This window comes from Carassius carassius, chromosome 16 (assembly GCF_963082965.1).
Source record: "Carassius carassius chromosome 16, fCarCar2.1, whole genome shotgun sequence".
In the NCBI taxonomy this organism is placed as follows: domain Eukaryota; kingdom Metazoa; phylum Chordata; class Actinopteri; order Cypriniformes; family Cyprinidae; genus Carassius; species Carassius carassius.
The window spans coordinates 9,126,678-9,337,173 of record NC_081770.1 but is presented as its reverse complement, the minus strand read 5'-3'; the positions used below and the strand labels follow the sequence as shown (position 1 = coordinate 9,337,173).

The window sequence follows — 210,496 nt, the reverse complement described above, 5'->3', positions numbered from 1 at the left end:
TTTGTAGTGTTGGTTCTACCATAAAAGTGGTGTGCTTTCAGTTCACTTGTGGTATTGAAACCTAGGCTTGGTCCAGCTTGTAACCCGGGGCCCACCCTCCTATGGCTTATCTCTATGTCAAATGATGTATTTATTTATTGACAACCAAAAGCGACTGAATTTTAATTAAAGAAAAAAATAAAGATTGTATTTTTCTACTTTGCTAAACTAAGCCTGTGCGTGTGCTCTTTTTGTAACAGAGTCCCCTTGCCATTACGGGTTGTGTCCAAGGGGTGGCGTAGTTAGCATTGCCATAGCCCTTCTGGGGGGCTACATAAAGATCCAATAAACAGCCATGCAGTTACTAATATGGCAGTTACATACAGTGGAATAGGAAATCTGACATTGTTCATTGCTTTGTGCTTACACGCATATAACAGCACATGGAGGTTTGACTAAATGTGTCATAACTGAAAAATAAAAAGCTATTGGAGTACAAAAATCGCTAAACTTTAACAAAAGAGTCATTTTATATTATTACAGTAAACATTTTGTAACAATCTAATAATAAAAAATAAAAATAAAAACTTGAGCAATGGGAAAATTAGCCATCGAGTAATGCTCTACACTAGAGCCACAATCAACAGAGATCCAGCAGGAACAGAGATCAGCACTTTAAGAAGTGAGTCTTGTTCTGGAGGAGAGTGTGGGTCCAGTACTGTAAGAATACAGAGAGAAGTTCATTTGTGTTAGAGCGCAGTTGCTCTAGTCAGAAAGGGGACTTTTATTATGAAGCGCACTTATCGCGGGGATCCGGAAGAGAAACTGTTCCAGACTTGGAGATCATCAGACCGCTTCCGCCGCTGGTAGCGATCGGGTTTTCTGCATAAACAAGAGCTGGAGATGTGCAACATAGTTTATATAAGCCTTAGACTGAATCTAACTCGTGTTGTGTGCATCCTAAACAAATAATCGTTAACTGATTGCTGATTGTTTATCAATGATGACAAGGTTTGATTGATCTGCAAGGAACAGCAAATTATGTTTATAACTTTCCAATCAGACGACACCAGAACAAGACATTTTGTCAGACATTTTACAGATTTTATTCAGAATTCAATCAAAAACAATTTATTTTTTATGGATACCTGCACATATAGGCATAGAAGGTAATGAAGTGGTGGATCAGATTGAAAAAAAAAAACATTAAAACGTCCAGACATAGAATTTAATAGTCCAATGAGTAAATTAGAAATAAAAAGGCTAATTAAAAAGCATTAAAAGATATGTGGCAAATTAAATGGGATATTGAATAAAGGACGGCATTTATATAATATTCAAAGAACAGTTGGAAATGAAAGGAGAATTTGTGGGAATAGAAAGTAGACGGCACACTGCACTTAACCAATCTTTATTTATAATAGGTAAACATGAGTCTGGACTTTGTATAAAATGTGATCTTCCTGAAACAGTTGAACATATTTTAATAAAATGTAAAAATATGATAATGAAAGATTACAACTTACAGAAGCACTTAATATAGAAATAAATCAGATCTCACTTCAGAAAATTTTAAATAAAGATGTGGATATAGAAATGTTTCACAGATTAATTAAGTATCTCAAAGATACAGAGGTAATAAATAGGATTTAAAGAATTACCACCTAGGTTAGTTACCTACTTATTTACCTTTTATTTTATTTTAATTTTTTGCCTAGTTAGTTTTCATTACCGTCAATGCTCCACACTCCATCCAGTAGGTGGCGGTAAATGCATCTAAAGCTGGTTTGCCAACCGCCATAAAACATCAAAGAAGAAGAAAGAAGAACGTGGACGAATGAATGAATGAAATCGAAATTAAATTCGTTTTTTTATATACATATCTTAATTTTACCTTGTAAAAAAGGAAAGAAAAGAAATGATGCTCCGCTCTATTTTGATCTCAGGGTTCATGTTTTTACTCGCACATGGTAAGACATTTTATGTTACAATCTGTTCTTGTCAGTTACAGTTTATACAAAGAGTTTTCCAGATTGTGCACGTGCTCAGCGTTATGGGCTCTACTACAGTGAGTAAATGAAGTGTATTAAAAACTATCATTACACAAATGTTGAAATCCATTAAATCGTTATATAAACTGATAAGTGTACATTAAATGTAATTTGAGTCGCTTTGAATAAAAACCTGTCAAATAAATAAATAAGCTATAAATTTAAATAAAACCAAGAGTTAATTTTTATCAATGTAGTAGACCTACTAAAAAGAAAATCTATATTTTGTAATTGGCACCATTTTTGTAAGTGTTTTCATGGAATAATTATTTATAATATTGGTAATGGGAAATATTTATTGTGAATTTTTGAAAACACTTGGCTGTATGGACGCACAAATATGTTTGGGGAAATCAGAGAATATGTGAAGTATGTCTGATGGGTGAATGTGAAGGCTAAATCAGTGATTAATTTATTCTGTTTGTTTCATGTTACTTTATGAATGCAGCTTTGTCTCTCCACACCCTTGAGATGTGTATTCTGTAGGCTAGAAAATCATTCCGGTGTTACCAGTATTGAAGCCTGTTTACACCAAGAGCGAAAAAGATAACTATCCTCTAAATACAGTGAACGATAAATGTCTGTTTATTCTTATTTCGCTCGCTGCAGTTTCCAAGTAATGAAAGCGATGTAGTCCTGGCTACTGATTACGTAGTAATGAAAAAAAGATGGGTACATGATATCCTTCAAATACAGAGGAGTTGTCCGTCCGTTAACATGGTTATCGTCTTTTAAAGATGTGATTCATACTTGCATATGAGTCAGTTTCAGTTTTTGTTGTTCTTGTGCATTTAAACGACTTTAACAGTAGATGTCCTCAGCATGTTTCGAGCACATCTAAACCCAACCTTATTGATGAAAAATGAAACAGTAATGTAAATATCTAAAATATCCATGCAACTATACACCCATTGTTAAAATGCGCTGGAAATATTCAAAAATTACTGATACACATACACTGAAGTCATTTTACCAAGTTCCATGACAAAAGCTAACAATGACAGTGCAGTGATGTGTGGCCAACAAGTGCATGCATACAGTAGTAAGCACACAACACACACACACACACACACACACACCCGGAGCAGTGGAAAGCCAATGCTGTGGTGCCTGGAGAGTCTCACCTCAGTGGTACTGAAGGAGGAAGAAAGCGCTGCTTATTCGATCCCCCCATGACAATCCCTGCCAGTCCTGAGATTAAAAAATAAAAATAAAAATTATAAAATAAGCAGCAGTATGCACTTGTTGTTGAAATAAATAAAAACATTATACAATATTGCCGGATTACAAACTAACAAACAATATTCAACATTTTTATCTACTGATATGTACTACATGTTCAAATAAAGTTTTGACCATTTTTTTTTAAATATAAAATTATAACATTTCAGCCTTTATTTTTTTGTTATAAAAAGGATGAGTCCTAATGAAAAAAAAGAAATATATATATATATATATATATATATATATATATATATATATATGTATGTATGTTCCATAAACGGGTCTACTTGAATGCAATGTGTATTTTAAAAATCTCAACACTTCTGATTACAAGCAACAAAAATTTGGTCAGATATTTGCATTGGTACCAGGAACATACTCTTGCTTGAAAATACACAGGCAGGTGTGCTGAAGCAGGCTGGAAATGAACTTTGCAGGATAGTTGGTCCCAATGAACAGGGTTGAAGACCTTTGGTATGTGCCATGCCTCCAAGACATCTTATCAGTTATTGTTAAAGGGTAACTAAACCCCTGGCCAGAGCCTGACTCCACCCACTGGCAATATCTGAAAAATGCTCAAAAGTGGGCAGAGCACAGTGGAGCTAGAGGGGATGAACCAAGGGCGGGGCTGAGCGAGTGCGACGTGAACCTGAGATCTGCAGTGACGGATTGATTGACAGCTGCTGTCAGAGACGCTAAAATGGAGAGCGACTGTAGTGATGCAAGTAGCTTTGCAACAGAGCGATCATTTGAAGTAGAGGCCTTTTCTCCCCCACCTTCACCTGAAGTGGAAGATGTAGAGGTGTCTGTGGACACAGGGCCAGGGCCTGAGCCATATCAATTCGATAGTGATGGGAAGTTCAGATCATTTTACCGACTCAGACTTTTGAGGCTCGTTCAGCAATATAAACAAATCTTTTTTCAAGACATTTCATTCATTTAGTTCATTTTAGCAAACTGTAATTAAAATGTTACGTGTTACTTCCCCAACACATCTAGTACTTATGCAAACGTTGATCACACTACAAACAATACAAAACTAAAATGCTATTAGAAACAGAAAAAAAAATTCATTCTTTACCTGGGTCTTCAGTCTGTGATTAGCTCACTTCATCTCTTGTCTGACAAGTGTTCGGGTTCAAGTCATTCCTTAATCACGTGACAGCCCCATACGCTAAACCATGCAGTCTGAGCCGGAAAGAGAATTGATTAGTTCATCTCATCAGTCTTTCGGGTCGAGTCGTTCCTTAATCACGTGACAGACTCATACGCTATTTTTGACATTTCTGTCACTGTGTTTTTGTTAGTTTCTTCAGGATCTGTGGTGTGTTATTATTTTATAAATAAAACCCTGTTATAAATAAAATATTGATGAATTTGTCTTTTTGACTGTCTATCAGTAAATAAACACTAGGCTATATAATAATATAATAATCCAAGCCTACAATACAAAGTATTTATAGCCTAGTTTGTTTATTTTTAGGCAAACTTGACATTTTGGTCTAATATAGGTACGAGAAGATTGCTCAAAAAGGACATAATGATATAAGTTAAAAGCAAATAATATTTTGAATCCTAAACAAGTAACACTGCAGTTCTATAGTCTAATCTGAAGGGTGAACTCAAAAGACATAAATCATACAATTTTTACAAAAAAAAAAAAAAAATCTCTTCTTCAAAGTGATTTCGCCATCATATGGACAACATTTAAAACATAACCAATAATTATAATAAAAAATTATAAGTACTATGCACCCATTTGTAAGGAAGGTTGTAAATTAACTAATTATGTTGTCACGTGACAAAATAACAAACAACCTGAAGACCCGAAAGATGAACTAATCAATTCTCTTTCTGGCTCAGACTACATCGGTTTAGCGTGGTCTGTCACGTGATTAAGGAACGAGTCAAAAACCCGATAGACCCGAACTATGAACTAATCAATTTTCTTTCCGGCTCAAGACTGCATTGACTGACAGGTGAATCACTACTACTAGAACAGAACCTATAGAATAATGCGCATGCGTGACTGAACGAATCACTCCCCGAGACGACTCGTTCTTCCTGAGTCCCATTAAAGATTAGTTCAAGATGAACAAATCGTTCAAGAACGACACATCACTACATTTCAAGCCACTGGCTTTTCAGCGCGAGCTGTGTGGAGAAGCCCATTTCCACCTGCATTGCATTGGAGAAGCAATCCCATGTAAAATGCAGTTTGCACACTCGAGCTCTAGGCGGGAACTTGCGGTCTTCCAGGCCAAGTGCAGGCAACCACTGACGCCTAATTTTAAAGTCTGCTGGTAAACTATGCAGTCCAGCAGTGCTGTTGCAACCAGCAACACACCTCCGTACCATCCTGACCACTTTAGTAAATACAGATAAATCTACGCCAACTTGAAGCTCTCTTAACTGATGCAATAATATGCTACTAACTAACTATTCTTCTAACAGTACTAATGTTACACTAACAACTATGTTAATTAACTACATAGGCTACACAAAATAAGCTAAATAACCATATAACTGGAGGGCTGTGACGGTGGCTGATTTTTACCACCGCGGTTGTCATGGACCAACAACCGCCGGTGGCGCGGTGTTTGAAGGAAAAAAAACAAAAAAAAACAAATATATATATGTATAAATATATTGGTGTCAAAATTTGCTCGTTAACGAAGGCGATCATTTTTTTCCAGTTTAACGTATTCAAATCATTTTACGTAGGGGCGGGGATGGCCACCCACTCACAACTGCTGCTTCTGTCACTTTTTCTCAAGACAATAGTGATGGGATTTATGGCTCTTTGAGGGGATCCGGATCTTCGCGATCCGTTCCTTTCAAAGAGCCGTTCAAAAGAATATTTAGTCAGTTTTAAGAAGCCAGCTTGGGGGCATCTCAGTTTATCCTGGAAATAATCACTGGGAGGAATGATGAGGTGAGATTTGTAGCCAAATAATTAAAACTCAGATATCACACACCAATATCTGAGTTTGAATTATTCTGAAATATTGATTATTACCTCGTTTGTCATGTGTGGACTATATTCCATAGGGTTGCACAAATCCCTCTGCTTAGACAGTGACATCACTATTTTGGATTTACCTTTAGTACAAAGTGTGTGTGTGTGTGTGTGTGTGTGTGTAAAGCTACGTTGACTTATGTTATTCATACAATACCTACTCAAATAAACATCAAAAACAAAGCCGGCTGCAATGAATTTCTGTGCAAAACAGCTTTTACTACAAACACTTTCACACAAGAACATTGTTATCACACAAGAACATTTTGATAGAAAACAAAAAATATTTAAAGTAGATAAAATTAGAATAAATAAAATGGAAATGTCTACATACTACATACTATTACTACTGTAAACTTTGCAAATAGGACATCAGCCCCTTCAAGTCAATGAACAATAACAAAGTGGGCTGCAATGAACATGCACAACTAATAACTAATATCATCACGCTATAAAGGGTTTGCCTGCGCTGGGTGCGCCCCTCCCCCTATAACTGTTCTGTCTCGCGGAGGAGCTCATTTGTGTGCATCTGTGTGAAACACGCACAGGAAAAAAGAACGACAGAAAGAACGGCTCCCCTCCAGCCGCGACTCGGCTCCCATGTTATGTTTATCCTTCGCGAACGTCACAACTCTACAAGACAAGAAGTAAATTTATTCAGTCACAGAATGACTAAACAGGAGACGTTTCAGACACGCGCTCCACTTCATCCACTTCATCAGGTTTATTATCAGGTGCAAGTTAAGCGAGCGTGGACGGTCCTGTATAAAGGTAAATCAGTAGCAAAACTCGAGAGGTTGAAGATCTGAATGTGAGAACTTGTCATATTAATATTTGTATTTGTAAGTTAAAATTTACACACACAGCTCTGATGTGAAAAGCTGAATCTTTCAATTTGCACACACAGACAATGATCAAAACACTCGTGTTTTGAATTGGAAGTTGTAGATTAATAGTCACAAATGTGTAGAATGACATTCACACAAAGAAAATGACATACACACATTTTTACGACATATTTACTTTTGCACTTTACTTCAGTTTCGCTGCACAACGTCAAGTCGCTACTTACAACCTCTCAGATCTGGAAGTACAAGTTCAAATCCTAGCGCTCTGACTTTTGCTACTCTTTTTGCGGTATTCTGTTGCAAAACTCACTTGTGTACTTGTATATGCAGATGTGAGAGAGCAGAGCTGGGGGCGGGGCTTTGGTGCGAATGAAGACATTTTATTGGTGGATGCCCGACCAATGAACAACGCCAATTGTTTTCACTGAATATCCTTAGCTTTGACAGGATTTTAAGACACTGCATTCATTTTGCCATTCAGGTATTATCTAGTAGACAAATAATGCAACATATTTTATATATATATATCCCACTGCATATTGCAGAGTAAACTCGCATGCTTTGATCTCACCGCCACGTGGTCACGTGGTTCATGGAGCTATCAATAGTACTAAACTATACATTTTGTTATTATGCTTGAAATGTACTAATTGGGACAGACAGCAGTTTCATTATATTTACAGCAATTTCTAGTAATTTGTAACACAAAAAGTGCATTGATTATGCATGGATAACTACGTTGACTAATGACTATGCCTTACAATAGCATTTTATACTGGAAAATGGAACAGCATTATGTTCTCATACTCCTCCTTGGCAGTTAAATGTGACTAAATAATTGTGTAACTTTTAACCAATAAAATAACTGTACTACATGTTAACTCAGTCCTGTTTAGTCAATTTGAAGAGATCATGGTACTAAATAATATGCGCAATAATTATGATCCATGAATGACCATTTGAAATATAACATTTTCTAATATGGTTATTATTTATACTACAATAACTGCAGTATTTAGGTTTAAATTCCTGTGCAAAAAGGCACGCTTTAAATTAGAGGCATTTGGTGGCCAGAAAGATAATATTCATATGCAATTCCATTGCTTAAACACTAGATGGCCTTGTTGATGTTTAATAAATACATGTATTTAGCTCTACTAGTTGCTCAAAACAGTATTTCTGGTCATAAGTGCTTATTTTTTAGGTTTTGCTGTTTAATGTACATTTAGACATTATTAAACACTCGATTTTTATTTAAAAAAATAATAATAATAATGTTGCATTTAAAAAGGTTCATTACTGACAAGCAAATTGGGAATTTAACCCAATGAAGAAGTTAAAATTATTTTTACAAAACATAAAAATAATAAAAACAGCATTATATTGCAACTCTGGTAGAGTGATATGCAGTGGGATACACATATAAAATATGTAGCATTATTTGTCTACTAGATAATACCTGAATGGCAAAATGAATGCAGTGTCTTAAAATCCTGTCAAAGCTAAGGAAATTCAGTGAAAACAATTGGCGTTGTTCATTGGTCGGGCATCCACCAATAAAATGTCTTCATTCGCACCAAAGCCCCGCCCCCAGCTCTGCTCTCTCACATCTGCATATACAAGTGCACAAGTGAGTTTTGCAACAGAATACCGCAAAAAGAGTAGCAAAAGTCAGAGCGCTAGGATTTGAACTTGTACTTCCAGATCTGAGAGGTTGTAAGTAGCGACTTGACGTTGTGCAGCGAAACTGAAGTGAAGTGCAAAAGTAAATATGTCGTAAACATGTGTGTATGTCATTTTCTTTGTGTGAATGTCATTCTACACATTTGTGACTATTAATCTACAACTTCCAATTCAAAACACGAGTGTTTTGATCATTGTCTGTGTGTGCAAATTGAAAGATTCAGCTTTTCACATCAGAGCTGTGAGTGTAAATTTTAACTTACAAATACAAATATTAATATGACAAGTTCTCACATTCAGATCTTCAACCTCTCGAGTTTAGCTACTGATTTACCTCCATAGTCCTGTGCTCAAAGGCGGCGCATAAACTATGTGCAAGCAGTGTCGTGGTCAGTTAATTCATGGAATTACCAAAAAAGGTGATTTAAAGCTGACTTAAACTGTGCATGCATGTAATATATTTTATATATATTATATACAGGATATATTTATATGTATGCACATCTAGAAATCAGCCCATCTCACTCATCTAACACATCCTATTTAACTCGTCAGTTAGTGTTTATTTGAGCACTTCTGTCAGTGAACGCCACCTGCAAAACACTAAAATAAATATCAAAGAAATAATTCAGTTAAACGAGAAAGTAGCCTAAATAAGAAAAGTTAAATACCCCCCAGTGGCGGCTGGTGAAAAATATTTTAGGTGGGGCTGTTTGAGCGGGGGGGGGGGGGTTTGGGTGCTCCTCCCCCAGAAAATTTTTTATTTCATAGTTGTGATTTCCTGCATTCTGGTGCATTTTAGGCCACCCATGTCCCTTGCTTATAACTCAAACCAGTCAATACCAATGGTCTAAAAAGACAATATTAATTGAACTGCCATGTAGAAATCAACAGTTACACAGGTAATGATAATGAACAAGTTGCAAGTTTATTATGCTCCGTGTCCAGATAGAAAAAATGCAAAGCATAACAATAAATTATAATAGGGAATACAACAATCTAGTTCTTTAATCAATCCCCAGCTGTAGACTACATATCCATTATCCAATTTGTTTACAGTGAACTTTTAAAGATAAGTCTGTGTTGATACTAGAGAAAGAGAGAAGGCTCTCAAAGAAAGGGTGGGACAACATCCTTGAAGAACACCAAGTATAAGAAGAAAGATGATTTTAACATTTTAACTAGTATGGAAACACAGTAATCCAGCCTAGAACTTCAAAACAAAAAAAGCAAAGTAAACATACTGTTACATTCCTATTGAGATCACTATTCTAATGGCAAATGTGTGTGAAATATGATGTGTGTGACTGTGAGTGAGAGAGAGACTGAATGAGTAAGAGAATGACAGCATAAAAATGAATACGCTATATTTACAATGTAATCCAAATAATTTCTAAAAAGTTTCTCTTATAGATAAAAGAGACACAGACATCAAAAATCAGCCTGTGAATCTCAACAATGGTGACAATTCTAAAGCATGTTGCAGTGCATTCTGTGCCCAGAATGCACTGCAACATGCTTTATAACATCGTAAAATGGATTACATTGTGAAAGTTACAAATATTATGCCGTACAAGGCCAATACTGCTATAATTGCTAAAGTTAAACTAACTCAGAAATTGGACTCTCTTATTTGTACAGGAACTTTGCTCGTCTATCTTTCGGAGTGGCAAATCTCTCAATGACCCTTGTGTTGAAATCTGGAATGTCCCGTGTGAGTTTTCTCTATAGAGAGCATAGCCAGAGCGTTGAGGCGATCTTGTGCCATCGTGTTCCTAAGGAAAGTTTTTATCCTCTTTAAAGTAGAGAAGCACCTCTCCGATTCTGCTGTTGTCATTGGTGTGGTGATGAGAATCTTGAGAAGACTTACAGTTTCAGTGAATGTGTCTTGAAGGTTATTTTCCATTACAACCTGAAAGAGAGCCAGTGCACCACTGCAACCCTGGAAGTCCTCATTTTCATAGATCAGGGACAGTTCTGTTTTAAGTCTGGCTTTGTCCAACATGGGATAGGCATCCACCGTGGTTCCTAGTGCTGAATCCGGGAACTTTCTGCTGTGTTGTGGAAACAAGTCTCCTTGCAACAGAGTGGCACTGATGAGATGATTGGTGAAAGAAAACCTCTCCTTGGCATGGCTCATAATGGTATCACATACCTATGCAACGATACATAATTGTAGAAAAGTAAGCACAAAACATTAAGTTTTCACATTTCTCAGTTCAACAATACAATAAAATCAGCATATTCACAGCAGTTACAATTTTGTTATGAACAAGTAAGTTTTATTAATTATAATTATAATACACACACTAGCTGTCATTCTCTTATCCACTCAGTCTCTCTCTCTCTCTCTCTCTCTCTCTCTCTCTCTCTCTAAGCTTTATTGGCTGTCTGTGTCACTCTCACACATACACACCATATACACAATAATTAATAAAAGCACAAATGTGAAAAAAATCATAATTTCTGCATTCTCCAGTAGATAGAGATGTCTAATAATGACAATTCAAAATACAAAAAATGTGCAAACGAACATGAATACATATAGGCTAATAGAATACAGAAATAGAATTTCTGTTACTGCTTACATCTATTGCCAGATGCTGTTGTGTTTCTTCTCCCATTGCCCTCCGTTTCTTCAGGGGTGGTTCCTGTACAGGTCCCCTATACTCCTCATCCTCAACTAGAGAAGGAACGGAGTCCCTGATCCAAAATAAGTTTCACAAGTCACTGTCCACCCTGAAATTACTGTATTAGAAACCAACTTGCTGGAGATACAAAAATAATTTTAATAAAACTGTATTAAAATATGTGCTATTGTTGTGTTGGGCCTAGTCAATGTTATCTAGATTCATCACAAATAAATTCACTAGTCTAACATGTTGGCGAAATTGTGATATTTATGATAGATTCTATTGTACAGCCATGTGGATTTATGTTTTTATTGTTTAGGCTACATTAGCATGTTTTCAGCCAATATGCAAAATCATAGCCTACCTGATGGCCTGTATGCTGTGAGTGAACCTCTGGGTGATCCCTGCGATGAAGACAGAGTCTATGTTCCTCTTCTGCAGATGGTTAAACAGCATGTCTACATGTGGCATGATTTTGTGGAATAAAGCCAGGATGAAACAGAAAACCTCATCTTCCAACATTCTCATACAACCCCCGGCCTCTCTCTTCGATATGGCATCAAAGTCTCCTCTGTCTCGAATGGTTTGGAAGCACTTAACCAGTTCGTCATTGTGCTCGTAAACTGTGTTAACAGCTCGACTGTGGAAGTTCCATCGCGTTGTTGAAGCACCTGGAAGTCTGTGTGCCACCACTTCATCCAGCACTGCCGTTCGTTTGAATGACTTGGAAAAAAATGTCGAAAACCCCCCTACGTCTGAAAAAAACTGGCCGATCTTTGCGATGTGGGATGTTGCCTGCTGCATAATGAGGTTCAACTGATGCACAAAACAGTGAACGTAGTATGCACTCCCGTAGACGTCTTGCACATTACGCTGCACTCCACCAGTAGCACCCCTCATCACTGCGGCACCATCATAGGCCTGGGCAATTAATTTTCCCTCTTGTCCCGCTGGAAGGATGGTGCTCAGCCTTTCCAATAATGCAGTGGCAATCGTATCAGCGTTCGCATTTGGAAGCGCGATAAACTCAAAAAAGCGTTCTTGAATGTTGTTGTGGCCATCTATGTACCGTAGCACAAGCACAAGCTGACAATGAGTGCAGATGTCGGTTGTCTCGTCTGCCTGAATGGCAATGTAGTCCGACTGTTTCACCTCTTCCAGAATGCGGTCTCTGAGAACTGACAACATGCAGTCTAACAGTTCATTTTGCACGGTCTTCGAAGTGCCTTTAAAAACAGTGGCGTTCTCCAGGTGCACCTCCAACTCACGGTCGATTGAGGCCATGAGATCAATTAGACCCAGGAAAATGCCAGGGTTTTCTGATGCGTCACTCTCATCGTGACCACGCAAACCAAGTTCAAAGACACCACAAAATTTCACGCCATCAATGATCTTTGACAAAATATGCCGATTCCTGTCCACCTCCTCGTTGTGCCTTCTTATGGCAATGCGGTGTCCCTCATCTAGCTGTGTGGCTATGCTAATTCGGCCTAGCATGGCTAGCTTCACAGAGTTGTCCATATGCACTCTTGCCCGTTCATGTTTCTTAATGCGTTCTGACATATGTTTCAGGTCTGTTACCCCTGTCTGTGTCCACGAGCTATCACAAGCACTTGTTTTAAACAGTAAGCAAGGGAAGCAAAAGATTGCATTGGCGTAACCACAGCTAGTAAGCCAAAGCTTTCGATTGAACCAACCTCGGGAAAAGGATCTCTTGTAGGTTTTCTCCTTTTCTCGCGCCTGTTGGGTTATTTTCACTTCTGGCTTGTCTGGTCCGAGTTCTTTTACAATTAGTTTTTCCGCTAATGTTCTTCTTTCAAAGGGATACAGGTGTAGAGATTTAACTGAATTTGGGGCTAGCTCAACTCCCACGACTAAATTAATGCTACTCGACGTCATCGGCGCCTCCATACTGCACTCGCACTCCTCTGAGGTAAATATCCCATGCTGCAGCAGGTGCACTGCTCTAATCTGTACCACGGGCGATATTTTCAGAGCCCCCAAACCATAAAATTCGACGACGATGATTGGCAAAATATAAACTTTTTTGCATAGCAACAGGGGAACCATTGGCTTAAATTCCAGCACTGTAGGGCTGAGTGAACTGGAGCCCAGGGAAGACAGCCTATTGGCTACTACTACACCAACATGAAGCGAATACAAATATCATTCTGGAGAGTTCTAAACACATTCTAAAGTAAAACCATTAATAGCATGTCATTAACACATATTATTTTCAAAACGAGAGATTATTAAAAGCTTATTATTATTAAATAAAAAATTAAATAAAAATAAAAACTGACAGGGAGGTCGGCGCCCCAGCGCCCTCTATGGGCGAGCCGCTGCTGATACCCCCTATCTAACGGACGCGAGCGACGCAGCGCGACAAAATACTCATTATAATCAGTGATGCTACACTGGATGCAGCACAACATGATATGATAAATCCCCGTCCGGTCTGTGATGTAGGCTACTGACACAGAGTTCATATGTCCTGTATAGACACTAGACAGACTAAACCTGTCGCAACGCGGTTGTGTTGCGTCCGGTTACCTTTTCCGCCACCAAGCAAGCTCAATAACTTAGGCCGGCGACACACTGGATGCGTGGCGCAAGCGTCTCAGCCGCGTGGCATGTCCGTTTTTAATTCGGCTCCCATGTTAACAGGTTAGAGCTTGCAGACTGCCTGCGTGAGACGCGCGTCTCAGGAAAATGTGTGCATGCTAGAAATAGAACCGACTCCTATCTTTCACGGGACACGCGCGCGTGTTGAAGCATTTCCAGGCAAAATATAATAGGAAAATATGTTTATATGTCATTTTGTACACAAATACATATTAATTCATGACATTTTGATGTTTGAAAGTCTATAGGTTGACATAAATTCAGATATAAATGTAATTAAAAAAATAATTATCGATTTTCAAATATTGCACCTGTCAAACATAGTATATTTTGCCGTCAAAACTGTTGACGGTGTCCTTTATCAGTAGGCGTAGTTGTAGGTGTGTAAAAAAAAGTTGATATTGTTGTCATGAAGACAAGATCCAGGTCTGTTGGCGGCCTCCCTCTATGTCACCTACAGCAGCAGCAGCGCGTCGCGTCAGGCACGCTTCTGGTGAAAACGCCAGAAAACACAGAAAACGCCACGCTCCTGGGACGCAGCAGACATGCCACGCAGCCAGTGTGTCACCGGCCTAACTCTTCATCTGAACGTGCTCTCTTTGAAATAGGAATCGTTGCCATATTTCTTGTTACCATCGTTTATTCATCGCTGTCTCGTTTGGAGAAAGCCTCACCAAACCTGACCAGCCAGCGTTTGCGATCACGAGAACTTGTGCAAACGCCGATGGGTGACATGAATGCAGATGACTCCAGATCGCTGATGCGGTATTTGCTTTCCCAACAAGATCCATCGCCCAACACTAAATTAATTGTAACTGTATTTTCCTGTGCTCAAATCTGCATATCTAAAGGAATGTTTGAGGTAATTTGTTAATTACCATAGACATAGAATTTGCAACTATTACAGTTATTACACTTATATACAAAACTTTGTATTATGCTTGCTATAGAGTTTGTGACGTCGCGTGCACTACCGCCGGTGGCAGTAGACAACCGCAGTAGCAACCGACCACCGCGGTGACGCGGTTGTTGCGGCAACCGTCACAGCCCTAAGCTATGTTAAATAGATGCTATAATAGTCTATCCTGGTCATTTTCAATACTCGCAATTCCAACTCCTGACTCACAGTAATTTTAATTGAAGATGGTTTTATACTGCCAAGGGTGTGGTAACTCATACCAAGGGGCGTGGTGAGCTGGAAACTGCTTACGTCACCTGCCACCGCAACATCCAATAGGAAAAATCAACTGCAGTAGCCACCGTTCAACCTGAAGAGGGCTGCACTCAGACGTTTTTACACCATATATTGTAGAATTAAAACACTTTATACTCCAATTCAGAAAAGTTACTCGAATCAATGAACAGCACTAATAAAGCCCCATTCTTATAGATCAGTAACTAAAAAAAAGTTGGTTTAGGTTTAGTTACTCTTTAAGAAATATTTGTTTTAGTCGTTGAATGCAAAAGGTTTGACACATTTACCAGTTGAAGATTTATTCACCTTGGCATCCCTATTTCATTATAATTTCCTGTTGAATAATTATGTTTGGTTTATAATTTACTCATTTCTTCTCCAGGTGTTTTTAGTGTTGGCACTGAGGAACTGTCAGCATTTGTGATGGAGGGAGATTCAGTCACTCTACACACTAATGTTGAAACAAAACAACAAGAAGATATAAAATGGTATTTTGATGAAACTAGAATAGCTCAAATCACCGGAGATCACAGTTATAACTGTACAGATGTTCAGTGTAATGAAGACACTGAGAGATTCAGAGACAGACTGAAGCTGGATCATCAGACTGGATCTCTGACCATTAGAGACATCAACACCACTGACTCTGGACTTTATGAATTAAAAATCATCAGCATCAGAAGAAGCAGTGAAAAGACCTTCAGTGTTACTGTTTATGGTGAGTCATTTAATGCATTTAATGAATAAATCAATCTGTTTAAAAGCAGGTTTAAATAACATAATATTATCCTTTCTGTTTGAATAAGGAATTGATGTAAAATAAGTTTATAAAATGTGTGCAAAACAGAGATATATGTTGCTTTTCAAAGAGCATGATTAATAACTTTCAGATACAGAGATTGTTTTATGTTTTGGCAAAAAGATCTTTCAGTCAGCTGGTTTGTGTTTCAGGTGTTCCTGCTGCTGAACAAGAAGAAATGAAGATAAAGTCAGTGAAGGAGGGAGAATCTGTTACTTTAGATCCTGGTGTAATGAAAACCCCAAATTATGTGATGATGTGGTATTGTAATGACATTTGCATCGCTGAAATCAGTAAAGAACCCAGAATGATCTGTACAGATGTTCAGTGTAATAATGGCACTGAGAGATTCAGAAACAGACTGAAGCTGGATCATCAGACTGGATCTCTGACCATCACAAACACCACAAACACTGACTCTGGAGATTATACACTACAGATCATCAGCAGCAAAATCACCATCATGAGGAACTTCAGTGTTAATGTCACTGGTGAGTATTATTTAGTTTATTCCCCTTGAGCAATCTTAAAATAGTTCAACTTTTCTTTTTTTTAAACTCTTGAATTTTTCTTCATTGTTTCATTGCGTTTCAAAAAGTGAGCTTTGACTCCAGTATCAAGTAGGGTTGCAAAGGGGTGGAACATTTCTAGAAACAAAAAAAATAAAATAAATAATAATGAAAAATAAAATGCTGAAAAAATTCCACAATTTCGGTAATGTTTCTGAAATTAAACAGAAATATTTCATCTCTTCGCAACCCTAGTATTAAACTATTGTGTAGATCATAACCTTAAGGTCAAGTGACTAATTGTAAAAAAAAAATTCTGACAGCTCAATGATGTGATGCTATTTCAGGTGATGTTCTCCAAAAACACTCTCACTACTTATCAGTTAAAGTAATATCATGCAGCTGATGACTAAAGTAGAAAAGTGTAAAAATTTTGGATTATAATTTGCTCTCTAGTAATAATGACTTATTTACTCTTTCAGTTGCAGGTCTGTCTGCAGGTGAAAAAGCAGGAATTTGTGCTGCTGTCCTGCTGATTATAGCTGCATCTATTTGTGGGTTTTATTTTTACAAGCGTCGAGTAAATAAAAATGGTGAGTATTACATTAGTGATGGGAAGTCTGTTTTTTTTTCTCTGTGAACTGAATCTTTCAGACCGCTTGTTTCAAAAATTCAAAACTTTAAGTGCACACTTAAAGTACTTTGTAATCAATGTCCCCCTTGGTTGAAGTCATTGGTTCCCATACATTTGATTTATTATACTTTCTGCTGTTCATCATATATATATATATATATATATATATATATATATATATATATATATATATATATATATATATATATATATATATATATATATATATTAGTTCTGTCAAATTATTTATTGTGATTAATTGCATCCAAAATAAAGGTTTTGTTTACATAATGTGTTTGTACTGTGTATATTTATGTATAAAAATACACTTGCATGCATGTATATATTTAAGAAAAAATAAGTCATGTTTATACATTTAAAATATTTCTATATAATATAAATTATATTAATAAAATTATATACGTGGAAGTATTTTCAAAATATATACTATATGTATGTGTATTTATATAGACACATAATAAATATACACAGTATATATATTTTTATATATATATATATATATATATATATATATATATATATATATATATATATATATATATATATATATATATATATATACTCTTATTAACCAAAGTTGTGTGTTTAATTGAGTTTGTTATTGTTGTTCAAACAGACACCGGGACGCAGCACAATAATCAGGTAAGATATTGTGAGCACTGAATCAGTTTACCTGCAATAAATCAGAATTAATGTCTGCAAATTGGAAACATGTTTGAATGATTTATGTGGTTTGATTCAGAAATCATTACATTGAAACACCAATAATAACACACTCATCAGGACAGCACTGTTCATAATGTTTACTTCATAATAAATAATGGCGTGGATACATTTTAATTATTATGTAACTATATAATACCAAAAGTTGATTTAATAAGATCATTATGAGAATTATATTCAATATATTTTGTTTATTTTTTAAAGTGCAAGGGTACCAATACTGTTGGCCACAACTGTATCACTGCATGTCAGTGGAATGCAGTTTATCATAATCATTAAAATTTAGGAAAAGAACAACAAATGTGTGAACGGCAAACATAAAAAGAAATACACTTACACAGTTCCTAGTCTATTTTTGTGTAAGTGAATCATTAGTCCTGTTCTTGTCTTTCACCTTCTGTGAATCTGTTTTCTTACAGGCGAATGATGTTAATGATTTGTCTCCTGATCAGAATGACGTTCCACTGATGGATGTTGCTCATGAGAGGACCATTAATCACACTAATGCTCTAGTGACAAACACTACCAATGACGTCCTCTAATCACACTGAGATTGAGCCTGCGGCTGACAGTGAGATCTAACATCACTAATTATTTTGATACGTTCATGGGAAGTGAAGAGACGATAGAAAACAGATACATTTTCTTGTTTCCAATCTTCTCTTCATCATAAGATAATCTCTTGCTGCTCAGAGAATAGTGTCATCATACCAAGATCAAGTGAAATTTCACCTCAACTTTAGTTTCAACACCATGAGCTAATGATTTTTATATTACTTATTAAAGCATGTGGCCTAAATATTAAGTTATTTAAACTTAAAGGGTTAGTTCACCGAAAAATCCAAATTATGTCAAGAATATGCAGAGTGAATGTGGGAAACCACACCAGGGGAGTTTTCAGGAGTGATGATATTATTGCGCCGATGTCAAAGTACTTTGCCGATGAACAATTTGCTCTTTTATTCAGGAGACGTGATAGAGTGACCATATTGGTTGTTGCATTTTTCCCTATTAAAAACTATACAAATGACACATCTTGTTTATACGGAGCACCGCACATGACACGCAGGAAAAAATATAAGGCTAAATCATGTGCACGATTTACTAATTCGTTCCCTCGATTTGCTAAATGGTGTGCACGATTTAGCAAATCGAGTGAACACCATAGTAAATCGAGGGAACGCTATAGTAATCGTGTGCGCGTTTTAGTAAATTGAGGGAACGAATTAGTAAATCGTGTGCACAATTGATTAATTTTTTTCCTGCATGTCATGTGTGGGGCTCCGTATGTTTATTCTATAGTCATTGGTAATATCCACTCTGTGGGCTTAAATGGCAGGTGCATGCACAGATCTGATTCATATCAGATTTATTTTCACATATGAATGAGGCCTGAAACCAATATGAGAGTATCCGAATCTGTGTTCTTTTTTCCTGCTTACATGTTCGTGGGTCATATCCGATCTGTGCCACATTAGAGAAAAAAAAATCTGAATTGGACGACTTGAACAATGGAGTGTAAATGTATCCTAATAAGATGTATTTTGTTCGATCGGATCACAAGTTAGACGAGGGAAACATTCCTGTTCAAATCTGTCTCTTCTGTCCACTTTCGACCTTCAGTCCTGATTTCTTTTGAGAGGAGAGTCTGTGGGCCTTTTCTGAACCTTCGATCTAAATTCAGCGACACTCATCTCATTCAGTCCTGTTGAAGCATTCTGTTACGGCCTGCCACAATCTAATCTAGAACTCAGTACTTGTGCAATGTTTACTACCATGATGGCACACGCACTATTTGACATCAGTTTTTACATCTGCAAGACTTGAACAAATGAATATGTCACATTGTGTCAAAATACCCGTCTTGGCGAGTATCCGCATAAATAGTCTGATACGTCTTAAAGGAACGTAAACAGCAAGAAATCACCTGTATCATTATTATAGATCCACTCAGTCTTAGTGACAGCTGTGACATTAATGTGATTTAAACAACAAAAGACAGAGTGAAAGTCATTGTTAGACCTGACTGAAGAACTTCAAGCACTGGTTTAATTTTGTATATTTGTTCTATTGTATTTATTTGTGCCATTGGTTATGATTTGTTTATTTGTTTTTATTGTATTACTTGACCTCACTTGAGATGTGTTTGATATGATTTGATAACGTTTGAACTTTGAAAGAAGCTAGTGGCTTTTTTCTGAAAAACATGCTTGAGGGTTTAACTCAAAAGGCCAATGCAGACATACGGTACAATAACTACAGTGAACTAAAATATAATTATGAAATAATCATTTTCATTTTAAAGTTAAATTGTACTACAACATTGTACTTCTGTCTTAGAAATAATAATAATAGTGCTAACATTTTGCAACAAGGTTCATTAGTTAACATTAGTTAACACGAACTAAGAATTAACAATACTTTTATTTATTAATCTTAGTTAATGCTAATTTCAGCATTTACTAATTACTTTCATATATATTTTTAATGACAAATGTTTTACTTATAGTATCATATTGAAGTTGCAGCATTGTGAAAAAACTACAGTTCTTTTATCATATTTGAGGACATGCATTTATAGTTGCTAGCAACTGACTGTTTATGTTTAAATGTCACCCATCTGCAACAGAAGAGATGCAGAAAAACTGATGCTGAAAGTGTTGTTAAAGGATATTGTTGTTATTATGTTGTTATTGTCCCAAGCGTTTTCTTTTTTTCTTTCTTTCCCTTTTATTTTTCTTATACAGCATCTTACCAAGCAAGCTGCCATTAAGCCGAACCGTACTTACACAATAACACCAAAAAGAGTTAACCAGCTTTAAAAATCATTTACTTCATAGTCCATTCTGTATGCATGAATGATGGTGGGTTGTGTCTGAATACTGAAATAGCATGTGAAACACCTAAGGGTTCTCCTCAGGAAAAGTGCAACAGCACATGATAAAACAATAACAATTAGTCATGATTTATAGTATTCATACATTTGTTTTATATCTTTGTTGAAATGTGGAAAACATCACAGTGAAACTTTCTGAACAAAACATTTGTGATATTATGAAGTCGTGCTGAATATTTATGTAATAACTGTATTTATTAATTTTTTTTGTCTTTGCATCTGATTTTATATATTTTTTGGTGTTGTATTTGTACTTTTGTATTTTACATTTTTGTACGTTTTTATACATTTTATACAACTTGTTTGTGTTTTTCTGTAATTACATTTAAAACATCAGATTGAGTGCAATCTGTGAGTTTGTTATTATTATTATTTTTCTCAGAAAAGTGTTCAAAAATAACTGAAATTAGTTAGTGCACTTATTATAGCAATCATTCTTTGTGTGTCTGTATACTCTGGAATGTTATTTCAAATTTGATGGACTGAAGCGTTCACCTTTCAAAGTTTTAGGTTTTTCGTTTCTGGTTTTGACACTAGAGGACATTGCAGCGATATATTATGCACTGCTTGTAGTACACTGACTTTATGTCTTCATTCTGGGTGCTACTTAAGGATAGCGTTGCAATATTAGTGGATTTATGAGTTATTGAATGTTAAATGAATATTATTCTCATTCATGAAATAGTCTATCTGGATCACAACATACATTTAAAAATGCATTTATTCTAGTTTTCTAGCAACACTGCTCCTTTATGTTAGCTTCTCCCCCAAACTGATGAAAACTAAAGGCGTTATTATAACTGCCAAACATGTGCATGGTACTTTAAATGTCACAATCTTAATCTTAAAGATTTAAATAATCTTTTTTCCCCCTATGTACAGGAGATAATTCGTCCCCTTGGAATTATAGGGTTCTATCTGCATTCCGAGTTGTTTTGAGATATTGAGCTTCAGTTTTTGTGTTCCATTCAATTGTGTAGATAGAACCTTATTTTTTTTTTTAAATAAAAGTCCCATAATGTACACAACATTAAAAATCTATCACATAATGTAAATATGTTGACAGAATAAGAATATGTGAATAACTCAATTTTGACAAAAATGTCAGATAGAACCTTATAATTCCAAAGGGACAAATTGTGTCAAACTTAAAATCATGGTCAGAAATGGAAAAACACCCTTCAACCACATGCTTTAGACATAGACACACTGTTGACATGCCAGATACAAACTCATGAACAGACATGAAACACAAACATGCAGCAGCAGACACATTCACATGCAGAAGATGTGTCTACCAAACCACATTTTACAGAATGAAGCGCTTCACTTCCACTTTTTGAACATTTTACATTTAGGATGTACATCTCCTCAATTAGTTTTTAGACCCAAAATATGAATATTCTATAATTTACTCACACGTATGTCTTTCCAAACCCATTGGACCTTCAATCATCTCCGTTTTTGTCCAAATAATGATCATTTTCAAGCATCAAGAAATGGAGGGAAGCACACAAAAACAAGTGAAGTTTGTTCTCGCACATCAAACAAGTACATTTTAAAGGGAGTTTAGGTGATTTGGTTCCAAAACTTTTTTGTTATGCTGTTTGTTGTAACAGACACGCAAGGCTCCAACACCAACCAATCACAACACACACCCTCACCAGAATACTTATCACTCCCACCTGCTCCTCATCCACCTGCACTCAAGCCACTCCCATAAATACCATGCACACGCACTCAGTCACCATCCGGTCTCACTCGCAACTAGGTCAATACCTACCTGCTTACTCTAAGGACTAACCATTACTCTGCTTACCTTTCTCCAGTGATCTCCAGCAACTTCCTGTCTCCATCGTGTGCGTGTGTGTGTGTGTCCTCTACCTCCAGCGTCTTGTGTTCTCAACTTCTGGATCCCTTCAACTCACCAGCCTCCAGCACCTTATCCTCACAGTCACTACCTGCTCCTCTGCTTGTGCCTCAATAAATCGTGTTCTCTAGTTATTACAGTCTCCTGTCCCTGTGTACCGTAACAGAAGAACGGACCAAGACCGATCGGCACAAGCATGAGCCTCACGGACCCCTCTGCTGTCCAGAGACCCTCACAACTCTTCCGGCATCCCCATCACCTGCGAGCACTTCCGGTAACAACACCGCCACTCCTCGGCCATGGGGTTTGCATGTGCAGTGGGTGACACCGCGCACTCAAGCCCCATGGCCAAGCTGGCGCCCTTCTCTGGTGGGATGGAGGATAGCAGCAGATTCTTACTCCAATGCTCGCTGGTCCTGGAGATGCAACCGCACTTGTACCCCACCAAGCGATCAAAAGTGGCCTTCCTGATTTCTCAACTTCAAGGTAAAGCACTTCAGTGGGCAGATTCCATTTGGACACAAAATAACTCTGTCATCCAGTCTTATTCTAGCTTCGCCGATCAAGTTTTTGGCAGACCTGCCTGGGATTCATCCATTGGTGAGAAACTTTATAATTTGAAACAAGGAAAAATGTCTGTAAGTGAATATGCTCTTAAGTTCAGGACGGATGGAATGAGCAAGCCTTGCTGACCACCTACCATCAGGGATTGGATCCTCGAGTGCGGTTGCATCTCGCTGCATATGAGGACACCATCGGGCTCGAACGCTTCATCCAACTATCCATCCACTTCTCCACTCGCATGCAGTCATGCCTCGAAGAGCACCAGGGCCAGTCGTACACCAACTCACCCCTCTGCTGTCCAGAGATCGTCAGCTCCCCAGAACCAGCCAGCGAACCCATGCTCATTGACTCTGACAGACTATTTGCTGCTGAACAGCAAAGACAGCTGGCCCAGAATCTCTGCCTCTATTGTGGTTCCCCATATGGAGATGATATGCCCCGTCCGTCCTCCTCATCCCATGGTGAGTGCCATTCTCCCTTCGAAGTATCAAGTGGAACCACTCACCACTATAGTGACATTTACTGCTGCTTACTGTCTCTTCCAGTTTCCGCCCTCCTCGATTATGGGTCAGCCGTCAACTTCATCTCTCGGTGCCCTCTGCCGCCAGTTCAACCTCACTACCACGGCATGCCTACCAGGTTCATTCAATAACTGATAAACCACTGAGTAGAAGATGTATTCGTCACAGTGTCAGTCTGCTTACCCTCCAGACTGGACTACTTCACAGGGAGGAGATCCATCTGCTGTTTCTGGAGAAATCCACCACTGACGTAATCCTAGGGCGCCCGTGGGAGCAGCATAACCCTGTTATCTCGTGGAAAACTGGCAAAGTCCTGAAGTGGGGCGAATCCTGTTTCCAGGGCTGTCTCTCTGGATTCCTTGTTCCATCCAACCCTCTTCCAGAATCTCTACCTGTCTACTCCACCTCCATCGAGAGCCCGGTAGAAAAACAATCTGTCAACATACCACCGTGTTACGCAACCTTCAGTGACTTCTTCTGCCCCAAACGGGCCTCCAAGCTGCCTCCACACCAGCCATGGGACTGTGCCATCGATCTGCTTCCGGGTGAGCCAGTGCCTAAAGGAAGGATCTACCCCCTTTCCATCCTGGAAGAGAAGGCCATGGAGGACTACATCAAGGAGGCGCTGGTGCAAGGTTACATCAGTCCATCCCTCCCCTGCTGCTTCCAGCTTCTTCTTCATGGAGAAAAATGACGGAGGCTTGCGGCCCTGCATAGATTACCGCTCACTGAACAATATCACTGTCAAGTTCTGCTATCCCTTTCCTCTCATCCCTGCTGCCCTGGAACATCTCCATGGTGCCACTGTCTTCACCAAGTTGGACCTCCGCAGCGCATACAACCTCATCCAGATACGTGAGGGGGAAGAGTGGAAGACAGCATTTATCACCCCTACTGGCCACTATGAATATCTCGTCATGCCATATGGTCTAGTCAACGCCCCCTCCATATTCCATGATTTCATCCATGAGATCTACTCGGAACATCGTCACCACATTGCGGAGGTCCTGCAACGCCTGAGTGCTTTCCAACTATACCTCAAAGCAGAGAAGTGATCCTTCCATCAGCCCTCAGTGCAGTTCCTTGGATAGAACATCGATAGCAGTGGCATCCGGATGGACGAGAGGAAGGTGGACGCAATCAAGAAATTGCCCACTCCAACCTCAGTCAAAGAACTTCAGCGATTCCTTGGCTTTGCCAACTTCTACCTCGGGTTCATCCAAGGTTACAGCTCCATCACCAACCCACTCACCAGTCTTCTCCGCATCGAGCCCAAGTCTCTGTCGTGGACCCCAGCCGCCACGGAGGCATTCCACACTCTTAAGGAGGCCTTTACCACCGCTCCTCTCCTAGTCCATCCCGATCCTGAGAGACCCTTCATTGTTGAAGTCGACGCTTCTACCACCGGGGTAGGAGTGGTCCATTCCTAGCAGCAGGTGAATCCCAGCCACCTCAATCCATGTGCCTTCTTTTCCTGCAAGCTCAACCCGGCAGAGATCAACTACAACATCGGTAACCGGGAACTTTTAGCTATCAAGCTAGTGCTGGAGGATTGGAGGCATTGGTTGGAGGGAGCCAAACACCCTTTCCTGGTTCTAACGGATCAAAAAAGCCTAGAATACCTGCGCTTGGCCAAGAGGTTAAACCCTAGACAGGCCCGCTGGGCTCTATTCTTCACTCGTTTCAATTTCTCCATCTCATACCGACCAGGGGTCAAGAACATCAAAGCCGATGCCCTGTCACGGTGTTACACCCCTGAGGAAAACCTGGAAGACCCTGAAACCACAATTCCAGAGAAAGTAATCATCAGTCCCACCACCTGGTCAATTGAAACTCTGCCCTCCTCCAATCCCTCCACCAACAATCCGCTGGGTTATCCACCGGGCTTGCAATACATCACCAGGACACGGCGCACTCCACTCATCCACTCAGCTCACACATCACTTGGCACTGGCCACCCAGGGGTCAATGAAACCCTCTCGCTGCTGAGGGAACGCTTCTGGTGGCCCAATATGGCATCAGACATCAGAAGGTACGTACAAAGATGTAAGGAATGCGCCTCGAAGAACCCACGTCACCTACCATCCGTCAAGCTCCTCCCTCTGCCCGTTCCGAACCGCCATTGGTTACACCTAGGGGTGGACTTCATAATTGACCTACATCCCTCTGATAATAACACATGCATCCTCATTTTTGTTGACCGGTTTTCTAAATCCTGTCATCTTCTCCCCTTGAAAGGTCTGCCCACGGCCATGGAAACCGCCGAACTGATGTTTAACCATGTCTTCCGTTACTTTGGGATTCCCGAGGACATCGTCTCAGACAGAGGCCCCCAGTTCATCTCCCAGGTTTGGAGAGCTTTCCATTCACTCCTAGCTGTGGCCGTCAGCCTGTTCTCTGGATACCATCCCCAGTCCAACAGTCAGATGGAGAGGAAGATACAGGAGATCGGCCGCTTCCTGCATACCTTCTGCCATGGCCACCAGGACCCTTGGAAACAGTTCTTATGGTGGGCCGAGTACGCACAGATCTCCCTACATCAGCCTTCCACTGGACTCCATTCTAGTGAATGCTCGGCTACCAGCCACCACTCTTCCCATGGTCAGTAGAGCCCTTGGACGTCCCATCGGTCGACTACTGGTTCCGAGAGAGGGTCTGGGACACAGCTCACCACCAGCTACAATGAGCCCTATGTAGGCGCAGGATGACAGCCGACCTTCGCCGCTCTGACACCCCAGCATACCAACCTGGACAGAAGGTCTGGCTGTCAACCCATGACATTCGCCTGCACCTACCATGGCGCAAGCTGAGTCCCAGATTCATTGGCCCATTCACCATCATCAAGCAGATCAACCCGGTCACCTTCAAACTCAATGAGTATCGGATCCACCCCACATACCATGTCTCACTCCTTAAACCTCACCATCCTTCTGTCTCCCTCTACACAGAGCGTGGCGTAGCCGAAGCCCCCAACCACTCCTCCTTGACGATGGAGCTGCCTACAAGATTCCCGACATCCTGGACTCCCGGCGTCGTTGTGGACAACTTGAGTATCTAGTGGACTGGGAAGGATACGGTCCAGAGGAATGCTCATGGGTCCCACGCAACGACATTCTGGATCTGAACCTACTAGACACCTTCCACTCCAACCACCCTGAAAGACCTGCCCCACGAGGAAGAGGACGTCCACCACGCTGGGGCTCCAACACCAACCAATCACAACGCACACCCTCACCAGAATACTAATCACTCCCACCTGCTCCCCATCCACCTGCAATCACAACAACAGCTGATCACAACTAGGTCAATTCCTACCTGCTTACTCTAAGGACTAACCATTATTCTGCTTACCTCTCTCCAGCAATCTCCAGCGACTTCCTGTCTCCATCGTGTGCGTGTGTGTCCTCTACCTCCAGCGTCTTGTTTTCTCAACCTCCGGATCCCTTCAACTCACCAGCCTCCAGCACCTTATCCTCACAGTCACTACCTAATCCTCTGCTTGTGCCTCAAACCGTGTTCTCCTGTTATTACAGTCTCCTGTCCCTGTGTACCGTAACACTGATAGCAATCGCTACATTAAGTGGCAGCGCTGGAGGAGGTGTGGCTTTTGATTTTTTATTTTGTGTTTTTTTATTTATGGACATTATATTAGGACATTAAAAATTATGTTTAGCATGCTAATACTGAGACAGGGCTAGCATCTAGTTAACTGAAAACACAATCTTGGTCTTGTTTTCTTTCAATTATTATTATTTTATAAGTTTACTAACTAAAGAGTTTTAAGAGTGTTGATAGTGAAGTTGAATAAATAAATCACATTGAATACATAATGTAAATAGGACCTGTTTCATATTAAGTGTCCTTACTTTTAAATTAAGCATTTCATAAAATGACCTTATTTTGTGCATACATATTCTTAGACTTTGAACTTATATTTGAAAATACCTTCATGTTAAATACATTTGTAAGTATTTCTGCAGTTACATCTATAATTACACTGTTGACCCTACATCTACTCTTTAAACCTAACCAGACCACCAAACCGGTCCCAAACCTTACCCATTTCCCACCTTAATAGCACTACTACAATTTAAGGAACACCGTAAATATCTGATGTCATTTAATGTGTTTGACAGATCATTATACAGACATGAACACACACATTAAAATCTGACTCACTAATAAAATAATACAGTGTAACAGTAACACATTTTCCCTCCATCATGGACACTATCTGTATTGTAATTACTTCAGCACCAAACACATCTGAAGAATATTAACATGAACAAACTTTTTGAAGCTTTGAACTTCTGGAGTTTTTTAAAGCCTGAAATCAGCTGTAGATTGAATTGTTTACAGTAGATATGAAAAGAATAACACCCAGAACAGCAGCAAAGACACAGAAGCAAAGTGAAAGGTGAGATGCATGAACATTCAGATAAGCATGATAATTTATCAAATTTGTATTCATCTAAATGTTCATAATGGTGGAAAACACTGGATTTTTTTTTCATGACAGTCTGTGGTAAATATGTAAAAGTAGATAAATATTATATATATAAATATTACTCTTGTTATTATAAGAATATTAATCCAGCTAAACACTAGTGTTTAAAAAATGATTGCATATATTCAGTATAGACAATTGTGCACGGAAATACAAAGTACAAAATGTTACAATGTGTCTGCATCTAACATTACTAGTCTTACATAAGTTCAGCTTCTGAGTCAAACTGAAATCTGCTGTGGTTGGATTTCTTTAGAAATGTGGTTGATCTGCTGAGTGGACAAAAATCTTCTGCACGAAAAGAACGGAACATGAAGCTTGTAGGTGAAGAGCTTCTTCCTGCTTTTGTGCAACACTCAAACACTTTTACACTGTAAAACCCGACAAGTTAACTTAACTCAAACCGTTTGATTAAACCGATTGCCTTGACTGTAAAACCCGACAAGTAAACTTAACTCAAACGGTTTGAGTAAACAGATATCCTTAAGTTATGTTAACTCAAACCGTTTGAAGAAACCGATTGCCTTAAACCATTTAAGTTGAAAAAACTAACAGTTATGAGTACTCTGAACTTAATTCAGTTGAGTTCACTGAAAGAAGATATACATTGCAATTAAGTAATTAAGTGATTAATTGAGTGATAATTGAGCTTTAGTGATGAAAAGATGAGATATGATTTTCTGCTTTGAGTACTAGAGAGCAATGTAGTGCTTGTTACGTTTATCAAAGAATCAATCAGAGCTTATTGTGTGTGAAACTTTAATCCAATAAGCAATGCACTTATTATACAGTTTAATTTCTTTCAAAAAGAATAAAACAAGAATGGTAAATAGCAGACAATGACATGACAGCACACCTAATGGGTGTAATTAACATTTAACAATATATATTAGGTTTACTTCCATATGATAAACAAAAAATAGAACATTTTAGTTGAGTTTCTGGATGATATGCTACTGATGAACCTCAAACAAAAATTTAGACATCACATGAACACCAAAAGATGTGATACAAAGAGTGAAGACTGAACAGACACACTGCAGAGAATAAATGTGAATAAAGCCAAAAGTTAGGTGTTGTCCCATATGTAGTCTGGCATCAGTTCAAGTAGATACAGTAGATGATCATCGTTTTTTGGGGACATTTTGATACACAGCATCTGCCTTTGATTTCTGCAAGGAAAAACAAACAATAAACCCAGAACCAGCAGTTAACAATGATGGCGTTGTGCAATCAATAAATACACTTCATGAAAATAAGGTAAAACATGCTTAAAAAGCATAATTTATCAAGCTGTTCACAACTTCAAACAACAAGCTTCAATCAGACAAACTCACTGCAACAACTTCATGCATCTCAAATCATAATTGATCTTACCGGTTTTTGAGATTTTAATGGATCAGTTTTGTCTTCCTCCAGTGTCTTAACTGCTTAAATGTTGAAACAACAGAGCTTGAAATCTTGTATAGAAATCTGTATATCTGATCCAAATGCTTTAGTTAATATTTGAAGTTAATAGTTGTATTCTTTACCAGTTTTTCTACATTTCCTGCAGATGCAGCACATCACAATTGCAGCTACAATCAACAGAGATCCAGCAGCAGAAATCAACGCTGTCAGAGAAACTGAGGCAGGAGGATGAGAAGGAGACAATCATTACAGTTACTGAATGTGTACATAAATACATATATCAATGCTGATATACCTGGGTGTGTGTGACAGAGTTTGCTGATGTCCAGATGTGTGGTCTGGTTTCTGATGGGATTGTTGATCACACAGCTGTAGCTGTTTTTCTCCTGATATTCCACCTCCAGAGGTAGAGAGAGACTGATGCTGAGATCAGACACACTGATGCTGGACAATAAACTGTTTCCTTTGTACCAGGAGAGAGTCACATGACCCACATTCACCACTGAACACAACAATGAACAATTCTGCTGTGATGATGATGATGAAGATGATGAAAGATTTTGTGAATAATCTCTGGTAATGTTTGGAGTGGGTAGAGGACCTGTTTAGACAAAATAATTAGTTCACGTGTTTTCATAAAGAAAAAAAAAAGCTTTTTCTTTTTAAAATAAAAATGTGTTACATTTTTGCTCTTAAAATTCTCCAAATAAATTTACTTTTACTTTACTACTTTTACTTTCATTAAGAGGCTTGTGCAAGATGGATTTTTCAGTCTCACACCCACCACGAACATTGATGTTTTGTCCCACTCCCATCCACAAGAGCTGTCATAAAAGTTGCCTATATTGATTTTTTTCAGCACATCTATTCACATGAAATGGCAAGTACTGTAAATCCTGTTAAGTTCCACAACATCCCAGCATAATCGCTCCCAATTAAAAATTTGTTATTAAAGCATCAGCATTCACAAACCACTGTTATTTTTAACAGAAAAGCATATGGGCTGCTGCATGCATGATTTGGCAAAGCAGAATGCGAGCAAAGAGTGTTTACTTTCTAAACACTTAAAAGCTGACATCTCAGTTCATCGCAATCTCACAAAGCTGTAATAACACAATAAATATATGCACAATTAATCTTTCATTATGTCCACACTTTGTGTATTAAACTCAGAAGATTCGTGAGCATGCACATTTTAGCACCACCCAAAACTTCCTTTTGAAAAAGTGGATTCTAACTTAAACACCTCTGAGTGCCCATTGCTTTCCAGAAATCAAAAGATGTGTCTGTGATTGGCTACATAGCTCAATGCTGCAAACACATTATAAACAGAAACTCAGCCTATGCTTGTGCCTGTTAATCTTTTTTATTGTATATGATTTATTCCTGTAGCTTTTGTGCAATAGATCAATAGCAATTGTTTATTTGTGTTTAGATATTTCTATTTTGCTAATCATTTTAATCTCCTGCATCCCGCTGGACACAACTGTCTACCCGCACTCACTCATCAAGTGTTGTCCCGCGCCGAACTCTATTGTGGTAGTCCAATGGGAGTGCAGGTCTCTACTTCATTATAAGCTCTTAACCATAACCACAATTTCTTGGGGAAAAATGAATCATATTTTTTTTGTAAGCAACTTATTCCACAAGTGCAGTTGATTAATGTGTTATGAACTGAGAAATAAAAATTCTCTTGATCGTTTGACATATAAGATGTCCATGTCAGTGTACTATGAAAACGGACTGTAAAAGTGTCATCTCAAAACTTTCTCATTAGTCTAAAAACAGCTTATATTAAAGGGGTCACATGACTTTTCTAAAAATAACTGTATGTTATGTATTTGGCGTAATGGGTTGTGCTCTGATTGGCCAGTGCATTGTGATTGGCCAAATTCCTCAAGAGTGTGACCTAAATGTTACACCCCTCACCATACTAAGAAGCTGTGTGTCTTGGCGTGACGAGACAAAACCAATAAAACAAACGAGGCATTTGTTGCATCCAGTGGAGACATAATTACTGATTATAATGACTTATACTGTCTTTTTACCCATTGCTTATCATGCCGTGTAAACATAAAACCATGTCTGCATTTGTGATTGGAGAAACTACAATCAACAAGCTCTACTCTACACTGCTCAAAACTCGCATATGAATCATCAGTGGCAAATTTGTAAATATGTAAACGTACTTACAGGCTGTGAGTCAGAAGCGCCAGAAGCACTTTTGTGCACAGCCTTCCCAGGATCAAGAAACAGTCCTACATAAAATATGCAGCACACATCTGAATACTTGAGTTGAACTGTTCTGGAAAAGTGTTGTAAATACAACTTAACCATTGATTTCTAGTTGTGACGTCTTTTGGAAGAACAAACGAAGTAGTTTTGCTTTCACAATGAATCACACACACCTCCAACAACATGATGGTGTCGGCAAAGCGAGATTAAAAGATAACATTTGAGCGGCATTATGCAAATCTTCTCACATCGTAACTGCCTTTATGTGTTCACTGTAGCTTTGTCTGTTATAACAGATCAGTGTGTACTGAGTATTTATGTGTCCATTAATAAAGAATGTAAGATGTCAAATATACACAACTGTGAGCCAATCATAGCAGTGGGTGATGATGGGATTAAAACAGAACAGAAAATATCCTATTACTTTAAAATTATGATGTTTTTTTTCATATAAACATCTTGATAATATTATAAGTGGATCTCTGAGAAGAGTCCAAAATAATAAATTATTATTTAATTAATTATTAAGAAAACAATAATATGTGAATTTAATTTCTACTTACCATAGACAGAAACATTGAATGTTTTTGATGACCATTTTGCACCAATTATCTCTAGTTTATATTCTCCAGTGTGTTCAGTTGTGATGTTTGTGATGGTCAGAGATCCAGTTTGATGATCCACCTTCAGTCTGTCTCTGAATCTCTCATCAGGAACCAATGTGGAAAAGATTTTCTTATGTCTGTTGATTTTAGCTATGAGAATACGTCCAGCTCCAAATTTCCACAGTATATTGTCGTCTTCTTGTATTTCAGTAACATCCATGGGTAAAAGCACAGAATTTCCCTCTATCACTGACACTGACTGTATTTCATCTGTCAGAGCAACAAAAACACCTTCAGGACAAACAAAACAGGTTTTAGACAGGTCAAGGCTCCTGAAGGTTTGCAAAGCATGAAATCGACTGCAGTTTGAACCAATTTTGACCAATGAATTTACATTACTTTTGTTGTCAATCATGATCATTTTAAGAATTAGCTGGGTTGGATTTCCATGTGTCTGGTACCAATCATTGAAGTTACTATATTTAAAAATCATAAACAAAACAAATCATCAAACAAATAAATGACCAAACAAATGGCTTGAGATATGAAAGTGGTTCACTGGAGTCACCTCCTGTGGTTGTTTTTTTTTCCATTATAGACATTACACTGTAAAAAATTGCTGTAGTTTCTACAGCAAATTTCTACAGAATTTTACTGTATAAACATTTTACAAGATGCAGCTGTAATTCGCAATGCATTATGGGTCAAATAAGGTTTTACAGTTGTTAACAGTATATTTCCACATCAACTGTAATTCATTTACAAGAAGCAGGTGTTGTCACGGTAGTTCCTGCTTTTTACACTAATATATACTTATAATGTATAAGTGATATCATGTCACAATAGCCTCCTATCCTGACATTTATACAAGTGGCCTTGGTAACTTCTGTGCAGTAAACTGGGAATTGCTATCATAGCATAGTTAAACAGCAAAATCCTGAGTGTGGACTCATATAAACACTGAAGCAGTGTTAAAAGTAACACTGAAGCAGAGTTGAAGTTAATGAGATAATTAAGAAGTTAATCGAGTTATGATTGACCATTATTGAAGACACCTGATATTAAAAAGCAGAATCACCAAACGAGAAAATCACAATTTGTGTGTCACCATTATAGTGATCAGTGTTTGTTTTAGTTGGGATCTTGGCTTGTAACTTCTTAATTTTCAGATTTGTGGCAAGCCAAGAGCAAAAATCATCGGGTGGTGATAACTATGTTTTAATGCAATTGTTGCTTGACCTTAATCACTGAACTCATTTACAGGCTCTTCTCTTATTATCGCTCATTATTGATTGTAACAGCTTTGATTCCACAACAAAAGAGTCTGTATTTTCTATAAAAAATTTTAGCGTCTCTTGTGATACTATGATTCTGATTTTTGTTTATTTTTATTGAAGAGTTTTAATTTTAGGCACACACAGATAACAAAAATCAGCATATGAATCTCAACAACGGTGACAAACAGCATATTCAGATAAACAGATCTACTCTGAACATCACAAAACTTGATACTAAAAAAGCTCATAATTTATTCATGCCGCAATGCATGATGGGAGCCATGGATGAGTTTTTATTGGATACAACATGCTTTTTTGATGGTCACCGTTGTTGTGATGCTCACGCTGATTCTTGATGTCTGTGTGTCTAAACTAATTAACTCTTTCTTTATGTAGAACTAACTTTTAAAAACATTTCATATTATGCCAGAAATGCTGGATCACTTTTTTATCCACCTAATTTATGTACACAGTAAAGAAACCCAAACTCAGCCATTCAGGTCACTCCATGACAATTAGTCCAAACCACAATCAAATCCATAAGATTCCCTTGGCTCTGGTCTGTTTGTATGTTACAACTCAGTTACCACAGCCACACAAAAACTAAAGTTAATAACTGAAGGGTCAAGATACCAACTAAAGCAAACACTGACCACTATAATGGTGACACACAAATTGTGATTTTCTCGTTTGGTGAGTCTGCTTGTTAACATCAGGTGTGTTCAATAATGGTCAATCATAACTCAATTAACTTCTTAATTATCTCATTAACTTCAACTCTGCTTCAGTGTTACTTTTAACACTGCTTCAGTGTTTATATGTCCACACTCAGTGTTAAATATTCGATTTTTGGAAGTTACATTTTCTTATTGAGAGGATTTAAAGTAGTGTTTACCTAACTTTTATCATAAAGCCCAATGCGAACGATTGTCCTAGTAACTACTATCTGTCGAAATAACTGACGAACCGCAAAATATGTGAAATTTCATTTGTTTATATGTGTTCATTTGTTTATATGTGTTCAACTGTCCCATATTGACGTAACGCCTTACTATAATAAGTGAAAGACATCTTTATATCCCCGACTGGACAAGTTAGCCTGATTAAAAAAAAAGAAAAAAAAAGAAAGAAAAACAAAAAAGACTGAGGAAGCATCGAAATGCGAGACTGATTCTGATTGTATTAACGTTTCATTCAACATCAAAACAAGCTTAACGGCACACATAAACTCCCGGTTTTCATCCAGAATATCTTAAATTGTGTTCCGAAGACGAACGAAGCTTTTACAGGTTTGGAACGACATGGAGGTAAGTGACTAAAGGCAAGATTTTCATTTTGGCGTGGAGTAACCTTTTAAGTACTGGTAAATGCTGATTGTATTGTATAAGTGGCATTTTGACATTTATTTTATTGAGCTAGTTTCATTTGATACATAACTTTATCCTGATGCTTCTGCTTGTTTTTATGTGCAGATGTTTTCTTGGAATCACAACACTCACTGGATACAAGACGGATACATAGAGGCAAAACAAGTGGAAAAGTCTCAGAAAAGAGGGACAACCCTCATGTGTTGCTCATCTCAGAAAGTTGATGGACTTTCAGTATGTATTTATTAAATTGTCTTTTGCAGGAATATTCTTAATTTAATAGAACATAAGCTCAAACTACAGAATTTGTGATTTAATGTTGATTCCAGCATTTTATTTTAATAATTTTCTTTAAAACATTTTTTTTTACAAAAAATATAGAAATTCTGTTGATTGACCTTCATTTTTATAGAAAGTTAATGTTCTACTCTGAGTATGGCTTATTTTTAACATGTATTCATAGTTATTTGTGATGCTATGTTATTTTCATGATAATATTTTAACTGTTGAAAGACTGACATTTGTATTTTACCAGTAACAGCCTTGCAATGTCTTTCTGCCAGTTTTAATAAATACTTATTTGCAACATCATTGACTTTACTCATTTTTATTCATTTGTAAATGTATTAAGATAGAGCTCATGATAATGCATTTATATACATATTTTATACTTTAAAGCAGTTTCATTGTTGAATTATTACAACATCATATTGTATTTAGGGGTATTTACAGGATTTTATTGGCAACTTTTTTGCAAGGTAAATACTGTACTTTAGTGAAATTACAAAATATTGCTGTAAAATATATTTACAGGACTTTATTGGCAACTTTTTTGCCAGGTAAATACTGTACTTTAGTGAAATTACAAAAAATTGCTGTAAAATAAACTACAAGTTAAATTCAACGTTACTGTAAAAAATACTACAAACTACTGTATTTCACATACACTGTGCTTTGGACACAAACTTTCAATAATAAAAAAAGTTTTTTGACCCGTGTTATGGTCTTGTATTTATTTAGACTTTTTGAATAATATAAAGTTGTGGCCTAGTGGTTAGAGAGTTTGACTCCTAACCCTAGGGTTGTGGGTTCGAAACTTGGGCGACAATAACACGACTGAGGTGCCCTTGAGCAAGACACTAAACCCCCAACTGCTCCCCGGGTGCCGCAGCATAAATTTTGAACACTGCTCTTTTTTTTACTACTACTTTTTTTTTTTTTTTTTTTTTTTACAGTGTACAGCAATTAACTGTAATTTGCTTTGCTGTAATTTCCTGTAATCCATTTTACAGCAATTAACATCATTTTTACAGGATTTTATTGGCAACTTTTTTGCCAGTAAAATCCTGTAAATTCTACAGTACATTTTTTACAGTGTACTTTTAAGATAGTAATACTTCTCCAGGCATTATTCAAATTTAAATTACAATAAATGTAAAAAAATATATATATATAAAAAAAGATTTCACAATATCTTAGTTGTCTGATTTGATCTGAAATAAAAGCAAAGTGAAAACAATCTAATCTGATAGGTAGCAGTACTGCAACATGTTAAAAAAGCATGAATAACTTACTGATCAGAGTCCACCAGCACAGCCAGAACAAAACAAACATGTAAAACATTTCTTCAGTTGTTCAGTGTCTGATCTAATAAGACCATCTGTTGAAAACAGTCCTCCCACAACAGGTTTTGAACCCCCTACTTCACTTGCACTTTCTCTGTGTGTATGTTACACAGTTACATGTAGATGGTCTTCTGTCCTGTAGACTACTTATAGACCTGAACTCTTCCTGTCAGTGAAAATCAATCTTGATCTTTATCATTTAACTTTGATCATGTCTGAAAGGTATAGTTGTCTGAATATATTAATTATTACTCATATTAATAGAAGAGTGGTATGTTATGTCAGTTTCCTTGAATTACATGGAGACATGGATCTTACTGACTTTAAAATTGTGTTATCATTAATCAACATTACATATATATCAGTTATTGTGTATATGGAACAATAAAACAAGAAAGTCGGCAGTTTTACTGAGGTGTTATTCTTGCAGATCATACTGACTCATACTGAAACCTCCTGTGGTTGTTTTATCTTCAGAAAAGTGGTTTAATCTGTTGATCTGAGTGAAGAAACATCTCATATGTGGCTGTTGGTTAGATGTGTGCTTAGTTTGGAGGTGATTTTTTTTTTTCATTTTTGCTGCTATGAACTTTATGGTTTGACTTCCTCTCTAGATAAAACTGCTTTACAGTAAAATAAAGTAATAAATCAATCAATCAATCAAAACTGATGTAGGAAAAGTCAAACAAGATTCATTTACTTTACATTTATTCATTTTTCAAGAAAATGTCGAGTGATTCATCGTCATAAGATGCCAATAAACACGAGAAGTTCCCGTTATACAGGTCTTCAGTTTATCTTTTATTTAGATGCTCATGGATGAGAGTTTTCAGAAACTTGTGGGGGATTCGTCTGTCCGTATGGTGTTAGGTAGATCATTCCACCAGTGAGGAACAGTGAGAGAAATCATCCTCAAGGGTGATTTTGTTCCTCTCTGTGATGGCTCACTGCTCAAGCAGGATTCTCGAGGGTGTATAGACACATAAGAAAAAGCAGAGGTACGTGGGTGTAGAGCCTGTGGCTGTTCTGTAGGAAAGCACCAATGTCTTGAACTTGATGTAAGCCGCAACTGAAGCCAAGTGCAAAGAGATGAGAAGCTCATTGAAAACAAGAAAGGCTGCTGCATTCTGAATTACTTGCAGAGGTGAAGAAAGGATGATACCACTGAAGAAAGAAGAGGAGGAGAAAGATTTGAGGTTTCTAGATAACATTGGCAGAGGGGTCGGTGATGGAAGGGTTTGACCAAGATGTTCTCTGTGATACAATTGCATGTAAAGATGAGGTCAAGCTGTACCTGATTTATGAGTGCTTGTGGTGTTGAGCCACTGTAGGTCGAAAGGAGCTAGACAAGTTGCAAATTACCAGGATATGACCTCACAAGGCAAATGTTGAAGCTGCTGAAAAGATCTAGATGGCTGCTGAGTAAAGATAGCAACATATAGTAAGTATATTTATTTCTTGTCTCATTAGTGTTTAGCGCAGTTGTCGTTGCTAGGAAATGCTTGTTTGTTTACTGTGTTGAGACGTGCTGTATCTGGTCCATACTCTATTGCATACCTCGTCAGTGTCATGTGCTTGCTTAGTCCTTTGTTGTGATAAACAGTAAAGTGTGTTCAGCTGAATTCAATTTCCATTTTGTCTAGAAAAGGTTAGTATACCGCATCAGCGGTTGAGGCAGCCCTTCTGTTAAGCCCTCCTCGTGTGAAGACCAAAGAGTGTAAAGACCATCCACTCTACTGTGCAACTCCACCGGACAGGGACACCAGCAAGGGATATAAATATTGTTTTGATTAATCATTTTTCCTACTACTTGTTTCAATTCTGTTTCAGTTTTTATAACCAATTCTTAATATGTGTTTCCAGATCCCTACTATCACTACCACTCGCACACCATGCATCACACAATGTAGGTAGCGCAATCTTAACAACCTGCACACCTTGCCGATGTCTGTTAATACATTGCTTTCTTTTTCTACTTGTCTCTGGAATTGCCAATCTGCTGTAAACAAAGCCGATTTCATTACTTCTATTATTAGTCATTCAAAGCTTAATCTCATGGCCCTAACAGAGACCTGGATCAAACCAGAGGACACTGCTACACCTGCAGCACTCTCCAATAATTTCTCATTTTCCCACTCCCCCCGTTTGAATGGAAGACGTGGAGGTACTGGTTTGCTCATCTCTAATGATTGGAGATTTAATCCTTTACCATCTTTGGGTATCAACAGCTCCTTTGCATCTTATTCAGTTACTGTTACATACGCTCATAAAATCCATTTTGTTGTTGTCTTTTGACACCCAGGACCACTAGATAACTTTTTGAACGAATTCCATGTGCTGCTCTCTACCTTTCCTGAGGATGGTACTCCCCTAGTTATGCTTGGAGATTTCAACATCCACCTAGATAAACCTCTGTATGCTGATTTCCACAATCTGCTTGCCTCTTTTGATCTCAACTGAGTGTCAACTACTGCTACTCACAAATCAGGCAACCAACTGGACCTTATTTATACACGACACTGCTCTACTGATCATGTTCTGGTTACTCCATTGCACACCTCGGATCACTTCCTCCTCACTCCTAACCTCAACTCGGCCCCTGACATATCACTTAGCCCTCCACATGTCATCTTTCGACGTAACCTACGCTCACTCTCACCCTCCCGGCTATCTGCAGTGGTTTCATCTTCACTTCCCCTAAACTGTTTGCATTGTTTGATGCTAAAAGTGCTACTGATACTTTCTCCTCCACTCTTACATCTTATTTAGACACTGTTTGCCCCTTATCTCCCAGACCAGCCCGTAACACCCCTTCTGCCCCTTGGTTATTTGATGTTCTACGAGAACACCGTTCCAAGCTTAGAGCTGCTGAAAGCATGTGGCACAAATCCAAAGAAAACTACTGACCTTAATGTGTATCAGTCCCTCTTCTCTTCATTCTCTGCTAATGTCTCCACTCATACTGTGCTGCCATAACAAAATGAACAATTCGTCTAACTCTCTCATGCTTTAAAAAATATTTTCCTCACTCCTTTGTCCTCCCCCACCTGCATCAACTCTAATACACATTTTTATTAATAAAAACATCATTAATTAAAACCATCAGTGCACAATTTTCCACACCACAATCTGTCAAGCACATCTCACCAGCAAACATACATTCATTCAAGTCCTTGTCTTCACTCTCTGAGGCAGAAGTCTCCAAACTCATCCTTTCTAATCACCCTACTACTTGCCCGCTTGATCCTTTTCCATCTCATCTCCTTCAAGCCATTTCTCCTGCAGTTGTACCTACACTCACTCACATCATCAACACATCCCTCCACACTGGTGTTTTTCCCTCATCCTTTAGACAGGCTCGTATAACTCCACTATTTAAGAAACCCACCCTCAACCCATCTCTTTTAAAGAATTACAGACCAGTTTCCCTTTTTACTTTTATTGCAAAAACACTTGAACGAGCTGTGTTCAACCAAGTCTCTGCCTTTCTGACACAGAACAACCACCTTTGACAGCACACAATCTGGCCTCAGAAGTGGACATTCAACGAAGACTGCCTTGCTCTCAGTTGTTGAAGCCCTAACAATGCTGTGTTCACACCAAACGCGAATAGAGCGTCTGGCGAGAATGATTTCAATGCTAAGTCAATGCAAAGGTGTGTTTACGCGGGTCTGGAGGTCTCGCGGGGCGAATGAGGCGTTTAGCATGGCGAGGAAGACGCGAATTAAGCGTCTGGCGCTATAGGCGTGTTACGCTTGAATTGTGCTTTTGTGCATTTATGTGTTTGACGAAAAACAAAATGTAAAAATTTGAACTTTGGCGTCAATTCGTGCCGCGTTAACCAATCAGGAGCCTGCTCAGGAGTCACTCATTCAACATGGAGGAACGACTGATGTTGTCAGTGAGCAGTCAACCGGAGCTTTATGACACAAGTTTTACACACAAGTTCATATTTCAGGAATAAAAAGGACCTCGCTTGGAAGAGTGTGTTGTAAATACACATTTAACTTTTGAGTCACGTACACGTTTATCGACCCGTGGCCTTCCCGCTGTTTTTTTACAACTATAATATAGCCTACAGCTACTTTTCGCTAACAATATAATGCGTTTATTCAGAGGACGTGTGCAGAAAAAAGTGGAAAAGACCCGAGTGCTCGATCAACATCAGCCATCTTGCAAACAGACAACCGCTAGCACTTGCCTCTCCCACAAGAAGCGGATTTCGCCTCAGACGCGCGTCAATTTTGCTTCAAACTTTTGCTTTCTATGCGCGTCTATTTCGCTCTAGACGCGCGAATGCATTCAAATGTTCAGGCGGCAAACTAGACACAGTAGACGCGACTTTGACGCTCTATTCGCGTTTGGTGTGAACACAGCATAAGACTGGCAAAGGGCAACTCATGATCCGCACTTCAGTGGTTTGAGTCTTACCTATCAGATAGGTCCTTCAAAGTATCTTGGAGAGGTAGGTGTCCAAGTCGCAACATTGAACTACTGAGGTGCTTCAAGGCTCAGTTCTTGGACCACTTCTCTTCTCTGTCTACATGGCATCATTATGTTCTGTCATTCAGAAACATGGCTTTTAATACCACTGCTATGCTGATGACACTCAACTCTACCTCTCATTCCATCCTGATGATCCGACGTTAGCTATTTGCATCTCAGCTTGTCTAACAGACATTTCTGGTTGGATGAAGGATCATCACCTTCAACTCAACCTTGTCAAGACAGAACTGCTTGTGATTCCAGCAAACACATCATTTCATCACAATTTCACCATCAAGTTAGGCACATAAACCATGACTCCTTCAATAATAGCCAGAAAACTTGGAGTTATGATTGATTGTCAGCCAGCTTTTTTCAGACCACATTGCTAAAACTGTCCGGTCCTGCAGATTTGCTTTATTCAACATTAAGAAGGTCAAGCCAAAAAGATTTCACGTCACACCTCTGTTTATCAATTTGCACTGGCTACCAATAGCTGCTCGCATAAAATTCAAGGCATTGATGTTTGCCTACAAAACCACCACTGGCTCTGCACCACTTTACCTAAATTCATTACTTCAGCCTTATGTTCTTCTAGAAGCTTGCATTCTGCAAGGGAACATTGCTTGATTGTGCCATCCCAAAGAAACACAAAGTCATGTTTACAGACTTTTAAATTAAATGTTCCCTCCCGGTTAAATGACCTGCCCAACTCAATCCCATGAGCTGAGTCCTTAGCCATCTTCAAAAATCGGCTTAAAACACATCACTTCCATTTTTATTTGGTTCTCTAACTTTAGCACTCACTATTCTAATTCTATTCCTCTGTGCCTTTTGCGTCCCTAAGAAATAATCAAACATAGAATTCATATAACAACAAATACATTTGTGTTTTAAAAAAAGACATTCTTTCATCAATATTGCATAACAAGTTAATCAAATATTATTTTAAATAGCATTTATGCTAATAAGGGTAAGGTTTTTTGGCCTGTCCCTCACTGTGATTAATTTTTTTCAGCAGGACGTTTAATTTGCACAATGAAAGCAAAACAATATAAAATCACATTTGCATATTGTTCTAAATATAGTCTCATTGTTAAGCATTCTCATTGTTTTGGGCACAAGCATAGACTCAAAAAAAAAAAAAAAATATATATATATATATATATATATATATATATATATATATATATATATATATATATATATATATATATATATATATATATATCTTATTGGTCTAACTTAATAAAATATTCCATAGCCTGAGATGACACAAACAATTTCTTGTGATTTTAATGTTTCTACTAGCAGATATTTGCTCTAAATGACAGAAAACTGGTATTATGCTAAACATTTAGGTGTTCTGTCTGGACATGTCCACTGACAAATCGCTTTGATTCACATATGGAAGTTCACAATTAAGAGCTGAAACTGGGATAGGGAAAGTTCACCCAAAAAAAAAGAAAAAAGAAAATGCTGCAATTACTCGCCCTCATGCCATTCTAAAACTGTAAGACCTTTGTTCATCTTCAAAACACAAATTAAGATATTTTTGATGAAATCTGAGGGCTCTCTAACTCTCCCATAGACAGCAATGTAAATAAAACCATCAAGGTCCAGAAACATAGCAAGGATATCGGTAAAAAACCCTTTTGCATCAGGGCTTCAGCTGTAATTTTACAAAGCTACGAGAATACTTTTTTGTGCATGAAGAAAACGAGTTTAGAATGACATCTTCTTAGGGGTTTAGAACAACATGAGGGTGAGTAATTAATGACATCATTTTCATTTTTGGGGGAACTATCCCTTTAACTACACAGATAAAAATACATTAACCCTCAATTAGTCCCTAGTTTTAAAAACAAATGGTTCCCTTCATCTCAGTGGAATAAGATTTTGTGACTTTTCAACATTTTCTATCTGTATTTACAAAAAAAAAAAAAAACAAGAAAAGAAAGAAAGAAAAAGAAAAAGAAAAAAAAAAGAAAAAAGAAAAGGGGCTTGAATCGGTTGTTCTGAAGGTATTGTTCGGTTGTTCTGGGCTTTATAGAAAGTGTTACCAAAAATTAACCAAAAAGATATGACTATGTAAACATTTTTGGTAACACTTTCTATAAAGCCCATATTTATAATACATTATAAGGATACTCTTAAGGCATTATAATGAATGCATGATGCATTCAAAAAATTAATAACTAAATAAACTTATACTATATAATCTTATGAATATTCATAAGAACAGTTTTAATGTTTTTATATTTACTTATTTGTGGTTATAGCTTTTAAGAGTATGATGATTTATAACACACAGTGAATGTGTTGCATCCACTTAAATTACAATGGATTATATTTCTCATATTTATAATGTATTATAAGTCACATATCTTGCTATTTTTATCATGCTACTTTACTTAAAGCAGTCAAAGACCACTTATAAATATAATAATAATAATAATAATAATAATAATAATAATAATAATAATATTTTCCCTCAAACATCCATAAGATCAGAAATCAGATCAGATGAATGTGTAATAGGACACATTTGCTTTGAGCTATTTTTACTGTATTATCAGTTTGATTATTTTGATTGTACAGTTAAGACAGCTGTTAATAAGTAACTACATGTCAACTAGCATCATTGGAGTAATAGTAGTATGATATATATAAAGTTGTGGGAGAAGCAGGGAGCCACTTCCAGAAAAATGAATGGATCTCTATGAGCCTCTGCTGGATATATATGTTCATTGAGCCTCTGCTGGACATATATGTTCATTACACTATTCTTTAAAAAAGAAAATCTAATTTCTACAACTTTTTCCAGCAGATTGCTACACCTACACCTAACACCTAGATCAATATCCAGAAGCAACTTAAATCAAATTTGAAAGGATTTTTTTTTGTTTGTTTCATAAAAATGTTATATTTTACATGCAAGCTAATGATGTAGTTGAGAAATTTTGTGGTAAATAGGTACAAAAGTACTTAATATCTCCCAAAACATAGCTTTAATTAATAGATGAGAAGTAGAAAACAAACAAACAAAAATCATATATTAATTGTATGATTAAAAATGTATATATTTTTACAATTACTCTATCAATTGTGGAGTAATACTGACCCCAAAGACCAGATTTGTAAACAGGAAATGAGGGACGTTTGAGGGTTAAATAAAACATCAGACAATAATATCATATAACCATAGAGTTGAGCAGGTGCTGCCGGAATGATTAAAGAAGATTGTAATATTTGCTTTGTTATTTGTATTACTTAAATCACAATAAAATAAAAAAATTACAGTTCTTATAGTTAATGTACCTGTGTAATCTTTAATCTAAATAACCTCTCCCTCCCTTTACTGATGGCATCTCTCCTCTTCCCGATGACACAAGTCTTTGCAGTAGGGTTGGACAACTTGACATGAGTTCTACCAATAATGTTCTAACAATTCCCACCCTACATTTTCTCTTGCTCAGGTCCATACAGGTCCTTGCACTAACAGTCATTTTCCCAGAAAAGGTTTAATCGTGATTTACAGAATGGTCTTATGAAATAGAGAGGTGTTTGGGAGCCAAATGTGCAAAAGCTCTACCTTCTTTAGTGGACTTTGCTATCCTAGGAACTACCAAAAGTCCAGTATTTTGTGACCTTAGGGAGTGTGATGGAATGTAGCGTGGTATAAGGCTAGTTAGATACGTAGGAGCTTAATCATTAGTAATAAGTAATAATATTTTGTTGTATTTTCTTGTCAAAATAATTGAGTTCATTTAGAATTATTCAGCTTTTTAGAACAATGCACAAATGGCAATTTCATTGGCTGGCACTCATCTCAGCAAATCAGTTCAACCGAACACAGACAACATGATTAATATTCATGAACCCAGCAGCTCATCAATCCGTAGTGCATTGTATATTGTTATGGTAGTATTATCTATTAATACTAATTCATATTAACTACTACTATTATATTTTATCAGAAACCCAGAATGACAATATCTTAAGCATCACCACCAGTCTGAAGTTCAGTAAAAATGACATGGTTACCAAGTTTTAGTTCTAATCATTAAAGTTCTATCATTAAATTGTGATTAATTGTCATAATACCATAATATAATGCTTGATTGACTAAGAATCTAAGATTTAAGAAGCTGTACCATTTTGCAAAGATAAGCTGATTGGAATCATGTGTGTGTGTGTGTGTATAAAGTAGTATATCAGTCTGGCGAGTAAGCTAAAAGAATGTACTAGCCAATGGCAATTATATTGCCAAGGTGTGTGTAGAGGGTTGCCTAGGACGCTCCCAAAAAATAGTCCAATTATTAACAAAGAGCAGTTTCAGTTCTTTAAACCATGACAATAACCATTAATTAAAAGTAAAAAGAATTGCAGATAATGAGCAGCTGATGGTATCACTGACAGGAACATTTGACAGCCAACAGTCTTTAGAGAACATACCAGATAAAGATCATGACTCGTATTTCCTGGAGGAAGACTAGAGGTACTGTTTCTAAGAAAATGACACCCACCCATACATACATACACACACACACACACACACACACACACACACACACACACACACACACACACACACACACACACATAATATGGAATAAAAAAACAATTAAAAGGTAACTGCAACTTGTTATCTCACAATTTTGACTTTATAACAAAATTAAGACTTTATATCTCACAACTCTGACTTCATAACATGCAATTGTGACTTTATATGAAAGTATGACTTTAAAACTCACAATTGTGAGTTTACAATTCTGAGAAATAAAGTCAAAGTTGTGAGTTTATGTCATGCAATTCTGACCAAAAGTCATCATTTTGAGAAAAAAATAATTGTGTGATTAAAAGAACAGTACTTAATTCTATTCACTGATGGAAACGTGCTTTCATACAAGATCAGAAATATTTTTAATCTCTTCGTTGCATATATTGCACAATTTTCAAAAATTCCACAATCTACCATAAATTATTATTTTATTTATTATTATTATTAATTGATTATTTGATTGATTAATTCATTCAACTATTCTGTCCCTTATTATCCACGTTTGTCCAGTACCTATTTTCCATTTCTAAAGTTGGCCACCCTAGCAACAGATGACAACCCCTCTTATGCTGAAAGGCGGTTGGGCTAGTATTACCACAGTAGGTTGATTTATTTAGAAAGCCCTGGCAGAGCTGGAGGGTTCTATTTTCTCACGTTCTACCTGCAGATGTTCTTCATTTACAGCAAAGGGAACCAAGAGCATTTATTTAATAAAATCAACATTATTACTATTATTTTAAATATATTTTGAAAATGAAGAATCTATTCATTTTCCTCATGATTTTGCCCTACCGCGGTAAGACATTTAAATGTTGAATCCTCTTCTATTTCCACCTATAATTACGTTTTATTCGATGGAGATGTATTATTATTACTATTATTATTGTATTTTGCCCGCAGTGTGTTTTGATTGACCATTGTAAACATGTATTTACTAACATCTCAAGATGTGACGCACTTACTAATAACGTTATTATTGTTTCACTTTCATTAAGTAGTAAAATATAGTGATGGGATTTATGGCTCTTTGAGGGGATCCGGATCTTCGCGATCCGTTCCTTTCAAAGAGCCGTTCAAAAGAACGGCTCTTTTGGCTCTTTTTAAATATTTAGTCAGTTTTAAGAAGCCAGCTTGGGGGCATCTCAGTTTATCCTGGAAATAATCACTGGGAGGAATGATGAGGTGAGATTTGTAGCCAAATAATTAAAACTCAGATATCACACACCAATATCTGAGTTTGATATTGATCACTAATATTGATATTGATTATTACCTCATTTGTCGTGTGTGGACTATATTCCATAGGGTTGCACAAATCCCTCTGCTTGGACAGTGACATCACTATTTTGGATTTACCTTTAGTACAAAGTGTGTGTGTGTGTGTAAAGCTACGTTGACTTATGTTATTCATACAATACCTACTCAAATAAACATCAAAAACAAAGCCGGCTGCAATGAATTTCTGTGCAAAACCGCTTTTACTACAAACACTTTCACACAAGAACATTATCACACAAGAACATTTTGATAGAAAACAAAAAATATTTAAAGTAGATAAAATTAGAATAAATAAAATGGAAATGTCTACATACTACATACTATTACTACTGTAAAATTTGCAAATAGGACATCAGCCCCTTCAAGTCAATGAACAATAACAAAGTGGGCTTCAATGAACATGCACAACTAATAACTAATATCATCACGCTATAAAGGGTTTGCCTGCGCTGGGTGCGCCCCTCCCCCTATAACTGTTCTGTCTCGCGGAGGAGCTCATTTGTGTGCATCTGTGTGAAATACGCATAGGAAAAAAGAACGACAGAAAGAACGGCTCCCCTCCAGCCGCGACTCGGCTCCCATCGTTCATGTTTATGAGCCGTTCAAAAGAATCGGTTCGTTCGCGAACGTCACAACTCTAGTAAAATATCTAAAATGGGGACCCTCTAAATGCTCAGGTCAAGTGAATTTTGCAGTATTAATGTATTTTTAACTGTGCTGTGCGTTATCCCACTGTGCAAAGCTACGTCCAGTGGACGTCTTTTTATGTCTTTGCAGACGTTGAAAAGACGTCCACTGAGGAGCCAGAATGAAAGTTTTTTATGACATCTTTTTTGACGTCTTCTGTACGTCTGATTTAGACGTTCACAGAACCTCCTTACAAGGTTAAAAACTAGTTCAAAAGTGGTCAGTGGACATATTTCAACACCATTTAAGGTTCATTTAGACATCATTTATACTGTTTCTGGACCAAATCAACACTCTCAGGATGCATTAGATTTAGATGTTATTTCGATGTAATTTCCAGACACTGTGTTTGTCCTAAAATCAAGAAAATAAAATAATCTTCATGAAATAATGAAATAACTGATGATTGAAACCAGGCGCGGAGCTGTGGGCGGGCCTGGACGGGCCTGGGCCCGCCCACATTGACAGCTGGCCCGCCCAATCAGAAATAAAAAAATAAATAAAATACTACTCTGTATTGTTAAATATGGATACTACTTTATGTGGTGTATTTCATCTATAACATGTTATGTTAAAACAGTAAAATTATAAGTAAGCCTGATAACTATTTAATATTTAAGTGTGTTGGTGACTTGTTTTCATTGGTCAATGCAACATCGTAGCGCGCTCTATTGTAATCTGGCGCGAACCATCTATGACGCGAACAACCAACGGTTATAACGTTCGCTAGAAGTGTACGGTATCTTGATTTTTCTTAGTATGGCCAAACAAGTTACTCTCACTCATTTTTTTAAAAAACTTCGTATTGAGATTAATAATTATTTGGAGGACCAATCTGTGGATCGTAATGGAACAACCACTGGCTCTGAGAATGGAGCGGAGATTAACTCCGAACCGACGACCTCCACTGATGCTAACCGGCAAGCAGATCTGCCTATGGCTAATCGACGATCACTGCTACACTTAATTGCACCGTCGGATCTGTCAGCTCTGGGGGAACCTGCTACCCAACCTCATCTACAGGCATTCCCGAGTACCATAATTGATGGGAAATATCGAAGCTTCAACGCCAAGTGGTATGAAAGGTTCAACTGGATTGAATATAGCCAGTCGAAAGACCTGATTTTTTGTAAAGCCTGTCGGCATTTTCCTGAACAGCACACTGAGGGGACTTTTACTAAAGAGGGTTTCAAAAATTGGAAACGTATAGGCCAGGTCTGTGAGAAGCATCAGTCTAGCAAGCTACATGCTTCTGCACTTGTAAAATTACTCTCCTACAAACAAAGTCATGCGCAACAAGGCAGCGGTACTGTATTAAATCAGATGCACGGAGATTCCATTTCGTTCATTGAACGTAATCGACAGCACGTCAAAGTTGTGCTGGATGTTGTCATGCAGTGTGCCAAAATGGAGATACCCCTGAGAGGGCACCGGGAAACTCAGGAAGCGTTAAACAAGGGGAATTTTTTGGAGCTATTCGAGTTTATATCGAAGTACGACCCAGAAATAAAAAAAAAACTTGTTGAACTGCCACGAAATGCTACACTCATGTCCCACCACATTCAGGACGAGCTGCTTGAGGCTGCCGCTTCACTTCTACTCAGGAAGATAAAAACGGAGATGCAAGAACAGCCTAGGCCCACATATTTTGCCATACTTGCAGATGAGTTTAAAGATGTTTCGAAACGCGAGCTAGTTGCTGTCTGTGTTCGATTTATCCATAGTGGGACAATCAAAGAACGAGCGCTGGGCTTTGTCAAAACAGCTGACCTGTCTGCTCAAGGAATATCGCAGAGGATCCTTGAAATTCTAGAACCACTTGGTTTGGACCCTTCTCTCTGTGTCGGGTTCTGTTTTGATGGGGCATCGGTCATGTCTGGGCACAGAGGAGGCGTTCAATCTATCTTGAAAGAGACATTTCCCAAAGCTGTGTATGTACACTGTAATTCCCACAGACTGAATTTAGTGCTTTGTGCTGCTGCGGAATCATCTGGACACGTCAGTACTTTTTTCACTGTCATCAATCAGATACACAACTTCTTCACTGGGGCCCAGAGGCACGCTCGGTTTGTGGAACTTCAGAAGGAAATGCATCCAGAACGCCCATGTAAGGAACTGGAAAGGTCATGTGACACCAGGTGGAGCTCTAAATCAGGATCTGTTCATAAAGTTTTAGAAATGCTAGACGTGTTACTTGAGACTCTTGCTGAGTATTCTGAGACAAGTGGACAGACAAAACTAGATGCAGATAACCTATTACAACAGATGCAAACAAAAAAGTTCATTTTCATGCTTGTTGTGTTTTGCAAGTTGTTTCAGTGCAGCGATTTTGCCACAAAGGGGCTGCAAAGTCCAGCAATCTGCGTGACAGACTGCATCTCCTTAATTGAAACATTGAAAGCCACCCTTGCCACTTTTCGAGATGATTCAGATGGTGACTTTGACAAAGTTCTCAGATTGACAGAGGAGTTGATGGATAAATACGAGATAGCATGCTGGGATCTGATAATGTCTCGTGAACGAAAGCTGCCTGCAAAGTTTAGTCAGTCTATTGTCACCACAACATTGGGAAAAACATCCGCTATCAAAAATAATGGTGATCTGAGCACTCTGGAACTGTATTTTGAATAATTAGATGGCTGAATTGAACAGCCGATTTAAAGACGAAACCTACGGAATAATGCGAGCTTCAGCTGCCCTCATCCCAGGATCCACCACTTTTGGCACACAAGAACTGATCAAATCTCCTTGCAGCTTGTATGGGATAACAGTCTGTGATGCGGAATTTGCCTTTTTTACCCAATTCATCAAGGGCAAAGCTGACAAAGACAAAATGCCCTCACTAATTGAATTGTTGGATGCCTGCGCTGCTGATATTTTCCCCGGAATGAACCGTCTGTTAAGGGCCATCATCACACTACCCATGACGTCCTGCAGTGTTGAAAGACTTTTCTCCGCTACTCACAGGATCAACACTCGCTTGAGAGCATCAATGGTGACTGAACGCTTGAACAATTTGACCCTGTTATCCTTTGAAAGAGAACTGACAGAAACACTGGATTATGACAAGATCATAAGCATCTTTAATTCAAAACCCAGGCGACTCCGCCTTGTGTAGCCGGGTAAGGTATAGGCCATGGTTTTCTTTACATGTAGGCCGTGGCTTGATAGCAGGATGAGACTATTAAGTAGGCTACTTTGAGCCTCTGAGCTCAAATAATGTTGCTTTTTTAGAAAGCTAAACGTGTAGTGGGGGTTGACCTCAGCCTCTTGTTCAGGGCCTAAATATTCGTTCAGTTAACATGTCATTACTTTAAATGTTCAATGAATAGAGTGTTATGTTGTGGTTGTTTTTTTGTTATTTTGTTAGAGCTACGTGCTCTCTAATTGATCTTCCCTATGCACTATCACAATGTTGCCTTTTTGTGAATTATATGTTCCTGGCTCGGTAGCCATAGCCTATGTTATATAGGCTTATGTATTTAGCTCAGTTTTGACAGTAGATTAAATTTAAATTACAAAATAAGTAGGCTAATAAACATTTTTTTTTACCATTATAAAGCAGTTTGAATGTTTCATTGCGTTACAGTATGATTCTAATGAGAAAAGAATTCCCGAGCAGCTTTCAGCTATAATCACTTTGAGAACTTTTCTTGCAAGCACCCTGAACTAGACAAGTGGAAAACGTTTTTTGAATAACACCATGTTATAACCTTAATTTTTTTTTTCGTTTTGAATTATTTTGTTTAAAGACATTTCAAGCTTTGTGCATTTGATGTATTTCTCATGTCTGTGTGAGGCATACACTGAGTTTCGTTAAGTTAGGATGAGATGCGCTCCAGTTAACGTGCAATGCAAGTGACCGCGCAGGCGCCTCCATGATTATTGTCTGTTATATTTGCTTGTTTTTATATCTGCAATTGGTTGATGAAAAATTGATTAAAATTAAGATACAATTTATACAAAACGAAATTCACTTTAAAGAAAGTCTTTCTACAAAACAAACCTATGAAGTGGTCATGTCATGACCATGTCATATTGCGCCTCTTATAATGCTGTTCAGTGTTCACTTTTCATAACCATAGATTAAATAAATAAAAACGTATATTATAATATTGAACATATATATTAACCTAAATACGTTTTCTTTAATGGCTACAGCACCTTGTAACGTCAGAGGACTCAAGGTTTCAGCGTTTCCCGAAACCTTCTTATTTAGGCTACACTTTTTTTTTTTTTTTACTGAAATGCTGGAAAGTATTTACAAGAACAATATTTCATTGCAGCTTCACCACAACAAAAAAAATGGGAATTATTAATTAATTAATAAAAACAAATTTAATTAACATTTAATTAATTTAATTTAATTAAAAAGCGCTTTTAAAGGTCAGTGAAAGCATAGGCTACTGTCAGTCAAGTCCTATTCAGACGCTAATATTGTTTCTCATGGGCTCATACGGTATTTTAAACATTTACAGCAGTAAGTCGGTGATTTTAGTGCCGTCCGAATCCATAATATCAGTGTCTTTTCTCACCCAACCCGCAATAAAAATCCCTGTCCAAATTAGTACCTACTGTTTTTTGACAAACAGGTCGTGTGGTGATTTAATTGCCGTCTGAATCCACATCTCTGAGTTTACAAGAAGAAATTCAAAATACACTGTTAAAATCCTTTTTGATCACTGCCGAGCACCATACGTAAGATGTACACTTTTATTATTATTGAAATGCTGTAAAGTATTTACAAGAACAAAATTTAATCGCAGCTCCACCTCAGCGAACAAAAATGGGAAAGAGACGAAAGCACATACAAATTGGGTTTATTGGGTTATTATGGGTTATTATGGCAGCAATATATGATACAATTTAAAAATATGTAGGCTAGGCTATTATAGTTTGGATTATTTTTTATAATATCCCATGAGTCCTAATAAATGAAATTTCAACTATTTCTGAAGCGCTTCTTTTATAAAGAACACCGCTTTCTTACATAAAAAGCCCCTGCACGAGAGAATAATTGATTCTCGAGCCATCGATATCAACCAATTCAGCACCATCGCCACGGACAGCACCCGGTAACATCGCACATAAGAAGATATATCAGCTTCCTAAAGAGGGCACACACCGGACGCGCAGCTCAGCGCCGCGCCGCGCCACGTCTAGGACAACGCTCACCTGAAAATCCGATAACATCAGCAATTTTCTGATTTCTGTAAATAAATATATAATATAATGCCCAGCAACGGCTCAGGACCGTGTTTACATTTATGTGTCTCAAATCGTAGTTAATGTATATACGGACTTTACCATGTGCTGCAATATACATTTAGTTTTATATTTATTTACAGAAATCAGAAAATTGCTGATGTTATCGGATTTTCAGGTGAGCGTTGTCCTAGACGTGGCGCGGCGCGGCGCTGAGCTGCGCGTCCGGTGTGTGGCCCCCTTTAGAGTCTTCGCGCTAAGAAACAACCGTTATCGGGAAACCCAGCCTTGATTTCGGAACACCCATAAATTCAGGCCCACCTCGACTTAATCTAGGCCCACCCATCTGTCACGTTCTGCATCCGCCACTGATTGAAACATTAAATCTCTGAAGATCTCAGCAGAGGAGGATCAATTTACATCATTTACATCAACATCATTTGACGTCACCATTGTGGTGGACAGTGTTTGGTTTAGTTGGGATCTTGGTCCTCATACTTCTTGTGTTAGCTTGTCTCTGGCTGTTATAACTGTGTTATAAAACACTCTTATTGTGGCAGAGAGCAGTGAGCTCAAGTGCTAGCATCTTTCTTTTAATGGTAATGAAACTATAGCACAATAAGTTATTAACGGTTTGTTGCAACTATTTATTTTCACTGACAGAAACCTTGTAGAAAAAAAGAATGTACTTATTTTTAAAAAACACATAATGTAGTCACACACAGACATCAAGATTGTGGATATGCATCACATCAATGGTGACAATTAAAACAAAAAGGTCTGGAAAATAAGGATGAGTTTGTGCTATGAAGCGGTTTTGTTTGTTTTGATTGTCACCATTGTTGTGATGCATATGCTAAATCTTGATGTCTGTGTGTGAGTACATGATGTTTTTGCTCAAAATATTTCAAATGCATCTTTTCAACGTCTGCAAAGACAAAAAGACGTCCACAAGACGTCAACTGGACATAACTTTGCCCAGTGGGATGATGCTCCTAATGCCTAGCTTGATTTACCGCTGATATATTTTACATAGGAAGTAATCAAGTCTAGACCCATGCATTTATCTTTGTATTTGAGTGTGGCATTACGCTGTTTCCATGTACTGAAAATGAACAGCGGGATTGTTAAACGGGCCGTGTACTTTTGTGTCCATTCGTTTTTCGTTTTCTAACCAGTTTTTTTAACCCAGTTTCTTCTTGTTCAAACATCGATCAGAATAAGCATCCACAAAATTATTTTCATTATTCAAAATTCGTATTTCATTAAAATTAGTAAAAATGATATAAAGCTTTATTTTTTTAATGTATATAAATGCTTAATTATTTTCTACCATTTTTAGAGTCTCTATACAGATGTTATAGCTCCCTCTGCTCTACTGTAGCTACCATAACTGTTTTATAAAAACTTTCAGCTTCGATTTTTTTATGATCTTAAACATACTGTACACATACTGGTAAAAAAAATGTATAGCCTGAATGCACTGTAAGTCGCTTTAGATAAAAGTGTTTGCTAAATGCACAAATGTAAATAATTTTAAAGTGCCTCTATTATGCCATTTCTGAGGTTCATAGTATTGTTTTGGGAGTCTTCTAAATAGGTTTACATACATTCATTTTGTTTTTCATGATGCTGGTTGGATTACCTTCCCCAAAAAATCCCATTGACTTTTGTTATCTGAGCAAAGAAGGCCTTAATACTTAATGTCCACTAGAGAGGGCGACAGGATAAAAAAAAAAAAAAAAATTAAAATGACAAATAAACACATGAATTTCATGTGTATTGCCATGAATATGTCATTTCTGTGTACTAGAACAAGCTTTACACTTAAAGTTCTACAACTACTTAAAGCTTCCTGTTCTGCCTACCTCCATTTCTTTTAAGATATTGTTTATTCACACTGGTTTATGCATTTAATGTGTGTCTGCACTGCATCAATCATCTTTCACAGTTAACATCCTCCACATTTCATTTAATTGAACTTCCTACCGTACTGAAGAGAAAATAAGTCTCTTGTTGATCTGCCAGTCGCGACGCGGCAAACACAGACCGTTCCCCTAATGTTAGTTTTTTCCCCCGTTTGTCTTTTTTTTTTGGGAACCAAATTTCATTTTTTTGTAACCATAAAATAACGTTCCCAGAACGATGCATAGTGGCTATTTTTAAATAACCTAAAAATAACTTATAGAGAGCATTCCCTAATGGTTACTTTTAGGGTATTTTAAGCATCATGCAGTTGAGATTTGTCTGCGGCACATCCATGATGGGAATCTCATAATCTTTAGGTAGAAACATATTTCACTGCATTTTTCCGTTGTGTTTTTGTTTGGCTTATGATTGTCTGTTCATTTCTTCTTCAGGTTCACCTGGAGTTGCAGATGAAAAATCAGTGTCAGTGAATGAGGGAGATTCAGTCACTCTGCACACTGAGGTTAAAACAAACCAACAAGAAGTGATTGTATGGTTTTTTAATAACACTCGCATCGCTCAAATCAGTGGAGATCAGAGTAAGATCTGTACAGATGTTCAGTGTAAAGAGAGATTCAGAGACAGACTGAAGCTGGATCATCAGACTGGATCTCTGACCATCATGAACACCAGAAACACAGACTCTGGAGGTTATAGACTAGTCATAATCAGCAGCAACAGCAGCAGTGAAAAGACCTTCAGAGTTGCTGTTAATGGTGAGTCATTTAATAAATGTTAATAAGGAGATTATACATGTTTTAAGTACATCATTTATATGTTTTCCCACTTACCTGTATATTCACATAAATGATTTAGATAATTTCTTTAAAACACATTTCGTGTTGATTTTTAATTTGTAATTTACTAATTTATTTGTGGCTTGATTAAGTTTTAACAGTTTTGCAGTTGTGCTCTGAAACAATGACAGTTTCTAATCGTATAATATCTGGTTTCAGCTTCTCTTAGTTGTGTATTTAAAGTAAAATCAGTATGTAAAATGTTTTTTTTGTGAATATAAAACTTGGATAAATGTTGTTTGTCAGATTCAAAGTCAAGAAAGGTTTAAAGTCTCTCCGGTTATGCAGGTTTTTTCATCAGCAGAGATCCTCCAGTAGATGTCGGTTTGTGTTTCAGATGTTCCTGCTGCTCGACAAGATGAAATGAAGACCAAGTCTGTAGTGGAGGGGGAATCTGTCACTTTACATCCTGGTGTAACAAAAACCCCAAATGTTGTGATGACGTGGTATTGTAATGAGACTCTCATCGCCGAAATCACTGGAGATCAGAGTAAGATCTGTTCAGATCTTCAGTGTAAAGAGAGATTCAGAGACAGACTGAAGCTGGATCATCAGACTGGATCTCTGACCATCATGAACATCAACACCACAGACTCTGGAGATTATAAACTACAGATCAGGAGCAGTAGCAGTCTTGTTGTGGTCACCAGTTTAAAGAGCTTCAGCGTTTCTGTCACCGGTGAGCATAATTCTATGCATTTCAGTGCATTTTAAAATAAATTTCCATGTTTTATATCAATCCAAGAGAGCTTTGAGACAATAGCAGCTTTTCCACTGTCAGCCAGTCTAAGCCGGGGCTAACAATGAGCCACATGCAGCCTGTAGCCTCGGACCTTTAGCTGGGAAGTCAAAATCAAGCTACATTTCCACTGACAGAGCAGCGCTACTCTAAAAACCTGCCCTTAACACACCTTCCACACACCTTCACACCTTCCAGAAACATCACACAACCCCAGTATTTTACCAGTCAGTTTTTCTGACAGCTGAATGATGTGTTGCTATTTTAGGTGATGTTCTCCAATAACACAGTAGAACTCACCACTTAATCAGTTAAAGCAATATCATACAGCTGAGGACTGAAGCAGAAAAGTGAAAAAAAAAAAAAAAAACATTTGTCAAATGGATTATAATTTGCTCTCTAGTAATAATGACTTTACTCTTTCAGTTGCAGGTCTGTCTGCAGGTGAAAAAGCAGGAATTTGTGCTGCTGTCCTGCTGATTATAGCTGCATCTATTTGTGGGTTTTATTTTTACAAGCGTCGAGTAAATAAAAAAGGTGAGTATTACATTAGTGATGGGAAGTCTGTTTGATTCTTTCAGACCGCTTGTTTCAAAAATTCAGTTCAAAAAGTTGAAAAAGTTCTGAAAAAGTTCAGTTTACTAGCTGATCATTTTTTTTGCCCCAAATTGGGTAATTTAATACACAATCGGTCAAAACCTGTATTTTCCTATAAGTACTTTGTACTCAATGTCCCTCGCGGTTGAAGTCATTGGTCCCAATACATTTTATTTATTATAATTATATATATTTTTAAATATTTAAAAATATTTCTTTATAATTTATATGAATATAAATATATACGTGTAAATATTTTCAAAATATATACTATATGTGTGTGTATTTATATAGACACATAATAAATATACACAGTACACACACACAAATATTATGTAAACTGTGACGGGAGGAGCACACGACAGACACAGTGGGCATGGCGTCAGGCCTCGAGAGGCTTTTGTTAAAAGAAAATAAGAAAAAGGAGGGAATAAAAGTGGCCAAAGGGGGAGAGTGTCCAAAACAAACAGGGGATCTGGTGTCCACGTCGAGCAGTGTTCACGAAGGAAGGGAACCAGGTAAGGGGCAGAGTCCGGCGGCCGCATGTGCTCCCCCATGGCCCGGCCACATCCTGCTCGTCGTGGTGCTTGCAGGGGATGGACGACCCGGCATCATGGCCCGTTGGCCGTGTAAATGGGTGCGGTTCTCAGCCGGATTGCGGGTCCGTTAGCTCACGTCTCTAGTGGCGCGGGAGTCCCTCAACGCACCCTTCCTGGACCCACGAGGACACCAGTGTGCATGCACGGGGAAGGGACCGGTCTCCAGAAGGGGCGCATTGGGCTTTTAAACAGCGGCGGTGATGAGGCTCCATTCACATCAGGTGTGCCCCATCACACGCCGCCAGCCCTGACTTGTCCCCCTCTCACACATCCACTCCTGTCGGGAGCCTGGTGAAGGGCGGCGATTTAGGACGGGGTGCCGATGACAATCAGGGAGGAGGCAGCTGACTCGTCACAAAACAAAACTTGCGATTAATCACGATTAATCATTTGACATTTGACATACTATATATATATGTATTTACCTTAATTAACCAAAGTAGTTTGTGTTTAATTGAGTTTGTTATTGTTGTTCAAACAGACACCGGGACGCAGCACAATGATCAGGTAAGATACTATGAGCACTGAATCAGTTTACCTGCAATAAATCAGAATTAATGTCTGCAAGTTGGCACTGTTGGACAGCACTGTTCTTACAGTTTACTTCATAATAAACAATGGCGTGGATACATTTTCATTATTATGTTACTATATAATTCCAATAGTTGATTTAATAAGATTATTATGATAATAGTTAAAATAGTTGTATTGTTTAAGTGCACTTTTAGCCACAACTGTATCTTACTGTAGTATAGAAGATGACAGTGTAATGCAGTTGATCATATTCATTAATATTTAACAAAAGAACACCATATATTCTGCAAACAAAAAAAGAAATACACTTACAGTTCCTAGTCTATTTTTTGGTGTAAGTGAATCATTAGTTCTGTTTATGTCTTTACCTTCTGTGAATCTGTTTTCTTACAGGCGAATGATGTTCATGGTGGTCAGAGTGGGACTCCACTGATGGATGTGACTCATGAGAGGTCCTCTAATCACACTAATGCTCCAGTGGAGAACACTACCAATGACTAGTCGTCTAATAACACTGATGCTGTAGTGAAGAACACCACCAATAACTCGTCCTCTTAACACACTGATGCTCTAGTGAGGAACACCACCAATGACTCATCCTCTAATCACACTGAGATTGAGCCTGTGGCTGCCAGTGAGACTTAACATTACTAATTATTTTGATCATGGTGGGTGGGACCCCCAGTTGCTCCTATATCCAGCTGCCCACTGCTCTGGGTGTGTGTTCACGGTGTGTTCACTACTCACTGCTGTGTGAGTGCACTTGGATGGGTTAAATGCAGAGCACCAATTCTGAGTATTACACTTGGTATTAAGGCTGCATTTACACTGTAAAAGCCAAATTTGGATCTTTTGACTGTATCCACATTTTTTTGATGACCCGCTTAGTTATGTAAACCTTCTTTATATTAAAGCAGCTCTATGTAACTTTTTCTTTATTCAAAATTTGCACAATGTGTATATAATTATACAAGTTTTTGTCTTACCCCGAATCACTACAGTACACTTATAATAAGTGCTTATGTTTGGACTATTGTAGCCTGGTCGGGTCGTTACTTCTGTGGAGTAACACATGCCTGTGTGAATCATTATAAACTTAAAGAAGTTGCTCCAGTTATAATGTTCTTCCATGGGATGCGTGCACTTGTGTTTATTAACCGCTAGAGTGCCAAAAGTTACATAGTGCTGCTTTAAAAGTTACCCGTATCTGATATCTACGTTTCCACTACACGGCCTTTACTTGAAAAATGCTTAAAGTTTACACAGTTGTCAAGGATATGCAGAGCGAATGTGGACATCATTTCAAAAGTCTTTGTTTTGGTCCATTTACACTTAAACACAACCCTGGAGTTTTCAAACTAAAAACGGGGTCTGCAGCATTTTCGAAAGCCTCTGTTAATTCTGAGGATTGAAAACGCCAGAGTAGTGTAAACGACAGGCATAACCTTAGCAAATGTTATGTAAAACAAAAATGCAGTGGTGCAAACAGGGACTTAGAATGCTGACTGTTTCTATAGCAACTGGGACAGCCAGCTGCTGGAGTGATGCAATGACTTTACAGATGAGCGGTTGGCTTTTTTATTCATAAGACATTGTTTTTGTCGATAGAGTGGCCATATTGAGCATTGCATTTTTCCATTGCATCTTGTATATTCTATAGTCATTGGTAATATCCGATCTGTGGGCTTACATGGTAGGTGCATGCACAGATCTGATTCATATCAGATTCATCTTTACATATGAATGAGGCCTTAAACCAATCTGAGAGTATCCAAATCCATGTCCATCATGGGTCATATCCTATCTGTACCACATGAGAGGGAAAGAAATCTGAATTGGGTGATTTGAACCGTGTAGTGTAAATATATCCTAAGATGTATTTTGGTCGATCGGATCACAAGTTAGACGAGGGAAACATTCCTGTTCACAGGAATCTGTCTCTTCTGTCCACTTTCGACCACTTCAGTCCTGACTTGAACAAATTAATATGTCACATTGTGTCAAAATACCCGTCTTGGCGAGTATCCTCATAAACAGTCTTGTTACGTCTTAAAGGAACATAAACAGCAAGAAATCACCTGTATCATTATTATAGATCCACTCAGTCTTAGTGACAGCTGTGACATTAATGTGATTTAAACAACAAAAGACAGAGTGAAAGTCATTGTTAGACCTGACTGAAGAACTTCAAGCACTGGTTTTATTTTCTATATTTGTTCTATTGTATTTATTTGTGCCATTGGTTATGATTTGTTTATTTGTTTTTATTGTATTACTTGACCACACTTGAAATGTTACAGTAAGGTTCTTTAGTTAACATTAGTTAACAAACTAAGAATGAACAATACTTCTAAAGCATTTATTTATCTTAGTTAAAAATGTGATGTGGACTGAGGTACTATCAAACTAACAAAAAGTGTACCGGATTGACATGCATACATATGCACCGCATTGGCCCTGCAGGGCAAGATTTGGATAACCCTGGTTTATAGTATTGTATTGAAGTTACAGTATTGTGAAAAAAGACACTGAAAGACCTACAAATGCTTAAACATACCAATTATTTTATCACATTTGAGGACATGCATTTATAGTTGCTAGCATTGGCTGTTTACGATTAAATGTCGCCCAGATGGGCGCACAGCTGCAACAGAAAAGATGCAGAAAAACTGCTGCTGCAAGTGTTGTTAATTTATATTGTTGATGTTATTACAAAAGACTGATATTATGTTGTTATAGTTTTTTTTTCTTTACTTATCCAGCATCTAACCAAGCAAGCTGCCATTAAGACGAACCGTATTTACACAATAACACCAACCAGAGTTAACCAGCTTGAGAAATCATTTACTTCATAGTACATTCTGTATGCATGAACGATGTGGGTTGTATCTGAATGATGAAATGGCATGTGACCTAATGCCTTACTACTCAGGAAAAGTGCAACAGCACATGATAAAACAACAACAAATAGTCATGTTTTATAGTCTTCATGCATTTTATATATATGTTTTTTGTATTTTTTTCATTGTATTTGTACTTTTGTACTTTTAAGTTTTTGTATGTTTTTATACGTTTTATACAATTGTGTTTTTCTGTAATAAATTACATTAAAACATCAGCTTGAGTGGAATCTATCTATCTAATACATTATTACAATAACTTACCTTTACCCTTGTCCCTTTAACTTTATTGTAAACTTCTTTATTGTATTTAATTTAAATTTCTTATATTTATTTTATTGGGTTAGACTAGAAGTATACACATGTGGCCTATATCTATTAAACAGCCATACATTAACCATTACATATGAATAGTTTTTTTCATCAATTTTTTTATTATTATTATTATTTTAGTGGACTGTATCTGGTGAAACTTGTGCTGTTGTTAGAGAGATGTGATTTTCTGCTTTGAGTACTAGAGAGCAATGTCGTGCTTGTGTTACGTTTATCAAAGAATCAATCAGAGCTTATTGTGTGTGAAACTTTAATCCAATATGCAATGCATTTATTCCAAAAATAATAAAACAAGAATAGTAAATAGCAGACAATGACATGACAGCACACCTAATGGGTGTGATTAACATTTAACAATAAATATTAGGTTTATTTCCATATGATAAACAAAAAATAGAACATTTTAGTTGAGTTTCTGGATGCTATGCTACTGATGAACCACTAAATTAAAACAAAAATTCAGACATCACATGAACACCAAAAGATGTGATACAAAGAGTGAAGACTGAACAGACATACTGCAGATAATAATTGTAAATAAAGCCAAAAGTTAGGTGTTGTCCCATATGTAAGCTGGCATCAGTTCCAGTAGATACAGCATATGATCATTGTTTTTTTGGGACATTTTGATACACAGCATCTGCCTTTGATTTCTGCAAGGAAACACAAATAATAAACCCAGAACCAGCAGTTTACAATCATTTCAAAGTAATAAGTGTGATTATTTCACAATATAACTTCATAGAATCAAGCATAAGAGCAGATGCTAACACAGAGTGGCTAGAAAATGTAATGATAGTTTGAAAATCTGTTAGGCTATATACGGTAATATAGAGAGCAACGTATACCTGTTTGTGGCATGTGTAGCTAATGAGAGATATACAGTATTGAGTCAACAGTGTGTTCGTTCATGCCGCTTGATTTGACTTATTTGCGAATAAAGATCCGAAATGGAGCAACGTTTCTATTTGCCTCATTATACATGACATGACATTCTAACATTACATGGTGTCAGAAGTCAACGTGACAACATGGCAAAGTTTTCTCCACCCGAAAGTTTTGACTTCAGTCATCCCGAGCTCTGGCCTGAATGGAAGCAGCGTTTCCACAGATTCCGAATAGCCACGAAGCTGGACAAATAGTTGGGAGAAGTTCAAGTTTGTACGCTTTTATATTCTCTCGGGAAGGAGGCAGAACACATCGTCAGTACATTTGTGTATGCAGCGGATGGCATCGAGAATAGGTAAAACATAATTTTAGAAAAGTTGAACAAATACTGTGTGCCTAAAGTCAACGTGATACATGAATGGGCAAGATTTTATCAGCGTGTCCAAAAGCAAGGCGAAAGCATGGAAGAATTTATTCATAGCTTACATGAACTGGCTGAAACATGCGCATTTTGAGAAGCTAAAAGTGAAAATATAAGAGACAGATTGGTGATTGGTGTTTTGGATAAAGAGATGTCCCAAAGATTACAAATTATGTCTGACTTATCGCTTGAGAGAGCATGTAGGCACGCACGGCAATCGGAACAGATAAAAAGTCACGTTTCCAAACATACTAGCTCTTCATTGAATGAAGTCTTACGGAGAAAGCACAGCGCATCATTTCGACCAAAAGGAGCGTTTAAACCAGAAAGCAGAGAGAGAAAATGGACACAGAGAACAAATAACCAGAAAAACACACGATTAAATGACCCAATTAAGGGGAAATGCATGCATTGTGGCAAACAACATCCAAAGAAGTACAATCCAAGTACTGTTTTACTGTTTTTGTCATAACAGGTCAGTCTGTTAATAATTTGCTGAGTCGAGAAGTTTCTGCTGCCCTAGGGTTAGTTCAACGGATTGACGACATGAGTTCGTCCGGTGAGTCGGTTGGACTTTTGGGAACTGCTCCTGTGAAAATCAAGCTGAAAGCAGACGCAGTCCCATATGTCATTACGACAGCCAGGAGAGTGTCGGTTCCCTTACTTTCTAAGGTGAAAGCTAAACTAGACAGAATGGTGAAGTGTGGCGTGATTGAAGAAATTAAAGAGTCTACTGAATGGTGTTCACCAATGGTGCCTGTGCCTAGGAAGAATGGCCAGGTGAGAATACATGTAGGTCTAAATCGTTTAAATCAAGCAGTCGAACATGAAAGGTATATTCTACCAACCCTTGATTATATACTTCCCCAGTTGTCAGGTGCAACAATGTTTTCACTACTAGATGCAGCGAGCAGATTTTGGCAAATTCCTCTGGTGAAGGAGAGTGCTAAATTCACGACATTTATAACACCGTTTGGGAGGTATTTCTTTCATAGGCTTCCTTTTGGAATCTCCAGCGCATCAGAGATATTTCAAAGAGAGATGAATAACCTCTTAAAAAAAACCATGACGGTACAGCAGCATACATGGATGACATAATCATCTACGGGGAAACACCAAAGATTCACGATTGTCATTTAAAGAGGGTCTTGAAGACACTCGCGAGGTTGAAACTCAATGATGACAAATGTCTGTTGAGGCAAAAGCAGATACAATTTCTGGGTCATATCATTGATGCTCGTGGAGTCAGACCAGATGAGAAAAAGGTTGTGGCCATACTGAATATTCAACCTCCACAGAATGTGACAGAAGTAAAGAGGATTTTGGGAATGGTTCATTATCTGGGTCGATACCTACCTGGCTTGGCTGAAATAACCCGCCCACTTAATGATCTCCTTAAAGCCGATACAGTTTGGACTTGGAGTAATGCAGAGGAACAAATGCTCACAAGAGTCAAAGAGCTCATGACTGAAGCACCAGTTCTTTCTTTCTTGATTCAACTGATGAGGTTCAATGCTAAAGCTGAATGTGTGCCAGGGAAATCACTGGTTGTAGCTGTTGCTCTTTCTAGACATCCATCTTCAACACCACATCTGGATTCAGTGGAGCTTATGAATGACAATACAGTCCACTAGAGCTGCCTGGCCAATGTCATGTTCACGATTGAATGAGGTCATTGAAAGCACAAAGACTGATCTTTGAGTTGCAAGTGGTGATAAAGTACGTTAGACTAGGATGGCCAAAGTATCCTTCACAAGTTCCAGAGCACGTCAAGCCTTACTTCGCTGTGAAGGATATGTTGTCTGTGTGTGATGATCTTCTGATTTACAGTGACAGGATCGTTGTTCCAAGTTTTATGAGAGCTGAGGAAACTTCATGATGGTCACATGGGGATCATCAAGTGTAGAGAGCATGCAAAACAAAGTGTTTGGTGGCCTGGGATTAGCAAGGAGATCCAGGTATCTATAGAGAACTGTGCTTTCTGTATAATAAATAAACCAGCACAACACAGAGAACCTCTGATGAATACCCCATTACCAAATGCACCGTGGGTGAGAATTGCAGGTTTGCATGGTTTGCTGTGCTGCATGGGGATGCTCCACTCGGTCAGAGAAAAGTTGTGTGAATGTATGGCTTCCACGCTGACATGGAGAGGAGAAAATAATGGTTGGATCAAGTCAGCAGCAGCAATCTAAATATAAATAAAAATTTCAATTACACAACAAAAATAAAATTACAACAACAACAAAAAATTGTTAGGTAATTATACTTAAATTTATTTAAACCCAGGGAGCTGAGACATTGCAGGGAGTCATCAGTGTTACCTATAACTGTGCATTTAATACGTGGGTAGACAAAAAAAAAAAAAAAAAAAAAAAACAAGTTGTGTGTGGAAACTAAACTCAAGTCACTCTGCAGGCACATTTTGAGGAAAGCCAATTTGTCATGACCGAAAAATTAAAGAGTAAGCTGAGACCAGGTGCTATTCCGACAACCTTTGTGGTCAAAAAGAGGAGTGCCCCTGCTCCACGATGCACCCCTAGACCTGTAAACATACAGCAAATCACTGCTAATAACAGCTATATTATTTCAGGTGATACATATATAATAAGTACAAACTCGTACTAGTTGAAGTAATATTTCTTATTTTGAAATGATGTGATATTTTCAATATTTAAATTAGCAATTCCATGTATTCTGCCTCTATCAGTTTCAAAGGTTGTGGAAAAAATGAATGAGGACACTTAGAGAAGGGAACGTGACAGTGAAGAAATAGAGGACATGGCTAGAGAAGAGAGACAGGGACAGCTGACACTACCCAGTCAGCCAGCAGCCAGTCAGCATTCCAGTGAACCATCAGCCAGTTACCTGGGTCTATTAAAAAAATTAAAGAGACAAGAAAAGAAAAAATCAAACAATGCAAAGGCAGCACTAAGAAAAATAAAGAATGAAAATGCAGCTTTAAAAAAAAAAGGTCCCCTCAGCACTCCTGACCTGCATCCTCACTGATGCTCCATCACAGAACAGTCCAGTGGCACACTAATCCTCCACCTACCAGCACCCACAGAATGTTACGGTATGTTACTTTTATACACTAACAAGTGTAAGTATATAATACAGTAGTATTATAATATAGATAGGTAATAGTCAATGAATCACAATGACTAAAAACACTCCACCCATGTTTTTGCAAACTCAATTCACTCTAAATTTATATCAATAGGGTGCATTTTATTATTAAGGAATTTAATTATTTAATACGTGTAATAAGGAACAAACTTTATAACCTCATTTTACCACTTCCAGTTACCGCTGTCACACGTGATCAAACGTTAATATTGAACTAATAGGCTATGTAACGTTAGCTAACTTTCCCCACCCAGCAAAAAAAAAAAAAAAAACGTTTAGACTCCTTTTCTCTAATTCCAAACACGATGGATGAAACTGAATTAAGAGAACAGATTTTACAATTAATAGGGTGTTCGTTACTAACTTTAGTCAGCTACAATCCTAGCCTAATCTGTTAGTTATCTGATAACATCCCTTAAATCTACTCATTTAATGAGTTATAATCTACTAGAAGGTTTAACTTACAGTTTATTGTTATTAAGATGTACTAATAATTTACAATCGTATTATTTAAACGTCTTACCTTTTAAAAGTGCGTCGCAAACGGTTTGTTCTGCTGCATCTCTACGGCGCGGCATCGGTTTGCTGCTACTTCCGGGAACTACTGAGAGGCTCCACGAGCCGCCATTGCTGTAAAAAAAGCGTTCCATTGGAGTCAATGGAGTTGTCGCAACTCTCTCTCTATATGGCTCTGGTGAGGCTGAAAGAGTAGTGAGAACCGCAAAGCACATTCTCAGGCAAGAAGATCCTTTTCTAGCTCTTCTAGCTTACAGAGTTACTCTCATCCAAGCCACAGGATACAGCCCTGCGCAGTTGATGCTTGGACGTCAGTTGAGAACACCGGTTCCTGTTCTGGAAAAGAAACTGATGCCTGAGTGGCCTGATTTATCGAAGGTGAGTGAAACCGACAATATGGCGAAAGCTAATAACAAGTTTTATTATGACAGACGTCATGGTTGTCGACCGGTGCCTGAACTCAAACCTGGAGATCCTGTTACAGTCAAAACGGACAATGAGAAAGGATGGAACAAGACTGCTACAGTTGTATGTAAACACACAACACCAAGATCTTACATAATTTGCACAGAGAATGGAGACTTGAGAAGAAACAGAAAGCATCTACGCTTCCTAAATCCATCTTCATGCCAACGTGATTCTGATGAAGAGAAAAGTGTGGATGAGGAACTGGCACAAGCTGAACAATATCCAAGTAATCAGGATCAAAACGTAAAACAAGAAGTTCCAGAACAACCTAAAAAGGTTGTTATGCGTAAAGGAAGAGGTGTTAAACAGCCGGGATACATGAAAGATTTCATAATTAGAACATAGATTGCCACGTGAGGCAGAATAATCCTCGGCTTCTAGTTGTATGTGGGTGACCGGTAGTCTACCCGAAATCCCTAGATAGTCATTCATGATTCTAAAGAAGATTTAAGTTCTGAACAATTTTTAAATAAGATGTTAAAAGACAAGAAAAGAAGACACTGAAAGATGTTTGTTTATTATCTTTGTTGTTGTTTTTTGTTGTGACATTCTCATGTGTTACAGAATATTTTTTTAAAAAAGGGTAGATGTAATGATAGTTTGAAAATCTGTTAGGCTATATACGGTAATATATAGATCAACGTATACCTGTTTGTGGCATGCGTAGCTAATGAGAGAAATACAGTATTGAGTCAACAGTGTGTTCGTTCATGCTGCTTGATGTGACGCAGTTGTGAATAAAGAACCGAAACGGAGCAACGTTTCTATTTGCCTCATTATACATGACATCCTAACAATACAGAAAATCATACATCCATTCACATGACTTTATGGGGTTTTATTAACCCTCCTATTAACTTTGGGGTCAATTTGACCCCAATCAATATTTAACGTCTGTAAATACATTATTAAAAAAAAAAAAATGTTCTTCAGATTTAATGAATTTTCCTAATTTAATGGGGACAACTCTGTAAACATAAAATTAAGCTGCTGATATTTTTTCAATGTCCTGTACACATTTTGTAGCATCGGTGTTCCTTGGGGTCAATTTGACCCCAGGCTCTTTTAGCTGTATAAAACATAAGAAATATAAAAATTTCACACACATTTGTTTTGGTTGTTTTATTGAGGTCCCTATAACATGTTATAATTATATAATGTTCATTATAATTTTACATATTCAATATTATATTCATAAAAAATTCCCTCTGTTTTAGGGCTCTAACCTAACATAACCGTTTCTGAAGTAGTTCACATGACATGGGACATAATTCTCATGAGAACTTTGATGTTTCCCGTGCCGTAGGGTAGGGGAAAACATCATTTTTGCGAGAACTTTGATATTTCCTGTGCCGTGGGGAGAGGAAAACCTAATTCTCACGGTTTACCAAACAAAGTGGGCAAATATTATAAAAGCATGAACAGAAGCATTGTAAACCATTTCTCTTTGTGCTCTGTGTGCTCTATATGTTCTCCATCTCTCTCATTTGAAAATTACATCTAAGCAAAGATTTTCTGTCAATGAGATTTTGAGATTTCGACAGTGAAATTGACAGAGGAGAATGTGTCTGAGACCGATGATAATATTGAGGACCCTGATTATGAGGCATCCTCCTCAGACGAGAATGAGACTGCTAATTTTGACCCTCCTGTTGTCTCCAAACCACCCACAAAGCCATTACCTTCCAAAAATGGAAAGTTATCATGGTCCCGCTCACCACCTGAACAATAGGGTAGACTTAGTGCTGCTAATGTCATCAAAATGGTTCCAGGGCCCACTAGATATACTGTCAGCCATGTCCAAGATATAAAATCAGCATTTCATCTTTTCATCACACCATCAATTGAAAATAATGTACTTGAAATGACAAACTTAGAGGGTAGGCGTGTGTATGGGGATGGTTGGAAAGACTTCGATGTGACTGACTTGAAAGCCTATATTGGGTTGCTCATTTTGGCAGGAGTCTACAAGGCAAAAGGAGACGCAACAGCAAGCCTTTGGAATGCTGACACTTGAAGGGCAAAATGCAATATGCCCCTGAGGGGGCACATCTTGTAGCTTTTGGTCTCTCAACCGAGGTTGCTGAGATCATCCTTCAATCCAGAACTCCCTCCATGAGGAAACTTTACACCTTGAGGTGGAAACCTTTCACCTACTGGTGTGAAGACTGCCAGCACGACCCAGTTATTTGCCCAGTTGGGACAGTTCTGGAGTTCCTGCAGGCCCTTCTCTCTGCAGGTTTGACCCACTCCACCCTTAGGGTCTATGTGGCAGCCATTACAGTCTACCGTGCCCCTCTTGGTGGCCATTCAGTGGGCAGACACCCTCTGGTTACATGTTTCCTCTGCGGTGCGCTGAGGCTGAGGCCTCCGGCCAGAAGAAGTGGTTGATCAGGATGCTATCCTAAAACCTTGAGTCCTCTGATCTCCCCACACCATTGGGAGTAAAGGCTCACTTGAACCGAAGTATGACAGCCTCCAAGGCCTTCTTGTCAGGTGTGTCTATACAGGACATCTGCAACGCAGCTGGATGGTCCACGCCCCTCACATTCATCAGATTTTATGGTTTAGATCTGCGAGCTACTCACAGCTCTTCTTTCTCTTCCCTTAATTGTGCTCCTTGTATACGAACTAGGCAGGGACTTGCAAGTCTGGCGGCGTGGGCATTCTCGTTCCCATAGCGTTTTGGATCCAGCTAGAGTTCCTGATGGGGAACGTCCCAGGTTACGTATGCAACCATGGTTCGCCGAAGGGAACGAGATGCTGCGTCTCAAAGCCATACTTCCAGCATCCCTGCCAGAGTTTCCTTCATTCCTAGAAGCTGACGCTCATTCCACCTCACATTCTTTTATAGCTTCCTGGTCACTACGTCACCTGCCTATGACGTCACGCCCATTCATGAGACTGATTTCACATATTATTCAGAGCTGGTCACGCTGAAGGGCGTTACCATAGCGTTTCGGACGCAGTGTCTCATTCCCTTCGGGGAACCATGGTTACATACGTAACCTAGGACGTTTTTCTTGGGGTCAAATTGACCCCACACATTATGTATGTTGCAATCCTTGATAACAAAAAGGACTGTTATGTGTTCCTTACTGATGTTTTGATTGTGATGATGTTCTGTTTAAAAATAAAATCCTTCTAAATGTTTGAAATTGTGTTTGTTTTTCCCGGGGTCAAATTGACCCCAAAGATAACTCGTGTTACTATCCTTGATAAAATAAATATTTTTTTCTTTTCAAATGTTATGGATTACAAAAATCTATACTTAGAAATATTATAAAACAAATAAAACACCAAATATATATATACTTTTCAAATTTTAGGTCAATCAGTAAGATTTTATGGTGATTTTTAAATGTTTCCATAGTCGTGCAATGGGTATTCTGGATGTATAAGGGGTGGGGAGGGGGTGGTGGGTGGATGTCTACTTAAAAGGCTATTTAAGTAGTCAACAAAGACATAAATTACCTGAGACACAAACCTTTGTAAAAAAAAAAAAATCATATTCTTGAGGTTTAAATTACTGTGGGTAACAGATGTTATCAGATTTGAGGGTAACAGGAGGGTTAACAAAATTCGGGAGGAGCATGATCAGATAATCATCCAATTTGGCAGAGGTGCATCTCGTTTAGCTAATCATCTTAACTAGCACACAAGCGTATATATATCCAGTCTTCCTACCTCCTGTCCCATGACAGTTTTTCGACATCCCTCCTCCACCCCAACTCCTCACTTCTAATCTATTTATCCCAAATTAGGGATAGAGGGAGTTATTTGGGTTCGGGCTATGCTCTGGTCCCGGACTCCTCCTCCAGGACAGCACGCCAAAATATGAATACTATTCGCTTTCAGATTAGATGTAAGGGTGAACTCGTGAATTAAAGAGAATGATCATCAAACATGCACAGTTTTGAGGGGTTGAAATTAACAGAGCTAAAATAGGGCTGGGCGATATATCTAACGATATGATCATGCGCATCTAATCAGTAAAGCTGCTTCCGTGATCACCGCTAAAACCACCATCACATAATTGGAGTGGCATTTAATAGACAGCAAAGGTGGGACTTTCAAGTCACAAGCAAGTCTTCAAGTCATATCCAATTCCTCAAAGGGTTAAAGTTAATGAGATAATTAAGTGACTAATTAACTGATGATTGTACATTAGTGATGAACTTCTGCTGTTAACAATCAACTTCACTGAAGTAAAGCGAAACACAAGAACTACAACTGCATTTAGCCACAGCCTTCAACTGAAAAAAAAACACTATGCCACCATAATTGGGGTCAGGGTTTGCTTTAGGTAGTCTCTTGACCCTTTTACTAATTCAAAGCAATTTGATTCAAAACAATTTCAATATTGTTTTTGCAACAAACATGTATGCATTGCTGAATCAAACCTTGTAGTGACAGATGGTCTTATGCTTTTTCTGCTTATAACTCATGTTGACTTGGACATCATGAGATAGTCTTCTTTGGATTGTTGACTGACATTCAGCTTTTACCAGAGTTGGGACTTTCAAGTCACAAGCAAGTCTTCAAGTCATATCCCAAGTTCTCAAAGGGTTAAAGTTAATGAGATAATTAAGTGACTAATTAAATGATGATTGTGCATTAATGTTGAACACCTGCTGTTCTTGAGAATTACAGAGGATCAGATGTTGATGTTTTATTGGTTAAAGTGATGCAACCATAATGGAGATCAGTGTTTGCTTTAGTGGGGCTCTTGACCCTTGACTTTCATGTTAGATCTCTTTATGTAGCATTGCATGAGGTGCTGTAAAGCAGAGATAAGAAATTAATCTGTATGTGATAGGTGGTCAGATTACAATCAAATTAACATTAGCTCTATTTAAGTTTAGCATAATCAACCCAGTAAAAGTACACTATGAAAAAAAAATAAAGTGAATTTTAAATCTACTAAGTGCATACAAAATTTGAAAAACTATACTCTGTAGACACACACAGACATCAAGAACCAGCATATGACTCTCAACAGTGGTGACAATCAACAAAATGTTGCATGCTGGGTAAAACCTTAGTAAAAACTCCCGTCATGCACTGCAGTATGAAAAATTGTCACCACTGTTGAGGATCGTGTGATAAGTGTGTTTGTCTAAAAACCTGAACTGATTGTTTCCTTTTGAGTCTTTCAACATTGAAGCATTGTGATTTTTTTTTTTTTTACTTCAGTTCAGTAATAGCTGAGTGTCAGTCTACTATCCAAAGATAAACACAATTTCATGATGTTCAGTCATCATGAGTTATAAGCAAAAAAAGCATAAGATCATCTGTTACTGCAAGGTTCGACTCAGCAATGCATACATGTTTGTTGCGAAAACAATATTGCAATTGTTTTGAATCAAATTGGTTTGAATTAGTAAAAGGGTCAAGACACTATTTAAAGCAAACCTTGACCACAATTATGGTGGCATAGTGTTTTTTTCTTTTACTTTTTTTTCAGTTGAAGGCTGTGGCTAAATTCAGTTGTAGTTCTTGTGTTTCTCTTTACTTCAGTGATGTTGATTGTTAACAGCAGAGGTTCATCACTAATGCACAATCATCATTTAATTAGTCACTTAATTATCTCTTTAGCTTTAAACCTTTGAGGACTTGAATATGACTTGAAGACTTGCTTGTGACTTGAAAGTCCCACCTCTAAAAGACAGAGCCGTATATCGCTGACAAGCCACGCCATATCGCGTTCATTATCGAAGGCGATTCATCTGCAATGATGAACGCGATATGGTGTGGCTTGTCAGCGATCTAAGGCTCTGTCTATTAAATGCCACTCCAATTATAAGCAGGTGATGGAGATTTTAGCAGTGATCACGGAAGCAGCTTTACTGATTAGATGCGCATGATCATATCGTTAGATATATCGCCCAGCCCTAGTACTGATGTGTTGTTCCATGACATTGATGTTGGAGTTGCGGTTCCTATTAAACAACACCCGTATAGAGTTAATCCTTATAAGCGTGGTATCATAAAAAATTAGGTTGAATACATGTTACGAAATGGTTTAGCAAAACCAAGTCAAAGCGCGTGAAGTTCTCCCTGCCTGTTGGTATCTAAGACTGTTTCATAATTTCGATTCTGTACTGACTTCCGAAAAGTTAATTCAGTTACTAAACCTAACTGTTTTCCCCTACCAAGAATAGATGATTGCATTGATAGAGTCGGACCAGCAAAGTTTGTTTCGAAACTTGCCCTGCTGAAGGGCTACTTGCAGGTGCCCCTTACTCCGCGTGCTTCTGAAATCTCAGCATTTGTCACACCAGACTACTTCTGTCAATATTCTGTAATGGCCTTCGGTATGCGGAACGCCCCATCCACGTTCCAACGTCTAATGCAGTTGGTACTGCGTGATGTACAGAATTGTACTGCTTACCTTGATGATATTGTTGTGTATTCTTCCACGTGGGAAGAACATGTTGAAACGTTATGTGAGGTGTTCTCCCGACTAGCTGGTGCATCGCTAACTGTGAACCTGACAAAATGCGAGTTCGCCAAAGCCTACGTCACCTATCTTGGTAAACGTGAGGGTCAAGGTCAGGTTTGTCCAATGGATGCCAAGGTAATGGCTATAACTGAATTTCCTACACCCACAAACAAACGTGAGTTACGCCGCTTCATCGGAATGGCTGGTTATTACCGGGGGTTTTGTCGCAATTTTGCCACTCTTATTGCACCCCTAATGGACCTTCTCCGACTGTCATCAGGTTTTAACTGGACCTCTAATTGTGAACGTGCTTTCTCTGGAACGAAAGACCTTTTGTGTAATGCCCCAGTCCTGGCCGCCCCTGACTTTGAACGGCCTTTCCAACTTGAGGTTGATGCGAGTATGGTAGGTGCAGGAGCTGTCCTTCTGCAGACGTCAGAAATGAACATCAAGAAACCAGTGTGTTATTTCTCTAAAAAGTTTAATCGCTGTCAGTACAAGTATAGCACTATTGAAAAAGAGGCTCTCGCATTATTGATGGCATTGAAACATTTTGAGGTTTATCTGGGTGGGTCCACGTTCCCTGTCAAAGTTTATACGGACCATAATCCGTTGGTTTTTCTCAATCGCATGTACAATTCAAACCAACGCTTAATGCGTTGGTCCCTTGCTCTTCAGGAGTTTAATTTGGAGATTGTCCATAAGCGCGGTACTGAACGTCTGATTGCTGATGCGCTGTCCAGAGCACACACTGCTGAAAATTGAGTAGTTTAAAAGATCAATGTGATGTAGCCATTAATCTTTTGGGGAGGGGAGGAGTGTTACGTGTTAAAACGTAATTGTTGTGTCACAAGTGTTAACCTGTGAGTGGTGTGTATTTTCTTGTCTCTCTCTCTCTCTTTTTCGCTCCCTGCTCATTAGAGCAACTGGTGCAGCTGCTAAGTGGGCGCAGCTGAAGCATCTCAACGTGTGGATATAAGCAGTGAGGATTGTCTGTTCATCGAGCTCACCCTCCTGCTTCCTTGGTGTAGATCGTGTGTGCACGACTGCTGATTAAAACACTGTGTTGTGTTAACCCCTAGAGAGCTGTGCTGTGTCCCAGTTCATGTAAAACTCCTGAGGAGGAGTTAGAACTGGTAGTGGTATTAGGCCGGTAATTGTATTGGCAAACTAACCATCATTTATTTAAAGTAACCTGCGAGAGAGGTTTTTAGGCCTTTTTTTATTTCCTTTATAGTTTTCTCCTGTTTAATGGTCAGAAAGGGAGGTAAGGATTTGTATTTTATTTATTGTTTAATTCCAGGGAAGAGGATTTAAAACTTAGAAAAGTTAGAAAACTCCTTTTTGTTTATTGTTTTGGCCATTTGAAACCCTCCCAGCCTAAGTTATTCCTCAAGTCTCATCCCTATGTAAGCAAATAAATTCCACCTCTCTTGACTTCTGGGTTGTGTGCTGGTGTGTTTGTGGAAGCAGGAGATTGAACTCCGGGCGCAACACAGTCTCACTCTCTACTCGTCAAATGTCTGACGCATGGTCAAGGGATCTGGCGTCACTTTTTTGACGCACTGGGTATACCTTTGGCGTTATTTTTCAACGTGCAGGTTAGTCCGATAGACTTCTATAGAACTCAGCAGCGTTTAAATTTGACGTCTTGGGTCAGCACACCGCAACGAGACTAAATAAATAAAAATAAAAAAAGAATAGGCTACAAAAAATTATATATGACAGAGATCATTTTATCTGGCCCTCCAACTTGTTTTTGAGGTTTAAAAATCCTCGCAATCTGATATCAAAGTGTTCTCTGTGCAAAGGCTTAGCGCGTTCATCAGCGGTGAGTTTAACAACACTCAACTGCAGGTAAAACAGCATTCAGCGGTGAGTTTGACCAAAGCAACGCTCAACTGCAGGAAAAACGGCATTAAAAGGTGAGTTTAACAACGCTCCAAGGCGCGTGCAAGTAAGCAGTTTAACCGTTTTCTTACAACCCATTCTCGCTTATCGCTTATTCATAGTTTATCACTATGAAATCACGTTCAAGAAGTCTCATTCAGCACACATCGCGATACTTGCCATCAGTTTACATGTGCCACAGGTGAGTAGATGTAAATTCGCTCTTTTAATGCCTGTTATAAAAAAGTATTCTATCTTCTTTATTAATCAGATTAGCGCCGTATTGTTTACCCGCTGTATTATATCAGTCATCCGAGGCTGTCTTTGAGTTTCATTGCGTTTAACTAAATGAACACACCTGCTAACTAGTGTGATTAAACTCTGTCGGTCACGTGACGTGCCATAGACTTTCAATATATTCATTTCAGGTTCAAAGATGTAAATTTGTAGTAAAATCATGGTAACCACGACACGTACAACAGTAACAAATTACATTTGAAGTTAAAACCCAGGAACGGGCCATTTACCATGTTTTTACCACAGTAACTGTAGTTTTACTATGGTATATTAATAATCAATACAACAATACAATAATCATCAAACTAACTATGGTTGTACAACTGTAATGGTCGTTTTTTGATGTGCTTTTATATGACAGATATCACAGTAATCACATTTACAGTACCATGCTTTTGATACCTTTTTATGTAAATCCAAAAAAAGGAAATAAATAAAAGGACACATTTTTCCCCTCTTGCAGTTCATTCATATCAGTTTATATTTTAAATATTTTGCTCACAAAACATTATTAAAATTCTGTTTATAATTCTATTTTATCCCCCCCCCCACCTTTCATATTTTTATTATTATTATTTATTTATTTTTAGCTGAAAAGACATAAAGGAAGCAGTCAGCCCAGTGGTGTTTCTGAAGAGGTATTCCTTCAGAAATGGAGAAGACAGAAAGCTGCGGAGGCAGACATTTGCAGCAGTAAGTCTGTGTTAGTTTTACCTTTTTATCAAACTGCTGTTATAAATTGCACAGCATTTGTTGTTTCTTAAACTGTTGCACTGTCCAAATACCCACACTTGCCATCTTTGCACCTGACCACTTGATTATTTATTTGACATATTTCCTGTGTTTAGCCCAAGTGTTCGAGTGAGCATGATGACCACAAGTGTGTGTCGAACTTTTCATGACCTGATGACAGTGGTTCCCAATCCTTGTCCTGGAGAGCCCAACACTGCACGGTTTTGGTGTCTCTCTTATCTGACAAACACACTTTTGAGGTCTTGGAGACTTCACTGATGAGCTGATGAGCTGAATCCCATGAATCAGTTGGATGAGCTGTATGTAATAGTGATTTTGACCACAGGAAGAACAGCACTCATATGTATATGAGATAGCTGATTGTTGGATCAATAAACAACAACAACAACTTAAGTGTTTAGAGTTTTAGTTTTTTTTTTTTATTTATTCAACTTTGCATTTTAAAGTAAATTCTTAATCTCTCTTCATTAGTCCCTATTACAGAGGACAATTTAATTTTTGGTGCTTCTAATTAAGTGAATAAAAGTAGTTGCAAATGATGTACAAAATAAATATACTTTTCTGTGCACCAAGAAAACGTGCAACACTTTGTTTTACTACCAAATTATTCTCAATATCTTTATTATTATTATTATTATTATTATTTCACATACATTGGAAAGGTTTCTGTGACCAAATCAATTACACTACTGATAACCGTCCTTTAAGCATGTAATATTTTTTAAAATAATTCATATGAATATAGCTTGCTATTATTGACTAGCTTTTAATAATAGATGCATTTAACATTTAATTATACAGCATCTTTACAGAGGCTGCTTTGATGGTCTAAAAAAAGTTGCATGTAATTAAATATTTCCTTTCTGTCTTTCAGTATTGTTTGCAGATAATGCTGTTCTTCTCCATCATGCACAAGGACTCACCTCTTTAACTCTTTACACCCCCCCCCCACACACACACACACAGAAATGGTCCCTTGATCAGTGTTTAGACTTTGCAGTGGTTTGATTTTTGCAGAAGATGCAACTTTGTTTTAATTCTAAGCTTATAATGATTACATTACTTCCAGCAACCCATATACTGTATACAGAACCAGTAATCAAAACAATAGTTGAAAATAGTATTTTCATATTGATAAAGCATTGTGTTCTCTTTTTCAAGCTTCATAAAGTAAACTTTGCTTCTGGTGCTTTTATCATAAAAGAAACATCAGTTCTCATCAGGAGTTTTCGTAAAGGACGTATTCATGCACAGGCATCCCCTAGTTCCACTCATAAAGTGAATGATGTTATTGTCGGTTTTGTTTCTGCATTTTTATGTAGCAGGTGTTTGTTTTCCTGAACACGTTTTCTTTCTTCCATTGTTTGGACAATCAGTGTTTATTTGATGCTGTGCTGATGGAGTTTTATAGGTGATATTGCACACTTGACATGCATGTCTTCATGGTTTTTATTTTCTGAGTTTGAAACCGTGTGTTGTATCACTTTTTGGTCAATTAAAATCTCCAGTGTTCTCTGAATGACTATCTGTTTTTTTTTTTTTTTTTTTTTAAATAAAAGTATTTGCAAAGTATTTTTATTCTTCATAGTGGCAAAAACAAGCTTATTGACAGAGGATGCAGTGCAGTTATATGGGCACTTTGTCTTTGAATTAGTCTTTTCTTTCTGTTTTTATTGCTAGAGTTCAAATGGTAGAGAATGGCAAATCACAGAAACACAAAAGTTAATAATTTTTATAACTTTAAAACACAACATAATATACAATGTAAATGTTAGAAGCTCATCATTTGATTAGAAAATGCACTTGTCTTTGAAAAAAAAATCTTATATTTAATGAGAGGAATCGGTTAGATAGAACTGCGGTCATCAATATTGCCCAATTTTTGTCAAGCTGAACAACAATAATTAGAGCATTTGCATTATTGTTGGAGGAAGGTGTAGACGTTAATAAAACACAATCTAATAGGTAGCAAACGTTATTGATTGTTAACCAATCTATCCCTTCAGCTGAAAGACATCGGTCATTAATGGATAAGGAAGCGTGACGCCGCTGCTCAGCTTTGATATCATTGGCTGTCAATTTCCCTTGTCACCGCAGGACAGTCTGTGGTTGGACTATCTTTTAACCCATATTAAACAGCGCATCGTGTTACAAAAGTACGTTTTGCTGCTCTTATCACATTAGTAATAGATTAAGTCAACAAGTAAGGTTTGCTATGTTGAGAAAAATTACCTCTTTAGTGAGATCCTAACCCTAACCATAGGCATAACTTCAAAAAACTACAAAAAAACAGCGCCTAGTTTTCCATTTCCATAGATAGAACGATGGAGGCTTGTGGGTAATGTAGTTTAAATCGTTTTATTGACGAAATGAAATAAATAAGATATTTAATGGAAAACTGGATTTCTAAATATGTTCATTGTGTAAACCTCTATGATATAATTGAAAGACAGAGTGAAATTTGGTATTTTAGAGTGAGCAATATTTAAAATGCCTTTATGACACATTTCCATTCATTTCTGAAAACTGTGCCCGACATTATTTTATCAGCATAGCATAAGTAATAATCCTTCCGGTTTTCTCTTTGATTCGTTAACTGAACTCTGATTTACAGCTATTTGAAATGTACAGTTTTTGGCTCTTTCGGGGGGTGCTACTGGGCCCCTGGGGGTAGAAGGGCAGTAAAACCAACATATATGTATTCTCCTCATCATGGACAACAAACTGAGCTGAGTCACATTTATATCTGACAGTTTTCACAGTCCACACTTTTCTATTCTTAACATCATGGCTAGTAAAGCTTTTGACAGGACATGATGAGGCCATCTGATGAAACATGGAAAAATTAGAAAGAAATAATTTAATAATAAAAATAATAGATTATTTCTTTTATTTTTGAAGTTAACAGTAAAAAAATAGAATGGATAAACCTGCAACAACTTGCCTTTATCTATTCCCCACTGTTAAGCAGTAATCAAGGACAATGTGATACTTCACTATTACACGAGGAAGAATTCATGGAGTACTAAGAATACTATATATATATATATATATAAGAATACTTTATATATAAACTAATTAGCAACAATCAGTGTAAAAATGTCCTCCTCACCCCTTATCTTGCTCCTCACGTGCTTGTCATCAGTAATGTGCATGCTCTTGGTTTGAATACAGTACAAGATCCATGTTGATCATTCCTGCTACATTCTCAGTTGTCCCTCAAGTGTTTGTAACATTAAAGCAAATGGCTTTTCAAAATAATTCATCTAGTAACTCCCTTTATATATAAATATATTTAAAAAAAAGCCATATTTGTGATTAAATATATACAATAATAACTTTCTGGTGTATTGTTGTTCCAGATTTCATTAATCTGATGAAAAAAATGTTTATGTCTTAAGTAAAAAATAATCATGGTAATTAATAATATATAGTTTTTCAAGTGTAGAATAAACACATATGAGCCTACCTGGTAAAATTATGAATTTACCAAGAATTTTCAACACCCAATATTCACCATATTAATTTTATTGAAGCATAGACTATGAAGATGATAAAGTAGCATCAAGACAAACACGATTTAAGGAAAATAATAATGGATCAAAAATTCATTAATATCATAAATTAATCAGTTCACATAGAGGAGTGATGAAATGTCCTTAAAAGTAAAAAGATTCCATCCAGTCAACTGTGATACAGATCATGTGATACATATAAGACATGTGATACTGTTCCAGAAAATAATGATTCCTTATCATCACATCTAAACTGGTTTCATCTCCCCATCATGATCTTCTTCTCTCGTGTCTGGAAACAGTTTGTGGCTGATATCCAGCACTGATGTGGTGTAGCTTGTTCTCAGCCAGAGGATCTCTCAGTCCTAACATCCCATTTTCAGACAGTTCCCAGACCTGGTCAAAGTAAAACAAAAAACACAAACAATTCAGATGAAGTTGTTTAATGGACAGAGAGCTCAGCTTATGTTCTGTGTGATTTTAGCAGGGTGAGCAACTATGACCCTTGTACTATTGTACACTTACCATTCTTCAAGCTGTTTTGAGACCTTTTGAGAAGCTTTTTCTCTGAAGACAATTTACCACATCCTCTTCTTTCACTCCTTTCAAGAGCATCACTTGGTCAAAACCCCTCATTTGGCTGATGAGACCATCTGTACAAATTAAAATACTGCAATAAAAATTTCATTCTGCAAGAATTAAGAAAAAGTTAGAGGCAAAGGACTTGCTCATGAGACAGCCCTTAGCATGTGACAGAAATGTTTGCCTCTATAATTCATCTATTGTTGCAGTAAATGTGTCTTTTTCCTCTAGAATCTTTCTCCAAAGTTCCTGACTTCTCTCACAAATGTGTTTTAGTCTGTGCAGTGTAAGGCATGGCTTCAAACCAATCAACTATCAATCCACAAATTATAACAAAACATTTATGAAACAATTAAATAATGTAAACCCCTTTTATAAAACTTGTATTCTTTTATTTAAGACAAACAGGTGGTGTGTTTAAAATTTAACTTAAAATGTAAAAATGTTCCAGTCACACTTTGCCAACATGCTATAATTGTAATAGCTGTATCAAAAAAAAAAAACATATTAGAAAGAATAATCAAGGCTGACATGACCAGTCCTGTGAGAGATCATCATAAAGTGCTGTAACACATAACAGCATTGCTTCAACAGACACATAGCAGAGGACGTCTGTTTGTTTGAGCACAAGATGAGCTCTTCATTCCTCATCCTGGGCAAATCATTTCCTTGGTCTTCCTTCTCTTCTGTGAAACAAGATAATCTCTACTTACTCTGTGTGTAATTAATATTGCTCATTAAACATATAATTAAGTTAATTTAAAGTAAGATTCAGACCAGAGCATTTGATGAGTAAATGTTGATTCAAAAATATTTTAAACAAATGTACCTGGGAAGAGCTGATCATGGCAAGATTCACTGAGACTCAGTAATAGCTCTTTTAGTTTTTAGGAAGGTTTGTGAGGGTTGGCTCACCAAAAACTTCTGAAAAAGAAGAACAGCATTATCTGCAAACAATCCTGTAAGACAGAAAGAAAATAAATATTATTACATTACATGCAACTTATACATTACTGTGTGTATGTGTGTGTGTGTAATTATACAGCCTATAAAAAAATGCTGTATAATTAAATGTTAAATGCATCCATTAATAAAAGCAAGTCATTAATAACAAGCTATATTATATAATATAACCTATAATAATAATATAAGCTATAATATAACATTTCCAATGTATGTGAAATATTAATAATAATAATTAGATATTGAAAATATTTTTTTCACTTAATTAGAAGCACCAAAAATTAAATTGTCCTCTGTAATAGGGACTAATGAAAAGAGATTTAGAATTTATTTCAAAATGCAAAGTTGAATAATAATAATAATAAAAAAAAAAAAAATCTCTGTAAACACTTAAGTGTGTCCCATAAGGCAGTGGCTCCCAATCCTGGTCCTGGAGAAGCCCAACACTGCACATTTGAGATGTCTCCCTGATCAAACACACCTGATTCAGCTCATCAGCTCATCAGTGAAGTCTCCAAGACCTCAAAAGTGTGTTTGTCAGATAAGAGAGACACCAAAACCGTGCAGTGTTGGGCTCTCCAGGACCAGGATTGGGAACCACTGTCATCAGGTCATGAAAAGTTTGACACACACTTGTGGTCATCATGCTCACTCGAACACTTGGGCTAAACACAGGAAATATGTCAAATAAATAATCAAGTGGTCAGGTGCAAAGATGGCAAGTGTGGGTATTTGGACAGTGCAACAGTTTAAGAAACAACAAATGCTGTGCAATTTATAACAGCAGTTTGATAAAAAGGTAAAACTAACACAGACTTACTGCTGCAAATGTCTGCCTCCGCAGCTTTCTGTCTTCTCCATTTCTGAAGGAATACCTCTTCAGAAACACCACTGGGCTGACTGCTTCCTTTATGTCTTTTCAGCTAAACAAATAATAATAATAATAAAAATATGAAAGGTGGGGGGGGGGGGATAAAATAGAATTATAAACAGAATTTTAATAATGTTTTGTGAGCAAAATATTTAAAATATAAACTGATATGAATGAACTGCAAGAGGGGAAAAATGTGTCCTTTTATTTATTTACTTTTTTTGGATTTACATAAAAAGGAATCAAAAGCATGGTACAGTAAATGTGATTACTGTGGTATCTGTCATATAAAAGCACATCAAAAAACGACCATTACAGTTGTACAACCATAGTTAGTTTGATGATTATTGTATTGTTGTATTGATTATTAATATACCATAGTAAAACTGCAGTTACTGTGGTAAAAACATGGTAAATGGCCCGTTCCTGGGTTTTAACTTCAAATGTAATTTGTTACTGTTGTACGTGTCGTGGTTACCATGATTTTACTACAAATTTACATCTTTGAACCTGAAATGAATATATTGAAAGTCTATGGCACGTCACGTGACCGACAGAGTTTAATCACACTAGTTAGCAGGTGTGTTCATTTAGTTAAACGCAATGAAACTCAAAGACAGCCTCGGATGACTGATATAATAAAGCGGGTAAACAATACGGCGCTAATCTGATTAATAAAGAAGACAGAATACTTTTTATAACAGGCATTAAAAGAGCGAATTTACATCTACTCACCTAACCTGTGGCACATGTAAACTGATGGCAAGTAACGCGATGTGTGCTGAATGAGACTTCTTGAACGTGATTTCATAGTGATAAACTATGAATAAGCGATAAGTGAGAATGGCTTGTAAGAAAACGGTTAAACTGCTTACTTGCACGCGCCTTGGAGCGTTGTTAAACTCACCTTTTAATGCCGTTTTTCCTGCAGTTGAGCGTTGCTTTGGTCAAACTCACCGCTGAATGCTGTTTTACCTGCAGTTGAGTGTTGTTAAACTCACCGCTGATGAACGCGCTAAGCCTTTGCACAGAGAACACTTTGATATCAGATTGCGAGGATTTTTAAACCTCAAAAACAAGTTGGAGGGCCAGATAAAATGATCTCTGTCATATATAATTTTTTGTAGCCTATTCTTTTTTTATTTTTATTTATTTAGTCTCGTTGCGGTGTGCTGACCCAAGACGTCAAATTTAAACGCTGCTGAGTTCTATAGAAGTCTATCGGACTAACCTGCACGTAGAAAAATAACGCCAAAGGTATACCCAGTAAGTCAAAAAAGTGACGCCAGATCCCTTGACCATGCGTCAGACATTTGACGAGTAGAGAGTGAGACCGTGTTGCCGGGCGGCACCCCTTTTTTTTGGTGTCGCTCTCGATGTGCATGCATGTGGCATGTAACAAATAATCTTACTGGTTTTTGAGATTTTGATGAATCAGTTCTGTCTTCCTCCAGTGTCTTAAATGCAGTAACTGTAATAAAGAAATGTTGAAACAACAGAGCTTGAAATGTTGTATAGAAATCTGTATATCTGATCCAAATGCTTTAGTTAATATTTTAAGTTTGTAGTTGTATTCTTTACCAGTTTTTCTACATTTCTTGCGGATGCAGCACATCACAACTGCAGCTACAATCAACAGAAATCCAGCAGCAGAAATCAACGCTGTCAGAGAAACTGAGGCAGGAGGATGAGAAGGAGACAATCATTACAGTTACTGAATGTGTACATAAATACATATGTCAATGCTGATATACCTGGGTGTGTGTGACAGAGTTGAGTGATGTTCAGATGTGTGGTCTGGTTTCTGATGGGATTGTTGATCACACAGCTGTAGCTGTTTTTATCCTGATATTCCACCTCCAGAGGTAGAGAGAGACTGATGCTGAGATCAGACACACTGATGCTGGACAATAAACTTTTTCCTTTGTACCAGGAGAGAGTCACATGACCCACATTCACCACTGAACACAACAATGAACAATTCTGCTGTGATGAAGATGATGAAAGATTTTGTGAATAATCTCTGGTAATGTTTGGCGTGGGCAGATTACCTGTTTAGACAAAATAATAAAGTGTTAGTTTATTAGTTCCCATCCGCCCACAAAAGCCCTCATAAATGTTGCCTATATAGATTTTTTTCAGCACATCCATTCACATGAAATGGTAAGTGCTGTAAATCCTGTTAAGTTCCAAAACTTCCCAACATAAATGCTCCCAATTAAAAATAAATTATTAAAGCAACAACATTCCCAAACCACTGTTATTTTTAACAGAAAAGCATATGGGCTGCTGCATGCATGATTTGACAAAGCAGAATGCGAGCAAAGAGTGCTTACTTAAATCACTAAAAAGCTGACATCTCAGTTCATCGCAATCTCACAAAGCTGTTATAACACAATGAATATACATGCACAATTAATCTTTCATTATGTCCACACTTTCTGTATTAAACTGAGAAGATTCGTGAGCATGCACATTTCAGCACTACCCAAAACGTACTCGGTTACTAACGTAACCTCGGTTCTCTCTAGAAGAGGGAACGAGTACTGCGTGTTAGCTAAGACGCTACGGGAAAAGTCTCTTTTCACGGTACACTGAAGCAAAAAATTATCCTAAATTTTGAATTAAAGCGCATTTGCAGCAGCACACAGCCATAGGCGAGACGGCTCGCTCGCTCATTGGCTGCTCTGCGGCAACTGCATAAGCCTATCGAGCGCAGGCTGATGCAACATCAGACCAATGAGGGCGCTTCGCGCCCTCCATCCCACTTCCGGCCGAAACGGGTGTGGCCTAGCCCTATAAAGGGAGCTCGAAAAGGCTGACTCACCTGATTTATTTCATCGCCGAAGCGAACCAGAGTGAATCGTACGCATGGCAGAGAACGCAGTACTCGTTCCCTCTTCTAGAGAGAACCGAGGTTACGTTAGTAACCGAGTACGTTCTCTTTCGAGAGTTCTCTCGTACTGCGTCTTAGCTAAGACGCTACGGGAACCCAATGTAAAGTGCCGTGCGTGCAGGGATCACACACCAATAAACCTGGAAGCGACGCCCAGGATTTAGAGTGCACAATCACCATAGGGACTCACAGAGAGTCCTAGAACAGGAGGGGGGGGGGGCCCTCCGTCCCATATCTAGCAGAGTCCGTAGATGCGGCAATATGACATCACATAATCAAGGCAAGGCCTGACCAATGTGGTAATGTGGGTCTTACGCAATACTGCCCATATAACAGTCGGCAGTGCATAGCGCTTGCGATCTCAGAGCTCCAATCAGGACCCTGATTCAACTATACTGACAGCAGCTTTGCTTGCAGGGCGGGAACCTCCAGGTTATAGAACCTGATAAATTTAGACAGCGAGGCCCATCCTGCCGCTCAACATATATCCTGTAAGGAGATCCCACTAGACCACGCCCACGACGAGGCGACGCCTCTTGTGGAGTGTGCTCTGACGCCCAGTGGGCACTGAAGGCCCCTGGAAGCGTAACCTAACGCTATAGCATCAACTATCCATCTGGATAGGCTCTGTCTCGAAACAGCCATTCTCTTGGAACGTCCACTGAACGAGACAAACAGCTGCTCAGTCTGTCTGAAGACAGCGGAGCGAGACACATAAGCTCTTAAAGCCCTGACGGGCCAAAGAAGACTCGAGTCTCCATCCTCTCCTGACACCGACATGGCAGACAGGGAAATAACCTGAGCCCGAAACGGCGTGTTGAGGGATTTCGGCACATAACCGTGCCTAGGTATGACCCTTGAGTCATTAGGCCCAAACTCCAAGCACGTCGGGCTCACAGAGAGCGCGTGCAGGTCACCCACACGCTTCACTGAAGCGAGAGCCAACAAGAACACTGTCTTGAATGACAGATATTTGAGGCTAATCGTTTGGATAGGCTCGAAAGGGGAACCTTTCATGGCCTCCAAAACCGTCGAGAGGTCCCATACAGGGACTGACGGAGGTCTGGGAGGATTCAGCCTCCTAGCTCCTCTAAGGAAGCGGATGACCAAATCGTTCCTTCCTATTGACCGACCGAGCGTTGTCTCAGAAAACGCTGCGATAGCCGCCACCTAAACTTTGAGCGTGGAGGGGGCTCTGCCCTTATCCAACAGCTCCTGTAGGAAGGAGAGAACCTCCGTCACCTCACAACTAAGGGGTGAACTTCCCCGAGCTGTGCACCAGCTGGAGAATACTGACCACTTCGAGGCATATAGCCGTCGAGTCGACGGAGATCTAGCCTGAGTGATAGTATTTAGCACTCCCACTGAGAGATCAGCGGGTAACCGTTGAGCGCCCACACATGGAGGGACCACAACACCAGTTGAGGGTGCCAAATCGAGCCCCTGGCCTGCGAGAGGAGTTCCCTCCTCAACGGCACTGGCCACGGGGCAGTGCCTGCTAACTGCATCAAATCTGGAAACCATGGTTGGTTCTTCCAAAGTGGTACTTACCAGCAGTACTGAGCATCTCGTTTTCCTCACCCGATCTATCACCTGCGGAAGGAGGGAGACGGAGGGAAAGCATAGAGCGGGCAGCGCGGCCACCTTTGTGACAGCACGCTTTCGTTCTTGGAAAAGAACACAAGGCATTGAGCGTTTTCGTGGGATGCGAAGAGGTCCACTTCCGCCCTGCCAAATCTCTCCCACAGCAGCTGGACTGTCTGTGGGTGTAGAGACCATTCCCCCATGGGAATGTTGTTTCTGGACAGTCTGTCTGGACCCAGATTCTGTAGCCCAGGCACATGAACTGCTCTCAGCGAGCCCAAGTTGCGCTGAGCCCAAACCAGGAGGCGTTCCTCCAACCTGTACAGGTTTCGGGACCTGAGACCGCCCTGGCGATTTATGTAGGACACCACAGACATATTGTCCGAACGGACTAAAACGTGGTGGCCCTTGATTCGGGGACAAAAGCGCGTCAGCGCGTTCTCTACTGCCAGCATTTCCAGACAGTTGATATGTTGGAGCTTTTCCCATTCTGACCACAGGCCAAAGAACGGTCTGCCCTCGAGCAGCGCTCCCCATCCCGAAGTGGAGGTGTCCGTCGACACCATTTTCACTTTCGAGGAAGTCCCCAGGCTTACACCTGATTGGTACCAGTCGTTAGCTGTCCAGGGTTTCAAGGCTGTAACACAGCTCTGATTGACCTTGAGACGCAACTGACCGGATATCCACGCTCTGCGCAGTACTCGCGCTTTCAGCCAGAACTGCATGGGGCGCATGCGGAGCAGGCCCAACTGAAGAACTGGTGATGCTGAGGCCATGAGACCTAGCATCTTCTGAAATTCTCTGAGCGAGAAGGTCGCGCCGCAGCGGAGAGAGCTCACAGCGCGCTGAATGCCCAACGCGCGCTGTGGCGACAGCCGTGCCGTCATGAAGCGTGAGTCCAGAGCTATACCCAAGAACAGTATTGTCTGACTGGGGTTCAGCGAACTCTTCGTCCAGTTGACACTGAGACCAAGTTTCTCGAGGTGATGGAGTAAAATGGCCCTGTGTTCCACGAGCTCTGATCGTGATTGAGCCAGAATCAGCCAGTCGTCCAAATAGTTCAGCACTCGCATGCCTCTGAGTCTGAGAGGAGCGAGCGCTGCGTCCATGCACTTCGTAAACGTACGAGGAGCCATGGACAAGCCGAACGGCAGGACTGTATACTGGTATGTCTGGCCCTCAAAGGCGAATCTCAAGTATCGCCTGTGACGTGATGCTATCTGTATTTGAAAATACGCGTCCTTCAGATCTATCGACATGAACCAGTCTCCTCTGGGAATATGCGCGAGGAGTCTCCTGGTTGTAAGCATTTTGAAACTGCGTTTCGCCAATGCTTTGTTCAGCTGTCTTAGATCCAGTATGGGTCTGAAACCCCCGTCTTTCTTGGGCACTAGAAAGTATCTGCTGTACAGCCCCCCTTCGCTTTGAGCTTGAGATACAGGCTCCACAGCCCCTTTGCTCAACAGTTTTGATATTTTGGCTCGAAGTAGGTGTGCTACTTCTGTTTTGACCGTAGTTTGATGCGCGCTTAAAAGAGCGGAAGGCGTCGAAAAAACTGTAGCGAGTAGCCTCTCTTTATAATGTCTAGCACCCAATCCGAAACCCCTGGAAGCGCTGACCATGCGTCTGCATGAATGGCTAAGGGTTGGATGCGAAGCGCGCTCTGTTGGCTGGGCAATGGCAGCGCTTTGATGTGCTGTAACATGGGCGTTATGCCTGTGACATTTGAGGCGTGGAGCGCGCTGATCACAGCGGGCAGATCGCTCGTCCTCGACCCCTCCACGGTGCTTAACCGAGTGAGGGAGGGCTGAGCGGGTCCAGTGGGACTCGTGCTGTCTGTGAGTAATTGTGGGCTGTAAGCGTGCACATTTAATGCTTTTGAGTCGCTGTCTGCCTGGGCAGAACGAACGTGCACGGGTTTCGTTTTTACAGAAACCACATGACGTGTGTGACATAGTGTTTGTGGGCACTGAGGAGTGGGCACGTTTACTATGTAGTGCGCGCGATCGACCTGAGTCGCTTTTATGGGCGAGAGCCCTGTGTGAAGGGCTGTGCTTATATGTGGAGATGGGCACTGAGCAGTGGGCATCGTCACTACATTTATAGCACCATCGGCCGTGGCCGGGACACCAGAAATTACACTTTTTTCGGGAAATATCTGGGTAGCCGTGATAACGTTTTTTGTGTGCAGGCAAGCGGGCAACTGTACAGGCTTGCGCATTGCAAAAGACGCTGAGACAGTCACAATCCCTGGAACTGAAACTGCGGCGCGCTTGGGTGAGAGTTCGGCCGCGGCAGGACTCGTACACCGGTGCTTTCCTAGGAGTGCTAGGATGGCTTCGGGGCTTCCGGCCTCACCGTAATCCTCTGCCGTGGTCCCCGTGGCGCGGGGCGACAGCCGGTAGAGCGAGAACGGGGTCTCGAGCTGCATTGCTGACGCTGTTGCGATGAAGCAGCAGGAGGCGGGGGGTGTGGCTGAGAGCTTTGCGGGGCCGGTCTAGCACGACTCGCTGCAGAACCGGAGCGCTTCGGGAGGAAGTGCTTGAATGCTTGCGACGCTTTCTGGTCCTCGACGAATCTCTCAACGAACTCGTTGACAGAAGATCCGAAGAGGCCAGCGGGAGTCAGCGGGGCGTCGAGGAACGCAGTGCGTTCAGACTCTGCCATGTCTGAGAGCGTCAGCCATAGATGGCTCTCAGCCACCATAGCAGAAGCCATAACTCGTCCCATGGCCTGTGCAGCGGATTTAGTAGCGCGAAGAGAGAGATCCGAAGCACTCCTCAAATCCTCGAGACAGATAGCCTCAGGTCCCATCTCGTCCAGCTTACGGAGGAGAGCACCCTGGAATATCTGCAGCGTGAAGAAGCCGTTTTAGGAGGGTGGCTGACTCTTAACTTTTATAAAGAATATCTCTTTGGATTTGAGACCTTAGTCTTTGCAACTTTACAGATCTTCCTTTTGAACCAAGAGCTTGTAACACTCCAAAGAGAAAGAAAAAATTTGAAACCGTATAATATGACCCCTTTAATGCCTTTAATCTCCTCAGGTTTTATGACATAATAGTATGCCTAAACACTCCGGAGAAGAAGATCAGTGCCTGTGTTAATTTTTTTTTCAAATGTAGAAGGTAAATGATGAGAGAGGCAAACTCAGGTCTATGCAGAAACCAAATGATCAAGATTTCTCAGAATACAGGATGCTGTGCAGTGCCTAGTTGTGGAAAAACACAATTTTTTATCGCCTTCCTTCTGATCTCAGGGATAGGAAAGAGTGCATGAACTTTATTTTTAATGAAGTCCCAGACCATTTCAGTAAGAACACTGTCCTTTGTTCTCTTCATTACCATGTATTCATTTGCAAACAAGACACAATTCGACACAGGATATTCAGAAAGACTGAAACTAAAAGACGACGCAATTGGATCCAAAAGTAATGTCACATCACACAAGTGTCAGTAACTGTTTTTATTTACGTGTTCACTATAGATTTGTCTGTTATTACAGATCATTTAATATGTACTGAGTATTTATGTGTCCATCTATGTAAGATGTCAAATATACACAACTGTGAGCCAATCATAGCAGTGGGTGATGAGGGGGTCAAAACAGAACAGAAAATATCCTATTACTTTAAAATTATGATGTTTTTGATATAAACATCTTGATAACTTTATGGACCTCTGAGAACAGTCCAAAATAATATACACTATTAATGAATTAATTATTAAGAAACCAGAATATGTGAATTTAATTTCTACTCACCATAGACAGAAACACTGAATGTTTTTGATGACCATTTTGCACCAATTATCTGTAGTTGATAATCTCCAGCGTGTTGAGTTGTGATGTTTGTAATGATTAGAGACCCAGTTTGTTGATCCACCTTCAGTCTGTCTCTGAATCTCCCGTCAGGACCATCAAATGTGGAAAACATTCTCTTATGTCTGTTGATTTTAGCTATGAGAATACGTCCAGCTCCAAATTTCCACAGTATATTGTCGTCGTCTTGTATTTCAGTAACATCCATGGGTAAAAGGACAGAATTTCCCTCTATCACTGACACTGACTGTATTTCATCTGTCAGAGCAACAAAAACTTCTTCAGGACAAACAAAACATGTTTTAGACAGGTCAAGGCTCCGGAAGGTTTGCAAAGCATGAAATCGACTGCAGTTTGAACCAATTTTGACCAATGAATTTGTGATTTTCATGATCATTTTGAGAGTTAGCTGGGCTGGATTTCCATGTGTCTGTTTTGGCTTGTATGGCTTGAGATATGAAGGTGGCTCAATGCAGAAGTCACTTTTCTGTGTGTTTTTTATTTATTTTTTTATTTTTTTTAAAGACATTACTTTTAACAGTGTAATACTTTTCATGACTTTCCCAGGCATTATTACAATTTAAATTACAATTAAAAAAATAAAAAATAAAATGAAAGATCTCACAGTATCTTAGTTGTCTGATTTGATCTAAAATAAAAGCAAAGTGAAAACAATCTAATCTGATAGGTAGCAGTACTGCAACATGTTAAAAAAGCATAAATAACTTACTGATCAGAGTCCACCAGCACAGCCAGAACAAAACAAACATGTAAAACATTTCTTCAGTTGTTCAGTGTCTGATCTAATAAGACCATCTGTTGAAAACAGTCCTCCCACAACAGGTTTTGAACCCCCTACTTCACTTGCACTTTCTCTGTGTGTATGTTACACAGTTACATGTAGATGGTCTTCTGTCCTGTAGACTACTTATAGACCTGAACTCTTCCTGTCAGTGAAAAACAATCTTGATCTTTATCATTTAACTTTGATAATGTCTGAAAGGTATAGTTGTCTGATTATATTAATTATTACTCATATTAACAGAAGAGTGGTATGTTATGTCAGTTTCCTTGAGTTACATGGTGACATGGATCTTACTGACTTTAAAATAGTGTTATAATTAAAAAAACTTACCTATATATCAGTTATTGTGTATATAGAACAATAAAACAAGAAAGTCGGCAGTTTTACTGAGGTGTTATTCTAGCAGCGGATACTGACTCATACTGAAACCTCCTGTGCTTGTTTTTCTTCTCGTACAGTACGTGGCCGTTGGTTAGATGTGTGCTTAGTTTGCAGGTGAAAAGTTTTTTTTCCAGTTCTGCTGCTATGAACTTTAGAGTTTGATTTCCTCTCTAGATAAAACTGCTTTAGAATAAACTAAAGTAATAAATCAGTCAATCAAAAAGGATGTATGAAAGTCAAACAAGATTCATTTACATTACATTTATTCATTTGTCAGGAAAACATAACACGAGAAGTTGCCGTTATACAGGTCTTCAGTTTATTATTGTTTTTTTAGATGCTCATGGATGAGAGTTTTCAGTTGTTTCTTGAAACTTGAGAGATGAAAAACATTCTGACAAGGGCTGTCTTGACACGTCAAGACACGCTGCTGCATTCTGAATTACTTGCAGAGGTGAAACAAGGACGAAACCACTGAAGAAAGAAGAGAAGGAGAAAGATTTGAGGTTTCTAAATGAAATTGGCAGAGGGGTCAGTGATTTGATGGAAGGTAGATGTAGATTAAAAGTGATAATGAAACTATCGAGACATGCAAGGGTTTGAACAAGATGTTATCTGTAATAAAATTGCATGTAAAAATTAGGTCAAGCTGTACCTGATTTATGAATACGTATGGTGTTGAGCCGCTGAAGGTTAAAGAGTCTTGAAGAGAGTGGAAATTATCAGGATGTGACCTTACAAGATGAATGTTGAAGCTGCCAAGTAATTAATTCAAGGCAAATGATAGCACATCTACAAAACCAATGCCAACAACTTTAGTTAATAATCATCATCTTATACTTTATTACTGTAAACATTAATTTATATTATGTGGGTGGACATTACAATAATAATTCACTACAGGTGTCTAGGGAGAATATATTGTGACACGTGTCCCGAGCTCTCGTCAGCATCGCCCTGGAAACTGAGCAGGCACACCTGCACCTGTGGCACCTGTGGCACATGGCCTCCCGGCAAGGGGAAACCGAACGTGAGCTGGCCGCGCTCCGTCTCGCCACTGCCCCACGAACTCGCTACCTGACCCCCGCATCCAGGCAACGCAACTATTACCCAGGATGACAGTGCACGATGATGTAACAATGTATTTACAGATGTTCGAGGAAGGAGTTCCTGGGCCGGATGGGGCTATCTCCAATCAGCAATGCCCAACTTTTGAACGTAAACGGCCGCCCGTTACTCATCCTTCTGGACTCTGGCAGTGATGTCAGTCTGGTCAAAACATCAGTCCTACCCCCGCGGGCAGAAGCCAAAACAAAGCTGTCCATCACCTGTGTGCACGGCGACACCTGAGAAGTGCCTGCGCAGTGGGTTACCATTGCTGTGCAAACCACGGGAGTTCCAGTGAGGAGACCACATCCTGGTGCTGGTCCTCACAGCTGCCTACAAACCCTTAGCCACTTGGCAGGGGCCCTACACCAGTCAGTTTCCGGATCTGTTCTCCCCCCAGTCTCACGACGGCAGCCCTCATGACGGAGACGGTCCTCCAAGCCCCCGATTTCAACTGCCCCTTCCTGCTTCAGACGGACGCATCAGACACCGGATGATATTTATAAGCTGAAAGCTGACCCCTGCGGAACAACGGTACGCCACGGTGGACAGGGGAGCGTTGACTGTCAAGTGGGCAGTCCTGGAGCTCAGGTATTACCTCCTCGGCCGCCACTTCACCCTCATGACTGACCACGCTCCCCTAGAGTGCATAGCCCGGGCCAAGGAGACGCAGCTACCGACTGGGGGGAACTGTGGGCGGACGCTGCCGTTGCCGCTGCCGCCGCCTCGGAACAACTGTGAGTGTACGCCGCCGCCTCGGGGGAACTGTGGGCGGATGGCGCCGCTGCCTCTGGAGCTCTCTGAGAGGCCACCGTCACCTTGGGGGAATCCTGAACAGCCACCGCCACCTCGGGGGACTCATGAGTGGCCACTGCTGCTGCTTCGTGGAAGCTGGAAGCAAACCCCTCCGCCTCACAGGGAACATCCTGGGTAGGCATCCCCATACTGACAGCCGAGTCACTCACCTGCAAAACCAGGTTGATATAGTCCTCCAGAGTCTCCTTCGGGGGGGGGCAGAATGGCAAAAGGGACCTGAAGGGCTTGGCTAGGCCTCCTCAGAAGCACACCATAAGGCAGGTCCTCTCCGTACGGCGCGGTAGACATAAGAGAAAACAAAACAGAAACAAAACACCGGGAACAAGAGTGGATGCAGCCGACACAAGAACACAAAATCAGCTTCCACAGCATACACAAACAACAAATAATACAGCCAGACAGAGTGGTGTGTGAGACGAGAATATATATTCCATGACAATTAGCAACAGCTCTGTGTGTGTGTGTGATTGAGCAAGAGAGAAACACAGGTGTAGCAACTAAATAATACTGAGGTGACAAGGTGGGCAGGGTCAGAAAAAGACAGGAGAGAGCACATGGCACCAAACAAACACAACACTCACAGAAGACTGTGACAATTAATGATATTAATGGAATACATTACCCTGAAACATTGAAAATATATTAGGATATTAAGACAAGATTTCTCTTGGCTTAAGAACATTGCAAACTGTTTTTTTTTCATGAATATTACTACAAGAATGACTGCACTTTCTAAGGACCCCTCTGTTAAGCACTTGAAGTTCGTAGACAACACCACAGTCATCAGACTCATTAAGGACGGTGACTGATGAGTCAGCTTACAGACAGGAGGTTAAAGTAGGGCTGGGCAATATATCTAACATATGATCATGCGCATCTAATCAGTAAAGCTGCTTCTGTGATCACCGCTAAAATCGCAATCACCTTGGAGTGGCATTTAATAGACAGAGCCGTAGATCGCTGACAAGCCACGCCATATCGCGTTCATTATCGAAGGCGATTCATCTGCGATAATGAACGCGATATGGCGTGGCTTGTCAGCGATCTACGGCTCTGTCTATTAAATGCCACTCCAATTATAAGCAGGTGATGGCGATTTTAGCGGTGATCACAGAAGCAGCTTTACTGATTAGATGCGCATGATCATATGTTAGATATATCGCCCAGCCCTAGGTTAAAGAGCTGGCTGTCTGGTGCACTCTCAACAACCTGGAGCTAAGGAGGACTAAACTCAACACTTGCATCAAAGGGGAAGCATGAAAATGGTGTGTGTGATGAATGTGATGTTTTTAAAACAGCTGAGCATGTGCTTTTTACATGTATAGTGAATATTAAAGATCAGTGTAAGAGTCTTTTCAGCAATATAAAGAACAGGCCAGTGAGCGTTGTGGGCCTTCTGGGGAAGGGTTTGAGTGAAAGTCAGATATATAAGGTGGTTTGAACATTTTTAGAGCTTACATATTCATCTCCTATGTGCGCAAGATAAACAGTAGGTGGCGCCCAGCAAACAGGGGGCAAACGTCCGCTTAGGGCCGCAGTACGTCCGCGGTCGCGGACAGACGTTGAGGACGTCCGTATTTGGTCCTCTTTTTGACATTCGCTGGAGGACGTTTGGAGGACATTCGTCCGAGACTGTGAACGTCCCTGTTTCCTCCATCATCTGCATTTCCATTCCAACACTTGAAAAATCCAGTCCTTTATCTTCAGACCTGACCAGTGTTGGGCAGTATAGTTACATGTAACTAAATTACGTAATTTAATTGCAAAATAAATGTAGCTGTAATCTGTTACAGTTACTGAAAAAAGTGTAATTAAATTACAGTGAAGAGTATATCAAAATATTAATGATTACAAAGGGAGTTACATTTTAATATTTTCTCACATATACATATTTAAAATATGAGACACCAATGTTTCAGGAGTTGACACAGAATATGACACATGCTTATTCCATGACTGTTTTATTTCCTATTTTGGTTTATGTATATGATTTTTTTTTTTTTTTTTTTAGATTAACTGCCTTTTTTTCCAAGGCATTGTTAGATGCCAGTGTTTCCTGTCATAGCTATGCAAAGATTTGATTTCAAAAACAGTATGATAGCTAAATCGTATTATTTTAAATCTGTATTTAACCAAGATTGCAAAGTAAAAAGAGCTGCTAAAGTCCTAGTTTGAGGTGGCTGTACTTTACAATTAAATTATTATAATCTTAAATCAAGTGAAGAAGGATTCTGAAAGTCTGAGAGTAATCAGTGTTGAGTACCACTGTAACATTAACCCTGCCTGCTTTAAATGATTCAAAATAATCGAAATTTGAAAACAATATAAATTTTGAAAAGTAATCAAAAAAAGTAATCAAATGGAACTGAAACAGTTACACTACACATTACATTTTAAATAAGGTAATTTGTAATCTGTAACTTATTACATTTCCAAAGTAACCTTCCCAACACTGGACCTGAAACATTGCAACTCAGACAAAGAGAGTTGACAAACTAAAATATAATCCCATATTGGATTTTAAAGGGTATCATTCCCTAAAGCAAAATCTAAAAAAAAAAAAAAACTGTAATAATAACAGAATACAAAATGCAAAAGAAAGAAAGAAAGAAAGAAAGAAGGAAAGAAAGAAATTATATAGCCTATATATTAAAGAAATATATATATATATATATATATATATATATATATATATACATATTTTTTTTTTTTTTTTTTTTGATTTGCAGATTGATATTATTACTTTTTTTACTGTATAGATTTGAATACTTTGTCAAATAAAGTTAATGTTAAATTAATAATTTTCATTTCTGGAAAAAGAAAATCGGAACTTCTGTAATGAAAAATATCATTAAATCAGGAGTCTGTTTTCAGCATTTAAATATCAAAATCATGATACCCTTCAATAATATAATTGAACATATGATACAATTAGGTTTATGCACGAATGAAGAAAATAAGGTTACATCCCAGGAGTTTTACAAGAATGAGTGATGGATGCATGAAGGAAAACATGAAGAAAAAAGTGGAAAATAACACAGGTAAGAGAAATAAATGAATTATTTTCATTTACGTATTAAACTGTTGGTTAGCCAAAAAGAAAAATTATTTAGGAAATAAATTATTTTAGTTATTGCATTTAAGACTGCTAACTCAATGTAGGACGTTTCTGTACATAAATGTAAGCACTGTGGCAGTAGTAATGCAATATTTAGAAAATGTACTCTTGATACTCAAGTACTTTTAAAAACAAATACTTCAGTACTTTTACTTAAGTAGACATCTGACTGTAGTACTTTTACTTTTACTTGAGTAAAGTTTAGCAAGGGGTATCTTTACTTTTACTCAAGTAATGAAACTGTGTACTCTGTCCGCCTCTGATAAAAGCATAACACCACTGAATGTGTTCATTTTGTTGTTTAAGGTTAGAAGACAATGGGAAGAATTGCCATCGACTAACCACAGCTGACAACCAGAGACAAGCGGACACACCATCCACCAAAACACACACACACACACACACGCACACGCGAAAAGAGCACTGCAATTTTACAATTGTTCAGTTAAAATAAACTTATTCTACTTCATACAGCGTGTCTGTTGTCTTTGATTCGCCTAAAAGTACTATATAATGACATTCAGAGGATTTAAAGAATAAGTCCCCTGAACGTCCCGAATTGCCGCTGCATGTCCTGTGAACGTCCCCATGAATGTCCGGGGGATGTCTTCGCGAACGTCCACTCGACGTAAAGCGGACCCTACACGCTGACGTCCGGGGGACGTTCGCAGAGGCCATTTAGGGGACGTCCTGGGGACCTTTTTTGTTAGCTGGGCGTAATGTGAACGGCCATTGAACAGAAAAAAGAAAAAGAAGCAGCATTTTCTCCATTATGACCTTGACTATGTAAAGGTTCTTCGTTACAGCAAAGGGAACTCAGCATTTATTTTGATAAAATCAACATACTTTTTATTATTATTTTAGTTTTGAAAATGAAAAATCTATTAATTTGCCTGTCGATTTTGTCCTACTATGGTAAGACATTTAAATGCTAAATCCTTTTCCACCTAAAATTACTTCATAATCATTTTTTTTTATGTTTTTGTGTTTTGTTCGCGGCGTGTTTTGATTAAATTTGTAGATATTTATTTGCTATAATGGGATAGGCCAGTGATGCGTGTCGCACTTACAAATGTTAGTTTCAGTTTCATTCAAGTCACACGGAAACTAGTAAAAATATCGAAAATGGGGTCCCGGTTTGTGCTCGGGTCAAGTGAATTTTGTTATATTATTGCATTTTTAACTGCGTCACGATTTTTATAATGCCAAAAGGAGAAAACTTCCGTTGTCTTTAGTCTTGAGAAGCTTCTTAGAACTGATTAGTTGCATGTAGCACACCACTGTAACAGCTAAACACTTCACACAACCTGGATACAAATGCCAAAGAATGCTAAAACACTGGGTCAGGGCAGATTATAGTTTTTTGGTTAGACCCACGTCAGATAATATTACGATCCAGCCCGGGATGCCAGATCCCATCAGAAAATATCAGTTTGTTGAGTAACATATCAACTAGCCAGCAGCGCTGTTAATATCCAATCCCTGTAAACAGAAAGTCTTGTCTGGTATCCAGAAATACCCAAAAACAAGTGTTAAACAATCTTCTGTCAGTCACCGAGAAAAGCCAGAGAAGAGCAGAAGCAGGAGACGAAGCGATGATTGTTAAAAGTGCCATCATTGTTTATTGAACATCTTGTGTATGTCTCAGTGTTCAAAACTTCATCTGACCAGCACAAATTCAGCCTTTACTGTTATACCACAACTGCTTCACAATAAATGAATAAACAATAAATGATTAAATAGTGATAAACGAAGAAGTAAATAACAATTAATAACAAATCATATGACTAGCTAATGATTATAAATTGATTATGTGAATAAATGATTATAAATTACAAGAAAATAAAAACACAATACACACAATTTGCACTTGTGGATCTAATTTATAAATTGTGTTGTTGGCAGAGGTAGTGGTGATACAGTCCAAATAAATCCCTCAAGAATTTTTAATTTGATGGATTTTATGAAACATTTAGCTATTAATTAATACAAATATTTAGACTACATTTTAAGTCATCTAGAATTAATTTGGTACCCATATCCTACTTTATAATGATGGTCATCACAGGCAAATCCATATTCTCATATATGTGGATAATGATGATGATGATGATGATAATGGTAATAATAAACATATTTTTTTCAGAGGAAGTTAAACTATGTTCACGTAGGCTATTGTACATGCACTTTTTTTGTACATGTACATTTGTAAAGAAGAGAAACATTGTTTGAAAATTATCAATGACCCTAGTAATGAGGGTCTTATGGTTCTTTGTTTCTAAGCTTTACAGCAAATTTTGAGGAAGTGATGAGCAAGGTTTCTGTGGCCTTCACCAAATTTACATTTACATTAAGTAATTTAGCAGACACTTTCATCCAAATCGACTTACAAATGAGGACAATGGAAGCAATCAAAAACAACAAAAAGATCAATGATATATAAGTGCTATAACAAGTCTCAGTTAATTTAACACAGTACATGAAGCATGGGCTTTTAAATAATATAATAAATAAAAAGAAAACATAGAATAGAAAAAGAATAGAGCACGCTAGTGTTAGAGTTTTTTTGTAAATATAATTGTATAATAAATGAAAAGAAAATAGAAAGAATACAAAAAGATTAGAAAGGTAGTTAGAAATGTTTTTTTTAAGAATAAAATTAGAACAGTGAGTGCTAAAGTTAGAGGGTCAAATAAAGATGAAAATTATTATTATGCCAATACCACATATTTCCCTTTTAGAAAAGTTATAAATTAAAGGCAAAACAGAAGAATGTAAAAGGCTGTTGGCTCATAACAATACCTCAATAAATCAATAGCTGAAACCATTAAAAAGCACAACACAATTGATACAATTCTGTGCTTAGATGAACAGTTACAATCTAAGCATAACTTTGTGCAGACTGATGTTATTAAAACAGTGTTGATCTTTTATAAACGATTTGATTATGTATATTTTAAGCACATTAATTATGTTAGAATACGCCCTGATGGTGTGATCTCTGTATAGGTGATTGTTGTTGTATTTCTAATAAAGCAAACAAACAAACAAACACAAATCTTCATTAAACTAAAACTGAATGAAGTGTCAATTGTGCGGTCCACCTTTATCACACGATGCTCACTTGTAGCCTGTGGCTGATGGTCTACAAGTGAGATCTGTCCATCTTGACTGCTCTTAATTCACTCCTCTGCAGATGCCTGCTCTCAGCTTTTCAAATCAGACTTTTGATAGACTGGCTCATATTTCTCATTCTGTCCTTTTCTTAAGTCCTGCCCTTTGAAACTTCTGTTTTTTAAGTGTGTGAAGTGTGTGTATAACACACACCAGTAGCACTTGAGAGTGGCCTGCAAAGGAACATCTCATTGGTTTTACTGAATGAGTGTGTAATAAGTGTAATATTCATTATGAAGACAAGAAAATAGTTGGTTCCATGAATTCACAAATGTATGTATAGAGAAAGAGGATAAAATATTAATCAGTATGTGTTGAATGATGTGTGTTATAGAAATATATATTAAAATATTTATTTATGTAGAAAAAATATTTCACTGCATTTTTCTTTTGTGTTTTTGTTTGGCTTATGATTGTCTGATAATTTCTTCTTCAGGTTCATCTGGAGTTGTTGCAGATGATAGGTCAACATTTCTGACGGAAGGAGATTCAGTCACTCTAAACACTGGTGTTAAAATAAACCAACAAGATGTTGTCTTATGGTATTTTAATAACTCTCGCATTGCTGCAATCGCTGGAGATCTGAGTTTTATCTGTACTGATGTTCAGTGTAAGAATGACACCGAGAGATTCAGAAACAGACTGAAGCTGGATCATCAGACTGGATCTCTGACCATCATGAACATCACAAACACAGACTCTGGACTTTATATGCTACGGTTCTGCAGCGGCAGCACTAATACATCGGTCTATACATTTGCTGATATTGGTGAGTCATTTAATAAATGTTAATAGGGAGATTATACATGTTTTAAATACATCATTTATATGTTTTTCCACTTACCTGTATATTCACATAAATAATTAAGTTTTAACAGTTAGTTTTGCAGTTGTGCTCTGAAACAATGACAGTGTCTCATCATATAATAACTGCTGTCAGCTTCTCTTATTTGAGTATTTAATGTAAAATCAGTATGTAAAATGTGCTTTGTAAGTGTAAAACTTGGATAAATGTTATTTGTCAGATTCAAAGTCAAGAAAGATTTGTACAATTGCATTCATGTTTAAAGTTCTCTCAGGTTATGCAGGTTTTTTTCATCAGCAGAGATCCTCCAGCAGATATTGGTTTGTGTTTCAGATGTTCCTGCTGCTCGACAAGATGAAATGAAGACCAAGTCTGTAGTGGAGGGAGAACCTGTCACTTTACATCCTGGTGTAACAAAAACCCCAAATGTTGTGATGACGTGGTATTGTAATGAGACTCTCATCGCCGAAATCACTGGAGATCAGAGTAAGATCTGTTCAGATCTTCAGTGTAAAGAGAGATTCAGAGACAGACTGAAGCTGGATCATCAGACTGGATCTCTGACCATCACAAACACCAGAACCACAGACTCTGGAGAATATAAACTACAGATCAGGAGCAGCAGATTCGCCAACATCCGTATCACCAGTTTAAAGAGCTTCAGCATTTCTATCACTGGTATAATTCACAGTATACACAGTATAATTCTATGAATTTCAATGCTTTTTAAAACACATTTCCATGTTTTATATAAATCCAAGAGAGCTTTGACCCAATAGCAGCTTTTCCATTGTTGGGCCAGTGCTAGCCAGTGCTTAAAACGGCCCGGGCGGGGCTAATAGCCCCAATGCAGGACTTTTACTTGTATCAGAGTATTTTACAGTGTGGTATTAGTCCTTTATACATTATTAGGTAAAGGATTTTAATACTTCGTCCACAACAATATTTAATGAGGTTATGTGTTTATAATATAGCAGTGTTTATTTGGGTAATCCAGAATCATAAATCCAGCCATGCAAAGGTCAAAATCCAGGTAATCAGTCCAAAACAAGAAACATAAACCAGGGAACACGAAAAGCAGGGTGACATTAAACAAGGACTCCATGACAGTGACAGAAACAAATCGGGTATATAAAGACAGGTGCAAACAATAAAAGAGGGAACAGCTGAGTGCAATTAACAGGTGTGCAATTGACAGTGATGAGTCCAGACAAAGGCTTGTGGGAAATGCAGTTCCTGTAGTGGGGTGACTATATGGGGAATTGAGACCTCTAGCGGACACCCAGAGATACATAAACCAGACACTGTGACAGAAATAGTGATATATTAAGAAAAAAATAACAATTAATATAACAATTTCACTGCATTTTTCTGTTATGTTTTTGTTTGGCTTATGATTGTCTGATAATTTCTTCTTCAGGTTCATCTGGAGTTGTTGCAGATGATAGGTCAACATTTCTGACGGAAGGAGATTCAGTCACTCTAAACACTGGTGTTAAAATAAACCAACAAGATGTCGTCTTATGGTATTTTAATAACTCTCGCATTGCTGCAATCGCTGGAGATCTGAGTTTTATCTGTACTGATGTTCAGTGTAAGAATGACACCGAGAGATTCAGAAACAGACTGAAGCTGGATCATCAGACTGGATCTCTGACCATCATGAACATCACAAACACAGACTCTGGAGGTTATATGCTACAGGTCTGCAGCGGCAGCACTAATACATCGGTCTATACATTTGCTGTTATTGGTGAGTCATTTAATAAATGTTAATAGGGAGATTATACATGTTTTAAATACATCATTTATATGTTTTTCCACTTACCTGTATATTCACATAAATAATTAAGTTTTAACAGTTAGTTTTGCAGTTGTGCTCTGAAACAATGACAGTGTCTCATCATATAATAACTGCTGTCAGCTTCTCTTAGATGAGTATTTATTGTAAAATCAGTATGTAAAATGTGTTTTGTACATATAAAACTTGGATAAATGTTACTTGTCAGATTCAAAGTCAAGAAAGATTTGTACAATTGCATTAATGTTTAAAGTTCTCTCAGGTTATGCAGGTTTTTTTCATCAGCAGAGATCCTCCAGCAGATATTGGTTTGTGTTTCAGATGTTCCTGCTGCTCGACGAGATGAAATGAAGACCAAGTCTGTAGTGGAGGGAGAACCTGTCACTTTACATCCTGGTGTAACAAAAACCCCAAATGTTGTGATGACGTGGTATTGTAATGAGACTCTCATCGCCGAAATCACTGGAGATCAGAGTAAGATCTGTTCAGATCTTCAGTGTAAAGAGAGATTCAGAGACAGACTGAAGCTGGATCATCAGACTGGATCTCTGACCATCACAAACACCAGAACCACAGACTCTGGAGAATATAAACTACAGATCAGGAGCAGCAGATTCGCCAACATCCGTATCACCAGTTTAAAGAGCTTCAGCATTTCTATCACTGGTATAATTCACAGTATACACAGTATAATTCTATGAATTTCAATGCTTTTTAAAACACATTTCCATGTTTTATATCAATCCAAGAGAGCTTTGACCCAATAGCAGCTTTTCCATTGTTGGGCCAGTGCTAGCCAGTGCTTAAAACGGCCCGGGCGGGGCTAATAGCCCCAATGCAGGACTTTTACTTGTATCAGAGTATTTTACAGTGTGGTATTAGTCCTTTATACATTATTAGGTAAAGGATTTTAATACTTCGTCCACAACAATATTTAATGAGGTTATGTGTTTATAATATAGCAGTGTTTATTTGGGTAATCCAGAATCATAAATCCAGCCATGCAAAGGTCAAAATCCAGGTAATCAGTCCAAAACAAGAAACATAAACCAGGGAACACGAAAAGCAGGGTGACATTAAACAAGGACTCCATGACAGTGACAGAAACAAACCGGGTATATATAGACAGGTGCAAACAATAAAAGAGGGAACAGCTGAGTGCAATTAACAGGTGTGCAATTGACAGTGATGAGTCCAGACAAAGGCTTGTGGGAAATGCAGTTCCTGTAGTGGGGTGACTATATGGGGAATTGAGACCTCTAGCGGACACCCAGAGATACATAAACCAGACACTGTGACAGAAATAGTGATATATTAAGAAAAAAATAACAATTAATATAACAATTTCACTGCATTTTTCTGTTATGTTTTTGTTTGGCTTATGATTGTCTGATAATTTCTTCTTCAGGTTCATCTGGAGTTGTTGCAGATGATAGGTCAACATTTCTGATGGAAGGAGATTCAGTCACTCTAAACACTGGTGTTAAAATAAACCAACAAGATGTCGTCTTATGGTATTTTAATAACTCTCGCATTGCTGCAATCGCTGGAGATCTGAGTTTTATCTGTACTGATGTTCAGTGTAAGAATGACACCGAGAGATTCAGAAACAGACTGAAGCTGGATCATCAGACTGGATCTCTGACCATCATGAACATCACAAACACAGACTCTGGAGGTTATATGCTACGGTTCTGCAGCGGCAGCACTAATACATCGGTCTATACATTTGCTGATATTGGTGAGTCATTTAATAAATGTTAATAGGGAGATTATACATGTTTTAAATACATCATTTATATGTTTTTCCACTTACCTGTATATTCACATAAATAATTAAGTTTTAACAGTTAGTTTTGCAGTTGTGCTCTGAAACAATGACAGTGTCTCATCATATAATAACTGCTGTCAGCTTCTCTTAGTTGAGTATTTAATGTAAAATCAGTATGTAAAATGTGTTTTGTACATATAAAACTTGGATAAATGTTACTTGTCAGATTCAAAGTCAAGAAAGATTTGTACAATTGCATTAATGTTTAAAGTTCTCTCAGGTTATGCAGGTTTTTTTCATCAGCAGAGATCCTCCAGCAGATATTGGTTTGTGTTTCAGATGTTCCTGCTGCTCGACGAGATGAAATGAAGACCAAGTCTGTAGTGGAGGGAGAACCTGTCACTTTACATCCTGGTGTAACAAAAACCCCAAATGTTGTGATGACGTGGTATTGTAATGAGACTCTCATCGCCGAAATCACTGGAGATCAGAGTAAGATCTGTTCAGATCTTCAGTGTAAAGAGAGATTCAGAGAAAGACTGAAGCTGGATCATCAGACTGGATCTCTGACCATCACAAACACCAGAACCACAGACTCTGGAGAATATAAACTACAGATCAGGAGCAGCAGATTCGCCAACATCCGTATCACCAGTTTAAAGAGCTTCAGCATTTCTATCACTGGTATAATTCACAGTATACACAGTATAATTCTATGAATTTCAATGCTTTTTAAAACACATTTCCATGTTTTATATCAATCCAAGAGAGCTTTGACCCAATAGCAGCTTTTCCATTGTTGGGCCAGTGCTAGCCAGTGCTTAAAACGGCCCGGGCGGGGCTAATAGCCCCAATGCAGGACTTTTACTTGTATCAGAGTATTTTACAGTGTGGTATTAGTGCTTTATACATTATTAGGTAAAGGATTTTAATACTTCGTCCACAACAATATTTAATGAGGTTATGTGTTTATAATATAGCAGTGTTTATTTGGGTAATCCAGAATCATAAATCCAGCCATGCAAAGGTCAAAATCCAGGTAATCAGTCCAAAACAAGAAACATAAACCAGGGAACACGAAAAGCAGGGTGACATTAAACAAGGACTCCATGACAGTGACAGAAACAAACCGGGTATATATAGACAGGTGCAAACAATAAAAGAGGGAACAGCTGAGTGCAATTAACAGGTGTGCAATTGACAGTGATGAGTCCAGACAAAGGCTTGTGGGAAATGCAGTTCCTGTAGTGGGGTGACTATATGGGGAATTGAGACCTCTAGCGGACACCCAGAGATACATAAACCAGACACTGTGACAGAAATAGTGATATATTAAGAAAAAAATAACAATTAATATAACAATTTCACTGCATTTTTCTGTTATGTTTTTGTTTGGCTTATGATTGTCTGATAATTTCTTCTTCAGGTTCATCTGGAGTTGTTGCAGATGATAGGTCAACATTTCTGATGGAAGGAGATTCAGTCACTCTAAACACTGGTGTTAAAATAAACCAACAAGATGTCGTCTTATGGTATTTTAATAACTCTCGCATTGCTGCAATCGCTGGAGATCTGAGTTTTATCTGTACTGATGTTCAGTGTAAGAATGACACCGAGAGATTCAGAAACAGACTGAAGCTGGATCATCAGACTGGATCTCTGACCATCATGAACATCACAAACACAGACTCTGGAGGTTATATGCTACGGTTCTGCAGCGGCAGCACTAATACATCGGTCTATACATTTGCTGATATTGGTGAGTCATTTAATAAATGTTAATAGGGAGATTATACATGTTTTAAATACATCATTTATATGTTTTTCCACTTACCTGTATATTCACATAAATAATTAAGTTTTAACAGTTAGTTTTGCAGTTGTGCTCTGAAACAATGACAGTGTCTCATCATATAATAACTGCTGTCAGCTTCTCTTAGTTGAGTATTTAATGTAAAATCAGTATGTAAAATGTGTTTTGTACATATAAAACTTGGATAAATGTTACTTGTCAGATTCAAAGTCAAGAAAGATTTGTACAATTGCATTAATGTTTAAAGTTCTCTCAGGTTATGCAGGTTTTTTTCATCAGCAGAGATCCTCCAGCAGATATTGGTTTGTGTTTCAGATGTTCCTGCTGCTCGACGAGATGAAATGAAGACCAAGTCTGTAGTGGAGGGAGAACCTGTCACTTTACATCCTGGTGTAACAAAAACCCCAAATGTTGTGATGACGTGGTATTGTAATGAGACTCTCATCGCCGAAATCACTGGAGATCAGAGTAAGATCTGTTCAGATCTTCAGTGTAAAGAGAGATTCAGAGACAGACTGAAGCTGGATCATCAGACTGGATCTCTGACCATCACAAACACCAGAACCACAGACTCTGGAGAATATAAACTACAGATCAGGAGCAGCAGATTCGCCAACATCCGTATCACCAGTTTAAAGAGCTTCAGCATTTCTATCACTGGTATAATTCACAGTATACACAGTATAATTCTATGAATTTCAATGCTTTTTAAAACACATTTCCATGTTTTATATCAATCCAAGAGAGCTTTGACCCAATAGCAGCTTTTCCATTGTTGGGCCAGTGCTAGCCAGTGCTTAAAACGGCCCGGGCGGGGCTAATAGCCCCAATGCAGGACTTTTACTTGTATCAGAGTATTTTACAGTGTGGTATTAGTGCTTTATACATTATTAGGTAAAGGATTTTAATACTTCGTCCACAACAATATTTAATGAGGTTATGTGTTTATAATATAGCAGTGTTTATTTGGGTAATCCAGAATCATAAATCCAGCCATGCAAAGGTCAAAATCCAGGTAATCAGTCCAAAACAAGAAACATAAACCAGGGAACACGAAAAGCAGGGTGACATTAAACAAGGACTCCATGACAGTGACAGAAACAAACCGGGTATATATAGACAGGTGCAAACAATAAAAGAGGGAACAGCTGAGTGCAATTAACAGGTGTGCAATTGACAGTGATGAGTCCAGACAAAGGCTTGTGGGAAATGCAGTTCCTGTAGTGGGGTGACTATATGGGGAATTGAGACCTCTAGCGGACACCCAGAGATACATAAACCAGACACTGTGACAGAAATAGTGATATATTAAGAAAAAAATAACAATTAATATAACAATTTCACTGCATTTTTCTGTTATGTTTTTGTTTGGCTTATGATTGTCTGATAATTTCTTCTTCAGGTTCATCTGGAGTTGTTGCAGATGATAGGTCAACATTTCTGACGGAAGGAGATTCAGTCACTCTAAACACTGGTGTTAAAATAAACCAACAAGATGTCGTCTTATGGTATTTTAATAACTCTCGCATTGCTGCAATCGCTGGAGATCTGAGTTTTATCTGTACTGATGTTCAGTGTAAGAATGACACCGAGAGATTCAGAAACAGACTGAAGCTGGATCATCAGACTGGATCTCTGACCATCATGAACATCACAAACACAGACTCTGGAGGTTATATGCTACGGATCAGCAGCGGCAGCAGCAATACATCGGTCTATACATTTGCTGTTATTGGTGAGTCATTTAATAAATGTTAATAGGGAGATTATACATGTTTTAAATACATCATTTATATGTTTTTCCACTTACCTGTATATTCACATAAATAATTAAGTTTTAACAGTTAGTTTTGCAGTTGTGCTCTGAAACAATGACAGTGTCTCATCATATAATAACTGCTGTCAGCTTCTCTTAGTTGAGTATTTAATGTAAAATCAGTATGTAAAATGTGTTTTGTACATATAAAACTTGGATAAATGTTACTTGTCAGATTCAAAGTCAAGAAAGATTTGTACAATTGCATTAATGTTTAAAGTTCTCTCAGGTTATGCAGGTTTTTTTCATCAGCAGAGATCCTCCAGCAGATATTGGTTTGTGTTTCAGATGTTCCTGCTGCTCGACGAGATGAAATGAAGACCAAGTCTGTAGTGGAGGGAGAACCTGTCACTTTACATCCTGGTGTAACAAAAACCCCAAATGTTGTGATGACGTGGTATTGTAATGAGACTCTCATCGCCGAAATCACTGGAGATCAGAGTAAGATCTGTTCAGATCTTCAGTGTAAAGAGAGATTCAGAGACAGACTGAAGCTGGATCATCAGACTGGATCTCTGACCATCACAAACACCAGAACCACAGACTCTGGAGAATATAAACTACAGATCAGGAGCAGCAGATTCGCCAACATCCGTATCACCAGTTTAAAGAGCTTCAGCATTTCTATCACTGGTATAATTCACAGTATACACAGTATAATTCTATGAATTTCAATGCTTTTTAAAACACATTTCCATGTTTTATATCAATCCAAGAGAGCTTTGACCCAATAGCAGCTTTTCCATTGTTGGGCCAGTGCTAGCCAGTGCTTAAAACGGCCCGGGCGGGGCTAATAGCCCCAATGCAGGACTTTTACTTGTATCAGAGTATTTTACAGTGTGGTATTAGTCCTTTATACATTATTAGGTAAAGGATTTTAATACTTCGTCCACAACAATATTTAATGAGGTTATGTGTTTATAATATAGCAGTGTTTATTTGGGTAATCCAGAATCATAAATCCAGCCATGCAAAGGTCAAAATCCAGGTAATCAGTCCAAAACAAGAAACATAAACCAGAGAACAGGAAAAGCAGGGTGACATTAAACAAGGACTCCATGACAGTGACAGAAACAAATCGGGTATATAAAGACAGGTGCAAACAATAAAAGAGGGAACAGCTGAGTGCAATTAACAGGTGTGCAATTGACAGTGATGAGTCCAGACAAAGGCTTGTGGGAAATGCAGTTCCTGTAGTGGGGTGACTATATGGGGAATTGAGACCTCTAGCGGACACCCAGAGATACATAAACCAGACACTGTGACAGAAATAGTGATATATTAAGAAAAAAATAACAATTAATATAACAATTTCACTGCATTTTTCTGTTATGTTTTTGTTTGGCTTATGATTGTCTGATAATTTCTTCTTCAGGTTCATCTGGAGTTGTTGCAGATGATAGGTCAACATTTCTGATGGAAGGAGATTCAGTCACTCTAAACACTGGTGTTAAAATAAACCAACAAGATGTCGTCTTATGGTATTTTAATAACTCTCGCATTGCTGCAATCGCTGGAGATCTGAGTTTTATCTGTACTGATGTTCAGTGTAAGAATGACACCGAGAGATTCAGAAACAGACTGAAGCTGGATCATCAGACTGGATCTCTGACCATCATGAACATCACAAACACAGACTCTGGAGGTTATATGCTACGGTTCTGCAGCGGCAGCACTAATACATCGGTCTATACATTTGCTGATATTGGTGAGTCATTTAATAAATGTTAATAGGGAGATTATACATGTTTTAAATACATCATTTATATGTTTTTCCACTTACCTGTATATTCACATAAATAATTAAGTTTTAACAGTTAGTTTTGCAGTTGTGCTCTGAAACAATGACAGTGTCTCATCATATAATAACTGCTGTCAGCTTCTCTTAGTTGAGTATTTAATGTAAAATCAGTATGTAAAATGTGTTTTGTACATATAAAACTTGGATAAATGTTACTTGTCAGATTCAAAGTCAAGAAAGATTTGTACAATTGCATTAATGTTTAAAGTTCTCTCAGGTTATGCAGGTTTTTTTCATCAGCAGAGATCCTCCAGCAGATATTGGTTTGTGTTTCAGATGTTCCTGCTGCTCGACGAGATGAAATGAAGACCAAGTCTGTAGTGGAGGGAGAACCTGTCACTTTACATCCTGGTGTAACAAAAACCCCAAATGTTGTGATGACGTGGTATTGTAATGAGACTCTCATCGCCGAAATCACTGGAGATCAGAGTAAGATCTGTTCAGATCTTCAGTGTAAAGAGAGATTCAGAGAAAGACTGAAGCTGGATCATCAGACTGGATCTCTGACCATCACAAACACCAGAACCACAGACTCTGGAGAATATAAACTACAGATCAGGAGCAGCAGATTCGCCAACATCCGTATCACCAGTTTAAAGAGCTTCAGCATTTCTATCACTGGTATAATTCACAGTATACACAGTATAATTCTATGAATTTCAATGCTTTTTAAAACACATTTCCATGTTTTATATCAATCCAAGAGAGCTTTGACCCAATAGCAGCTTTTCCATTGTTGGGCCAGTGCTAGCCAGTGCTTAAAACGGCCCGGGCGGGGCTAATAGCCCCAATGCAGGACTTTTACTTGTATCAGAGTATTTTACAGTGTGGTATTAGTGCTTTATACATTATTAGGTAAAGGATTTTAATACTTCGTCCACAACAATATTTAATGAGGTTATGTGTTTATAATATAGCAGTGTTTATTTGGGTAATCCAGAATCATAAATCCAGCCATGCAAAGGTCAAAATCCAGGTAATCAGTCCAAAACAAGAAACATAAACCAGGGAACACGAAAAGCAGGGTGACATTAAACAAGGACTCCATGACAGTGACAGAAACAAACCGGGTATATATAGACAGGTGCAAACAATAAAAGAGGGAACAGCTGAGTGCAATTAACAGGTGTGCAATTGACAGTGATGAGTCCAGACAAAGGCTTGTGGGAAATGCAGTTCCTGTAGTGGGGTGACTATATGGGGAATTGAGACCTCTAGCGGACACCCAGAGATACATAAACCAGACACTGTGACAGAAATAGTGATATATTAAGAAAAAAATAACAATTAATATAACAATTTCACTGCATTTTTCTGTTATGTTTTTGTTTGGCTTATGATTGTCTGATAATTTCTTCTTCAGGTTCATCTGGAGTTGTTGCAGATGATAGGTCAACATTTCTGATGGAAGGAGATTCAGTCACTCTAAACACTGGTGTTAAAATAAACCAACAAGATGTCGTCTTATGGTATTTTAATAACTCTCGCATTGCTGCAATCGCTGGAGATCTGAGTTTTATCTGTACTGATGTTCAGTGTAAGAATGACACCGAGAGATTCAGAAACAGACTGAAGCTGGATCATCAGACTGGATCTCTGACCATCATGAACATCACAAACACAGACTCTGGAGGTTATATGCTACGGTTCTGCAGCGGCAGCACTAATACATCGGTCTATACATTTGCTGATATTGGTGAGTCATTTAATAAATGTTAATAGGGAGATTATACATGTTTTAAATACATCATTTATATGTTTTTCCACTTACCTGTATATTCACATAAATAATTAAGTTTTAACAGTTAGTTTTGCAGTTGTGCTCTGAAACAATGACAGTGTCTCATCATATAATAACTGCTGTCAGCTTCTCTTAGTTGAGTATTTAATGTAAAATCAGTATGTAAAATGTGTTTTGTACATATAAAACTTGGATAAATGTTACTTGTCAGATTCAAAGTCAAGAAAGATTTGTACAATTGCATTAATGTTTAAAGTTCTCTCAGGTTATGCAGGTTTTTTTCATCAGCAGAGATCCTCCAGCAGATATTGGTTTGTGTTTCAGATGTTCCTGCTGCTCGACGAGATGAAATGAAGACCAAGTCTGTAGTGGAGGGAGAACCTGTCACTTTACATCCTGGTGTAACAAAAACCCCAAATGTTGTGATGACGTGGTATTGTAATGAGACTCTCATCGCCGAAATCACTGGAGATCAGAGTAAGATCTGTTCAGATCTTCAGTGTAAAGAGAGATTCAGAGAAAGACTGAAGCTGGATCATCAGACTGGATCTCTGACCATCACAAACACCAGAACCACAGACTCTGGAGAATATAAACTACAGATCAGGAGCAGCAGATTCGCCAACATCCGTATCACCAGTTTAAAGAGCTTCAGCATTTCTATCACTGGTATAATTCACAGTATACACAGTATAATTCTATGAATTTCAATGCTTTTTAAAACACATTTCCATGTTTTATATCAATCCAAGAGAGCTTTGACCCAATAGCAGCTTTTCCATTGTTGGGCCAGTGCTAGCCAGTGCTTAAAACGGCCCGGGCGGGGCTAATAGCCCCAATGCAGGACTTTTACTTGTATCAGAGTATTTTACAGTGTGGTATTAGTGCTTTATACATTATTAGGTAAAGGATTTTAATACTTCGTCCACAACAATATTTAATGAGGTTATGTGTTTATAATATAGCAGTGTTTATTTGGGTAATCCAGAATCATAAATCCAGCCATGCAAAGGTCAAAATCCAGGTAATCAGTCCAAAACAAGAAACATAAACCAGGGAACACGAAAAGCAGGGTGACATTAAACAAGGACTCCATGACAGTGACAGAAACAAACCGGGTATATATAGACAGGTGCAAACAATAAAAGAGGGAACAGCTGAGTGCAATTAACAGGTGTGCAATTGACAGTGATGAGTCCAGACAAAGGCTTGTGGGAAATGCAGTTCCTGTAGTGGGGTGACTATATGGGGAATTGAGACCTCTAGCGGACACCCAGAGATACATAAACCAGACACTGTGACAGAAATAGTGATATATTAAGAAAAAAATAACAATTAATATAACAATTTCACTGCATTTTTCTGTTATGTTTTTGTTTGGCTTATGATTGTCTGATAATTTCTTCTTCAGGTTCATCTGGAGTTGTTGCAGATGATAGGTCAACATTTCTGACGGAAGGAGATTCAGTCACTCTAAACACTGGTGTTAAAATAAACCAACAAGATGTCGTCTTATGGTATTTTAATAACTCTCGCATTGCTGCAATCGCTGGAGATCTGAGTTTTATCTGTACTGATGTTCAGTGTAAGAATGACACCGAGAGATTCAGAAACAGACTGAAGCTGGATCATCAGACTGGATCTCTGACCATCATGAACATCACAAACACAGACTCTGGAGGTTATATGCTACGGATCAGCAGCGGCAGTAGCAATACATCGGTCTATACATTTGCTGATATTGGTGAGTCATTTAATAAATGTTAATAGGGAGATTATACATGTTTTAAATACATCATTTATATGTTTTTCCACTTACCTGTATATTCACATAAATAATTAAGTTTTAACAGTTAGTTTTGCAGTTGTGCTCTGAAACAATGACAGTGTCTCATCATATAATAACTGCTGTCAGCTTCTCTTAGTTGAGTATTTAATGTAAAATCAGTATGTAAAATGTGTTTTGTACATATAAAACTTGGATAAATGTTACTTGTCAGATTCAAAGTCAAGAAAGGTTTGTACAATTGCATTAATGTTTAAAGTTCTCTCAGGTTATGCAGGTTTTTTTCATCAGCAGAGATCCTCCAGCAGATATTGGTTTGTGTTTCAGATGTTCCTGCTGCTCGACAAGATGAAATGAAGACCAAGTCTGTAGTGGAGGGAGAACCTGTCACTTTACATCCTGGTGTAACAAAAACCCCAAATGTTGTGATGACGTGGTATTGTAATGAGACTCTCATCGCCGAAATCACTGGAGATCAGAGTAAGATCTGTTTAGATGTTCAGTGTAAAGAGAGATTCAGAGACAGACTGAAGCTGGATCATCAGACTGGATCTCTGACCATCATGAACACCAGAACCACAGACTCTGGAGAATATAAACTACAGATCAGGAGCAGCAGATTCACCACCATCCGTATCACCAGTTTAAAAAGCTTCACGATTTATATCACTGGTACACATAATTCTATGCATTTCATAGCTTTTTAAAATACATTTCCATGTTTTATATCAATCCAAGAGAGCTTTGACCCAATAGCAACTTTTCCATTATCGGGCCAGTGCTAACCAGTGCTTAAAACGCGCCAGGCGGATCTAATAGCCTCGGACCTGTAGCACCGAGGCCAAAACAGCGTTGCGTTTCCTCTGTCGGGCCAGGCTGCACGTCACTAAAACCCGCCCATTACACACCTCTCAGGAACAACGTCATACAACCCCATTACACCAACAAAGAGAAGTTATCAGAAAACGAATAAGAAATAAGTCACTGGAGCTAACACGGTCACAAAACGAACATGATAAAAGATGCCGTTTGTTTGCATGCTTTATTAAATATTTAAATCCAAAAGCATCAAACTTTTACTATAATAAGTCATACATTGATCATGATGAATTAATTTATCATAATTGAAAATGGCATACATAAATATAGTGGTATGAACATAGCCTGCTTATTCAGTCGATTCTGTTTCTGTCTATTTGTAGTCTCAGTAGCCTATATACATCACATTTAGAAATAATTATAATTTCTATATATTTATACAAGCCCCCGAACAAAAATAAATTATTATTTTATTTTCATGACATAGGCTACGCCGAGCTAAGCTCTCCAGACGAGACTATGACAGATAAAATATGTTTTTAATGCTGGTGTTATAGCAGTTATCTATGGAGCCAAATGAGTCTCAATAAAGATAAATGCACACACTACATTCACATATGCACAAATAGGATTCATACATGCACAGACATAATTCATAAATACACACACAGGATACACAAATGCGCACAAAATTCACAAATGCACACAAAATATTTAAAAAGCACAGAAGATTCACATAGCATACAAAATTCAGAAATGCACACAAAATTCAGAAACACACACACAATTCAGAAATGCAAACAACATTTACAAATGCGCTCAAGATTCACAAATGCACAGGACAAGATTCAGAAATGTATTTCTGATGCACACACACATATATCTTGATTTACAAACTGCTTGCGGTCTGTGAACTTCACTGCATTTGTGTGTGAATTTTGAGACTCCCCTGACTTGGCTCGACACACAAATGCCTTTTTTTAATCAAGGAATGATCTGCAACCAATCAGATATCTCCCTTGTTTTAGCCAATCACAAGAATGCACCTCACGTGAGGGATTGTTTACTTATAAGCCAATCAGCAAACGACTCACTTTCCTCAGCGAACAACTCACTTTCCTCACGCAGCGAACGACTCACTTTCCTCAGCGAACGACTCCGTTACCTCACGCAGCCGGCGACCCATTTTGCGCAGCCGGACACCCACTTTGTGCAGCAGGAGACTCACTTTCCGCAGCCGGAGAGTCACTTTCCTCTCGCAGCGAACGACTCACTTTCCTCACACAGCGAACGATTCACTTTTCTCACGAGTCATGCAGCGAACGACTCAATTTCCTCACAGCGAACGACTCATTTTCCTCACGCAGCGAACAATTCACTTTCCTCACGAGTCATGCAGCGAGCGACTCACTTTCCTCTCGCAGTGAACGACTCATTTTCCTCACGCAGCGAATGATTCACTTTCCTCACGAGTCACGCAGCAAACGACTCACTTTTCTCACGCAGAGAGCAACTCACTTTCCTCAGCGAACGACTCACTTTCCTCACGCTTCCGGTGACCCACTTTTCGCAGTCGGAGAGTCACTTTCCTCTTGCAGCGGACCACTGACACTCTCTTCATGTAGGGACCGAATATTATAATTAAAGAAATTCAATTTCATAAATAAGTAGGCTATAATATGCCGCACCACATGCACCACTGTGTGAACACGTTCATGTGATTGGCTTATAAGTAAACAATCCCCCATGTGGAGTGCGTTCTTGTGATTGGCTAAAACAAGGGAGATATCTGATTGGTTGCAGTCATTCCCTGTTTAAAAAAAGGCATTTGTGTGTCGAGCCAAGTCAGGGGAGTCTCAAAATTCACACACAAATGCAGTGAAGTTCACAGACCGCAAGCAGTTTGTAAATCAAGATATATGTGTGTGTGCATCAGAGATACATTTCTGAATCTTGTCCTGTGCATTTGTGAATCTTGAGTGCATTTGTAAATGTTGTTTGCATTTCTGAATTGTGTGTGTATTTCTGAATTTTGTGTGCATTTCTGAATTTTGTATGCATTTGTGAATCTTCTGTGCTTTTTAAATTTTGTGTGTGCATTTGTAAATTTTGTGCGCTTTTGTGTATCCTGTGTTTGTATTTATGAATCATGTGTGTGCATGTATGAATCCTGTGTGTGCATATGTGAATGTAGTGTGTGCATTTATCTTTATTGAGACTCTTTTGGCTCCATATGTATGAATCCTATGTGTGCATATGTGAATGTAGTGTGTGCATTTATCTTTATTGAGACTCATTTGGCTCCATAGTTATCTTTCTGAAATGATCTACGGTGCTGACGCTCTTCAGACGCGGAGAAACTCTACCTTTGTTCATAAACACTCCTCTAGCCCCAGGCCTCGAATTCCTCGACCCCGAGGACAAAGTCTCTTAATCTGACTGGTGGTCTCCTCTGCCTCCTTGGACACCCCCTGGGGAGTGTGTTTGCTTGGCTTTCCGGTAATGATTCCTCTGAGCCCGGTAAACAATCACCCTGAGGGGCGTTGGACAGCGATGTCACCTGCTGGCCCCTACTAGCCATATCAGCTGAGCCGATAACCCTCTCTGACCCCCTTGGAGTCTCAGCGTTTTGTGACAGAAGTACTGTGCTGCCCTGCTGTGTTGCACCGCCCTGGTAAGTAGCCAGCCTCTTGATGCAGTACCACTTTGCGCCCCCTAGGAGGCAACTGTACACGATAAACAACCTCCCCCAGTTTTTCCAATACTGAGCATGGTCCCACACAGTGGCTGTCCAGTTTCGGGCACCTCCCTTTTTTCATCACTGGGTTGTAAACCCAAACTAGCTGCCCCACCCCAAAAACATGACCCCGGGCATGCAAGTCATAAGCCTTCTTTTGCCGCATACTTTTACTCGTATATAAGTCACTAAATGACCTAGGACCGAAATATATTGCAGATATGCTCACTGAATATAAGCCTTACTGACCACTCAGATCACTAGGATTGAGTCAGTTAGAAATACCACAAAACAAGGGGAGTCCGCCTTTAGTTACTATGCCGCCCGCAGTTGGAATCAGCTTCAAGAAGTGATCAGATGTGCTAAAACACTAGTCTTTTAAATCTAGACTTAACACCCATCTGTTTAGCTGTGACTTTATTGAATGAGAATTGTGCAATGTCCGAACTGATTGCACTATATTTTCACTTTTTTTTCTTTTTTTTTATGTAAAATCATTTTCTAACTGTTTTAAATTTATTTTAAATAAGTAAATTTTTAAATAATTTTACAAGTTTTAAAATTGCTTGCTTCATTCTCCTTATTATTTTTCTTCATTATTATTTTACTTTATTTTATGTAAAGCACAATTTAACATTATGTACGAAAATGTGCTATATAAATAAACTTGCCTTGCCATGCCTTGCCTTGGCTTGCATACCTGCAGTCACCAGCTGCCGCCTGGCATATGCATGGGCAGAGTCCAAGCGGTCCTGGAGCTGTCTAGCATATTCAGTCCAGCATGAACAGGTGGAGCATCTCGGGGCCGACAAAAGGCCAACTCCCTCCCCAACATGAGCAGGGCTGGTTTGCATGAGGTATTGTAAATAGCAGAACGGCATGCCATTAAGACCAGCGGCAGATGGGTGTCCCAATCGTGTTGATGAGTGGATGTTAAAATAGACAACTGTTCAGCTAGCGTCCTGTTGAATCGCTCCACAAGCCTGTCGCTTTTGGGGTGGAGTGGGGTGGTGCGGGTCTTGTTGATCCCCAAAAGCTCACACATGGAAGAGAACACCTTGGACTCAAATTTTCTTCCTTGATCTCTATGGATACTCTGGGGAGCCCCAAACCTACTAAACATGCCCTCTACCAAGGCGTTGGCAACAGTCTCAGACTCCTGGTCAGGCGGCACAAAGGCCTCAGAACATTTTGTAAAGTAATCCATAGCAGTCAAAGCAAAGCAATTCCCCATCTTGGTGATAGGAAATGGCCCCATGATGTACAGCCCAACCAGCTGCATCGGCTCCCCCAGTGGAAACTGCTGTGGCTAGGCCCTAAACTGACCCTGAGGCCCTTTCCGTGCTGTACAAAGATCACAGCGCCTTGCAGAAGTTCTCCACATCCCACCTCAGCCATCCTCAGTAGAAGGCCTGACGTAGACGTCGAAGTGTCTTTGTCACCCCAAAATGGCCTGATCCAGCAGAGCCATGCATGACCTTTAACACTGCTTCTTGCATGTCCCGAGGCACCACGACCTGCCATCTTTTTGCTCTGTTGTTAGTACCACGCATGCCCGCTGGAGAACCCCCTCAACCAGCCGTAGACATTTAATCTTGGCCAACAATCCCTTGGTGAATGGGGTACCTTTCTACCTTCTCTTGGTGAATGGGGTACCTTTCTGCGCTACCTTCTCCCATGGTGGCCGCTGCTGTGTCTCTACCCACAGCATCATTGGCTGCAGGTATAGGTCTCGCCTCTGATTCGGCCCCACCACTTCCATTCACCTAAGCTCCAGCTCTCTGGCTTCTCTGCGCTCACAATACTTGCATTCCTGCATACTACATGGCCGTCTCGATAGAGCATCGGCGCCCATCACGATGTGTTAGAGTGAACTCATAACTCTGCAGTTCCTCCAGCCAACAAGCCACCTGGCCCTCTGGTTCCTTAAACGTCATCAGCCACTGCAAGGCGGCATGGTCAGAGCGTATGGTAAAATGCAGATCACACAGGTAGTACTTAAAATGGCAGCCAACAGCTCTTGCCGTGTGACACAATATCTCCTTTTAGATTTGCTGAGCATCTTGCTGAAATGGTACACTACTCTCTCTCCATCTGGCCATGCCTGGGATAAGACTGCTCCTATTCCATCCCCACTTGCGTCCATGTCCAAAACAAAGGGCAGTTGGGGGTCAGGAGGTGCCAGGATGGGTGCACGCACCAGGGCTTGTTTCAGAGTACTGAAAGCATTTTGACAGCTCTCCGTCCAGACAAAGCACTGATCCTTCTTCAGGAACTTATATAAAGGAGCAGCGATACAGGAAAAACCCAGCACACATTTCCTGTAATAGGATGCCAAACCCAGGAAGCTTTTTAACTCCCTTTGGCTGACTGGAACAGGCCACTCCTGTAAGGCACTCATTTTGTCCTCCGCAGTGCCGATCCCTTCACTGCCTATCCGTTGCCCCAAGAAGGTCACCTCTCTGCCCAACAGTCTGCATTTATCGGGATGTAACTTCAGACCCGCCCATCTGATCTTCTCCATCACTGCCCTCAATGCTGTGATAGCTGATTGGAATGAGCTTCCATGTGCCAGGATATCATCCAAAATTACTAGACACTGGTGCCGTGGAATGCCTTCCAGTACCCTCTCTATTAAGCATTCAAATGTGGCTGGTGCATTGCAAAGACTGAAATAGAGTACTTTAAAATGCAACAGACCTCTACCCATGCAGAAAGCCATCTTTGGTTGAGCTTCTGGCATTAGCGGCACCTGCCAGTACCCACACCTGTACCAGTACCCAAGTCTAATGATGAAATCCAACTCGAGCCACGCGGGGAAGAGGGTATGAGTCTCTCCGTGTCACTGCGTTGAGGATCCGGTAATCAACCAACAAACCTATTATGACGGCACACTGCATCTTTACCAACACCTGCTCTGCTGCCTCCTGCCATCCTAAGAGCATGCATCTCGGTCACTGACGTATGGGTGCCGCGCCCCCTGTGTTGATATTGTGTTGTACCAGGGAAGTTTGACCCAGATCCCCTTCATCACAGACAAAACAGTCATGGAACTCCAGTAACAGCTCCCACATCTGTTCTTGTTGTTGCATGTCCAACTCGCTGGCGCTTCTCTGCATTATTTCTCGCAGCACTCCCATTGATTCACCTTCTCTCCCAGAAGCAGACCCAGGCCATGTGTGTAGTAACAGGGGCTCCTGCAGGGATGCACTGGGTGGCACTGTGCAGCACGGGTCATCCTTGTTATCTAGGTAACATGCCCAAAACCCAACCGCAAGTCCATCCGTGTGACAAACTCCTGTTGGCCTCATTTTTACCACATGACGATTGCCAAAACTCAACATGGCCTTGGACAGGTCTAACTGACAGCCATGATCCCTCAAAAAATCCAATCCCAGGATACAGCTGTCCTGCACATTAGCCACCCACACTGGATGCTGCATGTTCATGCCCCCGCAGTCAGTGTTAACAGACCCTTCCCTCTCATTGGTGCCAGCTCACAAGTTACTTTGTGTAGCTGAACTGCTCTGTCTTCCAGCTGTGTTCCATCTGGCACCACATCAGGACAAACCACAGTAACTGTAGACCCTGTGTCAACTAGGGCGTTGCATTCAATGCCATCAATGCAAATAGGGATATGGCAAAAATCTGATATGGCTGTTCTGCCCACCACAACCACCCCATATTCTTTAGTTCCATTATTCATTGTGGGCCAGTCTATCTGTTCTGGTGACGAGCGGGACATGGGCCTGGGGGTCTGCAGCGTCCCGCCTACTGCGTCTCCTTCCTGTTTCCCGAATTCTTAGTCAGTGTAGGGCATTCCTTAACCAGATGTCCCGGCTGACCACACCCCCAGCAAAGACGGGTCTGTGTCTGCTGCCTGGGTGGAGGCGACGCCAACCCCCAAATCATCTCTGTAATCTCATTCAGCCACTCAGGTTTTGGAGATCCTATATCACCCCCTCCAGCTGCCCTGATAGTGGGGGAGAGGCCAATTGCTGACCCTTGCATTGCTGCTTCAACTGTCATTTCCCTATCCAGTGCCAACTCCAAGGCCTCTGCCAAATCACGTGGGCGTGCAAGCTGTGTATGTATGCGCAGCTCTGCTGGAGAAAGAGCTCTAATGAACTGATCGAGGGACAGTTCGTTCAGCACTGGTGGAATATGTGCATAATGGTGGAATATGTGCATAAGCCCGCCTTGCTAGGGATTCAATATCATTGGCCAGAAACCCGTAATGGTTCTCTTTGAATCCTCGGAAGGCTGTGTAACTCACACCGGAGAAGTTCCCGTGTGCGCCAATGGCAGGAAATGTCAGCTCGCTTTCTTGCTTGCAGACGCGGCCTCAGAAGGCTCCTTTTTCACTGAATTTGCCATGTACTGATTGTAAATCACTGCGGTGCACACAAACATATGCACTGCCCCAGCTCCAGCATTACCGTCATCTTCCTCCATCTTAATTTGAAATTTATTATCCATTCTCACCAGTGGCCGATAGAAGCTCCTTGGCTAATGCTCAGTCAGAACTCAATCAGATCTCAATCAGATCTCAATCGGCCCTTCCTGCTGTCTTCGATTCTTTTACTTCTGACACCAGTTGTGGCATTATCAGACAAGGACGAGGCGTTTTAATGAACAAGGGGTGTTTATTTGGGCTGTTGTCGGCCACAACCCACGCCATACACACCCCGACTTCCAAGAGAACCGCACTTGAACCTGCGAGGCACTCCTCTCCCCCAACTTTTTTTTCCATTTCCCCTTAGACACACACACAGGGGTGGAGCCTCTTTTCAGATCCAACTTGAACATCGAACAACAGTTCGCAACACAAAAATGAATAAAGTGCAACATTAACATTAAGCACATTGTTATCTACAACAGTATTTTACAGTGTATTTTACAGTTACAGAAATGACTTGCTCGTGTGGTGTATTAGCAGAACTACATGCAGAGCACTGGCTTCACACGTTTTTGGATTAATCTGTGCAATTAATGCAGACTTAACCATGAGGTTTTGATTAGTTGCATTTAGCACACCACTGTAACAGCTAAACACTTCACACAACCTGGATGCAAATACCAAAGAATGCTAAAACACTGGGTTAGGGCAGATTATAGTTTCTTACAGAACTGTATTTCGTTAGATCGGGTCTCCACATATAATAAGATAATATTATGATCCAGCCCGGGATGCCAGATCCCATCAGAAAATATTAGTTTGTCCATATTTTAAGTTAGTACAAATACTAATACAGTTTGTACAAATATCAGTTGTAACATGTCAACTAACCAGAAGCACTGTTAATATCCAATCCCTGTAAACAGAAAGTCTTGTCTGGTATCCAGAAATACCCAAAACAAGTGTTTAACAATCTTCTGTCAGTCACCGAGAAAAGCCAGAGAAGAGCAGAAGCAGGAGACGAAGCGATGATGGTTAAAAGTGCCATCATTGTTTATTGAACATCTTAGTTGTGTATGTCTCAGTGTTCAAAACTTCATCTGACCAGCACAAATTCAGCCTTTACTTGTTTACTTGTTATACCACAACTGCTTCACAGCTAGGTAAAATTAATAAGAGATATAAAACATTAAATGTAGAAACATAATAAATGAATGAACAATAAATGATTAAATTGTCACAGAACGCACACACAAACAGGTAGATCCAATAGCAGTGTTTATTTGGGCAATCCAGAATCATAAATCCAGCCATGCAAAGGTCAAAATCCAGGTAATCAGTCCAAAACAAGAAACATAAACCAGGGAACACGATGACAATGACAGAAACAAATCGGGTATATATAGACAGGTGCAAACAATAAAAGAGGGAACAGCTGAGTGCAATTAACAGGTGTGCAATTGACAGTGATGAGTCCAGACAAAGGCTTGTGGGAAATGCAGTTCCTGTAGTGGGGTGACTATATGGGGAATTGAGACCTCTAGCGAACACCCAGGGATACATAAACCAGACACTGTGACAGAAATAGTGATATATTAAGAAAAAAATTACAATTAATATAACAATTTCACTGCATTTTTCTGTTATGTTTTTGTTTGGCTTATGATTGTCTGTTAATTTCTTCTTCAGGTTCATCTGGAGTTGTTGCAGATGATGGGTCAACAATTTTGACGGAAGGAGATTCAGTCACTCTAAACACTGGTGTTAAAATAAACCAACAAGATGTTGTCTTATGGTATTTTAATAACTCTCGCATTGCTGCAATCGCTGGAGATCTGAGTTTTATCTGTACTGATGTTCAGTGTAAGAATGACACCGAGAGATTCAGAAACAGACTGAAGCTGGATCATCAGACTGGATCTCTGACCATCATGAACATCACAAACACAGACTCTGGAGGTTATATGCTACGGATCAGCAGCGGCAGCAGCAATACATCGGTCTATACATTTGCTGATATTGGTGAGTCATTTAATAAATGTTAATAGGGAGATTATACATGTTTTAAGTGCATCATTTATATGTTTTTCCACTTGCCTGTATATTCACATAAATAATTAAATTTTAACAGTTAGTTTTGCAGTTGTGCTCTGAAACAATGACAGTGTCTCATCATATAATATCTGCTGTCACTGTCAGCTTCTCTTATTTGAGTATTTAATGTAAAATCAGTATGTAAAATGTGCTTTGTAAGTGTAAAACTTGCATAAATGTTGTTTGTCAGATTCAAAGTCAAGAAAGATTTGTACAATTGCATTCATGTTTAAAGTTTTCTCAGGTTATGCAGGTTTTTTCATCAGCAGAGATCCTCCAGCAGATTTTGGTTTGTGTTTCAGATGTTCCTGCTGCTCGACGAGATGAAATGAAAACCAAGTCTGTAGTGGAGGGAGAACCTGTCACTTTACATCCTGGTGTAACAAAAACCCCAAATGTTGTGATGACGTGGTATTGTAATGAGACTCTCATCGCCGAAATCACTGGAGATCAGAGTAAGATCTGTTCAGATGTTCAGTGTAAAGAGAGATTCAGAGACAGACTGAAGCTGGATCATCAGACTGGATCTCTGACCATCACAAACACCAGAACCACAGACTCTGGAGAATATAAACTACAGATCAGGAGCAGCAGATTCGCCAACATCCGTATCACCAGTTTGAAGAGCTTCAGCACTTCTATCACTGGTATAATTAACAGTATACACTGTATAATTCTATGCATTTCAATGCTTTTTAAAACACATTTCCATGTTTTATATCAATCCAAGAGAGCTTTGACCCAATAGCAGCTTTTCCATTGTTGGGCCAGTGCTAGCCAGTGCTTAAAACGGCCCGGGCGGGGCTAATAGCCCCAATGCAGGACTTTTACTTGTATCAGAGTATTTTTACAGTGTGGTATTAGTGCTTTATACATTATTAGGTAAAGGATCTTAATACTTCATACTTCACGTTTTTGGATTAATCAGTGTATGACCGAACGCGTACCAGCAAGACAGGAATCAGCCTAAACTACAGAAATAATTAGGCTATTTATATATTTTTGATTGTCGATTACGCCATCTAGGGACTTGCACCCTAAAAATATATTACAAGCCAACTGCTTTTAGGTACTCAAAGTACACAATTTCGTTTTCAGTGAGTAACTGGACAGAGTCATGGGTTCTAAAAAAGAAAGAAAAAAAAGACACTTTACTCAAGCAACTGCAAACACATAAAAATCACCCCTCAGTGGAGCATTATACAAAATTCTCATTGCAACTGGACAAGAATTGGAGAAAAAAAGATAAGGAAAACAATAAAAAAAAAAAAAAAAACTAAAAGATCAAGAAACAGCAACGGTAAATCACAAAAAAAAAAAAAAAATCAAAATAACACGTACATTCCAAACACCTTCACTAACACAACCATACAGGGCTGAAGGACAGCTACTTCGGGCACCCCTGGCTTGAAGTGACCTCCAAAGAAAGCAAAACAAACTCATTCAATACTCACACCACACCACACTACATATGGTTTCATTAACAAGATTCAGGAGGAGCACATCAGATACTTAGCCTAATTAGCACAGGTGGAGCCACTTAAGATAATCAACCCTAGGGTATAAATACAGCTGACTTAGCCTACCTGTCTCCATTGACAGTTTATCAGTATCCTGGTTCACTCTGTCTGTCATCTTATCAAAGACCCAATTTTCTTTCCAACAACTATACCAGGGATTTTTTCAGATCTGCTGCTTTTGCTGATACCCATGATCATTCCTACCTCGACAAACACGGCCGTTGAGCACCATTAAGCGTCATCGCGACAGCTGCTCTTCTCGCCAAGCCACACGTTGTGGCCAATAGACTGTGCAAAGCCCCGAGCTCGCCTCGCTCAACACCAAGACCGTCCCACCCAAGACTGGGCTCTCCTCGACCGCTGGATCGCAGAGGCAGCAGGCATTCAACCAACCTGGGCCACATCCCAGTTCTCACCGCAGCAAGCCTCTCTCACTTCCTGGCCAGGGCGCAGTTTGAGGCTGCGTCCACTAGCGGCGCAGACCGCAAGTCGTAAATCAATAATTTTTTAGGTGAATACGCTAAATACAGGTTTCGTTGCAAAAGTTTGTTAAATGAGGTTATGACCTAGTTCTGTCGGATGACGATGCCATTTTTAACCACAAATTTTAACCATTTTTTCCAGAGTCATCATCCACACTGAAATCTCCAAAGACATTACGTTTGCCTTACCGTGCATGTTTAAACCTCACTGAGATTATACAGACATAAGTTTCATGCAATTATTCTGGCAGGACCAATTTATGTAGGAACATATTTCACCATTTACTATCTACTTATCAATGTATCTAAAACACAACTACCCTTGTGTTTTGCCATGAGAGCAAGTGTGAGTAAAATTTCTGTTGTCTTTTTAGGACCGTAATACGAAAAGCATGCAAGTAAATATCTTTAGAAACCGCTTGAAAGTGAATAGCACATAACTGCAATTAACGTTACTGCTATAATTATGTCTATTGGTATAATGTTTTACAAGACTAAACATGCTTCATCGCTTTCAAAAGCCTCTGTTTCCACAGTCCATACTACAACATGAAAACAGTGTTCCAAATGTATCCACTCTGGAGGCTGTTTAAAAAGGCCGGAAGGCCAAAACGAGAGGAAAGATGCTTTTCCAACAGGAACGTACTAATGCAGACAAGCCTTGAGGAATCATCAAATCAGGCAACCAATTGCTAAGCTGGCAACACAGTAGGCTACGCATTCATTTTTTAGCCTGCCCCATCAAATGTAACTAACCCTTCTACTCTTCCCGCAGCCAACATCTACAGCAGCTGAAGCTAGCTCCGCAGGTGGCCCAAGTAGCTATCTCTTCTCATGCTCCCCTTTACTTGTCTGTTTTCCGTATCTCCCCACTGCCGCTGCAGTGTCTGCTCCCACAGGAGCCTTTTCTGTATCTCCTTGCTGCCACTGCAGTGTCTGCTCCAGCAGAAGCCTTTTCTGTATCTCCTTGCTGCCGCAGCAGTGTCTGCTCCCGCATGAGCCTTTTCTAAATCTCCCGGCTGCCGCAGCAGTGTCTGCTCCCGCAGGAGCCTTTTCTGTAACTCCCCACTGCCGCAGCAGTGTCTGCTCCCGCATGAGCCTTTTCTAAATCTCCCGGCTGCCGCAGCAGTGTCTGCTCCCGCAGGAGCCTTTTCTGTATCTCCCCACTGCCGCAGCAGTGTCTGCTCCCGCATGAGCCTTTTCTAAATCTCCCGGCTGCCGCAGCAGTGTCTGCTCCTGCAGAAGCCTTTTCTGTATCTCCCCACTGCCGCAGCAGTGTCTGCTCCCGCATAAGCCTTTTCTAAATCTCCCGGCTGCCGCAGCAGTGTCTGCTCCCGCAGGAGCCTTTTCTGTATCTCCCCACTGCCGCAGCAGTGTCTGCTCCCGCATGAGCCTTTTCTAAATCTCCCGGCTGCCGCAGCAGTGTCTGCTCCTGCAGAAGCCTTTTCTGTATCTCCCCACTGCCGCAGCAGTGTCTGCTCCCGCATGAGCCTTTTCTAAATCTCCCGGCTGCCGCAGCAGTGTCTGCTCCCGCAGGAGCCTTTTCTGTATCTCCCCACTGCCGCAGCAGTGTCTGCTCCCGCATGAGCCTTTTCTAAATCTCCCGGCTGCCGCAGCAGTGTCTGCTCCTGCAGAAGCCTTTTCTGTATCTCCCCACTGCCGCAGCAGTGTCTGCTCCCGCATAAGCCTTTTCTGTATCTCCCCACTGCCGCAGCAGTGTCTGCTCCCGCTGAGCCTTTTCTAAATCTCCCTGCTGCCGCAGCAGTGTCTGCTCCCGCTGGAGCCTTTTCTGTATCTCCCCGTTAATAAAAAAAATTAATAAATAAAATATAATATTAATAATAATAAATAATAATAAAAAAATCCTTGAATGTGGACATCAAAAGTTGCCATTTTTCTGATTTTCATTACGTTAAGCCATTTCACTGAAATAAGTTGATCAGTTTTCCCCAATAGGCAACGTGAATTTTAACAAGGGTTCATGATCCGCTTCGATGACCCACATTCTCAGTTTTGCATTAGCCATTGGAGCGGCTACTTGGATAATTCTGGGGTCAGAAACTCCTAGTCAATCTTTCAGCTCTGCATAACTCGCCGTTTTGAAACATAATCACCTCAAAGAGAGGAAAGAGGAGAAAAAAAAATATTTTTTTCATCATTCCATGGGTCTTGGTTTTCTTCTGGCAAAAGTCGACATCACCTCCACTTTAAAGTTATGCCTATTCATCCTAGGTGGTGGTGATAGTATTACGTATCGGTGATAGTCAAGACGATATTAGGCTCATTCTCCTATTAATGTATTTCATTATAATTAGTAGGTGCCCTACTATAATTCGAAAAACTGCTCCGTTATTCCATTTCAGCACTGCATTTCACGCTTGCCCATGCTCGCAAGGATGATTTGAGCATGTAGGCGTTGAAGAAGTCTCAATCCACAAACAGGCGTACATCGTCTGCAGATAGACGGTATTTCATTGCACTTTAACAGGTAATCTGATATATGCAATATTTTAAACGAGCTCTCACTAACTGAGTTTAATGCCACAGTTACGTTAGAATGCATCTCATTCTTGTTTCAGTGGTGGTGCGTCGGTCTCATCATGAGTCGCGGTCCAGAGCACGTACGACCAATACTTCAGTTCAACTGAACTTTAGTCCAAATATATGAACTTACCTGTTTTGAATACTTTATATTTAACGCGTTCGTTTACATCCATATTAGGGTTAAATTGTGGGACTTTAAATGAAACCTACTATTGTTTTTCACCGTTGACTGATTTTGCAAAACCTTTAGACTGATAACTTCCGTGCGCAGATGCAGCAAATTTGTCTTACACCGTAAACCCTAATGTTGTCTTGACTTAAAAAATCAAGTAATGTTGACTAAACATTACTTAAAATTTTGCGTTTTGGCCCTGTCACTTAAAAATATGAGTTAATTTAACTAATTTACCTTCAAAATGCATAAAATTAAGATTTCAAGTGTTGTGAGCTCAAAATCATGAGTAATCCTTCTGCCTAGCAACAAGAGAACAAAAGCACTGATTGGTGGATTACAAAATTCGTCCTTTTGGTCTGTTTGGTTGCTGAACTACATTTCAAGAGGATGTTTTTTTAGTGTATTATGTTAGGTAAGTAAATTATGTAGATATAAAGTTGTTTTGCATGATTTCTACTAGTGAAATATGTTATCCTTGTGGTACATGATTTTGATATGGTATGATCATTGAAACGACAACTTATAGTATTTAATGAAGTGGCCCAATCGTTTTCCTTTGAGAGAAAGAACATGGCAGCTAACATTACTGCTTAACTCGTTAAACCAATACACTGAAAACCCTAATAAGTTGACTGAACTAAATTGATTGAGTAAACTCGTTGCCTCAATTTAATTGAGTAATGGAGTTTCCCAAAACTTACATATTTAAGTTTATTTAACTTGAAGGTTTTGTAGATTGTACTTAAATCACTCAGTTCACCAAACTTGGTGCTTATTTAATGTACTTAAACGATTATGTTCACTTAACTTGGTATTAATTTCAAGTGTACTTATATATTTAAGTTAACTCAACATGTAAATTTAACTGAAAATTATGTTCTTATTTTTGACCGCACACTTTTTGCACACTGAAGTAAAACAAATAACAGCATAATTAAACTTTGACCTTTTGACAAAATGTCACAATATTTATGAAAATACAGTAAACCCTATACTGCACTGTAAAAAAAAAAAAGTTGTGTCAACTTAAAAAAATAAGGCAACTTATCGCAAGCGCTTTTTTGAGTAAACTTAACAAAAAATTACTATGTTTGCGTATTTTAACATCAACCTTTATGTCTTTGCAGACGTTGAAAAGACATCCACTGAGGAGACAGCATGTTTTTATGATGTCTTTTTTAAAATGTTTTTTATGTCTTCTGTACGTCCGATATCGACGTTTACAGATCCTCCTTACAAGGTTCTGTGACTTTATTTCTGTCAGACATCTAGAGAAGCTCTTATTGAGAATTAACAGAGGTTTAAATGTTGATATTTTATACATTTGAAGTCACCATTGTGGTGGAAAGTGTTTGGTTTAGTTGGGATCTTGGTCCAGTTACTTCTTGTGTAAGCTTGTCTTTTGCTGCTGTAACAGTGTATTTTAAAACACTGTTTTTGTGATGAAGAAAGACAAACTTAAATGAGCTCAGGTGTTATCAGCTCTTTGCTGGTGTTAGCTTGTCTCTTGCTGCTGTGACTTGTGTGTTGTAAAACTGTTATTGTGGCAATGAGAGTAGAGATCAAACATACACTTCTTGCTTGTAATGGTGACAGGTTAAAATAAGATGTATTGCTGCAACTGTGGATTCACTTTTATGGATAGAAACCTAGTAGATAAAATAATGTTCTTACTTTTTGAAAACAGATCACATCGTCACAAACAGACATCAAGATTTTGGATATGCACCACATCAATGGTGACAATCAGAACAAAAAAAGGCTGTAAAATAAGGATGAGTTTGTGCTATGGAGCTCTTTTGTTTGTCACCGTTGTTGTGATGCATATGCTAAATCTAGAAGTCTGTGTTGTGTGAGTACTTGATTCTATTATTATTCAAAATATTTCAAATGCATTCATTTTGTCCATCTTCAAAATAAGTATTTTGCTCTTGGTGCCTGTTATAAATATCAAACAAAACTTATTTTATGATCTCAAATACTTATGTGATGACTTTCTCATCAACAAAAAAAATCTGATAACACTTGAGCTCATTTAAATTTGTCTTTTTTCACCACAAAAACAGTGTTTTCAAATACACCAACCCAGCAGCAACTGGTCCAAGATCCCAAGTAAACCAAACACTTTCCACCACAATGGTGACATCAAATTAATCAAGTATCAACATTTAAACCTCTGAGTGATTTAGGTAGAGTCTACAAAACCGTCAAGTTAAATAAACTTAAATATGTAAGTTTTGGGAAACTCCATTACTCAATTAAATTGAGGCAACAAGTTTATTCAATCAATTTAGTTCAGTCAACTTATTAGGGTTTTCAGTGTAGGACAAGCGAGATGACAGTAGTGCCCGACTACAAGAACTAGCGTTTTTAAATATAGTAATTTTATATTTAACGTCAGTTTATCAATGCATCAGAAAGTATATATTTTTTAGACTATCAGTGATTCGATAGGTTCTCTTTCGTTCACCTGCATGGTTTAAAATGGCAAATAGTCATGCCATGACAAGAACAGAGTCTTTCTCTTACTCCACCCAAGCACAATTACATAGTCAATACATATCATCGATCAAGATGATGATTTGACAATGACCATATCGCTGATTCATGGCACTTATTTGGGGTACACTGGCACAGGAAATTCGATTTATTTTTCGTACGCTTAATTTTCGAATACAATGACTGCACCAAGGTTTTCTGACTTGTTATCGGAAGCAGCTCATTGGATTTGTTAAACAATTATGCAAGTAATCATCATAGCATTTACCCTCTTAGACAACCAAATTGTTCTTAGTATTTAACTCCCTGTCAGGCACTGCAAGAGTGCTCCCGGTTGAGTCAACCTTTGCCTTTTCTGTTCAACTACCAGCAAAGCTTACTCATATGACGTCACGAGTATTAAACTCCTATCAGATGCTGCAAGAGCTTTCCCGGTTAAGCAATCTTGGCTTTTCTGTCTTACATCAGTGAGGCTACCCGTTCGATGCAGTGAGTATTGAGCTCCCATCGGATGTCGGTGAAAGCCTCCTGGCTAGATAACTGACTTTTTCCTTCTCCAATCCAACCATACTAGTCTACTACTAGTATACTATCTTCGAATATATCCTCCTTAGAAATTCTCAGACGCAATTCTCCCATGAACCTCTATTTTAAACGAAAAAAAAAAAACTTTCACTGTCTGACCAACTATTGGCCATTAAACGTTACCTTTCCGTCTTACGTTCGGAGAAGCTTTCCCGTTTGATGTCGTGAGTATTTACCTCCCATCAGACATCGGTGAGAGCCTCCCGTCTAGACAACATTACTTTTTCCTTTTTACGGTCAGTGAGGCTTACCCATTCGACTCGGTGAGTATTGAGCTCCCGTCAGATGTCAGTGAGAGTCTCCCGGCTAGACAACTTTTTTCATCCTATGGTCAAAAGGCTTACCCATCCGATGCTGTCAGTATTGAGCTCCCATGGGATGCTGGCGCAAGCCTCCAGGCCACACACCCTTACCTTTTCCTCCTAAGGTCAGCGAGGCTTACCCGTTCGATGCCTTGAGTATTAAGCTCCCATCGGACGTAGGCGAGAGTCTCTCAGCCACATAAACTTTACTTTTCCATGCTACAGTCCGAGAGACTTACCCATTCCCGGTCGGAGAGCTGTATTGAGCTTCCATTGGACATCGGCGAGAGTCTCACAGCCACCTAACATTTTGTTCCTGTTTGACGGGTGATGATGCTTGTTGTACGATGACAAGAGTCTCGATCTCGACCAGTAGGGCCCGTACGCCAACACCGTGACATATTCCAGTCGAGGCAACTCGGGCCCTCCTGGTTGGGCTATCCAATCACGTTGCTCCTCCTCTATCGGCCTGTAGGGCTCATCCGTTCCAATGGAGTGAGGTGCTCCGGTTGTGCAACGGCTCGAGCCCTCCCGACCGGGCACCCTAAATCACATAGTCCGATAAAAGCAGCTGGTAGGGCCTAACTATCCAAATATGTAAAGTTGCTCCCACTGGAGTACATAGGCTCTTCCGACCTGCCAACCAGCTGACTTTCTAAATATCAGCCCCCACCAGATCTCAAAGCTATTGTGGGGGGGTCCTTAGTCTGGCAGCTGTCCTTTCCGCTATTGCTGGGTACTCTAGGTTCGGGCCATTCCCGAGCTCGGAGCCCTTCCCGGACAGCACGCCAAATATGCATTATAATACTTCAGCTAATTATATGTAAGTGTGAACTTGTGAAACCGGTGAAATACACAGTGTTGGGAAGGTTACTTTGGAAATGTAATAGGTTACAGATTACAAATTACCCTATTTAAAATGTAATAGTAGTGTAACTTTTTTAATTACTTTCAAAAAGTAATGTAACTGATTACTTTTGAGTACTTTTTGATTACTTTTCTAAATTTCTAATGTTTATTTGCAACTGTTAATCATTTCAAATATTTACACCATTCAGGTTAAACCTTAAAGTAGAGCTCAAAACTGTCAGATTTTCACGATCCTTCATCACTTGAATTAAGATGATCACATTTGAACACATCCACCACACAAGACTTTATCTAATAAGCATGTGTCCTATTTTGTCTACTAAACTCCTGAAACATTGGTGTCTTCTTGAAACACTGCTGTCTCTTTGTATATGATATGATGATAGTTTCTCAAAATTAGTAAAATGGGACGGACTGGAAAAAAAATTAGGCTGGGAAATCTCACACTCATACAGCCACAACACATTCTGAAACATGGACAACACTATTTTGTGTATGGACCTGACATGAAAAAGATTTAAATCCTTAGGTTGGGGAGATGCAACATAATCAAGAGTTCTCTCCTGAACTGCACCTTCACTTCCATTATCCATCCATCCTCTCATGACTTTAATACTGAAGATTTTTATTAGACTTTTACCATGTTTTGTAAGTGCATTTTTGTTTTTTGGCAAATTAATTACCACTTGTATTTATTTTTACTACAAATTCCATGGTTAAACCACGTTAGTGCCATACCATAGGCTACATTAATTTTTCTAAGGGTTGTGTTCTTGTCTGCACTAGCTCCCCCTAAACCTATGATAAAATATGATTATTTGTCTGCTAAATTACTACTGTAACATTACAATAGATGATAATGAATTCGTTTATACAGTATTTTGAGTGAGTGTGAGTTGTTTACTTGACTAAGTAAACAAAGACAAACTACAATAGCATCTTTACAGATGAAACTGACCTGCCCTTGAAACCCTGCAGAAGTGTCGCTTCTCTGCTCCAGCAGTGCGCTTCCACAGTTCACTCTATTCTCTGTCTCGCATTGATTACTCTGAGTCTGATCCAGACCGTTTGGCGGAGGTGCGGAGAGCGCGCGAGCCCAACCATTGCCAGTCACGACTAACCGATTCATGATTTATTAGCGATTTAATCATTGAATGGCGGATTCGGAAATAATCGCAGATGGCCAGTCAGCGCCTGATTTCTACAGAAACGCAGAACGTGCAGGATTCATAGATTGGCATTTTGAGGCTTAATATTCACAGACACTCTCATATCGCGTTTTGATTCAAGTGTACTGACCTACTTTTGATTTACTTTTGATCGTCCAAAATGTGGCATATTGCGTCCGCGTTAGGCTGAATTCCATTTTTATGACTCGATTATACTATGAACCAGTCTGTGTTTCCGCATCACGGAGATTATGAGCCGTATGTCTTAGTGCAATTTGGGAAGGAAATAAGCTGAATGTGGATGTGTGTAAATATTCAAATGTAATCCCCTTTGTAATCGTTAAAATTTTCATAAGTAACTGTAATTTAATTACTCATTTTTTCTTAGTAACTGATTACAGTTACATTTATTTTGTAATTAAATTACGTAATGCCGTTACATGTAACTAGTTACTCCCCAACACTGGAAATACACCACTCTTAAGTGAACGGGAGACCCCACTACCACAGCCCTAGAGCACCCGCGTAAGTGACCCTCAGCTCCTGCATGAAAATACAAAAGTAAGCAAACAATACAATAACCAACGTCACTGTCATTATAATACAAAACAATAATTAATTTAGTCAAGATGGAACAGTCAGCTGGACTTCGTACCCAAAACCCAGCATCCCCAATAATAACAAAATAAGTCAAACTATTCAGTAAATTAATAAAATGAAAAACACCAATAACAAAACGGAAAACCAAAAAAAAAAAAAAAAAAAAAGAACTACAAAACAATCAAATTCACCATTGCATTAAGCAAACAGACACAAACCAAGTTGACTAGAAACAAAAGGAAAGAAAACACAATCATAAAATCAGGGCAAGACAACAGCGCCGACCAGGCTGTTTGTTGCTAATGCCAGATATAACGGCATGTGATGCCCAGCCAAGGATGATGATTTCCCTTACGTAGATGATCTGCAGCCGGTGTACAATCGCCACTAGCGGTAACGCCACAGAGCGCTGATTAAACAACCGGCCAACCACAAACTAGCTGCTCATCAAGTAGTCCAACTGATTCGCCTGCTACCAGCCTTTTCTCCTGCAGCACGTTGAGCCGGAATGACAACAAACCAATAGGGCAGATGTTACAACCAATCGCATCACCCAACTGGCACAGCCCATTTAAATATGCACTTACAAATTTGATATAACCAATGGGTGATCTCTACGTCACCCACACACTACATGTGCAATTAATGCAGACTTAACCATGAGGTTTTGTTTAGTTTAATTTAGCACACCACTGTAACAGCTAAACACTTCACACAACCTGGATGCAAATACCAAAGAATGCTCTTGAGGCTCCATTGTCACCTCAGTTATCTTTCTAAAGTTATCAAAATCTGTCTCAAAACTCTAGGCAGAGCTTCTCTCCCTACACATCTGTCTGCTCTTTTCTCTCATTTCCTGTGAGACAACACTTTTTAATGTTCATATTGAGCTGGTGCAGATGATCTGTCAGTGTTTGTGATGGAGGGAGACACAGTCACTCTAAACACTGATGTTAAATCAAACCTAAAAAAAAAATTTATGTTTTTATTTTTTTTTTAATTACACTTGCATTGCTCCAATCAGTGGAGATCTCAGTCATATCAGTATAGATGTTCAGTGTAATAATAAAGGTACTGAGAGATCCAGAGACCGACTGAAGACAAATCATCAGACTGGATCTTTCACCATCATGAACACAGACTCTGGAGTTTATAAGTGATAATCAAAAGCAGCAGCAGCGATTCAAAAATCTTCAGAGTTGCTGTTCATGGTGAGTCATTTAATAAATGTTAATAGGGAGATTATACAGATGATATAGATATGATATAGATCATTTATTTAAAACACCTTTATTGTTAATTTGGAATTTGTAGATTTATTTGTGGATTAAGTTGTTAGTTTTAACAGTTAGTTTTAATGCAGAGGAGAAGACGCTTCTCTTTCATGGAATCTGCATGCATCTCAGGAAAAATGGTAACAATTCAGCTTGTCTCAATTTTGTCATCAAATGCAACTCAACACTTCATTGGTGTGAATGGAAATAAATGTGGCAAAATATACTAAAAAAAAAAAAAAAAAGTCAGTGTAAGTGATTTGGTAATGAAGTAGCTTTGGATTAAAGTCTCTGCCAAATGAATAAAAATGCAAATGAAAACATGTAAATTATGTCGGAGATTCAAACAGTACAACTAAAAATAAAAGACTTAACTTTTTTAATGGGTAATATTCATGAGTTGTATGATGTTCATTTAGTTGTTCAAAATCATCTACGAGGCACATGTATGTTTGTGTTTTTGTCTCATATCAGCAGTGATTTATCCTTAACATTCTTTTTTTCTTTTTCAGGTTTTTTTGGTGTCGATACAGATAGAAGATCAATGTCAGTGATTGAGGGAGATTCAGTCAGTTTACCTACTGGCATTAAAACATATCAACCAGAAATGATTAAATGGTATTTTAATGGCTTTCAAATAGCTGTAATCACTGGAGATCAGAGTTATAACTGTACAGATGTTCAGTGTAAAGATGGTGATGAGAGATTCAGAGACAGACTGAAGCTGGATCATCGGAATGGATCTCTGACCATCATGAACTTCAGAACCACAGACTCTGGACTTTATCATCTACAGATCACCAGCAGAAGAGGCAAAATCAGTACAAACATTACAAGGATCTTCATTGTTGCTGTATATGGTAAGTCATTATGTATAAAAGCTAATTTTGTTAATGTTTTCAATGATGTTTTTTCAGAGGTGTTTTTTCTCTTTATCTGTAATGCACAAAGTATATAATCATGTTTTATGCAAGTGAATTTACTATTAAATTGGAATTTTTCAATTTAAACTAGCATATACATTTAGTTAAGTTTGATTTCAAAGTTGAGTTTTTATTAATTCATGGTTTTATTTAAAATGTGTGTTGCTTGATGTTTTAATATATAAAATAATAATAATAATAATAAAAAAAAACACAATAAGCAGGGCCTACTGTAGCTCATATCATTACAATCATTACATTACTGGTACAAGTTTTATAAATGTTAACCATCTTTAATATTTATTCATCCTTCCTCCTGTCAAGTATTCCCTGTTTTGTGTTTTGATCATTTTAAATGTGAAAGCCCTGACTGTCATGTATCGGGTTGTATGATGCACAAGATTATTAATTACATGTATGTTGTTTAATTAAGTTTAGCTTATAATTAACATTTTTCTTCTTCTTCAGGTTATCTTGGTGTTGGTGCAGATGGATTATCAGTGTCTGTGATGGAGGAAGATTCAGTCACTCTACACTCTGATGTTAAAACAGACCAAAAGCAGTTTATTAAATGGTTTATGAATGACATTCGCATTGCTGTAATCACTGGAGATCAGAGTAAGATCTGTACAGATGATGAGTGTCCTGAAAGATTCAGAGACAGACTGAAGCTGGACAATCAGACTGGATCTCTGACCATCAGAGACACCAGAACCACAGACTCTGGACTTTATCAACTAGAGATCAGCGGCAACACCAGTGAAATTATATTAGGTGTTGTAGTACATAGTGAGTCATTAGGTTTTAAAGCAAATCTTGTACATTTAAAACATTTTACATCAATGTGTTTAGTGATAGTCTTGTTATGGAGAAGATGCTAGATTTTCATCGTACAATCTCTGATCACCTTTTCAGAGGATTTGATTCAAACAAGCTATTCAAAATGTGTTCATAAGCACAAAATGTCATCAAATGTTGCTTTTCAGAAAGCAAATGAAAACCAGTTTCATATTCACAGATTTTTCATGGTGATCTACAACCAGCTGTTGGTTTGTGTTTCAGATGTTTCTGCTGCTGAACGAGATGAAATAAAGAGAAAGTCAGTGAAGGAGGGAGAATCTGTCACTTTATACACTGGAGAAATAAAAAACCCAAATGATTTAGAGACGTGGAATTTTAATGAGACTTGCATCGCTGAAATCATGGGACAAGCCAGTAAGATCTGTTCAGATGTTCAGTGTAAAGAGAGATTCAGAGACAGACTGAAGCTGGATCATCAGACTGGATCTCTGACCATCACAAACACCAGAACCACAGACTCTGGAGAATATAAACTACAGATCAGCAGCAGCAGATTCACCATCATGAGGAGCTTCAGTGTTTCAGTCAGCGGTGAGTATCTTTTATCATTGTAGCCTGTTTAAAATGGTGAGCTGTGTGACTCAATGTTAAAATATAACCGATCATCTCTATCACCTCACATACGACACACATCAAGAGACACAAGAAGCATGTGCTGTTAACAAGTCTAAAGTTAACAATGAAAAACTGCTTAATATTAGTCATTGTTCTAGAGAACTCTGTTGCTTACAGTGATGTGATGTTATGTGATGTGATGCTGTTTTAACTTCTGTTCCTCAAAAACTCACCAGACAACCAACACATAAACAACTGATGACCAAAGTAGAATGACATAAATTTCAGTCAGAAATATTGATAAATATTGGATGGATTATCAGTCGCTCACTAGTAGAAATGTCTTTCTTCAGCTGACCGAACAGGAATGTATGCTGCTGTTTCTGCTGTTCTGGTGTTTCTGGTTGCATCTGCTGGTTTAATTTACTCTTGCAAGTGCCATTCAATAAGGAAATGTGAGTGTTACATACTACTGATCTAACAAGATGAAAATTAGAAATTTTTGTGTGGAAATAATCTTTATATATATATATATAAATATATATATATATATAAATATATATATATATATATATATATATATATATATATATATATATATATATATATATATATATATATATATATATATATATAATAATTTTTTATTATTATTATTTTTGTACACTAGTTAACCAGAGTAATGTGTGTTTAATTCGAGTTATTATTTTTCTAACAGACAACAAGGCGCAGCGAAGTCTTCAGGTGAAATACAATGTGAACTGAATCTTTCAAATCAGACTGAGCTTGTAGAGGCAAGCATTCCTCATGAATCGTCATTAAACCAGATGAGTCTGAGGCGGCCGGTGAGACATTAACATAACCCTGTTTTTATTTAGATATTTTCATTGAAAAGAAACAAGGAGAGGAGTGGATAAAGCTATCATTGTTCAAAGAGAAATAGCTTATTATAGATATATTATTATTATTATTTATGGTTTATAAATTATGTATTATTATATCTTATTATATTACAGATTTAGATTTCAGCAGTCTGCACAATACCAGTCATTAAACACTAAAGGTAACTATCTCAACATGCAGTATTATTGACAAAAAGACAAGACTAAAATTAAGTTTTAATTTACTAAAATCCAGTTTTATTTGTCCCCTAAACATTAGAATGAGAAATATTATAAATCATGAAATTAGATTTTGAGCAAAGTAATCATGATGATCAGTTAAACATGCAGCATGACTAAATGTCATGTTTTCTTTTACTAAAATTAGGAAACTAAAACTTAACCAAAAATAAGGGTGACTAAATACAATAAAAACTAAAAGGACATTTGAGTAAATTAAAAATAGCTGACATTAATAAAAGCAGCTTTTAAACTGCAAGACTTTTTGTCCATTTGTTTCATTAAATGACTGATTTTTTTTTTTTTTGGTTTTGAACAAGTAATATAAAAATGTGCGATGCAAGTGCAAATACACTAATGAGTGTCAGTCAAACACACAGGTGCTAATTTGAGTCGGTACTACCGTTACTTGTGACCTCACGGTCATTATTAACCGTATTAGCATATTGACAACACCAGAGAGAAACATCCCTGATGTAACACAGTGTGCTGTTTCTCCTAACATTCACGTTACACTAAACTGCCGTTTTTAGCAGGAATCTTTTTTTAAATTGAAGAAGCACTTTGTATTTGTTTGTTTGTGGGGTCACAGATCTGTGGTTAAAGTTTCAAATCCTGCAAGTGTTGATCCATGAAGTATTACCATAGTGTTTTTGATCAAAACGCTGGGAACTGGATCTCAGGAACTGAACCTGTAGTAACAGGAACTGCAATAACTGAACCAGAACAAAATGCCAAATATATATATATATATATTAACTTCTATATTTGTATATTTTCACAACAAGTCTATTCACTGTAAGTAATTTTACTGATATGACACAAATATGCACTTTGTTATAATGTTCAAATGTTTGCTACTTCACCCTGAATGTCTTCTTTGTCAATTGTTTTTATTTATTTATTTTTTTCCTTTGTTTAGCTAAAGTTTAGAAGAACAGTGAGATTAAGTATGTAAAATGTATAATGCTTCTGTTTTTGTAAATGTTTTCAGAAATGTTATTTCAGTGGCACCCCTCACCAAAATTTGTATTGCAACCTCAGCAGAAAACCAAAACGTGCCTTGCACACTTATGCCTTGCACAATTTTTTTTTCCCTTTTGGTTTTCTCTTGCATCATCCAAAGAAAATGTGCTTTAAAGCACTGTATAATTGCTTTGACACAATGCGTATCGTATAAATCACTATATAAATAAAGGTGACTTGACTTGAGCTCATAAAAGCATTAAAAGAAACTTGTAAGATCTTTGTATGTTCATGTAACAAGTGCCATTAAAACAGATCTGAGTTTCACAGAAGATTTGGTTTGGTTGTATTTTGGCATTCTCATAATGTTGTTCAAACATTTAATTCATATATACAGATTGGGTCTACTTTATTTTAACACCTAAATAAAATATCTCAAAAAAAGATTGTATTAAAAATAAAATGGAAAATGTTCCAAAGCCTTAATTCTGTGTTATGCCAGTCAGGTAAGAGCCCCATTGGGTGTTTTGTTACTATAAGACCATCAGCATACATCACTTTGAGACAAAATTAATATTTAATTAGATTGAAAAAATTGAAATTATGATATAAAAGTCATAATTATAATGAAAAACTTAACTTGTCTTACATAAGGTAAAAAGGGTGTTGTTTTACATTACCATTTAGAAATTTTGACCAAAGTTTGTTATAGACTTTTCATTAAGACCCTAAAAAGTCACATCAACTTGTAGAAAATAGGCATCAGATGCCCCCTTTAATGGCATTTGGCAAACCCACTCCTATTGCATGACATTGGCAGGACAGCTGACATAAAAGGATCGGCTCAGAAAAAAAGATCCTGATACTTGACATCGGCTCAGGACATCCCTAGAAGAAACTAAACTGATATTGATCTTTGGTAATGAACATCCTTACCAGCAGAAAACATATGAAGCCATTAAAAAAAAATATTGGATTAGATTATAGATAATAGATTAATAAATTATAAAAGTATGAAAAATTATAACTACATTTAGGTTCTAGATGTGGGAATATATGTTCTTTATATATGTTCGATCACGCCCACCAGAGCAGCGATGACCAATCAGATCACAGCTTCAGCAGAATCACAACACTGGACAGAGTCTGAGGAATGAAACATGGTACTGAGATCAGAACGGCCATCCATCTGAAGGCCGTCGGCCTGCTGATTCATCAAAAGAAAAAGTGTCAGATTAAATGACGTTTACAGCCGACCAAAAGGGGGCGCTAATGCAATCTACCGTAATTCCTCAAATAAAAACCGGTAGTCAAATAAACGGCAGGCCTCTTATAGTGGCCGGGGGCATGGTCAACACGGACAAATAAAGGCCGGGGGGAAATTTGTGCAGCAGAGCCAGATAACGAACGTACACGCCCACTGCCTGAGCGTTTCTCGTTCTCGAGTCAAGAACCGGTTGCATCTGTTGCAGAACTGTTTCTGTCGGACGCATCCGATTTCGAGAACAGAGGAGCTGATGATACTGCGCATGTGTGATTCAGTGTGAAGCAGACTGACACAGAGCGCGTCTGAACCGAACTGATTCTTTTGGTGATTGATTCTGAACTGATTCTGTGCTAATGTTATGATCTCTGTCCACTGGAATGATATCGCTTTTAATTTAAAATGGGATACTTAAAACAATTACTTATCAAACAGATGGAATTAGAAATAAAGGCCTGCTTCTTATAAAAGCCTTCTTCAAAATAAAAGTCTGTTACCTTCTGTAGTTCAGGTAAATAAATGCCCCAGCTTTTATTTGAGGAATTATGGTATTTTTGCTTATAAGAAACTGAAACTGCTGTATACGGCCCGCAGTATCTTTTAGTACAACCCGCTGGATCATTTTAGACACGAATGATTAATTTTAAAATATTTGAAATGTAAGTCACGTAAAGATTACTTTCAGTTTATAATGTTAATACTTTCTCCATCCAGGAGAGGTCAGTAGTTTCCAGCCGCTCCCCGTATTAATTTCAGCATAGTAGGATGTGTAAAAACAGCATTTTACAGTCAAGATGGTAAACAGATTATCTTTTCATCTACAAATTCAAGAGGACACTTATATGTTTGGATTGTTTGGAAATCTGTTATTTAAATCGCCATCACATCACAATGCACAAACAACTGGGACGCCAGAGTTGCACTTGCTTCAAATTTCAAAGGTAAAATGCATTGTCAACAAAAGCGTTTTGCCAAATGCATGACAGAACTGTTTGCACTGAACTATGTTCTTAGGTTTTCCGTGGGTCCTTAAAAACACTTAAGTTAAATAATTTCAATTTAAGGCCATGTAAACTCTTAAATGATACAGAAAGTCTTAATTATAAGAGGTCTTAAAATTGGGGACAGAAATACAATAATTGCAATATAGATTAGTATGTAGATTAAACTTCAAAAGGCTATGATTTCAAGTGAAATCATAGCCTTTTGAAGTTCAATCTACATACTAATCTATATCAATTTTCACTGAATAAACTTGAGCGCTGCACCTTTCAAACTGCTTTGTGCTGCGGTTACTGAGGAAACTGTCTGTTAGTTCTGAAATGACACCTGCTGGCAGAGAACGAATGTGCTTTTTCAATAAACCCCTCTGCTGTTTTTGCTACATATTTTTAAATGTGAAAAAGTGAATCGACAAAAAGCTAATGCATTATAAAAATATTAACAATTAAGACACTAAAAGATATATTTAAGTACAGGTCCTTCTCAAAAAAATTGCATATTGTGATAAAAGTTCATAATTTTCCATAATGTAATGATAAAAATTAAACTTGATGTACATTTGTTTGTTGCAAATTTAAAGACAATGCAATTGAGATGTTTATTTGTTGGGGTGATATTGCAGTCAGCTGACAACAAAGTTTCCCTTCTCAACAAGTTTTATAAAATCTTTAAAAACAAATACCATTAACTATACTTTAATTTGCTTCAACAAAAAGGAAATTGAGTAAAACGATGTAAAAGTTGTGTGAGCGTGGATTAGTAATCTGGTCCCTTGGTATAAAAGAGAAAAAATGTTTTTACAACAAACTGCGTTAATGCTTCGAAGCTTTTGACACAGTGCTCTCCTCGCCATCTGGTGGTCAATAAAACATTTCGACACCAACTGCATCATTCAGATTTTTTGTTTATTGGGATGTCATTGTAAGGTTTAATTGTCTATTTAATATGCATATGTGCCAGCAAAGCGGCATGTGTGTGTGGAGCGATACAGTTTCCCAAATGTATTTAGCCTTTAGCATTTAGCCTATAATTGCAATAATATATATATATTTGTTCTCGCCAATGTGAGCTGTTGACAACAGAGGACGGCGTTTACAAACAGCACAAATGTTTGTGGTTAAAAAAGGACTTCTGTCTTTTTTGGGCAGTGGTTGATCCCGCAAAGTGTTTTAATTTGTATTCAGTCACATACTTTCACGTCATTTTTTTAATAGTAGTGCTATAATAAACAACGATACGCCACGTAAAGCACTATATACACATAGATGCTGACTGATAAAAATATAACATTGCACTAAATGGATTGCGCTTTGTATTTGAGCCTTTGACATAAATAAATAAATAAATAAATAAATAAATATGTCTATGTTCGAGCCTAGCGTGACGTGTGAGGTGAGGAAGTTTCGTTTTCACAGGTCACGTGACAGTCGAGCACAGAACACTGTTTTTCGAAGCACTAGTGTCAAAAACTCGAAACGTAGCGATGAGGTGATGCAGAAGGACGGTTTCGAACTTTTTTATACAGTTGTTAGCGACTATTTTCTTTCTTTCTTTTTAACAAAATACGACATAAAGCTTCGACGCAGAGCTTGTGTTTTATTCACGCTACAGATTTGTTACTTTCACTTTGATTTCATCGACATTTCAATAGAATCCTCGTTTAATTTATTATTATTATTATAATTATTATTATTATTATTACACAACGGGAAAGAGATGAAGAACACAGGTGCTTTTTTGTTGGGATGCATCTGCCGATTTTTCCTGCTTGGTAAGACATTTAGTATTTGTTACGGTCGCTTGTGATCACCGGGGAAAAACGGGTTTCATTTCATGAAACTTAAACTCAGCTGTACTCTTCCATTGATTTATTTCTGTTTCATAAGTGCACAAATTGTTGTTTTAAATAGTTAAGGGTTTAGAATGTATTTATATAATTGTATATCGTTCTGACCGGTTCTGGCCTAACGATGCTGCAATCATTAGGCTCTGCAGTCCTGCAGAGAATTCTCTCCAATCCTAAATGATCACGTCTGAGGCTACTTTAAAGTTTTTTATTTATGTATTTATTTTTAATCAAAGCTTGAGCAGAACGCTGCAGGATTGTCGTTGGCCACTATGCCACGGCCAAATGGCAGCCTGGAAATAACAGTGACCACCATTTTGCTATGCTTTAACAACATGCAGACCGGAAGTCTGAACATAAACAATATGGAAGGGCGTAGTTTTGTATTGATCATTTGAGTATTATTTATTTGTTTGTTTGTAAAAAAGGTATTTTTGCACTATCGTTCACACATGTAAAGTTGGTTAATAACCCTCTATATAAAACCCTCTTATAAAAGTGCTGAAGGCCCGGTTTAAACAATTAATTAAAAGGGTCATTAGACGTTGCTAAAAAGAAAATCATTTTGTGTATTTGGTGTAATGGAATGTGTTTATGCAGTTTAAGAGCACCTACTTTTTCTGCTGAAAGGAGGTTTTGACCCGCTCTGAATTCAATGAATGATTGTGATTGTTGACTATCCAGTACATTACAGCAAAGGGAACTAAGCATTTATTTGATAAAATCAACAGTCTTTGTATTATTTTAGTTTTGAAAATGAAGATTTTGTCCTACTAAGACATTTAAATGTTAAATGCTCTTCCATTTCCACCTATAATTACTTTATATTCAAAAAACACCTTTTGTACATGTACATTTGTAAAGAAGAAAATACATTGTTTAGAAATCATCAGTGACCCTAGTAATGAGGGTCTTATTGTTCTTCGTTTCAAAGCTTTACAGCAAATTTTGAGGATGTGATCAGCAAGGTTTCTGCTGCCTTCACCAAAGTAGTGTTTTTTTTTTTTTTTTTTTGCCTATGATGCCAATATCATATATTTACCTTTTAGAAAAGTTATCAAGCAACACACTTTTAAAGTCAAAAAGATGAAGGTAAAAGGCTGTTGGCTCATAACAATACCTCAATAAATCAATAGCTGACATCATTAAATAACGCAACACAATTTATACAATTCTGTGCTTAGATGAACAGTTACAATCTAAGCATAACTTTGTGCAGGATGATGTTATTAAAACAGTTGATCTTTTATAAATGTTTTGATTTTGTATATTTTATGCTCATAAATTATGTTAGAATATGCCCTGATGGTGTGATCTCTATATAGTGTACAGTGATTGTTGTTGTATTTTTAATAAAACAAACAAACAAACAAACAAACAAACACACAAATCCTCATTAAACTAAAAATGAATGAAGTGTGAATTATGCAGTACACCTTTATCACATGATACTCACTTGTTCATTCTGTCCTTTTCTTAAGTCCTGCCCTTTGAAACTTCTGTTTTTGAAGTGTGTGAAGTGTGTGTATAACACACACCAGTAGCACTTGAGAGTGGCCTGCAAAGGAACATCTCATTGGTTTTACTGAATGAGTGTGTAATAAGTGTAATATTCATCATGAAGACAAGAAAATAGTTGGTTGCATGAATTCACAAATATATGTATAGAGAAAGAGGATAAAATATTAATCAGTATGTGTTGAGTGTTGTGTGTTACATTATGAATCCAGAAATATTTCTCTACTCACAATCTTTATGATATATAGAAAAATATTTTACTGCATTTTTCTGTTGTGTTTTTGTTTGGCTTATGATTGTTTGTTCATTTCTTCTTCAGGTTCATCTGGAGCTGGAGATGATGTGTCCGTGTCTGTGAATGAGGGAGATTCAGTCACTCTGCACACTGGTGTTAAAATAAACCAACAAGAAGAGGTTGCATGGTATTTTAATGATACTCGCATCGCTAAAATCACTGGAGATCTCCGTTTTATCTGTACTGATGTTCAGTGTAATAAAGGTACTGAGAGATTCAGAAACAGACTGAAGCTGGATCATCAGACTGAATTTCTGACCATCATCAACATCACAAACACAGACTCTGGAGAATATAAACTAGTGATAATCAGCCACAGCAGCAGCGAATCCAAGATCTTCAGAGTTGCTGTTAATGGTGAGTCATTTAATAAATGTTAATAGGGAGATTATACATGTTTTAAGTACATCATTTGTGTGTTTTTCCACTTAACTGTATATTCACATAAATGATATAGATAATTTCTTTAAAACACATTTAGTGTTCATTTGGAATTTGTAGATTTATTTGTGGATTGATGGAGTTGTTAGTTTTAGAAAGGTTTGTACAAGTGCACTCATGTTTAAAGTTTTCTCAGGTTATGCAGGTTTTTTTCATCAGCAGAGATACTCCAGCAGATATTGGTTTGTGTTTCAGATGTTCCTGCTGCTCGACGAGATGAAATGAAGACCAAGTCTGTAGTGGAGGGAGAATCTGTCACTTTACATCCTGGTGTAACAAAAACCCCAAATGTTGTGATGACGTGGTATTGTAATGAGACTCTCATCGCCGAAATCACTGGAGATCAGAGTAAGATCTGTTCAGATCTTCAGTGTAAAGAGAGATTCAGAGACAGACTGAAGCTGGATCATCAGACTGGATCTCTGACCATCACAAACACCAGAACCACAGACTCTGGAGAATATAAACTGAAGATCAGGAACAGTAACAGCAGTGTTGTTGTCACCAGTTTAAAGAGCTTCAGCGTTTCTGTCACCGGTGAGCGTAATTCTATGCATTTCAGTGCATTTTTAAATACATTTCCATGTTTTATATCAATCCAAGAGAGCTTTGACCCAATATCAGCTTTTCCACTGCTGGGCCAGTGCTAGCCGGGGCTAACAATGAGCCACGTGGAGCCAGTAGCCTCGGACTTTAGCTGGGAGGTCAAAATCAAGCTGCATTTCCACTGACAGAGCAGCGCTACTCTAAAAACCTGCCCTTAACACACCTTCCAGAAGCAAACATCACACAACCGTATATTCACATAAATGATATAATTTCTTTAAAACACATTTATTGTTATTTTGTAATTTGTAGATTTATTTGTGGAGTGATTCAGTTGTTAGTTTTAACAGTTAGTTTTGTTTGTCAGATTCAAAGTCAAGAAAGATTTGTACAATTGCATTCATGTTTAAAGTTCTCTCAGGTTATGCAGGTTTTTTTCATCAGCAGAGATACTCCAGCAGATATTGGTTTGTGTTTCAGATGTTCCTGCTGCTCGACAAGATGAAATGAAGACCAAGTCTGTAGTGGAGGGAGAATCTGTCACTTTACATCCTGGTGTAACAAAAACCCCAAATGTTGTGATGACGTGGTATTGTAATGAGACTCTCATCGCCGAAATCACTGGAGATCAGAGTAAGATCTGTTCAGATGTTCAGTGTAAAGAGAGATTCAGAGACAGACTGAAGCTGGATCATCAGACTGGATCTCTGACCATCACAAACACCAGAACCACAGACTCTGGAGAATATAAACTACAGATCAGCAGCAGAAACAACAACGGTAGCAGTGTTGTTGTCACCAGTTTAAAGAGCTTCAGCATTTCTATCACTGGTGAGCATAATTCTATGCATTTCAGTGCATTTTAAAATACATTTATGTGTTTTATATCAATCCAAGAGAGCTTTGACCCAATAGCAGCTTTTCCACTGTCAGCCAGTCTAAGCCGGGGCTAACAATAAGCCACATGCAGCCTGTAGCCTCGGACCTTTAGCTGAGAAGTCAAAATTAAGCTGCATTTCCACTGACAGAGCAGCCCTACTCTAAAAACCTGCCCTTAACACACCTTCCAGAAACATCACAAAACCCCACTATTTTACCAGCCAATTGAAATGGATGAAAACTAACTTTAAAAACTTGACAAGAAGCAGGCGTTTGGTCCTTACATAAAGACTTCAGCATGAATATTTTATCCTACTATATCATACTATCACGATCCAAAGATGTCAAATGTTTCAAAATAAAGATATTTATAAGCAGCAAAGTCCAAATGCATAACAGGGTGTGCAGGGGCGCTGCACAAGATCCCGGGCCCTATGCATAGCCAGTCCTAATGCCCCCTTGTTCATTGTATTATACATATTTAACAAAAAAGAAGCTCCATTTGAATAGTGCTGGTCTCGACTCGACTCATTCTCAATCCACACTCGTTGTGGTTTTGACTTGGTCTCGATTTTTTGGTCATCTTGACTACAGTATAACCCTACTCTCTAGTAATAATGTCTGTCTGTCTCCAGCTGTTCCAGGACTGTCTCCAGGAGCTATAGCAGGAATTTGTGTTGCTCTGCTGCTCTTCGTCTGTGCAGTCGGTGGTGTTCTTGCAAAAAGGAAAGGTGAGAATTAAAGCTGATTTAACATGACACAAATATAAAATGAAGTGTGAAGAGAATTGTTAAAGGGTCATATGATGCTACTAAAAAGAACATTATTTTGTGTGTTTGGTGTAATGAACTGTGTTTATGTGGTTTAAGGTAAAAAAAAAACATTATTTTCCACATACTATATTATTGTTTCTCCTCTATGCCCCGCCTTCTGAAACGCGTCGATTTTTACAAAGCTCATCGCTCTGGAAAGTGAGGTGTGTTGTGATTGGCCGAATACCTCAAGCGTGTGACAGAAATGTTATGCCTCTTAACATATTGTGATGCCATGTCCGGCCGGAGCGACAAGACAAAAACATAAAACCCATTATAAACGTGATATAAACATGATTTCTAGTTGTGTCTTCTTTTGGAAGGCAAAAACAAAGTAGTTTCGCCATCACAACGAAACACAAAGCGTCTATACGGCATGGCGGCAGCAACAACAATACTACAATGAGAATTAAAGTTATGCCTTCTTTCTATGCGTGAACATCTATGGGCGGCATTATGCAAATCTTCCCACATAGTGATGTAGAGATGTGGGGGTGTGTTTGAACGAGCCGTTTTAGGAGGACATGGACGAGTCTCAACTTTTATAGAGAATATCTCTTTGGATTTGAGACTTTAGTCTTTGCAACTTCACATCTTCTTTATTCACCAAGAGCTTGTAACACTCCAAAGAGAAAGAAAAAATTGAAATCATTCGCAGCATTCGACCTCTTTAAAATGTGGAAATATGCATATTCTAATGAAACAAAACAATGTATGTTTAATTCAAGCTTTTTTTTTTTTCAAACAGGATTCTGTATGCAGCAAAATAATCAGGTGAAACATCAATGATATTTGTACTACTTATAAAGTAGCATTCTCTGTTCTCTCATGTTTTTGTGTTAGTGTATTAATCCTGTTAAATCTTTTTTTTGAATATCTATCTTCTTCTTCAGGAGAATGATGTGCTCTAAATCAAGAACACAGCCAATGACGAGGCTGCCAAAGATACTACACTTTCTACTTTACTGCTATGTTCATTTGGGAGGCCAAGTATCAATATCATCATTAGCCTACTATAAGCTTTACCATGATTTATATTTACAAATAGGACGTTATACAGCACATTTTTATATCATTGCTTCTGCATTTGTCTCTCTCTGACACACATGAATTAAGCTGCTTGTACAGGAATCTAGTTCTCGCACATTTCCCAACTAGAACTTCTTTCTCAGTGTTTACGTGTTCATTTCATGTGTTAGTTCAACTCTAAAGTATAGGCCAGCTGCGATGAAGCAATCCTTTCGCTCATGGTTAGCATCTTAAGAAGCTGTCTACATAATGCCAAGCAAGCTCGCTTCATAATGCATTTGACAATACAAGCTGACAAGTAATAACATTATTACATGCGGTCGGTGACTAGTTATACTCTTCAAACTTGTGTTATTTCGTAGGTTATTAAAGAGCGAAAAAACGAAGTGTCTTATAACAGTACCAAAACTCAATGCAGTGTGCCAACTTCTGACCAATATCACTCCAGTGAAGTGAAACACTGTCTGCCAGACTACAAACTGTGATCTCCACTTTAATACACACTGACTGAACTGCATTTATTAATGGGAAAACAATGGCTTGAAAACAATTTGACAGCGCAGTGTTAATATCTCTACTCCACACTTAATCATTTTAGATTTAATACACATTTCACCAACTAGATCAAAATAATCTATAAATCCCCTATAACCAAAATAATCATCTCAAAGCCATTACATTTCAAAAGAGGTGCTCATCAACAATGCTTATTTTCTTCTCTATGACTTGGAAGACTTTATTGAACCACTAGCAGCATTAATTAGGACGTCCACCAAGTATTTCTTGAATTCAATCAGTTTCATACCAGCATAAATTAAGCTTATATGCAATTATTTTATATACTACAAACCCATCCTCTTCCCTCCCACCAGTATGTAATCTCATTTACTATTTTAGCTGGATGTCTAGCTACTTTATTCCAAGATCCTGCCCATCAACGGTTTACCTCACGAAAGTGTCAGAACAAATTGCCTCTCTCCTCCAAAACAAAAGGAGTTAGAAGTCATAGCTTTTTAGTCCTAATCAAAAGTAATCCTATGTTTTATAATCAATGAACCAGAGAGTCAAAACTAATTACACACTAACGGCCTGGTTATAAAAATGTTATTGCCATATAATCAGCATATCATATTGCACATTGTTTAGAATCACAATAATATTGTTTCGTTGTTTAGGAAATGTGATATGTCGAATAATATGTCTTATACATTTTAAAATAAAACATGAGCATCAAACACTGCTTCAAAGAAACACAAATAAACTGTACATCAGTAATAAAATGAGGAACAAACCGACACAATAACAGAACAATAAGTGCTAAACCTGTTTTATTTCAGCTGCTGAAGTGCAGTCACCAGCACAGAACACTGTAAACCCTATCAATGCACTGATCTGATTATATTATCTTGCCTGTTTACATGAATACATCACCAAGATGGGCATTTTCAGACAGGGTCATGCTCTGAAACATGAGCTTTCTGTGTGCACAAATATGCAAAAAAAAATTTAAGGCGGCTGTGAAACAATATCCACTGATGTTGTTGATGTTACAGTTGTGTTGCCATTTACAGTTTACCTGAAGGGAATAATTTATTCATTTTAATACATGAATTCCTGAATGTTATGTGTGGTTATTTTTTCTTCTTCTAATTTTATGCTTTTCTGTGAAAAACATAAGCACATGTGCTGTGAAAAATGTTGAAGCACAATTTCCACACTGTTTTTATTTTTTATTATTATATTCTTCAGGTACTACTGGTCGAATTGTGATGTTGAATGTAATACATTTTAATGAGCATTATTATATTTACGAGAGGCTTGCTATCCTGCACATTTTCTCATTTGTTATCAGTGTTTTGTCCGTCTCATGTCTTTTTCTGTTCTGTTTATGAAGCTATTTTAGATATGTTGCATTTGCTCTGTGTTTTTTATTATGTAGTTATTTTGTGCTGCTGTGTATATTCTGTGCAATACTGTCACATTTTCTGTGATGTCAGTCCTGGAAAGCTGTAAGAGCAGTTTTTGAATGTAATCAGATTTGTCAGTCAATCAAATCTGATCCCATTCAGAAATAATGATATCCGCCTTCAGAACATATCACCGAACACTCAGCTTCAGAGATCAGTGCAAGATCGATGTTTTAAAACATGGTTTAGAAATGTCATGATGCTGATTTTTGTGTCGTAAATGTTACAAAGACATTGTCATGCCAGAGTTGAAGTACTGAAATTGACTTTCAAAAATCACCCACAAAATATTGTAACAAAACCTCAGGAAGATAAAATTATGATGTGCCTTGTGATTTTTTTAATATATTTTTTAACTGCATCAGTCTATGAAGAAGCTGAGTGTTTATGAATGACTATTTTATGATAGAAATTAATTTGTAAGACCCAGTATGTTCACATGACAATAAAACAAATTAGATTCACTCGTAATGACTGATCTGTTCATTTGTTTGTCATGATTTTAGAGTTTGTTATCAGAAATAACTGAACTGAACTACTACTGAATCATTTGCAGTGTTGGTGCAAACACATTACAATCAACTGAAGTTACTTAATCAGATGCTTAACAAGTAACACATTACTTTTAAATTCACAACACATTATCTGAGTCTCTTTGTTTTCCATATTGCACTGAAAGTACTTGTAACCAAAGCTTGGCTTCATGATCACTAAACAGTACATTTAAATCACATTACGTTCTGATGCCATTATACGTCTTTCCTCAAATAGTGCGATCTAGTTTCCCAAATAAAATCAGAAAGCATTTTAATTTTCCCCACACATTAAACCTCTTGATTTTTTATTAATAATTGTATTTCAATGTAAATGTATCTGACTTCTTGTCAAAATGGCAACAGTAGCCACACCCAGCAGACTGGAGAGGACCAATCAGATCACAGCTTCAGAAATATCACATCAATGGACGTAGACTTCTGAGAAAATACAAATACAATTTGGGATTTTAAACAAGTTGACTTTCTTCCTCGTCAGAAACTAAAAATGGCAAAAATACAGGTAAAAAATAAATAAAATACCAGTGTTGTGAAAATTATGGTGAAACTGGAAACTACTATATTGAAACCACTCTGAACAACTTCGTAAACTGAAAACTGACAAACTAAAGAACAGTTCATCCCAGACCTGTATTAGTCTTACTATTATCATGTCCAAAAAGTAACATAAAAGTAGAGCTTACGATTCATACAGTAGATCAGATTCGAGAACAATTTCTATTCATATACATGAACTCCAGGTTAGAGGGAGGAGGGATAAGGATCAGCAGGAAATCATTATTTTAATTTTTAAAGAGCAGAATATAAATACACTTAAAATTACATGATGTTACACACTCTTGTACAGTATGTCGGGGTATGCACCTAAAAATTCCCTCTCCATGCAATCTGGACGTAACACTTTTTTTATTTTAATTAATACCAAAACACTTAAAAACAAGCACATAACCACAACAACATAAAAACCAATAAACAAACAAATAAATCAATAAAAATAAATGAATATTACAAGACAGAAAGTAAATAAATAAATGAACAAATGAAAATAAACAAATAAATAACATAGACCAGAGAGGGGAAATTATATAGGGTTAAACATTGAAAGCAATTGTTAACTTTTTAATGTTTTTTTCTCTTTTTTTTCTTTCTCTTTTTTTTATACCCATCATAGATAAAAAAAAAAAGTACTTGGAATTTAAGAATTTAAAAACACAAGAATTTACACTTGAATAAAAAAAGAAAATTGCCAAGTATGATAAAAAAAGATTATCAATAGGCCTATATTGAATCCAAAAGTTAGAGTTATAATAAATGAAAATAATATCAAAAGCATTAATACTATTCTAACATTTGTTTTATCTGAGAGATAGGTGAATAACTTTAAAATAATAATAATAATAAATAAAATAAAACATTATATAAAATATTTCTTGAATGTAGTTAAGTATGAACGAGAAAGAGGGGGAAAAAATATAGTAGCTTTAAATAAAATGGGCAAGTGAAATAAATAGTAAAGTATTGTTTGAAATTATAAGAGAGACTGGGACGGGGTTGATAAATAGAATTTAAAACTCTGTTCCACAGTCCGGAGCAGACGGTGGCAGTAATGCACCTGTTTGTGTTGGTGCCAGCCGCCGTTTAAAATCAAGAAGAAGAAGAGGAAGAGGAAGAAGAAGAAGAAGAAGTGTGTGCAGCCCTATATTGTTCAACATAATGGTAAATTATATTTTTAACACCATTGGACCAGGGACTGGTAAGTTGTTATATGCAGACGGCGGGGCTTTATGGAAAAGAGGTATAAATTTGTTGTATGTAGAAAAAAGCATGCAGAATGCTATTAAAGAAGTTGAAATGTGGGATTTCGAATATCAGTGGAAAAGAATAAAATAACATGTTTTTCAAAAAAGAAGAAAACACCAGTTGTTAAGTTAAAATTGTATGAACAAAAGCTAGAGCAAGTATCTGAATTTAGATTTTTAGGTATTTGGTTGGATTCAAAGATAACATTTGCGAAACACATTCAACAGATTGTAGATAAATGTAAAAGAGGAATAAATACTGAGGTGTTTAGCGGGAGTAGATTGGGGAGCTGATAGAAAGTCTCTAAAAAGAATATACTGTGTACTTATAAGATCTACATTAGATTATGGGAGTACAATATGATTTATGGAACAGCATCAGCATCTCTGTTAAATAAGGTAAATCAAATACAAAACCAGACATTGCGATTATGCTGTGGAGCATTTAAAACTTCTCCTGCACCAGCTTTACAGGTTAAAATGAATGAGATGCCACTGGAGCTTCGCAGGTTGAAGCTGAAACTGGTATACTGGACTACTGTAAAAGGGCATTCAGAAATACATCCAGTCAAAAAAGTATTAGAAAACTGTTGGGAACATGAATATGTAAATATAAATAGTTTTGGATGAGGCACATGAAATTGGAATAAGTAATTGTGATGTTGGCAATACTGTTGTGTTGCCAGTAACACCCCCATGGTTATTCCCAATGCCTGTGGTTGACTTTCACGTTTTAGTGAGTATAAATGATAAAAATAGACAAGAATCTAAAAGTTCAATAGTACAGAAATATTTAGATCAGAAATATATATCAGAAACTCGTATAGATGGATCTGAAGATCCTGAAACAGGACACACAGCAGCAGCAATATATGTTCCAAAGTTCAGGTATAGAATATCAAAAACAACATCTAATCATCTGTCAGTTTATACCACAGAAATGATTGCCATATTTTTGGCTCTTCAGTGGGTTGAAGACATTAATATACCGGAAGTAGTAATATGTTCAGACTCGTTTTCCGCACTGTCAAGTTTAAAGAGCGGAAAATCCTCAACTAGACAAGACATTTTGTCAGACATTTTACAGATTTTATTCAGAATACAATCAAAAACAATTATTTATTTTTTATGGATACCTGCACATATAGGCATAGAAGGTAATGAAGTGGTGGATCAGATTGAAAAAAAAAAAAAAAAAACATTAAAACGTCCAGACATAGAATTTAATAGTCCAATGAGTAAATTAGAAATAAAAAGGCTAATTAAAAAAAACATTAAAAGATATGTAGCAAATTAAATGGGATGGTGAGAATAAAGGATGACATTTATATAATATTCAAAGAACAGTTGGAAATGAAAGGAGAATTTGTGGGAATAGAAAGTAGACGGCACACTGCACTTAACCAATCTTTATTTATAATAGGTTAACATCTGGACTTTGAATAAAATGTGATCTTCCTGAAACAGTTGAACATATTTTAATAAAATGTAAAGGATATGATAAGGAAAGATTACAACTTACAGAATCAATTAATATAGAAACAAATCAGATCTCACTTCAGAAATTTTTTAATAAAGATGTTGTGGATATAGAAATGTTTCACAGGTTATCTCAAAGATACAGAGGTAATTAATATTATTTAAACAATTACAACGTGGGTTAGTTACCTATTCTTTGTTTTTTATTTTATTTTATTTTATTTATTTTTTTGTTTTGTTTTGTTGCGTTCCCTAGTTAAGTTGTCATTACCGTCAATGCTCCACACTCCATGGAGTTGGTGGCGGTAAATGCACCTAAAGCTGGTTTGCCAACCGCCATAAAACATCAAAGAAGAAGAAGAAGGAAGATTACTAGGAAGAAAATTAAAGGGGAGAAAAGGTTAAAATTATATGGGGCTTCTTTAGAGAAGGTGTCAAAATTTAAGTATCTAGGATTGTGGTTTGATGATAAATTAACCTGGAAGGATCAAATAGATTATGTATTAAAGAAATGTGCTAAAGTTTTAAACCTAATGAGGGCAGTAGCAGGACAAGACTGGGGGGCTGACAAACAGTCATTAAAGGGCATTTATGTTGGTCTTATGCGATCAACACTAGATTATGGATGCATTGTTTATGAGTCAGCATCATCAACGTTGCTAAAGAAACTAGATGTCATGCAAGCTAAGGCATTAAGACTTATTATAGGAGCAGTTAAAACCACGCCAATTGCAGTATTGCAAGTAGAAACATCACAAATGCCATTATATATATAAGAAGACAGAAATTAGCTATGGCATACTGGATAAATCTTCAGGGACAAAGGGATAATCATCCTGTAAGGGAAGTCCTGAATGACTGCTGGGAAATTTTAAATGTAACCGGTAAAGGATTTGCTTGGAAAATAAAGGGGTGGGTTAATGAAGGTGGTTTAGAATTGATATCGTTTGCTCCAGTAGTGATAATGTCCCCAATTCCACCTTGGCTAATAGCACAACCTGAAATAGATACACAATTACACGAGAATAGAAGGGAAATGAGTGAAGCTGTTAGTTTAATTACATATGTAAGTGAATATATCAAAAACACACATTATTAATTTCTTCAAATATACACAGACGGATCAAAGAATGTAGATAATGGCAGGACAGGGGCTGCCTTCTATGTTACAGAGTTTGAGGTGAAAAAGGCTGGAAGAATAACAAATGGTACATCAATATATACGTGTGAGATGATAGCGATTTTAATGGCACTTGAGTGGGTCTATGAAGTTAGACCTGATAAAGTAATAATATGTACTGATTCAATGGCTGTTCTTAACAGTCTACAATCCTTCGAAACAAATAGAACTGACATTTTAATAGAAATCATGATCATGTTGTACAGTTTAAAACAAATGAGAATTATAATTCGATTTATGTGGGTACCAGCACACGTGGGAATCCAAGGGAATGAGGAAGCAGACAAAGTAGCAAAAGAATCATTAAAAATGGAAGAACCAAATATAAACATATCACTCAGTAGATCAGAAGGTAAACAGTTAATTTTAGAAGCGTGCAATAAAAAATGGCAGACAGATTGGGATACATGTCATAAGGGGCGGTATTTTTATAGGATTCAAAAAACGGTAAAGAAAAGCAAAATAAGTCTCAATTTAAGTAGAAGAGAAGTAATTATTTTTACACATTTACGAACAGGACATTCTAATTTAAATTACACTTTACACATTATAGGGAAGCACAACACAAGTTTATGTGAGGTTTGTTTGGTAGATGAGAAGGTAGAACATGTTTTTAAGGAATGTAAAGCATATGAAGAAGAAAGGAGGATTCTTAAGGAAGATCTTCAAGCAGTAGGTTGCCGGGAATTCAATATAACTAATATATTAAATGATAGTTCAAATTCAAGGAAACAGATAAATGTAGTCATAAAATTCATCAAGAAGTGTGGGTTATATTATAGGATATAGAAATTAGTTCATTCTTTTCACACTCCATCACAGTAGGTGGCGGTATGCACCTTTGAAGTTGGTTCGCAACCCGCCATAAAACCAAAAGAAGAAGAAGAAGAAGAAGAAGAAGAAGAAGGAAGAAGAAGATAAACAAGATGAAAGAGGCTTTAGAAAAATTATGGAATGGGTCTTTTTCTTTTGTTCACATTTTGTGTGTTCTTCGTGCATGGTAAAACATTTGTTACTTTCACTTTTCTATAAACGACAAAGTAATAAATGGCATACTGCGTATTATGCTGCATGGCTAGAACTTTGCAATAGTTATTATATAAGTTTATATAAAGTAGGTTAGCTCAAACTTTCCCGCCAGAGCTCGTCAAATTACCATAAATGATAAAAGATCAACTTGTCTGCCGTTTTAATTTGTTATATCATACGGTAACCTTTTTCTGCTTTAATCGGAGATTTTATTTCTGAGTCAAGCCTGCCGCACTTCAGAAAAACACCGTCGTCAAGCAGGGCCAACAGAGACGCTCAGATGTGATATGTGAAGAATTTTTTTTCAACTTACATTTTTAGAAAACGAGATATGGGAAATTCATCGATTTAGAGGGGAATTAAGACACTTTTTTTTATATAATAAGTAGAATAAATTAAAGGTCAATTCTTAAAGAGGACATCCCACATACCTCACATAAAACCATTTTAAAGCAGCGTTTTCGAGATATAGGATAATATTACACTTTAAAAGTCTATTAAGATCCTATTTCTAATAAGTAGAAAAAAAAACAATGTCAAACCATTGTACTTCAGCCTTTTGTAGATATGGGACATTATTACACGTTAAAGGGGTATAAAGAACACATTTCTAATAAGTAGAAGAAAAAAAAACAATCTTTGGTTCTTATTCAGGATGTCCAATACTATATGCACACCTCATATCAAACCATTTTACTGCAGCGTTTTGGAGATAAGGGACATTATCACATTTTAGAGGGCTATAAAGACCCCATTTCTAATAAGCAGAAAAAAAAAAAAACAATCTTCAGTTCTTATAAGTGACATCCCATACTATATGCTCACATAATATAAAACCCAGTTTACTGCAGCATTAATGAGATATGGACTTATATTGTGCTTTAGAGGGCTATAAAGAAAAGGGATTATTCACTTCAGAGTAGGCCTGGACGATTAATCGAAAAGTAATCGAAACCAAAATTCAGAACCTCTAACTGATGTAATTTTCCCGTGTTGGTTATTTCGTTTTTTTAATCCTTTTAATACTTCCCCCTTAAAAGCATACTACCGTGTGTCACTGAGCTGCCCCTGAGTCACATGACTCTGCCCCGTCCAGTCAATGGTATAAAAGCAAAACACGGAGGTAAACGCCGGTTCAACACATAGTATTATATATATATATATATATATATATATATATATATATATATATATATATAAAGGGTGTTCAATAAGTTTTTGAAGATCATTCATGAGACTCAAGCATGTTTGTCTGATGAGTGAATGTGTGAATCAATTATAATTTTAATGATTATTTTTTGCTAAATAATTATGTCCCACTACCCCCGGCATAATTCATAATTATATTTTGCTCTCTATCCAGGTGTTTTTAAGTTTTATTACTGACAGAGTGACAGTATCATTGACGGAGGGAGATTCAGTTACTCTACACACTAATGTTACAACAACACAACAAGAAGAGATTTTATGGTATTTCAATGACACCCGCATCGCTCAAATCACCGGAGATCTCAGCAGGATCTGTACAGATGTTCAGTGTAATGAAGACACTGAGAGATTCAGAGACAGACTGAATCTAGAGAAACAAACCGGATCTCTGACCATCACAGACATCAACACTGCAGACACTGGGGTCTATCAACTGAAGATCTTCAGGAGCAGCAGCTTCAGTGAAAAGACCTTCAGTGTTACTGTTCATGGTGAGACATTTAATGAAACATTCATCTTTGAAACAAAATGCATTCACTAATGTTGTGTTTCATGTTGAAAGTCAAGATGGAGTGTCTACCAGAAAACATCTTTCAAGCAGCTGTCGGTTTGTATTTCAGATTCTCCTGATAAAGTGAAGACAATATCAGCGAAGAAGGGAGAATCTGTTACTTTTGATCCTGGTATCATAAAAACAATTAATTATGTGATGAGATGGTATTTTAATAACTCTCTCATCGCTGTAATCACTGGAGATCAGAGTAAGATCTGTACAGATGATGAGTGTAAAAAGAGATTCAGAGAAAGACTGAAGCTGGATCATCAGACTGGATCTCTGACCATCATGAACATCACAAACACAGACTCTGGAGAATATAAAGTATTGATCATCAGCCATATCCTTCAGAACAGCGTCAGTGTCACCAGTTTGAAAACATTCATTTTTACTGTCACTGGTGAGTAAAGTTTAGTCTTTCACAGACTTTCCATGAAGCAATTTTAAAATACATTTTGACATGTTTAAATGATTCCAGTAAATTGTTTTATAGTGGTCAAAATTGAGCTTTAAGTCATTATTAAAATATAATTGCGATCTATGACCTTTGAATACGCTTCAAAATGTCACAACAAACAAACCAGTTCACAAGTCTAATGCTATTAACATGTAAAATTAATAACATTAAAGTAAAATTAAGCAAATTAAGTTAAATGAGGGCAGTTGTGGCCTAATGGTTAGAGAGTCGAACTTGTAACTAAAAGGTTGTGGGTTCAGAGTTTAAGTACAGCCAGGAATTGTAGGGTGGGAGAGTAAATGTACAGAGATCTTCTCCACCTTCAGTTCACATGACTGAGGTGTCCTTGACCGCTTACTGGCTACATTCACACTGTCAGTGTTTGGGACTGACACTAAAGAAAACTAGTTGTCCAGAAAGTTTTGTTCACACAGTATGGCTTCACCAAAAATGCAGTTGCGACTCCTGAAAATCTACTGGTATGAGTTTGGTTCTAGAATCTAGAATGTGGTTGTCACTCCTGTGCACTCCCAAATATAAAAATAATTTATTAAAAAATAACTTTATTTTTTTTGCCCATAGAAGCATGTGCTTAGTGGTGTAGTGACTTAAATATCTTAATGGTAAATATCTTAAATACAGTATTTCAAATATGACCAACATTGATGTAACTACCGATTATCGTTCTTGATGTAGTAATGATGTCTGTCCTTATCTGTTTCAGATTCAGGTCTGTCTTCAGCTGCTGTAGCAGGAATATGTGTTGGTGTTGTTCTGTTGTTCGTGACTGCAGCTGCTGTTGGTGTGATTTACTATCGCAAGCGTCTTCAAGCAGGACAGAATAGTGAGTATTACACACAGATGATTTAACAAGATGGAAAAAGTGTGAAAGGAATCTTTCAAAGATGTAAAAGTATTTTTCTACTCAAAGTAGTGTGTTTAATTGAAATTTTTATTGTTCAAACAGACACCGCAGCACAACCCAGTGATCAGGTGAGATATATATGAACACTTAAGTCTATTTACACTGAGGAAGAGAAAATGTTGGTGCATCAAGAAAAAGCATAATGTGCAACTACATAATCTTCATTTACTTTCTGTGAATCTGTGTTTTATTACAGATGGGTAATTTAAATGACTCATCCCCTAATCCGTCTGATCCTATGTTGATGGCCAATGCTAATGTGACGTCCCCTGATGAGATTGAGACTGAGGCTGCCAGTGAGATATCACTGTAACATCACTTGTACCAGTCAATTTTTACCTCAAACACCACTGCAGAACAGAATGAAATTGATATATTCATATAGCAATAATTGAAAATATTTGTAACATTAACTAAAAAAAACCTACTACGGGGCTGTTAAATGCTTGAATCTGATTGGCTGATGAACGCTCAGAGGTATGCAATTATTTTCTGGGAAACGCACGGCTAACATAGTTCCAGGCAGCTCTCTTGACCGCATTACATTTCCATATCACTTCGCATAGTTAACGGTAATAATGTTCACACAGTTTGTACAAAAGGTGTTTATCAGCGCTGCCCTGATGATTTGATCAGTTAGCCTATATAGTGTAACAAATAGTACTAACAACTAGTACTAGTAACTAGTAACTATAGTAACAACTTTAAGGCTACACATGACATTTCTCACTAGCGAGGAGACAGCATTGTTTAGAGACGCAAAGAGGGAAGGTAAAAACAAAAAAAAACTATTTAGATTAAACTGCTAATTTAAGCAGGTAAAAAAAAAATCCAGACCAAGTGATCACTTACTGCTTTTTATTAAACGAACACATGTAGGCCTAGGGCTGGACGATTAATCGAAAAGTAATAAAAACTGAAATTCATAACCTCTAACCGACGTAATTGTCCCATGTCGGTTATTTCATTTTTTTAATCCTGTTAACACTTCCCCCTTAACCCTGGAGAACCCAAGAACCTTTTTCTCACTCAAAGAACCAAAGGGTCATTTTTGACCCGACATTTTTTTAACCCATACACCCAGAGGGTCATTTTTGGCCCATCGTTTTTTGAACTAGCTCAGAGTCGCTAATTTAACCAAAAACAATATAAAACGTTCTTCTAGGCATTCTGCAAGCTAATACTAAATAGATTAACAAAAAACACACAATTTTACCAACCGTTGGTTTGCTGAGAAGACAATTTTGTTTTGGTAGGTTTCCAGCTCAACAAAACAGCATGTGGTCAGCCATCTTGTTACTACCACTCTGGCACTTGTGAGTTCAATATTGATCCACTAGGTGTCTCTATGCAGGGGTCAGAAGTGGCACTCTGGGCTTTTGAAGTTAAATTTGAAATTTTTTTTTTGTTGGTTCATTTTGGGTAGCAGCAATTAACAGCGGCCAAATTTGACCCTGTGGGTTCTCCAGGGTTAAAAGCATACTAGCGCGTGTGTAGCCACATGACTCTGCCCCGTCCAGTCAGAGGCATAAAAGCAAAACACGGAGGTGAACGCCGGTTTAACACATAGTGATGGCGCGTGAGCGGTGAGCCTTGCGTCTTCACTAAACTTTGCAGTTGTTTTTGTTATATGGTTTGGACATTTAAGCGATTAGATGATCGGATGTGTATTATTATATCGAGCTCCCATGTTCGCGCAGCTGCATTGTGGCACAATCACTCATATAAACAATAGCTATGAAGATCGCATAAACTAGTTGTCAGTGCTGTCCTGTGATTTATCATTAAAGTAGCTTAGAATCTCAAAACTAATTATAGCATGTTTGTATGCAGCGCACATGAAGCACAAGCGCGTGCACAGAGAGCAGCGGTCGGCGCTCGCGCTGCTGGTTCCCGGTTTGTGTCAGTTCTCGGACTGTTCTGTGTATTTTAACTGTAGAAAAGGTTGTTCCAAGTCGAAACTATGATACAGAAAACTACATCAGTATATCATCATAAACACAGCCGTTTTTGTCTGACGTGAATGTAAACAGATGAGAAAGAAAACACACGTGCAGTATTTTTGCTTAAAGAGACAACAGCCTAATAAACACGCTGCCTATCATTAATGTGAATCAAAGAACAAAAGAAAATCATTTACTGATCTTGACTGAATATATTTAATAACTTTACTTGATTAATCTTTATTTTATTTATAAAAAGAAAACTATGCAGTGTTTTTAATTACAGTTTCTGTACCTGAAATGTAGTTTAGTTGTATTTATTTATGATATTGCTAATCGATTTGTTTGTTCCTTTCTTATTACTGACCTATCTTATTACTTGTCTTTAACACTTTAATATTTGAAAGTTATATTAATCTAGTTGTTTTGGCTATGGTATTTTTTTAATCACAGGCAAAATTCCTTTTGCAGTTTTTGTAGGCTGCTTATTTTTGCTCATGTTATTCAGCTGCAACAGAATGCTTTGTAAAAATGTTTGACATCTAAATGTTTGACTTAATTTTATATTGGATTTTTTATCTTATTGGAATCGAAACTAGGAATCGATAAGAATCAGAATCGATAAAATTCAAACGATACCCAACCCTAGTAAGAAATGTTACGAACATAGATAAAATAACTGCTGATAGTCAATCATATTTACAGTACAAACCTTGTCAGTGAACTATGAGGGCAAAAAAAAACCAAAACCGAAACAAAATAATCGTTCATTAATCGTAATCGAGGTAAAATGTTCAATTAATCGAGGTTTTGATTTTAGGCCATAATCGTCCAGCCCTATGTAGGCCTATATGTACTGTAACTAAATTAGTGCAAAACAAGTACAGAAAGTGTATTATGTCAACTTTTTAGTCTGTGCATTTCACAATTTAAACTATGCAACTGGGATAAGGATTTTATTTTTACAAGTTTTTTAGCTAAGAACACAAGTCTGTCATCTGTCAGTGGGTTTTAAGAAAAGCTCTGTGGCATGAAACTATGTTTACATTTACATTTAATCATTTATCAGACGCTTTTATCCAAAGCGACTTACAAATGAGAACAATAGAAGCAGTCAGGTCAACAAGAGAACAACAACAGTATACAAGTGCCATGACAAGTCTCAGTTAGTCTAGTATAGAACGCATAGGTAGTTTTTTTTTTATTTTTTTTTTTTATAAAATTAAAAGACAAGAAAAGGAAAAGTGCTAGTGTTAGTTGGTTAAGTGCAGGCGAAAAAGATGAGTCTTTAGATGTTTCTTGAAAATGAGTAAAGACTCAGCTGTATGAATTGAGATTGGGAGGTCATTCCACCAGCTGGGCACAGTCCAGGAAAAGGTCCGTGAGAGTGATTTTGAACTTATTTGGGATGGTACCACAAGGCGTCGATCACTTGCAGAGCGCAAACTTCTGGAGGGCACATAAGATTTAACCAATGAGTTTAGGTATGTTGGTGCCGTGCCAGTGGTCGTCTTGTAGGCTAGCATCAGTACCTTGAATTTGATGCGAGCAGCTACTGGTAGCCAGTGTAACCTGATGAGGAGAGGAGTAACGTGAGCTTTTTTTGGCTCATTGAAGACAACCCTCGCTGCTGCATTCTGGATCAATTGCAGAGGCTTGACAGTACATGCAGGAAGGCCCGCCAGGAGAGCATTACAATAGTCCAGTCTGGAGAGAACAAGAGCTTGGACAAGAAGTTGGGTTGCTTGCTCTGACAGGAAGGGTCTTATCTTCCTAATGTTGTATAAGGCAAACCTGCAGGATCGGGTAGTTGTAGCAATGTGTTCTGTGAAAGGTTAACTGATGATCCATCACAACTCCTAGGTTTCTAGGTGTCCTCGAAGGAGTAATGGTTGATGAGCCCAGCTGTATAGAGAAGTTGTGATGAAGCAATGGGTTAGCTGGAATCACCAGGAGTTCTGTCTTCGTAAGGTTAAGCTGAAGGTGATGGTCATTCATCCAGCTAGAGATGTCACTCAAACAGGCTGAAATGCGAGCAGGTACCGTCGGGTCATCAGTGATAGTAGCAGTGATAAGAAAAGCCATGCTTCTGAATGACAGATCCTAATGATGTCATGTAGATGGAGAAGAGAACTGGTCCAAGTACTGAGCCTTGAGGAACCCCAGTAGCAAGGTGGTGTGACTTTGAAACATCACCCCTCCAAGACACACTGAAGGACCTGTCAGAGAGGTAGGACTTAACCCACAGGAGTGCTGTTCCAGATATGCCCATCTTTCTGAGGGTGGACAGGAGAATCTGGTGATTAACGGTGTCAAAAGCAGCAGAAAGGTCCAGTAAGATGAGTGCCGAGGATTTTGAAGCTGCTCTTGCTAGTTGCAGGGCTTCAGTAACCGAGAGCAGAGCAGTCTCAGTTGAGTGGCCACTTTTGAGGCCAGATTGGTTGCTGTCCAGGAGGTTGTTCTGTACAAGGAACATAGAAAACTGGTTGAACACAGCTCGCTCAAGTGTCTTTGCAATGAATTGAAGAAGGGATAACGGTCTGTAGTTTTCAAGAAGCGCTGGATTTAGAGATGGTTTATTGAGCAGTGGGCTTACCCGAGCCTGCTTGAATGCTGAGGGAAATGTTCCAGAGTGAAGAGAGGAGTTGATAACGTGAGTAAGCGAAGGTATGACTGAAGAAGAGATCGCTTGAAGGAGGTGTGTGGGGATCGGAAGTAGTAGGATGATTGGACAGGAGAAGTTTGGAGACGTCCATCTCTGAGAGTGGGGAGAAGGAGGAGAAAGAGTGTGCGTCGGTCATTGTGAAGTTTTCCTCAGTCTGCGGTGTGGAGAATTGGTCACTGATGGATCTGGTCTTATTTGTGAAGAAAACTATCATACATATAGATATAAATATAAAATATTGAGGGGCAGCGCTAGGGCTGGGCTAATGGGGCTTAAGCCCCAAAAGTTTTTAGTAAAGCCCCGAATATTTTGTTAACTTGTCTTTCTCACAGAGCAAAACAATTCATCAGAAAAACAAATGTGAATAAGATTACAGCGGCCGCGATTAATCATGAACAGTGCATATTACATTTTTATTTATATTTTTCCCTTTGCATCAAAGGTACTTTTGACGGGCTTTTGCAATGTTGAGCATTGTAGCCAATCACAGACATGTCTGTTGATCACATCGGCCAATCAGAGGCGTTTAAATGAGTCGCTGTGCTGAAGATGTGTTTTGCGCGAGCTCACCGAGTTCACGTTCGCAAACATGTCATTATTATTGGCAATAAACTTAAGATGCAGATAAGAGATTCACTTGATATTATTATTGATGCTGCTCTGATGCACTACATTACGCAACGCTCTGTTTGTTGTTATGAAGACTAAAAGTTCAGCGGTCTAGCTCATCAATGTCAAAATTATTATATAAGTTAACAAATGCCTGGTAAAATATAAGTAGATAATTTAATATTTGACTGTTTTACAATAGAAAAGTTCAACTTTTTTTATTTATTAAATTTTGCCTTTTTGAATTGAAAATATGCTATAATTTCCTTGATTCATTTATGTAAATTAAAAATAAAATATTAGTTGCAAATAGTTACAATTATTTCACTAATACAACAAGCCTTTCTTTTTCTTTATTCCCTTAAATCGCTTTAATAATTAATTAATTACTTTAAATAAAAATACCCAATTTTAGTTTGGGCTGTTACGTTACAACACACAATACAGTGCCAGTTAGGAGATCGATCATTTGATTAGCTAAGCCTAAGCAGTCCTATTAAATCCAATTCCTCTCAGATATCACAGCAATGAAACCAGGTTACAACTGGGGAAATAACAAATACAATAGAATTAAGTAGTCTAAACATAACTGGTGTGTGTGTTGTGAATTAGAAAACGTTGTAGTGTGTAAGGGCATGATTAAACAATAACTAATGTAGTTTAAAAGTGTTTTTGTGTTTTTTTTTTAAAGCAATTCATATATAGGGATTCCATGTACCCCTGCCACCCTGCCAAGACCTCTTGCCACCCCTTTGCCCCCCCATGCAAAATTTAGATCCGCCACTGACCTTGGCAGATGCTTACTCCGAAACATCAAAACACAGGAGAAAAACTATGCACCTTAACCAGCGAACCTTCATCAACAGGCAATCAATGTAGCTTAGCAACAGCAGCACTTGACAAGCGATCCCCTGAGCCGGCTTACCTCAACAACGAGGAGAGATAACGTTCGGCCTGTCAAACGATCGCTCAGCCCGGTAACACCACTCAGGCCTGTACAGCGATCCTCCAACCCGGCCCACCTCAGCAACGGCAGGAGGCAACGCAACTCACGCCGATTCAGCGATCTCTCGGCCAGCATAGACCGGCAGCAACAGGAGGCACAACGACACCCACGTCGATTCAGCGATCCCTCGGCCAGCACAGACCAGCAGCAACAGGAGGCACAACGACACCCACGTCGACTCAGCGATCCACCAGAGACGGTAAACGTTGTTTGGACGCGATTCCCTGCCCTCGCCTGCTTCTCGGAGGCCGGAGGCCGGATGCTGGATGCCGTCTTTCCACTCTCCGCCAACACACACAAACACAAGCCCAGTATAGTCAAAATATTATAGCCATCAACAGACCTAAACTGAAGAAAAAAAAAATGATTAATTGAATTTACTAAATGTTTGTAAAGTGGTTGTAATGTGTTTTAGCTACATTTAAAATAAAAAAAATAATGTTGAAGTCACCTAAATGTTTATTTTAAATTTAGCTAAAATAAATGTATTGCAATCACTTAATGCAAAAAAGCACATTTTATGAGTCATTGATTTTTTCAATGTATATAGGCCGACAGCTTAGTTGGGGACATCTATTTATCAACTATATTATTGATCTGCCTTACGCCTACTTAATGTGGACGATGAGGCAATTTTCTTCTAGAAACAAACTTTGTTGTATTATTTTTATTTTATCACTGTGAAGCTGCTTTGATGCACTCTCTATTGTAAAAAGCACTATATAAATTAAGGTGACTTGACTACAGCACAGCAGCATAATGTGACTGTATAGGCTACTCTTGCATCCGATAGGAACAGACAGTAAATTTGCAAATGTGTGATTTAACATTGCATGATCATGAACTGGAATTTTAATATATGTGCATTTTACAAATGGATTTATTTTAACCTGACTTTATTTGGTAGCCTAAAATCACCTGTTAGGTAGTGAGCACGTTGTTTCGTGCACGTTTCTGTGGTTGGTCAATACTTATTTAACTGAACGTTTAAACCTCATTTTAAGTTCTTAACAAACTATTATAATTGCTAACTATTTTTGAAAACGACACGTTGCTGTTGGTATTACCACATGTTTGATTATTACCTCATATGAACATGTTAGCAAGTACTTAACGTACCTGACTGGCTAACTTCCCGCCATCAAATCTAATGCATATCTGTACAACATTTGAACTTGCCTAGTAAGAGTGAGCCGACGTTCGATGCCTTTATTCCCCGCTTGTCTCCTCTCCCGCACCAGTTCAGTTCCCTGGCGACGTTCGTGGTGAAGACCTTGAAGCAGATTCTCCACACGGTCTTCTTCATTGTTGGCCCGCCACTGATGGATAATCTCCTCACCTTCAACAGGTAAATTTTAAGTAATATTTGAGCATAGAGATGTACCTCTTCTGTACTTTTCTTAGTATCCGTCAAAAGTTTGGAATAATTCTTATTTTGTAATGTTTTTGAAAGTCTGTTCATTGACTATAAGAACTGTTTTCTATTTTGAAAAGCAATTCCTGCTTTGCAAAGCTGAATTTTCAGCAGCACTTGATCCTTCAGAAATCATTATGCTGATTTGCTGCTCAATAAACCTTTCTGATTATTATCAATATTGAAAACAGTTGTGCTGCTTCATAGTTTTGTGGAAACTGTGATGAACTACCATTCAAAAGTTTAGGTAAGTAACCATTTTAATCAGCAATGTTAAAAAATGACAAACACATTTATTACATTTCAGAAGATTCACATTTCAAATAAATTGTTCATTTGAACTTTCATTTGAACTTTCTGTTCATTAAATAATGAACTGTTCATCAAATAATCCTAAAAACAGGATAACCGTTTCTTCAAATATATGAAGCAGCAAAAATTATTTTAACATTGATAATAACCATTATCAATAATTGAGCACCAATAATAATTGCTGTTAACCAATCAGAAAAACAGAATATTAGAATATAATATAACACTGAAGACTGGGGTAATGATGCTGAAAATTTAGTTTTGATCAGAAAAAATACATTTGACATTGACAATATATTAAAATGGGAAGGTTTAATCATATTTAACTGTTACTGTTTTCACTGCATTTCTGAAATAAAGTGTAGCCTTGCTGAGCAGAAGAAACTTCTTTAATTATTATTATTATTTTTTTTACAATCTTGATAATCTCAGACTTTTGACAAGCGTGTAAACATGTACAGTATTTCATTATTAGTTGTAGGTTGAAAATTCAGTTGATTCTTACCATTCTCTGCATAAACCCTCTGTCAACTAAACTTTGTTCCAGCCGGTCTAGCTCTTCAATAGATGCAAGTGGAAAGTCGTCATCCTCTTCGTCATTCTGCATCTGTGGTAGAATGCGTCTGTTTCCCACTAGAGACTGGACAAGTGAAGTCAGGTGGTTGATCTTCATGTCCATTTTTTCTAGTGTTTCCAGAATTGCCCTTGCTGCAATACAGAAGATCATTTAAATCGATAAATGACTTGCATGGTACAATACTCAAGACTGGATTTTGGTAAGTAAAAACTTAAATGCTGATGATGATTTTCATAACAGCATAACACAATATATGTAAAAATATAATTTGTAGGAAACATACTCTCCTCTCTTCCTTGGTGGTTCCCTGAAGGTCTCAGGACAGAAAAGGTTTGCACTATTGATTGAACAGATAATGTAATTATATGTGTGTGTGTGTGTGTGTATATATATATATATATATATATATATATATATTAGATTGTCTTTAAATGTTGATTTCCTCATGCCTAATGAATGCTCTTTTACCTTGTGTGTTAGGTGGATCAACACCCCAGCCGGCTCCATGATGCTCTGCCTGAGAGACGCCCACTGGAGCTGAGAAAGGTGGAGTAGGTAAGATTCACTTGTTACCAACGCAAGTTAACACACACTAAAATATAAAACCGAAAAGCATAAAACAGATTTTTGTTCACTTCTTATAAAAACAGTATGGTTAATTTATTAATTATTACACTGGCATTACCAACAATCACCAGTCAGTATATCAGTGCTCTTTTGAGTACAGTTAGGACTCTAATATTTCCAAATGTGAGTGTGACTATTCCTGGCACCCCCTGCAGCATTGGTCTCGTCACTTGATTCTGTAGTGTAATGTTTATACTTTTGCCTGGCTCCTCACTACTGACTGCGCACGCATCTCCCAAAATGGGTGCAAAATCACAAAATGGATGAGGCGTTTCTACTTGACATGCTCTCTATTATACAAATCTTTGAAATGACAAGGGGTGACTAGGAGTAGTTGCTCTCCAAAATAGGGATACATTGATATGAAAATTTTGTCCGAAACCGATAACCATTAATTCTTTATATCTGAAAGCCAATAACGATATATTGGACGATAAATCTAAATCCAAAATTTGATATACTTAGAGAGCCTAATTACAGGTTTTGTCCTAAACACAACATAAATCAAACAATATACAGTACAGAAGCTTAGTTTGAACCAGTCTAATATTCCTTCAAATTAATTTTACACTCATATGGCCAATAAAAAATTGACAACACTTTAGAAATCCAATCGGTTATCCAGATACAGTGGCCACTTAATGTGAACAAATGTAAATGTGCCATGTCCTGATTGGCTAATGATCCAATCTGCTTGATTGGATCACTGTGAAAGCATGTTAATGCCAAGTGTAAATGCAGCCTGTGTCTGGTAAGGACACTGTCAGTTATTTGTTGTTTTTATTTATTTTCATTATTTCTTATCTTACTCTGTGATCTTCCTTGGTGGTCACAATCACCTGAGGGTCTCAGGACAGAGAATGTGTGCTCTATGGAGTGGAAAAGATCATGAAATATACAGTTTTAGATTTTGTTGAAGTGCTGTGAATAAGATTTGTTTTTTTCTCCCTTTTCTATTGTAAGTAATGCTCTTTTACCTTGTGTGTTAGGTGGATCAACACCCCAGCTGGCTCCATGATGCTCTGCCTGAGAGACGCCCACTGGAGCTGAGAAAGGTGGAGTAGGTAAGATTGGCTTGTTTCAAACACAAGTTAACACACACTAAAATATGTAAATGTGTAGTTAATTGAAATATCAGAAAATAATAAAACACTGGAGTTGGACAAAGATGGAGAGAATTGTAAAATTTACTCAAGTGAATTTATGTGCAGTAATCTTACTCCGTGTTCTTCCTTGGTCGTCCCCTGATGTTCTCAGGACAGAGAATGTGTGCTCTATGGATTGAACACACATATGATGTTATTTAGTTTTATATTGCATTTAAATTCTGTGAATGTGTTTCTGATTTACTCATCCCTGATTATGCTATTGTACCTTGTGTGTTAGGTGGATCAACACTCCAGCCATCTCCGTAATGGTCTGCCTCAGACACACGCACTGGAGCTGCAAAAGGTGGAGTGGGTAGGTTGCACTTGTAATATGTGTAATTGTGACAGGGCATTACCCCATAACTTACAAACTTCAAAAAAGCATTTTCATTTGAGCATACCCAACAGCCAGATACAACTAATAATTTACCTTGAAAGCTTGGGAGACTCTCACACCAGGTCTGCTGTTGCTCTTCCGTTTCCCTTTGTTGCTGATTGACAAATACTGTTGACAGTTGGGGGGGTCATTAGCAATGTTCATTTTGATAGCTATATTTGTTCAGCTGCATGTTTCAACAATTACATAGTTCAGCGGTTCTTAATCCTGTTCCTTAACAGGAAATCTGTTGAAGTTTACTTCACTTAGGAACATTTATTCACAGATTTTCACAACGCCTCTGCAGGGTCTTCACACACAGACAAAATGTATTAGAGAAGTGTGAAGTGAGATGTAATATACCTCTATAAATAACTACAATTTAAGCGCATGTCTCGTGCACTTTTATGCCCTTTGAATGTAAAATATATGCTCCCTTCGAACTGGAATCCTGTGAAGTCCACAGTTGAATAGTCTGAAGTGATAAGAGATGCAAACAAAATGTGCAGAGTGGAGTGTTCCAAGGAACAGGATTAAGAACCACTGACATAGTTTTAGCTTTGAGCAATCATTGTAGATTTGGATAAAAAAAATTAAAAACTTACAGTTGCTCAAAGGGTTTACAGCTTTGCTCTGGAAAACCTGAGTTTGCACAACAGGACCTAATAATAAGGAAGTTTCGTTTATTGTAATCTGGGTGTTATGCACTTTTAATCTTACTTATTTCATCAATCATCAAATCAACCAAATTTCAGAAAAGAAAAAATAGTATAATATTGAATGTCATGGATGAATTTTTTTTTGGAACTGTCATCATTTTGCTGACGTCGACAGATTTTACTAATAGACTACCAATCTCTCTGTAAAAATAAAATAACGATGCTGCTATCTTTCTAACCCCCATGTGTTTTGGCTCAAAATCTCAGGTCAAAATCGTAATTTTAAGCCCACCCCACACACCCTCTGCAGAATCGTAGATATATATTTTTTTCGACCTTTGGTTGAGTCGACATGGAAAGTGTATTGTTATTCATAGCATTAATTTAATTAACATTTATTTTTTTTAAGTTATTTTCCATTACCTTTTTTTTTGGTGCGTTTTGGAAGTGCTGGAGGTTTCGGTGCTGGAGGAACACTCTCTTTGGCTGCGGTTTTTCTTTTTTTAAGGGGTGGTGGTTCTGGTGCCTCATCATCTGATGAGATGTTATCAGAGTATGTTTTCTTTCTAGGAAAACAAAGAAAAAGTACAATTGGATGCTCTTCACTGGTTAAAGACAAAGCTACGTAAATATGCTGAATGGTCAGAATGCTCAGAGATTTCATCAAAAATACCTTAATTATTGATTTTCATGTGTTAAACCATTTATTTTGTCTTTTGTTACTTACTTGGGAATCCTTTTTCTGGCAATTTCAGGTTCTGAATTTATGTCAGATGTGTAGCTGGCCGCCTTCCAATTTTTGGCCACATTTTGAAAAGATGCTGACAAATTAAATACAGCTTTTACATGTTGTTTATTAGAGTTATGTGAGATCACATTTTACAGTGTAGAAATAAGATTCTGAACAATGAAATGCAGGTATGCTGGGCAAGATCATGTATAATTTACTCTTACCTGACTCATGCAGGATTCTGGTTCTGTGACGGGTCCACCCTTTCTCTGGCTGTGGTTCCTCCATGGTTCTGACGCTCTTCAACACTCTGTCAAGGTCTTTATATGGAGGCCACCAGGAGTAGCCGTCTGCGTACCATGACTTGGCAATTGGTCCAGTTGTACCTTCTCCCTCAAACTCCACTATTAGGTACATTTTTTTTTTTTTTTAAGCCTGAAACCCATATTATTTAATTACTCCAATAAAATGTTCAACTATGTAATTCAAATGCATAAACTATGTTACAAAAAGCACTGACAAAGGATTCATTTGTATGTAAAAGAGGAATTGCAACGAAATGATGTTGATATGGGACAAGAAAAATTTTGTTCTCTATCTCCTCAAACTTGCAGAACTCAACGGTTGTTGAGAGGTCGCCAACGAAATGGATGCCGAGTGTAGAGGATGGTAGAGGATAGTCAAAGAAAGATTCCTGGTTGTTGAAGGTACTGTAGGCAACATAAACTTCATCCTTGAATGAAATAATGTTCTGGAGCTTAGAAGCTTTGCCGCCGATGTAGACGTGACTGTTTGCCTGGTCTAGTTTAAGATTGTAAGGGCTTGTCCTCAACTCTTTGTATTGTGTCGCCTCATGAAAGGATGCAGGGAGAGGACCATTCTCATGCTGTTTTTTTAGCAGATGTGGCCTGGTTTTCTGAGGTGTTTTGCAGCTTCTTTGCATCTCTGAGAATCTTTTTATTATTTGACTCAGAGGGCATGTTGGTTTCCTCAGAAGTCTTTTGAGTTTGTTTAGGTGATTCTCATACTTGAAAGCACTGAATTTGTCAAGAATGCCATGCTTTTTTGCATCATCTGCAAGATGTACGAGGGAGTGTGCATTATACGATAAGAACTGTGGACCGTACAGTTGCCCAAAGTGAGTGACAAAAAGACCTAGCATTTCATTTGCGTAATCACAGTAATCATCAATGAAACTGTTGTTGCACAGAATGAAGATTCCCACAAAAAGCAGCATGAAGTTTTTGTACACCTCGGTGGTGAGGAGATCCTTCATCATGACCGGTCCGGTATACAGTAAAAACTGCCTGAACTCTGTTGCCTTCCACCTATCAATTTCCCTCAGTGCCCTTGGTTTTCGTGCAAACTCCATGGGCACATATCTTCGCGCATTCACCAACCTTTCTGATAATGTGTTTATTTGAAAACCCGACAGCCTACAAGTGAGAGGACCCATCTTCAGCCACAAGTGGAGAAGCCGTCTCATGACTCCGAGGCACACAAGGTGCATGTAGTCGAGGGGGAAGCCAGAGACCATATCCAGGGACGTTTCTTCAAGGGGTGAGATACCACGGTGATGATCAGAATCGATTTTGTTTCTGAAGCTCTCATTTGTTCTTCTAGGCAAGTCACTTCTTGGAAATGTCATCCTGTTTTCCAGGTACACGCCATCCTCTGTGCATTTTTCGCATCCATGATAGCCTGTGTGACCTTTAACATTTTTCAGGAATGCACGAGCAGGTGCATAACAAACCATTGATGACAGTTGTAAAGTTAACCTCACTCCTTCAAATTCAAATCCATTGGCCAATTCATTTACTTCAGTGATGAAGTCTTCAAGATACTCAGTTAGCGAGGTAGGTTTACATGTACCACAAAATAAGCCTATTGTCACTGGTTCCTCTTGTCTGATATTTTGCAGTGTTCCTATAATGGGCCAGAATTGTGTTGCTGAACTCTTAAAGAGGGGCAAACCATCAATGTTGACCTGAAGCTCCAGCATGTCAATGCTGCTCAGAATGTCGATGTTCTGATGTAGCACCTCTGTAATGGACTTCAGCAATCCGAAATGGTAATATTGGCCACCAGCCTTGTCTTGTATTTCAGGGTTCAAACGCATGGTTCCCAGCAATGTCCTTGAGTCTTTTGGCAGATTTAAACTATGCTGACGCAGTATATCTAGTAATGAATTCAATGCAACGTGTGTGATTTTTTTGTTCAGCTGCCCAAGTTGCCAAATCGTCTTCCAGGGAAGTTGGATCAGATTCGGACTCCGTGTCTGATTCACTGTCGTCAAGAAGACTTGCCATATTGACACCTTCATTCTCATCAATATGAGAGACACAGTCCATAAATGTGTCTTCATCCTCAGTTAGACATTGACAGGTATTGTCACTGTGCATGCAGCCCAACTCCTCTACCCAAGCTGTAGTTTGTATTGTCTGCAGTTGTTGATCCACCTTGTCCTTTGCTCTTCTTCTCAGTGTCCAATAGGATGGTTCATTGCAAGCCATAGTTTTAAGACCTTAACAGAAAAAAACTTTTTTGTTGTTTGTTGACTGGCCTACCAAGACTAGACTAGCTAAACTGCATTAACACAACTGATGTACATACACTTCAAAACATCCTCACTTGCACTGAAAGGATGAAGACTTCAGATGCAAAAGCCTCTAAGCTCCGTCTGAAATTTTCTGAATGTGAGTTTCTTTAGCAGGCTCCTATGTTTTTAATGGAGATGAACAGGACATTTACCTTTCCATTAAAGTGAAATTACTGAACCAAAGAAATGTCTTATAAAAATGCTCTTTTCATAAGAAATTGTCAGACGGCCCTTAGAAGGCTTTTGCATATTAAGTTTACACAGGCACAAAAGTTTAAGACTGGTAAGAAAGATATGTATATAGCTTTTGAAATAACAGGGTTTCTGCAGGTTTCAGTAAGGTTTTTTTAAGACATTTTAAGACCATAAAGATTGAAATTTAAGACCTACAGTACACAACGAATTATCCAAGTTAGATAACGGTATCATTAGAGTATCTATCTTTCTCTATCTATCTAGGATTATCTGATGTGTGTGTGAGAGAGAGAGAGAGAGGTAGATATTTTTTGAATAGAAAATTGTACTTTTGCATATTATACTGTAAAAACACAATTATTGTTGTTTTTTATTGATCATAGTTGATCATAACTAGACTGAGGAAATGATGAGATGATTAAAGTGACCAAATTGATCACGGTTATCACAGAATCCTGTTCAAAAAGTACTAAGTAATACTACAGAATGAAGTCAATTCAACAAGTTTTATGTCAAAAACAGCAAATAACAAATTGATTAGCATCAATATGCACTTTTTGTTTACTTAAACATTAAAATACCATTAAAAATGATAGCCAGATTTTAAAAGAGTGTCTTGCAACATGCAATCTACTAACATGTACAAGTTCAAATAAAGTTTTGACAAAAAAGGTTTTATACAAAGATAAATCTCATATTTCACATGTTGGAGACCCCTGCTCTAGGGCTCCACTTTGTAGGCTACAAATTGATACTTTTTTTGCTAGTTTATAATAACTTTCTGTGGCCAGCATTTCTGGAAATTAACGAGGGTAAATACTTTTTAAGACCTGACTAAATTAAATTTAAGACCTAGAATGAAAATCTGGCCATTTTAAGACTTTTTAAGGCCTTAAATTTAAAGTTCAGAATTTTAGACTTTTTAAGACCCCGCGGAAACCCTGAAATAAGTATCTTTTGCAAATATATATATATATATATATATATATATATATATATTACAATTTAAAATAATTGTATGTAAATATCTAAAAATGTTATTTATTCCAGTGATGATGGTGATAATCCTTTGGTAATAAAAAATGTTAATTGGGCATTTAATCAAATTAGAATGATTTCCAAAGAATCATGTGACACTGGAGTAATGATGTTGAACATTCAGCTTTGCCTCCCAGGAATAAATAGCATTTTAAAATTAAGAGGTTTTTTTATTAAGAGGTTTTTTTATTAAATAAATTGAGTATTTAGTTAGTTTATATTGTGGAGTATAAATAAGACAAACACATGTTCTTGTTATAGCAAGATATTTTCTTCTTGCTGTCTAAATGCATTTATGTATTTTATTCTTCAACAGAATCTTCAGATGAGAGTATTGAATTAGTCTCTCGCGAGAAGTGAATTGCGATTCTCTTGTTTCAGGGCATGCGATTGGCTGTTCGATGCTGATGTCACTTTTTCGTTTGCGTGTTTGTGCGTGCGCCTCCGGATCAGCTCCGGATCAGGAGGAGGAGAGGAGTTCGAGACGAGTCGACGGAGAGCGTAGATGTGTGCCATCGTCATGAAGGTAATCGTGTTTAACACGACATATTAACATGCATGTTAACAAATAGTGTGTCTTTAAAACTAACTACAAACAAACTAAAGCCGGCTTATAATGAATGAATAAAACAACAGAAGTAAAAACGCCTATAACGAATGCACAGATACAAAATATATACAGTTAATTGCTAATTACAAGTTATTGATGTGGAAAAATTCATAAAAATGTTGAGGGTACAGTATGCTGAGTAAATAATAACGGTCATCTGATGCAAATTACAACGGTCGTCGTCTATATATAGCCTAAGGTCACGTGACATTCATTGTTTATTTTATTTATTTATTTATTCTGAGCTACATAATAAAAATCCAATATGCTCAGGATTAGTGCTTATTAATTTTGCTACATTTTAATGTATTGCTTAGTAGAAAATTAAATTGTTTTATTTTTGTCCTTGCTTATAGATGAGGTTGATAGAAGTTAGCCACTTTTGTTCCAACAGAGGATGAAATGTGTCAAATCACAATGCATATTGTATTTGCACCCAAGTATCGTGATAGTTTCAAATCGGGAGTTGTATTTATTATATTATATCTAGTAGTTATTAATTGTTACTAGCATAACATTCTGATACATGTGATGACTATCCATTATGACATGTAGGCATATATATTTAGCCTACAAATTTTTTTTTATTCATTGCAATCCTTAAACTTTTTATATTTGGCATGTTTGTAAAAAACCTTTTTTTAAGATTTATGTTAAGCAGCAAAAACTTTTTCTTTCTTATTTAAAAAAAAAAAAAAAAAAACTGTTTATGATAACTGACTACCAAAATAAATCCAGCACTCAATCTTCATTTTAGAATACTTTCTGAAGGATCATGCTCTGAAGACTGCAGTTATGATGCTGAAAATGTACAGGAGTACATCAACTACATCAAATATATTCAAACAGAAAATAGTTATTTAACATTGTAATAATATTTCACAATATTATTTTTAACTTTATATTTGATCAATTAAATGCATGCAGCCTTAAAGGATTAGCTCACTTCTAAATTAATTTACTCATAATTTACTCACCTTTATTTATTGGTTTCACTGGGTGGAAGGTCCAAATTGCAGCTTCAAAACATTCTCCATGACCCCAGATGAGCAAGAAGGGTCTTATCAGGCGAAACGATCGGTCATTTAAAAACAAAAAGGAATGCTAATTATTTGGGTTTTGTCCTCAAACACTTGTCTTACATAGCTCTGCAATGCGCATGTGTACTCTGTGTGTCTGAAACCCTTTGAAACTGCACTGAAGCTGCAATTCGGATCTTCCACCTATTGAACCCCACTTAAGTCCTCTGTAGAGAAAAACCATGGAATGTTTTTCTCTGAAATAAGGAGATTTTAATTCAGAAGTGAAATAATCCTTTTTTAGAGTTAGCACTTAAACGTTTACATTGCTAGCTCACTATAATTACCACACAGCAATCTTAAAAAATAAAAATTAATACAAGCAGGTAAAATAACTAAAGTTTAAATTAAGTAATTAAGTTAAACATTTGTTAATTATGTATAAATACAGAACTCTGGACGTTTTTTTCATGTTAGCAAGTCCTCTGATAACATAGGCCTTAGTGTATGCGTTTTTTGACGTGCATTTATCAAAATGGATATGTGGAATACGCAACGAAACATGTGTTTTTGTATCAATGTGTGTTGAGTCTTTTGAGTCTCTAAAAAATATGCATTTTTGTTATGCGTTTATCATAAAAGAATTGGGTGTCGAATGTGTGCGTTTTGTCTGCGCAAGCAATGCCTTATCATAATAACCCAATATAGTGGACAAAACATGACAGACTCAAGCTCTATAAAGTGAGCACATGCTTTCAATGTGCAGTTTTGAGAACATGAAGGAAAGATCCAGGGCCGGCCCTGACCAATTTGCTGCCCTAGGCAAGATTTTACCTGGCGCCCCATGCTCATTGTGTTCATGATTTAGCATATATATATATATATATATATATATATATATATATACACACACACATTACAGCAGAACTGTTTCCAACACTCATAATAAATCATCATATTAGAATGATTTCTAAAGGATCATGTGATAGACCGGATGTCACATGTGACACTGAAGAATTGAGTAATGATGCTGAAAATTCAGCTCTGCATCACAGAAATAAATGATAATTTAAAGTATAATAAATTGAAAACAAATTATTTTCAATTGTAATAATATATCACAATATTACATTTTTTTCTGTATTTTTGATCAAATAAATGCAGGCTTGATGAGCAGAAGAAACTTCATTCAAAAACATTAAAAATAGTAATGTTTCCAAACTTTTGGCCTGTACTGTATCCCCCAAAACTGCACAACTGTAGAGTAAAACATTAATAAAAAAGTGATAATAAAAAAATGCGTCTTAAAACTGACATGATTGTACAAAATTACTGTCTGGGGACTCAGAACTCAGAACAACTGCTAACATTAAGTTTAAGGTAAAAATAACTGCCATGAAATTATAGTATCTTACTCCTATGCAATAAATTGTTCTTTCACTACATCTCTTTACCTCTGTCTTTATCCTCTTCTCTTCTTTTTGGCACTGTATCTATCGCAGACTATGCTCATTTATAATGTGTCATGTAAATTCGGCCTTCCGTCACAATCAGGAAACTTTCACCGTGTCTAGAACTGGCGCGAGCTGCCAGGCCCGTTTCTACGAGCTGTGTGTTAACAAAAGCAGTGCTGTCTACATTGGATGCGGCGTCGAGAACGCTGCACAACAAATTACCAACAACTAATCGCGCGCGCTCTGTTTCTGACGCACTTCAAGCACTCGATGGGCGGGGGAAGATTGAAGTGCCGGACCTTTTTTTTTTTTTTTTGCTTTATTTGGTAGTATTTCGAAGTAACGGTTTTTAAATAGTAGCCTATTATAAAAAAAAAATATGTAAAAAAATAAAAACTCGTTCACTCATTCTGGCGCCCCTATGGATGAGTGGCGCCCTTAGCGGGCCGGCCCTGGAAAGATCACATTATTTTCACCTGTTTGGACACTTGAAACAGACGTTGCACTGCCTGTTTGGTTTATACGTTCATAATGTGTGTTTTTTCTGACTCGAAATGCAAGTATTCTACATATCCATTTTGAGTAATGCACGTTTTTCATGAACCCAAAGCACACGTTAAGAATGTGTATTTTTATGACATATGTTTTACTTTCAAATCGCACACTTTTTACGAATCAAGCTGACTCGACAGTGCAGAGAGGACAGGTTTACTAGCGCCACCGAACTGACAGCATGGAGCAACCTAATCTCAGTTACAACAGTGCAAAGCAAACATTAATCTTAGGGTGCTTTCACATCTCTAGTTCGGTTCATTTGTTCCGAACCAAGGGCAAACAATTATACATTGTAATGTAGCATTTTTCAGCTTTTTTGGTTCCTTTTCACAGGACACTGATTGCTTTGGTCCGAACCAGTTGAAACGTACCAAAATGCAGTCACATGACAACATCCACATCACTCATTGGCCATGACATATTTCCTAAACTGCTTTTCGATTAGTCAGAATTTACGTACAGGAAAATTCTAACATAAGAAGAAAAGCCAGCAAACAACATGGAGACAACACAACTGTGGAGAGACAACTGCTTGGGCTGGTTTGTCCCTGCAAACAATACATATATTGCAAACAATACATTTCTATAATGAAGCGCGGATGCGGCTTCAAAAACAACATTCTAATGCACTGCAAACAGCCCACTCATAACTTCAAGCGGAGGTGGGCATTAATTCTTCTTAACTCTTACATGCTCATGGTCATCTGACCAAATTTCTATGAGGCTCCGCACCTCCTCACTACTCCAAGTTTGTCCATGAGCTGCCATGCTAAAGGGCAAACTGTCAACAAACACTTCCTCATCCCATAATGCACAGCACAGCTGACTACGGCAGCTGGTTTAGTCCAAAAATGATCAGTACTTTTTGCAGTTGGATCTGTCCAAGGTCGGATCACGTTCTCAAACGAACCGCTCCAGAGTTCGTTTGAAAGCGTACCGAGACCACCTCTTCAAGCAGGTCTCGGTACGCTTGTTTGGTCCGCTTTTGGTGCGAACCCGAGTGCAATTGCTGCTTTCACACCTGCCCAAACGAACTGCACCAAAAGGGGAAACGAACTCTGGTACGATTCAACCTAACTAAATGAGGCAGGTGTGAAAGCATCCTTAGCAGACGTTTGTGTTTTTTTCCCTGCACGTAACATTACAGTTATTACAGTTATTTAATTTAACATTTAAATTAACATTTCTCTATACATTTCTGTAATATGAAAGATAAGCAAAATAATTGTAATAACTTAATACTGATCTTCATTATGTTGTGTGCAGGAGAAAACACAAACTTCTGTGGAGAGTAATGTTCGCAAATAATGTGAAAACTTTAATAGCACGCTGATTCGCCCCACTTTTATTGTGTTTTGCTTCCCATAGCATTGTGGTATGTGGAGATGCTTTAAGTGCACGAGTGAGTCGACTCGCTCCCACCATCAGAATCGAGGGGTCGATGTAACTTCCGTTCCTCTCTTGATGAAGTGTGAAACACAATTTAATATGGCGGCAGGGGTTTACCTAAGTTTTCTAGTGTGGTGATGGAACGCAGCCACAAAGTTCAAAAGACCTTTGGTGGGGTTTTTTGACCAGCAAACAACCAACCACCAAAAGTACTCTACTAACCTCAAAGCACTAAAATATACCATACCAACCGCATATTTAAACAATTATATTAATTTACCAAAGATATTTTTGTGCATTAAAAATGCTTTGCATTATTTTTAGTGATGTCCAATGATTAATTGTGATTAATCACATTCAAAATAAAAGTTTTTGTTTACATACATGTGTTTGTAATGTATATTATTATATTTTATATTATATATAATTATGTAAACATAACATATATAGGCCTATATGCATGTGTTTGTATTTATATGTAGGCATACATAAGTATACACACATACAGTATGTAAACAAAAACTTTTATTTTTTGTATATTTGTATATTAATCGTTTGACAGCACTAATTAGAATTAACATACCCCTTCAGACTTGATTACCCATGTTTTTTTTTCCTGATAATGGCTCATTTTCCTCAGGTGGCAGTTCACGAGATGGAGTAGGTACAGGTCTTCTCTGTCCCTCGTAAGTTTGTGTCTGGACTTTGACACCAAGTTCAAGGTGAGATTTTCTGTCCATTTCTCTGATTCAATGATTAGCATTTTGTGGTTTAGCTGTGTCCCTTTTTTGAGAGCTAAAGCTGTTTAGCTGCTGACCAAACAAGAATGGTTGATTATAGAATGAATAGTATCGTTCACTTCAATTGCCGATTGGGCAGCTCATATCTTTAATTTTGGATGCGCTTTTCATCAATTTTGCTGGTATTTCTGACCTTGTTCTTCCAATGGTAGCCTAGCCTACTTGTTGATAAGCTAGTCTTAGGTCTGTTGCCTAAGTTAGGCTGGCTGTATTGAGGTTTTTCAATAGTGTTTTAATTTCACCTCAGTAACAAGAAGTGTCAAAGTTTAGGGCAAACAGTACCATTACCTGGCTGTCACAGAAGACAGGTGAGGAAGATGTAGATGCAGCTCTACAGGGGCATGATTTGTGTGTGCGTACATTATTTATTTATTTATTTATTTATTTATTTATTTATTGTCCATGTCTGTTTTACTTCAGCACATAAATCGTAAATCCAGTGAAACTTGTAATGTAAATTGCAGTGGTCTCCAAATTAACTTTTGGAACTGTACAGTGAGATGTATATGCCCTTGAATAGCTTGAATATTTCACACACAAAGTATATTTTCATATTTCAAGTTTACACAGAAAGTTACATTAATTCTGTGCACTGTCAGATTCAGTATTTCATAGTAAAGTGTATTGTGTAGGGCAGGAGTCAAACTGTGAGCATCATATGAGTGGAAAGGGAAAAAAAAACACCTTTAACCACACATTATTCACAAAGACCCACTTCTGACACCTCAGACACACTTTCACAAGAGACATGTACATCAGTAGAGCAGTTGCAGTAGACACATCTTCATGCACAAGCTGTTTGTCAGCCCAACAGAATAAACATGTCTATACAGAATGAAGCAGGATTTACTTTGACTACTTTTAATTATCATTTTGCATCTGTGTTTGAGATGTACTCGCTGAATTATTTTGAAAACTTTAAAGGCATAGTTCAAAAATTGTCATCATCTACTCACCCTAACATTGCCCCAACCCCATTTCTTCTTCTGTTTATCCTCAGGACACAAATAAAGGTATTTTTAATATTCTCTAGTCATATTTTGTACATCCATTTATAGTCCACACTAATCCAATCTAATCTAATATAATCTAACATCAAATACAGTTAATCAAATTTGGAAACTCAAACCTGAATGTTTGATACACATGAAAGGGTGAGGATTGTTCTTGTACATCAAGTCTTAAATGATGAAAGAATTATGGGTGAACTAACCCTTTAAAGGTGCCATGTGCAAAAATTGAGGTAAAAATATCCAAAAAATGACCTACACGCATCAAAAGAATGAGAAGAAATAAGGGCGATGATGTCATTAAAAAAATGTCAAGTTATAGTGCTGCAGAGATATCAACCTTAATTAGCATTAGCATTACTAGCCCCGGCCTGACAGGTGTCGTAATACCAGTTTCAGCCATGGGAGGTGGTATGCGGGCAACATGACCACCAGCCAACCTGCAATACACTAATAACTCGCACGGCTTGTGGGCGTACTTGAACCTGATGTCAAACGTGTGGAAAGTACAGCCCACTACTTCATTTCAGTTCAGGGAAGAGAGCGGAAGGATGACTGAAGCCCTTGGCAAGAGACCACCACCTGCTACAGGGAAACAACCGCGCTCGGAATCACAAATCAAATCCGATAAGAAAAGGAGCCGAACCAGAGTAAACATCGGCACTGCTTTCAATCGCTGGAGACAACTGATGGACCTGAAAGAAATGAGGTTCGACACCGAACTTGCAACATTTCTTTTGGATTGGTAAGTTAGATGCTGTTAGTATTTCGCTAGAAGTTTGTTTTATATGTTTGTGTATTTTTTTACGGGAAGTTATAACATAGAAATGTATCAAAGGCTGTTCGATAAACGTGCTAATGTTAGCGATGGCTAACCGTAGCTGCGTTTGATAATTAGCTAGCTATAACTTACCCATTTTTTTATATCATAACTAACCTGCTCTGCCTAGTCTGTTGGTCCCTGTGTCCTCTTTGCTTCGTGGTTTTTCTGTACGTGAGAAAATTGATGTGTGGCGTGAAAGCGTGTGAAAAGAGCCAATTGCGTGTGTCTCATGGTGAATGCTTGAGAGTTGGCAGCTCTGGTTACGTTGGTTGGCGCTAGCTTGGTCAACATCAGCTGTCTGATGTTGACCAATGATGTTGACAGAATGCTGTCTGTCAAATTAATTTAATTCAAATAATGTGTATATACAACTCAAAATGTAATATGAACAAAACGAATAGGAACATATTCACTGGTAAAGGTGAAGGGGAGTAGCTTGAAGATGTCATGTTTCAAAATCACTTGACATCACCCAACGTTCCTCTGGAGGCAAAACGTCCTCTTAGGCTTCGTCTGTAGGGTTGTTGTGAAGGTAGGGGCGGAGCATACAGACTATGCCGTTTCTCGTTTGTTACTCTAGAGTAGACCAATTCACTTTATTGAGGCATACTGCCCCAATCTGGTATGGAATGTGGAGTATGACTTGATTTTTTTGCCAGACATGACAGATGGCACCTTCAAGAGTCTTAAGTTTCTATATAATGTTGTCTGTCTAAATTTTTAATAAATGCTACATATGGTGATTCTCACCAATCCCAAAACTTCAAACTCTGGGGTAGGAGTTTCCAAGCGAAAGTGATCACACAGCTGGATCTGGTGTTTAGTAAAAGTACTCTTTTTGACTGACATTTGATCATCTCATGGTGACAGGTGCATACACCACATGATCCTCCTCTTTAACTTTCTGTAAAAAAAACAACAACAACAAAAAAATACATTACACAGGATATAATAATAACAAATTAATGTATCAAATGTGTCATCCTAAAAATCTTTACATTCCTCTTACTGCTAAGGTGACATTCTTTAAGGGAAGTCGTTGCATAGTGGTTAGAGAGTTTCACTCCTAACCGTAAGGTTGTGGGTTTGAGTCTTGGGCCGGCAATATCACAACTGGGGTGCCCTTGAGTAAGGCAACGAACCGCCAACTGCTCCCTGGGCACCGCAGCATAAATGGCTGTCGACTGCTCTGGGTGTGTGTTAATTGGCTGTATGTCATGTCACTTTCCCATGTGGCAGATTTAACTTCCCAGTGGTTTCAATTCAAGGACTAAATTTCACATTGGACATCAAGTGGTGTAAAAATATATGGTCTTTATGAATCCAGCTTCTTGTCCCTAGTACAGTTCCCTCAAATGGACACCTTAATACCTTCTGTACATCTCCTATAGAGCAGTGGTCCCAATCTTTTTCAACTCGCGGCCCACACAACCAAACACGTATGTTTGCGTGGCCCACTGCAAAAAAATGTACTGAACCGCTATTGTTGGGTTAATAACTTAGCACTCGGAAGCTAGATTGTTAACTGTATTTATTGAAAGAATAGGGCTGTGCGATATGGATAAAAAAAATTATTTAAAAAAAACTATCGCGATTTCTTTGATCAATTTAGAGATTTCGATTTTAATCACAATTTTGTCACACAGAGATATGCTTTACAGTCATAAATGCATTCAGGATGATTTTGAAACATATTTCCAAAAGAAAAACCATTAGACCTTTCTCAAAAAGTTGTGAGGTCTCTAGAACAGACATACGTCAAAATAATCACTATAGTAAAGGTGTAACAAAATTAACTTATGGCAATTTTTTATATATAAATTAATAAATCCAGTGTCCAGGGACTTTTTTTTTTCTTTTTTTGCCATGTATTGTTCATAGAGCTCATAAGCGGTGCCTCAGGTGTTGAAATAGATTTGTTATACATTATACAGCCTACTCCGTCTGCAGTGTGTATACAGTATGTGTATGCGGTCAGCAGCGAGAGCGCATAAATGTAAGCGAAAGCACATTAAATTAATGCACGAGCTCGAATCTCTCCGCTTCCACGCAGATTTCCTTTGCTTTGTCACAAAACCAGACGTGCTTGCTCAGATACACGCTGCTCTCGCCCGGAGAGAGTGTGCGCACTTAAAACATGTCTCCTCTAACCTTTGCACTCACAACTCTCTCTATGCTCATGTGCTATATATTAATTATTTTTGCACGTTTTTATTTCTAGCCTTCTGAATGTAGGAGCCAATTGCAATCGCTACTGCTGCTGCCGTTAGAAGTGTCCCGGATGCTACAGAAACAGTCAGCATTCTTAGACGTGCACTCAGAACTGCGCATTGGGCACTGGCCTATCTAGCTTGAATAATCAGAATCAGAAAGAGCTTTATTGCCAAGTATGCTTGCGCATACAAGGAATTTGTTTTAGTGACATAAGCTTCCAGTACACAGAGACAACAACACACAGACCAAAAAAAAAAAAATTACAAAAAAGGAGAATTACAAATTGGCAAATAAATAAGTGTATAAACAATTGTGCTATAAATGATAATGGAATAGGATTGAGTGAGATGCAGGAATGTTCTAGGATGGAGGGTTAACAAATAAATATAAGGATATTGCACATTTATAAGCATAATTGAGGAGCATTTAACTGTTCATGAGGTAGATTGCCTGGGGGAAGAAACTGTTCTTGTGCCTTGCTGTTCTGGTATTTGCGGCTCTGAGGCGCCGGCCAGATGGCAATAGTTCAAAGATGGGGTGACTTGGATGTGAGGGATCCAGAGTGATTTTCTGAGCCCTTTTCCTCACTCTGGATGTATACAGTTCTTGAAGGGTGGGCAGAGGAGCACCAATAATCCTTTCGGCAGTCCGAACAGTTCTCTGTAGTCTTCTGATGTCTGATTTTGTAGTTGAACCAAACCAGACAGTAATTGAAGTACACAGGACTGACTCAATGACGGCGGAGTAAAACTGTTTCAGCAGCTCCTGTGGCAGGTTAAACTTCCTCAGCTGGCGAAGGAAGTACAACCTTTGTTGGGCTTTTTTCACAATGGAGTCAATGTGATTGTCCCACTTCAGGTCCTGAGAGATGGTGGTTCCCAGGAATCTGAATGACTCCACTGCAGCCACAGTACTGTTCATGATGGTGAGTGGGGAAAGTGCAGGGGGGTTTCTCCTAAAGTCCACAATCATCTCCACTGTTTTGAGCGTGTTCAGTTCCAGGTTGTTAAGACTGCACCAGACAGCCAGCTGCTCAACCTCTTCTCTGTAAGCAGACTCGTCACCGTCCTGGATGAGGCCGATGACTGTAGAGTCATCTGCAAAGCTGACTGTCTTGACTGTCTGACTCTGGAGCTTGACAGAGGGGTCTTTAGAGGTGCAGTCGTTGGTGTACAGGGAGAAGAGCAGAGGGGAGAGAACACATCCCTGAGGGGCACCAGTGTTGGTGGAGCAGCTGTTTGACATGAATTACCCCAGTCTCACTAACTGTTGCCTATCTGTCAGAAAGCTGGTGATCCACTGACAGATAGAGCTAGGAACAGAGAGCTGGGTCAGTTTGGTCTGGAGGGTTGTTGGGATGATGGTGTTAAAAGCCGAACTAAAGTCCACAAACAGGATCCTCACACAAGTCCTTGCTTTATCCAGATGTTGCAGGATGAAGTGCAACCCCATGTTGATTGCATCATCCACTGACCTGTTTGCTCGGTATGCAAATTGCAGGGGGTCCAGTGAGGGTCCAGTGATGTACTTCAGATAAGCCAGAACCAGTTTTTCAAACGACTTCATGACGACAGACGTTAGAGCCAGAGGTCTGTAGTCGTTAATCCGGTTATTTTGGGTTTTTGTTTGGAATGGGGATTATGGTGGAGCGTTTGAAGCAGGAAGGCATTTCACACAACTCCAGGGATCTGTTGAAGATCTGTGAAAAGATGGGGGCCAGCTGGTCAGCACAGATTTTCAGACAGGCTGGTGTAACGCCATCTGGGCCTGGTGCTTTTCTTCTTTAGTTTTTCTTGAAGACCTGGCGCACATCATCTTCACAGATTTGAAGAGCAGGAGGTATGGAGAGGGGGATTGCAGGAGGTGTTAATGGTTGTGTAGGGAGATGGTCAGAGTGGGTGTTGGGGGTTTCAAATCTACAATAAAACTCATTCAGGTCGTTAGCAAGTTGTTGATTAGCCTCAGTGCAAGGGGATGGTGTCTTGTAGTTTGTGATGGCTCTCAGTCCTCTCCACACTGAAGTTGAGTCATTGGAAGTAAACTGGTCTTCCAACTTTTTAGCGTAGATCTTTTTAGCCACTATTATCTCTTTGTTCAGTGTGTTCCTGGCCTGATTGTACAAGACCCTGTCCCCATTTCTGTAGGCATCCTCTTTGGCCTGACGAAGGTGTCTGAGTTTTACTGTAAACCATGGCTTATCATTGTTGAATGTTAAATAAGTCCTGGTAGGAATGCATATATCCTCACAGAAACTAATATAGGATGTTACAGTCTCTGTGAGTTCGTCCAGATCAGTGGTAGCAGCTTCAAAAACACTCCAATCAGTGATGTCAAAACAAGATTGTAAATCCTGCTCTGTTTCGCTGGTCCATCTCTTCACAGTCTTTACTACGGGTTTAGCAGATTTAAGTTTCTGCTTGTAGGTCGGTATAAGATGAACCAGACAGTGATCAGAACGTCCCAAAGCTGCTCGTGGAACAGAGTGAAATGCATCCTTTATTGTGGTGTAACAGTGATCCAATATATTACTGTCTCTGGTGGGACATGTAACATGCTGTCTGTATTTTGGAATAATATGCTTTTTATAATGCTATTTGAGCAAAATAAACAACATTTATGGCACAGTTCTTATCAGATTTCTTTGGTGATTCCAAATATTAAATTTAATCGCAAGACTAGTGCTTGCCTACAAGACGACCACTGGCACGGCACCAATATACCTAAAATCACCAGTTCAGACTTATGCGCCCTCCAGAAACTTGCATTCTGCTAGTGAACGGCTCCTTGTGGTGCCATACCAAAGAGGTTCAATATCACTCTCAAGGACCTTTTCCTGCACTGTGCCCAGATGGTGGAATGACCTCCCAATCTCAATTCCAACAGCTGAGTCTTTACTCATTTTCAAAAAACATCTAAAGACATCCAGCATCTATTTTCCGCCAGCACTTGACCAACTAATACTAGCACTTACCTTTTCTTGACTATCCTATTCTTGAGAGAAAAAATAAATAAATAAATAAAATACATAGCTACGTGTACTGTACTAGACTAACTGAGACTTGTCATGTACTTGTAACCTGTTGTTGTTCTTTCGTTGGTCTCATTGCCTCTATTGTCCTCATTTGTAAGTCACTTTAGATATATATACACACTCAGCTAAATGATTATTAAAAACACCTGTTAAATTTCTCATTAATGCAATTATCTAATCAGCTAATCACATGGCAGTTGCTTCAATGCATTTAGGGGTGAGGTCCTGGTCAAGACAATCTCCTGAACTCCAAACTGAATGTCAGAATCAGAATCAGAATGAGCTTTATTGCCAGGTATGTTCACACATACGAGGAATTTGTTTTCGTGACAGAGCTCCGCAGTGCAACATAACAGCGACAGAACAAAAAACACAATAAGGAATAAAAAATACAAAAAAATACAAATAGGTGGGTAAGGATTGACAATATACAAATTGACAATGTATGGCAGTTATATTAAAAAGAGCATTTATGTATGTACATGTATATTATGTGGAAAAATTTTAACTGTACGCTAAGTATGTGTGTTTGGATAAATAAGTGTATGTGTATATAAATATAAATATAAGTAGTATAGTGTGTTCCATGTATGTACATGTATATTATGTGCAAAAGATTTACGTGTACGCTAAGTATGTGTGTTGGATAAAAAGTGTAGTGTATATAAATATAAATAGTGTAGTGTGTCCCACAGTTATTATCAGCTGTTCATAAGATGGATTGCCTGAGGGAAGAAACTGTTCCTGTGTCTGGTCGTTCTGGTGCTCAGTGCTCTGTAGCGTCGACCAGATGGCAACAGTTCAAAGAGGGAGTGTGCTGGATGTGAGGGGTCCAGAGTGATTTTAACAGCCCTTTTGCTCACTCTGGATAAGTACATTTCTTGAATAGATGGGAGGGTTGTACCGATAATTCGCTCAGCAGTCCGGACTACCCTCTCTAGTCTTCTGAGGTCCGATTTAGAAGCTGAGCTGAACCAGACAGTTACTGAAGTGCAGAGGATGGATTCGATGATGATGGAGTAGAACTGTTTCAGCAGATCCTGTGGCAGGTTAAACTTCCTCAGCTGGCGAAGGAAGTACAACCTCTGCTGGGCCTTTTTCACAATGGAGTCAATGTGAATGTCCCACTTCAGGTCCTGAGAGATAGTGGTGCCCAGGAACCTGAATGACTCCACTGCAGTCACAGTGCTGTTCATGATGGTGAGTGGGGGGAGTGCAGGGGGGTTTCTCCTGAAGTCCACGATCATCTCCACTGTTTTGAGCGTGTTAAGTTCCAGGTTGTTGAGACTGCACCAGACAGCCAGCTCTTTAACCTCCTGTCTGTAAGCAGACTCGTCACCGTCCTGAATAAGGCCGATGAGTGTGGTGTCATCTGCAAACTTCAGGAGCTTGACAGAGGGGTCCTTAGATGTGCAGTCATTAGTGTACAGGGAGAAGAGCAGTGGGGAGAGAACACAGCCCTGGGGAGCTCCGGTGCTGATTGTACGGGTGCTGGATGTGTATTTTCCCAGCCTCACTAGCTGCTGCCTGTCTGTCAGGAAGCTGTTGATCCACTGACAGACGGAGGTGGGCACGGAGAGCTGAGTTAGTTTGGGCAGGAGGAGGTTTGGGATGATCGTGTTGAAGGCAGAGCTGAAGTCCACAAACAGGATCCTCACATAGGTCCCCGGTCTGTCTAGGTGTTGCAGAACATAATGCAGTCCGATGTTTACTGCATCGTCCACAGACCTGTTTGCTCTGTAGGCAAACTGAAGAGGATCCAGCAAGGGTCCAGTGATGTCCTTCAGGTGGGCCAGCACCAGTTTTTCAAATGACTTCATGACTACAGACGTTAGAGCCACAGGCCTGTAGTCATTTAGTCCTGTAATTTTGGATTTCTTTGGGATGGGGATGATGGTGGAGCGTTTGAAGCATGAAGGGACTTCGCACAGCTCCAGCGATCTGTTGAAGATCTTTGTGAAGATGGGGGCCAGCTGGTCAGCACAGGATTTCAGACAGGCTGGTGTAACGCAATCTGGGCCTGGTGCTTTTTTCCTTTTCTGCTTCCGGAAGACCTGGCGCACCGCATCCTCGCTGATCTGTATTGCAGGTGTGGGGGAGAGGGGGGATGCAGGAGGTGTGAATGGTGAGAGCGCTTGATTGGAGAGGTGATCAGGATGGGTTGCAGGAGTTGTGAGTGGTGTGAACGGTTGTGTGGAGAGGCATTCAGGGTTGGTTGCAGGAGTTGTTATTGGTGTGAACGGTTGTGTGGAGAGGTGTTCAGGGCAGGTGATGGGTGTTCTTTCAAACCTGCAGTAAAACTCGTTCAGATCGTCTGCCAGTCGTTGATTTTCCACAGTGCTGGGGGGTGGTGTCTTGTAATTGGTGATCTTCTTTAGGCTTTTCCACACTGATGCGGAGTCGTTCGAAGTGAACTGAGTCCTTATTTTTTCAGAATAATTCCTCTTTGCCACTTTGATCTCCTTTTCCAGTGTGTATTTAGCCTGTTTATACAGGACATTGTCCCCCTTCACGTAAGCATCTTCTTTGGCCTGACGGAGCTGTCTGAGTTTTGCAGTGAACCACGGTTTGTCATTGTTGTAATTTAGTTGAGTCTTGGTAGGAATACACATATCCTCACAGAAACTGATATATGATGTTACGGTCTCTGTGAGTTCATCCAGATCGGTGGCAGCAGCTTCAAAAACACTCCAATCAGTGAGGTCAAAACAAGATTGTAAATCCTGCTCTGCTTCATTAGTCCATCTTTTTACAGTCCTTAATACAGGTTTAGCTGATTTTAGTTTCTGCCTGTAGGTCGGTATAAGATGAACCAGAAGGTGATCAGAACGTCCCAAAGCTGCTCGTGGAACAGAGTGAAATGCATCCTTTATTGTTGTGTAACAGTGATCCAATATATTACTGTCTCTTGTGGGACAAGTAACATGCTGTCTGTATTTTGGCAGTTCACGGGAGAGATTGGCTTTATTAAAGTCCCCAAGAATGATTAAAACAGAGTCTGGGTGTTGTTGTTCTGTCTCTGTGATCTGCTCAGTGAGTTTCTGTAAAGCTGAGCTCACGTGCGCTTGAGGAGGGATGTAAACACTAACCAGAATGAACGAATGAAACTCCCGCGGCGAATAGAACGGCTTGCAGTTAATGAAGAGCGTTTCGAGATTTGAGCAGCACGTCTTCTTTAACACAGTTACATCTGTACACCACCGTTCATTGATGTAAAAGCATGTCCCGCCGGCGCGCGATTTCCCCGTTGATTCTGCGTCGCGATCCGCTCTAAACAGCTGAAAGCCCGGCAGATGGAGCGCGCTGTCCGGTATGGTGTCATTCAGCCAAGTTTCCGTGAAACACAGAGCAGCAGAGTGAGAGAAATCTTTATTTGTCCGAGAGAGCAGAAGCAGTTCGTCTGTTTTGTTGGGTAGAGAGCGGAGATTTGCCAGATGGATGCTAGGCAACGGCGTTCGAAATCCGCGTTTTCTGAGTCTCACGAGCGCGCCAGCTCTTTTTCCCCGTCTGCGCGTCCTCTTGAAGCGTGTGATCAGCGCAGCCGCTCCGCCGACAAGAATGTCCAGCAAAACATCAGAATAGTCGAAAACCGGTGAAATATCGGGAGATGTGTGTTGCCGAATATCCAGCAATTCGTCCCTGGTGAAACTGATTGCAGGAATATAACTAAAGACAGGACAAACTAACAAAAACACAAAAACAACTGCAGAGCACGTCACGGAGGCAGCCATCCTGTATCGGCGTCACTCAGAATGGGTAAGAAAGGTGATTTAAGCAATTTTGAGCGTGGCATGGTTGTTGGTGCCAGACGGGAGTATTTCACAATCTGCTCAGTTACTGTGATTTTCATGCACAACCATTTCTAGGGTTTACAAAGAATGGTGTGAAAAGGGAAAAACATCCAGTATGCGGCGATCCTGTGGGCGAAAATGGCTTGTTGATGCTAGAGGTCAGAGGAGAATGGGCCGACTGATTCAAGCTGATAGAAGAGCAACTTTGACTGAAATAACCAGTCATTACAACCGAGGCATGCAGCAAAGCATTTGTGAAGCCACAACAAGCACAGCCTTGAGGCGGATGGGCTACAACAGCAGAAGACCACTCATCTCCGCTACAAATAGGAAAAAGACGCTACAATTTGCACAAGCTCACCAAAATTGGACAGTTGAAGACTGTAAAAATGTTGCCTAGTCTGATGAGTCTCGATTTCTGTTGAGACATTCAGATGGTAGAGTCAGAATTTGGCGTAAACCGAATGAGAACATGGATCCATCATGACTTTTTACCACTGTGTAGGCTGGTGGTGGTGGTGTAATGGTGTGGGGGATGTTTTCTTGGCACGCTTTAGGCCCTTTAGTGCTAATTGGGCATCGTTTAAATGCCACGGCCTATCTCAGCATTGTTTCTGACCATGTCCATCCCTTTATGACCACCATGTACCCATCCTCTGATGGCTACTTCCAGCAGGATAATGCACCATGTCACAAAGCTCGAATCATTTCAAATTGGTTTCTTGAACATGACAATGAGTTCACTGTACTAAAATGGCCCCCACAGTCACCAGATCTCAACCCAATAGAGCATCTTTGGGATTTGGTGGAACAGGAACTTCGTGCCCTGGATGTGCAAATCTCAAATCTCCATCAACTGCAAGATGCTATCCTATCAATATGGGCCAACATTTCTAAAGAATGCTCTCAGCACCTTGTTGAATCAATGCCACGTAGAATTAAGGCAGCTCTGAAGGCAAAAGGGGGTCAAACACTGTATTAGTATGGTGTTCCTAATAATCCTTTAGGTGAGTGTATATATATTAATGAGCCTGGGTTGTTTAATCCTTGTGTAGATATTTTTTTCTTATTCCAGTTTTTGCAATTGACAGCAAAGTTTAGCCATCTTCCACTTGTTTTTGAGTGTTATTGACATTGAATGATGATCTTGTGACTTTCATAAAAATGTGATGAGAGATTGTTTTACAGAGCAACAGAAGTGCACACATCTAAATCTGACTCACATCTGACTTGACACAGAGATTAAAGGGTCTTACCGATTGGGGTTTTCGCTTGTGGAATGTCGGATCAATGTAAGTGATCTCTTCTTCAAAACTCTGAACTGTTTAAACAACAATAACAGCATTAATGCACACGTTTTAACAATTATTTAATACTGCATTTAGAAAAAAAGAATCAGTAAATTTATTCAGCTTGGCATTAGGACTGTTACACACACTAAAGTTCTTAGCAGAGTAAACAATGAGACATTCTTCACACATAATTTTCATTGAAGCTCAACAAGCGAGACCCGCAAATGAAACATTGCCATTCATAGAGATGTTCATTTTAACGCCACCTGAGGGATTCAATAATAATCATGTTCGGTGGATGTTTGTTAATTATTTATGTTTCACTTTGTCTCTGTTTCTTCTTGGTGTGTTTACTGTTCCCTTAATTGTCCTAGTGAATGACTGCTTTAAAAGCAGTAGCAAACACTTGCCTTCTTGATCAGATGTTCTACATTTCCTGCAGATGCAGAAGATCAAGACAGCAGCAACAATCAACAGAGATCCAGCAGCAGCAGAGATCAGCACTATGTACAGCATGGGTAGGCTCTGATCTGCAATGAACAATATTATTTATTGGTGTTAGTGAATGTGTCTGATCTATAACAAAATCAGAGATCAGCTCAGTAAATAAACACACATATGTCAGTTCTGCTATACCTGAACATGGCTGACAGAGTTGAGTGATGTTCAGATGTGTGGTCTGGTTTCTGATGGGATTGTTGATCACACAGCTGTAGCTGTTTTTCTCCTGATATTCCACCTCCAGAGGTAGAGAGAGACTGATGCTGAGATCAGACACACTGATGCTGGACAATAAACTGTTTCCTTTGTACCAGGAGAGAGTCACATGACCCACATTCACCACTGAACACATAAATGAACAATTCTGCTGTGATGAAGATGATGATAATGATGAAGATGATGATGAACATTGGGAAGAGTTACTGCTGATGACAGGAATAGACAGACGAGCTGAAAACATAAAAATAAATATTAAGTTTAACATGTTCAGTAAATGTTTAGTGTAAATAGTTAATAAAACAAGAATATAAAGCACACAACATCTCTACTCACCATAGACAGAAACATTGAATATTTTTGTTAACTGTTTCGGTCCAATTATGTCTACTTCATAGTCTCCAGTGTGTTGAGTTGTGATGTTTGTGATGGTCAGAGATCCAGTCTGTCTGTCCAGCTTCAGTCTGTCTCCGAATCTCCCATCAGGAACATCATATGTAGAGTTTTGTTTGTTCCTTTTGATCATTGCTATGAGAGACTTTTCAGGTCCAAATTTCAACACTATCCTGCCGTCATTAAATTCAGTATCATCAGTGATTAGAGTGACAGAATCTCCCTCCATCACTGACACTGAAAGCATTTCATTTGCTTCAGCACCAAACACACCTGAAGAACATGGACATATTAAGGCTCCTTTTAGTTGAAAAAAAACTTAAATCAGCTGTAGATTGTATTAAATATATATATAAAAAATAACATCCAGAACAGCAGCAGATACATAGTATATTTCAAACATGCTGTACTGCTGTAAATGCAGTGTGGGAAGTTGCATAATTTACATTTAAAATACAAAATACATTTCTATTCAGCGTGTTACTTTCAGTTTTTTTTTTTTATTTATTTTTTTATTTAACCCATATTTTACCAGGAATAATCCCTTGAGATAAAAATCTCTTCTACCAGGGAGTCCTGGCCAAAATGGCAGCATACAAAATTTTACACATAAAATATTACAAGACAAGCATTAAAGGAAAACAAAACAAAAACAAAAAATCCTGTCACAAAAATGTCCAGCACTCAAGATTAATGTAATATATAAATGTTAAGTAAAACAGGAACATGATTCTTTCAAATGTGACTTCAAAAGGTTTCTAAAAATATTTAACGATGGCAGCATGTTTAGCTTCAAAGTACTCTGCATTTCATTCCATAGTCTGGGCGCATAACAGGAAAAGGCAGTTTTACCAAACTCGGTGTATGATCGAGGCACAGTTAAAAGTAATTTAAAAGACGATCTAGTTTTATAACTACCAGAACAATAAGATAGGAGACTACAGATATACAGAGGCAGTTTACCTATTAGAGCTTTGGCAATAAACATCAACATATGCATTTTTCTCCTCTGGTACAAGGAGGGCCAGCCAACCAAATCAAACAAAGTGCAATGATGGGTACATGTAGGAGCATTTGTCACAAATCGTATTGCAGCATGGTATATGCAATCAAATTTTTTTTTTTTTTTGCTTTGTATTTTTTGCAGAATTAACTAGAAATTTCAGAGCAAGTGAAATTTACAATCACAATAGAAGGCCAGGAAATTTAAGATTTTGAGCAAAAACAGACGTCAGTGGATAAAAATAATATAATTTGAACTAGAAGCAGTAGCTTTATTACCCTAAATGGAAAGAAATTAAACCATACAAAAAAAAGAACTTACCACTCAGACGGCAGCAGCACAAACAGAACAAAACAAAGACATGAAACATGTTCTTTAACAGTTAAGTGAAAAGTCTGATCTAATAAGACTGTACTCGAGCTGTTAATCTGGTTTGTGAATCCTCCCCCGGAAGAGTTTGTCCCTCCTAACTCAGACGTACATGCTCTGAGCGCGTTTAAAAATGGATATATAATATTCATAAGGTTCTTCTATAAACTTCATAAATACATGAATACATTTTTATAATGTAATTTTTTTTAAAATAATTTATAATTAGTTTCAAACATTTTACAATGTTTTTTATAACAATTCCATTGTGAAGTGAATCCACTAGTGTTTAATAAAGTGGTTGTATATATTTATTCAGTTCCCAGTTTAAGTATATGGAAAAAACAAACAAAAAAAAGTTTTTGTATTTTTGTACCATCTCACAGTACCAGTATTAGTTTTACTGATGTTCCTCTTCTGATTCAAACTGAAACCGGCTGCGGCTGGTTTTGTTTACATCAAGCATCATATGCACGAGAATGGCCATTCAGAGCAGGTTTTTTGTAGGTGAAGGGCTTCTTCCTGTTCTGCCGCTGGCTTTTATGATTCTTTACTCTACAGAAACAAAAAACCATGATGAGAAACAATGTTTGACACAAAGGGACAGAAATAAAAGAAATACAATGATCTTATTTTTCAAACAATTAATAAATTAAGCAGCCCATGTCAGTCAAGCAGCAACCAGTGATGCTTAGCTGATCCATGTCTACCTGTCTGCACATCACATCACTGTTTAAGTTACTGTTTCCTTTAGCTGCTTTCATTGTGCTTCTTAGGTCCTCCTCCATCCCCAGACTGTCTGATGGACATCTTTACTTAGATGAAACATCACCTGCAGCTCAACCTGGCAAAGACAGATCTTCTCGTCTTCCCAGTCACTCCAACTGTACAGTACACTCTCACCATCCAGCTGGGATAAACGACAATACTCCCATCAACAATAATGACCATCAAAGAGGACTTGATCATGCAGGTAATACAATCCAGTTTTTGTTCCTAAACTCTTAACCAAAGGCTGATGGTCCAAAAAATATTGGACGTACAAATAGTCTCTAAACATTTGCACTCCAAAAATAATGCCCAATGCTTCTTTTTCAATTTGGGAATAGTTAAATTCTAACTTGCTAAGAGTTTTTCCTAACCATCAGACATTTGATGAGAAATCACTGCCCCTACTCCATATGCTCCATATTCTGTGCCCCTGATAGTTTACATGAGGTTGACATAAAACACATTTGGCCCTATTTACTCTTAATACCTCTACCTTGTAACCTTTGAGACACCCGTTCAACATTTTTCCAATGTTCACATCCGTTATACCAGTGATCAGTATATCGTCCAAATGACAGACTACATTCAACCTTATAATGTCTGATCCATGATACGTTGAAAGATTGCTGGTGCACTAGACACACCATAGGGCAACCGATTCGTGTGATATAATCCTTTTTGAGAGTTAATTGTCAGATATGGCTTAGAGTGCGGGTCTAACTCTACCTACTGGTACGTCTGAGTTAAGTCTAGCTTGGTAAAGTCGTGGCCTAGTGGTTGAGAGTTTGACTCCTTACCCCAAGGTTGTGGGTTCGAGTCTTGGGCCGGCAATACCACAACTGAGGTGCCCTTGAGCAAGGCACTGAACCCCCAACTGCTCCCCGGGCGCCGCAACATAAATGATGAACACTGCTCCGGGTGTGTGTTCATGTTGTGTGTACTTTGGATGGGTTCAATTCAGGGTACAGTATGGGTCACCTTGGCTGTATGTCACGTCACAAATGTAAAGTATTTACAGGCAGCCAAAAAAGCTAACAAATCTTGAGGCTTTTAAAGGGGATATTTGTCAATTGATGACCAGGGGTTGATGGTGACCTTGTAATCAGCACAAATGCACACTTCTCCATTTGTTTTTTGTATACATACTATTGGTGCTGCCCATTTGCTGTACTCAATAGGTGTAATTACACCCTACTTTAACAGTTTTAAGGTCTGGCTTTGACTCAGCCATTCCAAAACATTAATTTATTATTATTTAATCATTCTTTGCTAAAACGACTTGTGTGCTTGGGTTGTTGTCTTGCTGCTTGACCCATTATCTCTTGAGACTCTGTTTTCGAACTGATGTCCTGACATTTTCCTTTAGAAATTGATGGTATCATTCAGAATTCATTATTCCATCAATAATTTCATGCAGTCCTGGCCCAGATGCAGCAAAAGAGGCCCAAATCGCCACACTACCAACACCATGTTTCATGGATGGGATAGATTCTAATGCTGGAATGTAGTGTTTTTCTTTCTCCAAACATAGCGTTCCTAATTTAAACCAAAAAGTTCTATTTTGGTTTTATCCATCCACAAAACATTTCTACAATAGTCCACATGATCTTTAGCAAACTGCAGACGGACAGCAGTGCTCTTTTTGAAGAGCAGTGGTTTTCTCCTTTCACACCATAGTTGTTCAGTGTTCTCCTGATGATGGACTCATGAACATTAACAGAGAAGTTACACTGGGGTACTTTGCGACCTTGTGGACTATTACAAGTCTTTTGTTTGAAGTGTTCTTTGATGGTGAACCAGTCCTGGGGAAGGTAACAATGGTTATGAATTTCTTCAGTCGGGGTGTGAATAATCTGAGAGAAGTGGAAGCTGTCATGCTGACACAGAAAAAACTTCCAGCTTGTAACCATATTGTAAAATTATGTGACTGGTGTGAAGAAGCAAACTAAAACCCAACAGTAAGTTCTCACAACTGTGTTCATCTTTGCATTGCACTGTAATGACCTTAAGATATTTTCATGTTATGTTTTTACTCTAACGCCTGTTTCACACATACTCCATCTACATTTACATTTACATTTAATTATTTAGCAGACGCTTTTATCCAAAGCGACTTACAAATGAGAACAATAGAAGCAGTCAGATCAACAAGAGAACAACTACAGTATACAAGTGCCATGACAAGTCTCAGTTAGTCTAGTATAGAACGCATAGCCAGGTTTTTTTTTTTTATAAATGAAAAGACAAGAAAAGGAAAAGTGCTGGCGATAAAGGTGAGTCTTTAGATGTTTCTTGAAAATGAGTAAAGACTCATCTGTACGAATTGAGATTGGGAGGTCATTCCACCAGCTGGACACAGTCCAGGAAGAGGTCAGTGAGAGTGATTTTGAACTTCTTTGGGATGGCACCACAAGACGTTGTTCACTTGCAGAGCGCAAACTTCTGGCTAGTGGTAGCCAGTGTAACCTGATGAGTAGAGGAGTAACGTGAGCTTTTTTTGGCTCATTGAAGACAACCCTTGCAGTTGCATTCTGGATCAATTGGAGAATGCCATAGCCATCTGCAGTGCGTATGGACTCCGTGTGCGTTACATATGTGGTGCAGAAGCAGCACGGACTCATTGTGCTTTCACACAGGACGTGTTTGCAGTCTGCTACTGATCCGCAGCTGTTTAGGCCACAGACACAACATTTGTTCATTATTTTATATTTCAAATCATGTAAAATAATAATAATAATAATTATCAGCATTGTGACTCTTTTATCACAGAACAGTAACAATCTTTCATAATCATAGACATAGTTTAAACTCAATAAATATAAACAAAATATTATTCATGCATTTGACTTCTAGGCTTGTATAATAAGCTGCTCAAGCAAGCGGCAAAACATTTAAACAACAATTAGCCTACTTTTCTTGTCAGGATATCGCAAATGTTTTAAATTAAAACACCCCTAACAGAAACAGTTGACTCTGGTGGCTTTTGCGTTTAAATCTTTATTACAAGCAATCCCACGGGTCTTAATGAACTTTGTTTTTCTGCTTCCATAAAAGTGCATATATCATGTTGCTTTGTTTATCTAAAGGTGAATGCCATAGCTAGCATGATCAATAATAAAATCAATTTTCTTTTCTTGTAACCTGGTCAAATCAATCCATGGTGATGAACGTCACTGGAGATGTTTAATCCACAAGCATTCTAAGCATTATTCCCATTTTTTGGCGTTCACATCAATCCACAAGTTGTCCTTTTAGGTTAGGCTATATCATACAAATAGTCTAACCTAACACTGACACGGTTGAATCCTACCTGCGGGTGTTGCTGTTGGACAGTGTTATTCCTGCTTCCTATTTGCCTTGCTGCTGGTTTGTGATCGTAGCTCCGTGTAGCTTTGTTTTTCTGTAGAATCTTACTGTCTATCCCTCTATCTGTCTGTTGTTTAAAGTGATAAAATATAACTTAATTACCACCATATTTCTGATATTATTTATCAAACTAATCTGATTAATTTGATCTGTCACTTTTATTCCAAATCCACAGACACCAGCCACCATAGTCAAATGTTTACCGGGAGCCAGAGTGCCTGACATCTTGGCAAATTTAAAAGTGCTGGCTAATGCAACACGTAAATACAATGCAAATATAATTGACAGTAATCTTGCTAAAACCTGATGATTACATTATTTTATAAATGAGTCAACTCCACAAGATTGCGGTTATAAACATGAGCCGCGTCCAAAAGATAAAGGGGGAGCACTAATAAAGCCCCTGCTTGAGAGTAGGCCTGTTGCTATGGTCAATATATCGACTTATCGCACAATATATGTAAATGAGTGCAATAATTTTTGGTTAAAGAAGTGTAATGGGTCTCTTCAAAGAGTAGGTAATACTAACAATTAAAGGATTCAGATGGCTGTGCTATCCAGAGAAACTTTGAACAAGTTGTCTTTGTCTTCTCTACAGCATTAACCCTGAGGGAGGTAATGCCACCACCACTCCAGTTGATGTTGGAATAGTGATTGAGGGTGTTGAAGTGCTTCACGACTTGGGAGACATCGGTTCTGCATATGCAGTCTAATGGGTGTCATATATGCAATGAACCTCAGTTATCCTCAGGAACTGATAAGGTTCTTTGAGGTGCTTCAGAAAATCCTCCTCCAGCTGGATGCTACCAGACTCTCAACCAAGGTATGTAACCCTCTACATTGTGAGTAAATCACTCGCATATGCGACTAAATCTTCACTCTGGGCAACTAAATGATGTCTAATATTAGCCAGTGGCTAATTAATTATCAGATTTTACTCAGTGTGTGAGTTTGAGGCTAAGTAGAAGTTTAGTGTAACACCTGCGTCTATTGACAGGCACTGATGATTTACTAATATCTATAGGCCAATAGGTTCGGCTCGGAAGGCATACATTAAACAGCCTCACCTTGTGAGGAAATAAATCTGTATTCAAAATAAATTGATTCTTTGTAAAGAAAAAAAAAAGTAGTAAAAGAAAGAAATTATTTAACAATATTCACAGTGTCAATTGAATGATAGGTCATAATGACAAAGAACTCAATCAAATTGCAATACATGAATTATGCATGGACTAATCTGGGTGCACCCAATAACTATAGAGTTTAGTTAGACTGCAGTTGTATAACAAGTTTGCAATTATAACTTTTCTCCATGTGTGTGAACTAGCAGGTAATCGTAATTTTCCTATCTGGTTCCTGGGTTAGATTTAAGAACTGACAGTAGGAGTCAGACTTTTCTCACATTTCAATCTTTTTCTGTGTCTATATCTCTTTTGTACTTTTATAGTGGGCATGGTCTGTATTAAATCTGCTTTTTCTGAACACGTTCAGATCTACTTCCCTAATTAAGTTTGTGTATGGATTTTGACATGAGCAATGAATTACATGTAATACGCTGAGTTTTCTGCCCACCGGCAACATCTGTGTCAAAATACTATTGGATAAGTTTGTAGTTGGTGGTGTCACGCAGACAAAAAAATAATAATAATAATTAATAATAAAAAATATATATCCTGCCCTATATTTGTTATTGTTCTAGCAGCGGTTTCATCAAAATAAGGAAGAAGATATATGGCAACTTTAGTTTCATGCCTAGTCATTAAACTTTGGTCACTCGCACTGAATAAATTTTTCAAATGAAGGACAATGACCATCATAATCAGGATATGATCTTTATATAAAAAGGGATATGCCTAGATTGCATAATTTATTTGAAAATGTTGGGGACCTTATTAATATCCTTATTATAGCTGGTCACCAAACTCCACCCACTGGTGCTGGAGTAGCAAACCGTTTACTTCCCAAATTCACTCCATTTTTATAGCAATGGAATTGACACAGGAACTAAACACTTTTGTTTAAAACAGTTTTTTTTTGTTATTAATTTAATTTCAGTAAAAAATAATTGTTACACTATTATTTCCTCTAAATCAGTCTGCCCTGGAGCAGCCCCAGAACTTGCATATTTTGTTTGTCTTCCTAATTTATCACACTTGATTCAACTCAACTCATTAGTAGAAACATCAAGACCTGAAAATGTGAAGTTCTGGAGTTTTGATTAATCTGTTTCTTTCATTCTTTATCCACATTAAAAATAAAACTAAATGAGTCCATCAGTAAAGAGCATGGCTGGTTTAAACAATGTTTAATTAAAACAAGTGCTGCTTGCTTTTTATAGCCAGAGACTAGTTCTTCTGGTTATCCAGTTTGAATGCCAGTTACTGCCACCTGCTGGTGTGGGAGATATTTTTGTTTTGTTTTTGTTTCTTTTTTTATGCAAGTGCGAGTGTAATAATTAGCCATTGGCTGTAGTCTGTCCTGTGTTCTAGTACTTTTTTGCCCTGACAGGTGATGTGAGACAATTCCAAAGCTGGCTTTCACTGACTACAATAGGAGTGCATTTGATATAATGCACTAGCAACGCAGAAAATTAAAAACATGATGATAAACAAAACAAGCTGTGATTGGTTTCTTCACATGTCAGTCAGAGGACATCTTGGGCAACCCTTGGTCAATGAAGGCTGCTTCAAAACCTTTGCGAAAGGTTTGAACCAGTAGTTTAATGTGCATATCAAACATGAGTTCAGTAAACAGGACATTGTTACATAATTTGCTGAACCATGAACTGTTTTTTTTTTCTGATCTCAGATAAATTTTACACATTTGTAGTCATTTAATGACATATTTGCATAATTAAATGGAAGAGTTTTTTTTTTATTAGTCTGATTAACCAAGCTCTCATAAAACAAACTAAACAAGCAAATGAGTGAATGTGTAAATCAATGATGTTCTTGTGCTGTTTGTTTGCATGTTACATTATGAATTCAGACATCATTTTCCACTCATAATCATCATGATCTGTAAAAAAGAGAGAAAGCAATCACAGCACCTTCATGTTGTATTTTGTCCCATTATTCCAGGCATCTGTAATAGTTAATTAACTGTTAATTTCTTCTCCAGGTGTTTTTGGTGTGGATACAGACAAAGTGACCATGATGAATGGAGATTCAGTCACTCTACAGACCGGTGTTAAAATAATCCTTTTAAAAGATGGAAAATGGTATCACAATAACATTCGTATAGCTCAAATCAATGGAGATCAGAGTGAGATCTGTACAGATGTTCAGTGTAATGAAGGTTTTCGCTAGATTCAGCCCAACACAGTTCACATTTCCCCGTCCTGCGCTGCATTGTTTAAATCACAAATGCATTTGCACACATTTGTGTGCCCATGTGCGTGCTGGTCTAAAAAAGAGGTGTGTTCAGACACATTTTTGGCGCAAAGTGGATACACACCCCTAAAATAGGGCCCTAGATTTGCATGTTGTTAAGGATGATGAATGTGGATTTTCAAATGGAAAATTAGAAGTCCAATGTTTGAAACTAGAACTAATCATTAAAAGTAACATTATTTGTGACATTTGATATTTATTATTTGTGACACCTTTCGTGTTTTTATATTTGTTATTCCTTTTAATAGAACCATCACAATTCTTTGTAAATGGTTTGTGATATTCTAAACCTAATGCTTTAGACCAGGGGTGTCATACTCATTTAAGGTTGAGGGCCGGATCGGCGAAAGTGTCCCCTTGTGCGGTCCAAATTACCTTTTTGTTAACCTCTAGTTTGCTTACAATTAATTAATTAACCAATATTAACCATACAAACCACAATATAATTTACAAAAAAAAAATTTTTTTTTGATACGATCTGTATATATGTATATATATTTTAGGGGTGTGCAAAATTGACACAAAATGACTTGAATATGTAAACTTGACTTAAATAAATATGACACTAAAGCCACCAGTAGGTGGCAGCAAATCTCTGTCTTTATGAGTGAACTGAATCATTCAAAACGGCTGATTCGTTTAGAAATAAAGTTAGTGAGTTTTTGTCTTCATGAATGGGCCACTGAATCATAGATTCAAATGCTTTGATCAAAAACAAAGCTTAATTCAGTAACAAAATACTCAGTGCTGCACGGAGACACACAATTGGTCTTACTTTGGCCTTGTTAAAAACTTTTTTTCTTGCCGAAACGGAGATCGACAGCATTGTGATTAATGTTACACACTTAATACTAGCATCTTTTTAATTGAGCTATTGTATAAAAGCGATCGCGCTGACATTCGGGAAAGCAACATTCTTGATATAGTTAGACATTTTTGCCTCATATCTTGAATTATATTGTAACCTGATAGTCTTCATCTGACACTGCAAAAAAAAAAAAAAACATTGTGAGTTTTTCAAAGTTACAAAATGTCAGTTCGCACATCATTAAAACGACAGTTAGGATATTAGTACACGATAAATATTGCACACTCCCTGCTCATTTACTTTCTCCATACGAAGCTGTCCAGTGCGTCATAGTGTAACTTTATATTAGCAACGAGTTGTGATTAAACTTACATGTTGGCGTTGAGATCATAATACCTTTTTTCCATCTCTCCTTAAATAACCTGTCCGTTGTTCCATGCCAAATGTCTTCTTTTGAACATGTTTAAAAATCACAAGAAAATTGCCACACAAGCATCAGTTACAACGCATCTAGCATCATATCCTCATGCTGCTCGAGATTCTGGCACCGCTTTACATGCGCATGTTAAGTGTCCAGACACGCTTTATTTAATTTTCAAACTGATGTTTAATTTATTATTTTATATTATTGTTGAAATCCTCCTGCGGGCCGGATTGGACACCTTCAACCACACGTATTTCACACAGATATACTCTTGACACCTCAGATGCACTCACAAACTGACATCAAACACCTAGCAGCAGACATGCTCATGCAAACATATCTGTACAGAATGAAGCAGGGTTCACTTTTGACTACTTTTGATAAATATTTGCATCTAAGTTTTGCAATTGGGGATACACACACACATTTTTGAGACATTAAAAGACATAGTTCAAAGTTGAAACTTCTGTCATCACATACTCGCCCTAAGACTCCAGACCACACATGAAGGTGTGTTTAATATTCTCTTGTGGGATTACAAATTTATAAAATGTTATGTCTAGGTTCCAATGTAATAGTATATAAACTAAAAAAAGTTATGTACATTGTGCTTTACATTTTGAGGTTACGATGATGACATTCTAAGATGATCAAGTCAAGCAGCCCAGACTTCTGAGATGTTAACCTTTTGTCTTCATACACTTTCTGACTATGGGGCAGGGTCCCAAGATAAAGGTGACTGCTAAACTCAAGGCACAGCTGAACTTTTGTCTCTATGGTAATGTGAAGGTATGGACGAGACTGTCAGGCTAATTGGATAAGCTTCTATGGTTCAGTGCCTTGCTCAAGGGCACCTCAGTCGTGGTATTGCCGGCCAATACCGAGTTTATCAAGTATGCTAAACAAGGGATCTCAAACCTGCATGCTTGACGTGCAAGAAACAGTGAGGATCATTTCTGTGCATCAGGCAATCTATATTTACTTTTTGAAGCTTCAAAATAGACTTTTAATGGATGAGAAAGAGAAAGATAACTTTGATAACAGAACATTAATAATAACCCCATGTGCGTTCCAAAGATGAAGGAAAGTCTTGTGGGTTTGATATATATAAAAAAAAAAACCAAATTAACATTTTAATGAATACATCTGATGATTTTCACCAATCCCAAAACTCAACAATACAAAAGTTTAATTGAAAGTGACCACAAAGCTGGATCTGGTTCTTAAAAAAGGTTTGACCAGTCTCTTATGGTGACAGATGCATACTCTACGTAGGTCTCTTCTGTGATTTTCTGTAAAAAAAATAAAATAGAAAGAATTAGACAAAATATAACACTAATAAAATTATAATAGTATAAATGTGGCACCCAGAACATGTTTGCCTTCCTATTACTGCTGATGGAGTCAGACTGAGATCAGATTCTCACTAGTGTTTTGCTTCAAGTCCTATTTTTTATGAATACTGACTGGTTTTAAACCATAATTACAGAAATTCTTACAATTAAATATATATATATATATATATATATGTATATGTATATGTATATATATATATATATATATATATATATATATACACAAATATTGAGTACTGAATAAGATATATTCAAGTCTTCATGATCTCACACACAAAACAACTGTACAAACAAAATGTTACTGTTTGCATTTCTAGTGCAACCCTCTTTCCTTAGCTCAAGTACGCAAACCTCTTTGCCACATGGACTGAATATGTATTCAATTGAAAGTTACATTTTCAAAAGAATTTTTATATTTGTATAAATATGCGTTCACTTCATATGTGCTGCATTTTCACTGAAGGAAACTCTGGTGTGATGAGGGGTAGGTTACAGTAGATGGGGGACCGATAATTGCCCCCCCCCCCCCCCCCACGTGATATTTTGTAAATTGGATTTATGACAAAGAACTGCACAAATGCAGATATTATAACAATCTATCGATAATCACAGACCTTGTCATCTGTTTCTTGCTCTGTGCTGCTGAGGTCTGCGGATTGAAATAGTGCTGGAAGACATGGAGGAACCGGTCGAAGTCTACAGCCATTTTCATATGAAATTTAAAGGTGGTTTCAGGTGATCACGAATTTGTGTACTGTTTAAGGAGCTTATCACAAAATTTACGGTGGGCTGATTAGTCTTTTTTTGGGGGGGTGGGTGGGGGGGGGGGTTGGGGTAGTCATTTATATGTCGTAGTAGTCAGCTATACCCCCCTAAAACTAGCTCAGCAACACCCATGGTTACAGCAGCTTATTGCTAGCACGCTGTCTCACATTTGTACATTCTTTATAATTAAAGAGTGAGTATTTGTACCCTAGAGCAGTGATTCCCAAGCGTAGGGGTCCCTAAATATCTACAAGAAGTCGCCAAGCTCACTCTAGTTTGAGGTTTGCAAATAGCGTTATGCCATTATTAACCACGATAGTGCCGCTACTGGTTGTTTATAGATTACCCTTAGGTCACCATTAAACAGAAGGTGCAATAGTATTTTGTCCATCAGGAATTGATCAGATGGTTGTGGTTTGCTATTTCCTCCAAAAACTGTCAACTTTATTGGTGAGTTAAGATTAATAAGAGTAACACAATAAGTACTATTACTGTACTTTTGTGAGTGTACGATGAACTGCACAGACCTAATGGTATGCTAAAATATAAACATGATGCAAGCTGCATAGAAAAATTCACTGTTTTTCCAAACGCATAAATAACAGCAGATGTGTGACTGTCTTTGAACAGGTTGTGCATGTGGAATTTCACTAGAATGCTGCAACATACATATCTTAGTGAAAAATGCAAATCTCATAGCACCATTTAAAAGTGTGGCATTATTAACGAATTCTGTTACATTATACTATTAAAATGAACTGTGTAAAAATTTATACAATTAGAGTACTTAAACTGAATACATTAATAAATGAATGGACAATATATATATATATATATATATACAGTATGCATATATACATATTAGGGATGCACAATATTATCAGACCAATATCGGAATCGGCCAATAATGGCTTTAAATGTAAATATTGGCATTGGCCCGATACGAAGATTTATGCCGATATTTCTTGCCAATAAGAGGAATATGTTAACTCACATATGATCAGGGTGTGCTAGCGATAAGATCAAGTCAGCATTGTGGCTCATTCTTGAAGCAAAGTTTTGCCTGAATGGTGATTGGACTCAGTTTTGATCGCTGCATTTAAACTGAGAATGCACATACAGAATGAGGCGTTCGGTGTGTGACAGTATAGCATGTACAGCAGCAGGAGTTGTAATTCCATAGGGCGTGCTGTAGGCCTTCTTCCATATTAAAATCAAAGCAAAATACACAAATATTATTTAACTGTTTCTGATTAAATAAAGCTGTAATTGATGCCATAAAATCATGAGTATGTTTTGATTTAAAAGTCAGAAGGTATAGCTTACAAAAATTGATTTTCTCAAGGGCACCCCAGTCGTGGTATTGCTGTCAAACTCTCTAACCATTAAAACACAGCTTCCCCCAAACATGTGTAATATTGTAATATCATGTGCTATATTTTTAAACAAATTATGAGATCTTTTTTTATTATGAGTTTTTCTGAATTTTTACAACTTTTGTTTTAGATCAGGGGTAGCAAACATTGGTCTTGGAGATCTGGCTTTAATTATATGATTTAAAAGGACTATTTCTTATTGATTGTTGGGCAAACCATGAGAAATGTGTGCATTGTTATGGCTTTCACTTTTTGAAGGCTTTACTTTCCTGTCAGATAGTTTTACAGAATGTTTCTGCTAAAATAAACATGTACTGTTCACTTAATTTACTTTGGGAATTTACTGTTGCCTCAATTATCCTCATTTGTGTTTGTTACTTAAGTCCACAGTTCTCCGTCTGTGTTTGTTGATTCTAGTCTAAGTTAATGTGTGTTTTAGCCAGTTTACTCTGTTTGAATCACTATTCTGATCCTCCTGCCTGTTTCTGATCTGCTCACACATGTGACAAAACACAGAGATCTTAACAACTGTGCTTTTCTTTTGTAGAATGTTGGCTCAGCAGAAGTGATCATTTCTACACAAGTCTGAACTGCAACAATAGATGCAACAGATGCATTAAATAGTCAATCTTAACTAGATCTGTTTCTTTACATGTGTATCCTTATCAAGGCTCAAATGTTAGCATTAATACTATATATATATATATATATATATATATATATATATATATATATATATATATAATTTATATATAAAACTAGATGGACTAAATTAAAATAGACAAAATTATGGGAATGATAGTGTTCATTTTGGCTATTATGGAGTCTTTTTTAAAATAAGTGATTGACACTTGCCTTCTCTGTCATTTTTACTAAATTTCCTGCAGATGCAGCCCATCACGACTGCAGCTACAATCAACAGAGATCCAGCAGCAGCAGAAATCAACACTACGTACAATAAATGTAGACCTTGATCTGTTATAAACAAAATGAGCTATTATTAGTATGAGTGAATCTGTCAGCTGATCTACAACAGACACTTTCAAACTTAACAGATCAGCTCAGTTAATCAACATTGATATCAACACCAACATACCTGAACATGGTTGACAGAGTTGAGTGATGTCCAGATGTGTGGTCTGGTTTGTGATGGGATTGTTGATCACACAGCTGTAGCTGTTTTTCTCCTGATATTCCACCTCCAGAGGTAGAGGTGGAATATCAATTTTAGACAGAAAAAAGGTAGACAGAAAAAAATCAATTTTATACATCATCGTTTCCGTTTATATAACGTGTGAATATATCCTCTATT

General features: G+C 38.1%; 8 protein-coding genes, 1 long non-coding RNA gene and 1 pseudogene across 15 annotated transcripts; 7 read left to right on the top strand and 3 right to left on the bottom strand.

Annotated features, from left to right (window-relative positions):
• The first annotated feature begins 1,814 nt into the window (after nt 1–1,814).
• Nucleotides 1,815–161,437, top strand: LOC132160281 (uncharacterized). Of its 2 annotated transcripts, XM_059570028.1 has the most exons (6): nt 1,815–1,949; nt 15,640–15,975; nt 16,209–16,547; nt 160,359–160,478; nt 160,602–160,627; nt 160,756–161,437. In XM_059570028.1, the coding sequence occupies exons 1-6, from the start codon at nt 1,898–1,900 to the stop codon at nt 160,870–160,872; spliced, it is 990 nt and encodes a 329-aa protein (XP_059426011.1). In that variant the 5' UTR covers nt 1,815–1,897; the 3' UTR covers nt 160,873–161,437. The 2 variants fall into 2 exon arrangements, with proteins under 2 accessions (XP_059426011.1, XP_059426012.1); XM_059570029.1 differs by lacking the exons at nt 160,359–160,478; nt 160,602–160,627; nt 160,756–161,437 and adding an exon at nt 17,048–17,234.
• On the bottom strand, nt 29,059–36,983 carry LOC132160292 (uncharacterized). 4 transcript variants are annotated; one of them, XM_059570049.1, is made up of 6 exons: nt 36,770–36,983; nt 32,510–32,842; nt 30,007–30,312; nt 29,834–29,926; nt 29,679–29,731; nt 29,059–29,473 (listed from the first exon to the last, which is right to left on the bottom strand). In XM_059570049.1, exons 1-6 carry the CDS (start codon nt 36,816–36,818, stop codon nt 29,426–29,428), a joined length of 882 nt encoding a protein of 293 aa, XP_059426032.1. In that variant the 5' UTR covers nt 36,819–36,983; the 3' UTR covers nt 29,059–29,425. The 4 variants fall into 4 exon arrangements, with proteins under 4 accessions (XP_059426032.1, XP_059426033.1, XP_059426030.1 ...); XM_059570050.1 differs by having other exon boundaries at nt 29,679–29,728; XM_059570047.1 differs by having other exon boundaries at nt 29,834–29,933; nt 30,008–30,312.
• Nucleotides 38,679–42,158, top strand: LOC132159253 (uncharacterized; annotated as a pseudogene).
• On the top strand, nt 46,411–59,062 carry LOC132160297 (uncharacterized). The gene is made up of 5 exons (XM_059570057.1): nt 46,411–46,665; nt 55,400–55,723; nt 56,142–56,483; nt 56,970–57,080; nt 58,221–59,062. The coding sequence occupies exons 1-5, from the start codon at nt 46,623–46,625 to the stop codon at nt 58,265–58,267; spliced, it is 867 nt and encodes a 288-aa protein (XP_059426040.1). The 5' UTR covers nt 46,411–46,622; the 3' UTR covers nt 58,268–59,062.
• LOC132160293 (CD48 antigen-like) lies at nt 61,782–91,625 on the bottom strand. Of its 3 annotated transcripts, none has more exons than XM_059570052.1 (6): nt 91,273–91,625; nt 90,486–90,821; nt 83,999–84,295; nt 83,826–83,918; nt 83,657–83,715; nt 61,782–62,159 (listed from the first exon to the last, which is right to left on the bottom strand). In XM_059570052.1, the coding sequence occupies exons 1-6, from the start codon at nt 91,319–91,321 to the stop codon at nt 62,112–62,114; spliced, it is 882 nt and encodes a 293-aa protein (XP_059426035.1). In that variant the 5' UTR covers nt 91,322–91,625; the 3' UTR covers nt 61,782–62,111. The 3 variants fall into 3 exon arrangements, with proteins under 3 accessions (XP_059426035.1, XP_059426034.1, XP_059426036.1); XM_059570051.1 differs by having other exon boundaries at nt 83,826–83,925; nt 84,000–84,295; XM_059570053.1 differs by having other exon boundaries at nt 83,826–83,925; nt 84,000–84,295; nt 90,486–90,800.
• On the bottom strand, nt 81,048–82,393 carry LOC132160373 (uncharacterized). Its single transcript, XR_009437995.1, has 3 exons — nt 82,194–82,393; nt 81,240–81,334; nt 81,048–81,096 (listed from the first exon to the last, which is right to left on the bottom strand). It is a non-coding gene; the product is annotated as an uncharacterized LOC132160373 (long non-coding RNA).
• Nucleotides 96,638–103,250, top strand: LOC132159252 (uncharacterized). Its single transcript, XM_059568790.1, has 5 exons — nt 96,638–96,692; nt 101,082–101,234; nt 101,337–101,426; nt 102,169–102,479; nt 102,852–103,250. Exons 1-5 carry the CDS (start codon nt 96,638–96,640, stop codon nt 103,248–103,250), a joined length of 1,008 nt encoding a protein of 335 aa, XP_059424773.1.
• Nucleotides 104,200–106,828, top strand: LOC132159251 (uncharacterized). Its single transcript, XM_059568789.1, has 5 exons — nt 104,200–104,290; nt 104,660–104,812; nt 104,915–105,004; nt 105,747–106,057; nt 106,430–106,828. Exons 1-5 carry the CDS (start codon nt 104,200–104,202, stop codon nt 106,826–106,828), a joined length of 1,044 nt encoding a protein of 347 aa, XP_059424772.1.
• On the top strand, nt 121,071–125,341 carry LOC132159250 (uncharacterized). Its single transcript, XM_059568788.1, has 4 exons — nt 121,071–121,146; nt 122,922–123,232; nt 123,610–123,973; nt 125,145–125,341. The coding sequence occupies exons 1-4, from the start codon at nt 121,071–121,073 to the stop codon at nt 125,339–125,341; spliced, it is 948 nt and encodes a 315-aa protein (XP_059424771.1).
• On the top strand, nt 135,841–151,842 carry LOC132160339 (uncharacterized). Its single transcript, XM_059570103.1, has 9 exons — nt 135,841–136,206; nt 136,738–137,058; nt 137,332–137,613; nt 137,804–137,851; nt 145,734–146,054; nt 146,334–146,681; nt 148,199–148,294; nt 149,124–149,149; nt 149,269–151,842. The coding sequence occupies exons 1-9, from the start codon at nt 135,891–135,893 to the stop codon at nt 149,284–149,286; spliced, it is 1,776 nt and encodes a 591-aa protein (XP_059426086.1). The 5' UTR covers nt 135,841–135,890; the 3' UTR covers nt 149,287–151,842.
• Nucleotides 161,438–210,496: the final 49,059 nt, after the last annotated feature.

Bases quoted from the DNA above. Each gene is read 5' to 3' on its own strand.
- LOC132160281 (XM_059570028.1), top strand. From the start codon at position 1,898: ATGATGCTCCGCTCTATTTTGATCTCAGGGTTCATGTTTTTACTCGCA. The intron at 15,976-16,208 runs GTGAGTCATTTA...TTTGTGTTTCAG, and splicing joins CTTCAGTGTTACTGTTTATG to GTGTTCCTGCTGCTGAACAA. The intron at 160,479-160,601 runs GTGAGTATTACA...TTGTTCAAACAG, and splicing joins TCTTCAAGCAGGACAGAATA to ACACCGCAGCACAACCCAGT.
- LOC132160292 (XM_059570047.1), bottom strand. From the start codon at position 36,818: ATGTTTTACATGTTTGTTTTGTTCTGGCTGTGCTGGTGGACTCTGATC. The intron at 30,313-32,509 runs GTAAGTAGAAAT...TTGTCTAAACAG, and splicing joins ATTCAATGTTTCTGTCTATG to GTCCTCTACCCACTCCAAAC. The intron at 29,732-29,833 runs GTAAAGAATACA...TCAACATTTAAG, and splicing joins CAGGAAATGTAGAAAAACTG to CAGTTAAGACACTGGAGGAA.
- LOC132160297 (XM_059570057.1), top strand. From the start codon at position 46,623: ATGAAGAATCTATTCATTTTCCTCATGATTTTGCCCTACCGCG. The intron at 46,666-55,399 runs GTAAGACATTTA...TTTCTTCTTCAG, and splicing joins CATGATTTTGCCCTACCGCG to GTTCACCTGGAGTTGCAGAT. The intron at 57,081-58,220 runs GTGAGTATTACA...TTGTTCAAACAG, and splicing joins GCGTCGAGTAAATAAAAAAG to ACACCGGGACGCAGCACAAT.
- LOC132160293 (XM_059570051.1), bottom strand. From the start codon at position 91,321: ATGTTTTACATGTTTGTTTTGTTCTGGCTGTGCTGGTGGACTCTGATC. The intron at 90,822-91,272 runs GTAAGTTATTTA...TTTGTCCTGAAG, and splicing joins GTGCTGGTGGACTCTGATCA to AAGTTTTTGTTGCTCTGACA. The intron at 83,926-83,999 runs GGTATATCAGCA...TCTCATCCTCCT, and splicing joins AACTCTGTCACACACACCCA to GCCTCAGTTTCTCTGACAGC.
- LOC132159252 (XM_059568790.1), top strand. From the start codon at position 96,638: ATGAGTGATGGATGCATGAAGGAAAACATGAAGAAAAAAGTGGAAAAT. The intron at 101,235-101,336 runs GTAAGATCTGTT...CCAGAACCACAG, and splicing joins CGAAATCACTGGAGATCAGA to ACTCTGGAGAATATAAACTA. The intron at 102,480-102,851 runs GTCTATACATTT...ATCCTCCAGCAG, and splicing joins GCGGCAGCACTAATACATCG to ATATTGGTTTGTGTTTCAGA.
- LOC132159251 (XM_059568789.1), top strand. From the start codon at position 104,200: ATGAACATCACAAACACAGACTCTGGAGGTTATATGCTACGGTTCTGC. The intron at 104,813-104,914 runs GTAAGATCTGTT...CCAGAACCACAG, and splicing joins CGAAATCACTGGAGATCAGA to ACTCTGGAGAATATAAACTA. The intron at 105,005-105,746 runs GTATAATTCACA...TTTCTTCTTCAG, and splicing joins CTTCAGCATTTCTATCACTG to GTTCATCTGGAGTTGTTGCA.
- LOC132159250 (XM_059568788.1), top strand. From the start codon at position 121,071: ATGGTTCTCTTTGAATCCTCGGAAGGCTGTGTAACTCACACCGGAGAA. The intron at 121,147-122,921 runs GTCAGCTCGCTT...TTTCTTCTTCAG, and splicing joins GTGCGCCAATGGCAGGAAAT to GTTCATCTGGAGTTGTTGCA. The intron at 123,974-125,144 runs GTATAATTAACA...GACTGTGCAAAG, and splicing joins CTTCAGCACTTCTATCACTG to CCCCGAGCTCGCCTCGCTCA.
- LOC132160339 (XM_059570103.1), top strand. From the start codon at position 135,891: ATGTCAGTGATTGAGGGAGATTCAGTCAGTTTACCTACTGGCATTAAA. The intron at 137,059-137,331 runs GTGAGTCATTAG...TTTGTGTTTCAG, and splicing joins ATTAGGTGTTGTAGTACATA to ATGTTTCTGCTGCTGAACGA. The intron at 146,055-146,333 runs GTGAGTCATTTA...TTTGTGTTTCAG, and splicing joins CTTCAGAGTTGCTGTTAATG to ATGTTCCTGCTGCTCGACGA.